This window comes from Eleginops maclovinus, chromosome 22, assembly GCF_036324505.1.
Source record: "Eleginops maclovinus isolate JMC-PN-2008 ecotype Puerto Natales chromosome 22, JC_Emac_rtc_rv5, whole genome shotgun sequence".
NCBI classification, from domain to species: Eukaryota; Metazoa; Chordata; class Actinopteri; order Perciformes; family Eleginopidae; genus Eleginops; species Eleginops maclovinus.
This window is the reverse complement of record NC_086370.1, coordinates 16,059,808-16,329,138: the sequence shown is the minus strand read 5'-3', so window position 1 is coordinate 16,329,138 and position 269,331 is coordinate 16,059,808. Positions and strand designations below refer to the sequence as shown.

The following is a 269,331-nucleotide window of genomic DNA, read 5'->3' as shown; positions in this document are numbered from 1 at the left end:
TACAATCATGTTCCCCTGCTGAGCTTGTACTGGGGATACTTAATGGATAGGTAGGTAGGTAGGTACGCACGCGCACTCGCACACACACACACACACACACACACTTTTATGCATGACGTCCATTGATTGTTTTGTGTCTCGTCTTAAAAAGCGATCAGTTTAAAAATCCCCCCCCTCACTTCTCTCTGCATTTTATCTATAATGGATCGCATGCCAAAGTCAGAATGTACTTAAAGGAACAGTTCGCCCAGAAAACTTAGCTTTCTGTTACCGGTATTGCTAGTTACAGTATGTGTTGGACATATATATTGGCTATAGAGATGTCTGCCTCTTCTCTAGACTATATGGATGGTGGTGCTGACATTTGTTGACGTATACATATTCCATTTACGTGTATATAGACTCTTCTTGCACTATTTCATTATTGCACTTTTTTGTATTTAATTGAACATTTTGCAAAATTCTCTTGCACAATTTGATTTCTATTCTGTTAGTTCTTTCAGTATTTGTATTTGTTTAATGTCCTATGTTTATTATGTTGCAATGTTGGAGGAGCCTGGGACTTGGGTCTGCTACTGTGCATATGACAATAAAGCATTTGAGGATTTGAAGATTTGAAAGCTCCTATTTTGCTTCTAATAAACTGCAAATGCCAACCATAACGAAAGAGGCATGATACTGAACGGCTTCCATCTGCAGTAGATGCATGGCTCCTTTTGCGCAGTGATACGTTAGAAAGAAAATACTTCTTAAATGAAACTGCTCACAACCAGCTTATTCAAATGACTGAGTTTTAATAATTCACAATCTAGATTAGTAAATAACACTACAGGTAAGAGGGAATATCTGAACATCATCACCTTTACAGTTCATATGGCAAATTCGTTAGCCAACAGGTACACATCAAGCAGATATGGAACAGCGTTATCATTTATGGAGTCATGTCTACCTGATGGATGTAGGTCCAATATTAACTCTCCTTAAGCTACTTCTCGGTCTCTACATAAAGAGAAATATCCTGCTCTTATTCCGCTAAATGCTGCGAAATGTTCACCAGCTGGTGGTTAGCGGAGTCTGCCCAAATATGTCGGTATAGCAGAGAACAAAAACAGTAAAAAGTTGTGGTTTGGTTAAATAAGGAGCTTAAATTAACTTTAAAGCGCCGAAAAAAAGCCAAGAGGAGATGCCAAATCACGTGTAGGTTCTTCACAACAAGCAAGCCCTTTTTACAGTGTCATATAATCCATTCTTAGAATACAAATATTGATTATAGCAGCTTTAAGTATAAAACACATAAATATTCGTTGTGTAGTTTTGGTCTACTTTGTTGCAAGCATGGATGTGAAAAAGGACTGGAAAAAGACAAACACATCAGCTTTCAAAAACATCCAGGTACCTTTTATATAACTTTAGTTGCCAACAACTTCTGAAATGCAGCCAAGTCAGCAGTAAAACAACACTATCTTTGGAAAATAATACACTTTCCATTCAAGAGACTCAATATTATCAAAGCACTCCAGACCCAGAACGAATGTGGCTGCTGCGGAGGACGATGACAGTTGTAACGATGAAGGTTATTTTAATGGCACACACCATTATCAGTGCGGCTGAGATGCAATGCCCCTTCACACATCTCAAGGGTCATAAATGACCAGAACTGGGTAGTGCTACTGTGCGCACCCTCCCCTACCCTTCTTCCTAACCACTGAAGTTTATCCGCGCCTCAGAGCTTGCTCATCTCGCCACGCTCCGTAACTTGGGCTAACACTCCCTCGAGCCTCTCACCCCTTGAAATTGCATTGCAGTTTCAGTCTGTCTACCACTGGTGAGGTGCCTCAGTAACTGGCGCTCATAGCCGATATGACATGGTCGGGGATTTTCAGTGGTGGAGATCACCCTGAGACACAACCGTATCCATTAGTTTGGATACGGTTTGTGATTGCTTCCTCTATAATTTTACAAGTATTGAAGTGAGTCCCTGTCGGAGCTGGAATGGTTTCAGAGAGCGACATACTATGTGATGTAACAAGTCAAAAGTCAACTCACGCCAACCGAGGGGACTCTCATGACTAATGGAAACAGTTTCTGTGCCATCTGTGCACAGTCCTTGCCACCAGCTCGCTGTCCCATCAGACCGAATACCGATCTACCTTCCAGGCCAATTTTGTATGCATCATCCTTGAGCAGACACTCGGCTCTCTGGCTGCTGAGGAGTTTATTTTTGTTGATGGATTTTGGAAACGCGTCCGGGTGAGTGGACAACTAAGAGATAACTGTTGGATGCCGATGTCAACGTGTCATTTAGATAGAGACTGCTGCTGAACTGTGGCTTAACTTGCTGAAAGGAATGTTAGATACTCCCCCCGTTTCAATCACTATATTAAAACGTATTTTACAAAAGAGTAACCTGAAAGGCCCAATGAGCAGGATTTGTCTGTTCTGGTCACCAAGCAAAAATAGTTCAATATTCTCTTTCTTTTAGCTCTATTTAGTGCCACCCCGTGTTTTGTCTGCTTTTACTTCCTGTCTCTGTGTTTCCCTCCTGTTTGATTACCTGATTGTGCTCACTTCCTCCCTCCCCACCTGTCATGTCTTTGTGATTAAACTTGTGTGCTTTTAAGTTCTGTTTTTTTTCTGTCAGTTGTTGTCTGAGTCTTGATGTTGTTGGACGTTTAGTGTTCAGAAAGAGTTTATGATCTGGTGTTTTGCCGTGTTTTGCCTGGCCGGCAGGTGGGTCATCTGAACCTGCATAAGAAACAAATCTGCAGCATTACCTTTATAGCGCATGACTCCCAAGTTGTAATGGGAAACTAAGATTTTCCCTCCCCTCCTGGTCATTAGACAAATTCCCAACTTCCTGTACAAGCCCACAAGGAAAAATGAATGTGTCTGAAATCAGAAAATGATCCTTTTTCCATCAGAATACATAGAGTCAGAACCCAGACATGAACGAGCCGTAAAAGGCCCGTCAGAAGGGAATCAATCAATACAGAAGGGATTTTGAAATATAGCAGCCAACTGCAATGCGACTGAAAGCGAGCTTCTCTCCTCCTATTTTCTCCTCCTCTGATTATTCTCAGCGGGTTAGTGAGCAGCGCTGATGATGACTCTGGTGTTTTGTATCATGCCCTACTATCTGAAAAAAGATCCACATGTAATAGTAAGTCAAACAAAGAGAGCCTCAAAAAGCAAAGAGCCCCCTGTGATCCAGGAAGTGACCTTTTACCTTGGATGGCATTTGGAAAGAAGCTTTGGTCATAATAAATTTGGACTGTATACAAGTCTTTGTATGTATGCAACTGTCAAGTTAGTTCAGTTACAAAATTAAGACCATATATAGAGTGATGAGGTTGTTAAATCCGTACAGTTCAAGCGTCCTTGGGAAAAAGTACTGGAGCTGCTCTTCTGTAATTCAGTAGAGTGCCAGAGCACATACATAAAGAGATCTTAATACATCAAACAATTCCCAAGACCTCTTTTACTTTGAACTTCTTACTCTGAATTCGTAAAATTTCCTTTTCAAAGAAGACAGTGTTCTGTAGCTGCTTGATTCTGGGATTTTGAAAAAAAAAAACCTAGAGGGAAGAGCGTGTAAAAGCCGGTTCGGTCCCTGTCTCATCTTTATTGTATTTTTTAAAAGCTGAGTTATGTACCTGATCCTCTCAAGGCTACTTCCTAAAGTAATCATGCCTTTTTTGGCCGTGGGAACATTACCTTTTGCTCTGCTACAAAAATAAAGCTGGTTTGTCTGAGAAATAGCAGAGATCAGATAGAGAGTAATAAATACAATGTATATACGTTTCAAGTGGCAATGCCGTTAGAGGAACACTGCAGCGGAAACCTAAATGGAGGATGAGCGTGTACACTGAGTGATGCTGTTTGCCTTGATGAGCATGTAAAGGGTCAAAGGTTTCCATAATGGAGACTTGCATGGTTGATTTACTACAGCACACGCAAATGAAGAGTGGGCACGCCTGGAACATGAAGCCGAGGAGTGTTTCCCTACAGCCATGCCTGACTTTTAACCAGATATCTCTGAGCGCTCCCTCGGGCTGAGTCATCCACTAGTTATTTTTTCCCAGTGGTGAACATTAAAATGTGCTCATGCAGAAAACATGGTCAGATTTGTATTGCGGGCCTCTCTAATCTAACAGAGATACTGAGTAATATACTGTACTCAGTATACTGTACGCTGTTATGCAACACAGGCACGGATTCATCCGCGCATCTATGGAGAATGTCTCTTTGTTTCTGTTAATATCTCTCACACTGACTCTCTGCCGTGATATCCAAGAAAGAGATGGCTACTCAGCTCGTACATATTACATTAGAGAGCAGTTGCCTCTGGAGGCCCGTCCAGTTATTCTGGGTGAGCTCCTCTGGCGCCATGCGATGTCGATTCGAAATGAAGAGGGCGTCACTGGCTACCAGGCAACTGCAACGCAGCGCAAACCAGGAAGCGCCTCAGATAAGATCTCAATCTCTCCTTATATCAATCAGTCTTGGCCTTGTTATGCAAAAATGGAAATTACATTTGAACGTAATGCACCCTGAGCCAGCTTCTTCTTGCCCAAGGATGTTTTCTTAAATCACACATCAAAGCAGATAAGCGCATTCATCTTCCAAAGGAAAATGAATGATGCTTCTTTTATCGCAGTCACTCAATTCTTTTCAACAGGGTGACTTAGGGAAACCCTCAAAATGTTAACGACCACACATTGACTCACAGCGATCTGAACAAGATAACAATAAGAGCGATACAAAGCGATAGAGAAGAACAAAAGATGTTCCAGTGTAGTTGGTTTCTCAGCTTGTGATGTGATTGAGAGTGTTGGCATTTTTTCTCACATTTGCCCACCACAGGCTCTGAAGTGACAGCTGAGACAAGACTGCTGTCTCTCCTTCCCCCACTGTTAGCACTGCCAGCCATGGTGGGCAAATGTCAGTCAAAGCCTTTTGTTTGTAGCTTCAGCTGATTCCTCATGACGTCTCTTTAGTGTTTGCTTTATTTCTGTACGCTGTATTATCTTAACTTTTAGTGTTTCTATATATCTATCATTTTCAATCATTACTTTGATGTACCTTTTTTAAATTACTGGACAGCATTCATTAACAGGTCCTTTAAGCGCTTTCAGACGCACTATTTTTACAGTCAGGGTGACGGTAAATGGTTTCACAGTGGGGGGGTGGGGGGGGGTTGTTAACCCCGTTTAGTTTGTTGACATGCTGCAGGTGGTGGCCTGTTGAATGTCCAGCTGAGTCAGGAATGTGGAGGCCCTTTAGGTGTAAGGATCGACCGTGCCGGCAGGAGAAGCTTATCCTGCAGAGCTTACATTAGTACAGTTAGTCTATTAAAAGACAAATCTAAAAAGTTATTGTTTGTAGCAAGGCACCATTACAGGCTCCAGAGAATACCATAAGCCATGTGTTTAGGCCACATGGTGAAAGGGGCTTAGAGGAGTGAAAGAGGAACAAGGATCAGCAGAATGGCAGAAAGCTAAGCTTCACCATCGGAGGACCCTTTTGTCGCCGGGCCCCGGGGGTCTTCTACTGATTTATTGCTTGTGTCTAAGTTTAGCTGCACAGACTTTTTATGAGCTTGTTGGATTGAAGGGGTGCTGTGACGCTGTTGTCAGAGCTCGCTGCAGATGCTTGGGGCAGCCTCTGTCAAGACTTTTCGTTACATCCTTCCACAAGTTGTGCAAAGCTTGCTTAGATTGCAGGGAACCCTGCAGAGATAGGCATGTGTCAAGGAATTCAGGGGTCCAATAGCTGTGATTATAGACTTCACAACTGCTACTGTTTTCTAGGTACCTAGTGGTGACGTGTCACTCAGTACATATTGTACTTAAATGCACACAAGTACTTTAGTTCACAAGACAAGTTTAATTTCATTAATTTCACTTTTTTATCTTAACTTTTCTACAAAGCACAGGGAGATACACTTTTGACTACACTGCATTTGATACAGTGAATGTAACTTTATAGATTCCAAAAACAATGCATGTGATATCCTTCTAAAATGCTGCATTGTTATACATTAACTTCTTCCTCACCCTAACCCTACCTCACAAAATTAGATCTGAAAGGATCAGTTGATCAACAGAAAAATTTGCCAGCAATTATTTTTGATTACTGATTTATACTTTCATTCATTCAAAATGCCAAACATGTTATGATCTCAAATTAGAGATGTTCTGCTTGTTTAAATGACATTAAGAGTTAATGGTGATGGGCATCCCTCACTTTTTTCTCCTATAATGCATCATTGTAGTAAAGTAACATTTCAACACTTGAGCGTTCTTGTTTTCACATTGTGCAATATACATGAACTTAAACATCTGTATCCCCCATCACTGTAGCCAAAAGAGCAATCTTTCCCACTTTCCTTTTTGCTCCTTTGGGTTCTTTGGTTTTAGCTGGCCGACGCGCTCACATTTATTTATTTAGTCATCCATCGCATTTCTGTTTCTCCACTGTTCTTCTTAAAACATAAATGAAAGTGTCTTACCAGAAGGGGATGAAGAGATGACAGAACGTTAAATAATACTATAAACTTAGGCTCAGTATATCTCTGCAGCACAGCGGCCAAAAAAGTATATGCTTCACAACCAAAATATGAACTCAGAATATCGTCAGCAGGAATCTTTTAGAGCCAGCTGAGGCAATCACAGTGACAATCAGCTGTTTCCTTTACCTGCATGTGCGGAATCACAATGAATTAACATGAATTAACTACCTAGTACGTTCCATAACCAATATTTTCAACGCAAATAAATAATAAAACCATCCTTTCGGCTCCTATAATAGCTACCTATGACTTTACCTTCTTCACACGCTAATCAAATCATAAATCATTACAGCTCATGATGCAATCTTCTTGTAATAAGAGGAGATGTCGTCTTTTAAAACCAGGTTAGGTCAGGTCTGCATTAATAAATATTCTGAGGATACACTCTACTGCTCAGAGAGCTTTGAAGTGAGCACCATGGAGCTATAGAAGCAGAGGAAACCTTTAATCTCACTGAAGAGGTATGATGCTCGCTTTCAGACGCTGCCATTGGTCAGAATCTCTGCACGCCTCCTCTGCATTCATTCATAATGCACACAGTCTGATGTAGGAGTTTAACCCATGTGTTCGGGTGGGATTGACCTGTAGCATTTGAAAACGATACCTTTTTTCAAAGCTTCATTGTTAATATTCCTGCTCACATTGATCCGGTGTTATTTCAAAAACTGAGTTTTAAAATGTGTTGAGGCTTTGACCATTTGGTATCATCGTTGACCCATTTTAGCAAACCCTTTATAACTGGGTGGTTACACATGTTGGTAAGAGCTCTCATCTTAATCCTACCTTAAAAACTTGAAGAAACTTCAAACTCAAAGACTTACATACAGACGGTGTTCCCAAAGTATTCGCCATCTGTTGTTTTATTTCAAAGTGCTGTATTATTTATTACTTGTGCATATTTCTTCCGTTTCACTGCTGACAGTTTGTTTTTATTTTACTTCTAATTTTATGGTCGCTGAAACCCTACGAATGCTTCTATATTAATAACATTTTCCATGTGTACTGTTTATTTTGTTGAGTGGGAAAATTGGTGAGATCATCCATAAACCTTTGCTTATGCAGAACATTGGTTTGGTTTCTGCTTCTTTTGATAAAGAAATCTCCTCAGTAACATCCAACGTCATCCTGCACAAAAGCCCTTTCGCTTTTCATAACACACATTGACCTGAAGATGAATAAAGGGCTAAGATTACTAAGCTTCATAAAAATATATTCTAAAGAAACTCCAAACATGGTGTAAAAGGTTATTGCATTTCTCATTTAATTTGGAAACAAACAACAAACTGACTCCCCAATTCGACAGACTTTTTCAATACAATGGAGTCACAACCATTCAGGATGCAGTCAGGGAAATATACAGGTGTGTAGGTGCTGGTTGTATGGGGGGCAGGGGGTTACATGTACAACCACCACTGCCTGATTAGGCTTTGCGTCTCAAGTAACCTTGAAAGATTTGTGACTGTATCTTCTGTATCTGTATGTTGTGATGCCATTTCCTTGAAAATCTGTCCACAGGCATATTAACGCCATGCTCACAAACGAATACACCAACACACAAACTAAATAACAATACCAACCACACACTGTTGCAGCTGGTAATTAGTTGCGCCCGGGGTTAGTTATGAAAACTCTTCCATAAACAGCCCACATGCTGGGTTATTTTTCTACTGCAAACTTTCTAGAAAAAGTATTTTAACACTGCAGTTCCTTTTTTGCTCTATAAACTTCCACTTTGCGCTGTGAAATGAACTTTCTGGCTGTGTACAACTCAATTTTCAACAAGAGACTATATTGCAATGGGCTCATACCAGTCCCAATGGCAAATCGGGCCACGGATGCATAGTGGGATGACAAATGGGGCCTTCCCATCTTTCCAACGCCCCAGTCTGACATCTGTTGCCCTTGCTCTAACCACACCCATCTTGAAACTCAGCCTTCCTTTTGAGCTACATATCTTTAAACTGGCGTGAATGGATATTGCATTTTTGATGCCACACATAAGGACTCACAGGGTGAAAACCACACCAGGGTTACTGAAGCTGCAAATGGTTGCACAATATCACAGCTCAAAATGCACTCTGGGACCAAATGGTTGCGTAAAACTGTTAAGGGCTGAGAAAACATCCGGTCTTTTACCAGTAGAAACAACTTTATGTATGTGAGAGCTTTGTACAAACAGATTTATTTCCTGGCCCTCGCAGAAGAAAGCCTGGCATATAGCCTCCATATGGTATGGTTTACACCGGGGGAGGAACGCGTGCTCTTTGAAACTAGCTTCCATTAAACGCATTCCTTGTTAACACCCATAATTGCGCGCTATAGATCCAGCTCTCCAGTGATGTGACATATCGCTCAGGTGTGTTTCCTGCTTAGTACGCAAGAAAAAAAAAACAAGACTACAACTCACACCAACACTTTCCTTCAACTCCAAGAAACAGTCAAAGCAGCTCATCTTTTCAGGCATTTATTCATAGCAAATGTGTAGCAGGTGATGACCTTTTCAAACATGTCCTTTCTCCAACACAAACACTAAGGAAGAGAGGCAAAGATAGAGAGAGTGAAACAGCGTTAACGTGTGTGAGGCTGACATGCTTGAGGTCAACGGGGTCATTTTATTACACGCAAAACCATCAATTATATCCACCTCGACTGCTTTATTAGTTTGTTGCTTTAGTGCAGTTTCTTTTAGGCAAGCTGGAGAGGTAGCTAGCTATTTGTTGTCTCCCAGCCTGAGGGATGAGAGGGATTTTCCACGGCTTACATAATCTGTCTCTCTTCATTCAAATACATTCAGGCCTTTGTCTATAACTCTATGCTTGGTAAAGTGATAACAAGATAAACAAGTTGTCATGATCAAGATGCCCTTTTAATTCCAAAAATCTGACCCAGTTTCGCCTGTAAGATGGGCGAATAAAACCAGATAAGACTTTATTTACAGCTGAGTGTGAGCTTAAAATAAACACACGCAGGAAAGTTAATGAGAGCTGACAACATCACAAGTGTTTTGTCACTGCTCCTTGATGGTACAGTGTCAGACAGATTGGGACGTGCGTGAAAAGAGACACCACTTCTACACCTCAGAATTGCTGGAGGAGCTAAAAATAATCCCATTCGAGCAAGCAAGCGGAGGGCGGCACAACCTCAGGAAAGATGAGCTGATTCAGGAATGATCTGCTGTGGATCTAGTGGAATCAGGCAGAGGGATAAGAGGTGATGATGATATTCATGTTACCATGTGTCCTCTCTGTTTATCCATAAAGCAAACACTTTCAGAGCCATTCAATTATCAGGACTAGATAAACATCAGCGGTCCAAGAGCCTGACAGAAAAGCCAAAGCAAAACGTATTTTTTTTCCTTTGCTAATGCTACTTTATTGAATAACACCAAAGCTAAGGGCACAGAAAAAAAAGACATATTGTGTGCTGTATATTAATATTCAATTCTTCTAAATTGTTTTTTTCAGTTGATAAAAGATGCATCTCTGAGACAAAGTCCCTCTGCTACGAGGTTGATGACCCTGTCAGCGTAGGTTGGCCCTGAAAGCTTCACACGTAACACGCGCAAACAAATGCAAATGGGAAAAACAAAACCATGTTTTCTTCAATATGACAACACAGCATAAATACATGTACTCCAGATAGAAAAACATATAAAAAGAGGCCACATTGTCAAGCAAATAGAGAAAGGCTGCCAAACTGAAAAAAGATGCAATCAGAAAATGAAATCTAGAAATACTAACCCATTCTTTAACACACTACTTCTACTAGGAATATGTTTCTGTATTTGTTTGTCTCCTGTATTTGCTGCACCTTTCTTTATCTATTTATGAAACAAATTGTCCAATCTGGGATTTGTTTCTCTATTTGCCATTGTATAATTTCATTTTATGTGTCTGTATTGTCAAACTGTTTGTGTGTGAAGGACTGCTTTGAGCTCTCAGGGCCACCGTACACGTGACTCAGGTCCTTAACACTGTTAGTCACCCAGCACACCTGGAGGATGACGGGAATGCAACATTCCTGCCAGCGACCCCTGACCTCCTGTTCGCCTCACAGACACATCTCTCCTCTCTGTAACACCAGAAGCTGGGATCTTTCTCACACTCACTGTCATGTCCTTTTTGGATCAAAGCATCTTTTCTTCCTAATAACACTTTCCTGTTCAAGCATTGTCTAGGGCTGACCCAAATAAAGGATTACGTGATTCGTAGGCTTACAGAAAATTAACTGACAGTTTTGATAATTCATTATTTGATTTACTGAATTAAAATTCTACTGAATCAGCTGATTCCAGATTCGGAAATGTGAAGGTTTTATTTGATTTTTTATGGAATATCATTCGGTATTAGATTGCTGAGTGGAAAAAACAAGCAACTTAATGGTGTCAACTAGAGGTAAGGAGAATTGGCCTTTTTTAAAAATGATTTATCCCATAGCTTTTTATGATAAGCCTATATGACTCAAGGTTTTAATTACGACTTGAAGCGCTACATCAAAGTCAACTGGACTTCTTAAAAGAGCATTTTTTCCCTACTGTTTGGTAGTGTTAACAAGCTGCAAACCTAATACTGAAATATGATCTTATATAAAGTTTATATGGGGAACTGTTTTAACCTATGCTTCATTAAACCTCCATAAAGGTACAGAGCAATATCAGCTAACACTTATGTTTCTGTTCACCTGTGATGTATGTAAGTCCACCCTTCGCTCAATTACCATTAGTCTCTTATTTGATAACCTTGGAAACAGTACTGTTAAGTTGCGGGCTGGAAAACCAAAACAAAAGAGTCAATGGATGCTAAAATGCTCCCCTGTGGGTAGCAGCTTTAAAGTGTATTAGTCTCCCTTATACAATCTACACAATTGCATTTGACCAATTCAGTGAGAGATTAACTTATGAGCAAAACTAATTGAAATTTGCTTCACAAAAAACTGTGAACCTCACCTCATTCTCACCTATCTAATTGTGATAGGGCTAATACAGGAAGGCAGGAAGGAAGTATCATCATTGTATTCGCTAAGTCAATTTCCTGAGCTCTGTTTCTATCCATCTCCAGTGTGAGCCGAGTGATCAATCTGCAGCTCTGGATATGATATCATGTTACAATGTGAGACTACATCGATGTGATGTGAAGACGGCGCGTGATAGTGCAGGATTTGCTGTGCTGTTTGACGGTACACGGAGAAGCTCTGAAATAGATTGCGCCTTGGCTATCTGCAACTTCCCTGTCTTCGTCCCAGGACCTCCCTCTCCACTCAGCGCTCGTACCACCTCTCCTGGGACAGCCGGCCCAGGCAGGCGGGCAGCTGGTGGCGTCTCACTGGGACAGCAGCAGACACACTGAGAGCACAGTCAAATGTAGTATCAAAGACAACAGGCAGCTCAAGGGGGATGATTCTCCAGAGACGCAGCAGCATTCCTCTCCTACCGTTGCACTTACTGTAATCCCCTCTAAGGTTTCCATACTGCCTTGATCGTGTGTGTGTGTGTGTGTGTGTGTGTGTGTGTGTGTGTGCGTGGGGATTTTAACTTTGTGAATGGTTACATAAATCTTTGCATGCAAGTGTGTGCGTGGGTGATAATGATGTGCAAGCATATGTCTGGGTATACCCAAGATACCTCTCTGTATCTCAATTGTGTGTGTGTGTGTATATTACAGGAAAACAGTGACTAATGTCTGCCCTCTTCTCTTCCGTAAGCTGATCTATCCCTGAGGCGAACAAGAGGGCACCGGCTTTTTCTCTGCCCAGAGACGCTTAAGAAACGCTGCAGAGACAAGTGCCTGGAGCCTTTATTACCGCACGGCCAGACTTCGCAATCATGAACTCAATGGCACCCTGTGAACGGCCAATCCCGATCACAGTCTCCCGCTGCCGAGAGGTTAACTTGTCGTCCATCACTTAACCTACAACATCCAAGTGAGATGACCCGTGTAGCGCAAAGACAACACAAGCTGAAACTGGTAGTGCAGCATTACTCATCCTATGTAAACATGGGACACACAGTCAAGTGTGAAGGCAACAAAGACACACCTTTTAGACCAATGATGCTGATATAGACACGGTGAGGTGTTAAAAAGTGTGTAGAGGCCCAGACGCTGATATCGGGGTATTGATTGTGGTAATAACATTAGATCAAACACAATTAGGGTTGATGATATTCTGCACTCTTTTTGTCCAAATGCAATGAATGCCCTTTTCTTGAATGACTAGTGCTTTTTCAGTGTAGCCATATTCTCTGTGGATATGGATAAGGTCACAGAAGGTGACACTTAATTTCCCGCTTTCATAATGGGCACGGTGTCTGTTGCATACATAATTAATCGATCCCTGTTTTTCTACATTGATAACAGCACAAACCGAGTCCTCACCTCGTCTTTGAAAGCTGATTGCGTTCACCTTACTGCTCTCCATAACTGTGGGACATGTAACACACTTGCAGAGAGAAGCAGCAGTAAATAAGTGGATCATATGTGTTCCATGATGAGAACCACTGCAATCTACACATGATAACTCTCGACATTAACGCTGGTTGTCACGAGTCTTACATGGGAGACGTTGAGGGTTTACAATGAGTTATGGTAATATTCTCCACCAAGATGCATTTGGTGGAGCTACAGGGTTAAAGGGGGAAAGAAAATGTCAAATTATGTGCATTAAAACTCGACAAAAATACACATACAGCCACGCTTTCCAGCAACAAGCATCTATGATATATCCCAATAAGCTTGAATAATTAGAAAGCAAGCTGTAGACAAGGGTGAGATATGTTGAGGTTCAACAGCAAAGACAAGATCTGTTCACACTATTTTTAACTCTGAATCTTAATGAAACATCCCCCTAGCGCCCATGAGCTCCCCCCCCTCCCCCTCCCCCCTCAATGAATTCATTGAGTTGAAACAGATTTAGGCAGCAGAATGAAAAATTATGAATAGAAATGACTGCCTGGATTTGGAGATTAATATTAGAGCAGGAGAAGGGATGATCTATTACTGAACCCTCTTCAGTCTGTGCAGCATACTGAGGATGAAAGTGATGAGCACTGTTGCCAAAGTTATTATTTCTGATTATTCTAATCAGGAAGTTAACTCACAATCTGTTGAGTATAATTAACTTCTCCTAGTGTTGGACAGATATAATAACAGTTACTTTTTTAAATCTGCAACTTTGAATCATCCAATTTCTTTCAGAATGCTAGTTTTCAAATCTAATGTATGTATTTATATATGACCTTTAGATAAATAACTCTCATCTTTACAGTGTGTACACTATATATAGCGAGAGAGATTATTCAGATAAGATTTGACTGAAATAGGTTGGATCAATCCTACAATCACCTTGATTAAAACAATGTGCAACGATCCAGAAATATATAATAATCGCCACATCAATACAGAAGTGTATCCTCCAGTCTATATTAAGGCTATTTCCATTATTACTTTCCATTTACACCATGTGACCGATGCAAACAACCTATAGTCCAGTCCGGTGTCCTGTGAATGGAGTGCGGGACAATTGATTTTTCCAATAGGTCGGGGGAGGTGATGTGGGTGTTTAACATTGCGCTCAAATGGGGCTCAGGATTGTGCCGATAGATGGTAAACAAATATCTGACAGCAGCAGCAGCGGCAGCGGCGCTGGGCATCTCTGTGGTGTGTTTGCAGTGTGAGAGGCGGTGAACTACAGGAGTTGTCTCGGCTCTGTAGTGCCCAGTTTGACGGCCTGCCTGCGTCCTCGGAGAGGAAGAGCTGCTGTAATTGGTTTCTCAATGAAGGATCATCAGCAGCTCCCCGGAGGTTTGCTGGACTGTAGCGTAGCGCTGCTCTCTCTGCCTTCCGCTCCCCGGCTTTAAACACAGCTTTGCTCCTTTCTTCTGAAATAAACAAGTGGCCAGTGAAGGGGATCCGCGCAGCATCATCACCCTGCGCGTGTTTAGAGGGGGATTTGTGTCCGTCTTCACAACCTGTGCGAGTACTGGGAGTTTAATCGGGGTTTTTGTGTTCGGAGAATCGCGTCAAAGTTTAACGTTCAACATGAGCGACTTGGAGGACGACTTTGCCAAGATCCTGCTGCTAAAGGAGGAGAGGATACGGGACTTGGAGAGGCGTCTGGCGGACAGGGAAGACGAGATTCAAGAACTGAAGAGGAAATTACACAAATATCAGTCTGTTTTGCCCAGCGCTGAACTTATTGGACCGAGGACCCGCAGGGCGCAGGGCATCTCCGCGGAGCCTCAAACGCACCAGGACCTGTCAAGGCAGGCGTTTCGGAAATATGCTAAGTCCGACTGGTAAGACTTTGCGAGCGTTTGCCCTTTATTGCTCTATTACACTCGTGTTCCATCTTTAAAAACCTGAAGTTATTGCTCTTCACTACCATAATCAATATGTTTGCCATGCATGGTGTACATGTAAAGCACAACTCTTTCGGAATGAACATGTGTTCACTGTAACTCCACACACACAAATGGTGTTGTGTCACTTCAGTGTCCTATGTCCACAAAGCCTTTCTTTCTGTCTGTTTTCTCCCTTTTCTTTTCTAAATGAGAGAGTGAGTCGTTTGCCATGAATGGACGAGCACTTTCATTCTTGGGGGGCGATGACGCAGCTCCAAGGCGAGCTTCAGAAAGAGCTCCTAATTGATCAGATCCATCATGGCAGTCCCACGGGACTCAGACAGGAGGAAGTGCGATGCATTATTGGCTTTTAGAAGCTGGACGCTGAGGACCCGAAGTGCATGTCTGAGGATATTTAATACTCCATTAGAAAAAGCTTTGTTTGACCATATGCTTCCTTCATCACCTTTAGGTGCTCGTTTTAGCTTCACTATATGGTTATCCTGATTTTGAATAATAATCTCTTAGTTTGACATACTTTTCACTTTTTCCTCAATCTATTCAATTTAATTTTGTGTTAATCACTGACAGCAAAAAGTTGTGCACTTTTTGTCCTCCGATTTGAATTTCTTTTCATCTCCATGATAACAACCTCCTCAGAACAAATTAGTTGCTATAATCATATACACAAAGGCAGAAACTACACTGCTGACTCAATTAATTCAACAGACAATGAGGTTAATTTTATTAAGATGGCTAGACAATTTCCACTCCTCATTTGCATTAATAAACTGCAGACAGGGCAGGTCCTCATTTACTGATGATCTGTGTGCCTTCAAACAAGAAGAAAAGTCCACAGAAACAGTCCCGCACAAGGAAAATGCAATATAAATTTGAATGAAGCATGAAGGTCATGAATGACCTCATGTTCATTGAGAAAAACGACTAACAGCCTTTCCAAGATACAGTAGGCTATACTAATAGTCCATTCTCAGCCTTTCCATAGGCCGAGGGTTCATTCTGAAAACTGTCATACGGTCCTTTGATGAGTCACTATAAGGGCTTGAATGGGCCTTCAGTGGACAACCAGGCTAATTGCAAATGTCCATACAAGTTGCCGTGAAATAGAAGTAAACCTCTGTGCATTTGTTAAAAAAAGTACAGGTGAGATAACGTGATTGCTCTTTGTGTGTATGGAGGAGGGGTCCACCTGCCCGCTAGGCCGCTGCGGGGTCAGAGACGGTGTGACCCCCATTAGAGTCAGGACGTGGCACCAGCCGGCGTCCCGCCCTGCTCATCGGATTACCGCAGCATGAAGCATCGGATCCTGTTTCTATTGATCTGCATAGGAAAAGGGCTGAGCTGGATGGTTAGAGAGGTGAAATTTAAAGCGCAGAGGTGCTTTGAAGGGCAGTGGGAGGGCCTTTTGATGATGGGAGGATGCGGGGTTGAAACACTGGACAGAACAGAGCCTGAAGTCTCCAGGAACCCTCAGTTTCCTCACATGAAGTAAACTTTGCTGCTGCTCAGGCTGGATGCCCTGTGCCCTTCCCTTGACAGGGATACAATAACAAAATGATGTTGTTTAATTGGCTACCTAGGCTTCATTAACATTTTCAGAGAGGAGAACAAGAAAAGATAATCAGTTTAGGGAGGAAATATATAAAGCTTTTATAGTATGTTCCTCACAATATCTAATTTAAAGTCTCGCAAAGAGATTACATTTTATAATTGTTTTTTCTGCAATGTGTGTAAACTGCAATTTGCCAATATACTGGCTTCTCTTTTTACACACACTGCAACTAACGCAGATACATTTCAGTACTTCATCCCACCACAAGAGGGCATCTGTGGTCCACAATTAGACCAACTTCCTCCCCACAGGGTTGTTTACATGTTTTCTGTCAGGAAAAAATATGCTATTAACAGCCACACCAAAAACAGCTATCCTTACAGCCAAAGAAAACCAACACGTTTTTTTTTTTTAACTTTGCTGTGATCTGGAGACTCCCCACTCCTTCAGCACAATAAGTTCTATTGTAGCTGCTCATCCTATCAGATTGTCCTTGGCAGTGTATATCCTCCTCTGAATGTATCCACAGCGCATGAGGCCAAAAGCTACTCACTGAGCTTCCGATGACTCATTGGGATAATGTGGAGTGACACTAGCCTTGCTCATAGTCAACACACAAAACAAGATCAAATGAGGAATGTCACTGAGGAGCCTCAGTAATTTTGGCAGATTCACGTCTGCAGCTGCTCTTTTCTTTGACAATCTCCAAGATGATTCGCCTTTAGCACCTTGACTTGCTGCTCCTCTATTAAATCTGTCCCAACATTAATAGTTGCTAGCAGGTATTTTATTACTTTGTCTTATACATTTCACAGCAAATACACAGGCTACCACAATGCAAGCAGCCTCCTTCCCCAATAGATTCAAAAAACGCATTGTTCATTTTAACACTGAGGGTCATTACGTTTCCATCACCTTCAACTTCCATTAAGGCTCCGGTGCTCATCTATTTGTAACTGAGCAGCCTCGGGGGGATCTTCCGAGGTACGATGACATGCTTCTCCGAGCAGTTGCTTACGGAGTCCATTATTGATGTGAGACGAGTGTGGCAGACTGCACTGTGCCACAGATTCCTGTAGGCGCCCTCCTCACCATGCACTCACTCTGGGTCGCAGCCTGACGCACTCGGGGAGGACGGTCCTCCGCTGTCACTCTGCCGAGGGAGGGAGAGAGCGAGCGAGAGAAAGAGAGAAAGGGGGGAGAGAGAGAGAGAGAGAGAGCGAGAGGGGGCAAACTTTGCGTGATAGTGGCTCAGACGCTTTACCGGCTCACCTTGGCTATCGTGTCAACTGGTGAGCATACCTCCGCGTAAATTCCCAACATCCGCTTCTGACTGACAGCGGCGAGGATTCCCCCCCTCAGGAGAGACTGGGGCTGCATCCTCTGAAGCTGTTCATGCCGGATAAAGTTTATGAGCAGCTTGGTAGAGGAGAGGAGACAAAGACCAAACTGCATACCTTTCGATAAACTTACTGGGAAGTCAGACTGTCGCCACCCGAAATGGGCACCTTGCGCGACCTCCAGTACGCGCTCCAGGAGAAGATCGAGGAGCTGCGTCAAAGGGACGCGCTTATCGACGAGCTGGAGCTGGAGCTCGACCAGAAAGACGAGCTTATACAGAGACTACAGACCGAGCTGGACAAATACCGCTCAGTTATCAAACCGGCGACCCAGCAGGTCGTCAAGCAGAGTGAGCTGCACGAACAGCAGCGCACGAAGAGGCAGGCAATATCGGCCGAACCCACCGCCTTCGACATCCAGGATCTTAGCCATGTCACCCTACCTTTCAACCCCAAAAGCCCACAGTAGGTGTCTGAACTACAAACGCACAATATTAACTTTGGAAATGATAATGTTTATATCGGCTGTTGCCCTACAGATTGATATGATTCACCCTTTGACATCTGATTCAGGTGCGCAGCATGTATGGCACCTGTAGCACACTTTATGAAGGGTTGCTCTCTGACACACACACACACACACACACACACACACACACACACACACACACACACACACACACACACACACACACACACACACACACACACACACACACACAATGAGAGAACACATTATGTCAGGAAACTGTAATTAGTGACAGTTATCAATAAGATTTTCTCTGCAGGGCAACGATAAAAAGCTAAACATCAATAAGCCTGATCACAGCCTAACAGGAAAATTAAATGTCATCCAGTGATGGGAATTATAGTTTTCAGAGAGCAGGTGTTGGCAGCTCTGTGTAATGTACCAGTGGCTATTTTATACAAGCTGTGATTGTGTGACAGGCAGTCTTAACAGGCTCTCTGTGCATGTTTACCTTGTGATTTGTCTAGAGCTCTCTTCTTTTCAAACTCTCAACCAAGCGTCCCTCTGCTGCTGAGCTCGGTTTGCAACATGATGTCTCAAACTGAAATTGGTACTTAAATGCTCTCCAGCTGTGAAATAATCCGGCTATCTGTTCGGTTTAAGCGTGAAGGTTGGTTTAGTATAAATCAATACACTTGGTGGACAGGAAGAATGTCATCTCTTAATTCTCCATGCACATTGGAATAGACATATTAGAAACATCAGGATTAAATCAGGATTTGAGAGTATTCCTATGCTTGTGTTGGTGTTTTAAGACTTTGCAGAGAGATCAGATGTGTCAGACATGAATTTCATTATTCTCTCGTCATACAAACAAACAAAGCTCCAAGGATTTTATCAAAGAAGATCCAAAAGTAAGACCATTAGTCTATGTTACACCTGTCAGCTCTGGGCGAAAAACCAAAGAAAGCAACGCTATTTTCTAGTGTGTTGTTTGTTTTGTTTGTCTCTCGTAAATAAGCATAAAACTATGTCTGGACATAGTCCGGGAAGGTCAGATTAGGTAAACACAACAGTGCACTCTTAATTTTTGGGACTTTTGTCCTTAAGAAGGTTTTCCAAAGAGGCTTTTAGTCACATTTTTAATGCTGACACTACTCTCCATGAAGAGTTTGATCTCTGGCCATTAAAGAGTTTTAACACAATGAGTGATTTGACAGTATTATCACACAAAAAAAAAAGAAGCTATGAATAATAAAGGGTTTGAACGACTGCATGATTGTGATGATAAGGCCCACAGGGAAACTGAATGTAACATTTCATTACGGAAAGGAAAAATGAACTCCATCAAAGACTTTAAACTACAGCTTCAAATTCCTGCTGTAAGTCCGCCACCCCTCGTTTTGCTCATATTTTCTTCTCAAATAATCACAAACATAATAAAAAACTTGATTGGAAAGCCGCAGGCTGTTGAAAGCAAATTACTTGAGCGTGTTTGAGCAATGTTTTCTTATTACTTATCATTATTACTTATTTTGTTTGGACATCTGTGCTATTGCAATCCATTTGAGGTTGAAGTTATTTTGTTCTAAGTTTTGTTATTGCTCAATTACAAAAAAAGAAAAGTTATCTTACCTATTTTTTTTATAAATGTACAACTTTCCTCATGGAAGCTCAGCTCCATTACATTTGGTTTTGTTTTAGTGATGGGAGTGTAACGATAATTCCTGTTGGATTTGGCTAAATGTTTAGATTTTCTTTCATTCTCAACCACTTTATCTTCATTACAACACCCATAGAGCATTCCTTACACGTTTGCTATCCATCCCTCTCCTTCCATATGCCTCTTGTTCCTGTTAGCCTCTCCCACTTCCTTTTTTTTGCCACCCCTCTCCTTTTTTTCTTCCTAAAAGAGCATATTTTCTCCTTTTAAGGAAGGGTGAACTTGCTCAGCTCTAAACTTCACTAGTGGACGACGGCAAATATATCATCCTCACAAAGGAGAGGAAGGCAGATGTTTTTACAAGGGTCTGGCTAGAAGATGTTGCTATCAGAGGCTGTAGTCAGGGGGTCCAGCTTAGGGTTGAGAAGTCCAGAAATCTCCCGGGAGTAAAGCCACTGAAAGAGGGTCAACAAGGCACATATCCAGAGGACTGGAGGTCAACTTTGGAAAATAATGGATTTCCTATTTGTTCAGTTCGTTTAGGGAATTATATGCAGAGTTCTTCTAGGGTAAAATGAATCCCTTTATAAAGCATCCGTAACCCAGTAAACATCGTAGTGATCAACACGTTGTATTCCTATTTATTTAATGTGACGTCTCTGCTGAAAAAGAGAGCGAGCTGGGAAGAAGATGGATTGAAGGATGGGAATTTAGGTGCAACACCTCATGCCTCACTCAATTCCCAGGAGTGACTTGTTCTGACACTCAAAGGCGGTATAAAACATATCTCACAAAACTCCTCTGGATTTACCTGGTTCAAATAAATGAAAGTCCTGAGACTTTGGAGGCTTCGCTGTGTCTTTTATCTTTTTCATTTCTATAAATGCCTGACAAAGGCAGAAAAGGCATGTCCACAAATGTTTGTCAAGAGGCAAAAAAACAGCAAAAACTCAATATACTGGGATTTCCTACCTGGTTCTGAGATAAGTGTATAAATCCAAAGTCTGCACTTGAAATAATGAAGTACATAAGCTGTGTTTTCCCAATAGATCCACACAACAAGCTAATGTTGGTCTTCAGTAATTTAGCTCCTCACTCTCATTCACAATTAACTCTGCTGTCAAAATAAAAGCAATGCCTTTTGGGGATCCACCAACCTTGAAACTGCAATCAAAAATTATTGAAATTGTGGAATTCCAAACACATCTTAAGAGAATTTAGATTTTATTTGCATGCTATTTGAGAAACGAAATCACTCAGCTGATGAAAATGATGATCTGTAGATGCTAGCCAAGGTTAAAAAAGCAGATGCCGGCTTTGATTAGCCCTTTTTTGCACATCCTTCACAGATTTGGCAGATTTTCTTTGAAGGAGAAAACAGTATCACAGATCACATCAATCACAAATGTGATAAATGGGTCTCAGGTTTTGATCGAGAAGCATTGCTGTGACCTTAAAAGTTCAAAAATCAACCCCTTGAAGAATAATAACAGTAACTTTAAATAGATTCAGATGAATAAGCAGAGAGGATTGTTTCTAAAAACACAACAATCGCATGGTTATCAGTAGTTCAGAAAAAAAAAAACCCTGGGCTCTGCCGTTAGTTTATCATAGCATACAATAAAGTTTTAAGAGCTCCACGTTTGTCTAGCTGTGTGGTTTGTGTAGGCTGGCAGGAGGGCGGAGAAGCCTGTGTGTTGAGGTGGCACTGCTTTATAAATGCCTTCCAGTTTATTTGCCCTTTTAACTTTAAGCTCCTCAGGTGATCAGCATCAACAATGCACCCATAAATACGTTTCTGAAAAGGGCAGTGAGCAAACAAAGAAAAAAAAAAAGCAGAAGCGGTACACCACACTCTGAATCTTACTGCAAATGCACTGGGAATGGAAAGTGCTTAAAGGAATAAAGTTTGGCTACTCAGGAAGGCACGACTGGTTGGATTAACCCTGGAGTGTATTTTTAACCTTTTTATTTCTATCTGATACTCAAAATTGGCCACTCAAACTGGGCCGAGCAACTATGATTCTGCTGACGAAGTGCTTCATTGAGTGCTTCATATCTTTATACACCGTTAAGAGTCAGGTCCGCCTCAGATTTCTATGCCATCTCTTCACACTTTTTCAACGGTTTCCAACTCTGCTGCGCCTGGATTTCTTTCACCTGTAGCCGACACAAGGACATCTGACGAACAAATGTCTCTCCTCCATAGATGTTACATAAATGCATCATATATCTAATGTGTTCTCCTCGTTGAAATTATAATTTTACATCATGTCCCCTGTGTCCTGCTGACGGCACTCTGTGTAAAACGCTGCTATGTGAAGACTGCACGATGGCTTTACTGTTAATACTGTAAATACTTAGCTGTGGAATGCCCTAATGGCCCCACAGTCTGAATGCCTTTCTAGCTTTCAGATGTGCACCCTGAATGGGAACAATCTGCTTCCATTAAGCATGGATTTGATGCTTGCCTTTTGAACTGGTCAAAATGCTTTACTGGATTCGAGAGAACATTTATATCTCTGCCAAGGTTTTTGCTTGAGGCATGATACATTTAAACTTAGTGGTACTAATCTCTCACTCTAATTCTATCTCATTAAGTCCTCCTACTATAAAGGAAACACAAATGCCATATGAATTAGTTTTTTCATCATTTCTTTTCACTTCTTCACCAGGTCTAAAGATCTGATCAAGGAGGCCATCTTGGACAATGATTTCATGAAGAACCTGGAGCTATCGCAGATCCAAGAGATCGTGGACTGCATGTACCCTGTGGACTATGGGAAGGACAGCTGTATCATCAAGGAGGGCGATGTGGGCTCGCTGGTCTACGTCATGGAAGGTAAAAAAGCACCCATGCACAGAAGTACAATGTCCATCATGCAATGAAATGAAAGCCGCAATTCAACAGTAGAACTTAAAACAAGACGCATAATCCTTTAAAAACAGATTTAAGGGGGAACATCATAAGAAACTCCCTTTTAAGTGCTTGTGCAAAAACAATTGGGTATTTGAATCATCTGCTGAACCCTTAAACTGCAAAAAAAGACAACCCAGTCAGTTTTTTGTGTTGCAAACCAAACATTCTCTGAGTATTCTCTGCTTGAGAACTAGCTGTGCAATATTTATCGCAAGGCAATCAGAATAGGTGTTTTTCGGGAGGTGGCCTTAAAGTCAGGCACGAAAGAAGCTTTTTTCATACAGAGAGGGAATACAGAGAATATGCAAAGTGTGAATACTTTTGTTTTTAACATTAAAATAGATAAACATGTGTGAGTAGAAACTCAAAAAATAAACTAACATAGGCATAATATTCCCCTTCAGGTGGATCTGTAGGGCTGGTTCTGGTGAGATTTAAAAGCACAGGCTTGACAATGACAGAAAGAGATGAAAGGGCATTATTGATGGGTTTTTGCAGAGCGATGAACTAAAAAATCCAAACTACTCTTTGGGAGCCTGTATGATTTACTCATCACCCGTTGATTTTGTTTTGAGAGATGCTGTGTGCCCGCTGAGTCCGTTCTCCTTCATTCGTTTTTAGCAGTAGTGTTTCAGCATGAGGTTTTTATTTTCTTATCTTTTTTTATAAATCGTGTGTTAGAGCTCGGATGGCAGGAACAACAAAAGGTTCATGCTGACGCTGATGGGATTTGTGAAAGGGCATTTTTGCTGTATTATTTGTCAAAACCGATGCTGCTTTAAAATGTTCAGAGAGCCATCATCGCTGACAATAGATTTGACCTCAAGGAACATGGCCTCTGTCATTGGCTGCAGAATAAAACTAATCACCGAAGAGCTGAGCTGTGATATTCACTGCCATTATACAGATTAAAATACAAAACATAGAATATTTCTGAACGCTACGTCTGTAAAACCTAATAACTTGCATTTAGCGCTCAAATTCAATTTCATCCCATATGTATTCAGAATGTTTTAAGGTGGAAAAAAATTCTTTATAGCCTAAACAAAGAGCCAGGACAGCTAAAGAAAGGGAGAAGACAATACGCTGAATCTTGTTAGTCTGTATACATAGCCTTTAAAGGTTAATATTTAACTAGGAACCATGCGGATATCGATTGCTGTTGCTATTTTCTTCCTGTTGGCCATCTACTTTGATCATTGGGTTCATTCCTGGATGCTCTATTCGATCAAGAAACGATTTGTGGAAAAGCACACCAATTATAACGGAAAACTAATATTTTGCCAAACCAAGATACACATCCTACCACACATCTATAGATCTATAAAAACACACTCTCACTTAGCTCTCTACAAGCAGAGGCAGGTAGGATTTATCACAGTTGAGGGGGCTCCAGAGACAGGCAGCGTCTGTGCTGGGATGCCAGCAAAGGGGTTATGGCTGCTTTCTGTCTTCATCGTCTTCAGTGATTCACGGAGTCTGAATTCAAAAGAACTTTTTTTGTGGCACATTTAAGAACTGTGACTGTATTAGGGAGAATCAATTTCATAATGATCAGAGGACCAACTGAGATTTTTGAATGTCTGGTTAGCTATGACTGAACTGCATCTTAGAAGGAATCTAAGGAAATGATATGAAGTACAATAAAAGTACAAGACAGTTCAATACAGTTTTCATGAGCCAAACTAAACATGTTAGCATTGTTATTGAGTGCATGATGCAGGATGAGGGTGTTTCACTTCACAACAACGCTATAAAGTGGCTGTAGAATCTCATATCATACCATTTTTCTGCAGATGGCTTTGAAAACCGCTATGCTTTAGGTATTGGTCTGATTAGTTCAGGAAAGGCTGCGAAGCCCTCTCTTCACATCCCTGTTGCAACAAAGGCATCACTTGTTGCCCTTATCTGCAGACTGCAGAGAGAAGTCAGATATGTAAAGAGACTCACATGCAACTGGCGTTATGCAAAGCAGATGCAAAACCAAACGGTGGCCTGTACAAAAGTCACCAGAGCGGAAATCTGGGAAAGTGCTGGGCACTGTAACAAAAAGACAGGATTGTGTCTTCAATTCACCGGAAATATCCAATGAAATTAAATCAGGAACCAAATCCTCGATTATTGCTTCACATTTTTGTTTGGAAAGTTGTGAATGAAAGCGATGAAACAAGTCCCCAGGTGCTGAACCGGTGGTCACCCAGATTGTAGGTGCTGAGTAGATTTAAATCTTTCCTTGCGATGAGGCCTTTGATAAAGCCCATTGTACCAGAGATGACTCGTCATGCTACGCCACAAATGAGCGAGTATCTCACTGACATGATGAATAGCCTCCTCTGGAGTGCAACAGAGGGAGAGAGACAAAAGATACAGATCTGTAAGAGAAGTAATTGTTGAGGGGCTTTGTGATTTCCTCTCTGCCAGCGATGAAGGAGAGACCTGGTGTGTAATTGAAAGAAGGGCTTCCATTAAAAAGTGGCCATATCTACAACACTAAAATTAAATGTTTGTTTAATAATACCCATTTTCAAATCCCCAGGGAGGCTTAACATACTGTATTTATCTTCAATAAACATTGTTAGTTGTTTGCTTGCTGCGCCAAACTCTTTCAAGCCCACTTCCTGTCCGCATCCCTTCTTTCTCTATCGTGTCCCTTGCCTGCAGTTTTGCATAAAAAACTAACATTAAAAGCATTAGCTAAGGGTCGACTATTGGGCACCAAGGTCTGTGGAAGCCCATCACAGTCAGTGACTTTTTAATAAACGCTAAAAGGATGTCTGAGTGTGCCATGCTATGTCAAACACGCAGCTGCATCTGCTCCGCATTGTTCATCATTTTCCGAGCAAATTAAGTGCTCACTACCCAGGCAGTAGTGTCATTTCTTTTTGAAACTTGGCAGGCTAATCATTAACGTATTGCCATGGGGCTGACTGCATTCATCGAGTAACCGTATGAGGCCCAAGTTAACTACACCACTACAAAAAATTGAATAATTTTGCATTACATTGTTTTTCAAATACGACACCATTTGCATAACTTACTTCCCCCTAATAGAGAGGCTAGACTGATGTTTCAGGGAATATCACAGCTTCCTTGTTTCAACCTCATTGAAGTTAGCATTTGTTGCACGTGCACCTGATAATTAAAGATCAGACAAAAACCGGAGCTGCACAAACTGAATGGATCCTGGCAACGGCTGGCAGCTATGATGAGGCTGCGGTAGCTGAACGTTTGTTTTATTTTGGTTGCATCCGCTGGGCTGTGACTGACGGTCCTCTTTAAAATACTGATTGCAAGAGAGACAAAAGCTCAAGTTTCCATGGAGATGAAAGAGGCTTTTGATTGGATGTGTTGTTGGAAGACCCGTACAGGTGGCTAATGATGATAATAACAAGTATAATCACATTCAATTACTATCAACCATTTTCTTGACAGTAAAACCCATTGATTTTCTTCATAGTCAAAATACAACTTGAAACTGTGTATGCTAACACTTAGCTTTGGGTCAACTGTTCATTTAATGAGCTTAAGTAGTGGAAAGTGAAAAAACCTGATAAATATAAGGGTTTAGCTTTAGGTGTCATTTTCAGAACGATAATGTTTATGGCTGACATTATTCTTTTCATTATTAAAAAATCTGCCAATAGTAAATCGATTGACCATTAGTCTACAAAAAATGTAAGACAATAGAGAATATATTACCATCACATTGCCCTTGTTGGCATATTTAAATTGTATGTTGTCCCTGACAGTGGTCCAAGACATAAAACATGCAATGTACATTTAAAGAAAACAAATTAACCTAACAAATCCCCATATAAGAAGCTAAAACTGGATCATTTTGGGTAACTATGCATATGTAAAAACGTCCTTAGATTGTGAATTAAATGGTTTGGTGTTTTTTTTGAAAACAAGTGTTCTTCTGTTTGACAAATTTACATATAACTATTTTGAATTTTCATTTAAGCCGAAGATGTTTTTATTTTATGCTTCACACTGTGTGAAAAATAAGTGCATTAAAAAAAACAGGGAAAGCCTAGCCAGGAGGATGCGGGCGTGTATACTATTGAATCTAAATTGCGTATTTATTATCTGCTAGGGAGCACAAGATGTGCCCTCTTGTGTATATTTTCATAGTTTTACTACGTGTACAGGGAGGGCAGACTGAGCAGAGAGCGAGAAAGGTGGTTATCTTACAGAAAGAGTTTTCTCCAAACCCCCCAAGTGCTCACTGCACACTGACAGGCTCTCTGACAGGTTAACATATTCAATGCAACCATTGATGCACTGTAGCACATTTTATTCAGGTGGAGGGGGATTTTGAGAATACGATGAGGATTTGACACTTTCTCAACACAAATTGGAATACCAATTATTTAGGTTGACCTGCTGTTGGGTAAGACAAATATATTTTGACAGATTGATTCAAGAAAAACCTCAAAGTAAGGTGCAAATTAAAAGGCATGCTTTCATGTCTGAATGTGACAAAAATGAACAATATGCTGCTGTGAGGCTTACGCTGAACCACTCCTGGCAGTCATTTTCATTGTCATGCTGCTCTTCCTGAGATAAACCTTTGAATAACAACGAATAGCAATGTGTATCCACTGTTACACTAGCTTCTCTATATAAGAGGAGTATTTGACATTTTTGACTATGTGATATGACACTCAAGACATGATTGTTTGTTTAAGCACTGATCTGTTTGCAAGCATTACTAATTTAATTTAGGGAATGAGACACAGAGATGTCTGTTTACATTTCAGGGCATATTTTATTCTCTGATAATCCCCTTTAGCTTCCACATTACACTATCACCTCTCTATCACATTGTACCTTACAGGCAGAGTTATTGAACCTGACATGGAAACAGATCTCTAGAGCTCCTCAACATTCACTCATTTACTTGTTTTGTTCAGGGAATTCTCAGCCTTGGTATCAAATGTATTCATTCTTAAACCAAGGCATCACCTTAACTCTATGAGCCGAAAGACCCACCAGTCTGCCAGCTGGTATCAAGCTGGTCATTTTCTTAAAGTGGCCAAAGAGTGCATCTCTCTGGTATTTCAAATTGTTCTCTGATGTCTACAAAGAAGGTATATTACTGTAGTGGATCCAAAAAATGTCCAGATGCGGTTTTACAGACCCATTTACAACCCTATGATTTGGCCTTAGTGTTTCCAGCAGCTGTTGTATGCAAATGTTGGGGCTGGATTACCGTGTGTGACGTCACACACAGGGATTGTTGTAATTCGCCTGTTTTACCGCGGTGATATGCATATTCAGGATTTGCACGTGAAGGAGGAAACAATGGTGTTTGAGGTTCACGATATGTCAGTTCAATGTACGGAACTCTCCTTATTCAACTATGCCAAGGTAAAAACAGTTTTCCATTCTATGGCACCTTTAAAGAAAGTGTCTGTCTGAGGCTCTGACAGCGGGACGTGTCCTGTCGCTGGGCTATAGGCTTACGTTTTTCCCGAGAGATGCCCTCTGTGCTCACTGACCAATGAGTCAGAGTAAAAGGAGATGGGCTCCTCTCCTCTCCTCTCGAGCAGAGTATAGAGATGTAATCAACAGGAGCACCTGAGTGTGACTCAGTGTCATACAGGAACTACAATGTTATTACTACCACCACTGCAAGAAACTCCTGTAGAATAATTAGACATTCGCATATTTATAAGCTGAAATGAATAAAGAGGAAGCATTGGGTTACAGGAACGTGAGCACTGCGCCGCATTGTTGCCTGGCAACTTAGCTAATGCAGCTCAGGAAAGTAAAATGTTCAGGCTCAGAGATCTTAGTTTGATCTGCCTTGGAGAATACAGCATGTAGCCAACATTCAATACGACAACTGCTCCCTTTTGTATCTTGACAGCAGCCAATAGAAGTGTAATGATGAACCGTACCCCGCTGTTGAGGCTCAGACTCACCCTGCCTGCTCAAAAGCCTTTTCAGGGGAACTCAATTTCGATGTACTTGGCACTAAAATCCAATGTAAGATCGACTTTGTGTGAGTGTGTGAGTGTGTGTGTGTGTGTGTGTGTGTGTGTGTGTGTGTGTGTGTGTGTGTGTGTGTGTGTGTGTGTGTGTGTGTGTGTGTGTGTGTGTCTTCCTAACATGGCATGCGATACTGTTATGGTCTCGAGATGGAGTCGCATATAGCCGGCGGTTTTCTCTCATAATAACTCTAACGAGGTTTGTTGCTGGGGTTTTTTTAAGAGCGCCTTTGGGGGGGGGAAGGTGAGCAGTCTGTAATTGGAATGACATTCAAATGCCCCCCCTGGCTATCTCCCACACATGTCAAAAGTAACTGTGAAGATCAGGTGCTTATCTATGTCTTTCCACTTAAATGTGGTCCCTTCCTTTAAAATGAAAAGTGCAAAGACACTACATTGACGAGTGCTTCGTTATTAAATGAAATCATATGAGTTATAACATTTTTCTATGCTGCTGCTGCTGCCTTACATGTCACAGAGGTATATAAAAAAAGTTCACACATTGAGACATGTACTGTATATTCCTGTGTAGCTCAGTCAGTTCCTGACGGCAAATGTTCAGGCATGACAAATCGATTACCGTGATAAAGCCTGCAGAAAATATTTCCACTTTCTGGCATCTTTGCGATTTGATTTGTGATTCAAAGTGGAGATTTAACTAGATGAAATGCCTCACAACATCACAAGTGGATTCTTTTGTATTCATGAAAAGCAGAGAAAAGAGAGATGTGGACAGTTTTCCACATGTGTAAAGAAGGTGGGTAAACACCTGCATGTCTCTGACCTAAGAAAAGCCTAATGATCTGAAATACCTCCATCAAGAAGAAGACGTTGTCAGCTAATGTGCCATTTATGTGCAAATAGTGTGCATGCGTGTGTTGCAGACTAATAATCGAAGCAGTGCAGCATCTGCCCCGAACACCAAGTGAAAAAATACTCTCTGTCTGGCAAGTGTCTTTTCTCATTTGCCCTCTTTGCCTGCAAGTTATTCCCTTTGTCACTTTCTCTCTCCGTCATTCTCCCACCTCACTTCACACACACACACACACACACACACATGTTCAAGATAGAAATGCAAAATGTTAAAAACAAGAGATATGCACTAGAGTTATTTGTCCATCCCTCCTCTTCACATTTTACTTTGACCCCAATCTGTCCTCATCTTTTGCAGCTCATCACTTCTTCTTTTTCAAAACTGTCTTTGTGTCCCCCCCCCACCACCTGTCCATCTTACTTCATTTTCATTCTGCTTCTCTCTTTGTATTCCCGACCTTTCTTTCTCTATTCACCCCTTTCCTTTTGTCTTCTCTTATTCCCCGATTACAGTGAGATAGCCCTTTATTTTTAACCCTGAATAAGAATTGATCCCCATTTTCACTCCACAGAGACTGATGAATAAACCCCAGAGCTGGAATTAACGAGCAATTTGTGAATGATCCCTGAGCCTTCATCCCCCCTTTGTGGTTAACGACGCTTTTGAAAGTTCCTCATCTGGAAAGACGATGAAAGAAAGTGTATATGCGTAGCGCAGGAAGAGGGAGGAAAAGCAGACACAGACAAAAGGAGCTCACGAGCATCATACGAGGCGAATATTATGCAAATGTAACGTTTCTTTGCTTTGATTTAGATAGGTATGAACTGAGCTGTATAGACCATGTTCCTATGTAAGTGTGTGTGTGTGTTAGTCTGGGAGTCTGGGTGTGTGTGTGTGTGTGCATGGGGATGTGGTTGGCCCTAGACTTGGAGTGATGCTGAAAGTCTGCTGTGACTGGATAAGCTGTGTGTTTGCCGAGGTTCACGCTGAGGATACAAGATAGGGCTCGAGTAATCTGCTCTGCTGTGGTGATGGATAAATCCCCCCCCAGACTGTCACATGCACACAACACACAGGTGTAATGTGTGATGATGTCATGCCTAGAAGGTATGTCAGTTTTTGAGACTTTATTGTGAAAGGCTGAACAGAGAGAGCTTGGTAAAGGCCAGTTTCATCAATCAATGTCACTGGAGTCAAGGTTTACAGGAGACATTGAGATAAGGCTTTATTTCAAAATTACTCTTCTCTCTCTGCACACTTTTTTTTATTGAGTCTCTCTGTTCAAATACATCTCTATGATCTTTTTTTTTACACTTTGATTGCTTCTGCCAAATAACCCAGCATGGGAATCACTACGTTTTCTTTTGTGCTAAGTACATGTTACTGTTGTTAGCAGACCTTGTATGTGTAGGCATGCAGTGTTGGGTACACACACCCAAATATGAGAGCACATCCCTGTTTTATGACTAAACATCTATGAAATACATCCTTGTTTTAAGCTTGATAATAAAGCATTTCTCTTAATTGAATTATTTTATTTTTTAAATGATAACACACGCTAAGAAGGTTCAGTTAGGTGGAGAAGCTTCGGTGTAACTGTTTTCAAACATTAGGGCGGGATTTCATCTTAAAGAAATCAGGAAAAATGTAAAGTTAGAAATACTTTTCAGACCTCCACATCGCTCTATTGACAGCAAGGTCGGTCTGTTGTCAACCGACTTGCTTCAGATATATCAGAAATATCCGAAGCTTTGTAATGGTTATTATCTTCGGAAATCCTCCAACTTTTTATCCAGTACCAACATCAGGTCAAATCGTTAAATGTGTCTAAAACTGGTTTATGGCAAAAATAACTACAGCACTGACGCCATTCCCATCAACTTCAGCTTTACCTTGTGTTTAGCACTCATTTGAACTAACACGCTCAACTAAGATACAGAACATGTTCAACATAATACTAACATGCTAAAAATGTCTATACTTTTTTTTCCCAATGTGTATGTTCACTTCTATGCTTCAAAATACACAATGTGTTTTTGTAACTATTTGTGTCTGACAACACTGACAGGGAATCAACACTTCATGCCTGTGGTGACAGTGGATACTGAAATGAGAGCAGTCTGCAGGAATGAGTGAGGCCCATTATTTTAGCACTCAAGATGCCATATTAATCTGTATTCTGATGTTGACGCTGTCTAATTAAGACTCGTCTGCGTAAAAGATACAGTATGTGCACATGGCATGGACGTTAACTGCTAATTACGACGCTGTGATTTGTTCTTTGAATACAAAATGAGCATATTCACTGCCCCCTGCTTAGGCTATCAATCACCTTGTCAACACAAAAGCCATAATCTGAGTTTGATGGGGGAGAAGCAGGGAGGGAACCTGGGACTTTTATAATATTTTAATGAAAAAAAGATATAAAACAGGTTCTAGACACAGGAAATGTAACTGTCAGTCTCACCTCGTAGGCCCTTTTATTCCCAGTGAATTATGTTTTTGATGCAGAGTTATAAGCAGACATGTGGCACTGTAAAGTGCTGCTGTTGAAGCCCCGTCTCCAAGGTAAAATGATGCAAAGAGGATGAAACGCAGTCCCAAGTATTGGGAGTCTGCATTTTTAGGTCTCTTTAGGTTCTCACAAACCACTTGTAAAGAAGCAGCAATTTCCCACTGTGCCGATGGCAGGGAGCCCTGCGTAAGGGGGCCTCAGTTTAACTGAAAAAATATGAAGTGCTCTCATCTCAGCAGTGCTCACCTTTAGTATCAGGTGTCGCTCCTCAGCGCCTTCCCCTGCTGTCCCTGCGTTTCTCTTCATTGCTACCTTCTTACATCTCTCACTCCACTTGCTTTTGCACATCTTCTTCCTTTTACATTTATTGCTCCTGAAATAAAAACAGCATACATTTAGTGTTTGATGTCAGCTAGTTTGCACTAAAAGGGAAGCCACAGAGCCGAGCATACAAACAAAACTGTCTTCACTTGTCAGTTTGGTGAATTGGGTGCACTAGAGCCACACAGATCAAAGCAGTCTGTGAGAAAACATTTCTCGTTCAGATCAGAACGTTTTGAAAGTAAAGAACTGACCGATGATGTTCCCAACGTTTAAGGCTAATTAATCGAAGGCTTGCAGAAGTTAAAACATTTTGCTACCATTTCTTTCAGTATAAGTGGATTTTAGCTGTGCAGTAAAGAAAAGGCAAATGACCCCCCTCCATCTTCAGATTCCTGAAGCCGCAGAAGGCAACACAACTCAAGTGTATTGACAGAGAGCTGTTGAGAGTCAAAAATGTTGTTTTTTTAGATGATGCAGACGTGCCTCTCTGTGGAACCGAGATGGAGGACTCAGAGCAAACAATAAACTGTGTTTATGTTTACAGGCTGCCACTATTCACCCTCTCTAACCACATCTCCACGTAGCCTAACAGAGCCAGTTGTGGCTGAATGATCAGCAGTATAACACAGTTTATATAGATACAAATATCAAAGGACTGGATAATATCACTTGTTGGTGTGTGGAGGCTGTAGTTTGGGAGTTGTATGGCATTTAAACAAATGTTTGCAGTCTATGCATTCTGTTTTAAAGCTGGCATTTTCAGTTACAGATAAAGATAAAGCTAGACTTGTATTATAAGTATATGACTATTTGTAGAATCAATTTGTCCAAAAGTCAAAGTCTTTTTTGAAAAATTATAGATTAAAAATAATAATAATTATCATACGAAATATTCTTGCTCGAATCCACATTAACTGGCTTTTAACCTTTCAAAACACGGAAAAATATCACAGATATTCTAAGCTCTAGCCAATAAAGAAGAAGCTTCAAATGTAACCAAAACAAGATATAGCCTACCCTACGGCACGGCTCCATGACGCCGCCTACAGCCTGTGGTGCAGGTTGTTATAAGCATCGGATTTAGCCGTTACAAAGCTAAGTTGCACTCTGATGTTGCTATCAGTCCGAAATGCAAGATACAAAATTTCGCTGGAAGACAGATCCTCACCGTCTGAAAATAACTGAGAATTTTTCTGTCACAACTCCACGACCACACACCGCTGTTTACTTTCCATCCATCAACCTGTTGCTTGTTTTTTTTTACCACCTTTACGTCCTGTAAACACCTCGGGATTCTCCGAAGCAACAAACCAGACTTTATACAGGTCTGTCCCATTCTGAGCCACCCTCCTTGATTAAAAACACAGCAATGGTCTTACTAAATCTCTCTCTTTGTTTTTGTTCGTGTTGCTGGCTCCAGCTTACATCGTATTTTCTCACTCTAGGGTTTGTTTTGTTTTTAACAGGAAGGAAAATAATGCTGCAGAACAGCTTGTCCTCATTATTGAACCATGGTCACAGTTCTGTGATCTGGACGAGTGACCAATGAGTCATTTGAAAATATATATATTTATTTAATAAGTCATTAATTAATCTCACATTTTAACATCCAGCTGTTGTAAGAGCTTTCAAAGGATTATGTGAAGCAGGGCAGCTGCATTCATTCTGTAATCTATTCAGTATTTTCATTTTCAGATGTCTTGTGTTGATTCATGAGTCTCTTTCTTCACGATTGGGCAGCTATGAATATTTGTTGTGCTGTAAGTGTTTATGAGAGGTCAGTGTTTTCTGAAAAGCAAGGTGAAAACAAATAACTTGAATGAGCTGCAATATACAGATCTCTTTTATTAAAGCAATAAAGGGCGGATGGTCGTTTTTAAACCATGGAAATTACTGAACCCATTTCTGTCCCTAATGTATAGATCCCACGCTCGACAAAAAAGCTTTCAGCTCCAGTCTTGTTTCTCCCATGGCCTTTCCTCCAAGAACACATTCAGACAGAAGATGACAGACATATCATTGCCCACCTGAAGTCAATTTAGCTTAATTGCCAGCTCTAACTTTAAACCACCGAAAACCTTCAGTGGTAATGAGACATTTAATTTTTGTCAGTGGGAGCATGATCTAACTATGCTCAGCTTGATCTACTATCAGTGTGACGCCATAACAGACAGGAACAGGATCGGGTAATCAGACCCGTGAGCCGCACCGGAAGCACAAGGCCCATAAAGATGTGATGTTGGTTGCGTGTTATCCACAAGGGATCTTTAACATCCCACACATCCTGTTTCCTTCGATGCATTTTGTGCTGCTCGACAAACATAAACTATGGATGAAAGAAGAGGAGGAAGAATTAAACAGTATCCTGTGCTTGACCCCTAAAACTCCACTTTATTTATAGACACAGCATAATGGGGTCAGTGTAACGGCCAAGACTCCACGTGGAAATCAACAAATGTCCTTTTATCCGCATCTTTTTTGGGAGTGGTAGAGAAGCTTGTGTCACATGCAGCTTTCAAAGGCAAAATTGAGTAGACTCATTAAAGAATCCCTCTATCTCTAATCTAACCGGGTAATTGTAGCCATAAGGTTTAGCCTAGAAACATATCTGAATAGAAATAACTTTTTATTTAGTGAGATATCATGCACATCACAGAGGATTATATAAATCATCCCTGTTTAAGGGTTAGAAAGAGCACTTTCACATCGACACTTTTTATCTGTTTTATAAGTCTTCAGCCTGAGTGTGAGATAAAGCAAACCCAGCCTTTTGATTTGAAATGCAGCCAGAATCATATCTGATCTTGAGCCAGAGGGAAGTCTGCTCCGAGGTCTCTCCCCATGCCCTGCAATGTTGAGCGAATGGCTGTGTGCATTCAAATGATAAGCCATTAACACATCTACACGGCCTCAGGGGCACAATACCTGCTGCGAGACATTGACAGGGAAAAACCCTAATGGTGGTTAACATTATACACTCAGTATTGCAATGTATTGCAAATTTATCAGCAGTTCCTCTTGATGCGTTTACAAATTTGCCTGCAGTGTTTTGACTAACATTTGAATATTTATATATATATGTAAGAAGAGATGAATTACCAGTGAACTTGGGGCTACTGTAATAAAGGAGAGTCATACAGCAGGACATATTGGGAACAGAAACAGGAAATGAGCAGGACAATGTGTCGGTAGAGTAATTCATATGAACTTCTTGAGGACAGTTTTCTAAAAAAAACACCATTGGTTGAGTTCCAATAAGTAAAAATTTGCTTACTTAATTTCCTAGCAATTCCCTCATAGCCTGCAGTCAGTAAGTCATCCAAAAACGGCCGCTTGGCTCCAACTCCTCACCTCTGTCTGGGATTAATTACCTGGCCATCCACAGGAAATTAGCTTTGTCCATAGTTGGGGTTCAAGTTTTTGCTACCTGATGGCTGGTTGTCTTTGTCCTTACATGAACCCATCCGCAACACAGTGCTGTTATTAAATCTCAGAAGGCCTTTCATTGCAGTAAATGAAGATGGGTGCCTTGGGTCCTTTTGAATAGGGCAGACATTATCAGTATTGATACAGAAATATATTACATCTATTTGTATCTGTTTGTCACTGCAGCCACTTTCTTTGTTTCTTTCTCTTAAATGTTGCTACTCTCCCAACAATTGTTTGCTGTTTTTCATTGTGATCATTATGCACTTGAAATAGTGTTTTCAATTAGTGCTTTTTACTACTCAGAGATCAGCATGAACTCTTTTTACACACTGGTTTTTTTTTTAAGTCTTCAAAGTGAAAAAACATAGCCATCATTGGCAATTTTCTTCTAAGCTATTCATCAGTCATTCTCTATTACACCTAGGTTTAATAGTTCTTGATAAGGGCTGTTTAGCTTTGAGAGATGATGAGTCACACCATCACCACAACACCCCTCACTGTGCACCAATAGTCCGGCATATTAGTTGGGGCGCAATCATTTCCCAATGGTCATTCTCCAGATGTAATACTTGCAACATAATGAGTTCAATAATTATAGTCTTTGTAGACGTAGTAAGGCTAGATTGTTACTTCAAAGTAATTCAGCTTTACTCAGTTCACTGAACAGTTCACAGTTGCTCTTGTTAGCAAGGATACAGGGTTCCCTCCTTTCTGACAAGTCCTGAGATGTAGAGGAAGTTGTATTTTACGCTCAAGAAAGTGAGAAATAGGAGCTAGGGTTGTTAGGGTGAAGTAGATGATAGGAGGAATATATGAAACTGCAATACAGTAAGTCATTTTAGATTTTTCTATGTGCATTGAGAACTGAATTTAAATGCGTAGTTACCGATGCTGGTTTTAGCCGATTCCGACAAATGAGCCGTCTGCTGATTATTTACCATTATTACTAAAGTGAAACAAGCAATTGGGTGAGAAATACAAAAGACATGTATTGCGTATGCTATAAATCAATCAAGTGAAGAAGAAAAGCTGAAAATAAAGATGCACAAGCAACGCATTGTTAATCTGCCTGGAAGGAGAGGCAAGTCTTTTTTTTACCTTGAGAAGTTTTTCCATTCCACTGAAATGGGGAGCTCTGCAGGAAGCGCAGGCAGGTAAAAAGGCTGTCAAACATATCAATAGAAACGGCAGGGAGGTAGAAGTTGGATGGTGATACGCTTTATGAGCTGAACATATTCTCTAAGTGTACGCTTCAAGCTGGGTGTTAATGGATGATGTATTGTCAAACAAGGCGGGAAAGGAGCAGCAGTTCCAATTAAGTGGGAAAAAATGTTCTTAAGTTTTTGGGAGGCTTTTTTGTCAAAGAGTTCACGACCCCTCTCTAATAAGATGACTTGTCAAACAGTTTCCTCTGAGAATCACTTGCCTGCTGTTATCATCAGGCCGTATTTCATCAGTATCCTAGATCCGACGTTAACCGTTTCCTTTGGCTTTTTGCTCTCTGTGAATCATAGTAATGGCTGTGCTGTAATGCTGAGTTTTTAGGAAAGTATACCTACCTGATCAGGCTTTCCTATTAAACAAAACAGTCAATTCCAAGAGCCTCTTATTGTGCTTGAACTGGAATGTTGCTTCTATAGGATGTACATAAGTTATGAACAGAGGTGTTGTACAGACGCCTATACGTGTGTTTCTGTCACACTTGTATAAATCAGGAGCATAATGCGATGCAACGAAAGTACTAAGAGTCACGTTAAGCAAACCACAATGGGAACAAATCTGGAAGATATTAGGACATGCTAATCAATTTGACCCGGATCATTGTGTTAACAAGCCTTTACATCCGTGGAACACACATACAATAATTTGCATTTATCCAACACTGACGAGGAGAGCGACGATAAGTGGGTTGAAGAGGATTTCAATTCATTTTCTCTGCTATGCTTTCAACATAGTGGCAGTGTTAAAACCTACTGTTGTTATGGCAATATTTTAGAATAATGGTTTCAAAAGAAGTTAATTATTCTTGAAGAATCTTGCTCTTTATGAGCCAGTAATGCTTTTAAAAAAGGCACATATGTGTTTACTTTGAAAACATATCTCAGCGGTGACTATGTTAATCCGTACATACTGGAATAATATTTTCAAACACTGTTTTTAGAATGTTTGAAGTCACCAGCCCTTATCTTAAAGGCATACCATATGGTGTCTTTGAGTTATGAAGTTTAAAGCTTTACATTTCACACTGGTACTGTTGCTGCTTTTCTTTAACAGGGCCTTGGTTGCAAGGAGGCTAGTAACCCTTGGAAACTCCACATTGCAAAATAATCTTATTTTTATCCAGCCCAGTGAGTCGAGGGCAAAAGCGCTCAGACACCTATCAGCCAAACCATTTTAACGCTGAAACTTAGTTTGCCGCACGTAACGAATGTAGCAGAGGACACACACACACACCACACACACACACACCCCACACACACACACACACAGAGGTAATCAGGCGAGCAAATGAATGGTGCAATTTGAATACAATTATGCTTAACGGTATACCTTTATTTCTTTGCATGTTTTCAGACGGGAAGGTGGAGGTGACGAAGGAGAGCATGAAGCTCTGCACCATGGGACCGGGGAAGGTGTTCGGAGAGCTGGCTATTCTCTACAACTGCACCAGGACTGCCACGGTCAAAAGTGAGTCTGTGATCCCATCAGTGTTAAATGTTGCCCAGGTGACAGATAATGCCACCTTTTCTCACACACACACAAACACACAAGTGAAAACTGTTCCCCTTGTATGGACGATAAGGGGTCTTTGTGCCAGTAAGATCAGTCGTACATTGACTCCGTGAGAGGATGATACAGTCCCTCTTTAGCACAGATAGCATTGTTCCTCATGATGAAACAGCAACACCAGCCTCTCTGTGTTTTCTGGGATGCACCATATGGATGTCTTTCAGCCTATATTGATAACCAAAGAAGATAACAGATACCATTAATTATTATTATAATATATAATTATACCAGATTCACATTTAACATTTTAAATAGAACCAGAGGTAAAGAAAGAGTAGTGAGACCCTAGTGAGCAAAGATGGGTGGTATAATTATCCATAGCTCTGATCTAACCAAATGTAACACCAAAAAACAGTTCCTAGTCTTATTCATTTTTTTAGTGAAGTACATCTATTACACATTTATATTCTAGAAATAGAAATAAAAAGTCTAAAAACTGTGGTTTTGATCAGTCGGGTGTGTCACCCATATTCGTGTTAAGAGTACACGATCAGTAGAATCCAGTGGTGGGCCGTCAGGGCCAGCAAGGCCTTCTCTGCTGGCCTAAACATCATCAGAATATAAATTAAATGTTGATATATTTTTTCCACAAATACGTATGGAATTATTCCCCATAGTCTATTCTCTTCATTTTATAGCGTTCGTCTTGGCTGCGCTGCTTCCAGCCTCAGAATGAGATTTGGAGGGCTGGCCTTTATGTTAGAGCTTTTATCCAATCATATTTCAGCCATAATGTGTTGCTAGGGTCAAAGAAATCTGCCCTTAGGCCTTCAGAATCAACAGTGCGGGCGGCTGTAAGCTTAAAGTGAACGCAAACAAAACTGTGGCGTTAACCAATCAGATTTCGAGGTGGCGACAACGGGCCAGCTAGCAGGCGTATGCTAACGTTAGCACGTGCACATCTTCTGATTGGATACGCACTATTGAGAGGCAGAGCTAGGCAGTAGGCAGAGCCATACAGTCTATGGGCAAAGCTAGCAAACAGAATTAGAACTTGAGCGAGCTAATTTGTGTAGATTTCTACAAGCTATTTTTTTCAACCCACAATGGCTGAAGGAGGACAAGAGATCAATTTGGTCGAAGATATAATTACAACGCCATTTTCAAAACGAACTTTTCAAGTAAAGCTACACATCTTGAAAAGGGAACGACCAACTCCAACGCTAGCGAGCCTAGCACAGCAGGGAAACTACGAGCGGTACCCCTGGCTCACAGCCTCCGAGAGGCACTGCAAATTGTACTGCCGGGAATGCCTGGTATTTGCAACTGATCGATTTGGTGTTTGGAGCCACACTAAATTTGCAAACTTGAGTTGTCTAACCAAGGCAGCAGCGAGACACCAAAGCACAGCTGGGCACTTGGAAGCACTGGTGCTTTTGTAAAGCTTTGGGGACACCCGAGTGGATCTACAGCTCAACGAACAAGTGTGCAGGGAAACGGAGCTCCACAACGAAAGGGTGAACAAAAATAGGGAAATATTGAAAGACTGATTGATTGTGTCCTGTTTTTGGGTAAACAGGAACTTTCATTTAGGGGACACGATGAAAGCGCCGAGTCCAGAAACAGAGGAAACTACGTGGAGCTTCTTTCTTGTCTTGCTGAGAACAACACAGATTTGCATTACCACCTGTACACAAACAACATGTTTACTGGGACTTCAGGCAAAATACAAAACGACCTGATTTATGCTATTGCTGAAGTGATGGGAGAAGAGATCAAAATGAAGATTAAAAAAGCACCCTTTGTCGCTGTTATGGTGGACGAGACGTCAGATGTGGGTAATGTAGCACAGCTGGCACTTGTCCTGCGTTATGTGACGGACACAGGTGTCAAGGAGCGGTTTGTCAGATAATCTGATTAATTAAGTTAACTGTAAATATGCTGATGTATTCATTATAAATGCTTCAGAAATATTAATATAACTCTGTTGTACTTGACTATGTTAAGGTGATGCAACGCCCGGTTATACTGCGTTTCTGTCTAAATGTATAGTTTGTAGAGCCATGGCGTCATAATGATGGTATTAAGAGGTGGAATAATTCAGGTAGGACTGTGTAGGACATCACTGAAGGCCTAGGTGTGAAATGCACGGCCCGCCACTGGTAGAATCCTTCGCTCTCGGGTCTAAGGTGCCATGTCCGGCACACACACACACACACACACACACACACACACACACACACACACACACACACACACACACACACACACACACACACACACAGCACAGCGGAGCAAAGCAGAGTGCCGTTTTGTCATGGTATCACCTCAAAATCAAGATACCAAACATTTTCAACCATGCAAAAAAATATAAACAATCCCACAAATAATTGTATTTTACTTCCACCTTATTTTTGTCGAAGCTCAAGGGAGCCAGATTAGAGAGCTTAAAGAGCTACGGGTTGCCGACCTCTGGTGTATGACTTACCAGGGATAATATCTCATCATTTACATCTCCCAATATTTGCCGATATACTTTGTGCATCCCTAGTGTTTTGGAACCCCCCCTGAGAGCTGAATTTCAAGGTCTTTTTCATTCATGAGCCAAAGTTCCTGCTATGAAGGATGCAGACTGGGAGAGTATGTGGTTTATTGGACTGGCAATTTGAATAGTCAGCCTAATAGAATTAGAAGAGGAGACTGAGAAAGTACAGGACAGATGGTGGACTACGCACATTTGAGACCTAGTGTGCTGGAGGAGAAATGGTGTGTTTATGTAAGGCAGGAAATGGGAAAAAAGCTGGAAATGTGTCTTTAGACAGAATAATAAATAGATAGAACAGTGAAATGAGATAAGGTCAGGTGGTTCAAGGCATGCAGACAAATGCATCTCAAATTGAAATAAATGAAAGTGGCGTCTTAGCGAGTCCTGGAGTTGCAACAAAAGCGTACAGTACTACAATAATTGAGTATAATAACTATTTCACCTGGTAAATAATAGCTATTTGACTCTTGCGTGTGACCCCGGTATCAATGGATGCATGAAGGGCAGAGGGCAGAGGGCAGGGGGGTGGGATTGGTCCCTCGGGCCTTTATTTATGTGCAAGGAGGCGTGAGTTGCAGTGTGGAGGATGCTGAGGTTGATGACGGAGTCAGCGAGGTTGCTCTCTCCTTCTGACCCCTTTCTAATCCCATGATCTTCTATCACTGACCAGCCTACCTGGCATAGACACCCAGCTCCCGTTGCTACGGCAACAGGCTCCCAAAGGGAGATGAGCCAACTCTTATGGGATAACATATTCCCCTTTCTTACAGAAGACAAAGTGTTTGTCTTTTTCTATTGTATATTCTTACCAGCCCATTGGCAAGTGAATGTCAGTGCTCTGCGGGTGAGTCGGCTGGCTAATAAAAAAAAACTCGGCATGGAACAAATGATGTAACGGTCTACATTTGCAGAAGTGTGTTTACAGTCTAACGGGGTCGAAAGCAATGTCTCAGAGGGTGGATGGTTTAATGCATGTCTCTACATAGCAAAGCAAAAAGAAATGTAGCCGCCACAGGATATTAGAGGTGACGGCATCCCATTGAAATCATGCAACTACTGCACGGGGGTTCAGCTTCCAATCAACACATTGAAATTGATCAGTGGAAACATGTAGGATGAAATATCTTAATAAGTGTGTAATCTAAATTCCTAAGTCCTAGCATGAACAGTCACAGTAGAATTAAGATGATTAACCAGCTAATGTGGACAGCACGCCACCTCCATCCTTTAACTGCAAATCTAACTCAAAACATAATGACATTATCGCTAACCGTGAAAGATTATTGGAGTCATTTGTCTCATAAGAAATCTCCTTGAAACAATTACGAGCCATTATGAGCAATTATTCATTTAGAGAAATGGTTTGCTGTTACGATTCGAACACAGTCAAACCAATCAAGAAACACCGAAGGCATTTCCACTGCAGAGTGTTTAGGTAGCCGACGTGATGATAACATTAGCAGTGTTTGTTTGTTTCAATTGTGGTGCGGTGTGCATATTTTCCTCCAGTGAAAGTAACATTAGCTTGAACTGTTGCGTTCCCGACGCTTCTGGTCTTTAAGCACTCTAAAAGTGATGCAGCATATTTGAGCCAGGTCGTTGAGAAACTTTACCACAACATCCCACAGCGTTTTGGATTTTGATTGTTTTTTACATCTTGCAGGCACGATGTGGTTTCTGCTTCTTTCAGACAATTATGAAAATCACTGACTAGAAACTATATCTTGATTTTGGAAATTCATCACTGCAAGTACTGTGTCTGGGATAACATGACTTTGACAACAACAACAGCAGTAAAAATGTTCCCTGTGATAGATTAACCATTCCACACTTAATTTTCAATTCTCTGCAACTTAGTTGTCAAACCACATGGGTATGACTAGAACAGTGATCGCCTGAAAAGGAGGAAAAAACATGTTTTTGGATATGGTTGATGGTAATGGAATGAGCAGAATCTATCATTTATGGTACAACGTCAAATGAGCAAAAAGGCTTGATAGAAAGGCTTGGCAAAACTAATAAATAATACACTTAAGTCTACTTAGTCTACAGATTTATTTTCTAGACCGTTTTAAAAATACTGTATATATAGAGCTGTTCTTTGCTGGCAAATTGTGTAACTATTAGAAATAAAATAATCCGAGGCATATGTATTGCAGGGATGAGTGCAAAATTGAAAACTCTCCATAATACCAGGAGGATTGGTTGAGTTTGTATTAATTATTGCATTTCCATGCAAATTCCTTGGCTTTACTTTTACCATCAACCCAGTCCTGTTCAGCCTTCAGGTTGTTTTATGTGTGAACACTTGCTTGGACTTTCCCAGGAGGAATAGATGCTTTAAGAGTAAGTTTGCCCTGGCTTGAGCATCATTTCGAGCAGCACTTTCACCCAGCCTGCGTAGTGTCCACAACAAGCTCCAACAATCAATATTTTGTGTTAAAGTTTCAGGATACTGACACTTAAGTGTAGAGCTATGGACACATTTGGGGGTTGGCTCTGCCAGCAAATAAGGATCGGATCTCATGTGCAGCCTGAGAGAAAAACGTTGCCTTAGAATTGGATGTTCCCCTTGCAATCAAATCCATATCATATTTCTTTGACATTACAACAACCCAGAAGAGGCTGGACAAAGAGAAGAGGAGGGACAGCAAACTGAGTATCCATCTCAAGGAAAGAATGACCGAACTGGTATTCATTTGAAAAAAGAAGAGAGAAATATGGCTTCTAAAATAAAAATTTTTTATTGCATCAAATGTCACTGTTTCTTGAAGACTTCGACAGCAAAACAGAAAGCAATTCAGCACGGCGCGGCATAAAGCTGCACAGCAGTTGACAGCAGTAAGCATCACTGCCCCACATGACAATATTCAGAAACAATAAACAAAAACAATATTGTTGCTTCGGCTCCATCTATTTCTTGAAAAATGTCCACTTTAAGTTGTGGATCCATAGCATATAGACTTCGAAGTCACTGGGGAAAAAAGTTTATTTAGGCAACTCCTAATTGCAATCAATTATTAATTATTAAGTCATTGTTTGATAAATAGAACACCAGGATGCTTGTAAATTTCTACAGCTCAGTGTGAAGTCTTCAATTGCTTTATTTTGTAAAACCAATTGTCAAAAACACAAGGATTTTCAAATTCAAATGTTTTGAATTTTAGTTTGAAAAGCAATTGTCAATCGATCATTTTAACACTAGATAATCAACATTAAACAGCAGCAAACTTTACTGTCGGCTTCATGGTTTCATTTAAATTGGTCAACAAGCATCTCACTTGTTCGGACTTTACTGGATCTGCGTATTAGCCAATCTCAAGCTGATTCTGTTGTGTTCATTATTAAACATTTCAAACTAAAAGATAGACCTTCACAGAAAAGTCAATTTTTTTCCCCACAGCTTTTAACCAAATCAAGGTATTTCTCAAAAAGATAAAATAATGAGATCTAATTAAAAATACTAAGAATACAAAAACAAATACTGCTCATGTTTAATTATTCCCCTTTTTAAAGACAGGAAATGAAATACAAAATGAGTGCAAAATGGGATTGCTCTTAAAAACAGGACCAGTTTGTGAAACACAACCAAGCGTACTGTTTAGTGACTGTGGCTCAAAAGGAGTGTCGGGAATCCTGTCATGTTTTGAAGCGGCCCCCTTAAAGAGAGTGAGGTCACTGCCAGTCAGTCCTAACAAAATCAGAGAGACTGATTATCTGTCTGCTCCATCTTGCTGATAGAGGAGGGGAAACCAGTCTCGAATGTCAGTACAGAGACTCAGCTGTGCTCTTAGTTTGGATCACCTGATCTCCCGAGGTGGAGGGCAGCATGCATTTGAAAGGAAATCTATTTACCCCTCAAGTGTATGGTTGGGTATTTTGCAGCACATATTTCTCACTTTCTGTCAGTATTGCCACTCAATCCCTCAAACAAACACACATATTCAGAGCAAATGTTCCAATGCACATTAAAGAATAAGCCTTCGGCAGTTCTCACGGTCTGCAGGTAGAGGGAAAACAAGCACGGAAATGAAATGGTTGTATTAAATTGACTGGAAACTAGAATATCACAAAATTGTTAAAAATGAGTTTGTTTTCTATATATTTTGAACGATCAGAGACATTTGTGGATTATAGTATTATCGTTGACATCCTGGAGGTAATTACTAATTGTTTAAGTTGTGTTTTTCTAATTATAACTGGAGTGTTTAACTTTTGTCCCCCCCTATGGCAGTGAGATTACCATATGTCAGAGAAGGAACGAGCAGAAGCCAAGAGTATGGCGGGAAATACTAAAATGGGGTCTAGATAAAAAAGAAACTTGGTGTTCAGAGGAAGGATTAGAGCAAAAAACTTTGCAAAGCAACAATTTAAGAGTTTGATCCTGGGGGCAAACTGGGCCCATTTAAATGTAAAAGTAGTCCTGCTCGCAAAGTCCTGCTATCAAGCTTGAAGCGTCCTATAATGGAACATGTAAAGACAATACAAATGTGAACGTTCACTTCATTATACCAGCGATTACTGTTGTCCTTTCCTATATGATCCGCAGTTATTCCTAAAGAATATGATACGCCTCAGTTGGGATGCAGTAAGAGAAAATATGAAATTGAGTTACCAAGTGTGCAAAGAAGTCAATACAAAGAGTTAAATGACTGAATCCTCCAGCTTCTGCCACTCCGAGGGGCATTAGTAAAAATTCAAACTTGACAAAATGAAAACATATTGATATAAGGAGTGAAGTCAAACAAAGTCTGCCGTTTAAAAAGAGCAAATTTACATTTCGGTTCAACCATCTCGCAATATATCTTTGCATTTCTAATGCCAACCAATCCATATACATAATAAAACAGCATATCCTAATAATCTCAAGTTGACATTTCATTTCTCGATGAATCCCATTATTTGACATTTATACACTCTTTCCCCCAGCTAATGTGGATTTAAGATAAAAAGGAAAATTATCATAGTTGGCAGCCGTCCAAGCCCGGAGTCTGTTCTGAAGATTTACTGCTCTTCATCTTCATGAGCGTGTACGTTAAGACTTTACAACATGTGCGATTGACTATATATAGAGCTCTAAAATACATTCTGCAAGAAGTGTAAGGCCTGTGTACTTGTCCTGTAGTCTATTGTTTCCCTAGACATCGGGGTGAATTCAGTCTTCTGAGGTTGAGCGACTGAGCGCTTCTGAAAGCGCCTCAAACCCTTGCAGACATGTATAATTATATACTTCATGATTAACATGCACTAGCTTGCATTCAGGTGCAGTATTAGAGGTGAAACTGCCTTTCACCCCAGCATACTTCATAGATAAAACATGACAGCTAGCACAAGGCCAATGCGTGGGCATCAGTAATCACACACACACACACACCAAAAAAAAAGCGCTTTATACCGTGGTATCACAGAGACAAAAATGAAGCCAGAGCAGCAGCATTGTTCTGGAGACTTCTAAGAATGGCCATTGTGACAGTGATAGCTCAGCTGTTTAAAAACCCTTCCTTCCGCTCGGCAGTGCACTAAACACTTGTCTTTCTAATCAATCTGAGGCAGGGATATGTGCATGAAGGTGTGTGTAAATGTGCAAGTGTGTGTAGTAGACAACATCTGGTAAGTCTCAGGATTCACCCTGTCTACGAGGAATGAATCTTGTTTTGGCAGAGCAAGAGGAGTTACTGGATTCCTTGGAGAACCAGGCACCAAGTTAAACATTGTGACTGCAGGAGAATAGAAGCTTTTGCTAGAGACTGTTGTGTTTACATAATACAACATGTAAATTGTAAGACTGTCAGTGTGCCCTCTGAGTGTCTTACTCTTGAACTCTCATCACAAAGAAATGCAGACAAAGAAACAGATTATTTTTGCACTTGATAATACATTACATAACGCTAACAAGAAATCCTGCATTTCTCCCACAACATCTGCAACTGGTTCTTGGCTTCCTCTCACTCTTGGAGACAACTCTAATGTTGGAACGGGTGCAGAATACCAACCACAGGAGAATAACTAAACAGCATTTTATACAATTATTTATTTTCAGTGTGTGTGAAAGGAAGTGGGAGCAGAATGTAAAAGCACACTCCCGATAAAAGGCATGATTTGTGTTTGTTGAACAGTGAGCACTTTGTCCTTCAAATATGTCAAGAACCTATACATTCAACTGAGTATTCAAACAATAACATGATTCAATCTTAGGCCGAGCAACTGTTAGTAGCTAGCTGAGTATAGGGTACTCTCTTTCATCAGCGAGCTTCTAACAGAGGAACCATAAATGTTGCCTCTCTGGAGGTGTTTGGCACAGCAGGGCGCTGTCACAGACAGCCTGTGGGTAATCTTCAATCTGGCTACCTGCATCTACCACTAGCCAGCAACATTATTCAGTGTTGTTCATAGATACAGATAAAACAGACAATCAGACAGAACAGGAAGTGTGTCAGAAACCTAACATATATATCATAAACTGGTATTTTGCTTCCTCATTTATATACTATTTTCATTCAATCATAAAGGTTGAAAAGCTGGGGAATATTCCTTAAAATGTTATACCTATAACAACAGGGCTGGCATTCTATATTTATATATTTTCCTTTTACATATTTATAAGCATTGTTGAAAGGCACCCGAGATCTAAGAGTTCTTTAACAAAACAAACAACTTAAAACTGTATGATCTAGTCCAGTTCTACTTGAGAGAAAAGCCCCATTTGCTGAAGAGGGTTCACATTGAGCTGTTGAGTAAATAGGTGAAAGGATGTGCGTTTAGATTATTAGCAGTATGTAATATATACCAAGGAGGTTTAAAACAACTGCAGCTTTTAAGAGAAGCAACATGTTATACTCTTGGTGTAAAAAAGGGTGGTTGCGTGTCTGCCCGAGCACCATCATTAGGCAGGGCCAGGCCGTGAAGAGTTGGAGATAAGGGCTCTTAGAATCAGGACAGCTATGTGAGTGCACCCTTAACAAGAAACATGGAGCCACCATCTACTGCTGTTGTGTCTATTCCAATCGTATCACCATTAGAGGTGCAACAAGAACAGGTAAATTGAGAGGAGTACGTAAATGCAAATGTATGAAAAGATAAACATGCAAATGTAAAACTGAGAGAAACAGCAAAGTGTTCTTCTTGGTGTAACGCATCAGAATTCAAACGAGCAATTAAACACCGAAAAACCAAGATAACAAATATATCTGAAATTGCACTGTAGAAAGCAAAAGCAATTAGTGATGGCTGCTAGAAAAACAAAGCTCATAAATTGGGATCTCATTTGCTGTGAGTGACATGTCCGTAATGATGTCCAGATATTTTGGTTGCAAAAGTTGAGGCTCAGTCGCTCTCTTCCCATCCCCTCCTGCTGCTTCGTGCATAACCGGGAGAACCATACTGTGGTAGGATGAAGACTCTCATTGGATGAGAGAATAAAAAGCAGAAACGAGGACAGAGGGAAAAAGACAGAAAGAATGGCGTTGGAAGATAGAATTCCATCGGGACGGTGCGGGGGGAAACTTCTCTGTTTCCAAGGCTGCCATGGTAACACCGTTGCCAGAGTGCAGAAAGAGATTGTAAAATGGTGATGGTGGCAGGGAAGCCCCCTCCCAGCTCTTTGGAGTTAAGGTTGTTACTGCCTGTATGTTGCCTGCTGTCTATGTGAGTTGTTTTATTTAGAAGAAGGTATGAGTTAATTTGTCTGTGTGTTAAAGGTGGACCCTGTGTGTGTGCGTGTGTGTGTGTGTGTGTGTGTGTGTGTGTGTGTGTGTGTGTGTGTGGTATGTGCGCGGCTGGACTATGGGCCCCTGCTGCTGCTGCTTTTTTCCTTATTCTCAGCTGAAGCGCAGGTGTAAGCCCGGAGCTAGACGCTCTGCTGGGATTCTACACAGCATGAAAGGTTAAGACACCCGGAGCGAGAGGCAACCTCAGACAGAAGCGATATACAAGTCAGTGCGTCAGTCACATAACAGCCCTGCAGGTGCAGCTTTAAACTGCGTTTCCTGTTTAGGCTAATAGTCTCAAATGACAATATGAAACGTCTCATAGCATGAACACGCCATTTGCTCTGGGGGAATGTCGGGGTAACTGAGGACGGCTCACTGCGCTGGAGGATTATTTGCTTTTCTTTCTCCCTGTTTTACACACTGTTACTTCCTGGTGTTATACTCCATTTACACCTAATGTGTTTGAGGCAGATTAAATAGCGAACGTAAATAGAAAAAAGGATTAAAGAAAAATGTGCTTACTCGAACCACCTTTGAGACGCATTCTAGCCCAGATGTTGAAAAGGTGTAAATGCATGTCCGTCCAAATGTAACTATGTCAACTCAAAATAAGCGTAGTCCCCTGTCGTTGCATGAACCAAAACGAGTCAGACAGAACGAAATAACTTTTCTATGTGTGTGTCAGATAAAATTTGGCTTAGGTCAGCTAGCAGTTATAGCTTAACTACTCATCCTCTAAAATAAAGTTGGCCTACCCCGGATTTGCTACAGATTTGTGGGAAGAATGTATTTCAATTAATTTGCTATCTGTCTAACCGAGGCAAATATAAGTGTAAATGGAAGTGCCTAAAATCACACATGGATCTGGTCTGGCTTCAAGACACTTGAAAGGACAAGTGCAAATGGGGTCTCAGACACTGACAGTGATCTCTGGAAGATGCTGCCTGCCAAACTAATCCTCCACGAACATGACAAGCAAGCACGTCTGACTCATACCTGTACCTGTTATGTACCATGGTTTTATTTATCTTATGATCATGATGATATACTGTATCTATGGAAAAGGAAATCTGTGAGTGGGCTGTTTCTCATAGGGTGTAGAAAATATAGCCTTGAGAATCAAAGTCAATCCTTGTGAAGCAGGATGTTTTGTGGAATTGAGTTTGACTTTTCCCAGTGCAAAGATCCGATAGGTGTTGTCTGGTAGTCTAGGATGCCAACCATGTTGTTGTGCCCCAAATGCTAGACTCACTAATATTGAGCAAATCTGAGAGGGAAGGTGCGACTGACCTTTCTTGCAAGATGAATGTTGTTTCTTACTTGGATGGGGAGAAAAATACTAAACAAAATCAGCAGAACAGGCTGTATGTCTGGCAGTGAGTGCACAGGCAGGGTCAGCAGGCGTAAGTGCAGTGCTTGTTAGAGATAGAGGTCATTTTGAATTTGTTGAATGCTAAAATTAGTCGACTAATTCTAGACACCTTTGCTTGCAATATAGCCCACAATATAATATTTTCTGTCACTCTTGCTTTAGTCAGTTTCATCAAGCAACTGTTGTCTGCAGTAATGGTCAGAGGCAGTGAAGAGGCACTGATGTTTGATACCCTAGAAATACAATTAGAGTTACTTTCTGAGAGGCAATGCAATTTCTATTTGCTGACCTCCATCCTCCCAGAACCAAGCTTAATTTCATGCCCCAAGAGAAGAGGATGATAGTGAATAAGCTTTGTGATATTCATTTTCATTCATATTACCATCATCTGCTCACTTTAATTTGAACACAGAGGCCATTTGACTTTTTTGACAAACTGTCAAAATGTACAAGGACTGTGCTGCCCCTATAGGCACAAACACACAGAGAGCTAGCGGAACACAGAAGCCACAGGTGAAGACAAAAAGAGCAAAGCTTTTTGCCAAATGTTGCATATCCTTGCCCTAAATAATAATAATAAGGTACATTTGTTATGCTGAAGTTGCTAGAGGATGATGTTATACAAGAGCAGATTTTACAGGGAGAATAAATAAATAAATATGTTGTCACTCAGATGATTAAACACTTCACGTTCAACAAAAATGACTTTGAGGATGAAAACCTAGATCAGATGGCATAAGACAAATAAACAAAGTGGCACATGGGAAATCAATGTATGAAAAGGCAGTTGGGTTGCAGGGAGATATCACCAATTAAAAACCAGCAAATGGTAGTAATAAAGTACAAATACTGGTCCAAAAAGGGCATTCAGAGGGTAGATAAGAGAAGCCTGACAATATGTTTGACAACTCTCTGTCTGCTTTGAGTATTGGTTGCTACTAGCAACAGACTGTTATACTGAACTAACTGCTGGAGGCAGCCACACTTTGTTGACCAGTAAGTTGGACGTGGTGTGCGCATCATTAGGACAGATGTTAAAAGGTGCTCTTGAAGTTATAAATACTGTGCAAATATAAAGATGTTATAATATTCAAAACATTTCAGAATAGTTTCTTCCACTCCAGTTGTCTGAACAGAGGACGACATTTGTTATCCCTCAGCCGCTCATGGGTTTGATTAATGTTTGCATGATTATATGTATTTTTCCTCTAGACTGCATCATGTTCCATAGAAACGGAGCTGACTGTAGGACACCTGCAGCGTAAAGAGGGCTCTTGTCGGAATAATTAACATCTGAAAAAAAACAAATGAAGAGTGGCACATACAGAAAATATGCAGACCCATGCTGGCATGAAGTCTCTCACACACACACACACACACACACACACACACACACACACACACACACACACACACACACACACACACACACACACACACACACACACACACACACACACACACACACACACACACACAACGAATCTGGCAAAGCAGTGGGGAATTATTATTATTTGCTCTGTATTTTTGAGTGCAGAGATTTGATGTGTTTGTTTCAACAGGTTGTAAAACATCAGCTTTGGCTGACAGAAAGCCATAAAGATGCAACCAATGCTGGCAGAAAAAGAAATAGATTTTTTAAAGTTTAATGTCATTTTAGTGTAGAAACTATTTTCAGGAAGACAAACAGTTGAGGTATCACATGAATAAATCTGGCTGATATTTTGTGTTCACATTGAATCGGGAATCAATAATTTGACAGATTTCAGTACTCAGTTTAACTCGTCCACAGAAACAGCTATACAGGGAAATGTGTCTACCTGGGCCAGGGACTAAAAATAACCTACTTTCTGATGAATAGCAAACACTCTTCATTTCCTTCATTTGATTTTCTACAGCCAGGCAGACCCAAAGTTATCAGGTTATTTAACCTGATTTCCTCCGAGGGAAATACTTTCTGGTTGATTGTGTTTATCGATGAGGACAACATACAATTAGGATGTATCTCACAAACCAATGAGAAAGCTATTTGTTCTTTCTAATTTACATGCTGCAGTGGCTATGTTCCCTTAAATAGGAGCAGTTTTCCTTGCCATTGACATCATTAGCTCAGATAGCAGTACTTCAACCGTGATGCTATACAATTGAATTGCTGTTCAAAAGAAGAGATAACTTCCTTCTAATGATTAATGTTTGAAGCCTGTTGAAAACTCTGATCATTAGAGACTATTAAAAAGGACAACAACTTATCAGAAGTTCTTTTCTTTGATCAAATATACTGCTACCGCTCCTTTTCATTTCTCTTCTCACACATTCAATAACTCCTCCACAATGACAAATGTCACTTTTTTCCTTGACCCCCTCCTCCTTTCACGCTTTCTGTCGCTAAACTTGTGATAGAAATGAAAATGTGAAAGTACATGGTATTACACCATTGAGCTATCACCGTTTTGGCATTGTACTGTCGTCTCGTTTATCCTCATAATTAAAATACTAAAGTGTTCGCCAGTTTCTCCCATCCATTAGAGGTCTAAGATCTTTTTACTCTGCACCCCCTGTCAGTGATGTGTGTCAGTACTACTCAAGTCCATTAATCATGAGTCATTACATTGGATTGCACTCATCTCTTGTAAAATATAAAACCAATGCTGAGCAGTACTTGACAAATCTCTTTACATCATTATTAAAAAGTGTGTGTTCACTGCAGTGTTGAGCAAATACTTCCGGGTTACATATTTCTTCTTCTCTGTTGACCTTAAGTACATTTTCCCTCTGCTTAAAACCTGAACAGTGATTTTCAATTGACAACACTGTTTTTATTTTAAATAGCATAATAGCAAATTATGTTTTTTGTAGGGACAATGGTACCCATCGTTACTGAATGTCAGTATAGACAGCTCATCTCGCCACTCAGTGTATGACTTTAGTAGATGCTATTGGACGTAAAAGGAGGTCAACTGAATGTGTTTTTTGAATGATATTGTTTTTTGTATCCATTAGATTACTGTCAAAGACAATTTTACATGATTTGTTTTAGATGAAGAACATTAGCATATCTGCAATCTTTAGAGACAAATGGAGAGCTTATTTAAATGGACTACAACTACAATCTACTAAATGTGTATGTTTATGATGAACTTCCAAACGATATTGGCTATAATTGATGAATACATGTTGGAAGGGAGGTTTGTTAATGCTACAGAGATGAGTGGGAAATGCTTTTGTCCTCTCTAGGACAGATAAAAGCTAAAAGCATGCTTTTAGGAACACTTCCATTCAATCAGCCTCTGACAGGTGGCTTCCGACACAAATGTAGGGAGAGTATCCCGTCTGTGCTCAGTGTCAGATTCATACATTTAAATATGACTCCCCCCCCCCGTCTTATCCATATCCAAATGTGGACATTGTTGGACATAGATGGATTTGTAATGAAACTCTTTTTATTTTACCACAGCTGAAATAGAATATTACCCAATATACCAGCGTTTAGGCCTTTTATTCTCTCAAACAAAAGCTGGGTTTCCCTCTGAGCTCTGGAGCGTGGGTGGAGGGCTGGTGGCATGACGTTCAGCTCAATATTTTTCAAGCAGCTGCTGCTCCAAGTTTACAGACTCCACTGACTCCCACATGATGGGGTGAACAGTGGTGGAACGGGCAGCACAGGACTCAATCTGAATATGCCAGAAAGCTTTCTATGTTAGGACTCACTGAGATGCGGATTCTGTCAAAACAGCACACGCTCCCATCATAACAAAATACAAGCATTGGTGGGGATATCAACAAATCATGTTAATCAAATGTTCTTAGGCGTGGGAATTTAAAATACTTTAAATAAGTGTGTATTTACTACACAGGCTTATGTTCTTTAAAGATGCAGCTAGTATCTTTTAATAAATCACTATGCCTCCCCCAAGTGCACCTTATGGCATTCACACTGAATGAAAACAACCAATCACAAACGGGGAGTCTCTAGCGCAATCACTGCTCTTGAACTCCAAACTGTCGAACACCAGGCAGCTCTGTTTGAATATGAATCGAGTTCTGTTCAGCTGAAAATAAGATAAGACTGGGAACTTTGTGCCGTGTTGAAAACAGTCAAGCCAAAATCAAAGCACCGTACACCAACTTTGTTATTTTACAGCTAAGTAATTCATCAATTGATATGTGAACAAAAACTGGGCTGGATAAAGGCAATGCAGTAACAGAATCTGGATGCGTATTTGATCGGCACCGTCTAAGTTGATAGTTTGATCGAGTTCACAAGCACTGCTTTAAACACTTCTTCGCTCTGAGAGGTGGTTTTCCTTCGGGGTTGCCGGAAAATAGCAATTAACATTAGGAGCACAGATTATCTGTCTCGTACACTACTCAAGGGATGTAGTGCCAGTCTCGGGAAATATGACACAAGACTATTCGTCAATAAGGTAACCAAGTGTAGCTTTAAGCCTCAAATATATTAGCAATAATTAGATCCATAATTATGAGGAGAATTCCTTTTTCCTCTAGGGTCTGTGACACTGGCGTAAATGACCTGTCCTGCTTTCTCACGCTCTAAAGAGCTCATCCAGATGTAATCAGGCTGATTGTAATAATGACTGAAGGGGAAAGAAAATGACACTCTTTCATCCCCGCAGCCCTAGCAGCATCGCTCTCTTAGTGCTTTCCAAAATGAGACTTGAGTGAGGCCTCAAAGGAGTATAATTTACGTGACTATGTGTCAGAGTCAGACATAAAAATATGGTTAAAAAGGGAGTTTAGGAGAAAACATTTTAATGACAGAAATTAAGACATTTTAGGATGAGGCCAACAAAAATTGACAGAGAGAAATGTTGGAGATTGACGAGGAAACCCATTCAAATGCCCTTAATTTAACATAAAATATTATTCAGGGTGAGAATTCTTATGCTGGGTGCCTCCACTAATTTGTTGAGAGACAACACACCTTTTTCTCGGCGCTGTGTAACCCCAGGTTAATCATCTACAAGTGTGAAAATGAATGATAATTCACAGTTGAGCACGTTTTAATAACCAACATTGCAGCACAGACATACGTTGATTATTATTTCCTAGGTTTCATTTTTCTTTGCTTTGTGACAATGATTTAATTTGATGTTGTGAAAGTGGGAGAGGATGATGAACAGAAATCACAACTTTGCTGTGAATGATAAACAGTTTTTTGTCACAATATTGTAATGATATTGTGAAGCTATAAATAAATGCTTCTTTAGATGGATGAACATGGTGAGAAGGGGAGCCTATTTTAGGACATATTTCCTGTCAAATGATCAGTGATGTACGTTGGGCTTTACACCGTGTTAATACTATGTAACTGGCTAAATGTTTTCTTTACCAAAAGATTGTACTTATTTCCTAGCACGCTTCACTGCCGGAGACTCTAGTCTAATCTTTTTTTAAGTACCACTTTCATGTTGCCCCCGAGTGCTTTTGGAAGGAATGGTGGATGATCTGCTGAGCAAATGGCAGAAGCTTCATACTTCGGCTGAATCATCGTGGGCCAGACGTGGACTGTTTTGAGTCATTTCAAACCCCATTAAAATGTATGGCACTCACAACAAAAATCAAGACTACTGTCACAGAAAAGCACAAAGTTTGGAGGGTTTCAAAACACCCACGCTCTCCGCATGTACACTGTCATGACAAGAATACAGAGAGGAAATGTTACGGAGATCATCCTATATTTATATCATGTAATGAACCAAAATGTGATTATAAGAACACACAAACACTCTGCATTTGCATAATTCCCTAGGCGGAAATTCAGTAACAATAAATTGTGACTGAGCAATATGAATGAGTGATGCCTTGTAATATTTATCCTGTGGCGACATCCATATTTATATTATCTCCCAGACTCAAATAGCTGTATTATATACATGTGCTAGTTGTCCAGCCATGGTAGTAAGTACAGGGAACAACATTGATCTTTTGTTGCAAATAATTGTGAAAATTTGAAGCGTGAGGGATTACATTCACTACAAGGAGAGGGGAGAAAAGGAGGAGCAGGGATACATGATAATGATAACTTGCTTGGCTGTGGGCAGCGAGGCTATTCATAGCCGTCCTTTACTCTAAGGTGGGATTACATTCAATTGAGAGGAGCTTCCAGGGGCTGATAGAGAACAGGTGTTAAACAATAGTCAGCAGGGTGTGTATTGAGATGAAAGCGATTTTTTTAATTTATGCCAATTACACACTCTATAAGCACACACAGACACCAGTCATTGCTTAAAAGAACTATCATAATGTCATGTTTGAGATGTAATGTCAATAAAGTGGAACACACACCTGCTTCATAATACACCCATCAAAACACCTGCCCTGATTGCTTTCTCTGGAAGCCCACACACACACACACACACACCAGTGCATCACGAGAGGATGCAAGTCAAGAGGCCACTTCACATCAATGGGACTACATTTTCCACAAAAGGAGCAATCTTATCACATTTGCTCACTGAATCATCCTGGCTACTGTATCAAAACTCCTCTGTCTGCATAAAGACATGTGTGCTACAAGTGTCGATTGACGCACATCAAATGTGTCATCACTGCCGATGTGTGGTGCTCTGAAGATACTTTTTGCAAAGAGAAAGCATGCATATGTCTAAATCTTTTCACAACCTTACATCTACTGCAAGATTAAAACCAAAGCGATTGAAATTGGGAAATACTTATGATCATGTTCTATGACTGATAAGAAGTGCATTACAAGAAGTTACAATACAATGCAATACAGACAAATAGGCCTCCATTTTTTTTGTGTGGAAGCCAATTTCCCACCTTCACACTTATTATCAGGCCTCTGATGGATTAGATTAGATTAGATTCAACTTTATTGTCATTGCACAGAGTACAAGTACTAGGACAACGAAATGTGGTCTCTGCATTTGACCCATCCTAGTGTTAGGAGCAGTGGGCTGCCATTATGTACGGCGCCCGGGGAGCAGTGTAGGTAACCAGTGTCTTGCTCAGGGACACCACGGTGGCACTTGGTCTTTCGGGGACTTGAACTGGTGACCTTCCAGTTCCCAGGCCAAGCCCCTATGGACTTCGCCACCACCGCCCTCAATGGATTGTGTAAATTTGACCAGGCTTTACCTGTTTGCATGCTAACCTTTTGCTTAGTATAAGCAGTCAATACTTGTTGCAAAAATGTACAGTCAGCTGGTTAGGCCCAAATGATAATTTCACTGGAAAAACACACTGCCCAATCAGTTGTGAACTTTCAAAGATATCCTTCCATCTTTCTAGCACTGCCTTGGGTATTATCTGCATGCAAAAGGTTGTGGAGCTAATGGTTGGCAACCCACGAGCATTAAGACATTCATCTGCGCCCTCACTACAGGATAACTAGCTCCCCGGGTCTCACCGCAATTTAGTCAAGCCTCCGAATAATACATTTACCTACTGCGGTGAGCTGCAGGCTCCCTCCATATCTTATTTCCCAGTGCCCCACACTCCCACACGCTAAAACAGTCCATTGCACTCTACATGGCGGGAGAATACGTCTAACCTCCCACTCTTCTTGCTTTGGAGTCATATTAGAAGGCTAGTTAAGTTGGGGGTAATTTGTCCACATCAAACCTAAATTTATGATCTGTTTCATTGGAGAACATTTAACGGTATAATATCCAGATATAGTTTAATGTAAAAACAATACAGCCTTTGGACGGCTTGCGAGGAAAGGTGTATTGACTCTGGTAGCAGTGTTTCACAATGTATATTTTTGCAGTGTTAGTTAGTGTGTTACGATTGCTTACTGTTATATTTGTGCGTATGTATCAGTGAGTGAACTTGTGTTTTCAAATATATCAATTTTTAAATCTGACACTAAAATAAAAGGGAAGTTGTTTGAAGAAATACAGAGTCTGTATTTGAGTTAACTAGTGGAAGGTTAAAAAAGACACACACCTGGCAGAACCTGTAGAGAAAAAGATTGTCAACAGTGAGGGTGACAATGTAAGAAATTATTAGATATAGACTGTAACAATGTGCCAATTAACACAAGTTAGTGCAATACCTCAAGAAGATATAGTCAAGGTGTTGAAAGTTAGAAACAATATCTATATTTGTATAAAACAAAGTCTTTTAGTTTACCATCTACTTGTATGTGTATATCTGTCTGTCTCTGATATCTGTGCGTGCTTGGACAGGATGTATCTGTGTATACATACATCAGTGTCTGTATACATTTTTATGACATACTGTGTGTTTCGGGTTCCTGTGTCACTAACTAAGAAAAGTGTCAGGCTTGGAAATGAGGGCATTTCTCCTGAGGTTTGGCCCTATTTTAAAGTGCTGCAAAACTCTTGGACTGTAGAGAGACAAGTGTGGTGTTTGTGAGAATGTGATTAGTGTGTGTGTGTGTGTGTGTGTGTGTGTGTGTGTGTGTGTGTGTGTGTGTGTGTGTGTGTGTGTACTACCACTGTATGTTCATAGAGCCAAAAGACATTCTAAAAACAGGACTCAAACCCCCGATCTGAAAGGTCAAACGGATATGCCTTCAACTTTCATTCTCTTTAACATCCAGCAGAGGGTGACTCCACTGGTTGCAAAAACCAGTCCAATTTTATAGAAGTCTAGAAAACAATCTCACTTCTGACCTGATTTTTCACATCAGTAAACATTTAGCAGACACGTGTTGGTCTCAATTGCTAGTTGGCTCAGTTGGTCTGTGTCAGTCAGTGGGGATCGCATTTATGAAGTGTCGTAGAATCGGATATACACTATTTGGGAATTCCCAATCAAAGTGCAGGCCCAGATCAAAGTAAAACAAATGGTATTATGATAAATACATACCATTTTGTTATCTTTAAAACTCTGGAGAAGTGTCACACTGGGACAAATCTCACAGACAAAATACAAAGTAGACTGACTCTTCTCTGATGAATTTTCTTCTAATATTACTACATGTCCCTGTGGCCGCAAAGCTCCTGGGAGCTCTCCAGATTTGTTTTGGGGTCAGACTGGAGAATCTCTTTTCATTACATCCCACAGTCTATTGTATGAAGTCCAAATGAAAGCATTTCTTGCAAAAGATAATGAACTGGGATACCTCAAAGCTATTTTAAAAAGTAATACATTAAACTGGCCTTGGCATAAAAGAAGCACTGAATATGTGTTATAAAGTTGCCCCTATGACCCGGTTTCTTCTAGAAAATGTGGCTGAATGTACAAATGTAATGACAACTAGGTGTGGGTTAGAGGTTCACTACTCTGATGAAAACCAGCATTGCCTGGAAAAAAAGTCAGCTCTTCTTACATCAGAGATATGTCACGGTGAAATATATTCTGATCAAAAGTGACTACAGAGAAAGAGCGGTTGAGGCTCAAAACCCTGAAAAAAAGGCAAGAGAAAGGAATTTCAAAAAAGACCCAGGCCTCCATCAATCACCAGTCTGGTGTAGAAATGGAAGAAAATGGATGAGATTTAGCTCCATTTCTGATCTTTGAAGGACTGGTTATTCAGTAAGGATTGCAGCAAGAGAACTGGACATAATCAAGGAGGTGTCAAAAAAGAAGCAATGCATTCTGGGCATTTCTTGCACTGTGGCCAAAAACACCACATGCTATATTTTAAAAACGGGGGGAAAAAACTATATAACCTCTATTTGATACAAGTAAAGAGAGCATTATTATTTGGAGCTGGCGCCACTGGGCCAGCACAGATTGCAATCATTGGTGGGACATCTATTTCCGCATTCTTTGGGGATATTCTACAGAAGAAAAGCAAGGTTGGTTGTGATTTAAAACGTGTTATTAAGAATTGACGCACATCACAGCAATCAGGAAATGAAGAGGTTAAACTAATAAAAAGACTAAAGCATATACTCATTTCAGACTCCCGACCTTAAACCAATTAAAACACTGCAGCGTAACTTGAAGCAAGCCATCCATGCAAAGTATTAGAAGAACACCAATTAACTTCAACTTCTGAAACACAACTAATTGTCCAGAATGCCTCCTGTTTGCTTTCCCGGCCTAATCATCAGTTAGAGGAAAACTTTTGGATGCCAGGTCTAGCCAACAAAGATACCTTAACATTAGAAAAGGTTCACTGATTTCTCCTCTCTGCTCTCTAAAGATATCAGTATGACTTTATTCAGTCCCACAAACACGTAATGACACAACTATAATTCTTGTCACATCTCCAGGTCCATATTCAATGCTTTAAAAAAGGCATGTGATTATGCGCTATATCCATAAAGCTGTTGCAGGTCTTGTGTGATGCGTAAGCAGATCGGCTGTATTCTTAATCCAATTTTGCCCAAGGATAACAACTGTTCACATGACATTGCTAATGTGTTTTCTTCTTTCCAGCTCTAACAAATGTGAAGCTGTGGGCCATCGACAGACAATGTTTTCAGACCATCATGATGAGGACGGGTCTCATCAAGCACACAGAGTACATGGAGTTTCTGAAAAGGTGAGGAAGCCTGCATACACTTTCCCCCACAATGACATTGCCTGTGAATAGGGCTTTGATCTCAAAATCAAAAAACTAAATGAATATTTAATACTGTTGGGAATATTCCTGTTGCTCAGAAGATTCCATATATTTCCCATTAATTATATAGCTCAAAGTGAACTGCTGGTGCATCACATATGGTGACATACATCCCACTGGAGGAGTACTTTATACGTATATCAAATTTCTTTCATATGTTATCAGAGAGCGTAGCCCCAAAACCACCAGGTACCTATTATCGCTTAAAAGGCTTGCATGGAGTGTAGGATAAAAGAAGGATTCATCAAACGACAGAGGGAGAGCATGTGTTCATTGATCAAGATGCAAGAGATGCAATTACAGAATAAATCTCTTCTCACCCCCATCGCTGTACGACTCTTCTGTTTTCCTGCCACTTTGTTCTTCATCAAGCCAATTGTGAACATTACATCACATCTTCCCTCCGTTTCATACGCCACTCTCATTTTCACTTATGCACTCCGCTATTTCCGTGATGTAAGTTCTCACATAATAAAAGCACACGCTCTGCCTCGGATCGTTTCTACTGAGGGGAAACCTCATGAATCACTGTGATCGGGGTTTAGACTGACATTGTTTGACAGGCAGGAAACTAGCTCTTCACTGGAATTCCCCAAAAACCTGCAAACCCAAACTACTAAATAGGTCGTACATTAACCCCTTCCAAAACAACTTCCGGAAAAAAATCATTTTGAGGTTTTGAAATAACATTAATGCACATTTTTCACATATCATGCAGCCTTAGGACTACAGAAGTTATAAAATAACAATATTTACTGAGCTATTTAGGAGACATTCTCGAAGTTACAGTCTTTGTCTCTCAGTCAGACATATAGCATACTTCCGACCAGATAAAAAAGACACATAAATCCTACTCTCAAATCCTTGAAACTTGAAACTTGAAACTTGAAACTTGAAAAATATTTAGGTGACTAGAAAATGGACCCGACTCTTTACTGAGTATAAAAGCATGTGTGGCAGCTCTTGCCTCTCTGTGGCTCTTTCACAACAATCCAACAGATATGTCAATATGTTATAGTTATACATACAAATTGCTTGGCTCGGGCTCTGTATCTAGTATCCAGGGGGGAGATAATCAAATCATCATTTTTTAATCAACAATAAGCACATAATAACATTTTGTTTATAAGAAGCATGTCTAATCCAGAGGACGCTGTAGTTTATTTGAGTTTCAGAACAAACACATTCAGGTCCCCGAGTCTTCCTCCCACAGTTAAACTGCTGTGAAATAATATCTTTGCTCTCACAAGTTGTGGAGGAGGAACATAAATGAAAAACTGACAGACAAATCCCACATGGAATAACATACAGGAAGTAAGTGTGCTTGTGAATAGCTTTTTTTATTGCCTATTTCTAGCCTGTATTTCATATTACTCATACACAATGCTCCAGGAGGAGTTACTACACGATGGTGTGTAATGAACTGACAAACATCACCTAGGATTGCAAAACGCATATTGCTGTAACTGATATGTGAAAGGGTTGGTGAGCTTTTACTCAACCATTTGCGTCCTTCTACTTTAGATAAAAGTCTCGCTATAAGGCATGAAATAAAAAATCCTTCTGCCCTATGACTTGTGAAAAACTTAGAGAAACGATCATAGAGACACATTAATCAAGACCAAACCGTTCACCAAAGAAGGGTTTTCAGGTGTTTTCAAAATCGTCTCAGAATTGATCATCTTGTGCTTTACTCACATTGGAACATTGAGGGGGTTTATTGATGTAAGAATGTTTCAAATGATCAACAACACTGCATTAGTGAAACCACGCTTCCCCACCGGCCTATTATAATGAATAATTTCCTGTAACTCAGTTAATATGTTAAATTGTAAATGTACTGCAACAGGCGCTTATAGTTTGTGTCAACAGCTTCACAGCTCAAGGGCTTGTAACTCCATACGTTTCATGTAGAGTGGGGTCATCTGTTCACTGAAGCAACAACACGAGGGTCAACAGAGCAGCTAGGGCCTGGCTTGGGGGCCAAGAAGAGATGGTTCAGATTACTGTAATAAAGCATGGAAAATGAAGGGAAAGAGGGAGATGGAGAAACACAGAGAGACAAAGATGGTATGGGGAGATAAGTCCTTTGTTCACCAACGGGGGTTATTTTCTTTCCTCCTTCATAAACATTGGGCCAGTTTTATTTAGTAGCCTTGATAACAGGCAGATAGCATTCATTGAGGCTGCCTGGAAGCAAACAGAACAAACATTATACTGGCGTATGCAACCAAAGGAACAGCTTTCCTGCTGTGTAACTAGACACGTAGCACACTCCATGCTGAAATATTAATACTGTAATGCAATATACAGCCCAGCCACTATAGCAGAATATTGACTTGTATGTGTTCTTGTTGCCTATATTCATGTGCATATGTTCACCTCACATTAAAAAGTGCTGCTTCTTTCTGGTAAACTCTTTTAAAAGCTACTACCTATGCTGAGATGCTATCAACACTGCTTTTTTTTCTTCTATTTTTCTCCCGCAGCGTTCCCACATTCCACGACTTGCAGGAAGATATTCTGAGCAAGCTTGCTGATATCCTAGAGGAGGTAAGTGCATAACTGTAAAGCCTGGGAAATCAGATGTCACTGGCGTACTCCACACATCTTGAGATGTTCCTATACATTAACTTCCTACTGATGTAGTGATGAGGGGAGCCAGAAAGGAGAATGAAGACATAATGGAACGTGAAAGTGTGCCTTGTTGGATTTAAGAGTAGTTGTTACTTTGATTTTATTTCGTTTTAGCACAGTGTGGTGATGTTTGATTACCATCTACTAACCGACAGTTAATTTCATGAACCTGTTCAGGAGAGACTGATTGGCCAGAATCATTTCAGCTTTCGTAGGGCGTCAAACAATGTGAGTAGGCTAAGGCACAGCGTAATTGATTTCAGTTAATGATGAAGGGTGACATCCGTGAAATGTCAGCATGGTAACCTACTTTCTGCAGTTAATAGTTTCGAAGGGAACAAACTCATTTCACAGTACCATTATTTTATGTAAACCAATGGCTGATTGCAAGGCAGAGAATATACTCAACACCGAAACTCTACAGCTTCTTTTGCTCTGGTATGCAGTGGACATAAATGGACCAAAGTGAGGCATGCAAAATCATTTGTATGTCTTTTAACGGTTGTATTCACACTGGTGACACTATTCAAGTCCAATTCCTTATTTATTGGGAATAAAAAACCTTAAATCACCATCAACTATAAATAAATATGTACAAAAAAGGAAAATTAAATGCAAGTAAAAACCAAATAAGAATTTAAACTTAAATTAGTGCAAGCTGTATTAAAAATAACATGAATACTTAATGAAAATGATCTAAATTAAGCAGTTATTGCAAATTAATGATATGAGAGAGGCAGAAAGTGTAGATGCTCATGTGAATTTTGTCTCAATAACACATCTCTACCCATCTGCACACCACTCTGTTTGATGGTTTTTTCCGAATAATTTAGTTATGCAAACACGTTTGCACTTGTGTGCTGCTTACATCTAGACTTCAAATAAGTCTTCTGGCTGCTTTTGTTATTCAATGTCACTGAGTCTACACTTGCAATAATTGATGTAGCTAAGATAAATCAGTTCCAGCTCCTTTTGATTTTAAGAAAAGATAAAGTACATTAATTAAACAAACTTGATTTTCATCTTTGGACTTACCAAGAGGAATTAATTGACCATTCAATTGTTTACCATGGTTTTGAATTACATTTTCAAGTTGTCTATCCTTTAATAACAGCAAATTAAAGATTTGTTTTGCTAATACATCCCTTAGTTCTTTAATGAGAACAGAAACAATTGCAGCAACCCCCTCAATTTAGTGACTATAATTACTTTAGGAACCTGCACAAAGACAATTTCCAAAGCTGTAATTAGTAACTTCCAAACATTGAAACAAAAAAGGAGAAGGCAACCAATTCAGTGTGTCACTAGTTTAGTTTGTATACTTGATGTAAAGGAGTATGTCCTTGATTGAGAGGAAAGCATGAACATGAATGTATGACAAAAAACGCTGTGGTTGGCTCTCTTACCACCAACATAAAACCAACTTCACCACGTTTGCCATGTTTTAAGTGGATACATCTTGCAAGTAGGCAAAACCGACAAGTATAGAACTTGTCACAATGCGCTATTTCCCACACAGTTTAATCTGTGTTGTACACAAAGCTAACGTTAATCAGACTGAGCTCATGACGTTACCTGTTCTGATCATCTTCTGCTGCTCTATCGTCCACTTTCCTGAGTTGCTTGGTAGTTTGGATAGCCATGTTTGCGCTGCCTAACAACACCAACATCACCACGTACTCCTGCTCCGTTCATGTTTGGTCATCCTCTTATAAAGATGCTTGGGATTCCGAAAACTGTTGTTCAACAGGTTCAATCGCCTCTGAAGAATTACAAAAACGGTAGCTAAACCAGTGCAATCTATCAAGCTAGCTGTTAGCCGTTTTTTCAGTTTGACAACCGCTCGTTAAATCTAAGTATTTTACCATTGAGGTGTTTAATCTTTAATCTTTCTCCAAACTTTTAAATGTGTGCTTTTACTTCTGTAGCAGATAATACACATCGTTCATGGTGACAGTAATAACTGCCTTTTCTTTTAAATCAACTGACAAACACCAGTCAATGCCAAAATCAACACTTGGCAAACAGCCAATAAAATTGCAGACTAGGTCACAGGTGATCAGCCCCCTCCGCATTACAGTTGTGATTTGGGTTTTAGACTGAGCATGCGCATTGCTGTTTTCCCACAGTGAGGGCACTCGGCCTGACATTGCAGTTATCCACTCATAATGGTCTCTGGAGTACAGTGCAATTAAAACACCATTATAAAACTGTGATATTCAGCCAATGACACTTAAGTGTATAATAATGATTAATAATAGAAGCAACTGAGGTTTTATTTAGGCTATGTCATGCTAAATCCAAACAAATACAGAACCAAGGTTATCTTACATACAGTAAGAAGATAACATGTGATTAAATACACTAGTAATACTACCCAGTATTGCACTATTTGACTAAATATACGGCCTGAACATAGTTTTATCTTTTGACCGTTATTCTTCCGTGACGTTCTCCATGACAGTTTATAATTGTCAGAACCATAGCAGAGTGTTTGTGAGTCAAACCATAATGTTCTATTTATACCATGGTCAATTGCATTATTTGCAGTACTAAGTGTGATGTGTTACAATTAGTGTCACAGTATGGAGTTTTTTTCTATAAGTTGGTTATGATCAAACTGATGATAAGGCAAAGACCTACACTGCTAAAAGGTCAGCAGGTTGACACATCACTCAAGATAAGCAGTTCAGTTCAGCAGGACAACGATGATGTGGTGTTGAAGGGCAGGAAATTCAAGAAAAAAGGAAAACTATGAGTTTAGAAATAAAAACCTCTACAGCGAAGGATAACTCCATCAAGAAAAAGAAAGAGGTTATGGGAAAGTACATTGGAGGGAGGCTGTAATCCACCACATCCATCAGTGTGAGCAGTTCAATTGGAAAGTGTAACACAGAAGGAAACATGGCTAAAGGAAACTGTGAGTAATGTAAGCAAAGAAAAGCAGTCTCAAAGATTGTGGAATCTCTGTCAGTGTATGATAACTAATCTGACAATATTTTAACAGCATTTAAAAATAATGGGCTGATATTTATTACATCTGTAGTGACTCCCAGCCTTATCATGAAACCTTGACATTACTGCGATCAAATCGTCTTTAATCAGAGTGCAATCTATTTCCCAGCAATTAAACAAATGAATGCAATTATCATTTAAGCTTGGTACAGGGATGGCCTTTCAGTCAGCGAGAATACACACAATGTTCATCCTGTGAAAATTAAATGATTTGGATGGCATTCAAGCATGCCAATAAATGCTCTCTTGATTAATGTGTTTGCACTGTTAGCTGAGTGAGATATTAGTGGATAGTATTTGTATTTATTAAATCATTGACTGATTATCCCACAATCAACCAATCCATAGGATGTACTTAAGTTGGCCTATCCAAGGTTTCTTCTATTTTAAAAATATAAACACCTGGTTCCATGTACTCGCTGAGGTACTAAAGGTGCATGGCGCTGGGTCACAATGGCTTAATCCATCATGCTGTCCTTTGTCTTGTCCTCTACTATAATAGATCATTTTGGTCTTCAATTGATTTTTGATTAGATAGAACAGTCAGTTTTTTTTCCCTCTCTTTGAGGACATGTCTGAGAAAAGGGCTTCATTATATACATAAAATAACCTGCTCACAACTCCAACCTACTATTAACACGTAGCGTTGCCTGACATGAATCTCACACACGTGAAATGTTGTGAGAATAAAAAACTGGCAAAGTCAACGGCAGTGTGGAATCAAGACAAGGTGCATTATATTGTATATTTTGCTGGGAAAATGTAGTTTTATCTATATTTGCTGGCCTTGTGTTAAGCCGAAGATCAGTCTAGAGGTTAGGCATTTGCATTTGGATTAGCAACATCCACCCTGAACTGTATTACTTTGTATTAAAGATGGATGGTTGGATATATTAAGTTAACTCTTGTAAACGGGGTGTTATTTTCCCGGTCTGGGATTAATAAAGTAAATCTTATCTTATCTTATTGTATTTCCCTTCAGATTGAATACAGTAGCTTTCATAATTCACTTGTTTTATTTACTTGCTGATTCATGTTCAAGGTCACAGGGCAAATCCAAGCATACAGTGGGTATAGAAGGCAAAGAAACACCCTGCACAGCTTGCGAACAGTCTCCACTATAACCAAGAAAAAGTATCATACTGCATTTCATCTTACAGCACCCAATTCAGTTTTACTTCCTTTGAAAAGTTATTTTAGTCTCTGGTGAGAGAGGCCTACTCCCAATGTGAGAAAGAAGACAAAATGTCATATTTTGCCTGAATAACTCTTCTTTTATCTGGTCTCCTCTTTTGACAGACGCATTATGGAGATGGAGAGTACATCATCAGACAGGGGGCCAGAGGAGACACCTTCTTCATCATCAGTAAGGGAAAGGTGAGCAGTGCCTCCAACCGACCATCATAAAAATCCTCACAGTACACAACAGAGGGCACGACAAAATATACCTATCCTTGAAGCAAAGTGGTAGTATTTTTGGGTAAAAGTTGGCTGCCATCAATCATCTTGAGATAGAGGAGAAGCCTGTCAGCATCTCTTGCAGATGTTCTGGGAGTATCTAGAAAGGAGAATGGAGTCACTTTCATTTCACCTCTCTGTCATCCACACTAGCTTTCACGCCGAGAACAGATGACAAACAGTCCAGACCAGCATTAACAACTTTGATGGGCTTTCATGTGCTTATCATGTTGTTTGGTGCTGCTTCTCTTCCTTTTCATATGATTTCCCTGATCGTTATCATTATTTTATAAAAGCCTTTTCCTGTTTGTCCTTCCATCCTTCATGTTTTTCCACCGCCCCTCTTCTTTTTCATCGTTATGTTTATTTGTAAACAACATCATTGTCAGTGTTAGAGGTTCTTACACCTACAAAGGGTTGCATTTGATGATGGTTTGTCTGGATGTGTCAAAGAAAGCAGAGGTCTCTCACCCAAAGACTGGTCGTTAAGAAGATTTATTCATTTCAAGTCTGCAACTTCATTAACATGTATCCATGGAAGAATACTTGGTAATGAAGTTTAGTTGCATGGGAACATAATATCGTAAGAGACAGCGTGGCCTATGGAATACATCAAATTCCACCCAGTTCCCAGTTCCCAGTGAATGACAAAGTATTTTCTAACAGATGACATATCCAGGAGGTGAGTGTCATTGCAAAGGATGAAGATACATAATGCTTCCAGTCTTTTTTATCATCCATTGACCCCGAACAGATGCAACCCACCCACAAGGTTGGCTCAAACTACAGCAGAGACAAATAGACACAGGAATGCACACACACACACACACACACGCACACACACACACACACACACACACACACACACACACACACACACACACACACACACACACACACACACACACACACACACACACACACACACACACACACACACACACACACACACACACACACTCTTCTGAACTTATCAATGCTTTAAACTTAGCTATTTCCATTACTCTGTCTCCATCTAGACCACGGATGGAAAGCTCTATCTAGAGGACATTTAAACAAATGTTGGCATGTAACATCACACACTCTGCCCTTAATCTTATACCTTCTCTGAGTCCCTCTGTTTTTTTTTCTTCAGTGTTTTCCCCTGGATAATACATGATCACATTAGATCATGAATAACTAGGCTGTCACTCAGGTGTTGGCTGCATTACATTATGGTCATAGTGGTCACGCTGCTCCACCTGTGCAGAACTGACAAATGGATGACGACAAAATCCTTCATTATGCAAAACGACCGTCTCCATTAATTTCCCCCAAAAATCGACTCAAATGTCATCCCTTTGATTTGTAAAGTCTACCGCCAGAGCATAGTGCTATCACTCACATGTCATCTGGCTAATGAAGTGGTCAGTAGTCGTCCCAGTTCCTCGAAGAGATGGCGGTCACCTACTTAACAGTAACAGTATCACCGACTTCTTTCACGCCAGCTACTCTTCACTGATTGTAATACCCGACCATCTTGAAAATTGCATTCATGTCACTTTGTTTCAGAATGATGTGTAAATTAAATGTCCTCTCCCATACTTCTCTACACTGTTACACATAACCCCGTCTTTGTTTACTATTTTCCCAGCTTCCTCCTTGTCACAATATCCTTCTGTTTAACTCTCCTCCGCTTGCATTTCCCTCCTTTCACTAGGTTAATGTGACCAGGGAAGACGTGCCAAACGTAGAGCCTGTCTACCTGCGCAGCCTCGGAAAAGGAGACTGGTTCGGAGAGAAAGCATTGCAAGGGTAAGATTGTTCCTAATAACACTGCCTCTTCCAATTTAAATCTTCTGTTCTTCCAATGTTTCCGTCTCCTTCGCTGTCACCCACTCACCTTCTAATTTTCTTTCGCACCCTTTCTTTAATATCCTCTCCCTTGTACTTAACGTGCATCTTTCCTTTGTAATTTGCTATCAATCAGCCTCCAGATCTCATCTGTCCCATTTTTTCAGCAACTCACTATGAAAGGCGAGATAACATGCTAAGTGTTTGGAAATTCTTAAAGACAGACACACATAACACAACTTCTGGCCTGATTGACTGTAGCTGTTGCAGACACATTTTTAAAATTTGATTCAAATATCTTTTACTGAACCATAGACCATCTGTTTATTGGGATCAGAAAGAAAATACTGAATCCAGATGTCTTTTTATCAGATTACATTTGTTCAGCAACTGAAATATGTTAAGATGAATTTAAAGCAGCAAACATTTTTAACTGATTGGTTATGAAATCCTATTTCTATCTTATATATACATGTAGACTTCGATAATATCTAAACATGTTGTTATTTTAACACAAACCACCTTTGCAGAAAGTCCAAATGAGGGCACAGACAATAACTGTGGCATACTTGTCTATGTTAAGCTATATTCTTGTCTGAATCAACTCACAATGGAGATCCCTCCTGCCCAACCAATTCACAGCCTGTCTTTGCCCACAGCTATATCCTACAGACACTACAGGGAATAAGTTATTATTTTTAGTGGATTTGGAGCTTGACAGTCGTACAGTGGGCTCACAGCTGGAGAATAATTCCATTTATACAATTTTATCTATATGCCTGTTAAGAATCTCATTTCTTGTCCTTCTACTTCCTGTCTTGGTTGCCAAGCTTTGTGATATCAAGGACATCTTCATGCTGTCCTTGACTGCAATAATGGAGTTGGACCCTCCATTATGATTATTTGTGTTAGCATAGTGGCTGTCAGTCACACAGAAGCTCATGTCAATACGCGTACAGATGCTATACGCAGACATAAGCATGAATAGTCCACAGTATTACAAACATATATAGTATTGAAAGCTGTGCCAGGAAAATATGTGAAGATGTACGATCACAGCCACAAGGCTCAAGTGTTGGAGTGTTTGTTTGACATTGCTTGAATGCATCGTTGAAATCGAGATTAGTCTACATTGTCCTAAAGATCTGTGTGTCCTACCATTTTACATTTGGGTATTCAACAATGTACTGAGGGGAGTTTGAAGTAACCAAACTGTATATCATGCTGTAGGGATGAGATGACATGGCTACTGCTAACATTCAGTGCCATGTTAGCGCTCAAATACTTTCACCGTAAGAGTATAGAGGTGTTACAAAAATATTTTTTAAGGCTTATGGCATCAAAGCTCAGTGTCCTGAAGGGATTTTCACTTAGCTGTCACGACTGTACACATCCATAAACAATTTGTTATTAGAATAGAAGAGGGGAAGAGATAGAAAAGTATGTTATGTCTGTGAGGACTCAGGTAGAAGCAGAGAACATAGGCTCTAATGAGAGGTCATTTGAATGCTTGCAAGCACATAGCCAACAGTGCCAACATCAAAAATGGAGATGTCGCCATCTTGTGGCCACTGAATATAAAGACAACATAAAGCTGTTGACAAATCACTTAAAAAAGCGAATAGTATACACTTTAGAATGCAGAGATACTTTAGTTGATTCAAAGGAGTGTCCTGAGGGAGGGGTGAAATGTCACCTGTCTGTTGTCAAAATAAACCATAAATCATTATTTTTATTTTCAAAAGAAGAACTCTGGATGCTAGATGTGATGTTCAGGCGACAGCTGGATTTGCACAGATGGTTGGGTCTTCCCATATGTTGAAGCTAATGACCAATAGGATATAAAAGATAACTGAGCATTAATATGCATGCAGAACATGTGAGGCACAGGAAGCTTGATCTCTTCGCAGTGGGAGGAGCAGGTTATTCCAAATAGAAATGTGATCCTTTTACACTGATGAAACATAGAAAACGTGCTGTTTGATGAATGACATGATGACACAAAGTATTCATTTATAATGGATGGAACAGCTGTGCTACTTCTGTGTTGTACTTTAAGAATTTTCCCAGGAGTGACTTCTTAAAATGAGTGCTACATAAAAGGAAGACGGATCTTGTTTTATATGCACATACAAGCATAATAAATCACACATATCCTTAAATGTATCAAAACAGCTACATCAATACATTTGAAGTGTTTCCCTTAATACTAGTGCGCAGTTTTGAAAAGCTCTTCAAAGCACCTTGAGAAGCATCTCATGCTTTGTTTAATCAAGAGAACCACATCTTTTCTACATCCCACTGAAACAAAGTGCCCTCCCAAGCTCAGCATCTGCTTAGTATTATTATAATGTTTTGGTCTGCACGCCTTTTGTCTTGGAGTGTCTTGAGCAAGAGAAGCCTATTCAACTACACCTTTGATGGTCAAGCATGTCTCATACATTTACATGATTGATATGCTGACCATCTTCGACCCAGGCTTTTGATCATAGGGCTTTTCTGCAGGGCCATCTTTGTAATCAGAAGTTAACTGTGCGGCTCAACAGCCCCTACTCATAGGCTGTTCTGTGCATCTCCAGGCGTTGCCTTTGATCTGTTAGAACAACATATTTACAAATCAAAGTCTCTTCTCCTTCCAGCCATAATGATTTTGTTCAAGTTTGTGTGAGTGCTGGTGTGTGATGTGTGTACATAAAAGCAGCTGATGAAATATTAAATGACATGGTTTCTCTAAAGGGTTAGCGCTTAATGAATGCTTCAGTGCAGTTGGTGGATGTTCCAGGAAAACATAAACCTACAACATATCTCATGACACATTGTTCTTGTCATGGTGAAGTGTGAACTTCCAGCTGAGGTGTACAGTATATCCATCAATAGCACAGACAATGTGTGAACTCCTCTCCCGGGTGCGTGTTCCAGGAGGCTGTGAGAGATTGGTATTAAATACAACTGTGATGTCACTAAATTACATGTACTTTATGTCAGTGTTAGGTCACTTTCAGACCAACAATAGCCCTCTGAAAAGTCACCCTGAGAGACAATGGTGCTGTCGGCATGTTGCCACAGGTACAAGTGAGAAGATGAACAAACTAGCAAACACAGAAGCTTTAGCAGATGTCAACACTGCACAGCATTTTTCACTTTGTGGCCGGGTTTCACAAATCCGAAAAAGTTAACACAGCACCTTAAGTTCTGTCAGCATAATGTCCATGTTCTACAGTACGGCTTGTTATTTAGACAAAACATGTTAGCCTGCCAGCTACATGGCTTCATTACAGTCCATCACTTTTGTTCAGACTCAAATAACTTAACAATGATTTAATGAAATCCCCTAACATTTGGCACAGACATTCATGGTTCCAAGATGTTGTGTACTAATGACTGCAGTGATCCCCTAGCTTTCCTTTGTTGTTTTCAGTGAAATGCCTCAACAATTATTTGATGGATAGCCATGAAATATGTACCCCTCAATACACTTCACATCCTCTTTGGAGATCCTGTAACTTTTCATCTGGTACCAATATTTTTTTAACATTAACATTTCAGATATTACTATCCACGTACAATTACATTGCCCACCAGACTCCGTTGTGCTCTTTGCTTTGAGCTAATGAGAAATAATAGACATACTTAACTTATTAGTAAATATTTTATCTTTTAAAAATCAGCATAGTCATACTGTCATTTTAAGCATGCTTATCCTAATTTTAGCTCAGTGTTAGAGGCGATAGCATGAATCTAGAGTCTTGTTACATGTAAGCTTGCACCAATTTTTTGGGACAGTGCAAATGTGCAACACAATTGTCTCAATTAAATGAATGCTACATTTTGGCAGTCTGATGAGGCTTTGTAGAAACACGTTACTGTTCTTTAACAAGTAAAGTCCTAACATTCTGCCATCTGAATCGGTATATTTAACCTACAAATCTATTGTACAGTTTGTTCCTGTCTGTGTCCTCTGTATTTTTGACTTGACTGAAAGCTTACAATACATTTTTAGACTAAAGACATTTATTGTTTACAGCTATTACTCTCAGTTCATAACATCAAAGCAAGAAAAACAACTAGCAGAGATGTGAATCTTTTTTGAGACGGCTTGAGAAGTACTTTGACAAAGTGAATCCCATGTTGCCCATTTTTAGTTTGGAAACATGCACGATTTTTGTTTTGTGGTGCAGTTCTGAGACTTTCCCACAGGACAAAGAATGTATTTTAGGTGTTGGAACCCGAGGGGGCTTTGGGATGGATGGATGGGAGAGCTGAAAACAGCATTAGGCAACCAGAGTCAGCTGCAGCTGAGCCACTGAATTTAAAAAATAAGAAAAAAAAATCACGAATAGATTGTGCACCACTGACGAGCTCATTTGTCAAGTTCAAACTCAGAAATAATACGAACACTGCCACAAAATGCCACTCAAATAGAATCCATACATGAGAAACTCTTGTTGTGAATGTTCTTGTGGTAAAGCTCAGACATCTGAGACTTGAGGGTTACCTTTCCACATTATCTGTTTCACACTGTGTTGTGTTACTCTAACAGCATAGCTAGGGACTGAGGTATGTTGAGCAGCTTATATTAGGATGTTCGAGCTTGGAAAAACATAACACGAATGAACCAATCAGGATGTGTTATTAAAACAAGGGGCTGCCAGTAAGAGTAGGACAAATATATTCTTAAGTGTAAAAATGTCTGGTATGCTTTGGAAAGTAGTCAGTTATGTGTGAAATGCACAACATTTTAGTTAATGGGGAAAAGCTGCAAAAACACAGGCACAGTCATTCACTTAAGTGCTCTAATACCAACTTGTGGCACAGCTACCCAGGTCTACCTGAATACCTCTCAGCCACACAGTTAAAGCAGAAATCATCGACTGTAAATGGACTGCAATTTTATATATGGTACATTCTCAGCATTTATATAGCATTTTTCCAGTCTTTTGAGAAACCCTCAAAGCTCTTTTACAGACAAGTGTCGGAATTCACCGATTAACATTCATACACAGGCAGAGGCTGCCGCACAAGTTGTAACCTGACTGAAACACACTCAGACACTGTTGGCCATGCCATAGGGAGCAATTCGGGGCAAGGTATCTTCCACAGACCTTCCAATATGTGCATGACGGCCCCACCCCAGTCCTGACCTGGGTTGTACTTACCTTATTTTACCCCACAGCTACTGTACCACTCTTAGCCTTGAGGCCTTATTTTCTTAACCCCCTTCACGGGATACCAGATCACTGTCCAATTACAAGGTTCATTTCAACTATCTACTGGAAATCAACACCCAGCTTCTCTCCTGTGTACGTCCAAAGGACGATCCAGAAACAGATTGCAGCTGCTTTTACTGCGTCTTTGCTTATCCATGTGTGTGTCTGTTTTCCAATGTGTTTCTTGTTGCGCTGCAATTAACAAGTGCAGAGTGGATAACTAAGGCTCAGCAGTGTGTAAATGAATCATTCGGACAAATATTGTTTAGCGATTGTGTGTCATGAACATCGCTAATATCAACGCAGTGGCACACTAAGTTATTTTTCCCGGCCACAGAAGAGCAGCTGACGACAGGTGTAACAGTCGCTCTCTAGTATGAAACCCTTTAGGTCTCAGAAGGATCATTTATAATAACGTAGCCACTATTCGAATATAGCCTTGGGTTGTTTTGTTGTGTTGTATCACCATGGATAGCAAATGAAACAAACTCTTCCTTTAATGAGAAATAATTACTCGTCTAAGGGATTGTAGGTGTAGGTTGTAGCTCATTATCACTGATCAAAAAACTGATGGTTAATTGATAAACAAGATGAATAATCTTCTTAAATGTTGTATTAAAGTTAGATTAAAAGCTGTTTAAAGTTGTTAACATTTTTGGATATTGAAGTATTGACTTATGAGTACTGTGTTGGAGATACTCAGCATTTGGATTGATATGCTGAGAAGCAACATTTTGGTCATGGTTACAGTAAATAACTTTAAAACATTTTCAAGTTCCTCAACTGGCAGGCACATTTGTAGGAAGTAGGACAGAAAGCTTTTGAAAAGTGACTCTACAGCTGGCAGATTGTCACTGGCAAATACACAGCTGGGACACTACAAGCATAAGCCTCAACAGCCCTCTAAAGAGCAAGTTGGCTCCCTATACAGCTTCTGAATATTTAAATAATCCTAGAAATAAACCTCTGTTATGAGGCTGTCTCATGCTTCCCTTTATGAACTACACATATCCAAAAGCTTATTTTCTCTTCCTACCTCATTCCTGTGTGATGTTTGCTTTTTGACAAATTCCCACTGACTATCACTCATCGTGACGCTTGTTCCCCAAATGAATTATCAAATAATCAATGGCAACAACCACATTAGTCTGACTACTCGAGTGTAGACGGCGGGTTTAAGCCTGCTAAAGCTTGCCTTTTTCAGTCGGCATTCCCCTCTGCATTGATTTTGCAAAGGCAGCGACATTGCATCCTATTCTTAGTGCTGCTCAAGACGATTGTGATGGGTTTAAAGGAAGGAAAAAAAAAATCTATACACATGATATTATGTGGAGCCAGATATTCTTCTAGTGCTGACACAGTACTGTGGAGATAGTTCTGGCTTTTCAAGACTACAACCAAAGTATAACCCAGTGGCTTGATCCAAATAACATTTGTTGTTCTTCCCTCCCATTAACCTAGTTATAAATACTTTAAGTGTGCTTATAAAAATGGTATTAAGTGTGCTGTTGTGGGTAAACAAAGGAACAGGTGGAGCAGGGTATGCCAGAGTTACGTTTTAAGAGCATGGAAGCAGGCCACAGGAGATTATCGGAGGTGAATGAAATACTGTACATGAGGGCCCAAATAGTAATCTGTTAATATATCCTTTGCCCCTGACAAGCTCTACCTCTCCTCTTCTCTCCAATATAGTCCTCACCTTTCAAAATGTGTTGTTCCCGCACCAGCTGTGCCCTTTATTCAAAGGGGTCAGCAGAAAGAGTGAGGCAGAGTGCATGCGTGTGAGTCTGTGCACGAGGAGGGATTTGCCTGGAAGAGGGAAGGCAGAGGGGGTAGACATAGCATGAGGAGTTAAAGACATTGTGATAGTGTTGCTGTATGTCTGATCGGACACATTTAAAGTGTTGGTTAGCTACTGTGAGCACTTAAATTAAATTGAATCAAATATTTTTCTATTTAGAGCAGGGTTTGTTTCAACTTCCCGTTAACTCCCCATCAGAATACTAATTGTTCAACAAGATGAAGGATGCAATCATCTGCTTATGGGACATTCACTGAGGATTTACTGTCTTTTTGTAATATTTTTGTCTACATTTGGTTTTGAGATTTTTATATAAGAACGAAAGCCTGTTGGAGAGTTGCCCTGCGCCGAGGGACTGTGTGAAGGATATCTTTACAGTAATAGATGGCTTCTTGGGATACAGACTCAGAGGACTCATGTGGTTGGGGCGACTCCTCTGAAGAAGCGTCATCGGAGGAAGATGAACTTGATGTCAAATATAATAAAGAGTAATGGCAATCAGGCAGTGATGTGTGTTGCGATTCAAGATGTTGTCATTGTGTGCCTGAGCCATTCATGGAGGGAATGGAGTTGAGAAAGACATAACCAATTGTAAATATGTGATGGAATAACAGCAACACACAATATTGGAACAAATGTGTCAATTTTGGTATTGTGTCTGATTGTGTTTATTCTCTTTGTGTCCAGGGAGGATGTCAGGACGGCCAACGTCATTGCAGCAGAGGCAGTCACCTGTCTAGTCATCGATAGAGAGTGAGTATTCATAAAGGTGTCAACCACAGAATGAATGTTCTACGTTGTAATCCTATTGTTCCATAAGCATTGGTTCCCGTGGCACACATTTAGTTAAATAACGTTGATTTTCAAACTAAAAAACGATTATGTCACTATCTAATGTCGTTGTAGATTTGTAGCTTAAATGTACAAAGTCGATGTTTAGGACTCACCTAATATTCATGAAAATGTTTGCCAGACACAGACTTCCAACACAAACAACAAACAACCCTGTTGCATGTTAAGCGAAGCCAAGGTGGCATGTGTCTTGAATCCCAAATCAACTTAAGTAAATATTTTTTTATTTAAGCCAGATTTGTGCAGGGATGACTAGCAAGGTCTATCTTTTCCACTAACACATTTTCAGCTTCACATTGAATTGACATGGTTTGACATTTTATTCCTGTGTTCAGCTCATGTATTTTATGGTTCTTAAAAATGTGGATCCAAAGCAGTGTAGATCAGGCCAGAATGTAAGGAAACAGTTAGTCTCTGAGCATGTCTGTCTCAAGCATTTAGCTGTGTGGAGAGACTAGAGAGACAGATGGATTGGGCATAGGGAGGAGATAGTATCAGCTTACTAGGGCCTCCCTCAGCCTCAGGGAACACGGCAGGCATCCTCTCAGCTAGCCGAGGGGATAGTGAGTGAGTCACCAAGCTCAGGTGATTATCACTGCCTTTCACTCATACAACATCTAATGCTGCCACAGTCCACAAAACCTGCTCACTGTGTGTGTGTGTGTGTGTGTGTGTGTGTGTGTGTGTGTGTGTGTGTGTGTGTGTGTGTGTGTGTGTGTGTGTGTGTGTGTGTGTGTGTGTGTGTGTGTCAGCGAAGCCAGTATTTGTGCAGATTCCTGGTTGTTAGTATCCAAACCATCTGTGTCCATGTCAATGATTCTTTCTGTCTTCACTTGTGCAATGCACCAAAACTAAACAGTGAATGTTAGGATGTAAGATGAAGATAAATGCAAGAGACTTAGGAGGAGATATAAATAGTTGGAAAGAGATCGGGAATAAAAACAATCGAAAGGAATTCTCCATCTCACAAAGTGCAATAGCTCTGAAAGAAGCCAAAAATGTTAAGAACAGCTCAGCTCCAAAACAGTCGCAGCTTACAGGCATTATAGTCTCAACAGGAAAAAGCAGCAGATGTATTACAACGTCTGGCTGACAGCTTAATGAGCCTTGCATGAAAACTGTCTAATTGAGTTGTTCTTCCAGGATGGCTGGAGACTTCTGCATAGAAAGCCATACTCAAGTGAGAGATGAGCCGTAGCGTATTTTCTATACCCAGTGAGAAAATTGCCATATCATTTTGTTTTTCTGGCCTGAAAAGCACATTGTTGTTCCTTTCAGTTTAATAACTTGAATGACTTTTATTGTTTTTAACTATGATGATACCCAGTGACTTTTTTAAAAATCACTTAGCACAGTGTTCTATAATTCATTCATTAAAACATGCACAGCCTCTCCTTTAGGCTCTATAATTTGCACTTATCCCCAGCCTGCTATCACACAGTTTTACACCTCTTGAAGTAGCACTACAGTGATTTTTAGAGGCTGGTCTCTAAAAGCAGACTAATGAATATTTAATAGTTACTGGCAGTGTTTTTATGACAGTCTGACCATAAATTGCACCATCTCATTATGAGGATATGTTGGATATTTTAACATTTGCTATCTGTGTTGCAGTTCATTCAAGCACCTGATTGGAGGTTTGGAGGACGTGTCCAATAAAGGCCACGAGGATGCCGATGCTAAAGCAAAGTAAGACAATTATAATTAATTGGTACGCATGAATAATCCAAATAGCCATTATGCATATATATATCGTTTTACTTTGAGTTGGTTTTAGTTTTAAATATTGCACCATATTGTGATGAACCCCCCGCTGCAACACTTTATAAAGGAACTTGCTCTAGGCCAAGTGTTAATGCAGTAGGCCTTTAAGTTTGTTACACAACAAGACAATACCCCTGTGGCAGGCCAGAAAGCAGAGGCTATGACCTCCGCCTCTATTTGTGGAGAAATTAATATCTACTCTATTTATCGTCACTATGGAAACAAGAGGATAGCTCTATAGAAGGCACCTTTGCAATGAGGTGGTCATCTGTGTAGCTACACATCGGCATAATCTGATACCTCGCTCACTCTGTGCTATGTTTTTCGAGTCAAGGTGAGTGGAAACAAGAACCCGGTAATAAAGATAGCAGAGAGCGAAAGAGCAGAGAGATCTTATCGCCCCGGGGAGGGAGAGAGGGATGTAGATGGACAGACTGACGGGGAGAGACGGGTGACAAAGCAGGCAAGGCTTCTGTCCAATACTTTGATTTCTAGCTGAGTGTCACTCATGTTTTGCAAGTTTGAAGAATTTAGTCAGCAAAGAGCAGAACATAACACCAGTTACTGTGTTGGACAGAGGCACTGAGGAAAGAGAGATGACAATGAGGGGAGATAATGGCAGGGGATGCATGGCTTGCCTCTGGCATTAGGCTCACTATCACTGTTGATTGCCAGAAAATGTGTTGGATAGAAATAAAATCCGTAGTGTGCATTCTCTATCCCATTCTTCCCATCCCTGTGTCTGTAGGGAAGATAGTTTAAAGATTAATTTAATGCAAATGAGCGACCAATCATAGCCCTCATTTGTTACCTTATAATCAACACTTTCCTCTAAAGATAAAGCCACTGTCTCCCTCTGCTCCCTGAGATCTGTCACATCAAAGTGTTTTCCACCCTGATTAAGGTAGCTCTCCCTGCCGCGTGTGTCGTCTCTCGCTGACGCTCCCCAGCTGAGCACATTTGCTTCTTGGTGGGGAAAGCCTGAGTCAGGATCCCACGGTGATGGAAAATATCTCTAATTGGTCACAGTGGATAAGCACCATGCAGCAGAACTATAACTATACAGCAAGCTACAGCTGCTCTCTGTGAGGTTCACAGGTCCTTTCTTCAAAGACTACCTCCCCGCCATGTGCTAAATGTACGTTGTTTTGCTGCTGCTTCTCTCTGCTTGAGAAGCTCCACGCTACACAAAGTAAAGCCAATCCATCAGTCTTGTTGTAATGCTCCTTTCATTTCTGTATGAACAAAATATGAATTTCATTATTTTGTCTAGAGGAAAGCGAGGTAAAAGATTAGAACAAGAATATTATGTTATGATCCCAAATCTTTGTAAAGTTGCCTTTTTAAGAAGCTATTATTTTACCAATCAGGGACCTGGTTGCACATCATTAAGGTTTTTCCTCTCCCCTAATGCCCTCTGTCCTAAAAAGGCATTAAATGACATAAAATAATACTAACTTCAGTTTTTTGATGCTCAAATAAAACAGACATTACTATCCTCTGGTAGGCTTGAATTTCTGCATTGTGATGAACTATTCTCCTTTTCAACTGTCCATAAAAGTCTCAACAAAATGTCTCATGAAACCAGCAGATGTCCTGTATTGAGTATAACATTTTCTCCACTTACTGCTAATCACAGCCCATCCAGCATGATGGAGATTAATGGAAAAATATGAGCCAAGCATGACTCAGCATGTCCCATGTCTGTTGAGCAGGTGTAGGAGTTCAATACGTGAGAATTACTGGTAAATAAAAGTGACATTTAATGAGAGTCAGCTTTAAGGTCAGAGATGCTTCTTCTATCTCCTCTCCCTTGAGTCAGGCTAGACCAGAGGAAATGAGCACACACACTCATATATACACACACAACCGAACACACGCACACACACACACACAGGGATTGCATCATTTATTATGATCTCATCGGTTCACTGATACAGATTATCACCCACTGGGGTGATACTTGTCGGGCATAGGAAAATGTTGTATTGCAGTGCTAGTAACACATTTGTCTTGTAACATTGATAGTGACATGTCATTTTTACCTTGTAGGAACCTCAAATTTGTACCTTACCTATTTCACAGTGTTAGGTGCAGCTGAGCAGTATGTTTTTTATTCAAGTTCATTGTTAAGAAATACATTTAAAGTGGATGTATGCTTACACTCCCACTGCTCGCCAAAATCACATTACATCAAACGCTTCAGCCATGTGCATAGAAATGTTTTCTTCTCTGCCTATTTGAGAGAAAAAAAGAAAGAGTATTTCTGTCCTGCTTTTGTAAATATCTTCCCTATTCATCGACTCTCAGAGATGTGTCCTTGGTTGACAAATAGAGCGGCAGCATCACAAGACTTTTCATTACATTTAAGTGAACTTCTAATTTCACCAGCTGGTTTCAAGGTTTCCTCAGTCTACTAACTTAAAAACGAATCCTGCACAGAATATCGTTTATTGTTTGGTTCCCCATTGTCTACTTAAAATCAAGCTATTTTATGATTCAAAGCAGTTATTGTTCATTAGCTTCAAGTATTGCTCCTCACCTTTATACTTGAAATGGAGAAAGGCTGCCATCTGCTGACTGAATTAAACTATTACCTTTACACATTTCTAAAGACCTGTATGATGGAAAACAATCCCCTCATTCCTGAACATGTTTATATCTGACTTTACGAGACCTCCCTTCTTATGTGTACCCATAAGTCCATGCATGCATATTTGTCAGGCACCATGACCTAATCCTGTCCCACACACAGGACTCAATGTACTCTCAGTTACCTCTCTCCATCCTTTAGTTAAGGAGAGTGAATTTTGGGATTTGGTGTGTATTCTGGCCTGGCGTCCAGACCAGAGGATGGGAGAAAAGATAAAAGGATCACCTGTGAACCTTACATTGTAATGGTAGTGCCTGTTTATACACAAATAAACAGTGACTGCCCTAGTAACCTAATGTGTTTCTATGAAACATGGTGTCTAAGTAACCTGCCAACACATGCCCCTACTGTGCCCGCTGGTATGTAGCTTAGGAAAAAAGGTTTTGTCGTTCTGGCTGATGTATCTGGTGGATTTGGAGTAGCAAAATCCTCTTTTCACATCTCAAATGCCTCAAAGGCTGAAATAAACGTCTCATTTGCAATTTTATTTATCAATGTGGATCCCAGAACTGTATTCATAAAATGAGTCATTGTTTAACTCTTAGATAAATAAAGTAATCCCTGCTGCGCCATGAAGGAAGACTGCTGAGTTATCTAAACAAGTCCTCCTTTTAGGGGAATGTTTTGATAAATGTCTTTCACTGGCATACTTCTGTGAAGTTGAAGGCAATGGTCTGTTCTGAGTGACCCAGAAAAGGCTGTCCAGGCTCAGATCTGTCCTGAACCCACTGTTCCAGACACAGAGTTGACAAAACTCTGTCTGGATCAAACAATAACCGAAGAGCACACTGTACAATTGCGGATAAGAAATGGACATGTGAAAGCTATATTTACTGCCAGCATTTGCAGGTCGGCAGGTATATGTTGGGGTGTTCCAGGACAGCAGTAGAGTGCTTGGGTGACAGATCTTTATTCCTTACATTAGTGGTGCCTTTTTCCCTGACGTTTACTGGACCCTTGACACGTGTCTCCTTTCGACACTATGATTTTTCCCCTTACTAGGTCTATTTTTGATGGACCAGCTGACAGATTGCCCAACTATACTCCAGTACATCATGCCCTATTCACAAAACGTTTACATTCATTTAGCATATATCAGGGTGGGATAATCAACCTGAATATCTTATATAGACTCCAAAACCGTGTGAGTACTTCACTAGAGGACTGAACTCACACACATCCTGTTCATATTTATACACTCCACATCCTCAATAACATCCTCGATAGATTTATATGCGTTTAATCCTCTAAGACCTGCAAACAAATGAGCTAAAGTAGTGACGGATATTTTGTCTCAGGTTCTTGGAAGTGGATAAGCTCTTCTTTCATCCTGCATCTCATCTCTAATCCTGTTCCGATTCTGTCTTTTTTCCACCCTTTTTCCTGGCACCACAGGTATGAAGCAGAGAATGCGTTCTTCTTCAACCTCAACCTAGCTGACTTTAACATCATCGACACTCTGGGAGTCGGTGGCTTTGGTCGTGTTGAGCTGGTATGGGGTCCTTGCACTGTGACAGTTACAACTTTACAATTTTCTAACAGTCTTGTGGGTTCATGTGGAAGACAACTTTTTCATTTGAATTTCGTTCTTTCTTTTTCTACTGCAGGTTCAGCTCAAGAGCGATGAGAACAAAACCTTTGCCATGAAGATCCTGAAGAAGCGACACATTGTCGACACAAGACAGCAGGAGCACATTCGCTCAGAGAAACTCATCATGCAGGAGGCACATTCTGACTTCATTGTTAGGTACACCCTGTGAACTGCTGCATTGAAAGGCACTATAAATAATCTACAATTTTCCATACATTTCTCAAGGATTAGTACTTTATTACCTTAGAACCAGAAGGAATGTGGATTCTTTGTCATGCTTATAAAGGTTTCCTCACACATTGTGCATTTCACCATACATGCGGAATGAATGTTTAAATGTCTACCTGTAATGTTCCTGAAACTCTGGTGATCTATAAAAGGCGTTCCTCCTGCTGTTTTGTCTGTGCACACTGGAAATGCTTCATCTCTTTTGACGCTGAAAGAAAAGAGATGGAATCTTCGAACTCTCGTGGACCAAGAGTTACTTACCTCAGGGGTGTTGAATAACTGTTGCACAATTCTATAGATCTAGTTTTAACAAGGTTCAGTGTGCGGAAATAGACAATGCTGGAACATGAATACAACACATTATTATCAAAGATAAATCTGATTGTTTTCACATGCTAACAGGTTAGCAAATAGGTTAACTAGTTATCTAACCTATGCTCAATCCCTGTGGGGATTCTCTCCATAACGGTGGACTAGTAAGCTATATTAGGTACTAGTATATTTATAGCTTAGTACCAAATGCACCATAACAAGTTATGTTTTTTCATGAGACTCTAGGTAGATTTAGACGTAATTGTAGGCCCAGTTTCATGGCTAACTCAATTTTAAGCACATTTAGTAGGGGGTCCATGCTCCATCTATAAATGTATCTTAGTAGCCCGTAGCCTAATAAACACTAAAGACCCCTGGGCTATTGGTGGTAACGCAGTTGCTCTCTCTGACCACATACTTGATGTGACATTGCTTCTTGCACAACTAGGGATAGCATATGCGTTATTTAAATGTTTACAGCGTGCATAAAGGTACAGTTTTAAATGTATTTGGCATTTATGTCGAAGAGTATGTATCAGCTTTTCTTCAAATGTGAAATAATAATAGACATCCCAGTTTACCACATTTACCACATTGCGTTTGATAGCTGTTTGAAAATCTACTTGTGTTTTTTAGACTCTATAGGACGTTCAAGGACAGCAAGTACCTCTACATGTTGATGGAGGCTTGTTTAGGAGGAGAGCTGTGGACCATTCTTCGAGACAGGTAAGCTGTTCTTCACAAGGTCACACTTCACAATTTTTTTTAGTTGAGTTATATTTCTGTTCTGCTAGTGATGCAAAGCGCAAGAACATTAATAGTCCTAAAACTTCAAGTATCTGTTGTTGTGCTGTGTTTCCAGGGGTTCATTTGAGGACTCAACCACCAGGTTTTACACAGCTTGTGTGGTGGAGGCCTTCGCCTACCTACATTCCAAAGGAATAATCTACAGAGACCTCAAACCAGAGAACCTTATTTTGGACCACAGAGGCTATGCCAAACTGGTAAGAGATCAAGGGATTACCTATTGAAGAACTCTGAATTATATTTTCTGTCTTTTGTTGAAGGGAGGAATCTAACCTTTTTATGACACCACAAAGAAGTATCAATTTAAAGTTGAACTCCAGTGTTCAATTACACTTCAACACTTGACTTCTGTTGTCAGTAAATAATAGTATAACTCAAGTATAATTAAGTTTAAGTCGGCTTGTGTGTTTTCTTGGGTGCCGCCATTACCTTTTCCCCTGCTGGAGAATCCAGTTTGTTGCTTTTGGCAGAGCAGAAACCAGCTGCTCCCTACTTTTTATCCACCATACCAGTACATAAATATGCACATGAGATCATACAAATAAGGACCAAATTGTTTTGTTTCGAAATGAAATTCCTTTTCAACTTCATATTCCTGACAAAGAAAATGTTTCCTTTGTCACAGGTCGACTTTGGCTTTGCCAAGAAGATTGGGTTTGGGAAGAAGACGTGGACCTTCTGTGGTACACCAGAGTATGTAGCACCAGAGATCATTCTCAACAAAGGCCACGACATCTCAGCTGACTACTGGTCGCTAGGCATCCTCATGTTTGAGCTCCTAACTGGCAGGTAGAAACAAATCTAGGCATGTCGATAAATGTTATGTGTTTTCTGTATCTGTATACGGTATCACGCACAACAAAGCCAATAAATACTATTTAAAAAACATTGCATTTTTCACTCAAGACTGATATATTTACCTGTGTTTATCTAGCCCTCCATTCTCTGGCCCTGATCCTATGAAAACGTACAACATCATCCTGAGAGGCATCGACATGATCGAATTTCCAAAGAAAATTACCAAAAATGCTGCCAACTTAATTAAAAAGCTATGCAGGTGAGTGTCTGTGCTTCTGGCAATAGTTTAGACTCTGGGTAATTGATTTAAGTGGCCTGTATTCATTATGACTCATCTTATTTTTTACAGGGATAATCCTTCAGAACGACTGGGAAACTTGAAAAATGGTGTCAAAGACATCCAGAAGCACAAGTAAGCATGTGTATAAAAAATAAAATCCTTTTAGTTGTACATTTCTCTTTGCAGATTAATTTGGTAGTAAAACATAATTATGAAATAATAAAGACGACATGCCATTTTTTTCTTCAGATGGTTTGAAGGCTTTAACTGGGAGGGCTTGAAGAAGGGGACATTGACGCCTCCTATCATCCCTAACGTAAGTACAAACTTGTGTTGCTCGTTAATATTTTCTAGATGCTCTTTTGTAGTCACTTTCATACTCTAAATATGTTTTTCATCTACTTGTCCAGACTTTCTGTTAACATTTTTTTCTGTCTTGACACCAGGTCACATCAGCAGTTGACACAAGTAACTTCGACAACTTCCCAGAGGACAATGAGGACCCACCCCCTGATGACAACTCTGGCTGGGACGTTGATTTTTGAAGTCCGCTTCTCAACTTAAAACCAAAAGAAACTCTTCTTTTGTTGGCTTGGAGGCCATCTTGAGGATACGGATTGTGATGTAAAAAACTGCTTTAAAAAGAAAGGATTTGGAGAAGAAGATAGACAGATGGATGGAAAACCCTCTGGGTCACCAATATGCCTTTATTTCACTGTGGCTTTGGATCAAGCATTTATATTGGGACTGCTGTAGCACTTCCTCAGTGTTGTCTTACACCCTGCTCTGAAGGCAAAGACAAAGAAAGTGCAGGGATACACACACACACACACACACACACACACACACACACACACACACACACACACACACACACACACACACACACACACACACACACACACACACACACACACACACACACACACACACACACACACACACACACACACACACACACACACACACACACACACACACACACACACAGGCTGATAATGGAGCCAGATTTTCTCATGTAACAGGGATGAACAGTTCAACGGGTGGATAAATGTTCCATAGTTTGTCTAAGTTTTGGTTCTAGGGTAAATAAGAGTGAAAAAATTTGGACTGCACAAAAAAGAGAGAACGCTGATGATTGATTTTTTTTGTGTTGGTATCTTTGCAATATTTGGTGAAATGTTTGATGGACATTCGAAGGATTTAGGATGTTACTTCTTGACACGCAGCTGCTTGCTGCAAACTCCGATAATTTCCAGAGGTCTACACACTACAGTTTGCAAATAAAACTGGTGTCTCAAGTGCTCAAGACTAACCTGAATGTCACATTTTCCTCTTATTTGAAATCCATAAGGCATACAGCACGTAGTATTTGATTTAAAAAGACACAATCCACAACAAAATAAAATACTTTATACAAGATACCTTGAAAAGCACAAACTCTGTGCCTTCAGTGGAAAGACACGTGAATCTTAAAAGTGCCCTGCTTAAAATGTAATGAATCACACACCAACAAACATGAAATGTCAGCTAGTATTTCCATGAAGCAATGTGTCATTATGCACTTAAGACTATTAACTGAGAAAATTAGCAGTTACAGCTCATTTTAAGCTTGGGTAGATGGTGCCACACTCCTTTTTTTCCTTTAATATGCTTTTAATTTACACATTTAAATGCGTCTCTGCCTACCTACTTCTTAATTTAGTTTTAAAATCACCCAAATGCCTCGTCCTCTTTTTGCCTCTGTATAGTTCTGACATAACTGTGAACATGGTTTCAATGTCTTTGGTGCTGTTATTGATACATTATAATAAGCGATGGTGAGGTGACAGTGCTGGTTTTGTAAAGTGATTATTTTGTGCCTGTTTTCTTTGTAACGTACTTGACTTTGTTCTTTTGGAAAATTGGAGATTTGTGTGGAATTGTAAACTCGACAGAGGCTTTATTTGATATCACTTGACACCATGCTACATTGTGATAAGTGGTTTTCCTGAGTGCTTTTTCAAAAACAGGTTAAGTTAAAGCCTAAATTAACCGAGGCGTTAACCATATTCACATTATCTTAAGACTATCTTGACTTCATCTAATAGGTATTTTTTTAAAGTCTCATGGAGGCAGAAAAAAAGGAGGTTATATTGTGTGGAAGTCACAACTTCAACCTTTGGCGCCATGATCTCTCACCCAGCTCATCATCCCTCATGTCCAAAGATCAGAGCAAATGTAAGTGCCTTAAACCAATGGCATACAAATTAACATCACCAGTCCTTTTCGATGCTGCATGAAAACATTTACACCTCAAAAACGTCTGTGTCCTCTTAGATGGCTGCTTCTCATCATTTGTCATATCTAATAAATACATTAATCACCATGAAAAGATCATTTTTAGTCATTTGATGGCTGACATGAACTTAATTTCCTGCTTACCCCTTGTGGTATAGCTCACAGGAACATTCATAAAAAGTTAGATGATAACAATCTATCATACCTGATACGTCTGCAATGAAATGCTTTTTCTCTACATGTCTAAAATAGGTCTTATGAAGTAAACCACAGCTGGCCTGAGATAAAGTGAAGTATAAATCCTAGATAAGAGGGACATCCATCACCTGTTTCAGTCATGAAATGTGAGCATGCAGCAATGGCGTGAATGATTTGCAGTCTTGGAACATTTCTCAGCTTGGTAAACAGTATTACTCTTTACCACTGTTGACAATATTTGACGGTATGATAGCATTGATCATAATGTATCAACATTATTCAAATCAAACCACTGTTTCTCCCATATTAACTCATATTTCATTCCATGAAGCCAAACAGACCCACACATTTAAATTACATAAATCATTGAGTGAAGACATCTTAGATCTGTGGGCATACCATGAGTATTTTTTGTTGCTGTATTAAGGGCGGGTCATGTTTATCACAAAGCCTTATGTATCCCATCACTTCACAAACTACTGGTTTTGAGTCTTATATTGACCGCCTTCTGCAATGTTACCTGATATTTGCCTTGTGTTATGTTGTTTATTCTGCTGTAAATCAGTTTTGCAGAATGCCACCTGTAAGATTTTTAAAATTATAGAGTAAAAACAATACTTTTGAGTGGTGTTTGTCTCTTAGTTATTTCTAAACCAACTCTGAACAAGTTACTAATAGCTTGTGCTGTGGAGATTTTAATTCAATGTAATTGCCACAAGGGGGGGCTGTAGGTAAGGCAGAAGTCGCCTGAGCCTGATGTGAAATAGTTAAGGTTGCCTGAGATCTAATAATTGGTCCTACAGTTAATGTTATCCACTTTCTGGTAAGTGTAGATGATTCAGCTTCTCTGGTCTTAGTGTTATTCGCACAACAAATATGTTTGGGGGACAGGGAAATGGCTTCAGTCATAACAACAGGGTGACACCTCTGCGAGATCAAAGGGGATCAAAGTGCATCAAAGGAGCTCACCTTACCAGCACTGACATTTAGTAAAGCGGAGATAAAAGCTCTACTTCAAAAGACATACAGCAATTCAAACGCGCAAAGTGCTACAGTGTGTTTGTCAGGTGTCTATGGCGCATCTCTTCCTCGCAGACACACACACACATATATGCACGCACACACACATCCTCACACTCAAATATAAGCTAGGTGACCAGCAGATGACGTCCAAGTGCCAAGATAGCTTCATAAACCAAAGGGCTCGTTTCCAATACGCACTTTAGCACCTGTGTTTCTCAGCACATCCGAAACCAGACAAATTGAGCCTCATAAGAGACCTAAGAAAAACACTATACACTGTTTCGCAAAAATGGAACTAAATTCAATAAACAATATTTCAAATAGACTAAGTCAACTGATAACTGGCAAAAGGGTGACATTATATGTGTCATGTATTGTAAGCAGAAGTCAAACAAACACTTTTCCCCCCCAGACCGTAGATTGGTTTCTTACAGTGGAGGAGCCCAGAGGGTCACCGAACAGGACAGATCAGAGTTGCCTTTAATCTCAAAGTGCCAGTCAACCCTGAAAGGCCTCGCCACGGAAGTCCATTAATTCGGTAAACTTTTCACACCCCTTAATGGTCTGCATATCCCACACATTGATGTCCGCCACTGGTGTAATCAAGCACACTTTGGAGGATAATTGCCCCCTTTGCAATCAGAAGGATCAAATGAAGTAGTTAATCGACGCAAGTAACTTCAATCACTATCTTCACACTGCCAAAGGGCAGTTAGGCTACTTGAATGTCAAAGAAACGGGAATAACCAAACAGCTTTTATAAAGAAGGGTGACAGTTTATAAAGGAAAAGAACACACAATCCCACATGTTGAAGAACACTGTAGCAGATACATGTGTTGTATCAGATTAATGACCCATATAACTGCGTTCAAAGTGAACATGATTTAATGGGGAAACTTTGGAATCAACGTTTTTGAAAAAACAAACGATGAAAATCAATATATTTCGTCTTATGATGGGATCATTTGAAAACGAGTACAAGAGTTTATGTATACCTATCCTATTGAACTATTTAATATAATCGGTCAGTTTCCACAAATGCTTTACATATGTTGAAACAGCAGAATATGGAGAAAAACTGGTGTACCTTCAAAAATTACACTAAACAATAAAAGGGAACATGCTGTATATTATTAATTCACACATTCACTGCTTTGTTATTTTAATTAAAATGTGATTTCAATCTAGATGAAGAAAGTCCATCTCTCATACTTTATTTCGAGGACTCGTTAGTGATGGGGCATTCAGTGTGGGGGAGAATGGATGGCCATTTCCGTACAGTGGGTCTCTCTTTGAAATTCCACCCCTCCGCCTTTGTTGTGCACAGCGAGGGGCGGGAAGACAAACAGGTCCACATGTATAAAGAGATCAACTGAGGACTGTGAGTCAGTAGGCTTCGAAAGCATCCTGTAAAACTCTCTGGAAACTTTGGGATTCCGGATTCGAGATCGTTTTGGACTTTGCCACTTTTTATTTTACAAAAAAATAATTTAGTTTCTTTTTCCGTGTGTTTGCAACACAGGAGAATAAACGCAAGAATCATGCAGATACCAGCAAATCGCTTCTTGGCAGTGTATCTCACGCTTTTTGGATACCTTGGGGACGTTTACACGGGAACAGTCCTGGTAAACTCCAATGCAATTAAAAACCTGCCCGGTGCTTCGGGGGGTAAAGGCGCAGACACTGTAAGCCCCAGTCCCCGGACCTCTCCCCCTGGAAGCTTTGGACACAAATTACCCGCGGACACCTTGCAGGTAATTACATTCCCGTGCGTAAAAGGCATTCTCTGCGCCAAGGCAAAAGTCGCGTTTATTTAAGTTTTGTGTGATTTCTCTTTCCTTAATGACACGCTTCATTTGTTTTTATCAAACTATAGCAGTCAGCTGTTTGCACAGATGATGAAGACTGTGAAGGTGATGAATTTTGTAACGACGCCCGAGGCGCCTGTCTTCCCTGCCGTAAGAGCCGGAAGCGTTGCGCACGGGACTCCATGTGTTGCGCAGGAAACCGCTGCAGCAATGGTGAGCGTCCGCATCATACCTGAAAGAAAATGCTGTTATTTAAGATTGACCAAGCTGTTAATGATATTCTGATAACTGAATAGTTTTCCTGTAGTCATATTGAAATAAGATAAATATGTTTGCATATATGCATTGCTGATTTCCATGTATCCAAATGTGTTGTAGTGCCAAATATAAACCCTAAATGCATTTCCTTCTTTTGACAATTCTAGGTGTTTGCCAGGCAAATGACATAGATGGTGCAGATGCATCCATCATTACAGGCTGGCACAAACACAACAACACCATGGAGCATCATGCCAAAAAGCCTTCCACTGCACACAGCAATCAGCCTATTTCTACGAAAGGTGAGTTAAGATTATTCAAACTTTATCAGGTTCAGTTCAGTAATAGCACAAGCATTTTCTGTACATTTTCTTTCATGCAACAAATTGTAATCTCTCTCTCTCAATCCTATTTCTCCAGGCCAGGAGGGGGATAATTGTCTGAGATCTGCAGACTGCTCTGAGGGACTGTGCTGTGCCAGACACTTCTGGTCTCGCATCTGTAAGCCTGTGCTCACGGAGGGCCAGGTGTGTACGCGCCACCGCAGGAAAGGCACCCATGGTTTGGAGCTGTTCCAGCGCTGTGACTGCGGAGACGGTCTAGCCTGCCGACCAGAGAAAGGAGAGCGAGAACACGCTGTCAGCAGGACAGCCCGGAACCTACACACCTGTCAGAGACGCTGACACTAAATCGTGGACACACACAGTGACAGAAAAACACACATGCACAGATACACACATCCTGCAAACCCACAAATCAGTCATAGACACTGACATACAGTTTTCAGCCTTCCATCCACCAGGGATGCTGACACAAAAACAGGTAGACACCCAACACCTAAGACTTTCTTTCCTGCCAAAGTTGCTGACACAAACAGCACCCGGAAGGATGGACATGATTCCTGGTAAAGTGATACACCCAGAGGGATGCAACAGTGCAAGACAAACTGATCCAATTCCCGATTAACAGATGAGGAGTCGGAAGTTAGGAAGTGACATTTCAAAAGTCTTGGGAAGATCGATTCATGTCGTCGGTAATGGCAGAGCTGTTTTGTTTCTCTTTTTATGGAACTTCAAGCCTGAGTTATTGCAGTAAATTACTGTATTGTAAATATTATTCTGAAGGTGGCACTTTTGAATTCTGTCAACACCAGTATTGTAATAACATGGTGCTGCATGCATTGTAAATCTGTTATATATATTGTTTTATAAGAAAATGTTATATAAAATTTGAATATATTTGTTTTATTAAACAACATTCGATAACCTTACTCTTTTGTTCTGGAAATCATTTTTTGTTAATAGTTTTTGTGATCTACTGTGTTACAAGAAAAGAAAAGAAAAGTGTTGTGGTGAATTGTTTCACAGAGGTTTCACAAAAAAATGTTTCAATCATACATTTTCCCGCAGCTGTTAGGGTCCAAACCATTTAGTCCAAATATTCACTTAACGGTTGTTACCAGTGGGTAACATTTCTTCTAAAACAACAATTTTCCCCTTTTGGAAAGCAAGAGTTATTTGAACAATCACTTGGTGGTTTAAAACTCATAGCCCAGTATTCACAAAGCACCAGTTGAGGTTGAGTGGATGGTTAAAATGTTTGGCCCAGATTTGTTTCTCAAACCCATTACACACAATTGCTGGGATATGTGCAAACACACACTCACAGAAAACATTCTTACAACAAACAACACACTTTCCTGAGTCAGGAGCCTCAACAGGCCACATCCTGCTATAGGAAGGAGATGATGGTCCATCAGAGCTATGTCATCAGACCTACGATGAAAAACAGGACAGGATGTGTATGAAATGATAACTGCAAAGGGGTAATAACAAAGTATGTGTGTCCTGGCGAGTGTTTGCCACCTAACCCTTTGGTGTTGCTGGCTAGTTTCTAATTATAACTTCCCTGCCTTCATGTGCAACAGAGCAGATAGCAAGCCATACAAACTAAAAGCCTCTAATTACTTCTTACTCAATCTACCCAAGGATTCATGAAATGAGGTGCACCACTGTTTTTGTGATGCAACAAAAAAGAAGATCTTGGTTTTCAATCTGTTCAATAGCACAGCACACCCCGTTCCCTGGCTGTTGTGTAATGGATGTGCTCTAATGTGTAGGCTATGAATCCACCCAAATACACCTTGGTGTCTGTAATTAGACGTGTTTAGATTAGAAGATGGTGAGGAAATCACTGTACTTTCTGCTTGATTCTTATGTCAGATCAAAAGGAGCACACGCCACTCTTGATATCTGACCGCGCCAGTAACCTCTTCATCTGTTTACTTCCACAGACATTACATTTAAGTTGTCAAAGGAAGGCAAGGTGAGGTTAACGTTGACTGTCATTGAGAATCAGTGTTCAAAAGTAACTTATGCCATTTACTCAAGGGCTGCACTTAAGTATAATTCTGAGGTACTTTATCATTTTACTTCTCTACTCATCAGAGGGACACTTTGTACTCTTTACTCCATAACATTTATCTGCTGGCACCAGTCACTCAATAGATAGTTTTTTAGAAAGCTATAATGAGCCTGTAAAAAGGCATGTAAATACATCTGTAATAACAACACAACGGTATAATATGAAATATAACACTGTCAAACCGCCATGATAGTCCTCACAGAAAAAAATATACTAAACAAGCCCCCAATGGCTATAGTTTTCACAAATGGATAAAGATCACAGAGTTTCATACCGTCCATGATTAGTTGCTCTATTATTGAACAACTTGCTGCAATAAGCATCATACAATGGTTTAACCTTCTCTCACAATTTTCCGCATGGAAAGAATTTCAAACCAGAAAACAAAACAAAAAACCTGTGTCTCTTTCATATCCGCATTAAATGTACCTTTGAACTAATCCCCCAAAACACGTACAAAACACATGTGTTGTCGTACTGTTTACACTCACACCCTAAACTAGCAGCATTCACCACATAACAACATATCCAATAACCCATTTATTAACACCTATCAATTATACAAATCTCACACAATGCTTATTCATCTACTATCATTACAGTTATTGCTATTCAGTCTCTTAATCGTTTTTCAGTAACTGTTGCAAATATCATTATTGTGGCAGATATTTTCCACATCACTTCTTGACAGTCCCATATTTTTATTTCTGTAATTAATTAAATCAATATATATGGAGAGCATGCATGATCTTCCCAACTTCTTAAGTTTTTGTACTTATTGATTTCCTCCACATCCATTTTCCCCATCCTACTACAACTATCTTTCACTCTATTTGCACGACTGTGTGTAATTATTTGTGTACATAACAAGTACTATAGAAATACGTGTTTAAGTCACTTAAGAGGATGTAAGGGAGAGGCTTGTTATGGAAAAATGTTTGCAAGACTTAAGGACCAGAAATAGAGCCATTCTGCCTGAAGTAAAATACTTATTCTTTGGTTAATACAACAATCCCATTTTTATACTTTAAAAAAAAATACTTTTACTTAAGTAGAAGGACCTGAATACTTTTTTACTACTAAATATATTTTTTTGACCAGGAGGCAGGCAGACATACAGAGACACACTCCATTTAAACAATTTAGTGTCCAGTCTTTAGAGTAATTAAGAGTAATGGGAGCATTGTCAGCAGCACAATATGTCATGCAGGCTCAGCCAAGTCATGTTTGTGGGGGTCCTGGAATCTGTGTGTGTGTGTGTGTGTGTGTGTGTGTGAGCCTGTCATCATTACACGGACCACAGGCTAACACAGGCCACAGGCATGTGCCCTAACTCCAGGAAGACCATGGTGTGTACACACACACACACACACACACACACACACACACACACACACACACACACACACACACACACACACACACACACACACACACACACACACACACACACACACACACACACACACACACACACACACACACACACACACACACACACACACTCTCTCTCTCTCTCTCTCTCTCTACTGGACTCTACAGAAACAACAACAACAACAGACACACACAGTCATGTCACTGCATGCCACCTCACAGCGAGTACACATATACAAACACATTTACACATGTCTGCACATGTACACACACACCCTTACTGTATAGTGGCGATTCTTGGGGTGTGACATGTTTAAAGTGTTGTCATACCACAAGAATGAATCTGCATTTCCACCGGCATGCTTTTTTTGATATGCTTCCAAAAACTTGACAGATTGACACAGCACACATTTGTTTGTAACACACTGCATGCTCCGATAAATGAAATATCCAAACAACACTTACTGTATGTGATTTTTTATTTGAAAACTTAAAACAAGTCATGGTCTGATTAAGGTATTTTTGGTATTCATCAGGTAAAGTGTAACATAATAATACCTTAACGGGCAATAAATCCAAGAATTTATGTGGTTATACCGCTGCCTCAAATCTGCTATCACCCATCACGATCTAAGAGGCACAATAAGGCTTTTCTCCGCTTGAGTACCTGGCAAATCTGCCATTGTTATTCTAACAGCGCTGCCAGACAATTCTGACAGACATCCCTGAGTTAACAAACTCATGAGTGAACCATCAAAGATGAAAGGGTAAAGAAACGAGGCAGAGTACACAGAGGCAATGCATGTTATTTTGTGAGATGAAAGGGATGGCATACTTCTGGAATGAGCATTCGGATCAAAACCAAGCTCTTATATAAACACAATTTCACAGGGTAATGTCAAACTTCTGGTGCTGGCACTGATCACTACATGGAAAAGAGGCACAATGCTCACTATTCATCTCTGTGGCATGACAATCTGCCTGATTGAGCAACCCTTTCATTGGGAAATAATAATTAAACAAAGAACAACTCATTCACACAATGCGCTGAGTGTGTGACTGCAGTTGGAGAACAGGTTTGCTCCACTTATTTAACTCGTGGGTGATGTCAACACAACAGGGGAAACAAGGGTTTTCACAGATTGAGGTGATGACGTACTGTGCTTTGATTGGGAATCATGTTACATTCAAGGAAATCCACAATGACAAAAGTGGCAATTGTTCTCACTCACCTAAGTGTTTGTATATTGTATTTCACCTCTCTTTGACTTTATTTTAGCCCTGTTTTAGGCATGACCTATGTTTCCCAGAGTGAGATGATGACGATGGGTGGAGAAGGACTGTTTTTCTTTTGCTCTGCTAATCATGTGATGCAGTCAAGGTATGTATACAGTTTAACAACAATTGTTTTCATTTGGGGCGTGTGAACCAGGCTACCAAAGATAAACTGACTAGCATGCAAAAGCTGGTGACGAGTGTATGCGCTAACTTGAGTTATTTACCCACGTTCAAGAATTTTCAATTCACCTGTACAAGTTGTTGTCATTAAGACCCATTTTGATCAGAGGGGAAGAAAAGATGTTGACGACCAAACCGTACGTCCTGTTGCAAACGGTTTGGTTTGATACATTTACCGTTGATCCCCTGGTGTTTGAGCTATGTCTTGACAAATAATGTTTTAATTGTTTGTGCAACACTTCTGTGAAGCTTTACATATGAAAGTTGATTTATGACCTTCAGACAGAGCCAAGCTGGCTTCTCTTTATGATAAGCTAAGCAACCCAGCTGCTATTTGTAGTAAGATCTAACGCAAAAAGAAGCATAGTTTAGGTAAAATGCTTCATTCAAAGAGTGAGAATCATATTTCAAGAATGTTGAACTATTTCATTTAAAATATCAGCCTGATGCTTGTGATACGTTTCACTTAATCTGAGATCTCTGTGTGTGGCTTTCCATGTGGCGACCACGAGGCCCAGCCTGTCTCTGACTGCTATCCCAGGGACAGAGAGCCGTGACATTGAGTTCGCTCACCAGGGGAGGCTCCTGAATGACTGGTTTGATCCATCCTGGTGTTCCCTCCATCTGCAGCTGACACCTCCCCTGCGGTCTCAGGTCCCTCTCTGATGATGTCAAACCATGTTTGAGTCCCTGTGTACCACATGAAGGGCGCTTGGCTACTCTGACTTCAGCTGTAAAACCCATGGTTAGTAAGTGTGTTGGGCTAAAAAAAGAAACAAGTGGTCGTGTTATGTTGCCTAAACTGCCTGTTACAGTAACACTGCATGAAAGCCCAAGTAAATAAATACCTGACCACAATACCCAGTGTTTTGCTACGCTCTGTTGCCCAATGGGCTGTTTATTTTTCCTTTGCTCCTGGCCTGTTCAGCAAAGCCAGCAGTGGCAGGGTCCTTCTGTTCTTCCTCCACCACCTGTGTAGTTCAGGTGGATTCCCTTTCTCACCCCAGGTCCTGCATGTGGAACATGCTTACACAGCTGGGACCCATTATGTGTAAACAAACAATCTGCCCATTGTTTATACAAACAATAAACTAATACCAGTAGAGCAGGGAACGACAGATGTACCAGGAACGGGACAGAGCTACAGATGGGGATAAAAATGCATACTCTTCATTATGGTTGGTCCAGAAGCTTGCTGTTGGCGGCCTAGGGCTAGGACAAGGGCCAGGGCAAAAGCTGGCTCAGCTCCTGGCTGCTATGTTAAGTCTCCCTCAGCCACAACCACATTGCGCAAAGCTGCTTCACACATATAATTTACTCATTATTCACGTAGTTTTCGAAGAAGTAAAAAAAAAATATATTGCAAAGTGAGAGAGTTGGTGGAAAACTAACATGGACTGAGTTGCTGTTCAGTAAGAAAAGAAGTTATTTGCAGTTATATAACAGTGAAAGATCGCAGGCTTATGGAGTCACAGTCAATTAGCACAGCTGATTGGATAGAAGTGACCGCAGAAACCTTATACTTTGAAAAATACCTTATAGTACAGAGAAGAGACAGTTTAACCAATGGTTGGCAAAGCCCAGTATGAGTGCATGCCATCAGTAGGCATGGCTGAGTATGTTTACTCCTGTGTGCTGCATGCAGCCAGACTACTTTTTATAAGGGGCAGGAAATACAAGTCTCTTAGCCTTTGGTTTGTTTCATAAAACACCCTCAACAGGAGATGAGCCTGTCTGTCTGAGTACAAATGTCCCAGTGGTTTAGCAGGAGCATCAAAAGCCCTGAATGTTGTGTAATGGCAGGCCTAAACTCAATAGGGAAGCACCCTATCAGACAATGGCACAGTAATGGCCCCGGTGGTTCAGCCATTGTCCCATTAACAGTCATCAGGCCTTAATCAGAGTCTTTTCGCCACTTGCCACCTCCTTTCATGCCACCCCCCAGTCCATCTCTTCTCCTTTATCACCAAAACTCTTTAATGTCCCTGCTTGTTTTTCGTCCTTTCAAAACACTGTCTTTAACACCACCAAAGAAAATGGCTGATGCACAATCTTATTTGTATAGACTTTGCAAAGGTGGAGTCTTTGGTAATAGAATGAAAAGGAGGAGGTCTGGGCTTTGATCTCTCTGGGGGGCAAATGGATTGGATTGTCTTGCCCCTGCTGGTGGGGCTAAGCTGGGGACAGTGTGAGACGCAGGGGGTCATATCAAAGGTAGTTATCTTCAGAGGGTCTTTCTCAGCGGCACATTAGTACACTATCTAAATGTTGATTTGCTCACACCAACATCTGAGGAGCTCTAAATGAGCTGACAAAATGCAACACCTAGTGAATGTAAATGAGCAAAGTGGTCAAGTTCACTTTTTTCTACAGACGTTTGCACAGTTCATCCCTGCCAACGTTTACTGTTAAACAAGCCCGAGTGCACAAGTTAAAAGTCCTGATGGTAACTCCAAACATCAACATGCCCTCAAATTACAGCCCAACATAAATCTGCTTTATTTTTTTATGCACTGCCGGCGTCTTCCACTCACAGGACCCAAGCTTAATAGTGCAGTATGCTCAATGTCAATGTTGTGGGTAAGAAAATGATTGGGAACACCCTATAGCCTCAGCAAACAGCCGTTTTGAGGTTACTGACTGTATGTGTGTTCCTCCGTTGTGGGTGGGAAACATTATATTACTGTCACTCTCAGAGCTGACATTTTAGAGAAAGGTATAAATCATACACTCACACACTCCAGCATCCACTTTCAGCCAAAGCCAGAGACAAAGGTTTACATTTATTGTGTATGACATCCTTTCCCCTAATTTTATAAACTGTGGACATTGAAAGAATCCATACACAAATACCCCTGCTGGTACAAACCACAAACTACATGCATCAGTTGGAAAAAGCCACTTAATCTGCCCTGATACCGCAAATCTCACATTAGAGAAAAGACTAGGTGGATATTTTTTTAGATTAAAGACCAGAAAAAGTCCTCCATCAGCTTTCCAACTCTTAACCAGTACTACAGGTGCTTGTATATTTGAACTCCCTGTCTGGTGTTACAGTTTGCTATACTCTGTGTGCATGGCCCACATGTGGGAGTGCAAAAACATCTATTAATTTAGAGACCTTAAGACAAACACAACCCCTTTTTGCCATGTTATATAATCAGACACAACTCTAGAGATTAACACATTCTCCTGGCACTTAAATATGATATAATTCAGTTTCTTAAAACCAGCCCAAAACCTCCCTCCATCAGTGGTTTTATTTTTGAGCATTACTGATCTTTGGTATGAAACGTTGATTGAAAATGTGATGAGGAGATGGTTATCTTGTGCATCAAATGTCCAACTCTGCACATTCCCCAGGGGGTTGAATAGCACTCAGAACCCTCAGTCTACCCCCCTGTTACTGAAATGTACATTTCAGCCTTTTCCCCCACTCAGTCATTAACCATGCTAGCTTTTTTTTTTAGGTTCCATGCCTTTCTTTGGCTGTTGGTAAATATTTGCTTGACAGAGATTGCATTTCAAATTGGTACTCCAATGTCTACTTTGCATAATAGTTGTTGTGAAGGCATGTATGTCCCATTTAAACTGACCACATGGTGTATTTTGGTGATGTTGGCAACGGTTTGCTATTCTACAACTCCAATTAGCATTCCTTCCAGATAAAACAATGATCACTTGAATACGGCTGAGCTAAGCTTGCAGGAAGTGATCTAAAGGGCTGATAGCAACCCGTGATTACCAAGCAACTAACTCCAGTCCACCATGCATAATGTTTTAATTTAACATACCCCCCACCACCCCATTTTGTCCCATCACTAATCTTGTCTTAAGTTATCTTCAAACTCCCGCTTTGCCCTGTTGCCAAAGTCCTTATCATTTATTGATTATGTCTCTTAGATTAAAGGACATGCTTCTACTTCCACAAGAATGTGACCAAGCCTTTGTGTCCATATGGAAGCATTTGTCGGACAAATGGGTTATTTTCCCCTTCGTAAAAGGTCCCACTGGCCAGAGAGGGATTCACAAGGACTTGGTAAGTAATCAGGCTGTTGATATCCAATTGTGGCTTCACTTTGAAGTCCAATCACCAAGATATCTGTATTTGAAATTGAAAAAAAAATAATGTGAAAAAAAAATCTGGACAGCGATAATCAACTGAGCCAGTTCTTAATTCCTCCAGACAATACAGGGATGTCAATTGGCTGTATAATACTCCCCCAAAACCCCCTAAAGCTCCCAAAACTTAATTCCATGTGCTGAGAAGTAGAATTTCCTGAATGTTGGTTACACACAAATGACAGACATTTTGTCTTGGGGCAATTACTAATATGCCACTGTTGTTGCCCAGGCTGCCTGTATCTGGGTTTTGGTTTGAATGTTGGGTTTACTCTCCATGGGCTGTGTGGTTTGCAGAAGCTTAATCACAAAGCCACAAGCATCTCAGCCATTTTGATAGGAGCCAAACGGGGAGGCTTCATATGCAACACTGTTTTTGCTAGTAATACATTCTGTATAGCTACGTTTTCTGCAGAGTCAGCAGGGTAACTAAATTGAAGTAGTCTAGGTTGACAAATTGAAAATGTGCAAATAAATGGACTATAAAATGTCACAGATTGTAAAAATAATATGCAAGAGCCAAAGTTTACTTGGCTCTTGCAGATGTTTTTTAAAAGCTACATTTTAATCCACTTGAAGTGAAAATGTTAAAACATATTATTATCAGGATCTCAAAAAGATTGATGCTGTACTGCGTAGTTCCTTCTTGTTGAGTCAACAACTTGAGCATCTGGTGACAGTTTCCAGGTCAGCTTCAGGTTTAGAATAGAATATCAGTGAAGACCCGAAGCATTAAAGAGAGCTAAGCGATGAAAGATCCTGGATTGGACAACAACAACCACAAGCTTTTGTGAGATAACAGAATTCACCGGTCTGTGAAAAAACACACAAGCAGCTTTCCACTTGCAGCGTCCAAGTACACCGATCACAAATATTTCCCAGCATACAGGTGTTTACAATCTCTCTCAAGCAACTTTGTTTGGAAAAACAACAGCGTTAAAAAAGTTACAGGCAACAAGGCAATTAACGCCTGTGTACCACATTGAGTGCATAAGCTCAATACTAATGGTTTGGGGCTGAGTACCAAGTCTGCTCTTTATTTGAGTATTTTACTTGCAAGACGTCCAAATGTTAGACTGGGTTGTTCCACAAGTGAGTTTTGAAAACGCTGGCCTGTTGGAGATGCAAAGAGGCTGTTTTGTAGTGCTGTGCATGTAGTGTACAATCACACTGATGACCTTAGAAAAATTGCGAATGAGGGATCCTGCGGTGCATCCACATAAAAGTTACATTTTTAAACTGGGTGCACTTTTAATCCGTGCAACCTTACATTCAGCACATTGTCAAGATTGTCCCTCAGAGCTTCAGCTTTCCCACAGAGGAGAAAAGCTGTCCAATTAGTGGCTCATTTATGATGGAGTAAATTTGTGTGTGTTTTTCACAAATCTCTCCCCTCATTTGATCTGATGTATTTCTCAGTTCCACTCAGATGTTTTGTACCACTACTCTTCTCTGCTCCGTCTCTCTTTTTCATCCCTTTTAGCCTATGATCGTTCAAACTTGTTGTAGGGAAGCTAACCCTTGCTCCTCAGAGATCTGTGAGTACATTATCAGGAATGTGTGTCCTTCCTGACATTACAACGCTTTTCATCAACTAACAAGAGTAGGAGGTTAGCAGGGAGGAAGAGGGGAGGATGTTGAGATGTTCACAACGCTTAGGGAGCCGGGAAAAAAAAGAGAGCTCTTTGTGGCCGCTTATCTGACAGGATATGAAGCAACTCAATGGCTTTGGCATTTGACAAAATAGCTTCCTTTAATGGGCATTCACTACAACAGGCATCCCCTGACAAGAGGCCACTGGCCACATATGTCGGAGCAGCTGAGAGAGAGAGAGAGAGATTTTCAGGAAGAGGAAAGACAGCCGGAGGGTGTTTTAGAAGTTCCGTATTTTGTTAATTGCCCCCGATAAGATGCAGCAATTTGCCGGTAGTTGAGATGATTATCAATGGGAGCAATTGAACAGATGTTGGTGCACTTTTAAAAACAGTCTTTCCAGCACTGACTAAAGGACAGGTCTGACAAATGTATGGATTCTTCCTATGAATTGAGAGGGCACGTTTTACTCACCAAAGGACACTGTAAACTCTTCATACATGCACAAACACACGGAGCCCAGACACACACACAGCAGTTTCCCTGAATTATTTTTGTTAATGGGATCTAAGGGGACATCGTTTTCCTGATGTGGTGTAATTGAAGCTGCTGTATTAAAGGGTTGTGTTCCTCTCCTGCTGCTGAGACACAAAGTAATGCAAACCCCATCCCAGTTATTAACCCAGGAAGTCCCCATGGTGTGCTGCACTCTAATGAGAGAGTCCGATACGTATTTAATTTTTTCTCTCAGTTAGATGTTGCCCCTTTGACCCCTGTGAAGCTTATCAAGTCCTCAGTGGTCCACCTCTGTCACTGTGAGGAACTCACTTTGTCCACTCACTTCAAATGAATAGAAGTAGGACAATTGAACTGCAAATACCTCTGCCTTATTTCCACTCACTTCTCTCTCTCTTTCTCTTGTTAACCTTATTTACACTTTGTGGATGGTAAATATATGAAAGTTAAAGGAAATAAAAGAGACTTTAATGCATCCTTCAACCCCTTGAGCTACCTGTCACCTGATCTGGAGCTTTACCTTTTGAACTTCATGAGAAAGATACACAACAGATTTGCTGTCTTCAGGATTAGCCATATTAAGTCAAAGAATCAGATTTATTCCAGCTCATTATGTGGTTAGAAGATGATTTGTATCACAGGCTGTTCCAATTCTGTTATTAAGTTACACTTTAATAACCACTATGTTGACGTATTTCTTTGCCTTTCTTCTCTTCAACCACAATAGACTCTATTCTAATGAATTGTATCTGTGGGTTTACTCTGTTTATTTTTTTAACAACTGCACACAAATATTTTCCATTCATTAAGAATTGACGTTTTCATTTGCAGATAAATCTAATTGCCGCTGTCCACACTCTCGCAACACAATAGGCTTTCTTTCACAACACAACAGCTCCTTGTCGTTAAACTAATTAACACTAATGCATCTTAATGGGGTTGAAATTACAACCCCATGTTGCCCGAGGGCAAATTCTGACAGTGATTTTTACTTGTTTTCTCGATCTCACCAAACATCTGGAGTTTTCCATTATGCACCTTTTATTGGTCCTTTGCCTCTTTATACATCATTCACCTGATTTGCTGTGTTTGATACAGTGAACCTCTACAGGAATGCCATCCTTGTTGTGTATCCAAAGAAGAGATTAACTCTACAGCACTCAAAACACTACCGATTTTCTCACACAGGGCAAAAACCCGTCACAGTTGTATTGCTGCTTTCCTTTGATGTAGGACTTTGAGCCTCGACGGACATATAATATAATTTACAGTCAAAATCAGGGGTGGTCTTTCTCGGTGATAACAGCTCAGCATGCTTTGTGTCCCACCGTTACCAAAAAAGTGTATTTTTCTCAGGCTGTTGAACATTACTGAATGGTTTAATTGCAAGCAGACTCAAAGAGATGGATATTTGAATCATGCTGAGTAAAATATGGCTCCATCTGGATTTGATAAGCTCATAAATGAATGCCATCTGATGCTAATTTTACACTTTACACTTCAAACAATTACATTAATTCCAGGGCACCTACTATACCATGACTGTAGAGCGAAAAGGCAGTAATCATAGAGTAGACACTTGGTTAGAAAAAAATGCAGTTTCATGTGGAAATACGTCATAGCTCTATCTTTATCAACCTGAAGAAAACATCATATGCTTGCTAAGAATAGAAAATAAAGGGAGGAAATGGGTCTCTTTAGAAGTGAGAACCAGTTAGTATTATCACATCGATGGATAGTCTTGTCTTCAGAGAAAAGGGGTTAAATCGTTTCCACTTTTAATACCAAAACAGTTTTTACCCAATGTTTGGTAACAACAGCAACATTTGCCCAAAGATCTTCTGCAATCCCTGACTCAATAACATTTACACACCAATAGCTCTGATCACAAGAGTTCACGCAATATGTGTCAAAACAGGTAGCAGAGGAAGCAAGAATCTATAATTATACAGATGGTATAATTACGAATCAAGCACATATACAATTCATGGTATAATTATGAACTTCTGCAGCTATAAGCCACTAATGGGAACTGGGAGTGAGGAGTTATCCAACACGCAGACAGCGAATTACTGTGTATGCCGCGTTAATTGGTTATGCCCCCTGTTTTGAACAGGAGCGTGATAAGGGTGGAAGATTAATGTTGCAGTAGCACAAGTACACAACACTGGTGTTTTAAATAAGCATTTTATTTTTTCTTCTAGCTGTGTTTTCCAGGTAGGGATTGAACACATAGCAAAGCAGAACTCAGCTCAAAATGAAGAGAAGCCACAGATAACAGTGCTTGATGATAAGTGTGCCACCGTGTGTGATACCAAAGTTTTCACACATGATAAGCTGAAGAAAGCAGCCGAGCAGTAACAGCCAAACGATTAGCTTTGTGGTTGTAAAAAAAGAAAGCAGGAAAAAAAGGCATTCGGATCACCAAAGCAGTTTGGTTTTGTATGGAAACAACTGTGGCTGGATGTTTGGTTCTCATGGAAGCCACATGACAGGGAGGTCATGAGAGAGACAGCAGGCCCGACACTGTGTGCGATCTCACCACACTCGTTCCCCAGCCACACTTTTGATGTTTCCCTCCTCAGCTTTTATCATTGAAAGACCCCTACTCTCACTGTCAGGAAAGCAGACATACACAGACACACACACACAGACACAAACACACATGCCTCCTGCTTCATCTGAGCCCAAGCTTGGCTACTGCCACCCATTTCAAGCTTCACAAAACAATTTTAACAAGCAGAAAAATCATTTAGCGGGCACTTTCCTGGATCATAAAACACCAAATGATGACTTAGGGATCCTGCGCTTTTATTGATCTGTTCTCTCCGATCAAAAGTATACTTCCTGGGCCAGGCCTGGTCAGCTTCTGGAGAGAGGAAATGGGGAGGGTGTGGAGGAAGGGGAGATGAAGTAGGGGGGTGCTCATGTGAGGCTGAAATGTGATCCGGAGCCTGTGTCGCATTAGCCTTAACGGGCTGTGTGGCAGACGCACTGGCACCACAGAGTGGAGAAGACGGGTTGTGGAGGAGGAGGAGGAGGAGAACTGGGAAGACGACAAGGGAGGCAAATCGCTGGACACCCTGATGTGGGAAACGTATGTAGAGCTAAAGCAGCAGGAAGGAATGCCGACAACCCCACTGGATGTTTTTCTGGCACTGCCCCAAAAAAAGAGACAACAGAGAGGGAAAATTATGCTTATCCCACAATCTAAGTCACCTTTGCACCCATAGCAAACACATCATCCGAATCCCCTGTCAGCCTGTCATCCCACAGGGTCACGGTCAAGCTGCCGCTCCTTCTCTCTGTGTGTCATGTTGTCTCTCTCCTTCTCTGTAATTTCCTTTTTTTCCCTCTCCTCTTTCCCGGAAAGAATGTGTCTCCTGTCGCTCCAGCAGTCAGTGTCAGGGGGATAAACAGCCCATTTTGGTGTCTGACTCAGTTACGGAATCCCAGAGGTGCCTGAAGGATTCCAAGAATTCCAGCTTTTGCACCCACAACTGTGACGCCACCTGAGGGAATGCCATAGACATCGTACCAGACATTTCCTGTACACACTCAGGATTCAGCGTCCCGCAGCAAGGAATCTCTTTCATCTCCAGATAACAACATTTTAGATCAGGGAGAAAAACAATGTAGCTGCATATGAAGTATGTTTCTGAGTGGAACATGCAAACCCTCTTGCTGTGCACATGCATGACTGTGTGTGTGAAAGACAGAGTGATGATGAAAGAGAAGATGAGGGAGCAATGAAGGAAAGGAGAGACAGAGCCAGAGTGAGAAGAGTGGAGGGGGTAATCACTAGGTCTGCTCAGGACAGAGGAGGCGACAGAGGGGGAAGCGTCTCCGATCGTCTCCTCGTGGCTCCTCTTTGGCGTCTGTGATCCTCGGACCCTTCACGCAATCTCCCTTATTACAAGGCTTCCCCTTTCCACACGGGCACCACTACAAAATGGAGCAATTACATTTAATTAGGCTGCAGAGGGTAGCTACCCTGCCCCATCCCAAAACCTCAGAGAAGCGCAGACTTCAGGTAACACAACGGTCGGGGAGAACTTCAAAGAAATGCAAAATTACAGCGCCATTAGTGGAGCCACCACAGAACTGCTGTGAAGCCAGGGAATCATTTGACCCGGAGAGGAAGATTCAAAGGAGTTAAAACTGAAAAGCAGAGCAGTAGAGACAAAAACATCTCAAGAGCCAACGATTAAGGGGCAGACTGAGCACTTCTAAACATTGTTTGTGTTGTATGGGAGACTTGAAAAATTAAGGAGTCTCTAGAATGCCTATTAGTTATCCCATACTACTATAGCCTCTCCTTAAGGATGCTGTTTTGGGCTATACCAAACATGTTGTGGTTTTACAACAACAAAACAATATGTTTTAGTAAATTAAAAAATTTAAAACAAAAAAGGTTTCCTTAAAAAGAAAGATGATATGCCAAGCAACCCTACCTTTTCTGCCTGCTGTTTGTAGCGCTGGATTTTGGCTCAGAGAGGGCATGATTGCCCTAAAGTTTTTTTATTGATGCTGACTCACCAGGCCTCCAACCAGAGTGGAAAATTCTGACTAGAATTCAGTCAGATCTACGTCTGAGAAAATTGCACAACGTCCAAACAGGTGTGATAAAAACAACATTTTGCACTTGTTCAAATGTTCCTGTTTGTTTGTTATGCAATGAAGGCGATCCAGTTAAGTGATGAGTCAGGGTTACACACACTCACATAAACAAAAAACTTGGAGAAACAAAACAAACACAGATTCTTCCATACAGGTCACAATGGGTCTTTGTTAGATGAGTGCTACTATTTTGTCTTCACGCCAAACAATCTCTGCCAGCATCAGTAAATTGCGAGAACGAGCACAAGCAAATAACCAATCCTATTGTCTTGCGGGTCTAAATTGGCATCTCGATAGCGGCCATAGCCCCGACGTGTCGTTATATATTTGAGGTATGGATAGCCATGGCATAGCCCTCTAAAGCATGTTCTCCATCATCTTCAAAAGATTAAATGACAGAATAGATTTTGAAAGCCCGCTGTTCATCCCTCTAGCAGACTCCACAGAATTTTAGGATCTATGCCAAAGAGCATTGATGCTGTTCTTGTGGATCATAGTGGCCCAAAACCCTACTAAGACACTAAATGTTGGTGAACCCCTTAATTTGTCTGTACATTATTTAATGAGCAATAAAACAATAAACGATTTCTGTTGCCATCTTAGTGGCTCCTCATTTTCTGCCCCTGAAACTTTCTTTCGTGCGCCTTAATGTGTCTTTTGTAGTTAACTGCGGCTCCATAAAGAAAGGGCCGGGTCGTTTTTTTCCTTACCACAAATTAGTCTCATGCTGCGTCATGATTTACTGTCTCCGTTATAGTAATCACAACCAGATCTGTGCTCACCGTAGACTACAAGCGACTCCTGGAAACTTTGACAGACAGCCATTCGTACTGTTGTCGCCTGTGTCACCAGCGCTCTGGCTATGAAAGAAACGCTAGCCATATTTCAGTGACTGGGCTGATGGTTACCACAATGTTCAAATGTATTCACCCACTGGAGTTAATATTTTATTTTCTTCATGTGGTCAACTGGAATTGGTGATTATAGTAGTGTTCCATATAAAATACAGTGTAGAAATAATCATAAAAAAAGTAAATGGATACTTCAACTTCAACTGAAAGAAAAAAAACAAGACTATTGGAAAATCTTGAGGTATATGCAACAACTACAGCATTAATCAAACGTGCAGGAGATCCTGAGCACTTTATACAGCAAAACTAAAACTAAAATATTCAAATATTAAACACTTGAATGAAAAAAACATGTTAAGAGCTATTTAAGTTGGATTGTGAACCTTAAAAGTGCCATAATTCAACACGAAAACACATCAATTAGATGGTTCCTGAAATAATCTACATCTAAATATGAAAAGTGGCACCTTTGTTCTCACAGGAGTTGCTTGTTTGTGACCTGAAGCTGTAAAAGCAGTAGAGGGAAATGTTGATTTAAAGCATGTCCGACAGCGTAGTGCAAACCTCTGAGTTCAAGATGACATCGTGTCTCTTTCGTGCGTAGCTCGGGCTGCTGTGGCGGGATCGTGACGACAACATGATAAGACCAAAAGCATTCCAGCATTCATCAGCTGCTATCCAAACAAGGCCTGCCTCCACTTTACACAGCATGGATCTCTTTAAAGAGAACTTAAATACAGTGTCTGACGATGGGTTCAGCCTGTAGGTACAATGAATGATATAAATCTTTGGATAAGAAAAAGAGACACAAAAAGACGAGAAACCAGTGATGTGAACAAAGACGGGAGCAGTATCTTGTCTTTAAACGCTTCATGGAACTCACCAAGGATATGAGGCATGTGGTGCCCAGCTGCGTTTAGCCTGGAGCAAGTCAAACTCTTCCTGATAAAATATATAGCTGCAATGAAGATGCTTCTATGAGGATGAACTCATATATCTCACTGTATGAGAGGATAAAACTAAAACTATATAAGAATCATCATGACCAATGTGACGGTCCATAGGCCAACATGTAAAGGAAAAATAAAATAGGAATTGCCAGGGGATCAAAGGTATATTGAAGCTGTAACTCACAATTTAAAGATGACATTCACTTCCGTAGGGGGTTATACTTGAGATGTGGAGTACTGCTTTATGCCAGAGCCAACAGCAAAACATTCAAACAACGTCTGACATGCTCCCACCACAATACGTTCTTGAATGTAAGCAGACGTCTCACTGTCGCTACAGCTGAGAGAGGCTGGCGCTCACTCATCTGTGCAAGCATGTCATTGGTCACATGTGCATGGCATTAACAAAGACACAAACAAAGTTGGGGTTTACCACAACCCTATGATTAAGCTGATATATGAAGATGTCAGAATGCACTCAACAAAAATATAATCCACTTTCACTAAAAAGATGAGCATTTAATCTCGCTGCCTTTTTGGGTAACATCACATTGCTCTAAATGGTGGCCGCCGAGTTCTTCAACATGGTGGCAGAGTTCGAAAGAAAGCACAAAAAAATACATTTTTTACAAACAACAAATCGCTAAGGCCACAGAGCTCATACAACCTTAGGGATCCTCATTGCTGCTGTAGTGCCTGAACAAAGATGTCCCTCCTTCACAGAGAGGCTAAACTGCAGCTTTCCATCACATCACAGATCAATGAAATCTAGACAGACACAAAATACACTGCGGGCAACATTGCCACAAGGCCCTACTGTATCATAAATCACTATAGAGACCACCATGATACCAAACCGCGCCAAGCGTAGATTTAGGCTACTTTTAATGGAAATCACTTACGCTCGAACCCCTGTAAATGATTTAGAGCTGAGGTCACGAGTGACATTTTAAATGTTGACAGCCTCTCTTGGCCTATAGTGTTTTGTAGCCTGAGATGATACTTTACTGACTTGCATCACCTGATAGTTTTGGGAATTAATCCCCAAAGATAATATCTTACAGCTACCCCAACACTCTGTTATTCAAGCCACATTCAGAGATGTACAATTTGGTTTTACGTCAATGTACATTACTGCAGAATATACCCAATCCTTCTTCTCAACACCTCTGCTATTTCTGCCCACAGACTTTAAGGGGAGCCAACTCTGGCCCTGAATGGCCAAATTTAGCAGTCCATCTCCATGGGAACCCTGGACCATAGAGGTTGCATAACTCTCCCTCTCAAAAGGTCTCTCTTTATTTCTTGTTCTCCCTTGTCCTCCTTTCAGTAAACACCTCTACTTTGACATGAGTGGCAATTTTCATCTCACTGATTGAAGAGTAAAGCTGCTGCTGGTCCGCCACACAGACTCCTGCCCTGCCCTGCTTGCTCCCTCTCTCACTTTGTGCTATCAGTCATTTAAGAAGAACCTCCCCCATAATCTTAATCCTTCAAGTCTCAAGGCCCCTTAAGAACTGAGTCTGAGCCCTAAGTGTCTCCTCTGGCCTGCTCTTGAGATACAAATGCAGCCAAACTCAGAAAAAGTTCTTGATTCACAAAGCTGTTTTTCCAGGAGCATGACTTGGTACACAAATCCAAACATTTGAGCTAATAAGTATATATAGACTCATGGACAAACAAACAAACCCTTGCTCACTCAACTTTTAATGAGTTGACTGCTTGCAATAACACAAAGAGCCTCTTCATTTCTCCTCTCCTAATCCGCCAGTACCCTGTCCCTTTAATAGAACTGCTTAATTGTAATGACTGTGTCTGTTTGTCTTGGGATGGAAAAGGCTCTTGGATAGAAGGGAGGCGGCAGGCCCAGACCACAGCATCAACCCTGGGTAGTGGTGATGACTAACAGCTCATCAGTATTGGAGTCGCAAGGCACATCATCAAAGACTAAATAAACTAAACTGTCCCCCCACAGACTAGAGCATCAAGTGGCCGAAATCTCCAAGCAATGTCTTTGGATAATCTTAACCTCACCAAGGGCTCAACTAATATGAAGAGAAAACGAAACAGTCACCACAGATTGTGTCTAGACGGAGCCTAAATCTACTCTGATGACTTATTCTAAAAACTTGCAGATGAGGATATTGACAGTTTAAGGTTAAGAAGATTACAGCTAGAGGCACACAAGAACTTTTGAATACTTATGATGTTATAAGAAAAATAATTTACTCTATTATATAAACCTAAGCTTATTTACAATTACTAGTTTTCAGAGTACTTCAGTTCGACAGTGACACATATTTTTGCATAATTTCAAAGACTTGTAGCTCAAGTAGCAAAAGAGAGATAGTGTCTCGTCTTGAATTTGCATTTGAAGAGGCTATAACAATTCCGAATGAGCGTAAACAGAAGTTCACCGTGAAGTGAATCACTATAAAATTAATCTGGTTTCAAATTGTTACAACAATCCACTTTGGGCTGAATCATTAATTTAATGGAACTGGTTGGATTACTTTTCTTTTTGTCAAAAATGTTTTGGAAAAATGGGTCTCACCGTAATAATCATTTTCAATATTTTCTCTTAACTTCCGTCATAAATCCAAAGACAAACAAAATTAAACCTTCCCTCTGATAAACAGAATAAAACAAAACATGAGATTATGTTTTAATTGCTGTTTTTAAGGCCTATGACCATCCACAAACCATAATAACATACTTTCCTACAAACTACCAAGATCAAAAGGTAGCCTACCTATACGGTTAGTCGGTGCATGGAACATTATGTTCTTGTCTTTTAAACCAAAAAAACAAACATGTAGTTTAATCCCACAAAATCTACTTCTTCAGACGCACAAGTTACGATCAAATCTGAGTGTATACTCTTTTCAGGTGATTTAGTGAAACCTGCTAAGAAAGCATTTATGTTTAATTGAGGTTGAGAAGGATCATTTCACTACAGCATTAGTCTATCTTCCTGCAAAAATATATAAAAGACACATGTTTTACATATAATATATTCAACATATGCCAGTGGTTGGAAAATGTAGAATAAATATGTGTTTGTTTAGATGGACAGGTGAGCAGAGAAGCACCAAAATAATAATAAGTCCTAAGGATAACTCAAGACTGCAGCATTCATTACGGCATGTGATGATAACACTACGTGTGATGAGAGGGGCAAAACAACATGCCTCCTTTGCATTTCCCCCACTGCCTCCGTTGAGGTTCCTGCATGATGAAAGCATCCCATAATCCCGCTGGAATGACAGTGGACAAAACATGGATAAGAGCTGGGAGGAAATTGCAGTACAAACAGCCTGATGAGTGCCAGAGACACGGCCCAATGAGTATGGTCTGATCTGTGTTTGCACAGGACCGAAGCATGCAGATTGAAGCTCAAAGCCTTTGTGTGTGTGCATGTGTTTGTGTGTTTGTGTCTTTGTGTGTGTGTGTGTGTGTGTGTGTGTGTGTGTGTGTGTGTGTGTGTGTGTGTGCTTCATTGAGCAACAAGTTGGGGTAAAAACAACAGCAACATAGGCCAACAGGTGATTCAGGAAAAGACTCTTCTGCTGAGATGGATTCCCATGGGATTTGTGGCAAACTTCTTTCCCTGTCCTATTTCCTCTCATAGATCCCAGAGGTGCGATCAGACTGACTTTAACTAAGATCTGTAGCGGATTATTGACAGGCAGAATCTGACTCACAATAAACATCTCTTTTTTCACATGAATTGAGCAAGGCACAAGGTTTTGGATGATAATCTTTTCTTCCTCTCAGAGAGCGTCTAATTGCATTGGCTGGCAAGCCCACACAGAATGGTATGCAGTTATGAATGGTGTGTTTACGCAGGTCGTTTTTTTTTTTTATGTGAAGTGTATGTTTGCTCTCATATTGCATACTATTTGCCCAATAACACTCACATCTGCTATTAACTTAACACAGAGTTACTTCAGGCAAAAATAAAAGGGATTAATTCTTTAGGTTCTAGTGTGGACAGCAAGGAAATGTTAAAAACAACAACAATAAAAACTAAAAAAGACCAACATTTTTGCTCTCTAGAAATTTAATTGTAGGTTTAGAATTAAGATTCGGCTCTTGTGGAGCCCAGACATCCCAAACATCATATTAAATTGCAGTTTTTTTTTTAACTCTACACATAAAACTAGCCAACCAGTGGCTATTCAAACTGTCCCAGACGCCAAAAGCACAGATATTAAAAAGACATTAACGTTCAAAATCATTGTTAGAGCAGCTGTAATAGGTGGACAGTGTCTATTCCCATGCACGCATTGTCCCCCCCACACATAGCCATGGCTAAATCAGTGGCGCCACAGCCACAGAAGCAGGTAGTAATAAGGCTCTGGATGGTGTCCCATAGATGTGTTAGCTGATGTGTTACTCAGAGGGCCCCTATGAAAAGACCCCAGGCGCCTATCCCAGTGCCTGTCTCCATAGCACTAAGCGACCATTAGGCTGGATTTAAAGGGCAAGACATTTAGGCTGCTGTCATCTTGTGTCAGTCCACCACAGGGACCGCGACGTGGTTAAACAGGCTCGTAAATAAACACCACACGCATACAGGCAGGGAGCTGGGCTGTGGTGCTGCTGCTGCTGCTTGGGGAGCCGACCGCAGGTTTGGACCAAGGCTCTTTTCAACGCCCCTCTCCCTGCCTCCGCCGGCAGCTCCATGGATTGCCAGACCTAACCTTCAACTTCATCAGTCAGCGACTAGACTGACGACTCCCCACAAGTCGCTCTGTCCCCATCTTGCTTTCTCTCCATCTTTCTCTTGCTTTCTCTCCTCCATCCTTCTTTCACTTTGTCTCCCACACACACTTTGCATCTGCCTCACACTGTCCCTTGGCTCTGCTCACAAGCAACACTGCCACCATGGTGGTGGCGACAGCACTGATGGAAAATCTTAGGGCTCCATTCTGAGCAGCCCTGGGGTCTCACCACCCCTCCCCCCACTTCTGTTCCTTACACTCTGTCTCTGTGCTGTCTGTCTTCTTCTGGAGTTGGGACCACACAGATGTTCCAAACCACATCCAAGCAGTCTGGCTGTGATGAGCACATTTGCGCACTCAGTGTTAGCTAACAATCTGCCAACAGCTAAAATATGTCTGACTATGGACTAGCACTAATCTTAGTCTAAGACAACGACCACTGAAACTAAAATTGAAGCTGCTTACGTAACTCTGGTAGACTTACTGGGAGACACACACATAATGGCAAATTATTACATGGAATATGGGATGAGCTATTGCTTTGGAAAAAGGCCAAACAACTCAACAGCTCTGGGTTGCCTGTTGAGGACTCATACCCGTCAGCAGTAATGTTTTGATGATCAAAAATAAAACCGAGTTACCACTAACTGTGTTTGCCGAAAGGCTTGTGCCTGAAATCACTGAAGAAATGAATGTACCCTGCAAGAAAGCCAGGGATTAAGAATGTATTACAGTCAGGAACAGCTTAAATGATGTTATTCAGTCAAACTCCACAGAATAAAGAGGAAGAGTAACTGACTGCCACGTCCTCTTTGAGTAATCAGCCATCTTTACCAGCCTCACAGACATCAATGCAAGTATGTCTCAACCCCTGTCATTTAAAACAGCTACTGTTTTAATGCACCAAAAACTAGTCAAACCCCTCAATTACTCTTCATGTGAATACTGCGTATGTGTGTGTCTCTGTGCAAGTGTGTGTGTGTGTTGCGCATACTCATCTGAAGTCTGTGGTTTGGTATGGTTTGGCGGGTGTGGGAAAGTGTGGTTAGAGCTACACTCACACAAATAGCGGTTTTCAGTGTGAGCAGACAGTGAAATTCTCATTTTAAGACAACAACACAGTGTGTACCTCGAGGCTCGCCAATGGCCAAACCGCACAATGTTTAAATCATTTTGGCTTAATTGCTTTTTAACAAGGCTCCCTACTGCGTTGACATTATACATTAACACTGTGGGTGCTGAAAGCTCGCAGTCTGACAAGTCTAGCCACGTACAGCTGAGTCTGACTCAGAATAACACAATAAAGGCTTTTTCTGAAAAACTCCATTATGCGCCGTTTATAAAAATCCTTAACAATGAAAACATTCAATTATATTTATTTGCCTCAAAAGCTACCAAAATCAGTTTTCTCTTCGAAAACAGTGGCTTCATGTACTGGAATAATGTCTCCACTGTGTCTAATAGATGGAGCTCTCATTGCAGACTTGCACTGCTGGCAGATATAGGATGAGATATAATCTGACCTTGTATCCAGTGATAGAGCGGTGCATGATACATGGTACAAACACAGGACTACCAGTCATAAACCCCTTCATTAGGAGAGCCAGACAGTGTGGAGCATGTATTTTACTACACACCCAACATTTCGGATAGAATATAACTTTTGGGCGGGATGTCGAAAGGACTGGGCTCACTGAGCTGCAGCGTGTGTGTATGTGTGTGTGTTTGTGTGTATGACCTGTCTGTCAGTTAAACCTTACTTTGGGTTTTGAGTACATTTCCAAAATAACAATGTGCAGCATAGAAATTATAAAGCACTCAAGATGTACAATATATAGTTATGGAAACCTAAAAAACATCTGAGATGACTTCTAGAATGGCATAAAGTCAAACTGCACACACGACGCTCAACGAAGAAACGTCAAAACAAAACATTCGGAAACATCCTAATATCCTCAAATTAGTTTGAAAGCAGGTCCCCAGATAGTTTCGGCGGCGGTCATCGAGTGCCTATTTTGGAGAGGCACAGTTTTAAATAGCTGCAGGAAATGAGGAGATGATGATGGACTTGAATCTACCCTGGGCCTAAGCACTGCTCTCTGAAAATAGCGATCTGTTGTCTTCTACAGTGATCTGTTGTCTTCTACATGCAAGAAAGAAAGAAAATAATCATATCAAAGAGTGAACTAATTAGGCAGGCATGAGTAGTAATGAGTCAATGATGTCAACAGCGCCATATTTAATAGCGCAAAAGCCGAAAAATCAAATTAATTTCATGAAATTATCTGAGTAATATTTAATTGTCTGCCATAAATGCACATTAAAAACTGATCAACACTAGCAAAGGGACGAGGCAAGTTTAGTGAAGAAATACCATACTTCAACATCTCCTTTGTTATTAGTATTATTAATATCCCTTCTATAGTCGTAGATAACTATCAGTGTCATCATTTACAGCATTTCCTTAACATAGAAGAACAACAAACCCTTACAAGATTAATATCAAGCCTAGCAACAGAGGCTCTACTGTCATAAGAGAGTTAAAGAAGTCACAGTTTTCTTTAATTTCCCATCTGTCATCACCAGCTCTTTGTAAGCAATAGTCATCACTTCATTTGCCTTCTCATCCCGGAGACACATGTCGAGCCACAGCCGTGAGTTTTAGGCGCCATCTTGTGGCCGTGTGTGTACAACATCAGTTAACATGAGGCTGGAAAAGCATCATGAATTAATCAAAATAAGTTATTGCACTCTGGGCAGGTTCAAGGCAAACATCAGTCGAGGTATTTTTTGAGTTTAGAATAGTTTCTCTCTCATACACTTCATACTTTCAAAGAAGAACACTTGGATGTGCTACCATAGGTCAAGAAACAGGTGAGCATTTGTATATTGTGATGCGAAATAAACCAGTGGAACAATAGTATTCTGTCCTCCTTGACTGGGTTGTGGTACTGTTAGAATTATGTTAAATGGAAAACTGGGTTAATCAATCCCCATTGCACCCCAGTGATGAGGCGAAATCGTCTTATTCAAAATAGACAATATACATGTTATCATAACCGCCTCATTGCTGCCTCCATTCTTGTTCGAAACAATCTAGTGAATGAGGGATAATCAACAGGAATTAACTACGGCATTTACTGATAAGAGGATTAAGGCAAAGACAATTGTAGTACATTTTTGGAAATGTTTCTAAATCCAATGTTGGCAGGGTAAAATAAATAGGACATATGCTTCCACAGGGTCATGCAATGGTTTCCAAAGTTATTCTCAGTTGGCTTCACCTCCTATCACTCCGATCAGACTTTAAACTCCATCGCACTCCAGAGGAAATCTAATAGGCAAGCAGAGCGCTGAAATGTGAAGTAGCTGGGTTGAGTGTCCTCTTAACAGGTGGATGAGCTGCAGGGCAAAACTGCAAAAGGTGAGAACCAAACTGATCGCCGGTGAAATTAGAGGCTTCTGAGAGCCCTGAAGAGAATCGCAGGATGTTTATGAAATGGACTTCAGTGTGGTAATCAAGTTATAGCCGAGGGGGAAGCTTTGATGAATTTAGCGTCGATCAGTAAAGGCCAGAGCTCCTCAAATACCATCACTTGTCAACAGGATTAATGAGCCATCACAAGCTGCAAAAACACCAAACCCAAGAAGCGTCTCAGCTGTGTCAGTGATACAGAGGAGGGCACAAGAATGATACAACACTAACTTCATTTGGCACTACTGGAGAAAGAAGTTACCTGTGTCACTGCTCATTTATGTTTGAGGATAACAGAATATTCCTTTTGGTTGAAATGGATTTCTCCTTATTACTTAAGGGATTCTTTATAACGAAGCAATTTAATTGAACTCCAATTGTGTACTTGACAATCCCATATAATCAATGAGTTTTATACTAGTTACACCGAATCTGTACTCCATCACTTCTAATATCCAAGTCTTGTCCATATACCTATTGTTATATAACAGTTAAAATCTATATTAAATGAGCTTTGTACAGCAGCACATCACCTGCACCTGAGAACATGGAAACAAGAGACTTCCATTATGGTACTTAAAGTTACATACAATCTGTAGCACACACCAGTCTCAGGTCATCTGAACAAAAACTAATTTACATTTGCAAGTACCTTTAAAAAGGTAGGTGAGTAGGAAAAAAATATTAGGACTGAAAGATCTGTTGCAAGAGTTATATCATAAGAAAGTGTTGGTGAGCTGGTAGGCACTGTCTGTGTATTTGTCACTGTGGGGACACTTACATTTTTAAACCACAGATTTCTGGCTGTCAGGGATGCACTGCAGAGGAGACATCATGGCTCTCATAAAGGCATGCATAAGTGACGAAGAGGCCGGATTCGCAATAACAAACAGCATGCTCCTGCGGTAAATTATCCAGGTGATTTACTGGAAGAATAAGGCGAAGATAGTGTAATTGTTTCTAGTCACTGTCCTGTAAATCAGATTTCCATACATTTCATCTTCATCATCAACAATATCTTCACAATTATAAAACTCTTGGCTCTTTTTGATCTATAACACATTTTAAGTTTTGAATTCATCATCAGCTCTATATTGGATACTGTTGAATGTCTTGAGGCCACTGGGAGCAGCCTAGCACCTAAAAGTTCAACTGTAATCACAGCATCTTGTACATAATGTGCAATTCAAAGAGAATCATCAAAGCTTCAACTTGTAAAAAAGGAACTTGACCTCAAAGTTTTGCTGTTTATCAAAGAAATGACCCCAACACCAGATGGTGTATTTGGAATAAACAGAAATGCACAGCACCCTCTAATGTGGTTCCACTGTAATAACCATCCTGCAACCAGCTCGTCTCCACTGCAGGATTGAACTATTCCCATCTGTCCCTGTGCCCCTGTTTGACGAGTAAAAAGCCAGAGTTCATTGCATAACAGAAATGATGACACACCGGATGCATTGCACAGGCCGTAATTTCACAGTGGCTGTGGTGTGCAAAACATACATCCCTCTGCCTCTGTATTTGGGTTCGAAAAACGTGTTGTTAGAAAACATGATTTATATTTTCTTGACTCTTCAGTTGTATTCCTATCCTGTGAAGGTGTGAAGTGAATGAATATATGTACTGTAAGACTGAGGCAGTGAATTGTATAATTTTATTTTAAGAAAAAAAAAGAGTCCTGCCCTCCAGGTCTGGGCATGCAATGAGCAATAGTGACAGATAGGTATTATGAGGAGTTCCTCCTGCCTCCGTTGGGGATTTGTGATAATCTTCTTTAGTATGAATCATGGGGAGATTAACATATTGCCTGCTGTAGGCCAGGATATCCTATATAGGCTATGCTCATAGGTGAATCTCTCTCTGGTGTGAGAACATTGCTTACCTGCAAATTACTGAGCAAGTGGAAATGGTATTAATGTCTTAGCCACTCCTGCGAAGTACAATGCAAATCTAATCTGCATGCTTATGTTTTGGATTCAGCCGGCAAACATCTCTTTACACAAGCAGTGTTTGGATGTAATATGATTTATCTGCTCCATATTTGCTTTTTCACACCGGTTATGAATAAAGATCAACAAACACAGCCACACAATTCAAACAGTAATATTAACACTGTCTACCTTGTTGATAATAATGCATAACTTGGGAGTCTTTCTGACAACACTTGTTTTGTTCTCAGCAACTATAAATGCCGTATTTGCAAGGTTTCCATGGCTTTTGAATTATCACTGTCTTAAAGTTGGATGGTTTGCCAGAATAGCAAATAAAATGATTCATAACCTTGAGAACAAAACAACCCTGAAATGAAATGATGCTTCTTTACATAGAAATGGTACTCTGCAATAGCATCGGGAGTACATGGAAACCTTTTTTTGGCCCTGATAGCTGGATATCCCTCTAGAACATAATTTATTTTTATCAAATCCAATAACGTGGCATAAACATGTGTTCATGCAATGCCATTAAGGAATCATTACTCCACAGGGTGACACTTGTATATTCTTCCTAAAAGAAAAATCTGTATCTGAATTCCTACTGAGCTTATGTTTCTATTTTACATTCACAATGAATATTTGATTGCAAGGTATTTTAATATTGATGTATGTCTGTGAAGTTGCTCCCTCTTCTCATTCCTGTCAAATTCAATGTTAACATATCAGGAGCAACTGGGCTCTATCTGCTGCAGCGATACTACATCCTGTGCAAGTCAATGACTTTGTTCACTTGTTAAAAAAGCAACAGCAGTGTCTGAATGCATGCATGACCTTGTTGCACTGATTATTAAGGGCCAGGAACATGGACTCAAAAGACCAATTAGAAAATGCAAACAGTCACAAGCCAGTGTTAAGGAACAGAATGGCTGTCATTGTTAAGTGCATACACTGTCTTACAGACTTTACAAACTCCCTGGTGTATGAATAGTACCTTCCATAAAAAGATATTATGAGATTTGTTAATCTCTGTGAAGCCCCCAAGTATTTCTGTCGTGATTTACATCTATGGGTCTATCGCAGAATTACTGCTTCAGAAGATGACATCACATAAACTGTGGGAGAGCAAGTTTTTCAGGAGGTATAAATACATTTAAATGAACCCCGAGGTGAAGATTATATGACACGGGTACAGAAATACTGCTCGCAATGACGATCAGTTTATAAATCGCTGCATATCTAGTTTACCATGAAGCCTAGATTACTTTCCTTATGATTTACAGACACAAACATGAGGGTGTTGCAGGAGCATCAATTGACATTCCTGAACACAGAGTTTCACAACAACATTCAGTTGAAGCCTAGTCCATATATGCGGCACAACAAAAATAACACAAAACAAAGAAGGATGAAAAAAGGATGGCTTCTATGTAATATATTTTTTTAATTTGCATCAGGAAGAATAACAAAACAGCTGCAACAAAAGAATGGTAAATTGTTTCGGCAGATAAAAATGTAGACATGAAGTAGCTTAGGAAGTCTCATCAAAAATGTTGTATTTGTGGCCGTACATGCTCAATTACCCAACAAGAATCTAGCAAAGTTCAGGGGTGCCACTGTAACTTCATGCACCAGTGACAACAGAAAGTTGTTAAAATCCAATGTTGACAGGGCTATCATCAAGATTCAATATTTTGGGGACATGAAAAGCTATATTAAAGGTTGGCATCCATCTCATAGGTGGCGAGACATTTCAGTGTGGACAAAAGTGGTGGACAAATCGACAGACCAACATTGCCATCCACAGAGCTATGACTCTTCTCATTGTACGTGTATAATGACAATAAAGTATTCCACTCTATTCTTTTGAAGTGTGAATTGCAATTATTGCACGCCGGCCACCTGTGCACTCGTAACTGAAGCTCTCTCCACATTTAATCCTCTTACTTGTATCTAGTTTTATACCAGTCATTTATACGGTTTTTATTTTATTTGAATTGACTTGAAGGTACCTGGGACTCTGTGATGACTGCTGTTTCATGTAGATCACAGCAGGTGTGCTTGCTGGTGTGCAAAAATAACACAAGGCTCACTCTGCTGCAACACATGGCACTTCTGTTGAAATATGAAAATAGAATTGAAGTTAGAAGCCTGCATACTCAAACTCACTTATCACATACTAAGGGCTTTTCTACTATTGGCATTAGCTACTTTTCTAGTTAATAATAATTGAAAATAAACAGTTAAAGAATATTGAAAACTTATACAAACACATTGCTATCCCATCATTCAAGATAAGTTAGCAATTAAATGTATTTTACAGGAATTACAGCTAAACTGTTTACTCTTATTTCTGGTCAAGCAATAAACAACCTCTGTTTACATGAAAACATAACGTTAGAATGGGTATTAACCATTGCTCTAGTAGGCTATACAAACTTGTCTTATTACACTGACATCTAAGAGTAATACTTATATCATCATCTAATTTGACACTGGATACAAAAGGGATTATCTTTCCCAGTAGAGTACAACAATTCAACAACATTATGCTAACTGTTTGCAAACCAAAACTAATAAATCAAATCAGCTTTAATATTAGCATGCTGGCAACGCTTAGCATATCAATCAAAAATAATCATTAGCTTACTAGCCTGCTAGACACTATAAACACGGCATTAATTCTGCTATTGCATTCATGCATAAAGCTACAAGAATGTCCACAACTTTGGCTAGCTAAATTATTTTTGATCAAGCCTGGAATTTGAATCACAGACATTCAAGTTCAGCTATACTCAATTAAACGTGTCTACATGTCACAGCTACTATCTAACGGTTACCTGAAGTTAAACTTCCATTGCATAATACCAGGTTATGTTTACAGTCAGTTCACCTGTAGGAAATATGATGATACAGGTGACACTTGCTCTCTGTTGCATCCACACTTGAATAGCCTCCTTGCACGGTAACCGTAAATTCTACTTCCGCTGTTACTTGTATGCGCGTCTAAACTTCCGGTCGAACACTTCCGTGTTATGATAGCGTTTGACAGCTGGATACCGGTAACCGGCTTTTACTATTTAGAAGTGTACAATGAGTGTGTTCACAATAAAAGAAAGACGACTGACCTTTCAAAGGGTGGGGACATCGGCACTGCACTGTTGTGTGCCTCAGTGTACGAATTCTTCGAGGTACAATAAGCTACTTTCCTTTCTTTCATTTCCCGTTGACCCGGCGGTACGGGCCGAGTGGCTGAGGAGAATCCGAAGGGATAATTTCAGTCCGACGAAACATTCAAAGGTCTGCAGTAGGCACTTTAAAAGCACAGATTTTGTCGTGACAGCCGGGGGACTAAGAAAACTCCAAAAGGGATCAGTCCTGTTCTGTTTTCTTGGAACGGGTTTGAGCTATCGGCACCTAGACCGAGTGTTTGGGAGAGGCGCCCGCGGCCAGATGTGGAGAGTCCCGATGTCTCTGACAACGAGATGGAAATCGCGGCTGTAGCTACTGACCACGACTACTCGGTGTTGCCACAAACGGTGATACGAGCAAGTGACTTGGTTGAGGACAACGAAGCCTTGCGTCGGAGGATTTTGGACATTGAACATTGAAAAGTCGAGCAAAGACCACGTTAAATTATAAAAGTAAGTAAAGCTATTACCACAGTAATATCACTATGTAAGCGCTAATGTTAGCTATGTAGCTACAATAATATTGTGCCATAGTTACAACTTACCTTCATAATTGTCGATATAACTGGATAGGTACATTTTGTATCCCTTATCACGTTTGCTCTTCGGTGTAGAACTGCCCATCCGAACAAGTCGGTGGACATCTGAGATGGAAATGTTTGGGAGATCCTGCAGGCATCTAGTGTAGAAACTCGCCATGTTTGACGTTCACCGATATCACACCGGAAGTTTAGAAGCGCATACAGTAATAGCGGAAGTAGAATTTACGGTTACCGTGCAACGAGGCTATTCAGTTACGTACTGACCATGATATGAGTGATTTCTTCTTCTACCTATCGCGTAATATAATGCACATAACGAGAGCGCCATCTGCTGACTATACTGCAGGAGCGATAGCTACCCACAGTAAACTAAGGGTAGATCTCACTTCTCTTAACTTGCATCCCTGCCTCCCTCACTTGCGTCTATTCCTTGCGCATACGTCCTTCCCGCCAGGGATGCACGGAGAGACGCAAGGAAACCACGCGAAGAGAGAGCAAGCAAGGAAATTAGTTTTAAGAGCAATGGGACGTCTTTTCCTCGCAGCGTCACGTGAAGCGATGTCAGTTTGTGATGACGCCGGAACAGCTGGATCCTCTGACAGCAGCCAGCTCTGTCCCGGTTTTATTCACACAAACACCACCCCACCTGACGCCTCTGTTAGTTCACATTTGTATCATTTGTTGTAGACCCAAATACATTTAATGAAATAAGAACTAACTTTCAACAAAAGATAAAAGCCATTTTTATAAATGTAAAACGAAAACGCTGTTCCTGCGACAGATATTAAATCCGTCTTTTAATTTTTGTGTTCATAATAAAAATGAATTGGAGATCATGAAAAATGTTTCCAATAAATGAATAAACAGACTTTTTCAACTTTGTTGTTCAGTTATGAGACATTAATTGAAACAAAACACTTATATAAACTGAGGAGTGATTCCCGTGAGTTTAACTCTGCTGTTAAACTGCTCTCATGTTAACAAGCATCAGATCAGCGCATGCACTGCAGCGTCCAATCAGTGACGGATACACAGTAAAGGCTTATTTATGGTTCAACGTCGACGTAACGCAACGACCACGCAGAGCGTGGACTCAGCCGTGAACATTTATAGTTCTGCGTCGGGTTTACGTGACGCAATGCAATTCATCGCTCTAAAGAGCGCAATGTTTTTTGTGCGGCTGCACATGCGCGTACGCGGAAACTCAACGTTTTCCTGCCCGATTTGTACCACGCATACATTTTACGGTACTTGACGGCCGCCAGTTAGTTTACCTAACCGCAGGGTTCGAATTACGGGGGGGGGGGGTTGGGGAGGCCTGACCCCCCCCCCCCCCAACCCTAACAGTTTTGTTTTATACATTTTAAATGAAAAAGTCAATCCTGTTATAGCAGATATTGGTATGTGGGTTCTCCTCCAGCCAAAAATTAATTACCACAGGGATATGTCCATTCTTACTGCTGTAATGTAATCTACTAAGTGAGATGATCATGGTGGGGAGTAAAAAAATGCCTGGGACATAATCCTTTGACAGACGGAAATGCTCAGTCGAAATGCTTCCATTATTCGTCGAGCCAGCTTTAATCCAATTCATCAGGAGAGTATTCCAAAAAGAGATTGGTGAAGTATGTCCTTGTGTTCAAGAAGACGAGGGCACAGAAGCATTACATATCTCATTCTAATTATTTTTTCTGTGGTGAACGTTTCTGTGCTCGTCTCTCATTTTAAGGTTTTGGAAGATTAAACAAAACAAAAAAAAAAGCACTATAGCCTACTGAGCCCCATCTGCACTGAAAATGGTTTATACAGTGCTGCTCCCTTGTCAGCTATGGCACATCCTGAGAGTATATGCAAAATGGAGACACTGGCACTTAAAGACAGTAAACACTGTTCTTGTCTGTCCAAATACACAAATGAATCGGCATGTTAACAGTTAAAAACAATAACAACCTTATTTAAGGCTTCTCCTGCAAGTCTTGCTTTTTTACCTTGTTCTTCTTCCATCAGCAACGTGCAAAGTTTTGATTTGATTCTTAAGGACACCAGGCTTTTTGTGGTGGGAACAAGGGTTCCCTCCTGACCTATTTTCTGAGCAGCTTTTTCGAAGCTATTCACTCTGGAATTCAGCTCCTGCTTGTTTCTCAACTTCAGCCTCCAAAGAAGAATGCAAACTTGATTGGCATTCTCACAGTTTGATTGACTGCAGGACACTTTTTGTAAATGTCATTCTAGGTGTGTTAGATGTGTCAATCTCTGAGAAACCGAGAAACAAATGAAGAGAATGTGCTTGAGATTTCCATTGCCTTTTGGATTAAAATCTGTGCCATCTTTAAAAACATGTTTGAGTTGACAGGTGAAAGAGTGGGCTCAAGAAGATGTCTGTTTCTCAGACTGCCTGGCATATTTCCTACTGTCAGAGATAGGCTACAGTAACTATCCATATCCCTGTTAGGTGACTTGTCATTTCTCTTCTTTAGAAAGTGAGCACAGTGCATAAAGAAGGACTGTCTGACAGACCTCTTTCTGCAGATTTTGTATTTTTATGAACTGAATAGTTATAATCCTTTGTGCTCCCTTATATTACATTTTCATCCCTGTTATGATTCTCAGGGAATATACCTTTGTAATCCCAAGCATTTTTCCCTTTGTCAAAGTCACACAATAATGCAATTCAATATTCAAACTGTGAGTTGCTGTTAACATATCCCCTTTCGCAAAAGCACCTTGACATTGAAGTAAGGATGACGTGGCCAATGCCTGAAATTATGCTTTACAATACACATTTAAATAGGGTTAGAACTTTATTGTTTAATCTCGTACATATTTGGGTAGTCCTTTTCCACTTATTTCTGGATCCGGGTGTGTCAGTAAATAAATTACCATGAACAGAGTCAATCTGCATCATATAAGGTTTTGAAAATACCATATTCTGTAGTTACAAATGTCCATATAAAACACCATGATGATACTGTCATATCTGAAATACAGCGATAACAGTCATGTGGATATTATGTCTTTAATGTCATATGTTAGACTCTCCATCTCTGTTAGATACAAAATAGACAAAAATAATTTCATATATTTTTCAGAAATTTTCAAAAACATTGTCAAGTGATCACAACATAAAATAATTTGACAATCTTAACCATTTGCGATTAAAATGCTATTAGCAAAATACGTTTTCTTTTACTTTATCATAGACTATATTATCACAATTTCTTCATATACACACCTTGATTTCTCTGTAATATCTTTAGTGAAATGAATAACAATCTCTTTTTGATCTGTTTCAGGATACAAAACAAACCAAAGTGAAGTTGGTAAAAGAAGGTAAAACATGGTATCACTCAATAAAAGAGGCGTATCTGGTGTTTTGATTAAGGGTTTAAAACAAAACGTCAAGCACAATCCACATACAATTTCAGATTTCTTTGAGGCACCCATTGCCGTGCAGCTCTATATTTCCCTCTTATTCAAACGTTTAGTGAAAATAGGCCATAATGCATTATGGTTAAATAAAATTTGACTTGAAGTGCAAGTGTCGTTGACAGTGGTCGGAGCTTATCCAGTTGAGGCACACCATTTTTTCATGATTATTTTCTTAACAACATGATAAAGATAAGAAAACATCAAAACTAAAATAACTTTTCTACATGGTCAGTCAGAGTTTTGTCATTGGTATGTGTAGGCTGTTCCAGGGTCCCATCCATAACTCCTCCTCGTCTGATAAAGTGTGGTCACTGTGGGACTCTAGTGTCTCCCTGCTGTCCCTGTGGTTGTCAACAGAAGTCTCTTGCTCCTCATTGACAAACTGGCCACTGCTGTTTCTGTCAATCAAGACCTTGGCAATATTGGTTTTGGACCCAAAACTTTTAAGATCGTTGATGGTGGATCCAAGGGAGCCACAGGACTGCCGAGTGTTGAGGTTGACGTCCACATTAGGGGGAACACATGTTCCTGTTCCATTTTCTGTCTCGTTTTCTGTGCCATCAATGCTAATAATGGAAGAGGGTTCTTCATAAGTCACACCCAACTTGTCTAGTTTTTTAAAATGCTTACCAAGCCGAGAAGGAGAGCCCACCTTCAAGTTATTTGGGTGAGGTAGCCTCCTAGTTCGGACGATAGTGCCGTTCTGTGCAAGGTAGATGTTCCCGTTGATGTTGCTGTGGCTGTTTGGGAGTCGGTTCCTCTGGATCTCTGTGGTGCTCTCCTCTCCTGTGGAGCTGGTCTCGTTCTCCTGATCTACTACCAGCTTGATCCGTGGCTTTTTCCCAGGCTAAGGAGGATAGAGGGTGTCAAGGTCAATATTTTAGTTTTTTCAGAAGGTACAGTAAACACACATTTCTCAAAAAAAAAGGGGAAAAAAACACTGCACACAGTTAGCTAGGTTATACTCTACACCAGTATCAAGATCACGGTATACACATTGAATTCTCCTCATAATTTACTCCCTTGTCCCAGAAAGAATGGCCAGAATTTTTGTTCAGATTCATTTAAACGTTTTTAGAGGAATGTACGCTCATGTGTATTTAAGGACTATCATGTGCTGAAAATGCCTTGCCCCAAACCCAATAAGACATACAAATATTAAAGTTAAATCTTTAAATGGTGGCATTAAAGTAATCTTTTAAGAGAAACTGTTGTTCTACTAAAGCATATCACTACAAACATGAAAGAATATCCTTTGAAAACCTGAAATCCAATTTTTTGATTACGTATCTGGAGTTCTGTTTGAATTGAATCCATTGTGAGAAATCTATGGATAAAAATAATACCGTTCCCAAAAATGTAATTATTTCAAACTCACAGAAAAACACTCAGTTAAAGCGGATAGTACTCTCGCATGCAAAATCTCACAGCAAAACAAGAGCATAATGTTATACAAAATGTAATGGCATAAAAACACCCAGGAAACATCAAAGAGAAGAATAAGTCAGGCAGGTAAGAAATAGAGCAAAGCTCTGATCATTTGCAGCAGGAAACCACAAAAGTTTTTGCTCAGGGGAAATGAAGAAAAGGTGAAAGCTTGAAACACCGTAGCAAGCAATATTTCTTCACTCCCATGCAAGGGTAATTGATTTTATTCACTCTTACTTCACAGTGGACTATATCTCTCTAGAAGGCAGTTGTGTTTCCCTCAGTCTCTGAATCAGCATCTGTCGTTGTTGAGTCTTTCGATGCGCTGCCAGATCCGGAACCACTGACTGAAGATTTGTCAGAGGAGATGGCATCCTCGTCCACCTCAGTGATAGGGGACAGTCCTCCGTATGTCTCTACAGAGGTGTTACCGATGCTTCTGCTATCAGAGCCGTAATAAGGACCACTGTAGGGTGCAGAAGGCCCAGGGTCCCCAGGCGACCCCCCGGACCTCCCTGTTGATGCGTCATCACTGAGCTCGCTGGCTGACTCTTTGCTCTCGTCAGCGGTCTCGGATTCTTCCTCATCTTCTTCTTCTTCTTCACTTTCCTCTGTGATTGTGTCCTCAGAACCATGGCTCAGGCTTGACTTCTGGGAATGCCGGTTGCCACTGGTGGAACGGGAACCAGCTGTACCCGTCTTGCTGCTCAGGGAACTCTGGTCTGTCATCTGACTGACGGACTCCGACCCACCAACGGACTCTGACTCAGACATTTTCCTCTGGCTGGACCCTCGAGATAAAGAGCCTTCACTTCCTGACACTGACTCTACCTCGCTGGCGGTCCCTGTTCCTGACTCGCCCTCACTGAGTTCTTCACTAGACTTCTCTAAGGTAACTGCACTTCCTGATGATCTGGTTCTCTTTGATGACCTAACACTTGAGCCTGATAAAGATACTGAACCGCTTGTGCTAACACTGCCACTTTCACTTCCTCTGGTACCATTCCCACTACCACTGCCACTTACGCTGTCACTACCGCTGCCACTACCGCTGCCACTACCGCTGCCACTACCGCTGCCACTGCCGCTGCCACTGCCGCTGCCACTTCTGCTGCCACTTCTGCTGCCACTTCTGCTGCCACTTGCACCTGATGTACTGCTTCCCTTGCTGGCTTCTGTAGCTGATGATTTCATGGAAGAGCGGGCGGAAGACCCACTTTCTCTAGTGCTCCCAGAACCCTCTTCTTCCTCAGACTCTTCGTCAGAATCTTTCTCTGTCCCCAAATCTTTTTCTGTGCTTGTTTCCTTCTCTGTTGCTGTGCCTGATCCTGATTCAGTTTCTTTCTCAGATTCAGACTCTTTCTCGGAGTCTGAATCTTTCTCGGTTTCTGATTCTTTTTCTGTTGCCGATGACTTCTCTGACTCTGAGTCCTTTTCTGAATCTGATTCTTTTTCAGTTCCAGATTCTTTTTCACTGATGGATTCCTTCTCTGTTTCTTCCCCTTCAGATTTTGACTTGCTTTCCTCATCAGAATCCCCTGGCTCCTCATCAGGCTCTTCTTCCGAATCCACAGTGCTTTCATTGGCATCATCACGGTCCAAGTCTACTTTAAGATAATCTCTGTCAACACTGCTTCTCTCCGAGGATTCCCCATCAGAGTCTTTCTCCTTACTGCTTCCACTTGCACCTGCTTCTGGCTCACTTTCTGTCACACTAATAGACACTTTAGATTTGTCATCCTCACTGGCTACTTGTGAAGCCTCCTCGTCTCGCTCGCTGCCTGTGGCCGAGCCCTGGCTCACACTACTCCTCGACTTCCTACGAATCTGCAACTTGTTGCCTAAGTTGATTTTCCTGAAAACTTTACCGAGCTTGCTGCGGGTATCAGACTTGCTGTCTATTGGTCCCATAACTGCTGGTCCGCCAGTCAGACTCTCTTGGCTGTCAATACGGCGGGCTGACATCAGCTTGGCATAATCCTTGTCCTTCTTCCCGGCACCAAACATCTTGAACATCTTGGCTTTCTTCCATGGAGATGGGCCAGAAGGACCCGACGGCTGTTCTCCCCCCTTGCTGGCTGCCAGGAGTTTGCTGAGTTTCATGACAGACTTCAGTCTCTTGGCAGCCTTAGAAGGCTCGCCACCCTCTGCTGGCTCAGCTTGTTCGATTTCATCTCCTGGCATGTCCCTAAATGCAACCCTTTTAGGTGGACCTCCACCACGGCCCCTGCCTCTGCCCTGGCCCTAAGACAGTCACATTTATTTTAGCAATGATTTTTAAACATAAAGCCACAATGTTTGTAGGCTTACTACTGCTGTATAAAAAACACACACAATGTTGAGATAATCTTTACATTATCAGATAGAGTAAGCAAAGGGAATACCTCAGTGCCACGAGGACCGTAGTAATACCCATCATCCTCCATGATCACCTCTCCATATTCATCGTACACTGGAGGTATTAGCCTCCTCCTACTGCCATACTGAGGAATATCATACCTGAGAAATAGATTAAAAACATAGGAAATGCAACAGAGTTTAGAAAGACTGTGGATTACATAATCATTTATAGTTGTATTCATTCCTAAAGTAAACCAGACAGCACCAACAAAAATAAGTTACTGATTATTATTTTTCATTAATCATGAATCAAAGTTGCTATATTACACTGGCCCCATTCACTGCTGCTTTTGGTCTCTTGATTTTATTGGCAATATTTTTAACTACATAGTCAATAATTTCTGTGAATATTAGCAAAAATCTCTACAGTTCACTTTGTAAGTAGGGAGCAATATAATAGAGGAAAAGACAGGCTGAAAATACTTTTCCTAAAATAAATATAGATGAGCACATATTTTCAATCTTTGTCAAAGGGGTTTTAATAGACTACACAGATAAAAACACATGCTGAGATGGGAACTTGTTAAGTTATAATTGATGCCTGAAGCCCATTAAATATTAAATATAGTTGCATAACTCTTGTTGTTTATTCACTTTCTTTTATTCCAGAGCATGTTTGGCTTTCATCAGGGGAGTATTAAATGATACTATTTATCCAAACAGTAGCTACTAAAGAGAAAAGTTGTATGTTCTGCCAAACGGCATTTAAATTAAAGTCAACATTTTAAATCATAAATCAATTTTTTCAGTTTCACATTTTTAAGACCTAAAAAATGTATCGACCTTTAGGTTATCTGCATTAGCGTGGTGGATGGCCTCACACAGTTTGAACATTGATATTTAACGTGTGAATGTTCTTCTTACTCTTCAATAATGAATTAGGGAAGAGTCTAGAAGGAAGACCAATGGCAATCGTGTCATATTGGGAACATGTGAGGACGGCTTACAACACAACCGGTTGATTGCTAGATTAAAAGCATGACTGCTGAATTAGTGTGCCCTTCAATGCAAACAGAACATCGCACATCAAAGGCATCCAGTCCCAGTGATGGTACACTCATTGGCAATAGCAGCTTTCATAGTGAACTTTGTGACATACTGTTAAAATATAATTACGTCTTGTTGCAAATGAAAGCCAGTGTATTTTAGACAACCTCAGCAACATCTGTAGTCATTTCTAGAGATTAGTTAAAATAAGTTGATGAGTAACTACAGGTAATTACCAGACTTAATTCTCATATGTACATTTCAAATTATTCATCAGATTTTACTTCAGAGTTTTAAGCCTGTAAAGTGCAAAATATTTTCCCTTTTTTTGATAAACTTGTGGTGCAAGTCACCTGCTGTAGAGCGGGAGGTTTTAATGAATACACATTTCTCAGCAGCTGTTACGGCTTTGAATTGTATGGTTTTCCTGTTAAAACCATATGGGCTATTTAACAGGCACGCCCAAACTCCCTCTATTCATTAAACCATGGAAAAACACTTTCACACACTAAGGTGCCTGACTCAAGAGATCATAATTGATCTCATTTGATGGGAGTAGAAAGGGTAAATGCTCTGATGCTATGCTGAAGGGGAAGCATAAGCATAAGTGATGCTCATCATTTTATTTTTCTGAACTTCCATAACATTCCCTCCATTCCTCAAGGATATAAGTAATGGGAGCTGGAAGACAAGGTCACAATGAATAGAGTCCTAACAACGTTATTTTTAGCAATGGAGATCACTTCCTGGATGAGAGAGTATGGCTGATGGGAGGTGAGACGGTCATGGGCTGCATGCTTACCCTTGGTCATAATTATAGTAGTCCTGTGTGTAGTACTCCTGGCCTGGGTCGATACCTGACTCCATTGAAAGTTCCTGTATTTTAGAGAGGCAGAGAAAGAAAATTATTCAGAACTCCTCAGGGAAAACCAGAAGAAGAAGAGCAGCAGCAGCAGCACACAGGGTGAGTAATACAGCAGAATGGACTACAATCCCGGTGAATTAAGAAAAGCAGGAGGGTTTCTACCTCAGGTCTCAGAAGAGATGGCCTCAGCAGTTGCTGTTGCTGCCAAAGATTAGTACAGAAGAAAGATAAGGTAATGAAAGGAAAGGAAAGGAGGGTTAGGAAAGACACAAACATAAGGAAGAGTTCACTCTACACATTTCAGATTTAAGCCAGTCAGTGCAAGCCTCCCTTATTTGCATCAATAATATATCTATGTGATACACAATGAAGGAGCAAGGTAAAAGATCATTATTATACTGATGGAAACAAAGCAAGGAAAGGAGGGAAAATGAAAGCCAGGCAGTGAAATAGGTAGGGAAATGCAACAAAAAAATAAAACATCTCATCTTCTTTTATTTGAAGATTACAAGAAAAAGGTTTTATTTGCTCATTAATTTATTTTTCCAACCCAGGAGAAAAACTCGTCCAAATTCTTATCTGCTATTTGACAGAAACATTGGGCACTACAACAGAATTGTAAATTAAACCTAAACTGTAATGTCAGTGTTAGAAGTCCTATCACCGGGATCTCATCTTAATCTCATTCAGTGCTTTCTATCAAGTGAGTTGTAGATAAGAATAATAGGATGTAAGCTGCTTAAAACTGCCTGGAGAGTGACAAAATGTCTCTGTGCAACAATAAGAAAAAAACATCACAACAGGAATGCTTACCTGTCTGCCATAGCCTCGCCTGCTGTGTGCCGCAGAAAGGAGGAAATAAGACAAATAATGAATACAGATTGGCAGCAACATTTTAAGTGGTTTAAGATAAATGAAATGTTACGTCTACAGGACTAGTGTGTCTACATTCTGCTGACCAGTGAGGAAGTTTCAGCTTTACTTACTGTGCATTTTTATATGTTAAATTACAGAGTTGCAGATATTGTTCAGTTTTAAAAAAGGGTGCCTAAGGCCGCAATGTTATCGTGCTGGTGTGGGCGGTTTTTCCCCTGTTATCTCATCCAAACAGGGTGGGAAAAAAAGATACAATAAATGCAAATATCAAAGAGGGTAAGAAGATTGCAATTTGAAAAAGTCAGTGTTTATACAGACATATCTAGCATCTTCGAACAGATGTGAAAAGGACATTGTGATTCATGGATGGTTTTACTGACTCAAACAAAGTTAATGAAACTGTCTTTGCTTATTACAAATAATGTGCCAATTCCGTTTCAACAGACAATGTTTTTTAAACTAAAATGAAGTAGGCAAATATTAGGATTCTCGAATGAATTAAAAACTACTCAGGGCAGCTCTTGAGGACAACAGTGCATCTGCAGTGCTTTTAGTACAAGTCAATGAGAAACTGCGAGTAATGGAGCAGCCCGGCTGAACCCTCCAATTTCACAAGCGTACAACTGTAGCCTGTCTGGGGCCAATAAATAATGACGACTTTCACACTCGGATATATGGCCAAGCAATGATGTGAGCTTCCTCTGGAGAGCTGTAATCTGTTATTATGGGCAGGGACCAGGGGACAGGGAACAGCCATATGGCCACACCTCCCAGGCAGAGAGGATGATGGGAGTGGGATCTGATGGATGACTTGTTGGCTTGGCTGCTGGCTACTACTTCTTCATGAAACATGGAGAAAAATGGACCACTGGACAGCAGCCGTAAGAAGCTTGCACAAGGACTTGGGGGAAGATGGGTGATAAGGTAATGTTATAGGTGAAAGAGATGAGCTCAGAATTACAGCAAGATTTGAATACTGATGAACCCAGTGTACCATATCGATAAAAGTAAGGTTATCTTAAAAAATAACTGGCTTCACTTTTTCCCAATACATATTTCTATGTAAAAAAGCATTAAAATATGTTATATTATTCTGCTGCCATTAACACCTTAAGAAACAAAACCAATATACCAAAACTATTGTAGCAGAAACACCTATAAGAATAGTTTGACATTTTGTGAAGTATGCTTGTCAAGAGTTAGATGAGAAAATGTTGCCACTGTCCTGTGTGAGAGCGCTATTGATATTCTTATCAAACTCTCGGTACAAAAGCTAATCAACGTATTCTCCCAATGTTGAACAATAACACAAAATATGATGCACTATGAGGTGCAAGAGCAGGGGGATGTTTTAATGCAACAAAGGATCTCTCTGATTAGCATTTTGTGTGTATATGAATGATTAATAACCTAGCCCTCTTTGGTTTTTGTAGTTTGACTAACTATGCTGGTTAATTTGAGACAGACAGTCTTAGTCATAAGCTTGGTGAAACGTAAAACATACTTTGGATTATTTTTTGGTTGCTGCAATGATTCATCAGCCAGGACACAATAGAATTTGATAAAACCAGATGGAAACAATTGCATATAAAGAATACCATCCATTAGGGCTGAATGCTCCTTGGGTTACAAAACCGCATGTGAGCCGCTTGCCTTTTAAAAAAGAGATTACCCCATGTAGTGAACATGGAATACAGAATTACCAGGCCTTCGATCTGCCCATCGGGGAATGTGTGATGAATCAAACATAACATTGCTCTGGAAGAGAGGTATGCTAAGACCATTTGCCTTAGGGCATGGAGGCTAAAACAAACACATGAAGGGTATGTGGGAGAAAGACAGAGAGGAGTGAACGTAAAGCACAAAAAGGAAGAGAGAGGGGGACAGAGGCCGCATTGCAATGAGTGTAAAGAAGATAATAGAATCTCCCGAGAACCACAAGAGAAGATTAACAAGAAGAGGCCAAGGATTGAAGGTATTAGAACTAACTACACAGGGAGAGGAAGTGGGAGAGAGAGAAACACAGACAAATGGTGCAGGCAGAAGGTCGAAGAGAAGGGAGAGGAAAGGAGAGGGTAACAGTACTTGACAGTCCCACAGGCAGCGGCCCTAGTTAACGATTGATTGGTTCTCTAATTAGCCTTTTCCAGTGTGCAGAACATCACAGTGACTGCTTTATCATGCTGGGAGGATTTCAGTACACATGTGAAAAGGCGGGTCCCCCAGAGGTTAGCTCTCCTCGTGAGCCAGCAGACCCTCTCAATGTGTTTTTATAGCTGACGTTACAATCAACTTTAGAGGATGTTCTCACTTATATCTCACATCATATCTGCATTCAACTGTATTATATTTAACTAAAAGGGTTTCCTGTAGCCTGCCTTGCCTTGTATCCAATTTGTTTAATTTGCATATATAGTTCTTAATTAGCTTTTTTTATGTGTATATTGTTCTGTTGCTGAGGGGGTAGATATGACAATTAGTTGTTTCTCTCTTTTGCTGCTTTATACATCTGTAAGGATAACTTCTTACATCCATCCACCACAGTAAGTTGTTTGTCAGAAACACCACTGCAACAACATCGGGAATATGCTACAAAAACAAATGTGCAATCATCCTTTCCTGAATTCTACAAAGCTCATTTCATAGTATTTGCTTACCTATGGGAAATTAGAAAAAACAGAACACATCCAACATTATGTTTTCTTCTTTTGCTTCACTTAGATTACACTGCACGAAGCAATAACATACTAAATGCCCATGCTCTTCGCTTATGTGAAAAAGAAAATGAGCAATATGCAGACAGTAAACGGTTGAGGAAACAGACCCCAGGGTTGCAGGAATTATAAATGTTGCTGTTTAGTGTAATTTAATTTAAGTAGCTTTAGTAAAGCAGTGGTTAAACTAAGATAATGAACTGAAATAACTTGCTAATACCATGATGAACTGACTAAACTGATAATTCAAGGGTATGGTTATCATAGATCTCATAGCAAATTAACTGAGCCAAACTAATGCTGTATATGCAAGCCTCTTTTATGTACTAATACAAGGCTGCAAGCAAATCGTATGACAGAGCTGAGTACATTTCTTGGCAGCTGGCATTATAATTTGATTTCCAAGTACAAAAGCATTATTTTAGAAAGACAAACACAGTCAGCATTTTTTTAAAAAGCTTAAACTAAAACACTACCCACTGTGCACAAAATAATGATTATTTAGTAACAACAGAAAAGCATGCATGTATACGAATAAATGGAAAATATGAGTGTGTGGAAACAGAAAGAAAAAGTCAGAGCACTGTTGATTGAGAGTCCTCATCACTGGTTGGGCTGTTCAAGTTCAAATGGCTTGGCTGCTGAGTGTCTCCTGCCATATTCAGTTCACTTGTTTCATTTTCAGCCCAGTTCATACTTGTTGTTGAGTTGATTTGACCTGCAGAGCTGGAGTTGGTTGTTTTTGGCGTGCTCTGCTCATCGCAGGGATCAGAGCTTTGCAGTCTGTCAGCACCTTCTGATTCTTCAGTCATTTGTGGTTTTTTGTTAATCTTGGGCACCTTGCAGGTTTTGTCGACTTGGCTGTACAGGTTGGCAACAGACCTCTCTATGTCGGCTAGATTCTCGATGTTTTTCAGGATCCCTTTAAGCTCCTTCTTCCCAATATCAGCTTTTGATTGGTCAAGAGGAGCCGGGTGTTTTCGTTCTGAAACAGGGCGAAGTGAGGACACAGGCGGCAAAGTTGTAGGGAGAAAACGGACAACCGGGCGCGTCTCATTGCTGATTGCGGGGAAAGGTAAGGAAGGAAGAGGCGGTGGAGGTTGGGGTGCAACCCGTTTATTGGCTGGAGGAGGAGAGCTTCGAGGGGTGTCTTGAGGTTTATCAAGGCAGGTTGTTGAAGGGAGAGAAGAAGGTGGACTAGAGGGAGGAGATGTGGGTGGGGGAGGTGGATGTTGCCGAGGAGGAGGAGGAGGAGGAGGAGGAGGAGGAGGAGGAGGAGGAGGAGGAGGAGGAGGAGAAGGAGGAGGAAGAGGAGGAGGAGGAGGAGGAGGGGGATTTTCTGGTGGATCTGGTATGATCTCCACATTCTGAAATGGTTGAGCTGTCAGATAGCTTGAAATGCTGGGGCTGAACTTCTCAGGATGGGTGGAGTCTGTCTCTGGCCAACCAGGGGCAATGAGTCATCTCCCTGAGCGATAATAATGCTGGGGGGCAAATCCTTGCCCACAGAAGTGGGGCTGTAGCAATAGTCCATTATAGAGAACAGAGTTTCTGAGGTCAGCTCCAGAACGTCATCACTGTCTCTATCACTCACAAGGATGGTAGAAAGGGAGCCTTGGGAGCCCCAGTTTTGCTTGAGGGTTGGTTCCTGGAGGGACTGCTGCTCAAACTGCCTGGCCTGCTCACGGGCTGACAACTTGCTCGAACTCTCCAGCCTTCGCCTGTTCCTAATTTCTGCTTGGAGTATTTGAAACTCCCAATCATCTGGGTCCATAAGAGATGGTCTCCTTGGCCCGTCATAACCCTGCAGCCCCACGTGAATGTGAGCAGGCATCGACCAGACATTGTCTGACCCTGCTGAGTAGGAGGGAGAAAAGGAGAACCGCTTTTCAGAGCAACTCTCCCCACGTGGAAAGGCCTCAGGACTGCTGAGGGGGCTGTTGTCATCGTACACTGGGTTGTGAGTGGTTAGTGGGTTGTGATCCGAGAGGAATGTCACGTTGCTCTCTGACTTAGGCAAGTTGACATGCAATGCCCCGTTGCTGTGGGCTGCCATGGTGCGACAGGCGAAGTTGTTAAGAATCCTCTGGTGGTTTGCTTCTTCAAGGACATACTTTTTAGCCCTGGCCCAGTAAAAGGTTGAGGTGAAAAAGAAAAAAGACTTGAAACAACCGAAAGTTAAAGGAAGAGCTAAGCAAAAAAAGAGGGGGATGCAAAGCAAAACCGCTATCATTTTATTCTGCATTTTAACTGAAATATGACTCTTAGTATTGTGACTGTTATTAAGAACCTCTGCACAACATACTCCAACAGATATATGTTTGTTTTTAAATGTTATAAACATAGATTACATGTTAATAACTTTCTAAGCTCATACTGAATAATTACAATGTGATTAATATTGAAATAGTAAAGCAATCATTCCCAAAAATAGGATGGGCGATGGTCTTAAGATACATAATAATGCAAATCATTACCATCATAACCCCATATTGGATGCATTAGTGCAATCAGTCACAATACTAGGAGATGTGAAAGTAAAGTCAAAGTTGCTGATATCTAATGGGGAGTTAGAGAGGAGACAGCTGTAGGCATATCTACTTTGGTGCACTATCGCTTTATTTTTTTGACTACATAGTAGGGGTTTCTCGAAGCTTTGGAAAACTGCTTCCATCTGCTACCACAATTTCAATTAACAAAAACAGGATATGCCATTCTAAGGGTATTCATGATAAAGGGAGAATTCTAGCATATGAATACAAGTGAAATCTACATTAATTGTCTCTATACATTGAATATGCATATGCTCAGCAAGATAGATGGCTGACATCATATGTTTTGGGATTACTTACTGCAATCTGAATCCAGAGAGACAAGGAATAGAAATGATGGAAAAGATAGAAACACAGATAGTAAGAAGACCAAAGCAGAAATGTCATGGGAGTGGAAGCGTAAGCTCAAGGGTACGTCAGTACTGTACTGATTTATTTGCTGTGTGCACTGAGAATATGCAAAACCATTGGCACTAACAAAAAGAACACACACACTCACACTACAGCTCACTGCATAGACAACGTTGTTATAAACATGGCGTTTGAAAGTCTTTTAATGGGGTTGTTTATAGGAACTTTCCTTGTTCCTAGCGCAGGCTATAAAATAACCCCCAAAATAAATGTTGCTTGGCTACAAAACGATTCCCCAAGAGAGCTTTCCTCCTGCTACAGAATCAAAAGCTTCTGCTTATTGTTGAGTGTTGGTCAACATCTGCTATAAACATTCTTTACAGCTTGCCGTTAAATTTCAATTTCTGTTTTTAACAGCCATAGTGATGGTAGTGGTAGTATTTCTTTAAAATGCTTTAAATCAAAAGGATTAGTCCCAGCAGGGCAGCAGCTTCAATTCAGCCTCATTTAATCAGCAGACATCAACATTTCATTACACTTTACGGAAAGTATTAAAAATGAAAGGTGAAATCGGAGGGCACAACACTCTGAAAATAAAGGTAAGCTCAGGAACCATTCAATGTAGGTATTAACCGTTGGAAGATTTAAAGTAATTTATGAAAATCAACGATTAAGCATAGCCAGATTTTGTTTTTGTTTCCATTTCCAGTTTACTATGTGGTATTTTATGAACCATAACACACTCTTACCTTAAAGGGTTGTGCAAAAATGTATACACAATCAAATGTGAGCACATACATTAGGGATGAATTATAATCCCCAGTTGTGCAGCCGCATCCATTCTTGTTCGCAGATATCTAAAGTTGATCAAAGCTTGAAAGACAAATAGTAGGGTGCCCCATTCATACAGCTACTGATGTGTCTTAAGCAGCAGGTGGAGGACAGGTCGGCCGGCAGAGCTGCCAGCAGTTATTAGGAAGCTTTGATTATGAATTCTCAACAAAAGTTTGTGTGAAAACCAGAAAAATAGTTTAGCATTCAACCTGAAAGCATTTATTCTGAGTTATTTCCCACAGAAAAGCAAAAAACGGACCTGCAGTGCTAGTTCCTGCTAATCATGGGAATGGGTGGGATGGGTGAGAAATAATGGAGGGTCAGGGTTGGCTCACCTGGTGCTGTCGCCAAGCTCCTCGTAAAGGTTAGCAGTGGGAGCAGCTGCTGGAGGTGCTTTCCCTCCTGGTGGTAAAGCCATCTGAATTCTGGCAGTTTTGGCACACTCAGCCTGTCGCCTGTGCAAAGTGTTAACATTTACAATAACCCAAAAATGTGATTCTAGTCCACATGCAAAAAAACAGAAAACAACTCAAACACAAGAATACAAAGAAACATTAACCCACAATACAAGCCTTTGCCTCCTTTAGTTAAGAATGAACTCCTCTCTACTCAAACAGTAGTGTAGTGTGGTTACAAAGAGAGTAGAAGTCTGGCACATCACTTATTCATGAAGTCTACCATGAATTAACCATGTGTTTTCACAAGGCATTTTTACTAAAAAGAAGCACATGCAGTAAGAGGAGGTAAAACTAAAGTTACTGTTGTGTTCAGTTATTAAAAAAGAAATATAACTTGATATAGTTGGATAGGGAGATGAACATATTTTCACGTAGGTCACCATGAATGTTTGTACAAAAGGACATTAAGTAGTATGACACCTAACAACTGAAAGGTCATTGTAGATGCTATGATTTGTTTTCAGCTATCTATTTTCAGAGTTACATGCAGGGCAATTATATTGTAACTAGCAGGCTTTTTAGAGCTGAAGGCTTTCAACAGAGGGACGAGCGTACTGTTAGAGGTCAGTAAGCGGGTATAAGCACAAAGCTATACATTTTTTTTAAACTTTGGGTTGATTTTTCTTTTGAATTTCATCAACATTTCAACATGATAAGAAATTCGATAGGTAAGGTACAAGATAAATCAGTGTTGCTTTATATCATATTCTGGTAAATATTTAAAAAGGGAGGCAATATGTAGCATGCCTTTTTTCATTATCTTTACACATCTTTTAATCACTTATGATTAATTAAGATGAGAACAATTGTACTCCACACACACACTTCATACATGAACAGCGCTGAGTTGTAAAAGACAAGAATAATTACTTACTCTTTGAACCTGGTGTTACAATTTGATTCCGGAAAAAGGAGAGAGATAGGGGACAAAAGAAACAAGTAATTACATCATTTGTCAAAAGTGTAACCCCGCTAAAGGTTAATTAAATAATGGACAATATTCATGCGTCCTAACACAGAGAAGAGAAGATCTTTGTAAAACACAAAATGTTCTTTTCTGTTTAATCACAAAACAGGAAAATACGTTTTGCACTTTCTTTCCCATCCCTATGCAAAGCTGGAAGCAGCCAAGCCTCGATCAGTGACTACAGGGCAACATGAGAAAGTAGCCATTGCTTTCTTTCTAAGTGTATTTCCTATGCTTCATGTCACCATTACTTATTCACAACAACTGGTAATTATTCCACATGACTACACAGATACATCTTTGAAATATGACGCTTGTTCCAAAAACGTACAGCAAATTCTGTTAACACAAAAAATATTTTGTAAATCAGTTAAATTTTTATAAAAGTAATGACGCCACTAACAAAGTGCCATCTGCTGTGACAGTTTGTGTGTTAGGTCTAATGTCACCACAAACAGCTTTCTGCTGTGTGTTTAGTCAGTAGTTTTGCGTAAGGACAGCCACTCTGCCCATCTGCCGTGAATTAACATTTTCCAAACATCCCCATTTAGGGAACGTTTGCAGCATGCGAACAATTAGATGCGATAAGATCCAGAGTCGTGTGAACCAAGACCTCAACTACATCACCTTTGATAAAAAAAAGCCTCATACTTCTCCAAACTGAACCATGTGTGTGTGTGTGTCTGTGTGAATGAGAGATAATGCAAGCCAGACACTGTTTATTGTGTGTGTGTCAAGCAGAGATGATTAAGTTGCGTGAAAGCGCACTGTGACGGTCACAATTGGCTGTAGATATTTGTCACAAATGAGTGTTAATTAATCTGCTTTCACAGAGCATGAGCAGGAAGATTAGCCCAGCAGAGTGCGCAGTCAGCATATCTTATGAGAGCGAGAGAAAGACAGAGATAAGAGAGCGAGAGAGAAAGAAACACAAAACGGCAGCAGCAAAGCAAGTAGCGCCGGTCCCGGTTGCTCTTAAATACTTGAATAATACACCTTTCAACAAAGCTGTTAGTGGTTTTATTGGGTCTATTCTAACAGGCCACAGGGTACCGGATGAACACAAAGGTTTAAATTACAACAATAAATATCCGATTTGTATGTGAAGAGCAAACGCTTCAACTAAAACCGGGTGTAACACAAAGTCTTCCAAGGCAATAGTCCGTCTAATGAAAATGTATTCCCCTCTTAATTTCCTGACAACTGGTTAAATATGATTAATGGGTTACAGAAGCCAGAGATGATCACTGAGGAGAGAGTACTCACTGTTTGTAGGTGACCATGACGATGAGGATGGCAGGGATGCAGCAGAGGATGATGATGATGGCCAGGGCCAGGAGAGCCCCCTCTGTGTAGCCCACAGCCTGGGCCGCTTTCTTCAAACTGGCCACAATATCTGGAGAGCGGATCTCCAGGATGCGGCCACCCTCGCCAAGTAATGGCTGGAACTCCTTGTTGATCTCCAGCACATTCCCATCAAGAAATCTGTGATTATAACACATAAAATAAAGGGGACGATATTGTTATTGTAGCAGTGCAGTTTATGTTGCAAACTCTTGTTGTATGTACCTTAAAGCAGCTGTTATATATATTTTTGTTTTTACTGTAGCAAGCAGATGGGTGCAGGGGTAAAATTAGAAAAACCCACAATACGCTTCTTACGTATGGCAGATGACACAGTCAACTAAAATAGAGCTAAAAGAGATCACCAATTGAATGATACGGTTGCTTTGTAACGTGATGAACGGGGATGTAAATGTTTGTGCTTCCCGATTGTTTTCACTGTGCTCAAGTGGCCCAAAGAAAAACGTTTTTTGCGTGTTAATTAACTCATTAGCTGAGATAATTATTTCGAGCTTTTCTGGTAATTAAGATCAACACACGCTGCAATTTTAGTGTATACGATTTCTCGAAAGGACATATACCACTGAGACCTTTCTCAGAATCAGAATACCTTTATTCGTCCCACAGAGGGGACATTTTCAAACAGAGGGGACATTTTCAAACAGAGGGGACATTTTCTACCATATGCGTTGATTCACCCTTCAGAATTTAATTCCAGTTACTGCTTTTTTTCAAATGTTATTTTGTATCAAAAGCCAGTGTGGCTTTCACAAAAGGAGTGAGCACAGTGCCACATCCAATTACAATCATTTTTGCTTCTCTATAGATAAATAAACAAGGGGAAATCAAGGTTATCAACTGACTTCCCAATCTATCCTCTAAAAAATGTTAAATATTAGACAGTTGTTTTCAAGGTGGCATAAGGACACTCTTAAAAGCAAGAATATACTAACTGTTCTCTTTCTCCTTATGTGATCTGCCAGCAAAGTCGAAGATATACTACATGCAATTACCCAACAACATTGTGAGACATGTCCTGACTGCATGAAAAGCCTTTTTTCCTTTAGCCTGAGTGATTTTTCTGACAGTATCTGAATCTAAGGAAGAAGATTTACATTAAAGCAGGAATGTAGAAAGCCTCTTTTCAAAATAAGCTGATGACCACTAGTTTAAAAAAAGCTGTTCTTATGACACAAGTACCCCCGTCTCAATGGCTTTCAGACTCAATCCCCTACTTTGAAGCCATTGAAGCACTCTTCTGATCCTCAAGGACACCTAGATAATGTCTATAGGTTAATTCATTAATATACAAAATGCACCTCTTAACGTCATGTGAATGGATCACTTCCACATGAACTGAAATTGTGACAGTCTCACTCAGAGGAAGGTTTAACACACAGAACAGAGTTGGCAGTTACAATGCGTGAGGAGGAGTAAATACAGAAGATGGTGTCAGATCAATGTAAGGCAAACAGGGGGGCAAGGTTGTTGAGAGTGAAGGGGACGACTCGGAAGGGGGCTGGGGGGGAGGGGATTCCTATTGATTGGCAACTCTCATGCTCTGGTGGAGTATCCTTTTCAAGATTGGAGTCTGATTGGTTTGACAGAAGGGCTAGGAAATGTGAAAGGTGGGATTGTCCTGAGACGCCAGCTCAGGTCATTTTTCTTCTGAAGTTCCTAGGTGCTTTAATAGCACATGAACAGGGCCTTCAGTTGTCAAAGAGGGCTTCAGCACACATACATTTCTCTGTCTCAAGTCCCCAAACAAAAGCAATAAAAACATGTTGCTGGCATATCTCCAGGCTCTTCAAAGCACTGGTATAGTGGGTTGAACGGACTGACTTAAATACTCCCTGCTACACTCTGCTGTGGTCACTCCCTATAATAAACACCCCCCCCCCCCCTTTCCTCTGTCTTTATGTCGATGACATCGAAGATTTGGTGCACCTGCAGGATAATCAAAGTTTTATAAAGAAAGTAAAGGCAGAGCAAAAGATGGGAAGCTTTTGAAGAAGAAACCATGGGGAGCCTGCTGACTCACTTTATAGAAAGAGGGCAAAGAGAGACTGCAGGGAGGAAGACATACAGCACAGAGGGGACATTAGGACATCAACTGCAACCAAATGGTGGTCTGTACTTCTTGTAATAAAAAAAAAAACTCTCACTCACTTGAAGAGCTCCTTGGGTGAAATGGCCCTGTTGGTTAGCGGGTCAATGGCATACACCATCAGGTCCGACTTACTGTAGTCCTCAAGTTCAAAGCCATCGCCATGACGACGCGGACCAATTGACTCCACAATCACCTTGGCCCCGGGAATCTGATCCTGGACGTGGCGCTCCAGAATACTGAGATGAACACAAAACCGCATGTCAAACTCTATGAAGAAAGCAATAGAGGAATAAAAAAATACCTCAATTTATATAAGCAAAAAATCCAGGTTTGTATTGGTTCAAACTATTTCCTGGACCTCTGCATCCAAAGCAATTTGAGAGCCACTAATCTTAAGTACACCTTTCTGGCAATGATTGTCCCATTGGGTTGCATTATGCTTCTCCACACTAGGCTCCTGGCAAAGCAAGGCTTGATAATCCTTTCAGGTGGGGAGAAATCCACACCTTAAATTACAGCCAATAAAAGAAAGCCTGGCCGTCTGCCTCTGCCAAGGTGGATAAACAGTTTGAGCACTCAGGTAAAATGGTCCTGGATCATCACCAGCACTGTGCAAAATCACAGACCTCTCAAATGTCAGCACTGCAAGGAGCTTAACATGACTAATTTGTGTGTTTTTCAGCCTAAAGAGCCGAGTCACTTGTGAGAAACGCAGCTTGCTCTTGAAAAACAACTATTAACACTCATTTGCCTTTCAGATTGACTAATTGGACTAAACATGGTGCCCAAAGACCTGCAAAAAGATGTTTCATGAATCTCTATCATTATTTAATTTCGGACAAGGACAACTGACTGTAGAAAAAACTGTCTTATTGGCTATCCATGGTCTCAATTGATTGGTTTATTGAACAACAACAAACATGTTGAACGTAACATTAATTCTACTTAGTTCCTGTTTATTTATAATAGTCAGGCACAACCATACATATCCTTCCAGACTTTCAACAAGGATATGTTATACAAATTAAGGCACAACTTGAACCTAGTTAACCTCATATCATAGCTCAGCACAAAACATTGTAATTCATTTCCAGTGTCAATTTTCGACAATTTTCGAGGTCGAGAAATTGTGCTGAAAATAATTTGTTACGCTGACGAGAGTGGGATAAAGGATGGGTAAAAGGAAAACTGTCTCTGCCTGTTTAACCTTCTTATAACACAATAAGTTGTTTTACATTAAATGTAACACAAACTTTCAAACCAAGTATTATTCAAACATAGACACTGTTGTTCTAATTGGACTGGGTAATATTTTCTGTTCATATTTGAATCATGGTAAATGCTGTCTTACCTAATGAGCTCCTCCCTATGCTCCTCCACTAAAGCGGATGGGACAGTGGACACAACGACCTGCATGTCCAACGCGTTGACCACAGAAACCTGAGAGATACAAAGATAGAGGGAAATAAATAAAGTAAAACAGATAGAAGAAAAATAGCGATTAAGCCTTTATGTCACATGTCCTACTATGAGTTTGATCGTTAGAGCCGGTGTGACCCTCTCATTATGTGCCTATATTGGTGAGATCGATGCAGCAAACTTAACAGGACTTCATTTTAATGCCTGCAGTAAAGTGAATAGGCAACAACCTCTTGTGCTCTGAAGTCAAATTTCCAATGCGAATCCCGTAAAATTAGGTTTGCCTTGAAAATTAACGAGCGCCATGGTTACGCACTCGCTGCTCTCTCATATCCAGGCAATGTCCCAGACCTTCCTGCTGTCTCGTTAGAGGCTTGTCAGCCAGACATATTTCACTGAAATGAAAAATAAGCCTTTCCACAGTAAGGAAAGATAAGCATTGAATTGAGGGCAAAGCTGTGCCCAATCATAACGTATGTGTGGGGAAAGTATTGTAAAAATAAAAAATCTACTAAGACAAGTGACACACAGACATGCACACAGACACAAACAGAAACATATCATGTGTATTAAGTTGATGGCTAAAATGAAGTCTAATTGGATCATCAGCCATTGGCAGAGGCCACATATTGTGTGTCCTGTACCTACTGCTAATAATTCAAGTGACTGCAACCAAAACATAACCTTGAGTAAACAAAATCTAAAATAAATTACCTCAATACAAAAATGAGTATGAAGAAAACATAACAGATAATTACAAATGACAAAAACAAATATACACATGGCTGTTCTTCATGGTAGGCATCTTTTGATGAGTTATTAAATGATTTCATATTATCAGGCGGACATGAGAGTGGATTCAATCTCCTCATCTAAGTCTGCCAAAAAACAAGAAGCGTATTTCTCAAAGTATTGAACCTTTTACTTTTAAACCTCAAAAGTCCAATCCAAGTAACTTAACTGATGTCACTTTTAATTTTCTCAGACTTGACAAAGCTCCTCCAAAGCCACAGAAGACCTTACTCAACATTTTTTTTTCGGGATGCGCAGCAGTCCCTCAATGATCACTAAATTGACATTGACGTGTAAAATGGGTGGAATGCCCCTTTGATAAGGCTTTCCAGTATCAATGAATTACAGAGAGGTGACATAGCAAACCCATTCCATATTTCAAAAGCCTGTTCTCTGCAGAGATACCATGCTGTGACAGCGACATGCAACGTGAAATCAATATGTCACTGCCGCACGGGTGACATGTAAGTCAAGGACTAACACATAGCTTTCACCTACGTGCACACAGAGCAGTTCAGTATGTGCAGTATGTATTTTGATGGGTACAAACAGATACACTATAAAAGGCATCTTACTGGATACTTACCACCACATCAGCATTGCTGCTGAGACCTTTTCCATAGTTGTCTGTGGCAATAACTTCAAACGTGAAATAGGACCTGCGCATATTTCGAAACATGGTGGCCGACTTGATGACACCTGTGTAGGTCTCAATGACAAAGCTGTCCTGGCCCTCTGGTGTGGGTGGGATAATCAGGCGGTACGCCATCCGACTGTAATTCCCAGTGTCCTTATCAGTTGCCTGCAACACACGAAGAACACATATTTGTTAGACGGGAAATATGTCTTTTTAACTCAAAACAACACAATTTGTTATTTGAAAAGCCTACGCCACATCCATCAATCAATCTTAGTTCTTGACCATGATGGTACTGTTTTGTGGCAGGCATATATCACTTCTGGCCACTCACCAATCAGGGATAAAGCAGGATATATTTGCTCTTTGACAGCCAACAGGGCATGCCAGAAGAGTAATACGCTTGAAAGTCTGCATGAAAATACTGCAGGCGCAGTTTCTGTTGCGACCCCTTGTGGTGCATCGATCTCGCTGTTATGTATCGCATTATTAATGTGCATCTCGGTGACAAATCAAAACTATTCAATTTTGTCATGACAACAGACCATCAGCGCTGTCTGATTATAGGACTGTTTTTCTTGATGGCAGCATTGCCTTTAGTGCATCCATCATCTCCTGCCATGGTGTTATGTTATCTAATGATGTCAAACCACTGATGGACAACCATTATAACATTATGTTAAACTACACCTGCTGGAGAGAGGTAATATGATACATTGTTATGATGAAAGTACAAATAATAAGTGCTTCAAATTTGAGAAGCACATTATAATTAAGGATTGATTTAAACAATGTTTTCCATTTCTTAAATCAAAACAAAAGTGACCGGCGAGAAAAGCATTCAGTCCTCAATTTATGAGTATCATAATTTGCACGAGGCTTGTCGAGGCACTCTGTCATTGTTGGCAAAACCACAGAATTCTACTATCGACCTCTGAGGCACATATTCTGACTGGCCAGTGAGCTCACACACAGGCATCAATTTTCAGAGCGCTTGTCTGTAGCAAGTGACACTGACAAATAGGAGCAATCTCTTTTTTTTCCATTCCAGCTATTGGAGAAGGAGGAGAAGGGGGGAGGGGTCCCAATGAAAGAGCTGAATAAATCAGCATTGAATACTATAAAACATATGTGTAACAGCATCATTTTTATAGCACAAACCTTTTAGGTTTGTAGACACTTGGGGGAAAACTATCAGAGTTGTTACAGAAGTAAAGAAGTTGTACTATAAGACAGCAACAGGAAACATGTATTGATGGTTTACATTAAACATTGAAAGCTAATAGCATCTGCTTGTTGTTGAAAAAGCTTGTTTCACCGTGTTTAACACATAAGGTCATGCAGTCATTTGGCTGCCCACGAATCTACTTACTTACCAATTAAAAAAAGGGTCAAGTAAGTACTCCAGGGAAATTATAGATAGCACTTGACCCATAACTCTACACTTTGGTGTCCATTCCAAGTTAAAGGAAAGACAGGAAAGGGATTCTGAACTGGTTGTGGTGATGAAACTGGCCATTGATGATATTTTCATTGCTACTTGTACATCTGAACCTACACTAAATAATTGTTTTACATATAAAGAGGTCATGGGACATGACCATGATACATCAGTCATTATTTTGATATGATTTATCTTGAAAGATTTTGCTCTATACTACTTCGAAGCTGGAGAGACTTACATCCGTCTTCAACATTTCTGTTTGTGCCCAACACACTCTACACTTTGCTAATCTATAAATAAATTAAATTGCCTCTGACAATCAGTTTATTACCAGGGGTAAATGTTATGTAACAATTCGCGTTAAGACACAGAAGTAACAGCAGGACGTACCCAGATGTAATCATTAATTCAAATTGTCTGCATCCCATTAACCATTATCCGGTTGCAGGGTCATGGTATTGTGCATGTTGATTACTTCATGGTATCCTGGGACATGTAAATGGAATTAATCCATTTTTAATGTTGTAAACTGCACCTAGCGTGTACTGCCATGATAAGTCAAGATGTCGGCTATGAAACGTGTTGAGGACTAAATCTACTTCAGTGTCTAAACCTTGAAGGCCTCAAATCAATTCACAACAAACGGACATTGGCTTTACTAAATGTATTTGTAACAATAGTTTTGTTTCTTATAATCACTTTTAAGGTAAGGTGATTTATTTAGTTGTAGCTCAAATAATGCCTATACTTATCTCTTTGAGATTCTTTGATTCTGCTTTAATGTGTTTGGATTATTTTATTACTTTTATAGGTATCTTTTAAAAGTTGTTATCTCTCCACATCAAATAATCGGTCTTGAAAATATATATGCAGTAAAAACAGTATTCACTTAGCTTTACCAAGTTCTTGAGGAATGTTTCTGTGTGCTACAAGAGCTTATTTTAAGGATTATACCATAAGCATTAAAGATTCACTTATTTAACTGAACAAAAAGCACACCTAGTTTTATTTGAGACCATCGATAGAATACATCTAAGACTCAGGCAGCCAATAGTAATCCTATTTTTTTACTGCAACAAATTTCTTGTCTATTCTTTTTTTTTTTTGATGAGTGACAGCTGCCGCTTCTGTTTCCTTTGATGATTTAGGAGGATTTTCCTTCATGACATTGTGCTCCTCAACTTGCCTGCTAGATATAACACCCAATTTAAAAAAACACATTGAAGATTATAATACCGGCCCAGGTTTCCAGCCAGGTTCCAATTTAATAAAAATGTAAGTTAAATTTAAAGTTACCTTTCACCTCTAAAATGTTGGGAAAAGTGGAAGTGAAATCCATTATGCATTATATAGTATTTCTACATTGTTGGTCTGTGTTGTTGGAGCCAGAGACAGTTCAAAGGATTTTTGAGCATTCTTGTTGAGCACTAAATTCTTCATACAATCAGGCAAATGACACAAGAGTGTACGTAAACACATTGAATCCATATACAGTACAAGTCTTCACACAAATTTTGTGTTTCTGTTGTTGCTGAAGACACACTTGTGAATCAGGTTCAAGGTAAAGGTTAGCTGTCGTACAAAACAGCCAACAACAAAATCATAATTATTTGAATTGAAAGCATCACGTCTCCGATGCTGCTTAGCCTTGGGAAGGCTGAATCAAGTAGTGTTCTGGAGAACGATGTATAGTATTTGTTGTGTCAAGATGAATGCAGTTTTACTGACATTGAAAGCAGAAGTTTGGTTTAATCAAGGCATGCAGTAAAGTTATTAGACACATGCTTTAGTGGCTGAAGCCAGGGCGAATTCAGAGAACTTTTAAAATCCACTTGGCACTAGAGATGATGACGACAACAATAGGATTTTGGAAAATGTGTAGGACAAACCGAATATGTATCACTCCCTTGCATGGCTGTATTTCAATACTGTATAATTACAAATGAATTACCCTACGTATAAAATCATGAAACCCTGACTATTAATGTGGTTATCCTTTGTGCTGATATTCAACTTAGACATTGAAGACACTGCTTTTGAAGGACTCTGTAGACAGACAGACGTTTAAGCACACACTAACACTCTCCCACACAGAGAGAAAATAGACATACTGAGAAGTAAACAGAATGACAAAGTGAAACCACCTTGTGCTGATAATCAGACAGGATGTCCAGCCATGCTTCTGTGAACACACTGGGATTACATCGCTCAACTCACTCTGATCCCACCTGCTCTTGGAGAAGGCATACAGTGGGGAGTGTGAAATTGAAGAAGAGATGGTGCCATTGATAGTGGGAGAAGATGAAACTGTGCAGCCAGGAGCACATCGGATGAATTCTCCCACCATTTGCTGCAGGGTATATATTGTAGGGGGAGCACAAACCAACAAAAATGAAGAAAGGAGCTGATGTTTTCTTACCACTATCTTGAGCACAGAGCTGAAGATCTTGGTGTCCTCTGTCACGCCGCCAATGTACAGCATCCTGGAGAAGACAGGAGGGTGGTCGTTCTCATCCTGCACCTCAATGAACACCTTGGCTGTGTTAGCTGCAGAAAGCAAATGGCACCAGAATGCATTCAAACCATGTGGGACTAAATCAATAATAAATGCATATCTAGCATTCATTGTCACAATCTAAGACCTGACTCAACTCCAGTCTGTGAACTTCAATGTACCTATTCAAGCATTTGGTACCCATTGTTTGCTGCAACCTTTACAACATAAGAATTTGGACCAGAAGAGTACAGCAAGTCTACATCGTCAAGGTCACCAGCTGTTGAATAAAGACATCTCTGAAGGAATCCAATCTCTGGCACTAATCAAATGTTGCATAACTTAGCCTGAAAATGGTCATGTCAATATAATATTTTCATGGTCATCAGCTGGTCCAAAACTTCAAAGGACAGCTTAAAATAATTTCTGAAATATTTTGAATGTCTGTCATCGCTGGAAAAAACATAATGTATTTCCAACAAAGATCCCATTGGCTCGCCGCCACCAATTTAACAATAATAAATGTGATATCTGAGGGCGGCTGGTTTGACCATTCTTGAAACCAATTTAATTAATTTTTAATTGAATGAATCCGATTCACCCAGCTTTTGAAATCTGACCTAAAATAGTTTATGTGGAAAGATTCACGGCAAACAGAACACTTGTTTCGTTTTTCTTTGACCAGAATTAAATTTAGTAAATTAAGTGAAACACTTCTTTATTTATTTTCTTTAAACTGTTGCAAGGACTGTTGGATTTGTTGAAGAGAGAAACATCTATTGTTAGACCTAACTCAACCAATTAAAATGAAACGTGCAAAAACTATTTTGGTGAAGATGAAAACTTGAGAGTCAACAATGATGAGGATCAGAACTTTTGAATTGAGAAAATAAAAAGTGTGTTGAGAACTTCTCTCTCACTGACCTTGATAAGAAAATTTGGTAAACAACTGAGCCAGTTTGCCTTCGGTTTACCAACCAATTACTGAGAACACTCACACTTCAAGTAAAATATGGCTCAGTAAAATAATAAAGGATTCAGAAATCTTGCCATCCAAGCCATTATTTTTAAGTGAGGTCTACATAGCATCATTTATCGGAGAATTTGAGGACATTCTTTTCCCCACTGGTGCATGATAATTCCACAAATAAAAGGCTCTGAAAGTTTAACAGGCAAGCAATTTGCACAGTTACAGTGGAGAAACAGTGACCTTGTGAGAAAGCAATAGGTAAACGAGTTAGACAATTTGGTATTGTAACAATACATTCGCTGGTTAACTGGCCTTTTTGTGAGGCTTGTGAAATATTCATCCTTCCCCTTTAAAAGAAAACCACACAAACACTGCACAATAACAATTGTGGCACCTAATTTGTCACAGTTACATCTATGCAATGACCAGCATAAATATGTACAGCAGAAAAAACCTTTCAACACTGCAGTTTAGGTAAAAAATATGCAGTGTCAAGGACCATTTTTCTTCTGGTGGCATACAAAAATGTAAAGCCATGTCGCATTGGAGCTAAAGACGTACCAGGGGAATTGGACAAACAAAAACACAGCAGATCAAATTACTGGCACAAAAGCTGGAGTGCTAGGCACAGAGGAAGGACTCCAGGGGATGGAAGTCTTTGTAAAAAGCGGCTATATTCCATCCTCAGAGTATCAGGATATAAAAACATAAATGCAGCACACCGCTCCTGTCTCACACTCACTAACACACTCAAGATGCATGAAAGAAACCAGTCCATTAGGAGGAAGGATTGCTGCTAAGGCAGACTAATTTTGAGGGTGCCCAATGGTTCATTATCATCATCATCAACAACAACAACAACAACAACAACAACAACAACAACAACAACAACAACAACAACAACAACAACAACATGTTAACCCGGTCTCACTCTGGATTATTACATTTGCATGTACATATGAAACTCAGAAAGTACACATGTCTGGACATGGGACTTTGTGCATAAACAGTGAACTTGTTCAAAAAGCGCTAAAAGAAATCTACATTAATAAATCAGTGTATAATGCTCTGATTTTCAACTCATATGAGAGAAGAAAGACTTCATGGAGCCTTGATCATAAGGGATGTGACTTTGTGTGTATGAGTCTTGTGTACATGTAATTAGAGACAAGCGCTGGCAGAAGGAGTTAAGGCAGGTACAGAGGAGATGGAATGAGAATTAGGTGTAAACCCAGCTCGCACTTCATCCATCATTCACAGAACTTTCAACAGAGGTCAGTTGACTGTCCACAAACAAACCTCATGATATTCCAGCTGGAGCACGGCCATCAAAGAGAGAGCAGTCTGATGATCTCGATTCAGACAAAGTGCTTCTTGGATGATCAGAAAGCATCTCATCCTTTCTGACCATGCTACATCTTTATTACTGTGTGTCTGAAATACCTTTCTGAAACAGTGTAACAGTCATGCCCACGTATGAGGAAAAGTAAGTCTGAAGAGCTCCCATTACTTTTGAATGCCTTTGAGGGGAGAAAATATGTGCTATTATCCCCGTTTCATTAGCCTAGACTACAAAGACAAGCAACAGTTGCATTAACTGACAATTTGCTTTGATTTATGTTTTGTCACCCAGTCTCGTTTTGGGGGAGTTCTGGTTAAATGAAAACAAATGGGCTATTTTTGATCATTAGACCGATGCAACAGACTTGGACTTAGCGTTGTACAGGATTTATGATGTGCTGCTTTGAAGATACGGACAAATCATGTTTCATGGTTATTATAATAATCACCATGACTGACAGATGCACACAGAGCGAGTACAGGAATATAAACCACATTTTAAGAAAAGCAATGAGCAATTCAATAAATGAATATAAACACAATTTACACAACTGCTCGCACTGCAACGTACAGAGGCAACTCAAAATATAACATCTCATCCTTGCCTGAATGTATGAAAAGAAACAAAGCAACCAAAGAAAGTGCCACCTAAGTATATTCAAATATTCTCTGTGTTTAACGGAGTGTGGAAATACACAACTAAATTTAGGCTGCAGCAAACATGCCACCAATTTTACATAAGGAACAGTACAGTGAAGAAAGACAACACTGGAATAAAGTACAAACCTTTATCTGTACAGACTGTGACACAATTATTCCTGGTTTTGATCCAAATATGCAGCCTAGGTAGCACAAATACATTTAAAGTGTATTAAAGCTACATTTTTGTACTGTAAGTTTTATATTAAACTGGGCAGAATGTAAACATCTCTACATCTGTACAGACTAATGATACAAAACAAGCCTACATAATTGCGGTACATATGAAAATAAATTTGAGGGAGGAAAAGAAACAAATCAGATATAATTCTATGAATGCCTTTAACTGTAATCTGTCCCAGGAAGGGATAATTGAGATAAAATATAAAGGCAACACCTGGAAGAGATTCAGCCCTGATTTCCTACAGTGCAGCTCAACCTCCACATTCCCCCATTTATTGGGTGCTATTTCTTACTTTTAGAAGGCACACGCAGGTTGGACATGACAACCACCATGGAGTCGGCCTGGACCCGGAGAACATAGCTTGTCACATTTTCATAATCCAGAGGTTTAGCTGTGGAGATGACGCCTGTCCTGTTGTTAACCTGAAAATGACCTAGAAACAAACAGAGACAGAGCACAAAAGACTGAATGGATACACACACTGGTTACCTACAATGTTAAACTATAGCACACATTTTTCTGTTCAGCAGGATATGGGTTGGCTTTTTTTGCACTTCGATTTTGTGTAAATGCTGGTATTACAAGTGAATGCATTCATACTCCTCCACAGGCTCTTTTCTTTTCTTGGCTAATTGGTTCATAATTGCACAGCTCAATAAATCCTTTTTAGTACTTGATATACAAAAGTGGCAACAACGATGTATTATGCAGACTCTGATAAAATTGCATACATATGCTATAAAAAAATAAAAAATGTAACAGCAGCTGTAAAGCAAAAACAGTTATGTGACAGTACATGCTGTTGGAAATGTTTAATGTTTCTCTCTCTGTGAACACTTTTAGAAATGTTTAATATGTGTTCATATTTATTTGGTATTTAATATTCATTTCATTGTCTACTTTCTAGCCCGCCTGTCTCACTGTATTCACATTAGTAAAGCACCTTGTAACATTGTAAACAAGGGATCAATAAAAATACTAAATACTTATACTAACAACAAAGCTTTGTATTGTTATGGAGTCTGCTTACATGTAACATAAGCCTTTTTTTGTAACGCTTTCAGAACAGCTATTTAGATGAAGACAAAGGAAATATCACAGAAATACAATACATTTGTTTCAATGGCATGGACAGACACTAACTCCTCTGTGGCAATCTGAAAAGGCCAAGCTTCAAAATGCTTTTTCTTTTCCTGAGAATATTACTGCGAGGGGCCTGGAGGTGGATTCATAGCACTCTTATTAAGTCTTGAGCCTGGGATTTTCAGGAGCATCTAAGGAAAAGTGACACTAACTCATGTTTCCACATGATAGAGACCATTACAGGAGCACTTGAGGTGCATGCTGGGAAAAGTTTACTGACTGACAGCTCGCTACTACACTGTGCTTTCTCCAGAAAGTCCCTCACGTTTGTCTTAAACACCTGAGCTAACCTCACACCTGTCTGGTGTTTTCTTTCTTTCCTAGGGTGTAATTAAGCTGTTCAGACTCTCAAGTGTGAAAAGCAGTCTACAGCGGCAAGTGTGTCAAAACTGTCTACTTCTGTTGCTTTGACGTTCATACTGCAACGTTCAAAATAATCTGGGAGCTTTTCCAGGCATATTTTGAATCTGCATCTTCTGATGTGAGTGAAAGCACACATATCATTTGACAGTTGTCTTTACTGTGATGGTTTGTGAACATCTGCAGTTGTCATACATTCTGCTTAGTGTTTGTCCCCTTTTCCAGCTTCAGATAGCTTATCAGGGGCTCACATTTCACCTAGTTCTATTAGCTCTAATGATTGTACTTGTATTTAAGCTGTGGACATACACACACACATAGCAGGAACAAAATAAATTGGAATTCCAAAATAATAAACTTCTATAATTTCAGTGAGTGTGTTTGAAAGGAGGGGCAGGACACAAAGTATTGTAATGCAAAAAATTCAGGTTCTGACTGTGGAATATTATCTGGAGCACATACCTAGTTCATTTCCTGCAACAATGGAGTAGAAGATGGTTTGATTGATAGCAGCAGCGAGAATAGTCCCCACCCGTGTGCCTAATGGAGCCAGCTCACTAACCAAAGGAAACCTGGAAAGACAAAGAACACCAATCATAAGACAAAAGATATAAAGAATTGAGGCATCTCAATATATACGTATATATCACAGGTAAAGTCTTAACATAGTTAGGATAAAGACAAGGGTCTTATAGAAGCCTATATACAGTATGTACATCGATACACGTAAAAATACAAAGTCTGGAATAAATTCCTTGCTTGATTTCAATCACTTTCAAAACCATATTTTCCTCTAAAGAATTCACTGTTCGAATGACTCAGTCGTGTATTTTTATTTCTACGCTGAATAAGAGACACATTTAAAAACATAACCACACCAACAATGATTAATAACATCCTAATCTTACTGTGAACAGCAGGCCTTTTTCTCTTCCAATGATCTTTGTGGGGTTTAATCCCTTCTGTCCTTTCAAAGAGCAGTTTTACGGTTTGAACTTTTATTTCACCCCATTCTCCAGAACACAATAAATCACATCATTTTTTCTTGTCAGGTTAATAAATAAATAAATTTTTTGCTCTAGGGGGAGCACAATGTCGTTTTGGGAAAATATTAGTCATACATACATAATTCACAAGTGCTTGAATCAATGCCAGATCCCCCTACATATTCAATAATAACTACACAGAGCAGCAGAGATGAGGTTTCTCTGTAGGGAGGCCAGTTTCATTTTAAGTAATAAAGCGAGGAGCTCAGAGGTTCAAGGATCTTTGTATAGTGATTCTGATCCTTTTTCTATTGAGAGGAATTGACCAGCTAACGTTGTCCCTGACCCACCAAGTTCACGGCACTCTTTTTTTTAATACCCAACATAGTAAAGCAAGTTTGGGCTGGTCTGTGGCTCAAACCCTGAACAGGACAGGTCATTAAACATGAGATAAAAAAGTTATGAATAAAACACAATAATGCAGATTATTTTGTGTCAATCAGGAACTGTTTTTCTTTAACTAGTTCTAATGAATTAAATATTTAGAATATTATGTTCCCTGAGCAAGAATGAGCAAAGACCTTTTTAACTCAAAATCTAACTCAATTGTATTAGCAGATCACACTAAGAATAATATCCATATACAAAGTGTTATAATAAATGCAGCACAAATTGTTCTTCAAACAGATTTGAATGTTTTTCCTCCTGATACGTAAGACTTTATATCAGCTAATGACTATGACTCACTATCAGGCGTATGAGTGGGTAATCATATCCAGCAGATATGATTGTCACTACTCTCCGCAGGATTTACTGCGGCCATAAATAGCAGGGATTCCTGTCTTGTCGGTGTGTAGGCAAGGGCTGATTTAATCTGATAATGTCATCTCACCGTTACAGCCCTCATGTGATACTGGGACTGCTTTCTCACTTGTTCTCTCATCTTTGCATATAAGGTGCATGTGTGCATGGATGGCGGATGGCATATTTTGCAGTTCTCATTTAAAGTTTGACTATTACAGCAGCAGTGAGAAATATGTGACAACATTGTGGGAGTAATACTCGCACTATAATCTGTGACAGTCAGATTGTATTATACAGTGAGTGTCAATGTTACGAGATATTTTTGGGAGAAAACGCTATCTTGGCAGATTGAGTTATAAACATGGACTGGAGGCGATTAAAACCCTTCAGTCCATGTTTATACTGTAACATTTGATTCAATGCTTTCCCTTCTCTTTGTTGACCGCAGAGTTTCAACACATTTTACCGCATTAATAATTAAATTGTCAAAAAAAGGAAAATGCGGTCAGCCAAAGTTTCATTTAGGGCGGATTGTTATTTTAGAGAGCAACTCATAGGTTTCAAAAGGAAGGTTGAACCAATTCACACAGAAACAGAAAAAGGCAGATGTTGGGAAAATAAATGACTGTCTTTGATGTTCAGTTCAGTTAAACAATGCACTCTCTAACCTAGTAGACAGTTGGAAATTGTGATAGTCACTATAGATTATGTGTATGTGTCGCACTTTTTTCAGAAGCAAACTAAAGCCCAATAGTCATTCTCATACAGAATAAGAGCAAAAAAGATTCCTATTGTCATCCCGGACAAAGACAAACAATTCCCAAGGACGTCTTAGGTTGAGAAATATTGTGTCAAATTCAAGCCATTCTCCTGTGCGGAGGTGTTATAACAGATAATATGTTGTTATATTGTGCTGCAGTGAACCTAACTCAATGTGCTCAAAAAGCCTTTCCCCAAGAAATACAGTGCTGTTATTGAAGTGTGAATAATGTGTTGTTTGGATAATACTAAATGACGTCTGATCAATTTCTCCCCTGGTTGTACGGTTGGCTTGTCACTGAATAATTGCTGTCTCTGTGGTATCCAGAAGTGATAAGCCACACTATGCCCTACAATGATGGGAACCAATTCATTAATGTGACCTTCATATAAGTAGATTACCCATTTGGCTCAGGAACAGGCGGACAAAAACACAGAGGGAAGCACTTGAACAATGTGAGCACAGCGAGGTGCAGCACAGCTCAATATGCAACTCTAAATCAGTCACATAACTGTGGCATTCATTGAAACAAAGGGTGACACAATGGCTGTCACTAAATGCAGTTACTGTCATTGGCCAGATGAGACACACTAACAACGCTATTGCTTTGGTTGACACTAATACAAGTGTATGAAATGTTTTTTGGAGCATAGATTCAACTGGTGCAAGACTATTTAATTTCTTTCTGTAAATGCCACTGCTCTACAGGGTTGTGGTTTTTCATTTAACTTTACGTGGTTGCACGTCATTTCTGCCAACCTTATTCTTACTAGATATATTACAGGATATTCACCATTTAATGCAAAGGCTACACAGTGTCAGCTTCATATGGGTCAAGAAGTGTTCTCAGCTAAGTCAACTTAAAGCTAAGTCAACTTAAAGTGGAAGCAAAGCATCAACCACCTCAGCTCAGATTTATTGGTTAAAGGACCCTAAAATCAAGGCAAAAATGCCCAGAAATAAATCTGCCTTTTTGTGCCTTGATATGTTTTAAATGAAACAACCCCTTCGAAATCCCCCAAAAAATCCAAGAAAGGCATTGGGCCTTATGCATGAAGATTTTGCTATCCTTCCCTTATTTTTATTTATTCCTGTTAGATTTGGTCACACCCGTATTCCCAGCTCAATTCACCAAACTCTCTTAACTGCGCAAACTTGAATAGCTCTCTTCAATCTGATTACTAGCACCACCTGTTCACGAGGAAGACTGTATTCATGAGATTGAACATTAGCATACTCGACGCCCCTAAAATGCCATGGAGAAATGAATGGAGAGGAACAAGTCGCTTATTCACCCAAAAACTTTTCCAAAGGTAAATAAAAACATCATACCTTTAGCAGTTGAAAGAGAGCACTTGAAGGGAATCGATTGAGTTCAAGTTAAATGTGATATAAAATACAATTCTGGACGTGCCCCTTATGAAGAAATCTGTTTTTAACTAATAGTTATTGTGTGAAACCCAGTGACCTTGTGCAGGAATTGTGGGTATTTTTCACACTTATTTCAAAACTCGGGTCTGGAGCAGTGCTGTGCTAATCCATTCATAGATTTTTTTGCGGTATTGTTCTTTGAGTGCCAGTGGGGTTTGAAAGGCTGTGTGAATCTAGCAGCGGGTTGCATGGGGTGATTGCCAGGAAGAGGCAGAGCTGACATGTTATCACTTCCCTACAAAGTGGCTCTGCCTGAGGGTTGTAAGCTGCTGAGAAATGCCAAGGGGGTGTGAAGTGTGAAGATCAGTATTAAGGTGTATCCACATGTCAGAAAAGATGACACAAAGGTTGCATATAGTAGATTCTCATAGATAGCTGGAGAGATAAAATGGCCGACTGAAGGAAAACTGATAGAAATGTGTACAGTGAGCACATTTAAAATCGACACAATCTTAACAGCTTCTTGCACAAAATAACTCTAACATTATCCGCTAATTGAAATCGGGAGGGGTTCCAATATACTGAGGATTGAATATACCAAAGAAGGTAAATACGTTGCGTATTCCGAGTTGAGCAGTAGGCAAATTAAAAGAGTCAATTATGCATAATGCAATGCCATGTACTACTGAGCTAAGCCAAAGCCACTTTTCATTCCTTTCATATTCAGATGAGGTAAAATCCCATCCAGAGACAGAGACAAAGAGAGAGAAAGAGAGAGCGAGATAGAGAGAGAGAGAAGAGAGAAGAGAGAAGAGAGAGAGAGAGAGAGAGAGAGAGAGAGAGAGAGAGAGAGAGAGAGAGAGAGAGAGAGAGAGAGAATTAACAAGAAGGGGTAGATGCCGACATGTCTACAGGCAGCAGCAGAGAGTCCTGGTGTCAACATGAGACAGCGTGAATGACATGCTACTGAGAAGCATGGGCGGCACACAGGTGTCAGCGAGCACTCTGCCCCAGGGCCAATGGCGGAGTGATGCTTACGAGACAAGGCAGAGGCGTAAAAACCTTGTCGCGCGCAACAGGGGCCTCTGTTTCCATGTCTTCTCTCTCTCTCCAGCTCGCCTTCCCTCTTATTTCATGCATAGAATCACCGGAATGAACAAGCAGCAATCGACACGCCAGAAGACACAAGGAGTGACCTCGCTGTATGCAAGTTTCTGCTAAAGTCAATGCTCTTCGAGTGGATGTGTAGTTGCAGTTCTGAAAAAAAAGGTGTGGATGCCAGTAAATATGCATTGCAAAGGTGTGGCAGGACAATTCTGACTGATACCGGTATTATGCAGCAGTGTGCACGTTTAGCAGTGATGAATCAGACTAATTCGATGACCGTGGAGTAAATACCTAAGTTTGTTAGTAAACCTTTATGCCATCTTGGTGTTAACTTGTTTGTTCCTGCCTTGAAGCAAATTGTGAAAGTGTCCAATAGAGATTTGAAATACATTTAATTTCAGCTTCTCCTCGTACATAAGCAGAGAAAAAAGGAAAACAATTGCTGTGAATCCAGAGCTCATGTTCTCCAATTAATCTAAGTGATTTTGACAGCCAAGGCAAAGTCAGCTCAGTCACACAGAATGACGTTCACAGGAAATAGCCTTTCAACCTGAATTTTAGAATAGCTTTTCAAAATTCATTAGCTAGATTTAGATGTTGGAAAACTGCATATATTGCTTTGATAACACACCAGTCCTGTATTTATGTGCTAAATGTCATCCGAAGCTCAATGTATTTTCCTTCTCAGTTTACTGAAATCAACAGTCCTACTGATATAGAGTGCACCACCTCTCAATTAAAGCAATATATCATTTCAGAGTTTGAGCTGTAGTGTGTTATTTACTGAACTGTAAAGATTATAGGTTATGTTTGGAAAGACCAAAGCAAAATGATGAGAAACAAGGATGAAAAAGGGCTAAAACCAGATCTGAAACCTCTCATTAAATTCAAAAGGTTTTGGAAACTTGAGCAGAGTCAAAAAGCTCGGGGTAAACAAAGCTCTTTCATTGGATAAGAGACATAAAAGTCCTGATATACTACTGCCATTGAGGATAAAACACCCAACTGTGAAACCAACATCAACAATTGCAGTGCGAAATAAAAGTTACTGCATTGATGTTGCCTGTCAGAAAGAACAGATTAAATCGCATGAACACTTCATAACGGATGCATGTACACACACACGCACAACAATATTCATTAAAGTAAAAGTGTTGTAGGAAAAAATATATCTGTTGAGAAACAGTTTTCCTTCATTCGGGCGCAATCTATGGAAAGCTATTTATGTGTGTATTTGTTTTGAGCATGTAGGCTACTTTATCAGAATGCAAGGCTACTATTGTATGTGTAATTCGATTTGACCGAAATAAGGAGGGATTAAACCCGTCCACAAGAAAAAAGTCAGTAGATTGTTCAGCAAGATACGGAGATATTTTTATTACTGCTGTTTTTCAGATTTATTGTGGTGGTGCTGGCCAGTTTTTCAGAATTATGGACGCAGGCACAACATTTTTCAAATTGGGCCCCTCACCCAAGGCTCCCGACTATTCTTTTTTTTTGAAGATAAGATAAGATGGACCTTTATATTCCGGGGGGGAATTGAAAAATACAAAAATAAATGAGGACTTTTAAAACAAGATATTACAACATGGTAAATCGTTGATCAGTTGAATAAAAATACATATTTATTTGGGTTCGTATTGTTGTATTTACACTCCTTCAGTGTAATCCATCAAATTCTCATCTACAGTGGTTATTTTGATAAAATCACACTAACTAACAAGATAATAAATAATTGTGTTTGTATTTATATTTCTGCATTGGTTACTACATGTTAGGGCATATTTAGCTCATACAGTTTTTGTTAAGATGCTTGGATATGTATACAGTATACATTTCGTTATTGTTGAGACTCAGAGAAAATGCAATGGCCCTGCTGGGAAGAAACATGAGGGATTTTTCAAAGCATTCTGTATTATATGCTTTTAACAAAGTGGAATTTCTGTTATGCATTAAGTTTAAATGTGTCCTTCTAGCTTCCCAGCGTTTCACAGCTTATGCTAAATATGAAAGCCCTGCAGCTTTCAAACACAACACTATCCCTAACTACTTCAATTGCAGGTTTTTATCTCTACCGATCAAAGCTTCGCCAAATTCCTTAAATGATATACAAACGAACAATTCATCACATCCTCCAGCATATGCTCATTCAGTTGTAAACTAAACTCAATACTAGCAGATATTAGCACCTATTAAAATATGTTTTTTAAGGCTTCTGAATCATACTTGCTAAGAGGATTTCGCAAAAAGTGCTCTGGTGCTTACACACATCTCCGAAATGCAAAACGTCTAACATTAAGTAATGCATTAACTAAATAACCATAGTTTTCTATAAAAAAAAGCTAAATGTTTACAACTCCTAGTATGACAATGTTCCTCCCTGGCTATTCCTCTGATCACTTATCTTGCCACAGCAGACCCAGCGTTTTCTTTGTATTCACACTGAGCCATTTTTCTGAGCTCCACAATAAAGAAAGACATTTTAATCAAAAAATATCTTCTGGAGTGCAAGATGGAAGACATTAGTAAAGCTGGAGAAACAACATTTGCTGTGCAGCCAGACAGTGGTAGCACTCTGTGCCAGCTAAGCCATGTCAGCCCACAGGACATCCCTTCACATAATGTCCACTGGGTCATTTAGCACACAAGAGGAGACCTGACCAGCAAATGCTTGGATGCTGTTGGATGAGTGTGTCGAAACTGGCCCAGCTATCAAGGCTTGCAATGTGATATCACACAGAGCCACATAGGTACTGATTCCATCCTGCATGCTTTGCTGTCAAATTACCGCTCCTGCACAAATGATCTATTTTATCACACCTGACCCACAGAAAGACATTTCTGCCTCTCTAACAAGGTGAATGCTGCAGGAAATAGCAGTAGCAGAAATTGTGTGCTGGGCTGGATACCACAAATTACTGGAAACCTTTGAAAAGGTTGAAAAGATTTTCCAGTAAGGGCCCAGTAGCATCTTTCTTATGCCATGTCTTCATATTATTGGAAGGAAGACAGAGATGGGGACGATTACAATTTTAATAACTTGGGAAAGATCAACTCACCAAGGTGGTTAAATGATTACAGAGAAGTCTTGTGAGGAATGAATACATGTATGTGAATGATATTTAAAATGGTGAAACCCGTAATTATGATGACCCCGATATGACATGAAAGTGGCATTGGGTGCATAAGTTGAGTTATGCTTCCATTGTACCTTTACCTACTCATTAGGGGTGTTCTTCATAGCAGTAATGTACAAGTACAAAGGGGCTCAAGTCATTAGAACAACCCTTTCAGCAAGCCGCTTCGTCAGATTCACTTTGTGTCTGATTGCTATCCGGTGTGTCTTTAAATAATTGGATTCTCCCCAGCACCTGATGATTTAAAGACTCACCTGATGGCAATCAACCACAAAGTGAATGTGTAAAAAAAGTGTCTTTCCTAGTATCTTGGTGTGCACTGTATATTTGTTAGACAGCATTAACAGTTCATTTTTTAGTTTCACTTTACTTTAGTATGTTCCTTTGTCTCCCCTTTTCATGTTCACCATTTGCCCGGACAGGTACGAATCTCCCCATTTGTTTAATTTATTTTGTCTTCGCGATCAGAGTCTTGCACCATTTGATTAAATTGTATCCAAACCTACTGTTTATAGTTACAGTTAATTTTCTGGAAAGTTAGCCTTTAATTATAGGTCATACTGCTTCTCTTCCCTGGCATTCAGCACCAACCTTTGGTTGATATGTGGGATTTGTGCAATGAGTGTGACTTGGCGCCTGTTAGACAAGCCAACTGATGCCTGCCTACTTAGCAGAGACAAGTGAAAGGTCAGCGCACTCCCGGTGCTTAGAGGCTCAAGACTGAAGTCAACAGATTCAAACCTGCAGCTGAAAATCAATCATGCCCTTCAGAAGAGTGAAAGCGCTCCTTCTAGCTGTGATTCAGAGGAGGAAGGATAGCATGAGAGATGGATGGATAAATAGAAAGAAATAGAGAGGACTGAAATTGTTTTTTATAATGTATGTTTTCACTGAGGCATGACGACAGTGTGTAGGAAAGCACACTATAGGGTTTACAGCTAACCCTTTAAAAGTCTGGCAATGAGCAACGATCAGTAGGCTGTGAGCATCTCTATCCCTTGTGTACATGTCTGGCAAGACAACAGATAAAAGAAGACTGCCAATAAAAGAGCTGTATGCTATGAAAGCATGTCATCTGCCTAATTACTCAAGAATTACAGCCTTGTCTGAATTGGAAATGAGGTATGGATGGATTTGTTTTCTCTATAAATAATAAATGCTATTTTTCTCTAGATGTCTTGCAGAATTGATAGAGGGCACACAGTTGAGTTCATGTCTTCAATATGATTCCTTTAAAATGAGCAGACATGTTTTTTTTTCAATTTTAGGAGTAATTTATTGCTTTTTTGATGAGTGGCTAATGGTCGTCGAGACCATTTTGGCTTGTATTTCAAGCTACAAGATATGTGTACTTCAGGTATTGTGGAACCATTTATGAGTCTGACTGCTGAGAACATTAAATCAATGGTTACACTGTGGTCAGGCATTCACAGAACATTTATACATGCAGTCTCAATGGACTGTAAACATCAAGAAAGTGCAGGAAAGAGACATAAAACACCCCAAACTTTGAGCTATTACCACCGACATGCACATTCACAGCCAGAGTAACAATGTCTAAAGGTGAAATTGGAAAGCTACAGATCGAGGCTGAGAACAATTATTTCTCTGTCTATATAAATGGCACCTTTAAGATTTTTTTAAATGTGCATGTCAATGTTTGCGTGGCAGAGCAAACAAAATGCATTCACAGTGATTTCAGCCTACTGTCACTAATTGTGTCATTAGTGGGGTGGCAAGCATAAGTAGTGACAAGCTGTTTGTTTATTGTAATAATACTCAATGTTGACACCGTTGACTATACTAACAGAATAACTTGTTGCTGTTCTCAAAGTTGCCAGACTGCATATTAATGAGACAGGTATGGCACAGCATCTGCTGTCTGCGATTACAGTGAACTGAATAATGGCGTGACATTTAATTCCCAAATGATATCCTCTTCAATCACTTTGAATACCAACTTTTGTGATATGATATAGCAGTAACATACAAAAACGTCCTCATAATCACACAAACTATAAATAATCATGCTATTGAAAAGCACAGATGCACTAAAAATATGTATATATTATCTTCTATTGGCATGTTTTCAAATGACAATTGGATTCAAAACAAAGAACTGTTAAAGCCAAAAGAGGTTAATGTAAAACAATATGTAACAAATGACCATTTAATAACACCAAGTACACAACGTACAATTAAGTTACAGATTTATACAGAGAGATGCACAAATCGTATTTGCACCATGTATGTTGAGTTGTTGGAGGAGCCTGGGACATAAGATTTTCATTGCCAACATATACGTTGTATATGCTGTGCATATGACCAATAAAACCTTGAACTACAGGCACACATAATAAAGCACACAGAATACTGACTGTACAGTGAGGAGAGAAGCAAAGGGAAGACAAAGTGAGAAAGAAACTGACCGAGAGAGAGAGAGAGAGAGAGACAGAGAGAGAGAGAGAGAGAGAGAGAGAGAGAGAGAGAGAGAGAGAGAGAGAGAGAGAGAGAGAGAGAGAGAGAGAGAGAGAGAGAGAAGCTTAGGGAGAAAACTCAGGGGATGTGGGGGCTTTTGGATGGGGGAGGGGCTAAAGGAGAAGGAGAGCAAAATGACATACTCAGGAGCAGTGAGGCAAAAGTCTCATGTGATTTAGAGTAGATTTAGAAGGGGAAGTGCTGCGGGGGAGATAAGCAGCACGGAAAACTGCGCAGACCACAGGTTTTAAACATTGGGCCAGAGAAGTAGCCTCAGTAGAAGGGACAAATTCAGAGTGGGACCAGGTTAGATAGTGGCTTACCCCTCCTTGTCTCTAGCCACACACACAGTGGAAATAAATATTCATTCTCTGCCCAAGTGCCCAGTGCTAAAGACTTCCCCAAAGGATTGCGTCCGTGAGTTCCATGTAAATGAGCATTCACAGGGGTTTAATGATAGGGCCCTCGAAATGTCTCTCCCCCACCAAAAAAATCCAAAATTAATTACCTTTGTTCATGCACATTCACCATAATTCATTCACATAATCAATTAAAAAAAAAAAAGAAAGCCAGATATAAAGCATTTGAATAATTTAAATGGTTTAGACTGCATAATTGATTTTTTGGTTGGTAGTTGGAAGGGCTGCATGATTAGTGGTATCTAAATTCTTACATGACCACAATCCCACTGTAAAACATTTAACAGGTAGATCCACCTTTAATGTCAGCCTTGATAGACTGTGGCTGTCTATCTACTATGTTTGAGAGAAATATTAAAGTAACAGGATAAAAGAAAAAGCTTTGACAACCATTAAAAACACATACCTCCAGTAGACACATTTATCAAGGTGATGATATCAACGCCCTGAAAGCTACCAGTAAATCTCTTTAGTAAGGTGTATATGGGAAGCTGAAGTTTGGGTAGGTAAATGCTTCTGGATTGCTATTGAATTGATCATTATATACTTGTAAGTCAGACTCATAATCTTAGGTTTTTGTTTGGATCAAAACTAAAAAGAATGCAATACATATTTAAATCCAAGTTTCTTTACACCATGAATTGTAAGAGAAAATTGAGTTTGAGCAAGAATATTATTATTCTTATAAAAGAAACTAAAAGAAACTCCTGCAGGGAGCCAAACATACCGTTAGCATACCGTTAGCTTAACAAGCTGTTATAGCACATACACATCCAGCAGACACAGAGCAACACGGCCATTTCGGCGGGCTGACTACTGTCCAATTGAATGACACAAGTTCAATATTCACTCTTGTTTTCTGCCCTAAACTGAAAGGCCTAATGTTATTAAAGCTGCGGAGTAGGTTAACAATTCTCTGTAGGCTCAGCAATACAAGCAACTATTTGCTAACGACAATTTATTCTGAAGCTGGTTTAAAAGTAATTTCTGCTTCTGAACATACACATTTGTCTTTAGACAGAAACAACATAAGGTGTTTTGTTCAAACCTTTAAAAAGCCAAGGGAAACTGCTGCTACAGTAGCAACTAGGGTATGAACCATTTATTTTAGCCAACAATGACTGGGAGCCCCTCATCTCCCTCTGACAGATGGAAGGGCCCCGCTATAAAGCAGGCGCAGAAATCATTAAGTCAGGCAAAGCCCTGCAGAGTTGTTTTAATTGTGGGCTCTGAAGCTGTACGCATAGCTCACCTGATTGCTGCCATAACTAACTGCCTTTACAGAGAAAGATGAGATCTTCTGTGAACGTTTAGAGAGTGATTTGTGTTCAGGAGGATCCTCGGGGAGAAGACGATGGGGAGAGATAGAGAGGTGAGGAATGATGAGCAGATTGGACGCTCTCCACTGTGGAGAGAGCCTCGTCCAGCAGGAGAGACTCGAGCACCTGGGTAATGCTTTCACGGCTCACAATTTACAGCAGGCCTGCCACTGTGTATGGTTAGCACTGTCAATATGATACCTACAGAGGTTGGTGCCTATGGTCCTGACCTTCTGTGTGTGTGTCAGACACAGCACTCATTCAAAGTGTAATCAATGGCCTTTCAAAGGGCTATGCTGCTGCGCCTGTGTATCAATCACTGAAGAAAGCGTAGCAACGGGAGAACGTGAGCGCACACACAAAGTGCTGGATTACAAAAGATAGATGAAGCGCACACAAAATTGTCTGTATAAGAAGTACACAAGTACCAACACTTAAGCACAGTCAAGCAGGCCCACATTGTCAAAAGCAAGTGGGATGTAAACATAAAAAGACACACACCTCAACTGATGTGACAGGGTTACAGTAAGGGCAGGGTTTACATTCCTGTGTTATGCATAAAAGGCATATCAAATTCTGCTACAGAAGAAAGTCTGCCAACACTTAAGTGAATCAGTTAGTAAATCAATCCACTTAAAAAAAGCATTTCTTTGAGCTTCAGGAGACTGCATTGTGCCAGGCAACTTTGCTATCAGGCCATAAAAAGCTTCACGGTCAGTCTCAAATCTCCTCCAAGTGCAGAAGAGCCAAATGGGCAGCAACTGTTCATGCTAGTACTCACAAGCATTTTCATTTTTTCATCATTTCATGAGGAGGAGCTACAGCTGGAACGTCAATAATCCATGTTCATTTTTTAATTATAAACAACTTTTTGGACGCCTCCTGAGTCACAGTACAAACAAACTCCGCCCGACCCTGGCCCCCGTCTAGCCGCATATCGCATTTGTAGCAGTAAGTCATGTAAGAGCACTTTAGATTATGTTCCCGCATCCTGCATCTCTCTCAGCCAGTTTAACAGTCGAAACACTTAATCTTGTCAAAAGCGACTGTTAATAAACTCAGAGGGAAGCCCGGCTCTACCCTCAGAGAGAAACAAATGCGGTTTACAGCAGCGATGATCTGCAGTGTCTAACCCGAAGCGCTAATGCATATTTATACTCAAAACTCATTAATCAGTCATGCACGGAAAAGACAGCATGATAAAGACGGAGACAGAATCACAACTGATGCCACTGGCTGAGCACAGTAATGCACAGACGGCTATCGTTATTACAAAATAATAAATATATGAAGAATAGTGACTTCACAGCCATTCCCCGCAGTTCAAGGGAGAATATATATGATTTACCAAGAGATTAACTATTTATGGAAGTACATCTGAAGCTGAATGGAAGGTGTGACCACAGATGTAAATGTGTGAGAGGCTGTTTTTGAGATACTTTGTCTGCTCCCTCCAGCCTTTATCACTGTCCCTCCCTGTCTGTCGCTTCAGCCTAAGCTACTCTTTTACACTCTTTTATTTATTTATCTTATTTGCACCATGTATGTTGAGTTGTTGGAGGAGCATGGGATATAAGATTTGCATTGCCAACATATACGTTGTATATGCTGTGCATATGACCAATAAAACGTTGAAACCTCTTTGATGTGTGAATTTACTGGTGGAGGCACTTGCATCAACAGTTTGTCAAGCAGACGTACCTGTACTCTTCCTGGGTGAAGATCGGGATGCGGGAAGGCTGAAGAACAGTGATCTCCACCATTGTGCTGTTAGTCTTCACCGGCTCTCCGTCATCAAAGGCTATCACAAACAACTGCAGTGGGCAGGAGAGCACACATAAGCAACACTCACATGCAAATGCAAGCAAAACATTATTATTATTTTTCACCATACTACTTCTCACTACACTAGTAATTCCCTTTCTGAGGTTGCCAGGCATTTTTCAGACATGTTCTGCATCCTAATAAGGACAGACTGGCAAAATAGAATCTGGCAAGCAGCCTGCAAAGCTCCCAGAGAGCAAGTATGACTGTATTGATCTGCATTCATAGACTGTGGGGAATTGAGCCTCAGGGAAGCAGGGGGGAAAGGGTCGGCAGGAAGGGAGATAGACAGAAGGACAATAAACACTGACACATTTGTAAAGAAACTAAGAAATAAAAAAAGAGAGGACAGAGGTAACAAGACAACATGGGAGTGTAAGCGGCACATCCACATTTAGACCTGTCCACTGTTCCAAACTAGACATGTTCCTGTGAATCAGCAAGAAAGACCTTAATGTGGGCACTCAGGAGGGACTTTTTTTAATCAGTCGATAGGACAATCGATATAACTGGTCACAGACTTAAGAAAGGCAATACCACTGGGATAGTAATTATCTCCTAAAAATGTTGCTAAAGAAAAGATAAAGAAATCAATGTGCACATTTCTGAGCAGCTGGTTGTCACTGCAGCTTGTAGCACAGTAAAACCAGAGACTGTATACAACAGTTACAACATGCAATGCAGAGAACTACATATGAGGAGTACCCAGTGTATATTCTGTGTAAAGGAACACTGTGATTATTGTATTTCTAACACACAGTCGAATGATATCTTAACGTACGAGTCAGTGCCAACATCATGGTGTTTTAATTATTCTCTCAACATCATTGAAAATAATGACATACATCATTCAATGATTCCTTGAGAGAAGTCAAATGAATTAAAAAAGAGAAGATCAGGTCAAACCTGACCGTATAACCATTGATGACAAATGGAAAATTCCTGGACTAGGTGTCCTGACTAATTAACAATATAATATTAATATCTTAAAAGGGTCACAACGACGATCAAAAGCAGCAGAAGTTTATCATCACTATTCTCACCATAATTACCGACACTCACCGTAAAGGTGACACTGGGCTCCTCATTGAGGTTGACCTTAGTGATGATTCTTCCAGTTTCCTCTACCACATCAAAGATGCTCCCACTGTACGGTGACCTGCCCAGGTCCACTCTGTAGCGGACAAAACTGGCTGGAGTACCCTGGAGGAAGGAGAAAGAAGAACATGAACCACATCAATCCACTTATCTGGCACAACTTTTCACATTTCACCAACAAGTTAATGGTGCATGCTGTATGAGAGAGTGTGTCGGAGTTATGGGGATCTGTAAAATGATAAGTGGGGTAGCAATATCGCTTCGGAAAACAACTTTATTATTGTTCAATTTAGTTTCCTCATCATGTAACAGAGCTGAAGTAGTTTAATGAGAAAAGGTTGCTCTTCACTGTGTGTAACCTGAACAATTACCCTAATTTCTCACTTCCCCTCTCTCCTCATCAGACAGTCTAATGTAACCTACTCATTGATTCAGACCTTTTCCTTTTCATTTGAAATAAAAAAACGTCTCCATTAAACCCTCCCTTTTATTCTCCAGAGGAGCACACTTACATTCATTAGCGAGAGTCTGGACTTTAATATGACCCTTTGATTAACATCTATCATGGTCACTGATTACTAATCATCTCTATATCTCATTTATCCCAGTTTTCTCCCTTTGGACCCCAAATCCGGTCTGCTTTTTAATAAGCTTGTTAAAAGCTCTGCTCCCTTGCCTGAACTGATTTCCCTCCCAAGGGACAGGGTAAAAACCTCGGGCTACAGAGAGAGAGAGAGAGAGGTAAATCCTGTAGTGGCAGTGGATCCCTCGGGAGGCTTACTCACACAAATGTGTCTCTAAGAGGTTGAAAAACTATCTAAGTGAATTCACTAAAGGGATTCTCAGAAAAGGTCCTCAGCTCTAAAAGCTCTTCAACTTGTTTTCTAACATGAAATGGAAAAGATGGCAAGACAGGAACATTAATGAAAAAAACATCTTCCACAAAAGAATCTAATACAGAAGCTTTGGCAGGAAGACCTCCACGGTGATGGCATCGCACAATGTCATAAGGGTTTTGCTCGGTGATAAACATATTACTATAGTTACTTAGCTTTAAAGTATCAGGAACAGATCAAAGCAAACCAACACATAATCTACATTCAGACATTACCATTAAAACTTGTTTTGTAGTATTAACATGTGCATACTTCACAAATCTAAAGGGAATGTTTTGTTCCAGTCTCAGGAAGGAGTTAAGTGATGCGATACACCACTCCAGTAACATCTGGTTTAGCCCTCCTCTACAGACCTTTTCAACTCACATATACTAAATCCTTTATGTGACAGAGTAATTGACCCAACTGTGTCATTAGCATTGCAGATATGTGATGAAGAATGCACACGTACAGAACTTGCATCAAATAAATCTTGCTCACTGCCACAAAAAGGATTTTTTAAACACAAATTCAATTCTCTTTAGTATAAAACAGCCAGCTGATGAATTAAAGAACAAGCTCAGAAGCAATGAGCGATGCTTCAGAGACATACATTGCAAAAGCAAGACTTGAGCCTTGAGACTTTAGTTTGGTGGGATTGTTTGAAAATGACTGATTTATTTGATTTGCAAGTTTCTGTAAGACCAGTGAAGAAATAAGAGGAATCTCATCTTCAAGGAGATGTGATGAATTACGCCACAGAAAACATGCACATATGTGGAATAGCTGTGACCCCATATGCTCATGCAATCTGCGCTTTCATGCAACCTCACAAACACTTGACCTCTATGCCATGTTTCAGCCTCCTTGGGTGAAAACTGTAGGCGCCGAAGGCTGAGGAGGTTTTCTGGACCAACCAGCTAAAAATATACTTTTTAGTCACAAATAACTTAATAAAAAAACGTCTTCCTGGAACATTTGTCTCCATGGTGATCTCCCTTCTTATTCAGGGTGATATTAACTTTGAGGGTAGTATCGCTACTCCCAAGATGTGGGTGGATAGATATTATCCACTTTTTATTTTTATTTAGGAAAAATAGAAGAGGTAATGTATACCATTATAACCTTCAGACAGATTATGCATTTCCCATGTTTGTCGCATCAAGACTACACGCCAGATTGTTTCTCTTCCTCGCTGTCTTTCTTTGAGTACGCAGGTTCTTATGACCCAGTGTAATAGATTATGTAAGTGTGTGTGTGTGTACAACTTTGTGTGTATATTTAGCAAGCATTACACTAAGCCCTTATCAACCAGAGGAATCTATGACAGGTGTCCTGTCAATACAATACTTTGAGCTCCCAAATCCAGGTCAATAAGAGACTGGGTTAGTCCGCTCCTGTTAGAAAATCCAATCCCTCTGTCTGTCAAATCCCCTTCCAGAGTCACTCCCATGTCTCACTTGCTGGCACAGTGCTCATGGTAACAACATGATGATTTCTTACTTATCATTTGGGCCTTAGCACCGTTGAATATGTTTTACAACACAAGATTGCTGTAAGAGAACTGTTCAGGGAAAGAAAGTCCTGTATATGGGGAAAAGTTCACATTAAAAAGAATGATTTCATGGCTGCAAAGCAAAGGGGTGGGGAGGGAAAGCAGGAGGAGGAACAATCACCCTCTGAGAGGAGAAGTGAGATGTACGGCAGTCGTTGTGGCGCTCTAGAGATGTTTTACCACCCACAGCTGGGACTGACAGGGCTCCATATCCCTCAGCGTTTATGTGCAGCAGAGAGTACACAAGCTCACCCAGCCCTGGTGAGATCCTATCAGCAGGAGGGCCACTAATAACAAGCATCAAATTCAGCCATACAGAGCTTCACTGAAAAACACATTCAGAGCTAGAGGCTATTAGGGCAAGGCAAGGAAGTCACCGGGTGTTTCTTATTCCCCATTTTCTCTCAGTGAAAATAGAAAAAAGAAAGTCTAATGTCAGAGAAGAAGCTGTTTTGGTGAAATCTCAAGTGAAACCAAAAAGAAAGAGGAGATGGGAGCAAGGAGGATGCTGACTCACCAAGAGCAATAACATATTAAAGGGTGGTGGTACTGCAAATAAAAGAAGTTCAGCTCAGGTGAACAACATGAAACCCTCTCGGGACATGTGCTATCCTAAACACACATCTTGACAGGCCTGAAGTAATAAACTGAGAAGGTCATGAGATTTATCTTCCAAGCATTTGTGTCATTTCATTCCTTGGTTTGCAGATTCCATAAAAAGGGAAATAAATCTTCATAGCTCCAGTCCCAGGAGAAGCTGTTCAGATGAGATCAAGCAGTCAGAGGAAACATGACGCTGTCTGAGGCAAGTGATGGATGACTCATACAAGCGATGATGCTGAACAAGACCCCTTTCCAAAAGCTCTAATGAGAGCATCGAAGTATTGAAAACATCTTTAAAATGCATTGTGTGAAATGCTGGGGCTGAAATTGGCTGATGTTCCGAGAGCACAACATGTAGTGAGTAGGTAAAATGCACAAAAGAAGGCTTTTATCAGTTACCCTTATTAAGGGCACAGATTGAGTCAACATGCTCGGTGTACTTTGAAATTGAAACACCTCCATAACTCACACTTCCTTTGGCTGATTCTGTTTGTTGTGTATCCTTCATGTTTATTATATGTATTGAAAGTGTGACAAACATTGTGTTTTATACTCACTGGTGGGTCTCGGTCCTCAGCAAAAACTGTTGTGATGACCGTTCCTTTCTCTGCATTTGGTGCCACCATGCCTTTGTATAGGTCTTGGGTAAAGATGGGGGAGAAGTCATTCATGTCCTAAAAAACAAACAAAAAGAGATTAAATGAATGTTAGTGTATCAGGTATGTTTTGGTGATATTTGTTCCCATGGTTACATCCAGTTATATGACATTATTGCGTCAGCACAGAACAAAGTGTCCAGCCACAGACTGCAGATTAACAGGCTACAGAGAACAGGGAGGACAGATATGCTTTCGGTGACAGACCATATTTGGCATTAAAAGGGTGAAATACATTTATCAACGTAGTCTACGGCTACTTTTGCTGATGCCGTCTGCATGCTGAAAAAGTTATATCGTAGCAGTGCAGATTTTGCAGCTGCTGCTTTGTTTGATTTCTGCTAACACTTCAAGCAATTAGTGTGGATTGAGGCAAAATTTCCCACTGCGGTAATTCACCATGCCCCAGGCTTTGTACAGTGTATCAAAGCTGAATGTGATTACATATAAACATATACATACTGTACATGTACACTCTTAACTGGAATAACTTAATTACAAATAGCAAATAAGCCATCCATATTCAACATTTTAAATTAGCTGTCAAATTCAGAAATTAATTGGCTGGCTGATTAACACTGAAAGTGGAAAATGTGAAAATTGAACCACTACATTTTATTGTTTCTCCCTTAAGATGAATGTATTGGTTATTAATAATGACATATAATTAAATTGGAAAAACATATTATTACTGTTCCTGTGAAATTAAGTAATCTATAATAAATGGTTGTTTGTTTTGTGTTTGGTATATCTACAGTATACTGATAAACAAATTACACTCTATACCACACAAGCTGTTGTTTTGTGTTAAGGATCCGAATGGTTATCAACAACATACATTGGTTTTATAATATGATTTCACTCAAGATTGCTCTCCAAAAATGTAAAGATTGGAAAGAAAATAAGACTGAATCTTAGTCCCCTATGGTGCATTTACCAGGGTTTTCTGATCTATTGAATGTACAGTCTAATGTTTAATGGAAGAGAGATTGATGTCTTACTCCATCTTTTTTGCTCCTTTAGGCAATGAAACTGCTTTGTTGTAATTCAATAATAATTGTGATACATTTGTGATTGAGTGATATGCTACTACCCAGAACACATATAGGAATTACATATCACCACTGCTTTTAATCACCTCTACCAGTAAATAATGCACATCAAAGCTCTACCATTTTAAAGGCCTGCAGGGAAATGAAATTGTGTTTACTGTGCAACCCCTTTCTTTCTGAGAATAAAAACCCAGGAAGCCGTTCAACTATCTCTCAGAAATAGGTTATCTCTTTAGTATAACTGCGGGAGTCTGATCCTTCCTTTTCTTGACTTTTCTCTGAATGTTTCATAGTTTTGATTGAGCCATGGGCAAAGGTATGTGTTTTCTAAACTAAGTGTTGGAGGGCAGCCTCACTTTGATCTGAACACAGGTTCAGCGTTTCCCAGCAGAAAATCTATGATTCGGCACCTACTTTGAACAACAAAGCCCGATCCTTGTGCTCCACATGTTCACAGGACACATGCACACACAGACCCACTTTGGATACACCCAAGGTGCCTATCTTACATTTCTACAGTACAAAAATGGAAGAAAAAGTTTCTGAAAGAGTCATTCAGGAAAAAAAAGACATGCAGGACACTCAATCCATCATTGTTAAGCATCCAACAGAAGGGACGACAATAAGACAATACAAGGAGAAATCAAACACAAACAACTTCAAATAACCCCCTAGAGGTGTTGTATGAGGAAGGAAATGGAATCAGTGGAATCAGCTCCAACTCCGGTCCCTGAGAAGCGAGCCTGAATCCATTACGCTCATTGAAATTCATGTCTGCAATTTCAAATAGCAGACATTGGTTTGATATCAGCAACGCCTTATCCTATCAAACACAGTTCCTGGGTGAGAGCAGGAACAGTGCAACAAAGCTTGTCCTTACCAGAGGACAAACTCACTCTACAGGTTTGGCAGGCCATGTGGCGAGCCTGCTTGAAAAAGCTCACATGCTCTTTTCCACTCAGGGTAATATAGAGAGCTTTATTATGCAAATGTTGAGTCCACTAGGGCTGGAGTGATTTTCTGGAGCAGAGATTAATGTGTATGCTAACATTTTGAAGCGCAGAATAGCTCACAGACTGCAAACACTGGCCCGTTAACACACACACACAAACGCGCACACATAGAAACATGAACAGTACCACAACATAAGGCGTCTAATCCTCTCGTTTGAATTCAGCTGTGTTAATCTCTTGAAAGGTTGTAAAGGGACTACAAGCTCCTGAAAAACCTTACATAATTGATGTCACAAAACTAATGACTCATTGAGATCTGAAAAAGCAATGTGTTCAAGGCAGAAACAGCTATCCGTGAAATTCTCTTTGTCCTGGTGATGCTACCGGGACAAGCAGGCTGGGAGGACAGCACTTGTTTAAAAAAGGAAATCCATTTAGCTTTCGCACTGAATTTAATAACACTGAATTACATATCACAAAAGCAGCACAGGTGCAATACTGGACAATATCTCTCCAATCCCCTCTTGCACTTTGGCTTAGACTGAGCTATTGATACTGTAAAACTCTGCTGATGAGTCACCACATATTCAGTGCCAGAGCTGTGCTCCTGAGGGACAGTGAGGATAGATGGTAGGAGAATAGATCAGTGAGAGGCTCTGGTGGACTGACTATCCAAGGGCTCTTACCGTGATGCGGACCGTGACTGTAGCCTGTCCTGGAGGCATGACCCCTCCTTGGTCGACAGCTTCCACCTGGAAGGTGTGTGAGGCCCCCATGCCCATAGCTGCCAGGTCCTCAAAGTCCAGTGTCTGCAGCACTGCTAACTCCCCAGAGATAGGGTTTAGAGAAAACAGCTGCCGGGCAGATTCAGTCTTGATCCGATACGTGACATTGGAGAAGAGGTCCGAGTCCACCGCCTTTGAGAAGAACAATAACAAGTATGTGAGTGCGGAAAACATTTACTTTACGTTAAAGAAAACAAAAGACGTGAGCAAATGGAAAGTGACAGGAGGAGCCACATATATTTTTCTAAATTGGACCTTACACATATATTAAGCATGGTAGCTGTGGACAATGAATATTAATGTTTTTTATTTTAATTCTGCGTTTTTATGCTGCAGGGGTTACTTACATCAATCATTTATAGGTTCTGATTAAATTAAACCACTAAGGGGAGCTTTAGAAGGTCCTTAATGCACAAAATCACAACTCTCAAAGTAGATAGAAATCACAAAGGCTGCAGCAATAGAAGATTAATAGATGCAGGTTATGGATGGTGGAACATGTTGTTGTGAGGATGCAAATCCCACACACACAAATTCATTGGTACACACCCAACATGAAATGATACATTCAATTAAAAGCACTTGGTTTTCAAGTTAACAAACGTATTCACTCCTCCATTTATTAGGCTCTTCTCACTCTTCTCATGCTCTGAAGGTGTTTTGCCAGCCACCTTTGTCTGTTAAAGAGTTGGGATGATGTTTTCAAGGAGATTAATTGTGTCACAGTGCTACTGTCACTTATCCCCCTTCACACTCAACTCTCAACCCTCTGCTTCTCACCCAATATACCAGCAATGACTTGCCTTCCACCACTGTGTGTTTGCTCTGCATGTACATGGTGTCTTCACACTTCATTTCCACCAAGTTTAACACGTTTTCAGAAGTTGTGGAGCATTATTGTTATGTTTGCCAGGCCACATGGAAAAATGATCATGTAGAAGAGGCTGGTGGCAACTTGAGTAAAAGCTAGCTTCATGTCTCATTCAGTTTGAGTCTTAAAAGACCCAAAGAGCTGTCATGACAGGAGCAAAAAAAAAAATGTTTCACTCTGCTGTGTATATGTATGTTTCTGTCAGTGTAAATATTTCCGTCTGGAAGTATTTGACATTTGAACACTAAATTGCCTGCATTTGAATTTTAAAAGACACTAAAAGCCTGTTACAACAACTGTCTTGTGAGCTTTCATGCCACATCATATAAAGGGAGATATTTAAGGGTGGAAAGACAAAAAGTACATACGCTTAGCTTTAGGATCACAGTCCCTAAAGGGCTGTTCTCCGGTACGTTCACCACATAAGTTTGCTGGGAGAAGACTGGGCTGTTGTCATCGATATCCATGACCTGGATTGAGAGGGTCAAGGTGGTCCGCCGTGGATCTACTGCCCCATCTGAAGCTTCTACCACCAGGTCATATTGGCTCCTGCGCTCCCGGTCCAGTGGCACTCTTGTGTAGATGCTGCCATTAGCGCTGATGGTGAACAAATCAGGATGATTCACGATCCGGTAGCGCACCTGGCCATTAACCCCTGCATCTTGATCTGTGGCCTGAGGAACACAATTAGAAAACCTCACTAAAAGGTATATAATGCAAATACACCATCTATGTTAAGTCAGTGTAGGGATACAGTATCAAATATTTACTATTCATAATTGATTTTTGACAATGGCATTTCTTGCTGATGTGGTTCTCAACAAATCACAAATTATTACTGCCAAGCTCTCAAAGCAAGTAAGTGAATTACAATGATCGTAATTCATTGCACCATCATATATGCACTTGTGTGAATAGTGTTCTTTGCCAATGCAAACTTAACTGAGACATGGCGTGAAATATGTTCTGGATGATCAGAGTGAAGCATAATAGTCGGCTAATGCTGCAATGGCCATTATCTTACAGTGGACTGAGAGACATATGTGAAGAAGTGGGCTTGCTAGATGAAACATCAATAAAAAAGTCATCAATAAACCAACCTGACAAACTTTGGGAAACAGAGAAACCATTTACATCCATCAATAATTGCAGAGAGTGATAAATATTCACCAATACACACGAAAGGAATAACACATTTTAAACTGAAATGCAGCGGTATTTCCCTTTAAGCAAACAGCTGTTGTGAGCTTAATGTGATCCATTATATGATCCATTAGAGCCTTGTTTTATGTTAACGCCTCACATAGTTTAAGGGGCTTCAAGCACAAAGCCATGTAAGCCAGAATGCTGCAACCGAGCGGAAACAACTGTTATACGTTTGAGTGCTAGTTCCTGTTCTTCATGTTGAGATTAGAGTCTTCGTCACAGACTCATTAGAAATCATTTGTAAGTTCAAAAGACCACATCCCTTTTTCATGCAGCTCTGCCTTGCATCAAAAAGAAATCATTGAAAGCTAAACTATACTTTGAAAGCATATTTGTTATACTTCTGATTATTCTATGCTAAATAATAAGAGTACAGTACCAGCTGAACGAAAGAGAAAGTCAGAGACATTATCTTTACAGAGACAAATTGAAGTATTTTTACAATCCTGCACGGCTAAAATAAGATCTCTGCTTAACAAACTGTAAGTCCTGTGTGGATATGACAGGTTGTTATGATGCCGGTGTTTATACATGTGTATTTTCATAATCCAACGGTGTCCTGTGCGGTGGAGATTATTTTTTGTAACAGAGAGACAGATAGAGGAAGGGGAAAAGAAAAAAAAAGACAGAGGGAAATCAACCACATTTCATTTGTCTGTTTGATAATATTTTATCAACCTCAGTGCAAGTAAGGATGAAGCAACATAAAGAGAGATAAAAAGAGAACAGTGACAGAGGGAGAAGGATTCACATTCACACATGGCTGCTGAAAGCCACCACCAATTTGTTTTACATGAAGTGCCTGACAAATATTGAAAGCCAAGGCTAAAATTGGACATCAACATTAAGCCTTTGCAAAGCCGACTAAAGCATATCATGTCAATATGTGCATATGGATCACTACGTCTCTGCGGAGATTACATAACATGTTCAGTGCTCCCTGCCTTGTAAGTGGTGTTCTCCAATGAATTCACGGCCAATAAAATCTAACAAAAAATCTGCATATTTTCAGAGCCCCCATTGGACCAAGTCCTGTATGTATTGGAGAAGTCTGTGCAGGGCAGGTATGTCCCACGCAACATGCAGCAGATGTTCATTGACACAAACAAAGACAGGCAGTCCTTTTGTAATGCCTGGCCCTGTTTAAGATTGTAAAGTTGTTGGTGTAATGACCATAGTTCACCAAATTAATTAGCACTAAATTATAAGGGTATTTTTTGTATTATTTGGCACCAAAGAATAGCATGTTCTGAATCACTCTGTAATAGCGTGTGGCAATCTTTCATAACGTTTTTCAATCTAGACTCATTTAAAGATGGTAACTGGCACATACTTCAGATTGTGAGCGGGTGGGCGGGCTCAGTAAATCGATCGTGGGAGCGGAGGAATATCCTGCATTTCAGGTGGTTGCAGCATCAAAAGCAGCTTGAGCAGGTGGCTACAGTCTTTAAAAACCAGGCCCACGCTGTTCTTTAATATGGTACCTGAACAGCTTTTTTCCTTTATGTGCTGCATGCGTGGGTCCAGTGTCTTTTAAAAAAAGGTGTTGCATTTACAAAAACAAGCATTTCCAACATTCAGAATGAAGTGTCAACTGCTACTGTAGGCAGAATGATGTTTGGCTAAACCCTAGGCACAGTATTCTCAAAGAGTAAATAAGCATAGAACAAAAACGTGTGATAACTATTTGCGTGCTAACAAAGGGAAATGCATCATATGCATTCCTGCAAATGTCTTCAATTAATGGCAGGCTGAAATAGTCAAACTCACTTTACTAAGTAATATGCTTTGTGAAAAATAAATGATGTTACGTTCGACAGCCTTTCCAATTAGCAACAACTGGACAATATGCTCCCATCATGTATCTGACTAGAATATTAATTGATTGATTGTGGCTCCCTGCTGTGAGCAAACAATGTGGGCTTGTATTTGCAGGATTGGGCTTGTATTTTGCAGGATTTGTCAGCCACAGAACACATTGCTCCATTCGCTCAACCAGAAATGCTGTCAATTGCAACATCCTTGTAAATCGTCTCTGTGAGTAAAATAAGAACAGGTGGGAACGAGTTCCAATTACTCTAACGATGATCCAAAATGCTTTAGGGCTAGCATTAAGCTAATTTATAGCGTTATGCATTTGCGCAGCAGTCATCTTTACCGCTGGCAAATGCCCGAAGGCTTGAAGTTGCATTATGACTCTCTGTCTGCTGGGAATTTAAAGGCGCTTCAGGAAGAAAATGAACTGATTCTACAAAAACAGTCACATTTAAAGGGGGAAATAATTGGATCACCAAATACCATCACAGTTCAGTCTCTCATCCATTCCTCCATTTGTCACTTGACCCTTTACTTAGCTTGTTATCTCAAAACAATAAGCCACTGATCTGATAAGAACATCTGTTCAATAATACATGCCTATGAAAAAAAATCTCCAAAACAAATCTCCATATAACAAGATATATAACAAGACATTATTCCGACCCGTGGAAAGAGCTAGGGGCCTGGACAATGGGGGTGAGTTATAGAAACACTGAAGTGGTGTACATTTAGTGACGATGCTTTTTGTTGTTCCCATTCCATCTCCATTGGCACATGGAGTTGTGTGTATCCCCGATTAACTCGACACATCTAATGTTCAATAATGGGTCTTCCTGCTTTATTGCATATTAAATAAAAGTAGACCTTTAAGTTTTCCCACAACACTTCTATGCTGTATCATTAATAGCCTGAGAAACTTGAGGATTCCTTAATGGGGCTAAACTGAGAGATAAGATAACAAAAACAAGTCACAAAGGGGCATTTTCTTTTACATTGCAAACACTTATAGGCAATTTGAATATAAAGGCTATAAATGGGGTCATTTATTCATTTAGAGCCCATAGTTATGTTATGACTAGTCTCTATACAGCTTGCCTGCAACTACACATAAAATCTCAGAGAACACCAATAATTGTGTTATCCTATATTGACGTCTCGCTCTGAAGGGCAGGATCTCAAACAATGTGTAATGAGGTGGATCTTACACAAGACATGGAAACACACTGCAGTAGTAAGTTGTAAATCTAATGGCATTGTTGCTTGTTTGGTGTGTGTATTATGCACTTATCTTTCCTAACTGTGTTCCGCTTTCTATGTGTTATGAAATATAAAGTTTAATGGTATTTTTTATTATTAAAGTACCCCTTCCTTTCACACCTTTGGTGGCCTTAACCAAATCATAGAGCTAATTAAAATAACAGTCAATGACATTGGACAACATGAAATAATAATAATGTCAATCAGAGTAAATTAAAAAGATATGAATTACAATTATAAGTGTAGTTAAAGAATAGTTGCAATGTAGTAATTAATTAATCAGAAAACATATCAGCAATATATTTGAAAGTGGCTAAAGTTGGGTATATAAGAATATCAGTCATTTTGGATACAGTAGAAGCTAATAACTGCTGCACCACATCCATTTCTGAAGATCAAGGTCGACAGGACATACCGGATTTATATTTTTTAAGCATATCAAAACAATATTTACGACATAAGTGATAAAGTGGTTTGTAAAATAAAAGCAGCTTTATAATCTTTTCTATGGCTACCTGGAAGCCAGTATAAAGATTTAAGAGTAGGTATAATGTGCTCAGTTCTCCTGACTAGTGTAAGAACTTAAGCAGCAGTTGAATGGCTGCAAGAGCAGATAACAGAATACAGCAGCAGCAGCCCATTCAGCATTGGATGAAGGCATGAATGAGGAAGTCTAGCCTCTTGTTCTAGCATTTTGCTAGCAAAAGGACTAAGGGTTACTGCAATGATTGATTTCTATAGCCTTTCTAACATATTGTTTGGTCTTTATTACATTTATATATTAACGATATCTATATTATATTATTTATACAGAAATAATATCTTGGATGTTTTCTTTTGTAACTGATAAACCCTCATCTGTTTACTTGCTCTAAACTCCGTTTTTGATTTAGGAGCAAAGTAAATCAGGTGTCGTCCTCGTAGCTACAATGAGGAATCTTAGGGTCAAGTAGGTTTTTCCCTAAACACTACCTAATAAAGGAGCGGTTTGCAAAGTCAACCATTAGAAACATGTCCAAGTCACATTTTCTTCGATGATGTCGGCTCATAAAAATGATATTGGAGAGATTGTGCTAATTACCTGAGATTTTGTGAAGAAATATTGCATCAAAAAACTGCCTTGCTCAGCAACAACAGGCTAAGCTGTAGCCGCTCTATGTGCATGGAGAGCAGAATTGTGAGGAACTAAGTACTTTAATGTACTTTTCTTTTAGTCAGAAAATCACATCCTTGGTTCAAGTTGGCAAGGTGCCAGCTGAGAAAACATTCCGAGGCAGGACAGAGAGAAAGAGACGTGGGCAAGTCCTAATCCAGCTGCTGGCTGCATTTGTGAGGACAGCTTTACCTCATTCAAACACCAAGCTCCCTTCACATGTCCTTTTGCCTAATTTCACAGTTCATAAACTCAAAACATTTTTCTGGTGGTCTATTTTATTACCTACTGAAAACTGTAATGGGATGCCTTATGTTGAAAGTATATATCCTGTAAGGTGGCAAATGAGAGTATTATGACAGTGACTGTTTACATTATGGCAAATGTATCGTTTGCATTAGCAATACAAGGACATGATAAGGAATTGTCTTAGAAAAGAAGCAAATACTTTTATCAAAATATGATTAATGAAGTAATGACAAAATATTAAATTTTTTTGATTGCTAAACATTTAAAAGCCACATAAACTGAACATGAATACATTTTGGAAATAGCAACGCCTAAATTGAAATGCAGAAACAGATCTAAAAATAAAATTTCAAATTGTGCAGAGCCATTATCTTGTCTGAGACTCATTGATATGTAAAACAGTGCAACTGATGTACTGCTCATGCTCATTAGCTTGGGCAAGTCTTATCAAACTTACTATATTTATCCCACTGTGACCATCATTATTGCATTTAGTTTTCTGATGTTGTGGACATGGATCACAAAGCAGTTGCTGCAACAAGTTGAAAGATATAAAGACTGATTTTCACCCACACAGCCAGCCATGCAAATCCCCCTGATACATCCTGGTCCACGGTTTTGAAATTTTACTCTGAACTGTATTGCATTACAAAACTAGTTTTCAAACAGTCATTCGAGAGGAAATGTAGGGATTTGGGGACAGTATAAAACTTAAAAGGAGAGAAACTAAGGTTATAAAAGGTTATTTATTTGCCTTTATGTTACTTTGTTAGCATGTACGGTAAGTGCAGATAATTTTTCCTCTGTTATTATTCCATGATTAATCCACTGGCAAGCATCAGGCCAATTCATCTACAACCCTAATTAGAAAAGTCTGGCTGCTCAGCGGTGCTGAAACAAGCAGGTCAACAGGGATGCAGCTCTGGGTATCACATCTGACAATCTTGTAAAATGTCAGGAAATGTTGTAATAGATAATAAATATGGGAACTGAGACACGGTTGTTACAAATTGACACAAATGACATGTAAATAATACAACAGTGGAAACAACAATGTTCATGTTTATGGACGGCCAAGAATGATAAGTGGACGTAGGTTGGGAAAGCAGCTCCGTAACGTAATACAAAGACATCACACTTACCCTGACTCGTCCTACAAACAAATTGGCCTCCTCTTCTTGAACAGTGAAATTAGTGGTTATGGTCGGGTCAAACTCAGGGTCATTATCGTTGACATCAGTGACGACTATGTTCACAGTAGCAGTTGATGTCTAAAGAGAATTAATAGAAAGCACAATAAAACACAGCGTTATTCAGTGTTCCCATGTAGTGTTACTGCTTTGAGAAACAATCCTGATCAGGAAAAAACTGGCATTAAAAGAAACAGTCTAATCAGTCAGGAAAAGACTATGAATATTTAAGTATCAAAATAAAAAAGTCCTCAAATATTCAGTTAAATTAAACACAAACATAATATGATTCTTAGGAGTTGGAAGGGAATTGACTGAAAAAAAATGTATTTTTTCTGGATATCTGAGATCAGAGGTGGTGGGCTTTGGTTAATTCCACAAAGCTCTCAGCAAAGTGCATTATTAGACTCATACATAATTCCTTACATAAACAGCAGAACCGCTTGGAGTCGAGTTCTGTAAGAAATTGTTAATGGAAATGTAAATATGTACGATACTTGACCCATCCCGCTCTACCTCACAGAGCTGCTAAATGACTCTTAGTCTTGTTAATACTTAGAATTCAAATGAAAGTCAAATAACTCATATCAACATAGACAGGGTCACAGCCCCTATCACAAAGGTGTATTCCTCCACACACTTACATTTTGTCAATGATTTCAAGCGCAATTTGTACGCCTACACTAACGCTTCTTTAACAGAACATTGCATAGCACTTCAGGGTGTACTGACCTTCTGCACTCTGGGCAGGTGTTTTTTTTTGGTAATTATTAAGATCACATTGTTGTAGAATTGGCTGGGCCCAGTATCTGGGATAAAAACACAGAATCAGAGCCATCCTACTCCCTTCTGAGTTTCCATTTTTACAGGGCTCATCATGCCATGGGTAATGATTTTTGATCAAAACAAATGTATTTCAACACTCAAACTTTTTGTGGTTTTCTAGGATGTCTAAGTTGTGGTCAATATTTACTCATGTTCGCATTATATAAAATGACATCTCTGTGTGTTTTTGCATCGTGTTTGTTTTATCTAAAGCAACATCCCCCCAGCGTCATTTGAGGTGTTCATTCCTTTGGAGGGCAAACGCGTTGCAACGTAATGTGGCTCACCTTCAAACAATGACACACACACACTCCTATAAATCAACATAGAATGATGGGTGAATATCTGTTATCTATCAACTCTCTGGGCACTGGGATGAAGCTGTGTGCAAATAATGACATATATGGTCTCCTTTGGGGGTGGGAGGATTGGTGGGTTGGGCCTTGAAAGAAAAAAAGCGTTCCATAATGCAGCTGTTTGAAGTTGCCCTGGCAGATGAGACACTCAGCAGCAATGTCACCAAGGAAATGACCTAGTTAATGTCACCTTCATCTCACACTCTGTTGAGAATTCCTCCATCATTGTTGTTTTCTTTGTTCTAGCTTCTTAGACATATAATCAGTCCTTTCATGAGCGACTTGAGGTGGCAGCCCATGCTGAAAACCATCACACATCGTGCCACTTGTCTCCCTTTAACAACCAGGATACAATAGGACACCCCTCTCCATCAGTCGGTGATGGGATCTACTTATTTCCAATTTCACAGAAGACCTGAAGCCAATTAGCTTCACCATTCTGGCGTGGGTGTTCTTATCAAAGGCAAAAATCCTACCTCTCCGACCAGGAGTGTGATTAATGAGCTGCTATTATTTATTTAACATAACATAGTTGGATCACTGTTCTGTCCTTGCTGTCTGAAACATACAGAGGTAGCTGAAGGTGCTTTTCCCTTTGAGTTACAAGCCTGACCAGAATTCATGTTGCAAGGACTGATATAATCATGTTGTTAAGTAGTCCCTCCTCCAAGAGCAAGAAAAACTGCTTTATCCAGCATCCGTTTTGGGATCTGAGTCTGCTTGGTGGATATGATTACAGCTCACACTATGGAGAATATATAACTTGAATTGTTCCTCTTTCTCTTCCTATATTTACTTCACTTTATCTTCTCCATGTTTGCCAAACTGGATTTAACAACTGGATTTGCAATATCACAAGATCCCTCAAGAATAGCTACAGCTTTAGAAATGTAATTACCAATTCTCTACTGGTGGACACATTTATACCCTAACACTGTATATTCCTTCGTATTGTGTAAAATCTATTTCATAAACTATGAATGATTCTTCTTTCGAAATGTGTGTGCATGTGTGTGCCCCAACGAGGGGGAACACAGCTTGCCCATCTCGTTGGGTCCTTCCCATGGTTACTAAAGTTCAGTGCTAATTACACATCAACATCCCTGGACTTCTTCTCCTTTTCTCTGTAGCCCTCTCCTCTCCTTCCCTCCTTCTGTGCCTATTTTGAACTTTCTGGCAGCACTTCGTCTCACTGAATTAATTCCTCACCCTCACCCTCACCCTTGCGCAACCCCTTCACCCCTCTCAGTCGTTCGACTTCTTTCCTGTTGTGACAGTCCTGCCTGTGACATTTAGCCCACAGGCAGCCAGTAATTCACTCTGTGGACGACACATTTTCCACACAAACTATACAGGTAAAGGGTGTCGGCTTGTACAATCTGTCCATCAATATTAGGACAAAGTGCAGCGACTTGTGGTTACCTCATTCTGTGAGGCAAAGCCCCATCTTACACTCTCTTTCTTTTACTTGCTCTCTGACCTTGTCACTGTCCATCTCTCCTAGCCCACCCTCTCTAGCTGTGTCATTTTTGCACACTTAAAAGTTCTGGGACAGTCACAGATGCTGGCACACACTGGCAGCACATATGCTCTTTTTACAGCTCCACTTGACTGACACATGTAGTTGCCAACAGATGAAAAGGAGCTGTAGTTCTGAGTGTTTATGCTTGGGCAGGTGAGAGGGAGGCAATCAACATCACTCCAGTGACAGCTCATCAGCTAATGTTCATTACCTATCACACACAGCATCTTAAAAGGAAACCACATTTCACCTCTGCATCCAGACGAGACAGCTGTGAAAACTGAGCCAACTGAGGTGAACTCTAATTAAATTAAGACGGTTTATATGATTATCTGCTCTCGGTGGGAGACTGAGCAGCAAGCATTCACTTTCAGTTATAGTGTCTGCTATTTCTCTAGGCTGAGTAACAGAGACAGCTCAGTGAGTGTAAACACGCAAACCTCACAACTGCTCCTGAAGTGAGTGGGAAGTGGATTCAAATAAGGGCACTATACACATTTTTCAATTAGAGATTGGTTACTATTGATGGTAATACTACTCAAATAAAAATAAATTCTCTGTAGCTGTGAAAGAGATATAACTCTGAGGATTTCAAAGTGATGTCATTAGGGTTGTTGTGTTTTTGGAGCTTGACTCAAATCAGGAATGAGAACTTATTCTTGGTTTCTGCTGCTGTAAATTTGACCATACATGTTTTAGAAGTGCAATATTCAATTGCTGTACTTCTTTAAGAAACATCTTTTGTGTCTTATGTGGGATAGCCAGTGTTTGTCATAGCAAGATGGATAGAGATGCTGGTGCTTCTTAACACTACTTGGCAGCTATATTCCTGCATTGAAACTACTTTTAATCTTGATCCATTTAAGTCAACCCTGCCTATAAACTTTGCTTAAGACGTTAATGACATTTTCCTAATAATGTCCCTTTTTTTCAGATGCATTTTTATTGGGATGTTGATGCAAACAAATCATACGTTTGCAAGTATAGTTCACCCAGTTTAGTTATTAACACTAACAACAACAAAACAGAACCCAACCCTCCAAGTAACCCAACCTGAGGATAATGTCCCTTTTTTTAATCCAAAACAACATGTACAGATTTTTCATCTATAATTAGTTTATTTCCTCATATTTTAGTTTTTTCCCTGGTATCACTATCAGGACACATAAGGCAGGCGTGATATTGAAGAAATAAGTTTGGAATGTTATCAATGAGTAAAGAAATTCCACTTTGGCAAAATCACACATTATCATTTCCATGAGGACTTAAATTAGCTGGCAGCCTTTATTATTCGTTTGTGAAATTGGTTTGGCACACAGAAGTGGTTCTCCTGACAACTTATGACACCACAGATTTTATGAATTTGTGTCAAAAAATAATAAATTAACCACCGTGAGTTCTAACAGATTGAAGGACTTTGTTTCAGCGGGTCACATTTTTCATTTAACAAGCACGTATCAGAACAATTCATTTGAGCTCAAAGTGTTCAATATTTAAGGAGATCACAGACACAGCGAATAGTTTAATAAAGAGATGTATGCCTCACCCCTCCAGGGTTGCCGTCGGAGGCTGTTACAATCAGACGGTACTGATCTGTTGTCTCCCGGTCGAGAGGGTCTTTCAAAAGCAGAAGGCCAATCCTATAGAGAAGTGTCAGAGAAGAAACACGTATCACTATTACACACGAGACAAACCAAACACAATATAGGACATTGTGTATTTATATCCTCACATATCTTGTTTGTGTCATATGAAGAAAGAGCATTCATTTAAAGGGATTTATTTCCCTACAAATGTTTGAATACTTTATCACTGATGCAACAGAGTTTGAGGGAGAGGGCTACACTTCAGAGTTTATCTACTCCCAGATAAGACGGATGTGCAAAATATGGTTGCTGATAGAGGAGAATGATTTTTAGGCAAAGAGTAGGTTGGCTTTTAAATGCACCCACTTTGTCTTTCTCTCTCTGTAGCTTGCCAGTTGCTCCCTAAGCACATGGACTACAGACAGAACGATTCATGTTTTCTTTTTTAAATGACTGCAGCAGACACAGCGGCCCTCCTGCTCCGTTCACAAGGTATAATTTGGCATTCCAAAGAGTGGATGCGTTCCAAAGCAGGACGCTGAATTATCTTTGTTTGCACACACAGGCACACGAGACACGTGAGTGCAAGTGCATGCTCAAAACACAGCACGCTCAAAATAATTTCACTACCACACTCAAGAGAGGCTCTGCCAAAACCGCAAATGGAAGGGAAGACGAATGCATCTAAACGCACTGCGAGATTAATGCCTGCTGCAATTCCCTGCTGTCCCCTTGCTCCTTCAAATTTCTAATTTAAAGCTCCTTTGGCCAAACAGTTCAGGCAGAACCATGCCGCTGCTTCTTTCAAGGCTCTCCGGTCCATAGCCGTCCAACTACAGAGCCTCATCCTTAAAATCTGACAGGCACGATTACAGAATCCTCCATTTACATTGGCTATCTTTCAAAGTAGTTGCCCCACGTTTTGGTGGACACGTTGCTTTCAATCGAATACACCTGATGAGTGGTTAAAAAGGGCAAACACAGCTTTCTAAAAAGACTATAAAAATGCAGCACAGCATCCTTCACTGGCCACTGTGCTCATGTTTATTTATACATAAGCACAAGAGTAAAAAATAGGCCACCCTGTGTTCAATGAAGCCTAAATTAAAGGAAACTCCGATGTGAATAAGATAATGAAGATATACAGTGATAATTGTCATAATTACGGTTATAATGATGATGATCTTGATGCTGATGATGACAAAGATAAGATTGATTATGCCACTAAGGCAGCCTGGGGAGTTTGTTCCTTGCTGCAGCTGGAGTGCTGAGCCACACTCGAGCAGCTGGGTCTGAGAGGTTCACTGATCATGTGAGATAGCGTCCTGCCTCTTCTCCCCAGCCACCACAAATGAAAAGATGTTGTCAGACTGACAGGGTGCTGTTAACACCATTGTATAGAGCGACAATGGTGCAGGTTAGAGGCTATGCATCACATTTAGTCAGTCTTTCATTCTGCTCAGATCGTGTCTCTAAATGGTAAACTGGGCTTGATGTACAGGACTGACAGGTGGCAACAATGATTTCACCTCTGATACGACAACTTTGATATGCTCACAATCACTTAAGATAAAATCAGTAAATTAGAGACAATTATACTCTTATTATACTCCAATTGTATCAGTTAAAAAATCTTATTTTGAGACAATTTAATTGGAACTGACTGCAGTGTTGGTTTCACAGGGCTTTCTTATGAGCTCTTTTAGACTTCAGTTAGACTACAGCCTGCCAACTGGATACCGAAGCACTGAAAAGGCTTAAGTATTGAAGTTGGCTTGGCTTCCTGGTTAGGCTTCTGTGACTTTGAGATGCTCAAAAAAAAGAAGGCTTGGATCAGAAGGGTTTTGATCAACAAAAAAGAATAAGATATTTTGATTAAACCACCAATGCTTGAATTTGGAAGCTGTCACTGAAATGTATATGGGTAAAGAATTAATCAGCATATAGTATTTGTTTTTAAAAATAAACACAATATATAATCAAACAGTATTGATACATTCCCTTAAACAATGGGGAAGAATACATATTTTCCAGTATACTACGAATGATGTCAGTGTTCTTTAATGGAAAAACAATAACATTGAGAGTGTTTTTAAACTACTAGATGCAACTTTTGCCTTGGTGTGGCTAAAATGCCAGTTTCAGTGGGGTCATCAGGCAGACATTTTCCGGTATTTTTTTGTATCATAGATCTATTTTGCGAGCATACTATTCAGAGTCACTGTAAGAAAAGTATACTGAAGTTGTGACTTAAGTGATCATCATTCCCACAAGGCCTGGGACTTCTCTAGAAGTACTCCAGACTTGTTTATGATGTGTGACCTGTCTCTTCAGTTAAGTATGTCATTACTGAACACTCTGTGTATAGCGACTGGTGGCTGGCAGACTCTCAGCCATTGATTCAAGGGTGTGACATTCTCTCTACCATAATGGTGAGTGAATCTGAAGCATTCCCACCTTTCCCTTGGGAGAACCTACCACATGTATCAGTGTTATAGACTGGAGAGTTCATTATTCATAATAGCTGGATTGAGCCAAACCCATATGTAGCCTGAATGCAAACGATGCAGCAATGCAAAAATCCCTTCACTGAATCATAACGGAGTCCTGAGTGGTTGAAAAAGGAGAGTGTGAAGTTGGGCTCTGTAGTGCACACTCATCAAGTGTACCAGCTAATCAGTATTTGATTCATCATGTGCTCGATCAGCACCTGTTTTGCTTGAAGTTTTTATATTGCGAGGTTGCTGAGAGCCTGTGAGGGGATTGTCATATTTCTGCCACACAGAGAATGCACTAAAGGATGTGTATCTAACTCAACAGGGTTTAAGTCATATCTGGTATAAGAGATTAGAGTGGCAACAATCGGTATCTCCCATTGTTTGATCGTGTTACTGCTGCTCACCGCTTTGGAGCCACAAAGTCCAAATCCCCCACTAAACAAACACATTTAAACAGTGGAGAAGATTAAGAGCAAACAAAAGGCAGGGCTACTTCGCTGCAACACGGCTTGGCCCCGCATAGCTGAAAGACTATGGGATGGAGACAAAGGAGGATTTAATCAATTAGAGAGAAACGTGTCTGGCAGGGTCCAGCATTTTCAGTCTGCCCTGCATCTCTTTGCTTGCTTATTTAATGTTTAAAGGCACTGACCACTTTAATAAATCATACCTTTTCCTTGCTCTCTGGGTGACTGAGGCGGATTATTCAAATGCTAAAGTTGATTAGAGAAGTTAAGGTCAGATATTTGTTGCATATATTATGGTAACTCATGTCATTTGGTTATCCACACATCATCTTACTCCTGTTGTTTCTGTCTACTTTACATATGACATCCACTGCATTGGGATTCCACCCATGTTTGTCTTTCAGTTTTGTTTTCCTTTCTCCACCTAAAGTTATACAGATTGTAAATCCCTCTTTGGTAAATTAGTGATTTGTGACCTTGGGCTGTGCAAATAAATTTGACTTAACTTGACAAAAGAACATTGGCATCATGGTCACAAACAATCACCCAAAACAATTGGTGAGAGTAAAGAGGTGTGCTTTTCAACTTGGTTCATTGGGATTTCTGATGGTGACAGCAACCAGTGCCAGTGTTCATAAAACAAAGGATAAATTGGCTCATAAATCAGCCAAACCCCATTATTGGCAAGTCAGCAACTAGTCCCTCTCATTCCTTTTTCCCCACAGCCCCATTCATGCAGTCTATATCATCAGAGGGAAGCTAATGATGATAGACAGATCCTGACTGGTTTATTTGAATGGCCATCACGGTGAAGGAAGGAACACCATGTCTCAACATTTTTGTTTACTGTGCCCATGTATGTCCTTTGAATTTGAGAGAACAACATTAAACACAAATGCTCATTGAAGACTTTAACAGTAGAGATGTCCTTGTCCATGTGTCCATGCGATAAAACAGCCGCTGCACACTAAAGCGTTGCCTAATAAAACAAAAATTGATAGAATTTTAAATTGATGTCAGTTGAAGAATGCCCTTGCAGAACTATATTACAATAATGACATGACCACAGTTTGCCAACCTAGCACAGCATTTTGGATCCATTCATTTTCAACACATTTCTTATGTTCAACTTGCATTGAGAGAGAGAGATTGGGCAAAACACATAAAGACAAACATATTCACATCAACAAACTAATTACAGGTGAATGAAGTAACCTGAGTGTTGGTGAACTCTGAGAGGAAACCAGAGACCTTGAAAACAGACCCAAAAAGGACATCCCATTTCCTATTCCCAATTTATAACCATTTTATCATATGAGCTCATGAGAAAAATGCCATTGATGAATCATTTACTAGCCTTTCCATCCATTCCTCAAACCACCGTTCCATCTACAGTGAAGTTGGCTAAAACACGTTATGAGGCCCATTCTACGAAACAAATATCTAGACTTACGTTTCAGAGAGGTTGAAGACCTTCTGGGAATCCCCACTCACAATGTGGTATGTGATCGGGTCATTTTCTCTGTCTGTGGCCTGGGGAAAGGAAAAGAGGAGCAGGATCTTGATGTTCAAATGGTGCCATTACAGTTGAGGGCTATGAGATATGACAGCTGGGCAACAAGGGAGCTGCACTGGAGTGCACTGAAGAGCACAGCATAGTCAAATATGAAAAAAGGGAGAAAAGGTGTGGTTGCTGAAACTACAATATGCCTCAACAATTTATTGACAATTTAATCAAACAATAGCAGGATACTAATTGCCTCAATAAATAAAAAACTATCCATATTTGCATGTGCTTTGTGTTGTATTTGTGGTTTAGAGGCTCACCTGCAGATTAAGCAGAATGGCTCCAATCCTCATTGCCTCGCTGACTTCCAGGTTGTAGGTGAGGAGAGGGAAGCGTGGGGGGCTCTGGTTGTTGGGAGGCAGAACCTCAATGTAAACTGTAGTGATTGAACTCCTGAAAGAAAGAAAAGCACACATCAGCCCAATGATAGCAGTAGATTCTCCTTGAAACCTATTGAGCCGTACTGAAGTGCTGTGGCCAGAGCATAGTGAAAAAAAGTGTTATGATATATAATGTGGATCCAAGAAAAATAAATCAAACTCAAAAGAAAAACTGAAGAAACTCAACAGGTTTTGATCGTATTGCTTTTAAGTGGTGTATTTATCTGGGACACAGTAGTATAATTTAAGCTTTTATTTTTTGAATTCATAAATGTCACAAACAAAATACAAGCCTTGTATTCATGATTTGTTTATGATTGAAAAACCTACTTTCTGATAATTAGCCTGCTTGTTCTCGGTTATTCACCGCAGGAAACATTTAAATGGAACTGACGGCCTTTATCATTTATTCATTCATTGTGACATCTTTTGTTAAACTGCTAAAGGTACATGGTAAAAATGATCTGACAAGCTGTCATTATGTCAAACTGTAGCCTGGGTTAACACTGTTTTAATCCTGGACAGTGTAAAATGTCTAAGCCAGTCTTATGTGGATGACATTGAAAAAAAACGGCCACTATTTCCCAAATTCATATTCTCTCTTCAGATGTATATCTCTTGATACTACATGTGCCTCAATAATATGTAATTATACCAATCTACTGCAAAAAAATAATTCAACAACATTACATTTGAAGACATGATACCTTGGCATTGTGTTGGCATAATCCCAAGATAAAGAGGAGATATTTGTATCCAACAACAGATTCTTTATAGTGTTAGATGAAACAAGACCATCTGTGTTTTGGCTCAGAAAAGTTTGTGAGAATTGTTCTTTTTTTGTAATGTAGCCCAGAGCAAACTCTGTAACATAAAAAGTCAAGCTGGTAGTTCCTTTGCAATCCTGAGAAGACACACACAGAAACACTGGAACAACATATGATGTTTAAATTAAAGAGGAATGAATGGCACATCATATTAAATAAATGCAAACATTTCTTTCAATGTTCAAATCAATTACTCTTAAAAGGAGAGCTACTATAGATACCTTCTCTGGATCTCTGGTGCAGTGTCAGAGGCTTTGACGGTCAGTGCGTAAGATTGTCCCACAGTTAAAGTGACACCAGGAGCCACAGTGATGCGTCCAGTGCGATTGCTAATGATGAAATTTCCGCGGGCACCAGCCAGTATCTGGTAGGTCACCAGACCATTCAGTCCCTCATCAGCATCTGCTGCGGTTAACTGGGAGAATGGACAGATAAGAAAAAGATATACATCATTTGTTTTGATATTTCTGTCTGTTACATCTGCCAGCCAAATCCTCACTGAACTCATCTAGCAGTAAATATTGCTCAGCTGGGGGTTCGGATAGGTTTCAGTCAAGTTGCCAAACTTGACTGAAGTGCTACAAGAGTATTGAAGATGAAAAGAAAAAAATATATAAATATATTGCATATTGCATAGTTTGCTATCAAATGAATTAGGCAGACACAATTTCTTTTAAGCCAATTATTTAAGGCATCCCGCTGCTTTTAATTATGAACTATCATGATGCAGTTGACTTCATATCTTTAAGGCCTTGAAACTTTAATCCGAGCTGCCCAGACCTCCTCTTTTCATTCTCCTGACATTGGAGCAAAAGCTGTAGCATCAAATAAGCAGCAGCAGCCTCCCGGGGCCTGCGGCTCTCATAAACGGCTTATAAAAATCAGTTAAGCGGTCATACCCAACACTCTGTGACCCCTGGCCTCATTTCAAGGAGGGCGAAATGGCTGATTTTTAAGACAGATTAAACTTGACCTTTTTTGCGTCTGACATTTTTTTTGAGAGGTTTTGCTGAGAGGACAGGTCAACTGAAAGAGGAAAAGATCATGCACTGACTACTAAATAAGGGACAATAAAATGATGAAACCTTCCAACATAAATAGATATAGCAGGGGTTACAATTTTGGAGGCTGTGAGTGCATGTATAAGTACATATGCACATCCTGACACATGTCCTGTGCATGTGCATATGAGATTGCTTTTAGTTGGTATTAGTATGCGTATATGTGCAAGTCTGAACAGAAGGGGATAGGAAAAGCATGACCTTTAAAAGGCTTTAATTAAATAAAATATAAACAAGATTCAAAATCCATAAGTGGATTCAAAAATATGAACTCCTGTTTTAAAAATCATTTTAATGCAAGGGGAAAGGTTGATTAATGGCCATCAGTGATGAGTACTGTTATCTTAAGCCATCATAGCAGCTGATCTGCTGGATAAAAGGTTTCCCAGGCATGTGCACTCAGGACGGAGAGACACATTCACCTTGACTTATCTGTGGTGACTGCAAGTGAGAGGAAGGGAACTGTTCCAGGGGTTCGCCTGTCAACACAATGCACTGGATCGTGGTACTTATTTTTTTACTTTGAGCATGAAAGAACGGGAGCGTGAGAGACTCTTTACGACTGGGACAAAGACGGAGGAGTAAAGCACAGAGCCAGAGCAAAGTACGAAAAGAGAGGGAAAAAGGCAAGGAAGTATTGTTGAAATTATTACCTGTAGAACCGTCTCCCCGGGCTGCATGTCTGTGAAGACTTCGACGCTATAGGAGACCTCGGGAAATGTGGGCGTGTTGTCATTGGCATCAATGACCACGATGTTCACAGTGACTGGGCTACTCTGCTGCACGCCATCCGATGACACCATCTGTAGACACAATAAAGAGATATATTGTAGCTTTAGAAACTATATTTTGCAATTCAATCCCAGAGGACTGATTTCTTTATATTCAAGCTTATGCTTTCAGGACTGTTTTGCTTCAAAAAGACAACTCAACATGTTTTTTCCTAGGCCATTAATTCACTTACACTTGGCCTTTGTAAATGTTCAATTTTCATTCCCTACATTGGAAATGCCTTAAAAAGAGATGAAATGAGAGGAGAAGGCTTGTATAAAGCTTGACTAAAGGACAGTTTGCAAACTGAGCAAACTGCATCTTTATAAGTCCTTGGCAGCTCTGATCTGCAACAACTGTGGCACAGCATAATATAGGACACTCGTTTTACTCAAGAAGTTGCACTCAGCCCTGAAATGGTTTTGTTGTACATCTTGAAGATTCCTCTAGTAGCAGCTATACATTTCCAGAAACAGCCGCTTCTTTCTCTGCTCACAGAGTCTCTCTTTCCTTAGCCAACCGTATGAAGGGAGAAGGCCAGAAATGTTTTGGGAGCCAAGAGAGAAAACAGATTAGGATTGCCTGAGTCATCCCAGATCTATGTGAAGACACTCCAAACACACACACATGTGCTGACCCATCTATGCACAAACACACATACACAGAACAAATATGAAAAATGTCACGCCTTGTTTCTTATCCCTCTCACACAATCAGTATGACTGACACAAGATAATTAACATTGAAGGCTGACTTTTACCTAAATTAGATCTGTGTGTTCTTTCTTCCTCCAGTCCAAGATACAAAGATTAATTATACAATTGAGTTGATGCTTCAGTTTACACAAAGACAAGATTTGTCTCTAAGACAATCTAGTAGACAAAGCCGTCATGCTATGTCTAATTAAAATGATGTTAACAAGCTTTTAGCAAGACATCATAAAGCATTGCATAACTTGCATTGTTAGAATTAAACAAAAAAACATCTGACACATGAACATAACACATTGGGTTGATTTACGTACTCATGAATTGGACTAGTTGTATGTTGGATTTAGATACAAAGGTAGGTTGTGAAATGTCAGTTTGGATATTTATACAGCCAACCCAGAAAAAGCAGGAATTCAGCAGCTTTCAGTGAAAATATTGCTGTACAGAAGGTCATCTGCATTTTTGCAGCACCAAAAGAATCATTATCAAGTGTAAAACTGAGGAAATACTATTAGAGTCAGTGCAGTAGGTATTTTACTGCGTAAACAGCTTTACTGAGAAATAGAAGAGAAACAGAATCAGACAAGAGGGACGATTTAAACATTCAGTTCATCTTTATACAAATATGACCTATGATCTAGTGTGAATCAAACTCTGATCCAAGTGTGCTATAGGTACTATAGCATGCTCTTTTGAGGCCAAAACTGCATGCAAAATCTTGATATTTATCAAACCTTCCTGAACTTTTATTATAATAATTATTGCTTAAATACAGAAAAATCACTTCTCACAATTCCTAAAAAAGCCCCACATTTCCACCATGGTAGACAATAAAGACATATGATGTTCTATTGAAAACACATTATTGAACCATTGTAGTTCATTCATTTTTTCTGACCTGGTTTACAAAGTCACTTAGTAAGTAGCTTGCCTAATTGTATCCGTATTTTACAATACAACAGTTACAAAACATCAACGTAAAATATAACAGGAAATATAAATGATGTATTGGGGGCATTACATGTCAAGCAGGTCTCTGGGACACGTGTTTCAACAACAACTACTTCAGTATTCCCCAGGCAATGTGCGTCATCTTTAATTGAAACTGAACTGATGTGGAGGATAGGAGATGGCGTGGACAATCCTGCTGATTATCTTGGAAATAAATGTTTCCTTTACATCTGATATTGAATGCATGAATCCTTTTAAAGAGCTGTATTGAACTGTCACCACTGCAAAGTGGATGCATCTTTTCTTTTTTCTTTTTACTGATGAAAAAATCATGTAAAAGAGAAAAAACCTTCAGTAAACTGATCCAGAAATATTCAATACAAAAACAAACATGTGCACGTCAAAGTGATTGCTGCGATTTACAATTGTACGAAAATAATAAAAAATCCACATTTTACAGGTTATACAGATTATCTGTACACACACACGCACACACACACACACACACACACACACACACACACACACACACACACACACACACACACACACACACACACACACACACACACACACACACGTACAAACCAAACCAAAAACACTTAGCAATGCCAACTGTAGATTCAGATATGATGCTAAGTTAGCATCATATCTGAATCTACAGTGATCCGACTCATCCCTGTTCAGAAACTCCCTCACTATCCAGGGAACCGTTCCAACATATCTCACTGCTGGTTTGCCAATGCTCTGTAATCCAGAAGAATACTCTGGGGAGGGGTCTAATCTATCTCCCAAGACCATCACTCTGAGTAGCAAAGAAACAAGTCACTCTGGTAAACCAGGCTGTACACCCACTAAAAACACCATGCATTAAGGAGATTAATAAAACATTACAGAGATTATAAGTATCCCAGGAACATGAAAGTACCGACAGAGTTCAGTGAAACTGAACCGTGTCATATATTAAAAGATTAGAGAGTTCCCATAAAATATACTCTCTATATGTCTCTACGAAGGAATAGGTTGAGAATTTTGAAAGCTTAAATACAAAAAGGAAGAAAATAACTCATTCATCAATTTGACACTAAATAAGGTATGCAAAGATATGTCCTGTAAATACAACAAATACTGTACAATCAAAAAGAGAGATGCTTAAAAGAACAGAACTTTGTTACAAGTTTCCATGGGTAAAAAACCTGGTAAGGCACCAGTGATTATTAACAAACCTCATATATCTACAATATTATCATAGTCATTCAGAATGTAGTGCATATACACGTCCAAATATTTCACAAATGGTTTCAGTATTAATACGTTTTAAATGCTGGCCAGATTTTGTTGGTGTTCTGGAAAACGTCTTTGTGTCTTAGCATATTTATTTGCCTTAATGTGCATGGAGTGTGTTTATTATTTTGCCAGTGCTATTTGCAGTGTTTTCTTTGCATTGTAAACTTTAATTGCCCTGTGCTTAGTCTAAATATATACACATTTTATAATAACTATATACATATATTTATTCTCTAAACTGAATAGAGTTTAACACAAGAACTTGGTAAATACAAGTGAACAGACTGTTCTTTATTGTTTTTTGACCCCTGATAAAGGTCATATTGCTGTAAAAGTGTCAGACCACATTTGTATCTGCAGGTGCCTCTTGGTATAAACCTAACCTGTGACTTCTATTTATAGACACAGAATTGGAGATGTAGGTCAAAGGGCGTCAGTGCTGTCTTGTACCGCTGAGTCTGAGGCCTACCTTGAAAGTATAGACCATCTGCTGCTCCCGATCCACAGGTTTGATCAGCTTCAGGTAGCGGATTATCCCAGTTGGTGTAAGGCTGAAGATCGTGGTGTAGTCATCCAGGGTAATCTTCAGCATGGGGTCTTTTGTCTTCCAACAAAAAGATGTACAAAAAGAAACAAGTTACCATGGTGACATGAGTGTTTCATCATTTCTTTCCCCCAAGGCTGCAGCTGTGGGGCTGGGAAAACCTATCAGAACGTTTTGATCTGCCAAAGAGTTGAAAAAGTAATCTCCTGCAGGTCCCTCATCTATTTTAAGAAAACAGCGAAGAAGGAGCTGTGGAGGAAACAAGAACCAATGCTTTTAACACGATAGTGTCAAGTAAGAGAGGAAATTACTTCTGTTAAAAAAAACGTACAAGCATTAAAGCCTCTGATGTTTTTTTACGGAAATATATCGACCTGCATTAAGCAGTCATTAAAAGGTATTTTTAACATCCATTTATCCAAATATGCCCAATCACTGATGTGGTTTGATTGTGTTAACAAACAGACCTCGAGTCCATTGTGAGCCATTGCTGCGAGTTGGCTTCGATTCACGTCCATCAATGAGCCTCTTAAGGGAGTTTGGTAAACATCGGCACTGGGTGGCTTATTGATTTTGTTATCTCTGCTTCCACTCCTCTTTGATTTGTTAATCTTCTCCAAACACAGAATAAAGGTTTTTTTGAAAGATGAACTAAAGGTAGTAGTCATTTGTTTTGGCTGTCTGTGTTTGAGACAGTTTGTATCCACCCATTCGAAAATAAGTCTATCAGAGGAGTTACGATATGAGGAAAATGTAAAGCATTCTCCACTGTGGTTGGTGAAGACACACACACAGAAAAATGCCACCCACACAAACATACAGTTTGGTAAATATGTCAAACAAATATGTCAAACCACGCCATTCTTCCAACATCACACACACAACAATCAATTAAAATATTTTGAAGTTGGTCTTCAAAGAGAATAATTCCATACATTTTGACTGAAGCTACAGCAGAAACCACAGCAATAAATACCCTTCTGCATAAAAAGAAGAAGAACACTGCACATCAAAACACTGCAAACAAACACACTCCCATTAGGATACAAAGTCAGTGCATCATTGATCCACATGTGTGAAGTGGTGTATGGTGATGCAGGGATGCAGGGATGTCCCGAGTTAGTTTCAAGAGCAGGGATGAAGCTAAACTTGGATTTTTTTTTATGGATTAGTATGAAAATGTAACGCCTATCCATTCCTGGTCCTTTGTTTATAAAATGTATTGAGCCCAAGGTAAGCTACCTTTCAAAGTGGCTCCCACTCAAAACCCTGTAACTAACAACTCTCTAATAGCAGTGGAGCAGGGCTGACCGATAAATTGATTTAAAAATAAATATGCAAGTGAAACAATGTGATCAGCAAATTACAAATCCTGGTATTTAGGAAATAGGATGTTGCAGTGGTTGTGATCCAGGGTTTAAATTGTTGCATTAATGAGACTGATCTGAGAGTGGCTGCCTTCAAACAGCAAACTGTCATGTTGACCACACAGAGAGAGAATATTTCCCATGGACTAAGAAAGTGCAGCTGTCGCCTGAAAGAAGGCCGCTGTACTGATAATGGATCTAATGTAACCAATGCTAAGGAACTAAATCAATGCACCGGGCTTCAGTGACGGCCACAGGCTGCATCATGTGATTAATAATTGCAGGTCTTCCCCTGTTTAGTAATTGTTGCTTGTCCTCAGTGTTTTGTTTGATTTGGCTTATGTTTTCCTTTTTTAGAAAATGCTTTGAAAGATGATGCAAGACTTAATAGGGCAACAGGCCATTGCTTTCACAGTTTTTGTGAGAAGACCACACTCAGGGAGAAACAGCAAGAATTAAATCTGCCGCAGCCCTGGTTGATTACAGGGTTTCCAAAAAGATGGATGTCAGGGCAGAATTGATTGGGAGGGTGTAGGAGCAGAGCAAAGCCTGTTCTCAGGTTCAGTCTGAAGAGAGTCAACGTGGCAACTGTGACCAACTTGGCAGGACACAGACGCTGACGAATCAATTAACATTTGCCTTGTGTCCTCTCCAGGATTTTACAGATGCCCTCTCTGTTGAAGCGTGTGTAAGGATGTCAAACCTTAAGCTAGTTCCAAGAACATCAACTCTGAAAATGACGAGGACACAGACCTCACTGAAGCAATAAAATCAGAAGCTTTTGGCTACTTGGAAGATAAATATAGCACTGCAGGAGCTTATCAACATAAATTTGTTCATCGATCCAAGATTCCTGATTAACTACATAAGTGTGAGACTCATAGGCATAAAAACAGTGTGAAGATTAAATGAAACAGGTGACCCGAAAGGGAACTTGTCTTCTACAGTATGTGCAGCAAAGTTAGTAGAATAATCTACATGCAAGATACATTATTATATTTTAAATAACCCCTATCGCAGTTTGATTACCCCAACTCCCAAATGAATTAGCAATAACAATGTCTGTCTGCAATTAAAAAGAAAATCGTAATTAGACATGTTCCCTTAATGCAGACATCAGATTTGATTAATGACACCTACACTGACAATGTGCCGCCGCATGCCAGTAGATTTAGGGTAGATCGAACAAACAACACAAAACAAACGTGTTTTACAGTCAGCATTTTGTTCGAGGTGGAAATTAAGAGAAATTGTCTTGAAGTAAATTATACCAAACACTGCAAGAGGCTGTAACATTAAATATTCTAAGAAAGGAGAGCTTTTCAGCATTGAACTCATTTAATTGAATTAGCTTTACGAACTTAAATGGAGACCTGCTTTAAGCTGTTTGGAGTTCACAGAGCAGCTGTATAATGCAAGGAAATATAAATATTGGATTCACCTCTGTATCAAAAGATATTAATATAAAATTATAACAGTTCATTTTTAATGCACTCAAATTGGGGATTGCCTGCAAAAACGTAATCAGGACATCCCTATTATGCTCTGTATGTTTCTATGTGTGTGAGTGTGTGCCATTGCATCTAAAATCAACCCCCTTTACCTACAGGTGTATCACCAGGATCCAGCTAAAACAGGGAAAACATACAGCAGGACAATTAGTCATGAATGTGTGCACAACAAAACTCTTAAATAAATATGAACCACTAATCAATATTTAATCGAATGCACCACACGTGCTTTGAATTTGTATGCACAGTTTATGGGTGGGCATGTGTTAAATGCAGGCAAGAGTGCGCCTTATAAAGGTTCTTGCTTTCTACCTCCTCGATGTCATTATCCAGAGCGATGATTCCCAGGGGGGCAGTGAGGTTTGCACTGGCGGATATAGTCGTTCCCACTGGGGAGGACTCACTCACATAGCCCTGATAGGTGGCAAACTGGAAATACGGTGCCTGGTTGTTTTCGTCCAGGATTTCGATAATGAGGTCAGCGTAGGCCGGGAGGGGGTGACCGTTGTCCTGTTCAGCCTGAAATTATACGGAAAAAGAACAAGAGGACGAGTGAGTCAAAGAACTGATAACCAGTCTGCTAGAAATGTATTAAGAAGTACTTATAATGAGTTGTAAGATTAAAGTAAAAACACTAAAGAGTTATGCTGTCCCAACTGTTACGCAGACATAGGGACAAAAGGAGTAATTTCGCAAGTGTCATTTCAATTACAAAAAGCTACATTTACTAAATTTAATCAGGGGTCCTCTTAGGGTTAGGCCTTAGTAATTACTAGAGCACTTAGCGCAAATACCATCATTTGTCGGGGAGAGGCAGTAATTAGTGGCTCTAACTACTCCGTCAAATTGGTGACCATTGATAAAAAGGAGGGTAAATGGGTGCCCTTCTCACTAAGTCAGTTCCAGAATAGACCAATTAACTACAGCAGTAAACAGAGCTATCTCCGTTCGTGATTGTGCTTACTCAACTGAGATACAAAATATGCCCATTTATGTACAGTGACTCTGTTTTGCCTGCAAGCTTGAAATAACCTGTGGAGATGTTTGGTATGCAAACAACCCAGTCAACATGTCTTCCTGATATTAATGTCTTTCTCCAAAAACTGACCTGCAGCATCGAGCCATGGAAAACAACTCATTTAAATGTCATATTGCAAGATGAGATTATTCTTAATGTTAGAATTTGAGGAAAAATACACAACAATAAAAACAAATATGAATTTTCTTAATCTATTACATATTACCAAATACTGGAACATGCAGTGTAAATGGATAAAAAAATGTTACCACACAGTTTATGCATACAGTCAATTCCCAGAGCTGGACACTTCCCCAAAAGTACATGAGGGAATTGTTGACACACCTGCATCCAAAGCTAGCTTGTGTATCATACAGCACACTCACCATACGGTTTACATGAATGCTTAAGAAACACAGCTAATTATCACAAACCAAAGTGTGTGTTGTACTAGCTATTCAAACTGTACCAAAACATAAAGGAGCTGTTCTTTAACCCAAGTTGTGTCTTACACCAGCTTAGAGTATGGTACTGTGGTCAGGCTTTCACTGCTATCTTTTTCCCTCCAAGGCACATATGTCACTACTGGCTCCCACACTGGGATGCTTCAGAAACATTAAGGCTTTGGAAATACAGATGGAGAGGGGGTGTGAGGCGACACCAGTTTAAGCCATGACCTGGAACTAATTCTGCACATTAGCTCGTTTTCACTGGGCTTGTGTTGCAGAGTGCCGACTGTAACAGAAGAATTTATTTCTACAGCTAAATAGAAAAAGTGCTTTGGCCAAAAGTACTCTGTAGATCCTTGTGATTTGGATTGTGTGTCTTACCTGTTGAAAAGCCCTGCTACACAATTGTGCCAATTTGGCACATCAAGTCGAGTTTCACTACATCTCATGTTTTCATTGGCATCGCAATAAAATGCGGGGCAATCTTCCCCAAACATCTTCTACCTTTCTCCCTTATCTGATAATAAAGAACACCCACACTGCCAAACCCAAAGATCCAATCTGCTCACACAAACACCTGAGGGACAAGTGGTGTCATTGACAGACAAAGTGTGTGTGCCTCGATGTTCTCGCTATTTCTCAGCATTAACAAAAACATTTTCATCCGAAAAGAAAAAAGACGGGGTGTGAGATTACGGTGTTCCCTGGTGATTTAGCTCTTTAGCGATGCCCTTATTTCTGTGAGGCAGTGCTAAATGACCTGCACTCCACTGCTACTACACAAAAGCCTGCAGGAGATTCACTGCTTCCCAAAGTCACTGTTTATCAGTCTCGATTCTGCTGTCCTGACTCCATAGCCTTGGGAGTGTTATACTGCATTTTTTTCCTTTCTTGTTTCTATTAAACCACGCTAACTCTCTTCATTTGCCTTTGTCTCTTGTCTTCATTTTTACCCAGTCATCGTGGTGGAAATAGCCCTATCAGGATCAATCATGACTTTTTGAGATAAACAGATCGTTTTTTAGAATATGCTCGAGGTGCATCAGCTCACCCCATCCCATATATGATTTTAAATCTTTTAAGGCATTAGCTATGTACACCACATGCTAGGCTGCAGAACTCTCAAGATACCCAAGTCTAATTCTCACTTTCCTGCCCCTTGGGAGTCCTTGAGCAATGGTTCCTCGCCCTCTCTATGACCAAGGTAGATAAGACTCCTCTAGTACTAGTCACCATACACATATCTCTCTCGATCTTGGTGGGTTTTTCTGCTCTTCACTCCCTTCCCCTAGCTATGCACAACCTTCTCGGAGACATGCAAAAACTCTCTCATATGATCAATCTCCTCTTGCCTTTTTCCTCTGGTTACAATCAGCTCTTCCTCTCATTTTTCACTCCACAGCTATCCCGGTAAACAGTCGGTTACAGAGCGCTTAGAGGTGTCTAGAGGTTAGTGATGGGTGGATGGAAAGTTCATCTGCACTGCTGCTCTGCACCAGCAGCACCGTGGCAATCCCTGACTCTGCTCCAAATTAGGATTCATGAGAGACCAGCAGACTATCCTCCTGCTAAGTCCATAAATCATAACATCTTTTTTACCCCAGATCTCCAAAGCAGCTAAAGATAAGGTTAATGGCCTTTAGGTTATCTAGGTGGAGCTGAAACGTGTGGATGTTTAAGTTAGAGATAAAAGTTGAACTTGATTTGGCACTAGCACGTTAAAAATAAAAGCTCAGATTGAGAAGAATCTTTGTTTACCTGATTTTGAGGTAGCAGTATAATCAGTGTCAAGACAATCAACCTCGATTGAGTTTAGTAAATACAACGTTTATATACATTTTGACCAATCGATTTTTGACTTTTCTATTAGTGTAAACCAATATTGTGACCAAACATTCTTGAATTTCTGTGGAAGAGTATGTGTATGAAATTAACAGAATACATCCCAAGTACATTGCGTTCAACAGTTTGTTTGTTTCAATCAATCAACAGTACATCTTGACATCAGTATAAGCCACGTTGTTTTATAATAAGACAAACACTGATTTGGATTGATTTGTTTACCTTGATGATGAGTGTGAAACGTTGGTACAAGTCCCTGCTGATAGGCTGCAGAACACGCAGCTCTGCAGTGGTTCTGTTCAGGGAGAAATACTCTCGGTATGTGACTGGATGACCTGCAATAAAAAAATAAAAACATCCACAGATTTGGATTCACTGCACTTTATGATAACGTCGAGGACACCAAAATGAAAATTCAGAAGTCAAGTCATGGCTGACGACCGAGCCAAAGCACATTAAATGCGCACAATCAATCAGGATACGTGATGCACCTACCAACTAGGATGTAGTAAAGAATGTTGGGTCTGTCTGATGGGGGCTGTATGTTCCTGTCCATGTCCACGGCCCGGATCGCAGGGGTCACATTCAGTGGGTTCAGTTTGCTCTGCAACAAGGGGAGGGGGAATCAGTCAACAACACGGCAAGATAATCAGATGCAAATCTGTTTATTTTCTGTTGACCTTGTAGTTGTAGCACAGACATTGTCTCCTGAAATAACTTTGAGAGCATTATTATTCAGAGATGGGATTTTTAGTGTCTCATAAAAGAGAAAATTCCACTTAGAAAGGATATCAGCCGCCCCCAAAAACATAGTATGTCCTAATTATCACTATTTTGGCTGCTGTGTAATCTTAAGTGACATGTTGTATATCACTTGCAATGATGCTACTCCAGATAAAAACAGCTCCATAGAAAAGCCGCTCGGGATTTCTCTCCCTGGCCCAAAAAACTGTTTTGTACTTTTAAAGTACGGTGGGAGGAGCTGCTGAGATTGGCCTCCTTGTAAACTGAATATTAGGAAGAAATGCAAATAATATTTTTGATATTAAATAAAGAAACAATGACCTTCAGGCAATTGCATTAGCAATCAAAGTCCGAAGCACACTGGTAAACTATTGTGATATTTAATTAATAAGGAAGTCCTTTTGGATCCATTTCTCATTATGATGCTTCTGAATATGCCACAATCCAGCTGCACATCGAGGTTAATCTGTTTGCAGTGCTGTAGGCTACCTTTCAAACTCATGCACACTCAAACATATTGAGCTTTCATTTACACAGCTCTTCATCTATACTTGCCACAACATATGGCTATGTAAGTGGGAATATGTTTAGCGCATCACATTTATGAATTCTTCTCCTCATGCAAAATGTCTCCATATGGCACAGTATGCGTGAGTATGCTATGGTAAACTCCCTTAGCATAGAAAGACACATGGCTAACATCTCTCTGGCAGGAAGAATCCCTCCTTTGGGGGGGGGAAATTTATATCCCTCAGCTCTGAAGTAATCCTTATACCCCTCCCTAACCAGCCCTCTCGCTTTTACAATGTCTGGAGGTGCGCTAAATCAAATCCCTCTAGCTCTGCACAATGATGATTAGCTATAATACCCTCCTCCAGCAGTCATTATCCAGGGGACTCCAGAGCCCGCATTATATCCCTCCAGGGCAAAAAATAAATACAGATCAACTTAATAATGCCTGTCTAGCCATTGTGATTAATTACAATACACTCAATAATGAGACGACAAATCTCCCTGTGGACAGATATGTTAGCAGAACGGTTACACTGCAGAATAGAGAGAAATCGAACAAAAGCACTCTTTAATGAAAGTAAAATAAGAAGAAAGGAGATATATGTTTTGAAATTGACATCAAACAATTACAGTGTATTGGAGGAACTCTGAAGGTATGGAGGAGACATTATGTTACTACATAAAAGTAAAGGAAATGTCACATCAGATCCCATTACTGTTGGTAGCTTGAAACCATGCAATGTTTGAAGGTGGAAAACAGAGCGAGAGGGAGAAAGACCAACATTTTCTCAGACAAATGAAAAAGCTTTGGTTTGTGAAGCTGCACACTTAGCAGTCTGCAAACCTTTTATCATAAATTATACATTACGAGCAAACTCTGAATAGGAAGTCTGGACAAACAAGTGAGTCAGTGTGGCAGCTTTCCCTTAACCACAGCTTCAGATACACACACAGACTACACCTACATGTATATATACTGTTTACCCTTTTTCATTACTCCCTTCTCCCTGTAGAACTAAATCTCCAACCATTGATTTTACAAACAGTGTTTATAGTTCCATTTGGGTCATTATCCAGGCTTAAGAATTATTTTATCTCTTTCGCCCTAGTCTCAGAAATTCGATTCAGTTTGCCTCCAATTTTAGAAATATGTCAACCAATTACAAGCGCATACTTGATTCAGTCTTTTCCCAATACTGCTACTGTTGCCTATGAAGTTATACATTTGTTTTACAAGCTACAATTTGAAAAAACAACACAATAACTTGGTACTTATTTGTAAAACGATTCCTACTATACCATACTTTCGTAGTATTACTACACACTGCAATAATATACAATTGTCTATGCGCATGTGAAGTCCTAACAAAAAAGAAATGAACTTGCCAGGATAAATGACAGTCAATTTATAGGTGAAATTAAAATGCACCACTATACATATTTGTAAGTTATATATTTTTTAAAAGGTTGTTGAATTACAGCAGAAAAGTGATTTTGAACAAAAAAATAAATGATGTAGTTTCAATAGTTGACTACACCCACAAATGCTAAAAAGAAATGCTTATAATTTAATCACGATACAGTTGAATGTAGTCAAACTACCAGCAAGTTACTGCACAATGTAGTTAAACTAGTAGTTTATTTAAATAGGGACAAGATCATTCCAATCTTTGGGCATGTAGAGTTTCAAATTCCCAATTGTGTATTTGAGGAAACTCGAGGAGGACCCATGTGATGACGCAGACAATGTGCAAACTCCACACAGACTGGGGCCGGGCGAAGATCCAAATCTTCCTGCTTTCAGGACACCACAATGCCAACCTCAATCCAGTCCAGAAAATCCAATCAAATCCAATCTGCATCTCCAGTCCAATCCAACTCAATACAGTTCAATCCAGTCAACTAGGCTAGTTCAGACTGCTGATGAGGAGTGTGTTATACTCTTGAAACAGGAAGTACTAAGTGGAGCTTGAGATGATGTAGTTTTATTAAGTCTAGTCCAAAATAACAATTCAGCAGAGTGTAATTTATTTTATATATCTTTGTGCACAATAAATATAGATTTCTACAGACAGAGATAAAGTGTTTATAGATATAGACATCATCTCTATTTGTGTACCCCCTCAGACTCTTTATCTTAGCTGCCAAATCATCTCCCTCTCTAGTTGTCTTGCTTCTTTGAATTCCAGGGGCGTTTGGCTGTCATCCCAGGTCAACCCAGCCTTCAGCTCTAATTGCTGGTCCAACCGACCAGAAAATGCTCCTGGAATCACCATGCTGATACACAGCAGCAAAGATAACTCTGACTCCAGTTGAGGAGACTAAAAACAAGGTGTAAGCAGACAATTAGGCTCTTTAACATGTAAATATAGCAGGAGGGTATGCATCACAAATATATTACAAATATGAATTATGTGGCTCAATGCAATTGCAAACACAGCACGACAGATAAAACACAACCTGCGCGGAGAAAAAAATATGCACATACTATTAACAGGAATAATTTTGTTCAAATGACCTTGTTGAAAACCAGCGTGTTCACACTCGCCTGTCTGCCTGGTTCTTACCGGTTCAGTGAATTCTGGGATAGCAACACGGTAGGTGAGGGGGTTGCAGTCGCGAGTGTTGTTCACCAAAATGCAAGGCAGGAACATGGGGCCCAGGTCGTCTCCGTCCAGAACGTCCACAGTCAGAGTCGTCACAGCTGTCCGTCTGTTGGGGGGGTACGGAGCCCGGTCCTGGAAGAAGAACAAATGCTTTAATTTTTAACCTTTAAACTCCCAGATGAGTTGTTACTCTGTGCATTTGTACACACTGCTCAGGCTTAAACCAATATATAACATGTTAAAACCATGACATATCTCTGCAACGGTTTTGCAGCATATACATTATTACAGAGGTGGCTGCTATGGAAACTCAGTGATGCATTAATTCAGTTTTTAGTCTACATTTGTTTGGCTGCAGGAAATACGTACTGCAATTCATTTTCATGCTTTAAGTAGAACATTATTCTATCATTTCTGCACTACAAAAAGAATATTGTTTATAGACTGCCCTCTCTACATCAGACCATTTTAGGTGGAAGGAGCATTGTGTTATACAATATCTAAAACCTTCTCAAATGTACTTCTTTATATAATAACTAGTATGGTACTTATGTAAAAGGGCTCTGTCATTGAAGTGGAATGAAAAAGATAATATGATACAAACAATATGCATCAGACCACTTTAAATCAGTAAAACAGTATGACTGTTTTGAATTCTTCTAAACATTTTCTTTTTAACAATAATCCTTGACAAAAAAAAACAACATATGTTTTCAGCAGCTATCTTTTAAGATCACCACTTGTGGTACTGGCGCTTCTTGAGTGGTGTCCTGCAAAGTGAGCAGCACGCTAGCGTAATTGAACTCTTAACACAAGCCTCTGGTAAATACAATGTCTTCTTTCTTTTTCTACTTTGACTTTCGTCTTGCAAGAGAAAATAAAGTATCCCTGGAGGACCACTTGCCAGGGTAAAGAGTTGAGCCTTTTGCTCCCTCAGGCAGGAAATGGAGAGAAGAGGACATGGGTTAACTGCTAAATGCTGTCCAGCAAACATGTAGGAAAGGTGACCTCCTAAATCCCAGCCTGGGTGCTTTCTAATTAAAGCGGCATTCCTGGCCTGTGGCTTTCTGGTGGCTCTTGGTCAACAGACATTTATTGCTTATTGACATATGGTAAGGATTGGAGCATAACCCTGCTTTCATTATAACTCATTTTGGCATCATTAGCTCTACTTGTTTTACAATATTTTCACAATCATGTTGCCCAGTCAGAGTGTGAAGTAACAGTCCATCCCTCAAGTAAAACCCATAATTATGCATACATAATTAAATCTGATATGCAAGGCCGCTCTGATACAGATGGTTTGCTCAGAATGTGTCAGAGACAACTTCAATCACTTTTAATAGGAAATATGTAAGCAATCTCTGAATTGCTATTAGTTAAGTTAAACAGATTTTTAGTGTGATGTTTTCAGAGTGACGGCCAACTGAGAGCTCTAATTACTTCTTATTAATATGTATAAAATATACAAGAATCCATGATTGGTGGACTAAACATTTACAAAAATGATTTGCTGAATGATAATTGAACAGAAACCATTGCTCCAGATCTTGCTTTAAAAGTTTACTCAGGAATATAAATGATGCAGTCTATGGATTCAAAATCATTGAAGCAGCAAACCATTGACTTTAAGTAAAAAAACTTTGCCCCCTAAAATAACTAAAAGATCTGAAATATGGTAAAAGAAAAGCTGTTAGTGTCTTACGCCAATAAATAAAAACAGAACCTTGAATGTTACACTTCCACGCTCCAGATAACAAATTGTTAACACAGCTGCTGCTTGAATACAAATCACTTATTGAGAGATGGTTTGGTGTGCATTTAGAGTTCATTACCCTCAAGGTCAATACTGAGGTGAAATCCTTAGAAAAAAAAAGTCCACAATTAAGGCCTATTTTCTATCTGTTGACATTGAGCATTTGCTGATCTTGACACTTACATTGGCTTGGACCAAAACAAGGTAGCGAGTTCTCTCCTCATAGTTCAGCCTCTCAGCCAGAATAATGTGTCCTGAAAGAGTGTTGGCAACACTCACTGTTCTGTTAGACGCCTGAAAGAAAATGAGAATTTATATGATGAGACAGAAGAAAAAGTGGATGTGAGCAATAAGTCATGATTGTTGGAGAAATTTACAATGGTGTAGAGGGTGTTTATCATGGCGTGACTTGTCCATATACCGGGTCATTGGGGTTGTAAAGTATGCTGTATTCTATATGTCCATTGGGTCCATCGTCAATATCCGTAGCTCCATTATTCCCTGAGAAGCCAGTGAAAATGGTCGTTCCAACTGGTGTGAGCTAGAGAAAAATATAAGAGTGGGGAGTAATAAAAGTCAGCAGCTCAAATGGCCCACTGTGAGTCCAACATCTACTTACAGCAGTGAGCCCATGCATACAGCTATTACTGATGCCACTTTAGCCCATTAGTAAACAAAAAGAAAAAAATATATATCAGAGAGGTGGAAATGTAGCAGTCAGCAGCAATCTGAAGGTTTACAGAATAACAAAAAGTAAGTATGAAAACCACTGCTATTCCCCAGAGCCCTCAGCAGAGTGTACAGGAGCAGGCAGTAGGCAGGAGACCTTGTAAAGGGGGGCAGTTGACAGAGTGCAGAGTGACTCAGTGGTGTGCTTACAGTATGAAAAGGTAAACACACTGTGAAATAATGAACACACAATGTACACATGGAGTGTAAACAATGGGGGTAATATAGTCATGGTTGTGGGGGAATCTTAGAGCACATGAATGTTTAGAAGCATTGCTTGTGATGCAGGTCTGTTTTTGAAGCGAGATGAATATTAATAATTCCTCAATTCTGTCATGCCCTCGCAGTTTTAATGAATAAAAAGTAAAGCAAAAATAACAAGTATCTTGACTGTTTCATCTTACAAGGAAGCACTTGGGTTTGGGCATCCACATTGTACATCATTTATGGAAAAGACTGATATCAAACTGTACGTAGACCTAATTATTATGTTGGAGCTGCAGGTAGTAAGATTTCAATATTGAATCAACAACCTTATTTTCTCACTAAAACTGACATAAATTCAGCAGAAACCACAACAGGAGTCGCTCCCTTACCTCGTTTATCGCAACATAGTAGCGCGGCTGCTGAAAGCGAGGGTTGTTGTCGTTTTTGTCCCTCACAACAATCCGTACCTCGTGAAAGATTACGGTACCAACCAGCTCATTGTAGCACTGGACCTGAACCACGATGGTGGTGATGTAGTTGGGGGGCTGTGAGAGAGAGAAGAGAAACAAGGTGTTTACTGTAACCATTACAGTGGAAGTTGTTATAGATTTCGACTCTCTGAAGAACAATATGTGTACTATGTCAGAGATGATAAAATGAGAGCAGCACTGACCTTCACTGGTGTCAAAAACTAGTAGTGAACAAGCTCCCTAACAAGTACAGAAAAGAAGCAACACACACAAATGTTGCTCAAAGCAAAAGGAAAGAGAGGTTTTGGTAAAGAATCCTGTTCACGCTAAGGTTGTTGTTGCATGTCATATATCTCCTATGCTATTTGTATACTGTTCTCTATCATATAAAGGCAAAACGGCCCTGAAAAAATATAACAATACAGCAACATCAACTAAAATTCCTTTCACTACTCTCATTAATTATGCTGGCTGTATAGTATTGTTGTAAACAAATCAGAGATATTGTTTATTATTATTCTAAGCTGGACTGTGCAGCCGGATTTAGCTTTTTGGAATATTACATTTAATACCTTATTCATACGTCTGATCAAACGGAGAGCTGCGAGTCTTGTGTCATGTTCTGTTTAAAATGTATATTGGACAGTGGCAGCTTGTCTTGTTGCCACCACTACTTGTCAGACATCATCTGAATTTAGAAACAGTGGTGATGTAATGCAGCCTGCTTAGCTTTCCCCATTCTTTCTCTCCTTCTCATTTGCAAAGGCTCTTGACTCTCATGCTCCTCCACTGATTCCTCCCATTAATTGGTCATATTTCTGAAATATTCCCATTAGGAGTTTAACGTTTAGCTCCATCCCCTTAGTCCATAATATCAAAACTCACACTCCAAAAACAGCTTCGTCCCTGCAGCATTCACAACACTTAACACCAAGTGAACCCCACACACTTGATTGTACCATTTATTCTCATCTGTATTCACCGCAGGTTAACTGGATACCCTGAGGAACCAAGCTGAACATATTACACACACACAGTGTCTGCATTTAATCATTCACTTACTATATTTAGCAGCAGGGGTGAATTATCATGCTAGATGGAAACCAATGACCACCAACTTGGTTGCTACGTTACGTCTTTGTTCCCTGTTTGTAGCTAAACAACAGTGAAAAACATCATGAATCACAATGTGTTTAAAGGAAGGAGTCAAGAATCAGTGTTAATTGCCTTATGGTATTGATCATTTTGACATGATTGGTATTTTCAATCCAATTTACAAAACATTAATTTAGGCTATCATACATGTTGGATTTATCACTTCCCTTATGTGTTTGTTTACAGTTTGCAAGCCTTAAGATGACAAAGAACTATAAAAGCGGGAGTGCTAAACAAAGCTGCTTGTGTGTAAGCACCACTTATTGGATTCAGACACTTGAAATAGCCTGTATCATGATTTTGAATAACCTGGAGAAGCTAGATGGAGAACTTGTTGGATGTTATTGCTTCATTAATTAAAGTTATGAAGTAATTCTTTCGTTAAACAACAAATATAATCGGGGTTAGTGAGCTCCCCCTGAAGACTGTAAATATTTTAATTTTGGGTGTTTTTTTCTTTCCATACAAATGTTTATTTTCCAATATTTAGATTAATGTAAAAATCTTAGGATTAAAGTAAGCACTTTTAAGAAGTGTGTTTATTTGTGCACAACAATGCCTGTTACCCCGTACAGTACATGTTATTTCAAGTAAATGTCTTCTGGCTAATTGGACGCTTTTGGATGTTGCTTTTTAACTTGTGACTCATTGGTATTGCCCTGAAAAAAAAGTAAAGCAACTCACTTGAATCAACACACAAACAGATACCGTGTGTTAATCTGTGTGTGCTTGATACTGACAAACCATTCAGTGACCACACGCCAGAATTAAGTTATGTGACACATATCTGTTTGACTTTATCTTTCCTGATGTTTTACTACACATCACAATCTGTCGTCCTGTACTCACGTCTCTGTCCAGAACTCGCCCGGTGCTGTTGAGGTAGAGCCTCTGTTGCTTTGGTTCCAGTATCACCCAGTAGTCATAGTTGTCCAGTAACGTCAGTGAGATGGTTCTGCCAGGATCTTGGGCATGGCCATTTATCTGCATGTTTTCCACCAAAACTGTACCTGTGAAACCAGAGCAGTATCCAATTAACAAGTGGTTCTCTTGTTAAAGGACATTCAATGTCACTTCTGTATATAACTTTGCGTCATTAGATCAGCCTTGTGTTTGACAAGACATAACAAATGAAATGTATTTTCAGAAAACCGATCTCACCCCTTGACAAATGGTTTTGTTGAAAAGGAAATACTGAAAAACAAATATGTGCTTGATGATGAAGGACATATTTATTCAACCAATCAGCAGAAACTGAAGTAAAAAAACAAACAAACAAAGGAGCACATATTTGATGAACAAAGCCTCATGAAGCTTATTTGAATTAGGGTTTTATTATATCTAGACAGTAGCATTTTGTTCTATGTAATGAGCTTTTGTTTTGCTCATATGAACTTTGTGGAGAAAAACTAACATCATTTTTATAATTTACTCAAAACATTGACCTCTCAATAGCCCTACAAGACTTCTACAAATAAAACCCAAGATATCCGTAGACTTTCAAATCTCAGAATATTATAATTGTCATCCCTGAGGGCACAAATATTTTGTGTTTATTTTCTACAGCTTTTAATCAGCAACCAATTTGCCACAGCGTCCCTCTGGGACAACTCTCCCAAAGCCAGCTAAATGTGTGTATTGTTTTACAAGATCAGACAAATTAGTGGTTTTGATGTAACTGGTTGCTAACTCTAATTTTTTTTTTTTTTAATTCAGGGAGAGCAGGGTTTAAATATTTTATTTAGGATCACTGGAGCAAAAACAGCTGCTTAATCATGTATGTAAAAGTACAACTTGACATTAAAGTATCCCATTATGATACAACCAAAATTTGAAAGTTGCACGCATTCTTCAAATATCTGGAAAATAGCATTTTTAAAGTATGAAATACTGCTTCATACAACGTTCATTTGATATATATAAAGCAAATACATTTACAATGAATCATTCTCGACATATCTTTCATAAAATGTATCCCTTCACTTTGTGATTGTATATGTAATCGCTGATCACATTTGTATGAAAAGACTGTCTTAGTGTGCTTGGACAAAACATATTTGACAATATAACACCAAAAGATAATGTATTTATGAAAGGAAGGTAAGTTTATAAAGCTTTCAGCCATTTATCCCAGCTGCAAAGCAGAACATGCTGAGTCTTTCATTATTTTGGAGATTGTTTATTCTGTGTTACCCTTATTAATCCCCTTTGCATCACACAAGTTTCACATAAACAATATGGCTAAAGTAAGCCTGTGACTCTTCAAACCACAATATGGTTTCACCAAAAAGGGAGTTTTAATTGAGTTATCTTAAACATACATTTAGAAACACTTCTTCATGTCTACAAGCAGTTGACATGCCTCACCAAGCGACCAGCAGTAAAACGTTACAAGGTGATGGTATTTAATGGGCTTTTTAATGACTAATTTCATCCTTTGGTAAAATAGGTTAATTCATTTTGCAGAGTCACTTAGACTCTCAGATACTTGGGAACGAGTACAGATGGAGGTGTGATGGAAGCTTTCGCCTTGTAATTATAATCCCAGCATTTGTTTATGCTGCTATTAATGACTGCGCTCCCTGTTTGCAGCAGTCAAGGTTTGATGCATTCACGTATTGTAATCACAAGGACATCTAATTATCTGGCTCACTTGGGCAAAACTCCCTCTGAAAAATGTATCTTCTAAAAATGTAATTTGAAAGTCAAAAGGACCCCCTTGTTGGATTAATCTACAACACAGATTTCCATAAATATATCTGCCTTAGTAACTTGAGTGGTGAGCTACATCTTTTGGAAACCTTTGGGTCGTAAATTATGCTGCTGATGATAGTACAAGGGAGGGCACAGGGAGCCCCCTTCCTTTCTCAAGCTAATAGAACTTCAGTTTTTTTGCCGTGACAGCCAATACTCACACTGTTCTGAGCACCTCCTCACTCAATCTCAGTCACATAGCAGAGTTGTTGTGCTCATCATTCAAGAGGATGCCAGAGTGTGTCGCACTTTTATAAAGAAGAGCTAGCCAGAGTTCTACTCTGCTGGATAATTCTAAATAATTAAAATCTCTCTCTCTCTGTGGTAGTCTGTGACTTGGTCAGGGTCATCTCTGGTCAGAGTCGCCTCTGATCCTAGCTTCACAGTGGACTAACTCCATAGAGACAACACAGAGCGCTCACTTTTATTCAAAATATCAAGAATGTTGCAAAGCGTAAATATGGCACAAGATAAGGGTACAGGTCTGTTTCTGAAAGGGCTCCAGATTTAGTAGAAAATCTAAATGTTGAACTGTGGTTCATTGGGATTAGCATTGAGGCCTGCTTGAAAAATGCTTTCAGCTTAATCCAAGGTCTGTATATGATTCATGAAAGGTTTAGGGTGTCAGAAGAAAGCAAACCGAAATAAATAAGGGGGTATGAGAAATTTAAAAAATGAAGCTATTTCATTACTGAAAACTTACACGGCAACAAGACATAACTGCATCAATATAATGAAACAACTTTCTTTTTTAAATTGTTTGACATTATTCGATCTCAAATTAAATGCAGGTGTATACAGAAGGTGGTATGCTGTTGAAGATGGGGATACAAATAATTTTGTATAAAAAAGCTACAATTACTCTAGAAAGAAAACTTTCTTCCTGAAAGCTGCACTATATAAACTGACAACAATTTCAGTTGTAGTTCATTGAGCACACAGTTGTCCTTTACAGATGTTTAATGACTATATCGCCACTCAGTCAACTTGTGAATGTTAACACATGTGCACCAACCTCAAACATTATTTTTGAAGGAAAATCTGAAGGACACTACTTTATCAAAGTTTATCAAAGTAAAGTTTCTGACGACAAGACACACATAACTAGGAACCACTGATATCTTTGTGTTATGTAGAATTCAAAAGCACTATTGCTTATGGCCTTTAGATATAGAGTGCTTTACTGTTTGAATCGCTTGCAAACCTTTAATGCAAGCCTGAATGACTCACTCAGCCATTTCAAAAAGTCTCTGCAGGGACTATACTTTAATAATTCCATATTTTCACACTGGCTCTTCAACATCTAATTCACACTCATAATATTTACACTTTTATTTGGATGACCCAGATTTACTTGAGCAATGACAAAGCACAAATGTGCTGTGGCTGCAGCTGTCTTTAGGATATCTATAAATGCTGCGAAAATATTTTTGATCCTTGCCAAGAAAACAAAACCACCCGATTTCTACCCCATGCAGCCCTCTATGGGAGTTTGTTAGTCAGCATTGGCGAACTGCAGTTGAACAAACTCAGTTTGAATATATCAGTTACATAACATCCTTCCTTTAAATCAGAAAAAATAAGCATTACTTGAATTATGTAATTCCTGTGTCTATACATATTAAAAAGTTTCTCAATTTCTTTGCTTTAATTTACAGAAAACACATGGCAACATATCCTTGCATCCCTACAGTGGTAACTTCTTCATTTTATAAGTGATCATATATAAACTTACATTATGGAGATGTAACTGAATGTGTGGAGCCGACAGCCAGTATTAACAGATGTATGCATCGCATATTGAATGTGCTAATAAAAATAGTTTTCAATAACATACTAGAATGGAAAAAACTGAAGATATGTCTTCGGAATATAAATGCAACATAAAGGTTATCAAGGGAGCAGATACAGTATATGGATCCTCTCTTTTAATACGATCCAATTTGATCACCTTCAGTTTTATGTGTATAGCCTTTTCCTTTGACAGTCGTACAACATCTAGGGAGGATTACTTAATGTATATGTAAAGTATAAAATATCCAGTAGCCTACACCTTTCCCCATCACATTATTGTGCAGCCATGCCTGTGGGGCCTCTGCAACGCATCACTGCAGTCTGAGCAATGATGCCTGACATGACTAAGAGGAGGAACAGTAGGATGCTCTACGAAGATATTTTAGGACTGGACATTTATGTGTGCTCACAATGAGAGGTGAGAGGCCAGTAATAATGGAAATCAAATTATGCAGTCAAATTATAAGACTACAAGTATTTGTCTCGGAAAACCTGCACTTATTCAGACACACGCACTCACAAACACATACAGTAAACATGCGTACCAGCTGTCAAGGGGCCCACTGTGCAGCAAACATTGCCAAAAGTAAAATATGCGTTTTACAGCCACCACCACATGAGGAGGGATATATATTATCCCTGCCATCTTAGCACTTCAAATGCTTAATAACCTCTAATTACTTTTGATATAATTTGACATGAGAAACATCTGTCAGTGTATGCATGTCTGCCAAAGTAAACTGGAGTCACAGCAACAAAGGAAAAGAGCAGCAGCTGTTTCATTCTTTAAACAGAGATTCTTCCTCTGGAGAAAAACTTGTTTTAATTCATTTTCATACTGGGTGAGGTGCAATTCGTACATACAATATTCCCATGCTGAGTCTATATGCGGCACTGAACATAATGATGATCAGCATGGGTAAACTATCAACTTTCTCCCATCAATTTAGCAAGGAGCTTATTTGCTTCAGTGGATTGCCAAAAATAACCCACATACAATCATCATTTCCTGGCTGCAAGTTGTTGTATAAAAATCCCAGGAACAGTGAAGGAAAGTAAATTGCTGTAACGCTCTCCCTGTGCCATATAAAACCTCCTTCATACCAGATTTCTGAGCATCATTTACATTCTTAAACATTTAAATATCATACAAATAGGTTTTCAAACACTAATAGGCTTGCATCCGTTACAAAAATGGCCTGGATTGCATTTCATGTGTCATAGCAGAAGCAACACACAACTAACAATGCAGTCCACCAGTGTTCACAAACGGTGAAATACCCACCTTTTTGCAAGGTAGGTATTTCAATATTTGTGCATATATTTGGTCTACATGTAAAGTCCAGGCATAATTAAAGTGAATCGTTAAAATACAACTATTGCCATCTATGGAGCCAGAGAATAACCTGAACATCAGCTTCATCTTTTCCTAGCTGTTACATTTTGTAAAAGCTAAAGAAAACGCTGATGTGTAACTCACAGGAACTGGAGAAGTTACTATAATACCAACCAAGCCTAGATGACAAATGCTTGTTCCATCCATAATAAGGTCACATGTAATCCATTATTTGAATAATTATACTGGGATATACCGTCTGCCTACATCATGTTGCACAATATTAAGTGTGATTTTTGTGCAGTATCCAGGTCAGCCCCTCACACCTCTGCTGGATCCTGGCTGTTTTGTTAATCATGATGGAAAGGTTAGGTAAAGGAACGTCTTTGGCTTGTGCCCGATCCTTGCTCCTGATATCCGTTTCGAACACAGATTTGTGACTGAAGGTCTTCTTGGTGAAAAACTGAACTTGTTTTTAAGGCTGCTTGGTTTTAGTGGAACATCCATTTTCAATCTACGTAAATGCAGGTGACAAAAAGTAAGGTATACACTGTATGTACAGATATACGTTGTATAACTTGCAGTTTTTTGCTATCAACTGAGCTCAGATAAAGACTGATGAAAGACATCCAATGTCACAGATTTGCAAGTCAATGACAAATATCAGCTGCAAACTTCCATAAAACTCACAGTAGATATTTTACTGTGTGGCAACAGATTTCACACTGCAATCAAAATAAACTAAAGCGTAAACAAATGTGATGCATTATTGTTTAATTAAGTTTGACCCACTTTTGCCACACAGTCAGGATGATTTCATATCTCTTGTGAAATGATTCTATTCCTTTTGAATGCAAGCCAAAGAAACAAACTGGTCCAGCAAAATAGTTTTGACAGTGCAACTTGCATAAATTCATAATAATGTGGTGTGGTTTGGTTTTGTAGGCCAGATTGCATTTTGATGAGAACAGACTAGGCAGCTCCTATGCAGTCCTAGGAGAATGGACAAAATAAACGTTACAATAGACGGTCACATATGCCTCAAACCATCACAAAGGGCCAGTCATATTTTCATCATTGTAATTTCAACACCCATTGTAAGAAAGAGGTTTGTTATTATTAGAATCCAGTGATGTCTTACGCTTTCCAAGAAAGAAACACAGTAGCTTTGTTGCAGGAGATTATGTGGGTAAAAGAAAGATGGAAAACTAGGCTTAATATTGATGCTGAAAAGTACAGTAAGTCATCAGCATTTTTTTGTTGTTGTTGGGATTGTGAAATCTTACAAGTACCTGGGTGTTCATCTGAACAATAAACCGGACTGGTCCGATAACTCTGCTGCTCTCTATAAGAAGGGACAGAGAAGACTCATTCTGCTGAGGAGACTGAGGTCTTTTGGGGTGCAGGGGGCACTCCTTCAGACCTTCTTTGACTCTGTGGTGGCGGCAGCCATTTTCTATGGTGTGGCCTGCTGGGGCTGCAGCAGCTCGGCTGCTGACAGGAAGCGACTGAACAGACTAATAAAGAAGGCCAACTCTGTGCTGGGGAGTCCTCTGGACAATGTGTCCCACCCACTCCAGGACACACTGTCCACACTGTGCAGCTCCTTCAGTGACAGACTGCTGCACCTGCGGTGTCTCACGGAGAGATACCGCAGGTCCTTCCTTCCTGCAGCGGTCAGACTGTACAACCATCATGGCCCCCGGTAGACCCCCACACATAACAACACAGACTATAACACCACACACCATGTGCGATATATGCAATATATATATATGTATATATATATATATATATATATATATATGTATACTGTATATACAGTTAATTAACTGTGCAATATTTACCTGGCTGCTACACCTCAGAACGGTTTCTGAGGTCTATTTTCAGGTCTCTGTAAAATTGTGTTATCTTGTATTTTTTGTACCTTGTAACACTAAGCTGTCTGCGGCTCTTTTTTTGCTGTAACAAATGAAATTTCCCCTCTGTGGGACGAATAAAGGGATTCTGATTCTGATTCAGCACTACTTCTAAATAGACAGCATTTAAATGGATTGCCTGTTGTTGCTTTGTCTGCTTATAAACAATAGAAGATGTATTTATCTTCAAGGGTTTTTTGCCTTCCTTGGAATTAGGTAAGCTGCTATCCACCATACAAACATATTTTTTTAAACGTTTAATTAGGTCACTAGAACATCAAAGTATACTTTCACATATCATATATTTTCTTCAGACTGTTGTCTTGTACCCTTCCTAAAAAAATACCCTCTTACATATTCAGTACATGACAGTCATAATTGATTACTTTTAGATAGGATTCAAAGCATTTGAATATACCCTTGAACAGTTCAAAGTCATGACATCACAAACAAATAAGTGTAGGTGTCAGTGGCTTGCACATGATAAGATTTACACCTGGCATTATCCAGGGCTACTCAATTGGTATGCCATGCATTACAAAAAAACATGCATTTATACTTGCAAATCCTTTTAAATAGTCTGAAATCATTTATCAAGTACCCTGTTGGTCAAAAGACCATGCATTACTTTGAGTTACATGATGTGGTATTTGATACCCAAGTCGTTTAAAGGGAGAATACAAAGCTATGACTCAAGTCCTCATAATGCTTCAATGCCAGATAGCTTTGCCTCTGTGTAAACTGCAAAGGTGATGTTTAACTACCTGAACAGGTAAGCACTTGAAATGCAAGGCATGTCTTTATGAACCAAGGTAAAGTTGGGGCTCGACTGCTTTAAATACCATTGTGGTTGTTCAGTGTGAGCTAATAGCTGTTAACAACTGTTTGAATATGAAACATTGAGAGCAAAGGCCAGCCAAAGACATATTGTTGTTAAGATGTTGGTTTAATCTATGTGGACTCAAGTCCTGAGACATATATTTCTTCACCAGTAGAGGTAGGAGGGAGGGAGGCATCTTAAAATTGGGGCATTTAATAAACAAAGCAGCATGAGGATGAAGGGTCTGTAACAAGCTCAGTTAGTATCTGAATTCCACATAAGAGCAGTCTGTCCAAAGGTAACATTTTAGGAGCCAAGCTTTTCATCTGTGATGTCATACTGATTTACAGCCTGGAGCTGCTCCATTGATAATGAATGTGAGAGTGACTCTGTGCAATCCTAGAACATCAACTGGAAAGATGTCCTGGCTATTGGAACTGACTTCAATCCAAGGACTGCCATCATTTTGAAGCAGTTCTCCATGCAACTGTACATTGAAATGACATCAGCGATGGGGCAACTTCAGTTCTCTTATTTGTATATATGGCAGCGAATGATGAATATTCACCAATACACCCAAAGCTGTTAAAGGGCAAGATGCAGAAAGTATATGCATATTTGCTTTACGAATCTGAAACATTTATAATCCAAAAATGTGGCACACTGGAAAATATACCACTCGAAGACAAATGCTCTACCTGGAATATTGAGTTGTACCATACTGACAAAAACATGTGTGACACATTTTGAAAAAAGCTTGAGTCCAGTGTGTACTTACCATATTACAAACTACGATCAGGGTCTGCATGACTGAGTTGCAGTTGCATTATGATTAGCTTAAAGTGCCACTGCAGCCTGGGTAATACAGACAGTCTCAAGGCAGTGCAAGTTCATAAAAAATAAACAGCATTTTTTAAGAGGAACACATTTATTGTCATCTCCCTGCAGTAAAATAAGTTCATAAACTTGTAACTGAGAAGCAAAGTTATGTTTAATTGGGGTCAGGCATCAAGAGAAACTTGAAACATACTGTACAGCTTTGTTATTGATTTCTTGGTCATTAGTATGAAGAAAGGAAAAGCTGTGCTCACCCACTGCAGAGTAGATCCTCTGGTGAGTGCGACTCCAGATACTCTGAAGTCCTCAAGCTGAGGTGTCACATACAGTAACACCAGTGCACTTTAAGTATTCAAGCCTTCATTCCCAAATATGCTAAAGCACCCTGTGGAAGAAATCTCATTACTGACGTGGGTTTTATACCAACAAGGTTTTTGCAGTGCGTTTTAACAGCAATGTGCTGCTTTAACCCGATTTCTCCCAGCTGACTGATTCCTGGTGCTCATGTAAACGTAGTCAGTACTGAATGAAACAGAAGGCCACGCTGTGTCTGCCAGCCAATCTGTCTCACTGTTGTCTTTGCATCCCGCCTCACTCGCGACACACTAGTGGTACTGTGAATACATTCTATGCCAGACTAACAGCTGAAAGATCAAGAGAGCTGGTACAAAGAGGGGATAAGCCATGACATATAGCTGTGTTGTAGATACTAATGGGCTCTTTAATGTTCCAGCAGCAATTATGCTTTTTTCCTTGTCTTTGTAAAACAGATCTTCTAAATAATCATGCATACTTTGCAAGTATGAAGCGGTTAACAAGAGCAAGAGGCTAGTGCCAAGCTACCTGTTCTGTAAGGCTGTCCTTTTGCACAGCAGTGCTTCAAATTTGCCTCGGCATGCACAATTTTAACAATGACAAAGCGGAATCAATTTAGGCATATTATGAACAAATAAATAAAGAATAAATAAATATGGAAAACTATGGAAAATATGGAAAACAGCTTTCAAAATCATAGGAAAATCAGTCCGAGTGTGTGCCTGCATGTGCGTGTGAGAGCGTGGTTGAGATGGATTAGTGCGAGGCAGTGGATTATATTAACAACCAATATTTGTGTTAATTAAAATCATTTACAAAATTGTTAACAAGAGCACGGCATCTTTATAGAGCTAACCTCTTTATTTTGCTACAGATTTATGCATCATTTCAAAATATTCTACATTTTCTTCCAGCGATGTATGCCAACAAACTAACCACCATAGTCAAACCACCATCACAACATCTTGAGAGAGGCATGGCTCAATCCCTTTTATTGATTTTGCTTGAAAATGAGATCCACACATTCACTATTAACGACCAATCATTTTAATGTCTAATGAGCCTAATGTGAGGATTGAACTAATCCACAATCTCATGACAAAATGGTGGGAATTAATGGATAATTGCTTCATATCTTATTAACAGAGAAATGACCAGCTGGTAACACATTAAATAAACCCAACAATACAGAGAGCTTGCTGATTTATATCTGCAAATATTTCCCAAGTAGTTTGTGTTTAAAATAAAACAATAATAAATTAGGTTTTACAAACGTTGACAATTAAAATGTTTTCAAGCTCACACAGTTGTTTTGTTGCCGGGTGATGAGGGAACAATCCCTTAGCAACCAACCTAAGCCTTTCTGTAGAGAAGAAGCTACAAGGATTCAAGGAGCGTTTGATTAACCTTTTTATGTCATTGCTGTGTTAATGGTATGACCCAGAAAATGCCAGCATCATTAGGATTGCCCCAAGCATATTGTGGTGTTCATAAACTTGGCATCATTGTTTCAGTGGATCAGCTCCAGGATCTCTCGTCTGATGCTGATATCAATACATTCTTGGCTATGCAGCTTTGAGGGATTAAAAAAAAAAAGTTTGAATGTCAAATTACAATAAAAAGGTTGAGTTTGTCTTTTAAGGTATTGCAACTAAATCTGCAAATCATTTTCATTGTTTTGGAAGTGCTTTTATTTTGGTGTTGTTCATGCAACGGCCAGCATGTAGCTTTTACTGTACTGCAGTGATCTCACCACTCTTCTGTGTCATAGCAAAGTGTGGAGAACTAGCAACCACCATCCTGCTCTATAGTCTCTTCACGTACATAGAGGGAGATGCTGCAGTGAAATAAGACAGGGATTCCCTTAGAGAAATGAGAATAAAAAAACCACATATTATATGATGACACTATTAATCTAAGTTGACAATACCACCACATTCTGGGGGAAAAATCAGCTGAATAATGCAGTGAGGTTCTGTGTTCTCACACCATTAACATCACTCATAAAATAGGCATATCTTTCTATTGGCTTTAAAGAAAAAAAAAATCTGGCCTTAGAAAACTAAATAATTAAGTAAAAACGATTTACTTCAAACTTATTTTGCTGTGATCATGTATGAAGTAAGCACATTAAATTAGATCAAGTAATTTGACTCAGAGATTAGCTGTGACTCAGAAACGTAGCACTTTACATTGATATTTAAACCAGTGAAACCAAGTATGCTCATGCTAATATGTTACAGTCCCGAGTTACACATGAAAGGCCTGTTTTATAGCGTAATTATGATCAACACAAACTGATATACAACAGGAACAGAAGTAATTATGCTGACCGTTTATCTTCACAATATTCTATAATTGCTCTCTTTATTAGCACATCACACATTTAAATATGTTCCACACTTCTAAAGAAAAAACTGTATCATTAACACACTACTGTGGGCAAGTAGACGGGAAAGTGAAGGCTGTGCCAATCCCTTTAATCTGATTAACAAAGACATTCAACATCTGAAAACCTTTCGTAATTCACCATAAATTACAGTCTGAAATAATGCTTGTTGGGTACATAATCCATTCAAAAACATAGACGGTTCTATTGAGGTATCACAATGTCTTTCTCTAGTGTATAATTGAGCCTCCCTGTGTGTCCAGCCCTCCCATTTCGCTTTTTAATTCAAAAGGAGCAGGTGCTGAGGACTAATCCTGCCTTTCAGCTTTGCTTTAATTGCGTATTGATGACCTGGAAATCATCATAAGTGAAGTTTATCATTGAACGGAGACCAGGGGATGTTTATGACTGTGTATTTGTCTGTGTGTAATGACATTAATAGGGAATGAAAAAAACCCTAATCAGAAATCTGCATGAAATTATTAAATAAACTACAGAAACGTACTTACTTTGTAAATGCTCTAATGATTGTGCACACAAAACAGCAGTGCTTGTTTTGTATGAGTAAGATTCACAGCTCTACAAAAATAAATTTGCCACTTGGGTATCTCCAGCCAGATTTGTCCAGATGTTTTCTCTCCTGCTAAACTGCAATTATTAAGCAGAAGTAGAATGTCCAAAGTCCTGATCTGCACATTTAAAGCCAACCTTGTGGGAATAGAAAACACAACATTAAACGCTTTCTAAAAGAGAACCAAACCAAACTGAATCAGATATTAGATAAAACTGAACTAGGACTATTTTTTTTACATTCAATACAAACTTTTTGGTGGAGAGAAAAAGAACATCCCCAAACACCCAGCTCTGGGACACAGTTTAACCCCAGACTTCTGAATGGGTTTAGGGTAGGAAAAGGGTAAGTAGAGGTTAAGGGTTTGTAAACTCCTGCCTGCACACTGACACAGGGCGAGGGCTGGGCAATATACACAGTAGTTACACTCCACTGTATGTAAACCTTCAAAAGTGTATCTCTGGGTATGAGGGACGAGGCAGAAGGATTGATATTTTTTCAGATCCTTCTATGTACAATCCATACCATCCGTGTAACCATGTACTGCTGTGTACTTACACAAACTAACCTGGCTGTACTTATCAGGCTAATGTCAACAAACTAAGGAGCAGTTCTGCCAAACTAGATGTGTTTGCATTACGTAGTGAGGCTATAACGTTTGTACATATAAACAGTCAGCAGAAAATCAATTCAACAAGAAGCATTGTTAGGGAAACCACAATGAATGTATCGGGGTGCTGTAGGTACCATAAGTTACTTTTATTGTTATGTATTCTTTATTTTCCGGTGAATTATTAATGACTACATCCTAATTTCAGCATTGATGCATGGACAAGTGATTAAATTTGATGTTACCAATGTTGTATTTTTCTTAATTCAGGCTCTTAGGACACAAATCTTCAAACCTATATTTCCTGGCTTTACACCATGGCAGCAACTAAATGGTGGCTAGTCCACCAACACTTACTGTAGTTAACTGGGCTCTCTTGTGGCAAACTATGGAGCAAATGCCTTGAACAGGGATCAAGACTTTTTCTCTCCACTTGGCTAAAGGGTTACAAATTGTGCCCTTTTGTTTGCTATTTGTACAGGGCCTCACTGAATGCACCATACATCAATTTTCTCCCCTGCTGACAACTTCTATTGTAGGAAACTTGTGGTTTTCAAGACAATGTTTGATTCACCATGGTAAGGCCTAGTTCTCCATGCTTACCAGAGTGTTAGCCCTCTGTTGTGCTTACCTCAGAGGAGATGTAACTGCCTTCCAGGTTAAACTAAGGCAATGAAAATCACCTTCTTATCATGTAGGTCTGAGGAAGTTCAGTTTTGATTAGAAAAACTGCCCCTAAATTTAATCTCCAGCCGGTCTTTTTCTTCTTAAAAAAGAGACCTACAGCTTTACTTTAGAAATCTGATTTACTATCCACCGTCCAAAAGAACAATTACAAATTCAAGGACCTTTTCTCAGGGTATTAATCACTGTTTATCTGTGAGTCTGGAAATAAAAAAAGGTGAAGGGCTTTAAACTGACACAACAGAGTATGGTCGTACTAATGACAAGCTCGGTGGAGAAAAACAGTGTGAGGGATTGAATTCACTTTAAGAGGAGACGCTAATGAGCCCGTGGAGGCTAAGAAAAACACTCCCATATAGGCTGGCTCATTAATTGTTTAAACCTGCTAACACATTTAACACTTTCTAGAGTTGCCTCCGAGCCCCTTAATCCTGGAGTCAAACCAGTAGACACAGGACCTGGTATTTTGCTTAGAAGGAAAGCATGCTCCGGTCTATGAGTTCTATAAAGGAGAGACCTTTAAAAGGGGCTGCATGGTATTTAGCATCTGCACTCAATATTTTTGTTTGTCATCATATCAGCTCCATCAAATCTTCTAATGCTTTGTCAAGGCTGCTCTGTTGCCAGATGTCTGAAAACAGAAGTGCATCATCTAAATTGACAATACACCAGAAGAAACTGCTGAAACGCCTGCAGCAGTTTTAAGTCGCTCTTTTTGTTCGTCTTCACACAGACTCTGTTGCAGTTGTCACTTCACTTCCTATCCGACAAGCTTTGTGCCGTTGACTTTGGTGCAAGTTCAGAGATGAGAGTTAAGAGACAAGATGAGATATTGTTTCCTTCCAAAAAGAGTGTACTTGAATGATTGGGTCTGAGTACTTCCAAACAACAAAATGGCTTAAAGTGATGAATGGGTAAGGATTTCTTTGTGCTGAAGTGCCATTCTCAGTTAAAACCTGATTCTCTTCATTATATAATTGAAATAAAGAGCACTCTCTTCTTTTTTTTAGGACTCTTCTGTAGATATAACAATGGGAAGCTCATTGTGATTAAATCTGGGAACTTTTACCAGCAAATTATAGCACCTTTAATGTTGAGTCACACAAGCTGATACTGATACCTCATTCTGTGCCACGCTACTTAACATGGTTTAATATTACGTTTTCATTAGCTTTATTTTGTGACGCTTTTATACTGGTAACGACTTTAGCCTTAATTGGAGGCTTATAAAGAATTACTCAAGGAGCATGTCACAACAATTACTGTAAGTCTACAGTAGGTATATCACAGCAGCTATTGAAGCTGGACCTCTGCCCAGGCCAGTACTTACAATGGACTCACACTTGACTGGTTTATATATATATATATATATATATATATATATATATATATATACACTTATATGTAGTTATTGAGTTACTGTGCCAAAGCAAAAGTGCAAAGGGATTCCTCTACCTCTGGATGTAATTACCCATCAAACTACTTGCTGCAATTCGGAGGGGTATTATTTGAGGTCAAACTTGTAATTTATTGAGTGATACAATTACTTGCATCATCAGGTTGTGGAGGATTTCCTACTTTGATTGTCTAATTCAAATGGATGTCAGCCTTCCTGGGGATGCAATGATTTATACACATTTATAGTAAATCTACCTTGTCAGATACACCACATAAAAGAATGCTACATTGACTCCTTTTTAATAAAGCCCTTAAGCAACACTCATTTCTGAATTCCTATAAGCTTTTGCTCAATATGAAGAAGGTTGAGATGATCTTCACACGCTTCAGGCAACAGTTGACACAAATCGTGAATTCGATAAAAGCTACTAGACGGCAAGCTCATGTATGGCTGAACTGATTTTACACTGTTGTTGTAGGAAACTTTCAATGAGGAAACCTCCCCCATCCCCCCATCCCCCCCATCCTATGAGATATAAATCTCTTCAATCTGATTAACTGCTTTTGGATTTAGCTCATAGGCTGAATAAGCAGAGTAGCCAATTGACAACAAGCTGTCTCCCAATAGAGATCTACTCTGCAAAGCGAGTTAGACTTCATGTGTTGTGTCTGGCACCTGTCAGTGGGTCTGCAGAAGCAGCAGGTTGGATAAATTAAACATGTTACGCTTCATTGGACCAACTGGGTAGCTATCTCTTGTGACTATTTGCTTTTTTAAAGTGAAAACCACCAAGAATAAAACACGGCACGCTGACATTAAAAAAAGAGGAAGCTAGAACCAAGAAAATGTGCTTATTTCACAAAGTCAAAGCAAAGGTCTATTGTCTAAACTGAATGAAATACAATTCCACCCAAGACAATCAATGAACCGCTGGTAAAACAATAGTGCCTTGACAGTTGCAAATCTTATAACACAACACTTCTACAGGGAACCCTACATTTTCTTGGCTCTTCTGAGGAGGGAAAACAGGATTTTCAATGAATTTGTTTGTCTATCTTTTCTGACCTCGGCCAAACAAAGCGAGACAGACGGGTGATTATGTTGTTTGCTCGCCCATGCACTGACGTGAATGAATATAAAGGGAAATGTTCAGAAAAGATGGAATCTTATTATGTGTCATTTGTCTGGTTACTGTGTGACAGAAGAGAAGAGATGAAACACATTTAGAAGCATAATTGCTTTGGTCAATAACGGCTGGTTGCCTGTTTTACATTCCATTATGGGAAGGATGGGCTCTGGGCCATTTCATCACGGAGAGATAAATAAAAGGACGGGGGAGCCAGAAGAGACTCGTATCCCAGGTAAATGAGTGCTTTATGAGGAAGATTAGCGCAAATCTCTCACACACAGTGCATCGGCGCATGTGGAGCAAAGGAGGCTTTTCAACGGAGGCTTGGCTACCTCCATCTCACACATTCCCCCGGCAATCGATCAAAGCCCCAAATCACAGCTGCACACACACAGAGGAAGGCGTAGGTGAGATAGTATGACAGCCGGAATTGGAAGCTATTGTATTGACGAATGGCGGCCTCATATGACACAGAGCCACCCAATCAGACTCTTGGGATCCAAATATGCACATAAGGTGTATGCATATGTGCACACACACACACACACTTTCTCCTTCACAACCACCCACAAACAATGCCCAAAGCACATATTGCAGGAAAGTGGAGCATCTGTGGAACAGCATTCTGTTGTATAAACAAGCTCTTGATTCTATCTTCAGTCAGAGCTGCTCATTAAACTCTATTAACCTGCAGAACTAATATCTGCGGGGAGAACTGGATGATACAAACACACCTGCTCCATTTAGTGGAATACATTTCTCATTCCTTCAATGAACATATAGCTCCTCCCCAAGCAGCACCGCCTTTCACATACACACCCACGCAGTATTGCACATCTACACACAAGCACATCACCAAAACGCAGATGGTACGAGTTCAACACTCATAGCAAAGAGGGGATGGAAAAGGAGAAGAAAACTACAGAGCTGAGAAGTGGGTGCAGGTGATCAAGAGGCCAGAAGATGATGGAGGAAGAAGAGAAATCAAATGTCACATCAAATTAAATTGTAGCAGAAGTAATTGGAAAATGTTGCAGAGAGCATGATAGTTTTTATTACGCTACAGATAAATGGTGAACATTTTCCTTTGAAATTCATAATCAACAACTTTTTAGTAATGACACATTATTGTAGGCATCTTTCATTAGTATTGCTTCTGATCAAAATGATATTTTAGAAATGTTGCCATGGAATTCTCCATTAAAAAACATTTGTTGGTATTAACACTAACTATTACAGCTGCTGATTAACTGTTAAAGGGCTTAGCATAGTGTTCCTGCTCTATGCATCAACAGTTTGTGTAGTGCTGTAGCAAAGGTGCACAACTGTAAAGACAATCTGCGTGGGGAGCACACATCTCATTAATAGAGCCCGATGTCACATCTGTATGCCAAACACCATCTGTATTCACTCAACCAGACACACACGCACACACCAAAGATTTACCGAGGGAGAGCAGAACAAATACACACAACCAGAACAACTACAATTATTTATATTTCATTTAAAATACAATCAAAATGACATTCCAATATGTCTGACAAAACATCTCCCATAACCAGCTTTCCCCAAGAGATCATCAGCGGAGCGACTGTAGTGTATTACTCTACACTGAGACGTCCCAGTAGAGGAAGTATTAATATGTATTGCATTACCAAAGCAACAAAAACAATCCCAACTGTGTAATCCAAGCCACTTGAGTGCAGAAGCATTTAACATACTGTCTGGAATACAGAATGAAGTGTCGTGAACAAAAGTGAGGAGCGTAAGTGGCAAATGTTTGGTACGTACCGTTGGGGCTCTCCTCATCAATGGTCACAATGGTCGCAGGGGGGCCTGGCCGGGACAGCTTACACTCTACATACGCAAAAAGATGAAGCAAATTAACATCAAAGAGGCTGAATCCCTCCGTGCTATATTTAAATAATTTACTTTGCAATCCCAGCAGAACATTATGATTTATGGCAGCTTATGAAAATGACTGAGTTGTGTAGCGTTGCATGCATTTCAGAGGGAGGTATTAAACCTTTTCCTACTTTATTTTACTATAGTGTTTTTTTCCAAATTAAGATTTTTGTTAAACATGTTAAATGCAATGTTAAAGATAAAAACTTTGTTTCAACATTTTGGCTTGAGGAAAGGTTTCAACAAAAAGGGGTGGAAAAAGAAAATTCAATTTGTGGGAAAACTTTAATTCCCTGTTTTTTTCTACCCCCATATTTATCTAGTGACCAAAAGGGTACCATAGCCCTAGATGTTGTACCAGGCCAGCAGCAAAACACTACTAAACATTTAAATTGTTATAATATATAAATAATAAATCAGTCATCAGTATCAGTCACATGGGATGCTTTCAGCTAATAAGTTTATTATTTTAGAATATTTTGCTGGTAATACTTATAATAGAATTGCGAAATAGAAACTGTTACACACAGTTGTCCAGCATTGAATATAACCCACAGCAATGCTAGCATTGGACAACACAACTGACATAAAAAATAATGACATGGTAAATATTTCATTGTTCTGAGGAAATAAAACTCAAAGTGTTGTTTCGATGTCTTTCTGTCAGGCAATGAGCTGTCAGTTTCACACAGCGGGTGGCGTGTATGACTGCTACAGCATGAACATCATCAGAAATGGACAGTGTAATACTGACACCAGACAAACAGGGTGGACAAAGCATTTGGCAACATCATAAGCAGTGCATTGTAGAGAGTGGCTTTATAGATGGAGGTCAAAGCAGCTAGATGGTACGAGCACAGGTGACACACGTGACACAGGTAATGGCAGCTTAACAGACAGCACCAGATGGGACAGCATGGGGGGTGGAGAATAGGAGACATGAGGAAGGGTGGTGTCTAGTGTAGAGGAATAGGCGCTCTGCAGCTGATGTGAAGAAACTTTAGGATTAAATGTCTTTCATCGGGGAAGAGAGAGGGGGAGATACAGGTAGAGAGAAATGTTGAAAGAGAATATAGGAATGTAATGAGACAAAAGAAAAGCAGACAACGGATGGTTGCCCTCTTACCCTCATACTGCCAGTCTGAAGGGGTCAAGGGTTAGTGGAGCCAGAGGGAAGCAGAACAGAAGCATGGAAGAAAAGAAAAGCATGAAACAATTGGTCGAGGAACAGCTCAAAAGATGTTAGGAAAAGAAAAAAAGATCATTAAAAAAAGAACTGGGAGAAAGAGAGATAGTTTCAGCAGGGATTTTCTGTAGACGCCTCCACTAGAGAAAATTGTGCATGTTAGTGAAACACACAGTTTTACAAATATGGCCAGCTGATCTGTTTTTGCTGCCAGTAGCTGCCGGCTGAAATTATTTCAAAAGAGAGACAGTAGGGTGCATAATAAATATGAGTCAATTCAACAATTGAAACACTTTTGCTTGGTAAAGGAGGTAGTACTACTGTTTGTGATGTGGAAGAGGAAAGCTCTTTCTTAAATCGCTCTGCCACCATCTTGACATATATTGAATCTCATGCAGCTTGCTGTCAGGCGGTGTTCACTTACATTACATGTAATCAGAGATGGACAGAAAAAAAACACTCATGGTCAATGACACCACACCAACAGGCAGTGCTATAAGGTTTCACACCTGCCTTCTGCTGTCTGACTTCACCAGAGCAGCTATGCACCTGTTGCCTGTGGATAGTTTGCTTATTAAACATGCATGCTCCTCAGTCTTTACTAATGTGAAGGTTTAAAGTGCATTTTAATCAGAGATAAAATCCTTATGATGTAATGTTGCAGCATTTTTACTTATGTGTGTTTCCAAGGGCACCTACACATCTTAATTAGCAATTAAATAGCAAGGAAAAACCTGAAGCTATGACGCAAATTGCAAATTATTGATTGCATTTTCATCCTGTGTTTCTAGCTGGCCTCATGATCTAGATTTTTTTTTTTAAGAGTTTATGTAGAGCAGAGATTTAAATTAACAGTGCAGCTTATCCTGCTCTTTATAAAATGTGGCTATAAGGAGATCCAGGACAATAACTCAGAAAACACAACCTTTTTCTAATCTAAAATCCTTGGGGAATGATTACCAACACATACTCATCCTGCTCTGCTAATTCCTCAGGAGTACTTACTGCTTATTTCAGACTTCTATGAATCTATAGCAATTAGAATACCTGCACCCATCTGCTGAACAAATAGCAGGATGAGGGTTTCCTTTAATAGCAACAAAATGAAAAGAGCAAGTGGGTCATACCTCACAATCGGAGACATAAACAACATCCAAATAAGTATGCAAATCAGCTCTGAGAGAAAGTACTGTGAAGTAAACAGGGTGTGCACATGTGTGCGTGTGTGAGAGTGTGGAATTTAAGTTACTTGCGCTCATTTTAGAAGCTTTTTAAGGGATCACAGACAGTCTGTTTTGTTAGTTTTGCATATGTGTTCAGGTGCATGTGTGTGTCTGTTTGGGCGGGTGCACATGTGCGCGTGTTAGTGTAGCTTTTAGTGGTAGTTGAAGCAGTAGGAGAGCTGTCTGCTTTGAAGACAAAAAGCTGAACCAAGCAGAGAAAAAGGATACTGCCTCCATTTGCAGTGCTTACGGGCTATATTGCGATCAGAGCACAAACACATGTTGCATATAAAAACTAACCCAATTTCTGGTCAGTAATGTTCACTAACAGACTGAATTCCTCCCCAAGCTCTTGCCTATATTTTTCTATTCTAGATATGTTCTAATTACATTTTTGTTTAACTTTCCTCCCATTACGAAGCTTCCTGGAATAATAAATAACTTCCCCATGTCTCTCTGGTTACTGGTATACAACAATGACCAATCAAATCCCCTGTAAACCCCCCTCCTGCTCATGCAGCACTCAGGATAATGTAGGATGAAAATGGCAGACCCTAGCATACATAGAGATTAAACATACATGATTGCATAACTACTTATGGATTAATCCACTTATTTATAATACTATGACCAATCCAAAAAAGCTACATCCTTGATTTAGGCAGGAAGACGGACACTAGAATGGAGGTGTTTTAAACTGCACCAAGCTTTTCATACAATACTACTGAAATATAGTGCATGTACACATAAAGATACAAGCAAAGCATTCATATTAAATAGATTTTGTCCTTCTCATTAGTAAATTATGATTGATTGAAGCTTGCTTGTAATGCTCCTGATTAAACCAACCGACATTTTTCCCTGAAACACGATGACATTTGAAATAAAGGATAAGAGCTGAGCTGACTTTATAAGAGAATGCAAATAAAACTATGCTTGTTTAACATTTCCCTTATTTACAGCTTGCAACACTTGGGGACCTTTAAACATACTTGGCCTCAGACTGACTCCTACTGTACAACATTTCAAAGAAGAAGTGAAAAAGACTCAATGGATCAAAATGTGTGGTGCATTTTGGGTAAGGGTGAGCGTGGTGCGTGGTGCGTGGTGCATGGTAATCTATGTACTTCTCCCTGGCCTCCTGCACAGATACAAGTTGAGTCTCTCAAAAAACGCTTGTTTGAGGGGGAGAAAGGGGTTGTTACAGGTTGGCAGCGGATAGAAAAGTATATAACTGTACATAATGTCCCAGTCTGTTAATAATTGAATAGTCAACTAAATTTTGTTTTTGGATAATGCAACGGTTGTGCTCTGTTCAAGAAAATGAAAGCTTTCATAAACACAGCCAATGTATACGTTTGTTTTTAGTTTGTGTGAATATGTGGATGCAAATGCGGTCCTGGCATTACATGGTTTCGATTGTTTTCTATACAAAGCCTTTTATCATACTTTCAATATGAGATGATCTAAGACGGAAAATCCCCAAAGAAATTCTAAAGCCACTCATCGACCGCTCTCTCAGTGAAGCAACATGGTATGGGCAGGATAAAATCCTCTCACTGACATTTAGTTTCGAAAGTTTTCACCTGACATTCCACTCATAAGCCGGTGCTCTCTTGTGGCTTCATCTGCAAAAGCACCTTCTCAGCAACCATTAAATCAAACTGCTTCTCCCCTGGGAGTGTAGATCTTTAAAAAGGACAACTATAACCTAACAAGCATTATGGTCAAGGAGGCTGCATTGTGTGTATCCATCTGGCAGCCCGTGAAAACAAATCTAGGATCAGAGGCATCTTATTTAGATAACTATGAAGTGTACATTATTTTAGATGTACAAATGCAGATTATTCTCTGTATTCCTGGGCAGCCACTCTTGGGAAATTGTCAAAGACGGAGCAGGAGGGAAAGAGGAAACAGGCTGAGAGAGATTATTGAGAAAGGGCAAGAGCAACGAAGAGGAATGTGGGAGCTAATATCTCAACCTTTGGATGTATGGCAAACTGCCAATTGAACCCAAGTTTCTCTAATCATAAAACACTGCATACTGTATGTCCATATGCAACCATGAGCGCCTCTGCCCTTTCATATAAATATCAGGGCCTTTGTGATGATAAGAAAATCTCTAACAGAGCCTGTTGAAAGTTCCCTCCTGCAACAACAGTATGTTTTTCTTCTTAAAGCACCAGTGATCCAACTGAGGGAGAATCGCTGCAGACCTATGGATTGACAAGCAAATACTTAAAAAAATTCAAGGTTGAAGGTTGGTTATCACAAATCCCTGTGGTGGCAGGCAGCCCGGAAAGAGGATAAGTGGTGACAGCGCAAACAGGGACACTATTTTGAATTCCCACTGCCAGTCCCATAGTTTATTTTGCAGGGATCCACGTCCAGTAGGACAGCGTGGTATTCTAGGACGTGTCCACAAGGAACTGGCATAGGATGGTGAGACAGAAAAAGGGAAGCTGTGCAGTCACACACACACATTGCCAGGTAATGTCTGCTCATGGGCAGACAGCAGGTCAAACAGATGAGCAGTGTGTGTTATAGTAAGCAGGGTCGGGGCCAGTTGTCCACAGGGGGGTTGGCTGTCAAAGCTGTGCATTACAGTTCACATCATGCAGGAAAGCTCCCTTGTTGTTTCGAGGACACTGCAATGGTCTGGTTGTTTGTCAGCTTTCAAAGTCTTTAACATTTCATCGATTTTTTCTGGTTTATAATGTGAAATATATTTGCCTGAACAAAATGTTTCCTAACACATGTTTCCTAGATATACGTGCCCATTAACATGTGCTTAGAAAGCTGTAATGTGTTCCAAGAGGCACTCTGAACAAAAACCAACATAACATGCCTCACAGATTTATTATATTAGTTTTGATTTCAATGGTGTTGCTTCTTTTATTGTAGGTTTACGTTACATATGTAGTGATGTCATGACGGATATAGCTTTTATAAAACATTAAAATGAGAAATTGTAAAGCTCTTTGTTGAATCAGTGTAACATGACATGTAAGATGTACACTGCCTTGCTACCTGATTTGAAATGAGTCTCAGTTCGACTAGTTACTTGCATCTGAAAACACAAATGTTGCGAGTTATTTTTCATTTGGTTCAAAACTTTATTATGAAAATGTTTTACTTACAAACTTGCACAGCAAAATCCATTTCCAAATGTGTGGCGCAATATCAGCCAAGTATCTGAATATAAAGATATATTGTTTCCTTTATGGTAAACAGCTTTGATCTCATGCCACTGCAATTCCCCGAGACAACAGCTCTGACGCAGTACGAAACCAATAAGGACCACTGCATAACAATCCAAAAACTCAGACCCGTCGCAATGCAAAACAATTCCTGTGCATCTGTTAGTCAGTTCTGGTCGTGAACACCCCAAACATGTGAGGCAACCCTCCTCTTGCATAAAGAAATACAGCCACTTACCCCTTCCTTGCCTTATAGGAAAACACTGCTAAATCAATGTGCAAAAAGACTGAGTTTTTCCAGCGTTCTATGTTTGGCACAAGAAATGCAATCACTGCCTCTGTCTCTCTCAATCTCTCTCCAATTCTTTCCCTCACTCCTAAAAAAATAATTAGACATGTGGGTCTCTGTGGGGCTTCACACTGTAATTGTGTGTATGTACTTATCTTTAAGGGTCACGAGTAGGGTAGAATATATTGGTATGGAATGGCAAATGAGAGTGGAGTGAAGAAAGAAAAAGCGTGTGTTACATCACTGTCACAGCGATGAATATCAATGTCAGGGGGGGAGGGGGAAATTAATTCCTGCACCATCATGTAAAACATTAATGGCTCATAAAGGAAGAGAGTAGAGGATTACTTTACTGGTGTGTAATCCCTCTGCAGACACTTTCCCTCACATTTTTACTTTGGACTTCCCCTTCATTGTTGACTATATGTTGTATTTGTGTGAGGTTAACCACCAGAGCTATAGTGCAAAGGTTGCAGTCGCACTCCTCGGGAACACTTACAGTTCAGTTACACTTGCTCACACACTGAGACCCAGGTGGCCTGTTGGTACAGACCACAGGGCACAATCTTAGCAAGAGTGTCCCCCCCTCCCTCCTTGTGCTGCCCAGAGCCTGATTACAGCCTACGGGCGGACAGATTAAACCCCTTCCCCCTGTCACTCCGCTGCTTCCCACTCCACAGGATTCTGACAAAGCCAGACACTGTTGGCACATCTGGCCTCTAATCAGACAATCCCAAAAATAGACAAACAATTGTGGGTCAGAATGGATGTGCAGATGGGAAACAAGGAAGACAGGCAGAGAGAGGGGGAAGTTATGGAGAGGAAGGTAAGCTGCTGTCACATGGCAGAAGTGTCGACAGGCATATTAACTAATCCTCACCTCACCAAATACAAACACGCACACACTCGACCGAGCATGCTAGAGTGTGGGAGTGATTACATGCGTTTGTCCTACATCTGGATTTAGAGATAGAGGGATTTATGGATAATGTACATCTGTCCACTCTGCTTTGGATTGAGGTTTGTCATTTTATTACTGTTAGTTAAACTGCTGTAGGGAATAGTCTGCACTCACACAAGGATCAGTGGACACACAGATGAGGTGCAGAGCATGGTTAGGGTTAGGGTTAGAACATGCATGTAGTTTACTGATGAGAGAGACTACAGTAATGTAACATTGCAGGCAGATGAAAGCACCAAAGGTCTTAATAAGAGGCATTAAGACATACAATACAGACAGATTGTGAAAGGAGAAAAAAATTAATGGAAGAGGGAAACAGAACATCCTAAAGAGGACAGTCCTTGGATCGTCTAAAAGGCTGCTTCCTATTAGTTGAGACTAATCAGTCAATATGTTTCTCAAAAGACCCACAGATTCATAGATTAATGGATGTTTTCGTGTCTTCTTTTTCATGTTGAAAGATCTTTGGTTGTATTTATATTTTCTTTTGTTTCAAATAAAGAATATATTTAAAGAGAACCCATGAAAGCTTTACAAAATTGAATAATTGGACTCTTATATAATAAACTCAACTAATGATTAGTGGACAAAACCCTAGTGTTGTCAAGGTCAGCCCCATTCTCTCACAATGTGTTCACTTTGACATTAATTAGAGTTTTGAGATTCATGTTGTCTCCCTGATAATTAAATAAGGACTTGAAAGACACTGGGAAGATGTCAACTGGAAATGGCTGTTAGCATCACACCACAGCACAATGCCTTCAACAACATTTCTGGTTGCTATTTTTATTTGGTAGACAGATAACAAACAACATGACAGAGCCAAAAGACAAGGTTGTCTTGAGATTTATGGGTGAGAAAATGAGGGAAAGGAAATCCCTGCTCACACCAAGTTCAACCCTGAATGAAACTGACCTGTGAAGAGGACACAGCGTCCATGTTCGTCCTCTGACTTCCCTCTAAAATACCCTGACTAACCCTTTGCTCCCTCATTACAACTATGACATTGTGCGTCACTCGCTGGCTGACTCTGGTCCAATCAGTGCTCCTTTTTATGCAGGGTACTATCACTAATTTCTAGCTGTCTCCCGTTGTAATTATTTCTGTCTGCTACTAGTCAAATTACAGGCTGCCGCCACATCTACAATCAGCAGAGTGGAGCCCACTCATTCTCTCACCATCACATGAGAAAGTGCACAGCACATTTCCACATCAGACCTCACCTTTTCGGAATACCTAATCTTTATTCCATGTTGTTTTTTGTTTATATTGAGTGTGATTTATATGAAATGTTTGAGCTCATCTACAGTGTCTTTGGATAATATGAAAAGCACTTTATAAATGAGTAGTATTTCTATTTATGACGCAGACACAAGACAGTTTTTAATAAACAATACAGGAATGTTATAGAGCAATGATAATCCAAGGGGCAGAGCTTAAATGTTGCATTACTTGGAAAGCATTGTGCCGTCTAAAGCAACAGAGTTTCCTTTAAAGCCATATCCTTCAAAAATGTGCATCACTTTGACTACAATTTTGAGCTAAAAGGAAGCAAGAAAGTTGTTAGCTGTGAACAGAACTTGCAGTATGAATGATAATGAGTTTGTTTATTTGGTTTTGGAAGACCAATAAAAAGCCAAATTAATTTAACAACCACGTTTCCTAGATGAATAGTAAGTAAATAAGGTTTGTAAGAAATGGAATACATCTTCTATACGGACAAAGAAGAGGAGTTGTTATTTGCACATATAGTATACCAAGTTGCAAAATGTTATACGGAGTGAAACTGACAATGTTTCACTAATAATTGTCACAAGACCGTTGACCTACATTGGGAAAGACATGTCTGTAAATCAGCAAATCTATCTATTTTTTAACTCAATCAACTGCCCGATATAGTTACTTGAATGGCACTTATTTAAAGGCCTTAAAAGCCGAATCCAGAGTTATTTTACATTTCCATTACTTGTCTGACCCGCGAACAGCTGTCGAAGCTTTGGATTGAAGGCAGGGCTTATGTCAAAGAAGTGCGCACGCTTTATGGGCCCAGATACAAATACTTTTACTCTCCAGAGTCAGGCTCTTTTGGCCTCAATCGCCACTGAGCAACTTTCATAGGAATAAACGGGTCCCTGCCTCCAACGATTTCTCCAGTTATATTTATACATTCTTGCCTCTAACCAAGGTGCTTCTGTTGCCGAATCCCCGAATGTTCGGTGTCACAAACCTGCACTTTGAATCACACTGACCTTTTCCCTACAACTAGTGTGCAGTGTATAAAATGTGCCGTTCAAACAGAAAAAGAAAGAAGGACAGAAAATGTGCTAAATGCTTGGTAGTGAACAGAAAAATGTAATCCTTCATTCTTGAGTTCCACAGCCGTTATGTTTTGGGTAAATGGCTTCCTCGCTCCTAATAGCAACATTTATCTATTAATGTGGTCATAACCTGGGATTGAGAGTTCATCCAATAATAAAACCACAAGGCGCTTGTTCACATTCAGAGGACTGGTCATCGTTAAGCAAGTCATTTCTCTACTAAAATTATATGACACAAACCCATGAAGCAAACTTCTCGATATAAAATCTTAATTCAAATGACAGTAACTTAGATCATACTGTTATCTAAAAAAGCTTTTTGTTTCCAAAGGGAGCTTGTCAAAAAATGCTAGGAGGAAGGATAGGAATGAAAAGAAAGTAGGAAATGGGGTTGGGATATCAAAATTGACCTAAATTATGTGGAATTTTGACTCACAGGGGGGAATTTAAACATGTCTCTCTGCATGTGAAGCTTCGCCTCAGCACACTGTTTAAAGAACTGCCAAACTTATACAGCTGAAATTCACTTTTAACTGGCATCTCCTACAAAGTCAGTGAGTTGAGACTATAAATGCTAAGAATCCAATAATAGGAGAATCCTCCTAGCACGATAAGGAAGAAGGAAGCTGTATTTTTGCCCTCTTTTTAACAAATGTCTTTATGAATATCTGAGAGGGAGGCGAGTGAAAGTACTGTGAAAGCAAACCTATTTGAATTATGAACAACACGGAGAGCGCACCTGTGCGATGTCTCTGCGGTCCTCCTCCACTCCAATGAAGTCAAACTTCTTTTAACCTTTCATAAGTTGTGCTGACTTGAAACATAACTCTATAATTTCTATTGATTAAGTAACATTTGGGCTTTGTGATGAAGAACAATCATTCTTGATTTCCACACACAACAAGCAATTATTGCAAGACCAGATCAATACAGTTCAGTGGGTGGCAAGATAACAATGTATAAACAGTAAATTAAGTATGTTTGAGTTTTCAGACATCATTCACAAATCTTGAACAGATGAAAAAATCTTTACATACTGTACCTCCGATATAAAAAGTGTCATTGGAGTAAATAGAAAAAGTGCTTTACTTGTTTGCAAGTTAAGACCTTAAAGAAAATCGTTTTGAAATACTGCAAAATGAGTTTTACTCCTGGTCTATTTAGCAAGTTTTGGAGAAATTGTTCGAGTGGTACACACCTCAGTTTGACAGTTATATGCTGTTCTACAAAAGGCAGTGAAGAGAACAATGACTATTCCTTATTATAAGTTTCCTCTTGGCAGTGGAGCTACAGTTTTACTGAAAAAGTGGAGGTCTTAGGGTGTTGGCCACAGTGCCGGCTGCTCATACCTTCTGTGTCCTGGCCCCAGCTGTGGGTTAGCAAAGAGAGGATTGCCATTCCTGTCCCCAGCCATCTGACGAGCCACCACCCCCGTCGCATCTTCTGTCAAGCCTTATTGCCTGCCCACCTGGACAAAAAAAAAATGGGAGAGAGGATTTTTCATTCATGTCTTATTGAGCCCTCCTGCCCTTACGCAACAGCTGGGACCAGCCAACACACACTGTAACACACATGCACATCTACCTAGAGCGTTATCATTAGGTTAGTCTTTTCCAAGAACAGCATAATAATCCACTGGGTCATAGATCAATCTGAATGTATTCATTTATTTCTGGATTATCCCAAAAACTGGATTTTCTCAAATGCATGTCTGTTGTCCTTTTTCCTGACTCTTCGTTGGAGGAATAGAAAAACAGGTAGCACTATTTTTTCCCTTTCTAACAGACAATGCATGATTATTGTCCACTAATGAAAGCGCGATCAGTCTTTCCAAATCAGTCTGTATCGTTACTCTCTACAGGCGACGGTCATTCCAAATAGCCGGTTAACTTATAAATCAGTATATTCAGGCGATCTTGAGTGGGTCATGCATAAGGAAAGAAAAGAGGGCAGTGTGCTTCATTTTGGTGGAATATGGTTAACTTATTTGATGATATAATTAACTCAGACCAATCGATTCAATGACACTAATACAAAATTGTATTTTTGCAGCCCTAACTTCTTACTATTGGAATTACACCATTACAAACTTTTTAAAGCCCTCATTTGGTTCTGCATTTAAAAAAAACAAACAACCTCCACAGCGAAATAGTTTGGCTGATATCATAGATCCAAGATAAAACTGCCAGAAGGTCGGGAACATTTGCAATTTCAAATGAGTCTGCATTTTCAGCACCACGGACAGCACCAGGGCTTCATTGATACACAAACTTAGACTGTCGATGTTTCAGAGCTATGGTCGGGGCCATGGATTGTAACTTGCAACAATTTCAGTCATATGACCGATCAATGAATGCATGAATGAATAAGACTTAAATATTTAACTAAATAACCTCTCTGCCCCTGCACTCTGTGCTACTAGGGGATGGAGCAAGGGAATGGAGCGAGGGGATGGCAGGTTAACAAGCTGGCATCCCCTCTCATACAAGGGCTGAATATTTTTGCACGCAAGAAGAAGTACATTTCAGGTGGAATTTAATAGCATAACACCGCACAAACAAATCATCCTCTTCAGCATTTATAACCTTCTATAGAAAAATTCACAAGCCGCCAGCACCAAAGAATCAGTCAGAGCAAACTGCAGCAAAGACATTAAATCAACACCATGCATTATGACGTTGCATAAATAAAACTGACAGACAGGACTTACAATAAATACACCCATTCAGGCTTGAGTGGAAATAACAAGCAAAGCAGTGAGAACAGATTGTATGTTGAGCCTTGTTGTGCATTGCACACCCAAACCGTTAGCACACAGCTTCTCCTCTGAGCTGGAGGAAAGCAAGGTTTCAGTAAGAGGAATAGGAGGGTTTTTAGCTTCTGTCTGTCTGAGCTATTTGATGTCACACCTTTCTCACAAGGCTTATTCTCAGTGCAGGCGATAAGCTGCAAAATCAGCTTTCATAGCATATGCTAAAGGGACGGGAGAGGACCCACAAGCATCAACAGTATCATATCAAAGCATGTTTGAGAAAATCAAAACCTCTAACTCATACTATCAGCACCGTTTCTTTGTGATTTCCCTCTCATTTCCACTCACTTTCACACACAATGTGCAGTATGTATCATTTACTTGATTTCTTACTAATCTATGCAGACATTAACCATACAAATCTAACCACAACTACCCAATGCTCTCCGACAGCAGACATCGTGCATGAACACTATGTGGACAGCAGGAAATAACTGTGTTCTCTTCTGTGCAACAAGAAGGATTTTACACTGGTTTCCTATTTTCTCACTGCCTTCTCATCTTTTGGGCTCCCAGTGGTGTTCCCTTTTGAAAAAGATTTGATTTCCCACATTCGTACATCTATCTTTCTTAACAGGGCTGAGTACGATTGCTTTGATCCCTTTCACACAAGAGAACTCAGACTGGACCAGCCAGCCACCCTGAAGAGGGAAGTCATTTCTTTCTTCAGCTTCCTCCAAATCTCCCCCTTGGTTGACATGGGAACGCTGCTTCTCATTTACATAGGCTAACAACGATGTTCCTTCAAACTTAATGAACAGGGAAAGATTGCTGACTGAGTTCTGAGAGAAAAAATGGCACCAATACCCCGTGTCCACTGCAGTCCTCTCATAACGTCCCAGGAGTCACGACATCTGTCTTACTGTCAGCAACAATACAATGCTTTCATGAAGCTCTAAGTGCAGCAGATCAAATCCACTCCGCTTTAATGCACATCATGTTCCCTCACTCCAACCACAACTTGCTCCAAGTCAAGTGATTCTGCCTAATAAATAACCTTTTTCTATATATTTAGTATGACTTCCATCATATCTTTGGTGCAGGGGAAATGTGATTAAACGTATGCTGCAGGGGGGGTGGACAAGAATAAGCAGACAGTGTTTAAGGGTGGGGAGAGGTGAATGAAGCAATCCCAGTTATAGATTACACAGACAGTCAAAATGCTCTTCTTTATCCCCTAAGTGCAGGGGTTTTGCACTCCCTGGAAGAAATAAAAATGCTTGTCTATCTCTTTCTTCCTCTGTCAGTGTTTCTTCGATCGCCTCTCATCTGCCATCGAGTTCTCTTTCCACATCCTCCTGTTTGTGCGCTTTTGTGTTGACAGACTGTCAGACATTTCTCAATAATAGAAAAGGCTACTTTTTCATTAACTTTTAAAAGCCAAACATGTCACCGACAGTGGGCACATGGTAACGTAATAATGTTCTGCTTCGGCAAGTAGAACTTAGTACAAAATAAATCAAATTAAGGGCAAAGCACTAAAACACCAAACAGACTCACTGAAGGTTTATATTCAGTGACAAATAATTTATAACTAATTTGTAGTCTTTGACTGGTTGCAATTTTGGAACAAGCAATTTTAAAAAGTTTAGCTATGACATCAATATTTCTTCCAGGTAAATTAGATTTTTATACAATATTGAATTTACTTTTTAATATAAATTGCGGTTAAGTGGAGAGAAAGTGAAAACGCTAGTATTTCAACTCATGAGATAGTAAATACAACGGAGAGTTATGAGTCAAGGTGTTGATGAGATTTCCCTGCACTGAAAGATGCCATCTGAAAATCAGAGCATAAGGACATGTGTGGTTTCATCCCATTCCCAATTCCCCTTCCCAGTGCTATTAACGTCTCTGAGGTAAAAGCCTGTACCAAGATTCACTTAGATAACATTTTTTTTAATTAAAAGGAGGTTTTGGGTTATGTTATCCATATTCACAAAATAATTTAGTTAAAACCAGATTGTGGTAAACTTAAATGTAGAACTTGCACACAGTATACATTTTCTAAAACAAATACTTTAGGTGATATAGTCTAGCCAGAACAGTTTGGACCTCATATAAGCAGCAAAGTTCCTTTCATGTATAGGCTATATGAAACCAGTATTGCTGCTTGTCCCCAGGCCTTGTTTGGTCTGTTTTACGTCAGAATGAGTCCGTTCAGTTCTGCAAAATGTGAAACGGAGATGACTGCCACTCAAGCAGTGAAGTAATTACACCTCACTGTTGTTTTCCAGCTGTTAAGTGGAGGTGTTGATGCTGCTTATATATGATGGCTGACAGAGGAGGATCTTTGAGTGGGTTATCATTGTCGCTTGAAGATCTAACAGCAACCTCAACCACTTTGGAAGAACAAAATAGTCTAAAAGCCAGAAAAGCCAGAATACCCTGACTGATGTACGACTCCAACAATCTCTTATCTTCACTGTTACATATTGCACTGCGGTGAAACAATACTACCCTGTTGAGCTGTGTCGTCAAAATTCTTATATTACCTTGGCCAAAGTACCTCCTATTCAGAATATCATCCCATTTACTATCAAAGTATGAGAAAAGCTTAAACGACACATACTGAATGTACACTTTACCTTCCATTTTGTTAGGTAACTTATTTTTCTTGCATGACAGATGGGACACGCAACTTTGTGAACATAATCATAAATAATCAGATCCCGCTGTACACATACTGTACATATTATCAAAGTAATGTGTAAGTAAGCATTACAAAATGACATGTCACTTTTTAGATGCTTTTATCCAAAGCGTCTTGCATACTCAATACTGTGGACAATCCCCACAGGAGCAATTTGGGGTGAAGTGTCTTGACCAGGGACACAACGACATGGTGACTGCAGTGGGGATGGAACCAGTGCTCCCCCTGATCCGAAGATCAGTGCACTAACCCACTGAGCCACAGCCTCCTATAAAATGATTCTATATTTGTAAAACAGCTTGTCTCACAGTTTTCTCCAAAGATGTATTAAATTGAACTTTATAGTTAGGGTATAATAATTTTATCCAGTTGGAGACACAAAATAAGTGGGAATCCCAAACGGAATTATACATTTGTCAACAAAATGCCTCATATGCTAACCAGGGAACACATTTTTCAAGCGATGTGACATCCTCATCCATCTCATGGGCCTCCTCCCTCAGTGCGTAGGTAATGAAAATTGCAGACTCATCAGTGTAACAAAAGCACCAGTTTGCATATTAAGTGGCTCCTCCCCATCCTCATTTACAGTGCAGAGCCATGTCATCCGATTGATCAAGTGACCAAGTGAAAAACAAAGCACCATCAATTATGCAAAGATCTGAGTCATAAAACCTGGAAGATGCCAGCTGCACATGGGCTCATAAATTAGTTATCAGTAGACAGGGTTTTATCCATAATGACAGAGTGCTCAAACTAACAGCAACACCAAGCGTATTTGTTCAATCACCATGTTTACAACCTTATAACATCCCTTTCAGAATCTTAATAGCAACGGACTGTCCTGTTATATTCACTTCTTAATCCACCGCAGGCAACTAACTCGCTTAGGGACATGAAAATCAATGCTCAGCATTATTTACGCACAACAAGATGACTCTTAATTGTTGTGTGCACTGTATATGTTCTGCTATTTGCCAAAGTTGAAACAAAACCATTTCCATTGTGTGTGTGATGTTTTATTTTACTTTTGCAAAACCCATGCCAGTCTGCACTGACATGTCAAATTCGAGATACCTCTTGGTAAGTTACATTTATATGAAAAATGAATGTGTTATCCCCATGCTTTTAATTCCTTATGGCACTCCCAGGAGACTCTCCGTTACCCCTCACTTCACTAAGAGTCCGTCGCAATTCTCGCATATCTCTCCCATTAGCAAATGTCTTTAAGGAAAAACATACTGCTCAGAGAAATGAACACTTTCTGTTTCTGCAGCCACATAGCTGTACATCATGACCTCAGACCCTCACCTGTCCAGACTGACTGAGGTGGCAGAGAGCCAAAGCAGAGATCCCTCCACACTTCTTGGAAATAAGAATTTCCTTCTTCAACAGATGGTCTTTTACCTTCAATATAATATGCATATCTTATGTACTCAGTGGTATCTTATACATGATGTGATTTTGCTGTGATCATTTTACTGCTCAACACGCAGGTAGAGTTATATAAAATATCCCCTAAGTGTCAGGATTGGGGAAATAGGACCCAAGTGCAGTAGAACAAAGGGACGCAGGTATGGTCCAAACAAAAGGCGAGCTTTATTCCAAATAAAGCTGCATTTTCAAACAAAGAAAAACTTAACCTACACTAACCAGGGAATACAGGGACACCAGGAACAGGAGCAGATGGATGGACGGACAGGAACAGGCAGGTATCATGGACAAGATCAGGTGGGAAACGACGACAACCAAACAAGAGACAAAAGGGCAACAGAGACTAAATACACAAGGGTAATCACAAGACAAGACACAGCTGGAGAAGGGAGGAGAAACAAAGGGGCAACAGCTGAACACAATGACATAATCAGGCACAGGAGGGAAACGCAGACAAGAAGTGAAGCTAAACATGACACAAGAGGGGAAACAAGAAACAACAGACACAAAACAAGGATCATGACACTAAGAAAGCGGGAATAGTGCAGAAAATAGCACACTTAGACTCTTCCATTTAGAAAATCTAATTATCTCCTTAACTTTGTACAGCTTTCATACTTACATTTAGAATCATACATGTAAAACTCAGAAGAATACAAGACAAACACCATGGTCTAGTTAACAAAACATGATCTAGCTACGAAGTTGTTAGCATTTTTGGTCCATTATTCAAACATTTGTAATGCAGTTTAACACAATGAACTATTCTCTATACTCAACATATTTGGTTATTTTCCTTTATGAGGTTGGTATGTGAGGTTGTTTCCTTTTTTATCTAATGTGTATTCAATAGTGTCAATCTACCCTTTGCTTCAGTCATCGGTGTAAGATGTCCTCACAGGTGTCTTACCTCGGCCTGTAATTTGATATCAACCTGGCAGCAGAAAGCAAAATCTAGCACATAAGATACCCTTTCACAGTAACGTAACGCCACCTGCTCTAGTGTGTAACTCCGAACTAGGGAACGTAAAGGAATCTGATGCCTCTTTAAGCAAGGTCATAGACAAACACATGTACACCAAAATCCATACAAAAATCCAAAAAGAAAAAAGATTAATAAACAAAAGCAAATGTTTAGTCAGTTTGGTTATGTGTGCTAGATCAGTGCAGAGCTGTTCATTACCTGCTGTGAGATGTAATCAGTGGTAGCAGGGGAGCCCTGGCCCGCTAATGACGCAAGTGATTAGCCCTGGCCAACAGACTGGCCTGTGGCTAACACCCAGCGACAGATAGCATTCAAATACCCAACAGAAAGCAGTCCAAACACCAAGGCAAGCAGCTGGGGCTAAAGCCTTATCACTCCCCAGTCCATAGATACAAAGACAATTCATTAACTGATTAACAAAAGGTATTTGATCACTAGGACAAGGACACTTTGGAGAGGGCACTGCAACTCTTGCTCTGCACTGCAGGGCCAAACTCTCTTTTCACAATCACCGATAATTTCAGCTGCACCAGGAAACCTCATTAACATGAGAACCGAATGTTTGAACTGGATTGAACATTGGTAGGCATCATACTGAGGTTAGCTAATCCATCTGGTCAGTTATGTTTCAAAGACAGGAACCTAAGGGCCTGACGGACACAAAACACCCAGTTGCCTTCGAATGAGCCAGCACTCCTTTGCTGCTGTTTAGAAAACACTTTTTTTATTTGCTCCTAAATTCACAGTGAAGTGAAAAATGGCTTTTACACCTCATTAGATTTTCCATTCCCCATGCCATGATACACAACCATTTAACAGTACATGCAGAAAAATGAACATTTAAAAGACATTCCTATTCAAATGTCAGTTTTGCTTCCTATGAAACGCTACATTTCCAATGGTTCATCTTAAGGCATACGTAGGGATGCACAACTATGCCTTTAATCATCATAATTATTTATCAATCTTGAGAAAGATGCTGTGTCCTCTACTGTTAAATTGTAAATAGTAACTTGTAAATGGACTGTACTTATACAGTGCTTTATCCGGTCTTTTTAACCCTTCAAAACGTTTTACATACTACAATTCATTCACACATTCACACATCATTCATTCAGAGTCAATTGCTCTTTCTCAAGATGGATGAATAATCCTAAGGATGCCATCGGTAGCAACTCAGGGTTCAGTATCTTGCCCAAGGATACATCGACATGTTGACTGCTCGGGCTGCGATCGAAACCCACACCCTTCTGGTTGAAAGACGACGGCACCCCTCGCAGCCACAGTCGCTCCATTGTAGTACTAACAAATATTGTTGTACTTGAAAGCAATTGAGGAGCTACTTTTACTTTAGCATTAAAGTAGATCCAAGTAATAAGACCACAGCAGCCAGCAAATGGCAGGTATTCACAGCGTGAAAAAACAACAAGTTGACCAATGAATATCACAGCCAATCAAGCTTAATGAATTGCGTAAGCCACAAATGTGTGTTAACCTGTTCAGCTCAATCTTTCCCTAATACTGTACATTTGCACCCATGTGGTCTTAAAGGTTGCTTTTGTCAATAAATAATGTATCGGTTATAAAGCACCAAAAGTAATCCTTAATCGGATGATCAGTACCGATAGTCTTTGTATTAGGGAGTTTTGGTAATGGATAGTTATAAACCCCTATGGAGTTGCTCCAGAATTTAATTAACTTGTTTATCTTCAGTCACGAACGCTGCAGACTGCGCTTACATCTATGTCATGATGTAACTGCTATTATGACAAGTGACGAGTGTGACGAGTGCTCTTGTATGCATGTGGCTGCGGGACAGAGTAGCCCTCAGTGCGAACAGTATCCTCAATGTGCACTTGACACAGAAATGAAAAGCCATTATGCAGTTGATGTTCATTCGGTTTTCGTAATTACACAACTTCCCACCTGTGTTACAAAGTGCAATTTAACATATTCCCTATGGGGAAGCATGCCGAGCTGGCTGATGCTGATACTAAATACAGTTATAAAAAGGTTGGAGTGTTTAGCCTGGGTATTTCGGCTGGAAACACTGACCCTGATGGAAAAATATATAAACACCATTATGTGCTTTTGCAGTGCAGTACGGAGCACATGAAAGATTTAATGTGGGCCTCAAGTGCTCTCATGATTATTGTGATGGGATGAGATGGTTTTAACATGATAAACCCTTTGCACCTCTTTATGCAATGTGGTTTGACAGACAACAGTTCTTCTGCTAAGCAGAAAAACTAAGAGGATGTGTTTGTTATTTTAGTTAAACATCTGCGGGGATGATAAGGAAGTATTCTAGTTTGTTTGCAATGACTAATGGATCAGTAAAGATGTGATATTAATGAACGTTATTCAAGAGAATATCAGAAGGGTTTCAAAGCCTAAAAGATGAAATGTATAACCATTACACTCTGTTTCCTCTCCATCCCTGTAATGTTTACCATATATCATGAAATAAATCAGCAAGTTGTTGTCCAAATGATTTTCATTGAACAATAGGAAATCCTATATCTAAAAAAATCTGAAAATATGCTGCAACTAAAATTGGACCAGACATAAATAGCATAAATCAGCACATAATTTACATCATGACAAGGTTTAAAATAATATAATTCTACAGCGTAATATCCCTGTGATTTTCACTCTCTTTTACTTTTGAATAACCCTGTAATAGGAAGCCGAAAAGTAAACCTACATGCGGTTCATGGAAGTAGATGATGTATTCAGCTGCAACTAAAGTAAACAGAACCTGGTGGTCCATTAAACCTCTAATTTTCTCGAATTCAGCGCGAGTGAGCCACAGATGTCTGAGGGTCTAATCCCCCTGCCTTAGTCATCTCATGACCACATTTTAAACCTCTAAACCCTCGCTGAGCTCAGTCCATGTGGGTGTCACCACCACTCTGCGCTGTGTGCTTGGCACCAACAATGCACTAACCATGTCACAAGGCGCACTTCTGAGCACAATAGAAACAACTTAGCCACATGGTCTTAAACACATGCAGCTGATGCCAGATAAAAGAGCAATGTTGACTTTTTTTTGTAATCTTTCACCTCGGAGGGTGACTTTTAACCCCTGCTAACTGCAGCACAACTGTGATTCTCTCGAGTCTTAACACACAATGAAAAGACTAATCCTTTCACAAAATATTAAATCCTGAAGGGAATGTTTAGACTAGAAGCATGTGGTTTTTGGTGCATTTGTCTACTTAGGACATACAGTTGAAAAAAGACGAAAAGTAATTATAATGTCAATGGTTGCCTGAAGATCTAGGCTGGCTAATATTACATTTAGGCAGATAGATTGGTTTCTTTGTATACAGTATCTGTGCCAATAATTAACAAATGAATACACAGTACATAAAACCCTCCTAGGTTGTATATACTTTTTAAATTTCTATCGTTATGGGCATGTTTTCCAGTCACAGATAAAGTTCTCTACTGAGGAATGTTTCAGTTAATGCATTGGGTGCAGTTGGTGCTGCAAAAGAACTTGCAGATGCATTAGTGTTTGCCAGGGGAAAAGTTCAGAGGACTTAGTAGTGAGTGGATGACTATAATATGCACTGCCATCTGCCACTTGCCTGCAATGCAGACCTTGGAATACCTCATAAATATATCGTATTGCTCTATCTGGACATCCAAGGTCAGGAATTCACCTAATCTATTTCAGAAATCTTTATCTGGCTCATGCATTAAATCTGTATGGATTAGTAAAATAGTTATTCGATATTAGACATCTAAATTATTTAATCTTTCTGCTTTTATTTTGCTCAACCAACATACCGCTTAAGAGGTTCGTCCCCACTACAAAATGCAATTCACTCACTTGTATAACTTGCTCTGACTTTGTCAAATGCTTCAAATGACCTGTATTGGCTGGTATGAAAGACACAGTGCCATTATTTGTATTGGAAGGGGACTTTATGTGCCCACAAAGCTCTGTGAGTAACAATCAGGTACATGTACGTCAGATCGATTCTTCATAAATGCACTATAAGCTCAGGCAACTTCAAGGCACTACATGAAAGCTTAACCCCAATAGAATATCTCTGACCTCAACCATGTGTCCTTACACTAAACCCCAGCTCAAATGCAAACAACAATTGTATACAGTATAAACATTTAAATTCAGTGCAGTTAAGGACTGACTAAGAGTCTGTGATGTTGCTTTATAACTGATATATGCACTTGGATAAGACAGCATGGATTAGCCTCAAGCTAAATTAGAAATTCAACAAAGCCTTGGCTCAATTTACTTTCTTCTCTCATGCTCTGCGCCGCAGTGGACAGGAAGTCCTTGCCCTCTGCAAGACACATTTGGATGCAAGACACTATTCCCTGATGATGTGTTTTCTAAGATAAAGCCTGAGGAGATCCTCTTGATACCCCTCTGTTAAACCATGCACTGTCTTTATACAACAAACCAGTGTCAATGGTGGAAAACATAATGTTCCCAAATCAACAACATTTTCCCACAAGCATGTCTTTGTCGAAAGCAAGACATTAGACAACCTATAACTTTGCAATGAAATAGAAAGTAAGTGATCCAGGATGGTAAAATGTACAAAATGCTATGGTCTTAATTACATGAGATGTGAACTAGAGTGTAATTTTGAGAAACATGGCTGGGTAACTTTTAGAAAGTTTGACACTCACTGTCTCCACTGCAAAGCACACGAGGGTTTAAAGCATGGCTCAAGGGAATTTCTGCAGTGGTGACAGGCACCACAGATGTAATGCCAGCCACCGGCTTGTCAACAGCTCACAGCTGGAACATACCCAGTCTGACTAAAGTCACAATAAACATATAAATACTGAAAATGCCCTAAATACAACTTTCAAACAGGGTTTGTATTGCTCCAGCTCAGTATGGGGTGACATGTACTATTTCCATAATAAATGGTCAGTAGGCAGGGACATAGTTTTTATTCTATAAACCAGATTTAGCTAACAGCCGGAAGAATCTCACTGGAATTTCGAGGGCAGCAAACAACTCTAAACAGATGTTAATTAGCTAGTTACAATATGTGATATGTGACCTACAGTTAATTAAAGTAGAGTATGAAATCCCACACTTCACTGACTTTACACTTTGGCTTCTGTACAATATAACTTTATATCCTGTAAGCTTATGCAGCAAGACTTATTTCCAAACACACCTTATACCGGGGTCTTAAGAGAATCCATTCTGTACTGTGGCCTTAAGATATATTACCACTGATAAAGCTTTCACTCTTGAAGTGCAGAGGTGAGATTGAGGCTTAAACAAAGAACTGACAGCATAATGACATAGGCTGAATATATAATGATCGTATTGTATTGAATAATATAATCCAATACTTAATTAGTTTTTTCACACTAATGCTTAGACTGCCATGCCAAGCTTGTGAAGATCCATAATTGACAATTATGACAGCTGTAGCAGCGTTAAAAATGAGAAAGAGCAATAAGAGAGGCAGAGACAATCTGAGAATAATGTGGGAGGAATAAAAGATCTACTCAAGAAATCTAGAATCTACTCTCTTGCACCTCTTTCAGTGCAGCCTGTTGTACTGGTTTGGTACTAATGGTTCCCCCTCATACATTTCATTCCACTACTGGTGGTAGAGTTTACTACCTCTGATATCTGACACAGAGCTGCTGATCTGATAGTTGCGTGAAGTACCGTACATGCCCTTCCCCACTTGGAAGCAGAGGGAGAGGGTGGTAAATCATTACACAGGATTGCAAACTATAGCTCTCCTCTGAATCTCTGAAAGACATCATTGGAAATTGAAACACCAGGAAGACAGTGGAAAGGAAGAAAACACATTTCACAATTGCTCCTGTTTCGTCTTCCCCCTCAATACACTTGGGCCCAAATCATTTCAGGCATCACTACCCACGAGTCTCTTATCAAATAATATTGAAATGGTTACCCTGAGGTGTCCATTGTGCATATGAATAAAGTCATATTTGCTGAGTGATGGGTAAGTTATGATAGTAATGCACTCACTGTAGGGAAACTATTCTTCATCTTATGATGAAATCCCATTTTCACAACTCCTCCTCTTTCTTTACTCTGTGAAACCTGAGAGCAAGACTTATTGAATTGCCAAAAAACAAATTCAAGCCTGCTCTACAGTACTTAACTGCAATCACTCACCTAATTTCAAACACCATCCTTGATGAAATTAAGTTGTTTTGGAGTATGAATAAAAAAGGTACATAAAATACTGAGACAGATATAAAGCTTATCCAACAAATATGTATTCTTATAAACATTGGATCAGATGACGGTGGGTGTGTAAAAGGGATCATACTGACAAACCCACTTTGATCATTTGTTTCATTCTTCAGAGGTTTTTTTTTCTGTGTGTATTTGGGCTCATGGTTACAGTTTTCTGGGGGGCAACTTTATAGTTTTGGTTCACTCTCCCTTCTGTCAATGCTGTTTTTACAGCTTCCTATACGGACAACAAGTTGCCAAACAGATCAATTTATACAGGTTCAAACAATTCTCCTGAGGTAAGCACTTCTTATTCAAAACATTACACACCTTGTAAAACAGAACATTATTTATATACGTTTTCCTACTGGCAAAAAATGCCACAAAAAAAATAAAACCAACAAAGAAGTGATTTCACTGATAATACGATTACCTCTGTAGCCAAAGCAATACATATTCTTACTTATTTATCTGTGCCATAAAATATTAAAGACAAATCGATATTGCACAACATTTTTTTGTGTCAATCCTACCTACGTGGTTTTGCTGATGTAAACACTTAATTGTGCACCAAATCCGAGGCTAGATATAATCCCAGACAAATTAAAAAAGGAACTTGCATGACCCTAACTCTTCAGCCATAACCAATTTGCGTAGTCTCTTTAAGCGAATGTATTAACAATAACCATCATATAGTGCCAACATTACTGATTTTACACATTTTGACACAAGACAATACTAAAAAGCCTACATTTAGACTATTTGTTAAACTCCCAAGATTGTTTTCTGCCTCCAGTGCTCAAGGGCCGGGAAATTAGTGCATCTTATTTCTTTCAGCACCAGAATGCACTTTGTCTGAAGCGATCCTACAACAGAGAAGATTAGATCATTAGTCAGCCACGGGATTGTTGCAGCCCTTGTTAATTACAGTTTCATCACACACACACACACACACACACACACACACACACACACACACACACACACACACACACACACACACACACACACACACACACACACACACACACACACACACACACACACACACACACACACACACACACACACACACACACACACACACACACACACACACACACACGATAAAGATGTGAATACTAAATGAAACGCAAACAGTTCACCGAAAGCAATGCGAGCATGAGGTGCCTTGAGCTGTGTAACTGTGGACTGCTGAGCATTGTATTTCATTATTGAAAGATAATGCTGGGGGGAAGGGGGGGACTTGGAGAGCCAGTCATTCTTTAAGAACCCAGCGGATTGATTATTCTCATTTTGACTACCACCTGCAAGAGCCACGCCCAAAAGGCTTTCCTCTCCATCCTTTGGTATGAACAAGACACTCCATTACTTCTATGGATAATTCACTATAGTCTAATTTATCCCCTTGGTTCACTTCAGCTACCAGAGTATTTTATAACCTCTTTAGTTCACGCTATTAATACTTAAAGAGAAGATCGCCTTGAGCTTCCTGTCTTCCATCATGACAATAAAAATGTTATATACTCTTTGTCAGTCCTAAGGCTCAAAGCAAAGGTGAAGACCTCACATCAATCAAGCAACAAAGCTGAAGTGCAGATACCTCAATCTTCAATTCCTCTGATGGCCACTAAAAGGGTCTAAAGCTAACTTTGTACCTTCTTGTGTGCATTTTGAAAACAACCATAAATCCACTGGCAACTTTCTAAAATGTAAACCAACCGAAAAGATGTCCTTGAGAAGGGTTCACATGTCCATGCTGTCTTTTGTAGCTGTATTGTAACAGGGAGAATGAGCCACACTGTAGTTTTCTATCATGGTTTTCAAACTGTTCTGAATCCTCATAGCCAAAATGCTAAAATCCTTTTCGTTGTAGCATCTCAATTGGGAGAATTTGTTTTTCTTCATAGTAAACTGTACACCAGAATGAAGATGTAGTCTTTGATGTAGAACATTAGCTGGACACTTAATTGTAACCATTTTCTATACTTACAATAGGAGTTAGAAATGTCTGTTAGTGGCCATCCCATGAATGAAATACCTGGCAAATCAATAGTATGCCATCACAATGATGTAAAATCCTGTCTTTATATGAATAAGTATTCTCAGGTACAGTACCTAACAATTGTCTTTTATTCATGAACCTGTGCTACCTTTAGATGCTGCGTCTCACATCTTATCACAGAATCAACAAAATTAACACTTTTGACAGTTATGTGCGATATGAATGAAATGGTAAACCACACACACACACACACACACACACACACACACACACACACACACACACACACACACACACACACACACACACACACACACACACACACACACACACACACACACACACACACACACACACACACACATTACAGAGGCCATTTGATGTTGATTGTCTTACATGCAGGGGCAGATGTCTAATTATGCACTGTAGGCGTAGCACTGGCGTTTAATTAAGAAGCCAGTGAAGCATCTAAACCTCATCCAAACTACCTGTTGACTAGCATTTCAATGTAAGATCATAAACCCATCTGTGGTTTCAGAGTCCTTCCTTATTTCTTAATTTGAGTGATATTAATGACAAATAGCTTTTACTTTTTATGCTAAATGTTAAAACATAGCACTTCCCCATCACAGGAAACATTTTGATTGACATAGCAAGAGGAGCATGAGGTCTATTCTATTAAAGTATCAGACCAGGACAAGCCACTACAACATGGCACAACTAGTTCATCCATCATGAATATGATTTATTTCCACTGTGCTTACTGCTGGTATTAATGTTACAACATTTGCAGAGAAAAGCACCTATTCTGGGCATGTAAATAGACCCTAAGAAAGGATCAAATGAATTGAATTTAGCTTAAGCACCAACACGATGAAAACCCTGACAAGCAAAAGGCCATAATGAATCATTTAAAGGCTTTTCAGGTTGACTGAACAGCAACAGTATAGAAAGCAATGACAATTTGTCAATGAGAATATGAGGTTTCTAGAACAGTCAATGTTTTGTTCATGACAAATCTAAACGGTTATGTTGCTATTTGTGGCATCATGAACATTTGCTCTGCAGTATATATGCACAACGTTAACTCTGCCTTCTGCCCAGATGATAAAGGTTTCTAAGTGAGCCTGTGAATAAACCGTGTGAGTGAATGAAGTTTTGAAGGGGCTGCCTCCTGCAGCGCGACACTGCTCACACTTTCAGCGGAAGTTATTACATGGCAGTCGTATTTTCGATAAAATGCTCGTATTGATATGCATATGAGAACGAGTTACAAAAGTCAACTAAAAAGAAATGCAGCTGTCGCCTCTCAGCCGGTGAATTGGCACACTCCTCGAGGTTTCGCTAAAAAAAAAAATGTGGGTAATCACTATCATAACCTATAACCAAATAGTTCATTGAAATCTTACGAATACAGACGTAGCCTTCGTTCGTCAACCAATAATTGCAGTTCAATCACATGCATTGATAAGGCACGATCCTTGGATAATCCAGAGTGAACGCTGACCATGCACTCTGTCAGTGTTTGAAAACTTCACCCTCCAGATATTAGCGGCACGGATCAGGGCAGAGTTGGAGTAAACGGCTGCCCCATGCCGATGATTTACTCATGTCACGGTGGTTAATCGACATTATACGGTAAACATATTGAGAATTGAAGCGTCCCGAAAAGGCTCCTATTCCGTGGCCAAAAAAACAATTAGGCAGTGAGCAGTGTCCGTAGCTTTCAGCCCATTTGGTCATAAATGCGCCTGAAACATAACAACAGTCGTCCTCAAAACAACATAAAACGTCTTACCATGTTTTTCTTCCAGGAGTGCGTATCAAAAATCCCTTTAGGAAGGGAAAAGGAGCCACAAATACCGGCTGGCAGGGCAGCTGCAGCCTCCTCACACAGGCACATCAGAGCTCTGTGCTGCCCCAGCTGTCTTAAACCCGACACAGCAAGAGACCGCAACACTGTCGGGATGTATCCGGGTTGTAATGCGAGTGAAGTGCATGGAGCAGTCCAACTCAGGTCCTTCTCTCACTCTCTCTCCGCCTCTCTCCCTGGTAATGACGCGTAAAGCAGGTAATCTTATTACATCGGTCAGTAAAGGTGATCCCGGCTAAAGCTCCGTTACCCCTCCTCCTACCTCTTAACTACCTGACAAACCCACGCCTGAGACAAAGGCATCATATTTACCAGTATACCAATTATATGTGATAAACAAGAACGGAAAGAAGTCACCCAGTCATGGAGGTGCAACTAATCCATAACTTATTAAAGTATGTGGACTGCAATGGCACCTGAAAAGTGGACATAGCTTCTGAATGAAGGTCACAAAAAGCTATTTACTGTCAGTTGTCAATTTGTTCAGAGTAAATCCATTAGTCGGGTCTGTCTCCACCGATTGGAGTGGAGCTGAGAAATAACATCACTGGAGGCAGCTAGCTATGATTCACCTGTCACTTTGCAACAATCACTGGCCTTTTCTTCCCTCCAGCTTAAACAACAACGAAAAAGCCAGCCATCAATATACTCTAATTAGATGTTGTGCTGGATGAGTCCCAACTAAAGGTTGCAGGGAATATTCAATAATAACAACTTCTACACAAGAGACACTGTGTGGGGTCGGTCTTGTTCACAAAAAACATGTCAACAGCGGTTACATTTCAAACTATTCTCCTGACAATGTAAAATTATCTTTCTTATATTGGGAGATGCAACTTGGTGAACAACCTGTCAGTATGACTTTTAACAAAAGCTCAATTACACCCACAGAGCTCGTCATTATAAACTCAAAGAATTTGCAAGAAGGGGGTATCTCAACTATCCAAACCAATAGAAATTAATCTGAAGCTTTCAATTCCTTTCATCATCACAATCATCTGAAATGAAAACCGCTGAACAGATAAGCGGTTTAAATGTGACTCTACGTAATTGTTATAAATCATCGATTCCTAGCCAGGGTTACTTGTACTGCAGGGGGTACTTGTGCAGTTGTAAAGGGGAAAGTATGGTTCAAAACAAGGTTATGAAACCAAAAACATACAAAATAAAACATATGTGAGGCGACAAGAAGCATGTCGAGAAATCACCAAAGTCAGTAGGATACATCTATCCAAATAGTTGTTGTGACCATCCGATTAACATTACCAACTAAAAAGAGCAGGCCAAAATATTTATAGATGAACCAAACCTTAACCTTAACAACACTGTCAAATAACTGCTTTGGTATGATAAGTGATCTTAAAAAAAACAGTTTTAAGAGCAAAAGTAGTGTCAAAAAGAAACCACTGACTTATGTCATGTTTAATTAATAGTGTAATGCAGTGGCGGCTGGCCAATAGAGGGCGCTAGGCCGCCGCCCCACCACTCACCTCTCACCACATTTCCTTGAATAAGACATAAAAAAAATGAAATAAAAATGAAATAATAAAATTAAAATATTTCGAAATATATGTATATATTTTTTTAGATGTGCAAGATAAATATTTCATAGTTAATGATGAGTAAAGTTGTTTCGTTCGTTGACATTGTCTGATTGGTGACGTATTTCCGCCCTGGGGCGCAGGAATCTTTGCCCATAGACTCTCGTTAAAAGTTGTACATGCGCAGTAGCTCCTCTTCAATACAAGAGATAGGACGATGTTGGGGCGCACCTCTCCTGCGCCCCGAGCTGAATGCAGCTGGATTTGGTGGCGGGGCTGACGTCACAGCCTTCTGTCATAAAGTATGTGTATTGTCCATGTTATATAGATATATATTATTTAAATATATAGATATATCTAGAGATAGATAGAGAGATAGATATAGAGATGGATAGATAGATATTTATTATATATGTATATTGGCCCTCTGTAGCTACAGTAATATAGCACATCTGTATATTTGTTCATACTACATCTGTTTATACTATGCCAATTATTCCCACCTCTTTATACTGCCCTTATCTTTACATAATCACTCTTAACTGCATATACTGTACATACTCTATATATCGCACTTGTTTCTCTTTGCACTTCTATCTATCTATCTATAATGTTGTTTTTGTTGTTTTCATTTATGTAAATACACTCGTTTGATACCTTAGTACATGTATGCATGCTTCTTTTTTTAAAAATACATTTTGGAGTTATAGCCCCCCCTGGAGAAAACTCCACCAGCCGCCACTGGTGTAATGGATTATCATTCTTGACCTTTGGGAACCATAGTAATCCAAGCACAAAGGTCCACTTACTGGCGTTGTGTATCTTGCAGCATCCATTGAATGAATGTTTGAGACGGGCAGAGCTAGAAACTATCTTTTATAAGACAATAGCTATATCTTTTTTGGGGGAGTTATTAGTAATGTCAAAGACATGCAGCATATTTGTTTAAGGTGCCATAGCATGGAAAACTGTTTTTACCATGGCATAGTTGAATAAGGAGTTTTCCGTACATTGAACTGACATACCGTGAACATCAAACACCATTGTTTCCTCCTTCAGGTGCAAATCATGAATATGCATATCACAGCGGTAAAACGGGCGAATTACAACAATCCCTGTGTGTGACGTCACACAGGGTAGTCCAGCCCCAACATTTGCACACACCAGCTGCTGGAAACACTAACGCTAACACTTACCACTCTGTAACGTTGCTCTCCAATCTCCGACCAACTGACTGTTCTTCAAATTCATCGGTTTCCTGCTCCGATAAAGGCGCAAACATGTAAGTTTGGATGCCAAAATGCATGCTTCATCTCTCACAGTTTCGTGAACTTCACTTACTTCTGTGGGCTCTGCGGCAGCCATGGATTGCTCCTTGTAAACCAGCCAATCAGAGCAGAGCTCGTCATAATTATTTAAATGAGCCCCCAAATAAGTCAATTCAGCTTGTTTCATTCTAGGACGAAATCATAGGGTTTTAAATGGGTCTGTAAAACCGCATCTGGACATTTTTTGGATCAACTAAAGTTATATACCTTCTTTATGGACATCAGAGAACTATTTTTAAATACCAGATAGATGCACTCTATGGCCACTTTAATGATACACTTAAAACAGTATTAGTTTGCAAGACAAGGCAGAATAATTGCACAAAATAAAAAGATGGGGATACATGCATAGGGCCTGGGTGAACATGAAGAGCTCATGCGGGTTAATACATCTACAGTATACCTCCAGTTGGCCTAGCTTGTTTTTGGTATGAGGAAGGTTTTGAGAAGAAGCTCTCTGATAATCAGCCTCTGCCACATTGCTAATTCTCCCTCTCATCCTGTCTCTGAGAAAACGAGGGGCCAGGGGTTCAGGCAAGAGTGAAGACACTCCACAGAGAAGGGTGATTGAGGGATGTGTCGTTCTTGGGAACATCTCTCGTCTCTGCGCCTCAATAAAGTCTTCTTAATGAGAAATCACCAAACATATCATACATATTGACAGGTTTAAAGCTTTATGTGGGAATGTAAGTATATGTGCTAGTATGTCAGTTACTAAGTAAAAATGACAAAGGAATCATTAAGAGAGTAATAATAACTATAGGCACACGTCTAATACAGTCTCATGTCTCGAAATTAACAGACCTTTCCCTCTTCAATATTATATTATTCATAATGCAATTTTTTTTATATCTGCAGTGTGTCTGCACATTTTAATAATGTGTATAAAAAGAAAAAGGAATATGAAAGCATTCTTATATATTACAAAAGTATCCATTCGAGCAATACATAATTCAAGTGAAATTTCCAGGCTCTTTGAAACTAATTATGCCAGCACAAAATACTTGAAAACCACATAAATGTACTTTAAGGTACCCTGTATGCTTCTGAGAATGCTCAAAGTTATATAAATGTCTGTGCCTTTTTCCTGTACAACAAGGGGAGCCTGAGGGTCCCCTTATGAATGATGCACACTTCTTATTTGTATTCAGTTGAGGGTTCAATCACTAAGCAGCGAGTCTGCTTCAGGGAAAATAATTCCTATTAGCGATGTCGCATTAATACAGCACCTTCAGTCATTTCTCTAAAGCACAAGAAAACTGATTTCCCTTGCATTGACAGATAGCGTTGGTTATTTATTCTGAATAAATATATTTTTGTCTCACACTTGGGGTCTGCATATAGTGTTTATTCATTGTTTTTTTGGTTGAAAGGTGTTTTGTTTACCCATCAAATGTTGCCAACCTATTACGTTGGTTTTGGGATCGTCAAAATGTGCAACTGGATGTTTTCAGACTGTTTGGGTTATTGGTGGCACACCATCTGCTGCATTATTTAGCACTGTCAATTTATTCCACACAATGTGTGAGATACAAACAACCATGCAGTCATCATGGATCTGGAAAGGAAGTGAACTCATGCTTTCTTCTTGTCTGAGAATGAGTCAACTGGTGGTGCAGGCTCCTTGAATCAATGGTACAATAAATCATTCAGAAGTTCATTTCAAGGAGAGCCTGGTCATGCTTGGATGAGCAGAAAATGAACACAATTCCTTGGATGCCTTCTTTATAAACCTTTTCTTTTTATATCGCATCGCCTCCTTAAGGTGAACAACCAATACTTTGTCAACAAACTCATCAAAGCAATGCCAGTGATGATACACGCCTTGAAACAGAAAGAAATCAAGAGCAAGACAGAACAAAAAGGCATGCTTCATTGTGAGTATTTTTTTCACTAGGGACAAATTGAACTATTCTTCTTGTTGAAGCATCATTTCCCTGGACTGTGTCTATGCAGTCAGCTGTTCAGTCCCAGAAATCTCTGCCTGTGAGCTCCCTGTAGGCAATCTCATGGGAGTGTGTACCCACGCATAGCAGTACGTGCACCTGAAGCTAAAGCTTTAAAACAGCTGAAGGACTCAAATGTTAGTCCTGCGATTGAACAGCAATTCTAACAAGAGGTGTATTGGCCTTTCTAGGACTTTAGGATGTTGCTGTTGGTTATTTAAACGATTAACAACATTTTATGAAATTGTCTTCTTTCTATTTGTATCATCTGTGCTGCACAGGTTGATATAAAGGGGAGAGCTACTAGTGTTGCTGACGTGTGACACTTTGTGTGATTTTTTTTTTTATCTAGGAAATGATAAGGATGCCCTGCTTTCTGAGCACAGCATCTAGCAATGACACATTCACTCTTACTCTTCCCAGTCTGGAGGCACGCGAACTGGACTTTATAATGCAGCCGTAAAATAGCAATATTTCTCTCAGATGAGAGCTATAACTTTAAACTGGCCCATGACCGAAACAAAATAAAAACTAGTGCTTATACCAACATATTCACAGAGATGAAACACTTCTGTACACTTGAATGGTGAGTTTGTGTGTGTTATGTCATTAGTTATCCATGGTTACTCTGGTGTGGGCTGTAGGCAGCCTCCCACTCAGTGTGAAATATTTGATGCTGTCCAAGGTGCTGAAAGAGAGCCTGTTGAGTAGCACAAAAACATTATGTACTCCCAATGGTGAGCTTTCCGTCGTGTGTATTCATTAGCATGACATTTTTTTACTAATAGATTATTGTATGATTGTGGAGTTTCGTTAAAGGTGGTAAGAAAAATGTCTGTGGAGTGCACTTGACAAGTCAATATTTGTCAAGCTATTTAAGTTGTGTTGGGTAGTAAGTTAAGATAGAAGATTTGCTAAGGGGTTTGTTCGGATAACTTCCATGGCTGAGTGGGCCACAATTTAAGAAAACAAACACACACAGGCATCCACACAAAATTGCACTTAGCTCTGCTCAGGGTGCTTGTTCCCCTCCTCAACTTTGGCTTATTCCAACTGCCGGCTTTACACTGGCCCCCACCTGACCCACTATACAAATTGAAATTGGTTCTGTGCAAAAGGAAATGCCGAAGGGAGTCTGAATCGAATAAGTGTCAAGGGACATTCATAGTTTGGCACTGACAGCTTGTGCGATATTGAGAGGTCAGAGCAACCAAGACGCAAGGCAAGAAAGAGGGAGGGAGGGAGGGAGGGAGGGAGGCCAGAGAAAGTCTACAAGACAGAGTTTCTGTGTGTGTGTGTGTGTGTGTGTGTGTGTGTGTGTGTGTGTGTGTGTGTGTGTGTGTGTGTGTGTGTGTGTGTGTGTGTGTGTGTGTGAGCAAGAGAGAGAGAGAGATAGTGGTCGGAGAAAACATGTGAATAAGTTCCAAGAAATTAAAACATGTGGGAAGCCAGTGAGCCTTTAAAATAGAGTTATCATTCCCAGAGAGGAACAAATGATTATCAAAAATGTAAACTATGCTCTATTTCAATTCTCATTAACACAAACAAAACATTGTTAATAATCTTTTATTGACAATGTTTTGAAAGAGTAAAGATTTTGCGGTAAACAGGTACAACTTTAATGATGTTTAATCTGTTACTCTAACCAAATAATGGAGAGGGGGGTTAGGCCAGTTACATGCAGTTGACTCACCAGTTTGTCATATTATATCCATGGGCTTAAGTCTACACAGGGGGTGGATTTAAATATAACTGTCTGTTTGTTTAACTAGTTTGTTCAAAACGCCATGCTGTGGTGTTTCCCTGTTCCTTATTGAGGTAGGAAAAATGCTATGCAAGGATGTGGATTTTAATCCAAAAGCTAATCTGACAATGTCCTACTCAATTGTGTTGAATGTGAATAAATATGCAAAACATCTAACTGCTCCCGGATTTGAGCCACTGTGCAGGTATTTATAGTACAAACCTGAAGTCAGTTTTTATGTTATTGCAGTCTGAGTTTTTCTGCATGAGAAATCAGCCTTGGTGTGAAAAGGCTTTTAGTGTTGTTAATCCTCGAGAGGCATCCGTGTATAGTATGGATACTGATGCAAAAGTGTATCAGGACAGTCATCACAATCAAACAAAGGCAGCAGTTTGCCTTGCATTAACATGTCTTGAGTATTTTTTTTAAACACAATCATTGATTTACGTCTTCTACTTTTGGGCAACAATAACAAGCAGCCGACTGAGTTATTTTGGCCAAATTGTTCACAAACAAAGATTACACCACCATGGAGCACCATTAACATTCATTTTCAGCAGGTATTCTTGCCACATGGCACATACAAGTGCAATAATAACCCTTATTTCAGCTATGTTTTGGTTTTCACTATAACTACAGAGGGAAATATCTAACTCTTTAGCTGCTAAATGCTCCACTAAGTTCCCTAAATAGTCGCTAGGTGTCATGATCCTTGTTTTCTGTCTCGTTCCTGTTTTATTTTGAAATGTTTTCCGTCTGTTGTGTCATGTGTAGTTTTACTTCCTGTCTTTTGGTTTTCCTTCCTTCCTTGATTGTTTCATTGTTGTCACCTGTTGCCCTCGTGTTTCTGCCTCCCCTCCCCAGCTGTGGCTTGTGTTGTGATTAGTGTCTTTGTATTTAGTCCTGCTTTCCCTTGTGTTCTCTGTCAGTTCGTTAGCGTCTTTCATGTGTTCAAGTCAAGCGTTTTCATGCCCTGGACTGTCATCTTTCATGTATCAAGTCAAGCGTTTTTCATGTCTTGGATTTCCCTATCGTCTTCATGTGTTCAAGTCAAGTGTTTTTCATGTCCTGGATTTTTCCTAACTTCGTATTTTTGTAAAACAGCTTTTGGAATAAAGCTCGCCTTTCGTTTGTACCCATACCTGCCTCCCTTTGTTGCTGCACTTGGGTCCTATTTCCCCAAACCCTGAGAGAACGAACTGACCAACGATGGACCCAGCAGCTGAGCTACATGAGGTGAAATACAGATTACTTTGCCTAAAGAATTGGTCTCGATATGCCTCAAGTAAAGAGGAGAGGCAGTGTATCTTGGCCATGGCGCACCAAGAAGTGACGTCAAGGCCCTGGTTAAGGGGCTCATTTCCGGATTGGGAAAAATACTTTATAGGTGATTATGAGAACATACCTGATTCCCGGCCTGCTAGCTCCAGGCATGCTAGCCCTCGGGCCGTTCCCAACAAAGCTCCTCTGGTAGACCCCTTTTTGGGATCCCGCCTGGCTTTTGGTGGCCCACGGAGCGTTCAACAGGCTCAAAAGGGACGCAAGGCCAGGCAGCTAAGCCTCCACTAGCCAAGCCCCCTGCAGCCAAGCCCCCTGCAGCCAAGCCCCCTGCAGCCAAGCCCCCTGCAACCAAGCCCCCTGCAGCCACGCTTCCGGCTCAAGTTTTGGCCCTAGCAGCCGCGTTCCCGGCT

General features: G+C 39.9%; 4 protein-coding genes across 5 annotated transcripts; 2 read left to right on the top strand and 2 right to left on the bottom strand.

The window, feature by feature from the left end:
- Positions 1-14,476: 14,476 nt before the first annotated feature.
- Positions 14,477-89,171, top strand: LOC134859030 (cGMP-dependent protein kinase 1). Of its 2 annotated transcripts, none has more exons than XM_063875305.1 (18): positions 14,477-14,861; positions 22,627-22,793; positions 38,524-38,637; positions 60,647-60,752; positions 63,323-63,386; positions 67,785-67,862; positions 69,643-69,737; positions 77,472-77,537; positions 79,251-79,325; positions 83,449-83,545; positions 83,661-83,800; positions 84,821-84,910; positions 85,047-85,188; positions 85,617-85,780; positions 85,926-86,048; positions 86,139-86,201; positions 86,319-86,385; positions 86,516-89,171. In XM_063875305.1, the coding sequence occupies exons 1-18, from the start codon at positions 14,605-14,607 to the stop codon at positions 86,612-86,614; spliced, it is 2,007 nt and encodes a 668-aa protein (XP_063731375.1). In that variant the 5' UTR covers positions 14,477-14,604; the 3' UTR covers positions 86,615-89,171. The 2 variants fall into 2 exon arrangements, with proteins under 2 accessions (XP_063731375.1, XP_063731374.1); XM_063875304.1 differs by lacking the exon at positions 14,477-14,861 and adding an exon at positions 17,722-18,284.
- Positions 89,172-90,949: 1,778 nt separating this feature from the next.
- On the top strand, positions 90,950-92,907 carry LOC134858411 (dickkopf-related protein 1-like). Its single transcript, XM_063874274.1, has 4 exons — positions 90,950-91,325; positions 91,448-91,592; positions 91,805-91,939; positions 92,058-92,907. Exons 1-4 carry the CDS (start codon positions 91,113-91,115, stop codon positions 92,318-92,320), a joined length of 756 nt encoding a protein of 251 aa, XP_063730344.1. The 5' UTR covers positions 90,950-91,112; the 3' UTR covers positions 92,321-92,907.
- A 34,655-nt stretch (positions 92,908-127,562) lies between these two features.
- On the bottom strand, positions 127,563-261,186 carry LOC134859160 (protocadherin-15-like). Its single transcript, XM_063875496.1, has 39 exons — positions 261,007-261,186; positions 244,446-244,564; positions 235,046-235,060; positions 233,806-233,871; positions 216,307-216,467; positions 214,222-214,377; positions 213,318-213,437; positions 213,080-213,190; positions 211,102-211,272; positions 207,773-207,881; positions 207,500-207,612; positions 204,281-204,487; positions 201,016-201,150; positions 197,481-197,630; positions 195,988-196,181; positions 194,820-194,952; positions 194,446-194,525; positions 189,988-190,081; positions 185,691-185,819; positions 179,234-179,539; positions 177,896-178,126; positions 175,106-175,222; positions 171,480-171,620; positions 170,295-170,407; positions 156,675-156,784; positions 155,002-155,142; positions 151,441-151,568; positions 147,527-147,742; positions 146,081-146,169; positions 144,789-144,965; positions 142,542-142,760; positions 141,183-141,191; positions 140,186-140,305; positions 133,337-133,358; positions 132,686-132,724; positions 132,461-132,534; positions 130,656-130,770; positions 128,509-130,515; positions 127,563-127,690 (listed from the first exon to the last, which is right to left on the bottom strand). The coding sequence occupies exons 2-38, from the start codon at positions 244,534-244,536 to the stop codon at positions 128,530-128,532; spliced, it is 6,588 nt and encodes a 2,195-aa protein (XP_063731566.1). The 5' UTR covers positions 244,537-244,564; positions 261,007-261,186; the 3' UTR covers positions 127,563-127,690; positions 128,509-128,529.
- Positions 133,432-139,006, bottom strand: LOC134859136 (protocadherin-15-like; the record flags this gene model as incomplete). Its single annotated transcript, XM_063875473.1, is given in 3 exon segments — positions 133,432-137,530; positions 137,533-138,236; positions 138,966-139,006. Coding segments are annotated over 3 exon segments (1,587 nt in total), but the record flags the coding sequence as incomplete, so codon positions are not given.
- Positions 261,187-269,331: the final 8,145 nt, after the last annotated feature.

Coding starts and splice junctions, on each gene's coding strand:
- LOC134859030 (XM_063875304.1), top strand. CDS start 17,980: ATGGGCACCTTGCGCGACCTCCAGTACGCGCTCCAGGAGAAGATCGAG. Junction 60,753..63,322: donor TACATGGAGTTTCTGAAAAG/GTGAGGAAGCCT, acceptor TTTCTCCCGCAG/CGTTCCCACATTCCACGACT. Junction 63,387..67,784: donor TTGCTGATATCCTAGAGGAG/GTAAGTGCATAA, acceptor CTCTTTTGACAG/ACGCATTATGGAGATGGAGA.
- LOC134858411 (XM_063874274.1), top strand. CDS start 91,113: ATGCAGATACCAGCAAATCGCTTCTTGGCAGTGTATCTCACGCTTTTT. Junction 91,326..91,447: donor TACCCGCGGACACCTTGCAG/GTAATTACATTC, acceptor ATCAAACTATAG/CAGTCAGCTGTTTGCACAGA. Junction 91,593..91,804: donor AGGAAACCGCTGCAGCAATG/GTGAGCGTCCGC, acceptor TGACAATTCTAG/GTGTTTGCCAGGCAAATGAC.
- LOC134859160 (XM_063875496.1), bottom strand. CDS start 244,536: ATGCGACGGGGGTGGTGGCTCGTCAGATGGCTGGGGACAGGAATGGCA. Junction 194,953..195,987: donor GCACCAGAGATCCAGAGAAG/GTATCTATAGTA, acceptor TCTTTCTTTCAG/GAGTTCAATCACTACAGTTT. Junction 155,143..156,674: donor TGTTGCAGGAAATGAACTAG/GTATGTGCTCCA, acceptor GTTTGTTTCTAG/GTCATTTTCAGGTTAACAAC.